The following is a 288,358-nucleotide window of genomic DNA, read 5'->3' as shown; positions in this document are numbered from 1 at the left end:
TGTGCAGACAGGATGTGTAATACAGGGTACAACCCTGATTTTGTCAATGTAATCTTGGTGGGTAAGGATTGAGCATGACTATTTTTTTTTTGTTTTGTTTTCTTTTTTTCTTGGACTTCATACAGTCTGTGAGTTGTGTCTGGGGGAGTGCAAGACTCTGGGGTTAGCATCCCACTATCAGTGACTGCATATTATGTCTGTTCTTTTGTGACTGGGTTATCTCACTCAGGATGATATTCTCTAGATGCAGCCATTTCTTAAGAATTTTGTTAAGTCATTGTTTCTGGTGGCTGAGTAGTATTCCATTGTGTATATGTACCACAATTATTGTATCCATTCATCTTCTGAGGGACATCTGGGTTCCTTCCAGCTTCTGGCTATTATAAATAGAGCCGCTATGAACATTGTGGTGCATATATCTTTGTTGTGTATTAAAGTGTCTCTGGGTTATATGCCCAGAAGTGGAATAGCTGGGTCTTCAGGTAGTACTATATCAAACTTTCTGAGGTATCGCCAGACAGATTTCAGAGTGGTTGTATTAGCTTGCAACCCCACCAAGAGTGGAGAAGTGATCCTATTTCTCCGCCCACTCGCCAGCATCTGCTGTCATCTGAGTTTTGGATCTTGGCCAATCTGACAGGTGTGAGGTGGAATCTCAGGGTTGTTTTGATTTGCATTTCCCTGATGGCTAAGGATGTCAAGCACTTCCTCAGATGTTTCTCGGCCAGTCGGTGTTCCTCAACTGAGAACGTTTTGTTTAGCTCTGTACCCCATTTTTGAATAGGGTTATTTGATTCTCTGGTGTCTAGCTTTTTGAGTTCCTTGTATACCTTGGATATTAGGCCTCTAACTGATGTGGTGTTGGTAAAGATCTTTTCCCATTCTGTTGGTTGCCGTTTTGTTTTCTTGATGATGTCCTTAGCCTTACAGAAACTTTGCAATCTCATTAAGTCCCATTTGTTAAATGTTGACCTTACAGCTTGAGCCATTGGTGTTTTGTTCAGGAAATTTTCTCCTGTGCCTATGTGTTCTAAGGTTTTCCCTACTTTCTCATCTAATAGTTTCAGTGTATCTGGTTTAATGTGGAGATCTTTGATCCACTTACACTTGAGCTTTGTACAAGTAGATAAGAAAGGGTCTATTTTCATTCTTTTGCATGCTGAGTGCCAGTTGGACCAGCACCATTTGTTGAATAGGCTGTCCTTTTTCCATTGAATGTCTACTGCTTCTTTGTCAACAATCATGTGACCATATACATGAGGGCTCATTTCTGGATCTTCTATTCCATTCCATTGATCCACATGCCTATTTCTGTACCAGTACCATGCAGTTTTCAGCACAATTGCCTTGTAATATAGCTTGAGGTCAGGAATAGTGATTCCCGCAGATGTCTTTTTGTTGTTGAGGATGTATTTAGCTATTCTAGGTCTTTTGTTATTCCATATGAAATTTCACATTGATCTTTCGAATTCCATGAAGAACTGGGTTGGAATTTTGATGGGGATTGCATTGAATCTGTAGATTGCTTTTGGTAGGATGGCCATTTTTAAGATGTTGATTTTTTCCAATCCATGAGCATGGGAGATCTTTCCATTTTCTAAGATCCTCCTCAAATTCTTTCTTTAGCGGTTTGAAGTTCTTGTCATACAGGTCCTTCACTTGCTTAGTTAGACTCACACCAAGGTATTTCATAGTTTTTGTGACGATTGTGAAGGGTACTTTTTCCCTAATTTCTTTCTCCACATGTTTGTCCTTTGAGTATAGGAAGGCTACTGATTTTTTTGAGTTAATTTTGTATCCAGCCACTTTGCTGAACTTGTTTATCAGCTGTAGGAGTTCTCTGGTGGAATTTTTGGGGTCACTCAAGTACACTACCATGTCATCAGCAAAGAGTGATGTTTTTATCTCTTCTTTTCCAATTTGTATCCCCTTAATCTCCTTTTGCTGTCTAATTACTCCAGCCAGGACTTCCAGTACTATGTTAAATAGGTAGGGGGGGATTGGGCAGTCTTGTCGAATCCCTGATTTTAGTGGGATTGCTTCAAGTTTCTTGCCATTAAGTTTGATTTTTGCTGTTGGTTTGCTGTATATTGCTTTTATTATGTTTAAGTATGGGCCTTGGATTCCTGTTCTTTCCAGGACTTTTAACATGAAGGGGTGTTGGATTTTGTCGAATGCTTTCTCAGCGTCTAGTGAGATGACCATGTGATTTTGGTCTTTGAGTTTGTTTATATAATGGATTACATTGATGGATTTCCTTATGTTAAACCATCCCTGCATCCCAGGGATGAAGCCTACTTGGTCATGATGAATGATCGTTTTGATCTGTTCTTGGATTCAGTTTGCAAGGATTTTGTTGAGTATTTTTTCATCAATGTTCATAAGTGAGATTGGTCTGAAGTTCTCTTTCCTTGTAGGGTCTTTGTGTGGTTAGGTACGAGGGTTATTGTAGCCTCAAAAAATGAGTTGGGTAATATTTCTTCTGATTCTATCTTTTGGAATAGTTTGGCGAGTATTGGTGTTATATCCCCAATAAATGTCTGATAAAATTCTGCACTGAACCTGTCTGGACCTGGGCTTTTTTTGGTTGGGAGGCTTTTGATGACTTCTTCTATTTCTTTAGGTGTTATAAGGTTATTTAGATGGTTTACTTGTTCCTGGTTTAACTTTGGGACCTTGTATCTGTCTAGGAATTTGTCCATTTCCTCCAAATTTTCCAATATTGTGGAGTATAAGTTTTTGTAGTAGGATCTGATGATTTCTTGAATTTCCTCAATTTCAGTTGTTATGTCTCCACTTTCCTTTCTGATTTTGTTGATTTGTATACTCTCTCTTTGCCCTCTAGTTAGTCTTACTAGGGGTTTATTATTCTTGTTGATTTTCTCAAAGAAACAGCTCTTGGTTTGTTGATTTTTTCAATGGTTCTTTTTGTTTCTATTTGGTCTATTTCTGCCCTAATTTTGATTATTTCTTGCCATCTACTCTTCTTGGGTGTATCTGCTTCCTGTTGTTCTAGGGCTTTTAGATGTGCTGTCAAATGGCTGATGTATGGTCACCCCAGTTTCTTTTTGGAAGCACTTAGGGATATGAGTTTTCCTGTCAGTACTGCTTTCATTGCATCCTATAGATTTGGGTATGTTGTCTTTTTGTTTTCATTGAATTCTAGAGAATCCTTAATTTCTTTATTTCTTCTTTGAACCTGGTATCGTTTAACTGAGTTTTGTTTATTTTCCATGTGTATGTGGGCTTTTTGTTGTCTTTGTTGTTGTTAAAGACCAGCCTTCGACCATGGTGATCTGAGAGGAATTATGGGAGAATTTCAATCTTCTTATATCGATTGAGGCTTGTTCTGTGTCCAATTATGTGGTCAATTTTCGAGAAGGTGCCATGGGGTTTTGAGAATAAGGTGTATTTTTTTATTTTTTTACTTTAGAATGATATGTTCTGTAGATATCTATTAATTCTAGTTGGTTCAAAGTCTCTGTTAGTTTTACGCTGTCCTTGTACAGTTTCTGTTTCCATGATCTGTCCAATTTTGAGAGTTGGGAATTAAAGTCTCCCACTATTATTTTGTGGTGTGAAATGCATTTTTTGAGCTTTAGTAGAGTTTCTTTTACGAATATGGGTGCTGTTTTATTTGGAGCATATATGTTACATATTGAGAGTTCCTCTTGACAGATTTCCCCGGTAATGAGTAAACAGTGTCCTTCCTTATCTTTTTTGATAACTTTTGGTTGGAAATTCGCTTTATTCGATATTAGAATAGCCCCTCCAGCTTACTTCTTTGGGCTTTTTACTTTGAAGTTTTTTCCCACCCTTTTACTCTAAGATAGTGTCTGTCTTTGTCTCTGAGATGAGTTTCCTGTATGCAGAAAAATGTGGGTTTTTGTTTACATATTCAATCTGATAGCGCGTATGTCTCTTTCTTGGGGAGTTGAGTCCATTTATGTTAATAGATATCAAGTAATAGTGGTTTCTCTTTCCTGCTATTATTGCTTTTATAGGTTGAATCCTTTTGATGTGTTCTTGGATTCAGTTTGCAAGGATTTTGTTGAGTATTTTTGCATCAATGTTCATCAGTGAGATTGGTCTGAAGTTCTCTTTCCTTGTAGGGTCTTTGTGTGGTTTAGGTAAGAGGGTTATTGTAGCCTCAAAAAATGAGTTAGGTAGTATTCCATCTTATTCTATCTTTTTGAATAGTTTGGAGAGTATTGGTGTTATATCCCCAACAAATATCTGATAAAATTCTGCACTGAACCGTCTGGACCAGGGCTTTTTTTGGTTGGAGGGCTTTTGATGACTTCTTCTATTTCTTTAGGTGTTATATGGTTATTTAGATTGTTTACTTGTTCCTGGTTTAACTTTGTGACCTTGTATCTGTCTAGGAATTCATCCATTTCCTCCAGATTTTCCAATTTTGTGGAGTATAAGTTTTTGTAGTAGGATCTGATGATTTCTTGAATTTCCTCAGTTTCAGTTGTTTTGTCCCCACTTTCCTTTCTGATTTTGTTAATTTGTATACTCTCTCTTTTCTCTCTAGTTAGTCTGGCTAGGGGTTTATTAATCTTGTTGATTTTCTCAAAGAACCAACTCTTGGTTTTGTTGATTTTTTCAATGTTTTTTTTTTTTGATTCTATTTGGTCTATTTTTGCCCTAATTTTGATTATTACTTGCCATCTACTCTATTTGGGCATATCTGCTTCCTTTTGTTTTAGGGCTTTTAGCTGTGCTGTGAGGTTGCTGATGTAAGCTCTCTCCATTTTCTTTTTGGAAGCACTTAGGGCTATGAGTTTTCTTCTTAGTACTGTTTTCGTTGCATCTCACAGGTTTGGGTATGTTGTGTTTTCGTTTTTGTTGAATTCTAGAAAATCCTTAATTCCTTTTTTTATTTCTTCTTTGACCCTGCTATCATTTAACAGAGAGTTGTTTATTTTCCATGTGTATGTGGGCTTTTTGTTGTTTTTGTTGTTGTTTAAGACCAGCCATAGACCATGGTGATCTAAGATGATGCATGGGAGTATTTCAATCTTCTTATATTGATTGAGGCTCGCTCTGTGTCCAATTATGTGGTCAATTTTTGAGAAGGTGTCATGGGGTGTTGAGAAGAAGTTGTATTCTTTTACTTTAGGATAATATATTCTGTATATATCTCTTAATTCTACTTGGTTCAAAGTCTCTGCTAGTTTTGCAATGTCCTTGTTCAGTTTTTGTTTCCATGATCTGTCCATTGGTGAGAGTGGGGTATTAAAGTCTCCCACTATTATTGTGTGGGGTGAAATGTATTTTTTGAGCTTTAGTAGGGTTTCTTTTATGAATGTGGGTGCCTTTTTATATGGAGCATATTTGTTAAAGATTGAGAGTTTCTCCTGACAGATTTCCCCGGTAATGAGTAAAAAGTGTCCTTCCTTATCTTTTTTGATAACTTTTGGTTGGAAGTTTACTTTATTCGATATTAGAATAGCCACTCCAGCTTGCTTCTCGGAGCTGTTTGCCTGGAAGTTCTTTTCCCACCCTTTTACTCTGAGGTAGTGTCTGTCTTTGTCTCTGAGATGAGTTATCTGTATGCAGCAATAGGCTGAATTTTGTTTATGTATTCAGTCTGATATTATGTCTCTATTGGAGAGTTGAGTCCATTTATGTTAATAGATATCAAGGAATAGTTGTTTCTGTTTCCTGCCTTTATTGCTTTTGTGGGTTGAGTTGTGTCTGTGTCTTTTTCTTCTTTTAGTTTTCTTGTTTAGGAGTTTTCTTTTTTTTACTAGGCTGTATTTTCCCTCATTGTATTTGGTTTTCCACCTATAATTCATTGTAGTGCTGGGTTTGTGGTCAGATATTGTGTAAATTTTGATTTGTCTTGAAATATCTTCATCTCTCCATCGATGGTGATTGATAGTTTTGCTGGGTATAGCAGCTTGGGCTGGCACTTGTGTTCTTTTAGGGTGTGCATGATGTCTGTCCAGGCTTTTCTAGCTTTCATAGTCTCTGTTGAGAAATCGGGTGTGTGTCTGATTGGCCTTCCTTTATATGTTACCTGACCTTTTTCCCTTACTGCTTTTACTATTCTTTCTTTGCTTTGGGCACTTGATGTTTTTACTATTATGTGTCGGGAGGTATTTCTTTTATGGTCCAACCTATTTGGAGTTCTGATGGCTTCTTTTATGCTCGTGGTCATCTCATTCTTCAGGGTAGGGAAGTTTTCTTCTTTGATTTTGTTGAAGATATTTACTGTGCCTCTTATTTGATACTCTTCTCCTTCTTCTATAGTTTTTATCTTTAGGTTCGGTCTTCTCATTGTGTCCTGGTTTTCCTGGACATTTTGGGTTTGGAAGTTTTTGTTTTTTGCATCTTCTCTGGCTGTTTTGTCTCTGTTTACAATGTTCTTCTGCCCCTGAGATTCTCTCTTCCATATCTTGTAGTCTAATGGAAATGCTTGCTTCTGTGACTCCTGATTTCTTTTTTAGGTGTTCTACCTCTAGGGTTATCTCTTTTAGTGTTTTCTTTAGTGTGTCAATTTCCATTTTAAATTCTCTCTTTCATTCCTTCATCTCTTTGGTTCTGTTTTCTTCTAGTTCTTTGAGTTCTTTGAGTGTTTTTCATATTTCCTCTTAAAAGCTTCTGATTCTTTTTGCTTTTCCTCCCATTCTTTTTTAAGTATCTCTATCAGTGTCTTGAGGTATGATTTCAGGTCTGTGTCTTCTTTTTCTGGAGTGTTTGGCATTCCAATGTTTGTTGTTAGGGAGAGCTGGGTTCTGGTGTTGACAGGTTGTCTTGGTTTCCTTGGGATATACTCTTTCACTTTTCTCTTGCCATCTTGTTGTTAGTAATATGTTCTTGCGTTTCCCTTGTATCTGGTCTGTGTCCCTGGATCTCTACTGGTCCAGGTCTTAGCCTGGCCGAGCCCTGTTCTGTGCCCCAAAGTCACCAGGTGGAAACAGAGATTCCAATGTTGTGTTCCTGGTCCCTGGATCAGGCAGGGTGGTGGTGCGCTTTCCATGCACATTCCACAGAGATCTCTCTGATCCCTGGCTGCCCAGATATCCTCGGTCTTTTATATTTGAAGTGCAACATTTATCTTTCATTGCACCCCATGGTTCTGTTCATGAGCTTACTTTCCATTGTGTGCCATTTAATTTTATTTGTGAAATGGCATAAGTAAAATATGTTAGTAACATTTTGAAGCCTATCATTTTCCAGGGTAGGTATTTAATATGGTAATTCTGGCTTAATAACAAGAGCAGAGGAAGTATGGTCGGGTAATTTCTACTGTGGTATATGTTTTACTTGATGGGATTACTCTCATCTGTAAGTAACATAGAATAATAGTGGCTATCAGATCTAAATTAAATATGCTAGTCATGTAGGAACTGTTTTAAATGACAGGTTCCCTGACAGAAAGTTCCTTTCCATGTTTGAAATATAAAATGTTATAATTTATGCTTCTATCTTAAAATTTGTCTCATGATAAAATTATCCTCATTAGTTTAATTAAATATTTTGTATTATCATTGGCTTTATATGCTGTTTGAAGTCTATATTCTTCGCTATTTTATGTTAGTGTTTTTGTAATGTTAGTATATTATTTGAAAAATCAGTTTATTGTGTGATTGTAAAAGATTAGTCAGTGTTTTACACAATATAATATTTTTGAAAGTCATATAAAATATTAAACTTCTTTGTTATTATAAATTCTCAGTTGCTCATTAACTTGAAAATTCAGAATTTTTCACAATTTTTTAATTTTCCATCATGAAGTACCTTTATTGCTTCTTTTTAAATTGTCCCTACATATCAGAAAACCTTTCACCTACACTTTTCAAACACAGTCCTTTATGATAAGCCACAATATACAGGACACACTGTGGTATAAATTAGTGGAAATGAGTCAGCACTTTAGTCACTATGTTGGAACAAAGTCCACTGAGAGGAGAGATAAGGTGTTGCTTCTGGTTGGGTTGTTTTATATCAGAAACTCACAGTTGTATTAACAGACTTCATTATATAAGGCTTGGCTGTGTGTACAGACTTACCTTGAGAACCAAGCAATGATTCTAGGTGTGTTTCTGGGGATTCTTCTTACATTTCTGTTTCTCCTTTCACTATGGAGGAAGAATTCTCAGAGAAGAAACCTTCCTCCTGGCCCCACACCTCTCCCCATCATTGGAAATATTCTTCAGCTAGATCTTAAGGACATCAGTGGATCTCTGAGGAATGTAAGTATACATATGGGTTTTCTACCAGCACTCAAAGGGAAGTAAATGGGCCAATGATTAAGTGAAAAACATGGCAAGGCATGCCATACACAATAGAGGATTGGAAACTTGTTACCTAAGTTTGATGGGTTAGTTGTGTTTTTCATCTTCACATTGTCAGAAATTGTAATATGAGGTAACGTGGTGTGTCTAGTTAAATATTAGAGACTGTTTAGTAGGATAGAAATCATGGTGTGGCAAAGTTGCAAGTTTTCCTTTTTAATATCTTCAATTAATGTCTGGAGAAAAAACTAATGACATAGTTAGAAATTTTCTTCAGTTAGCCATTCAGTGTATGTAGAGTGGGCAAACAAATAAAGGTTTTTTGTGAACAATTAATGGCCATATGATATCCAAAAAATAGCTATGTGTTTGAACAAACAAAAAGATGTTAAGAACAAGAAGTCTTTCAGGGCTTAGTAGTTCGCACTAGAATTCTTGTTAGTCTGAACATACCCTTTTTTGGAAACAAGCCTCTGGCATTTGTTAGAACTTGCTTTTGGAAAATACTATACTTTCTAGAGATTTTCTATTTGTTCATAATGCTTGTAGACAGCAAAGCAGCCCGGATGGTGAAGACATCTTGTTATTACTTAAAATACAGAATAGTTAATGCTAGAAGTACTGATTCAGAGCCTTTATGAGTAGAGCTTGTAGGTGATGCTGAAACAGTCATCTAGGTATTAATTTCAAGGTAAAAAAGGCAGAATAGACAGTGTTAAAGTTTGGGATTTCAGAAAAATATTGGGATTTATAGCATTTAAAATTTGGGGTACTAGAATGCAAATTGTGATACTTCTGTTTTGATTTTATAATGCTAATAAATAGAAATAAAATTAGGTTGGTTTAATAGTTAACTGCCATCTGTTTACTTTCAGGGTGGGCAATTGTAGACCATTTATAAATAAAAATGATTCCTATTACTCTAATAATTATGCATTAAAGTAAAATATTAATGCAACATGTAGTAGAAAATGTAAAACTGTAATGACAATATCTGTAGTAATTGAGCATATTGTACAGGAATAACACTGACATTTAAAAAATTTTTTTTCATGTGATGAAGAGATGGCATTCAATATTTCCCTTGGGATTTAAATTACTTCCTATTTGCATAGAACATAATAATGCTTGTATCTCTATTAAAGGCAAATATGGACTTACATTCTCCAAGATAACAGAATTACTAATTATATATTTTTTCTTCCCTTCCTTCCCTCTTTTTCTTTCCTTTGTTTACTTTATTCTTCTCTTCAGTAATACATCCTCACCAGTTTTTCTCTCTTCACTCCCCCAGTTCCCCTCCCCCCATCTCCACTTTCTCCCAGGCTCACTCTTCCACCATTTCTGTTCAGCAACAGAAGGCCCCTAGGAGACTTCAACCAAGCAAACCAAACATGATACAGTAAAGTAAGGCAAAAGCCCTGATACTGAGGCCTGTCATGGCAACATAGAAGAAAATGGTTCCTAAGAGCAGGCAAAAGACCCAGAGACATACCTGCTGTTATGAGTCTCACAAAAATCATAAAGCTAATAGTCCATACCATACATGTAGAATATCCGGTACACACTCATGCTGGATAAGCCCTGCTTAGTTGATTTAATAGGTCATGTTCTCCTGGTGTCCTTCATCCCCTTTTATTTCCTCCTTCTTTTCTCCCCAGCTTCCATGGAGTTCCTTGTAGCCACGAGATTTTCCATACAGCCCCATTCTTCCCAGAAATAATGACTCTGAGTCTTAATTATTCAAGAAATAATGCCCAGGCCATAAGCTTTAGTTCATTTTCCAACTAGCTCACAACTTATAACCCATGTGTGCCATATGGCTGGTTACTTTTCTTTAGTTTTATGTATATCTCTTCTTGTATTTCAGGGTGAATCTGTTCCGATGTCTGACTCCATCCCATAGTTCCTCTTTCCCTACCAGAATTTTTTGCCTCAGCTAATAAATAAGCAACCCATATTTTATTGACAGATCACGTATCCATTCAGTACACAAACAATTGTCTCTACATTTTCCTGATTTCTGATAGCTGAGACCTGAAGGAGAACTCTAATTTAGACTTTCTTTCTGCATAATGTATTTCTATTGATCTCCAAACACACTCCCATTAGCTGCTAGAGGAAGTCTTTCTCATGATGACTGGAGAAGGCATTTATCTACAAGTAGAGCAGGATACCACAAGAAATTATTTAACTAATTTTTTTTCCAGTTGTGTTTGGGTTATCCAGTGTCTTGTTCCTGAACATCCAGGCAATGTTGGGATTGGTCATCCATTTTATAGTGTGAGCCTTAGCTTAAACCAAATATTACTTGACCACTCCCAAAATTTCTGCACCACCATTTTCCCAGATTATCTAGAAAACTGGACAGATTGTAGGTTGAGGTTTTTGTGGTTGGATTGGTATTCAGGTTTCTCTTTCTGCAGAGTATCTTCTCACACCACATGTAGAAGTGAATGTTCAATGCTCATATCAGCTTGACTTATTCTCTTTAAAAATGCTTTATGGATGTTGTCCTTGGCAATGGGGATCCAATGTCAGTTATCAGAGTGATATTTTTTGTCTTAGCATTAGCGTGGGTTGCTTAGGAATCTCCAGGGTATACTGACAGCCAACAACTCAACCAAATGCAATCCTGTCTCATCACTGTAAGCCTTGTCAGGCTACAAAAGATGGTCAATTTAGACTTTGTATTCCCTGTAACTGTACATCCTCACAAGGGTTACCTTCTTTGATTCCAGAAAGTTTTCACTTCACTGTATCCACTCTCCCATAATGAATCCCAGTTGTAGCTGTTTTTCTTCATATTCTCTTCTCCTAGCCCCACATAATCCCTCCTACTCCCATTCCAAGCTGTTACCCGTTCACCCATAAAATTTAATTTTCCTTTCCTACGGAGGTCTATGCATCTTCCTTAGAGCCCTCCTCTTTATCTAGCCTCTCTGAGTCACCTGGTTGCAGCTTGGTTATGATTTACTCAATAACTAATATCCGCTTATAAATAAACATACCACATTAATATTTTTGGGTCTGAGTTACCTCGTGCAGGATGATTTTTCTAGTTTCATTCATTTTCCTGAAAATTGTATTATGTCAATTAAAAAAAATTCATTTTGTGTTACATTTTAAAAAATCCACTCTTCACTTGAGGGATATTTAGGTTTGTTCCCAGTTTCTAGCTTGTATGAAAAAAAAAAACTGCTGTGAACATAGGTGAGCAAGGGTCTTTGTGGTAAGACAGAGCAACTTTTGGGTATATGTCCAAGAATGGCATAGCTAAATCTTGAGGTAGGCCCACACCCAATTTTCTGAGGAAGCACAGTATTGTTTTTCATGGTGTCTGTACAGATTTACACTCTTCCTAGCAATGGATTAGTGTTCTTGCTGCTCCAAATTCTCATTAGCATCAACTGCTACATGGTTTTTGATCTTAGCAGTTCTAACAGGTATTAAGATAGAATCTCGAAGTAGTTTTGATTTGCCTTTCTCTGATGGCTAAGAATTCTTATCATTTATGTGTGTGTGTGTGTGTGTGTGTGTGTGTGTGTGTGTTTTCCTTTTTATTGGATATATTTTATTTACATTTAAAATGTTATCTACTTTCCCAGTTTCCCCTCAATAAGCCTCCTATCCCATCCCCTTCCACCTGTTTCTGTGATGTTCCTCTGCACTGGGGCATCAAGGGTTGGTAGGACTAAATGCTTCTCATCCCATTGATACCCAACAAGACCATCCTCTGCCACATATACAGTTGGAGTCATGGGTACTCCATGTGTATCTTTGGTTGGTGGTTTAGACCCTGGGAGCTTTGGTTGGTTGATATTGTTGTTCTTATGGGGTTGCAAACACCTTCAGCAGCTTCAATTCTTTCTCTAACTCATATAGTAGGAAAGTTTTTCTCAGTTCAATGGTTGGTTGTGAGAATCTGCCTGGGTATTTGTCATGATCTGGCAAAGCCTCTCAAGAGACAGTTATATTAGGCTCCTGTCAGCATGTACTTCTTGGCATCAGCAATATTATCTGGATTTGGTGGCTGTACATGGGCTAGATCTCTAGGTGGGGGCAGTCTCTGGATGGCCTTTGTTTCAGTTTCTAATTCAAACTTTGTCTCCATATTTCTTCCTGTGAATATTCTTGTTTCCTTTTCTAAGGACTGAAGCATCTTCACCTTGGTCTTCTTTATTCTTGACCTTTATGTAGACTGTTAATTTTATCTTGTATAATCTGAGCTTTTGGACTTATATTTGCGTATCAGTGAGTGGATATCATGTGTGTTTTTTCTTTGTGATTGAGTTACCTCACTCAGGTTATATTTTCTAGTTCCATCCATTTGCTTAAGAATTTCATAAAGTCACTATTTTTAATAGTTGAACAATACTCCATTGTGTAAGTGTACCACGTTTTCTGTATCCATTCCTCTGTTGAAGGACATCTGGGTTTTTTTTCAGCTTCTAGCTATTATAAATAAGGCTGCTATAATCACAGTTAAGTATGTGTCCTTGTTATATGTTGGAGCTTCTTTTGTGTATATTCCCAGGAGTGGTATTGCTGGGTCCTCAGTTAGTACTATATGCAGTTTTCTGAGGAACCTTCAAACTTATTTTCAGAGTGGTTGTACCAGCCTGCAATCCCATCAAAAGTGGAGTAGTGGATGTTAATCATGTTAAATGCATTTCTCTTACTTTTGAGATTCTTTTATTGAGAGTTTTCTGTTTAAATTTGTACCCCATTTTTATATTGGGTTATTTCTTGATATCTTGATTTCTTTATATTTTTTGGATATTAGACATCTATCAAATGTAGAGTTGGTGAAAGTCTTTTCTTATTTTGCTGTCTGTCTCTTTGTCCTATTGATGGTGTGCTTTGCTTTAAAGAAACTTTTCAGTTTCATGTTGTTAAATTTATTAAATTTTGATTTTAGTGCTTGTGCTATTGATCTTTTGTTCAGGAGGTTGTTTCCTGTGCCAATGTGTTCAAGAATGTTCCCCACTTTGTCTCCTGTCAGGTTCAGTATATCTGGCTTTATGTTAAGGTCTTTAACTTATTGGACTTGTGTTTCATGTGAGGTAATAAGTATAAACTAATTTGCATTCTTCTGTATTCAGACACACAGTTATCCAGCAATATTTGTCAAAGGTACTTTTTGTTTCATTGAATATCTCTAAATTTTTTTTAAAACTAAAAAATAGGTGTCCATAGGTATATGGCTCTATGTTTGGATCTTTAATTCAATCCCATTAATATACCTGTCTGTCTTTATTTCAACAATATGCCATTCTATTACTACAGCTTTGTAGAAGAACTTAAAATCAGGGATGCTGATGCAGCCAGAAGTTCTACAGGATTGTTGTAGCTATACTGGAGATTTTGTTTTTCTACATGAAGTTGATAATTGTTCTTTCAAATCTGAGAGTAACTGTTAAAAATTTGAAGAAGATTGCATTGAATGTGTATAATGCTTTTGGTAATATGGCTATTTTTATTAAGTTAAATTTTAGCAATCCATAAACATGGGAGGTCTTTTCATCTTCTAATATCTCCTTCTACTTCTTTCTTCAAATACTTGAAGTTTTTATTATACAATTTTTTCACTTGCTTGGCTAGTTATCACTAACCTTGAGATAATTTGTATTTGAGCCTATTGTGGAGAGTACTGTTTCTCTAATTTTTCACTCAGCGTATTTGACAATTGTGTAGACAGAGGCTACTGTTTTTGTTGTGTTTCTTTTGAATTAATCTTGTTACCAGTCACTTTGTTGAAAGTGTTTATCAGCCATAAAACTTCCCTAGTAGAGTTTTTAAAATGACCCATGTATACTCTCATAGCATCTGCAAACAATACTACTTTGACTTCATTTTATTCTCTGACTTGTTTGAAAATATTTTCCGGAGCCTTCACTTGGGTTTATTCTCCTTCCTTTATTCTTTTATTTTAGATGTGACCTTTTCATAGTGACCCAAATTTTCTGATTTTTTTTTTTTTTGGTCAGAAATTTTTTTAGAGTTTTACCTTTTTTGACCAATGTATCTATTTTTTTCTATTGTATCTTCAGTGCCTGAGATTCTCTCTGTCATCTTTTGAATTCTGTTTGTAAAGCTTATTTCTGCAGTTCCCATTTGCAGTTCTAAAATTCTTGTTTATAGATTTCCTTCAGCATGTTTTCTTATTATATTTTCTATTTCCATTTGCAGTTTTTGAACAGTTTCATTTGTTAACTTTACCTTGTTTTTATTTTTTATTTTTGCTTTCTTTTATGTGGTTATTTTTTTTCCAGTGGTTTGTGTTTTCTGGCATTTTTTGAGAGGTTTATTAATTTTCTCAATTGTTTGTTTTTGTTTCCCTGGATCTTGTTAAGGAATTTATTCCTCTCTAAGGATCCTGTCATCTTCACAGAGTTGGATTTAAATTTTTTCTTGTGCTTCAGCTATGCTAGAATATGGAAGTTCTGCTGTGGTAACATAACTGGGATTGAATGGAGACATATTGGCTTAGCTGTTATAGACTGAGGTCTTTACAGGGCATCTAGCCATTTGAATTTGGGGTGATTCTTTCTGAGGTCTAGGTGCTAATTTCTGAGTTTGTCTTGGCTGGTGAGTGATTTGCTTCTAGGATTCTGCTTCCACTGTAGAGTTTCATTGGCTAGGGTATTTGTTTGTGTTTTTATTTTTTCTAATTTTCTATTTTTTTCTAATTTACTAAGCTCGTGTACTTAAGGGGAATGCATGCTGGTATTGGAGACCTGGAGAAGGGAGGTAAAGTAGAGAGTGTCAGTTATTGTGATAGGCAAGACCATGAGTAGTATTTTTGGATAATAGAAAGCAGTGAAGCCAATCTGACCCTCTGGTTGGCATGTCCTGTGCTTGAGCATGGTGTATCTCCCTGAGTTGGGGGCTTGGGTGCAGCACAGAGGTGGTGAGAAATGTCAAGGATTGGGTGGTCTGTTGAGTCCCCAGGAGTCATGAACAGTGGGAAGAGGAGCTGAAGCTTGTATTCTGTTGGTGTACTAGGGGTTACCTTAAGAACTGGATTTGCGGTAACACACAGAGTGAGGAAGGTGTGGGGACAATCTAACTAGTCTTCTGGCAGGTGTGGCCTGTAACCTACCGACATCTTTTTCACTACATTTTAATCTCCTTTTTGTTTTCCAGTTTTCAAAAGTCTACGGCCCTGTGTTTACTCTGTACTTTGGTAGGAAGCCTGCTGTGGTATTGCATGGATATAAAGCAGTGAAAGAAGCCTTTATTGATCGTGGAGAGGAGTTTGCTGGAAGAGGAAGCTTCCCAGTGGCTGAGAAGTTTAATAAAAACACTGGTAAATGTCCATGTACCAATATGCCCATTTACCTATGTGTCCATGCATCCAACTAACTTCATGCACCTATGTGTTCATGTATGTACGTTGGACTGTGGTCATAGGGAATATAAGGATGAAAATCAGACTTGAAACTTGTTCAATCCCAGCTTGAGTTTCGGTGTGGCAGCTACCCATCAGCTCCCCTTCCTTATCTGGAAACTGCCTACTCATTTCTGCTCTTCCTTTTAGGGGTTGTTTTCAGTAGTGGGAAGACCTGGAAAGAGATGAGACGCTTCTCTCTAATGACTCTGCGTAACTTTGGGATGGGGAAGAGGAGTATTGAGGACCGAGTTCAAGAGGAGGCTCGCTGTCTTGTGGATGAGTTGAGGAAAACCAATGGTGGGTGTCACTCATTTTAGACTTCTGTCTTTTTGTGAAATCCTCAAGAAATTTTGAGGCTTGCTAGTGCTTTTATTCTATGCTATGCTTCAGTCTTCCTATGGAAAGCATGATTTATAGAGAAAAATAGGAACTCTTATTTATCTGTGATGCTTGCTTTAAGGTGGGATTGTAGATGGCCTAAGCCACCATTTAATGTCAGTTTTTCAACTCAATAGTTTTTAAATAATAAAATGGTTATATAATTTATGTTGTGAGATTATTTTTGACTATTTAAGGATAATATATAAATATAATATTATATATTATAAACATTAACTTCACTAGCAAACATGTTGCATGTAATCACACTTTAGAAAAGAAACCACATTGTATAGTTGTCTTTAATTAAACTACATTGTACAACTAACATATGTTACATCCATGCATAAAATTCTGATGGATGTTGTTTTGTAACAGTTTTTAATTTGGCTATATCTCAATAAATATTTATCAGTTCATGTTTTTTTGAAATCATGGAATAATTTATAAAAGATGGAATAACTTACTTCTTTTTTATTGGATATTTTCTTTGTTTACATTTCAAATGTTATCCCATTTCCCAGTTTCTTCTCCAGAAACTTCCATCCCATGTCCCCTCCTGCTTCTATGAGGGTGCTCCTCACCCACTCATTCATACCCTTCTGCCTCCCTGCGCTGGCATCCTCCTACACTGGAGCTTCAAACCTTCCCAGGGCCAAGGACCTCTCTTTTCATTGATGCTTGATAAGGTCATTCACTGCTTCATATGTGGCTGAGCCATGGGTCCTTCCATGTTTTCTATTTGGTTGGTGATTTTGTTCCTGGGAGATCTTGGGGAGGGGGTCTGGTTGGTTGATTTTATTGTTTTTTCTATGGATTGCAAACCTCTTCAGTTCCTTCAGTCCTTTATATAACTTCTCTATTGGGGAACCTGTGCTTAGTACAATACTTCTTATTTTTATGCTATTGATTTATATGCTTTAGTAAATATATGTTGTTATATGATTTTAAAAATTAATGTACAACCATCAGTTCTGTGTATAATTAGGGTTCATTATTGACTTTATCTTTATATATTTATTTTATTTCCATTTATTTGCTGTATTAGGGATTACAAATTTATGGGAATAATTGTCTTCCCTCACTCCAATGTTTAGAAAAAGTTTGAAGTATTTGTCACAATCAAACATGACCTTATTTTTAAATGCTGTCTTTCACATTAAGTGACATAAGAGAAAAAAGTAAGATTTCTTTCCCGAGTCACACATACATTTGTGCTTCTTAAGTCAATTTTATTTTGTTCATTGACATAGCAAAATATCTATTGATTCAACATTTCCAGCAATGCTATATTGTTTTAAGCACATGAAATTTAAATGACTAACTCAACTTATTATTATCTAATGCCTCGGTATTTATCCAAAGTACTTTTGGTTCAAGTTATTTTAATTTTAGATTTCAAGTTTTGTAAGTGATTTACTGATTTGATTATAGAGTCCTCCTTAATCCACAAATGTTAAAATGTAACAATGTTACAGGATGATGGACATGCTAGTTACTTCTGTTGCTGTAATAAAATACCCAGAAAAAGTGTCTGAAGAAGGATTTTTTAAGATTATAGGTTTTGGTTATAATCTATCATGATGGAATTTTGCAGAAGTGGAACTTGAATCACTTCTTGTACTCTCTGTTCTCTGACACATATGTAGTACAGGGCTGTCTTGTCTGTCCTCATTGGGAGAAGATGAGCCTTAATTCTGTAGAAACTATAAGCCCCAGAGAAGGGGGATGCTGAGGAAGATGAGGTGGGGGAGAATGGATATATAAGTGGTGGAGGGTGGGTCTGGTAGCACCTTCTTAGAGACAAAGGGGAGGGGGACGTAGTGTATAACTTTGGGAAGGGAGACAGGAAGGGGGCAACATTTGGAATGTAAATAAATAAAAGAGTTTATAGAAGTATAAATTACTATTAATTACAATAATGAAAAATGCTTCTGCTTGGCAAACTCCCTTCAATTTATGTAGTCCAGCACCTAACCCTATAGAATTGTGCTAATCAATGGCATGGATCTTCAAACTCCACTGACTTATCTAGAGGCTTCCTGGTGATGCAAAAGCCCGTCACACTGATGACCAATAATAAACACCTCAGACGTTTAGTTCCTTTTAAATGGGAGAGAATTATAGAGGGTTTTAGACATAGAAGAAAGAATTAAAACTATATATTTCTTACTCTTTACTTTTTTTGGGGGGCATATTTAAAATAAAGGTTCTCATCATAATTTTGCTCTAAGAAATCAATTTTATTATTAACACTCATTTTTTACAATTTTCATCTCATATAACATAGGTGTGTTTAATTTTCATGTTAGTTTTTCATGTAACACAATCTCTAGTTATTGTATTCTACAGGATAAAGACTTGGATCTTTTAACTGTGACATATAAGTGTTTCTAGGTTTCCATAATTTCCCCCTTTTTTTGGAGGGGAACGCTTTTTTTTCTCTAATTTTTATTAGTTCTTTGAGAAGTTTGTACAGTGCATTTTGATCACACTTACCCCCGAAACTATCCCCAGATCCATACTGCCTTCCACTCCTATTAATTTTTGTACTCTGTTGTTTGGAGCCTTCACAAACAGACATGACTAACTTCTGACTGCTAAAGTTTTGCAAAGTCTTTTCCCCTCTTCCAAAAGAGCCGACACTTTGTGTGAAAGGCTAGTCAATAGACGTATGAAATGACAACTGAACCTACTTAAATTTATGACTTAGATAGCAGGCCAGAACTTACATTAAATGTAAAAATGATGCACAGGTGTAGTCTATACTGTTATGTCTATTAGGCCATGTGTGGGTAAGAGTTGTTTAAATTGTCATTAGTTTCTTTATATGCTAAGAGATATCATTTTATACACACACGTGTATTTCAGTAGCATTTTACAATGATTCCCAATTCTTTAGGTGTACCCTGTGATCCTACCTTCATCCTGGGCTGTGCTCCTTGCAATGTCATCTGCTCCATTGTTTTCCAGAATCGTTTTGATTATAAAGATAAAGAATTTCTTACCTTAATAGACATCTTAAATGAAAATGTAGAGATTCTGAGTTCCCCTTGGATTCAGGTGAGTAAAGTTTCTTATTTTTTAAAACCAAATCAAACCAAACCAAACCAGACCAGACTAGACCAGACCAGACATCAGACCAAACCTCACCAAAGCAAACCAAAGAAAGGCAAACCAAACAAAACCCAACAATTACTTAGAGATATAGGCTCCATTGGGTTTCAAAGACTTCTTTAGAGAAATTAAGGCTTAAAAGTGGGTTGTTAGAATACTGTTCACTGATTTTTCATTAAACCTCAAATCACTTTTTCTATAAATAATTAGGTAAATACTTAACAGATGCCTACATAAACCAGTGGGCATTTATTTCATTGTACAATTCTTCTGTTAACAACAAGGCTTATGCTCCATTGAATATCCCCTTTCCAAATTTTCTTTCTGGAAATTGCTTATCCCATCTGCTTTCAACTTGCTTCTATGAAGGTTTTCCCTGACCAACCCACCCACTCTTGAATTTCCACCTGGCATTTCCCTACAATGGGGCATCAAACTTTCTCAGGACGAGAAGCCTCTCCTCCTATTGATGTTAGACAAGGCCATCTTCTGCTACATCTGTGGCTGGAACCATGGGTTGCTCCATGGATACTCTTTGGTTGGTGCTTTAATCCTTGAGAGCTTTTGCAGGTCTGGTTGGTTGATATTGTTGTTCTCCTTCAGTCCTTTATCTAACTCTATTTTTGTGGACCTCATGCTCAGTAAAAAGGTTGGATGTGAGCATCTGACTCTGATTTGTCAGTTTCTAGAAGAACCTTCTAGGAGACAGCTATATAAGGCTCCTGTCAGCAAGGACTCTTGGTATCTGAAATAGTGTCTAGGTTTGGTGTCTGTGTATGGGATGAATCACCAGGCAGGGCAGTCAGTAAATGGCCTTTTCTTTAGGTTCTGCTTCACAATTTGTCTCGGTATATTCTTCTGTGAGTATTTTGTTCTCCCTTCAAGAAGGACTAAAACATATAAAATTTGGTATTCCTTCTTCTTGAGCTTCATGTGGTCTGTGAATTATATCTTGAATAATCTGAGCTATTGGGCTTATATACACTTATCAGTGAGTGTGTTCCAAATGTGTTCCTTTGTGACTGAGTTATCTCATTTAGAATGATATTTTCTAATTAGAATTATTTGCCTAAAAATTCATGATGTCATTGTTTTATTAGCTGAGTTGTACTGTATTGTTTAATTGTACCACATTTTCTGTATTCATTCCTCTGTTGAGGTATATTTAGGTTATTTCCAGCTTCTGGCTACTATAAATAAGACTGCTCTGAACATAGTAGAGCATGTGTCCTTGTTATATGTTGGAGTATCTTTGGGTATATTCCCAGGAATGATATACCTGGGTTCTTAGGTAGTTATATGTTAAAATTTCTGAAGAACAAGAAGATTCATTTTTAGAGTGGTTTTACCAACTTACAATCCCACAAACCATGAAGGAGTGTTTCTCTTCCTCCATGTCCTAGCCAGCATCTATTCTTACCTGAGCTTTTGATCTTAGCCATTCTGACTGCTGTGAGGTGGAATCTCAGGTTGTTTTGATTTGCATTTCTGTGCTGACTAGGGACTTTGAACATTTCTTTAGGTGTTTATTAGCCATTTGACATTCTTCAGTTGGGAATTCTGTGTTTAGCTCTATACCCCATTTCTTTTTTTTGAACAACTTTATTTTACAAAACAAAGATAAATGTACAGATTTTAAGCATTTTATGTGTAAAATTATACAATACATTTTGTCAGTACTTTTTTTCAGATTTTAAAATAATTTTTACATAAAACTATATGAATATATTTTTTAGTCATTACTTGATTTTTTTTTAAAGATGTGGTAGCATGCATTGAAAACTTAATAGTCACAATGAGCATAAAGTACATGTAAAACAAAATGTAACATGAAAATAGTCAAAGTTTTCTTGTTGTGTAAATATTTTTTTTTGTTTTGTTTAGTTTTCTTTATTTCTTGGACTTCATACAGTCTGTGAGTTGTTTCTGGGGGAGTGAAAGCCTCTGGGGTTAGCATCCCTATAACAGTGACTGCATATTATGTCTCTTCTTTTGTGACTGGGTTATCTCACTCAGAATTATATTCTCTAGATGCAGCCATTTTTTTAAGAATTTGGTTAAGTCATTGTCTCCGGTGGCTGAGTAGTATTCCATTGTGTATATGTACCACAATATTTGTATCCATTCATCTTCTGAAGGACATCTGGGTTCCTTCCAGCTTCTGGCTATTATAAATAAAACTGCTATGTACATTGTGGAGCAATATCATTGTTGTGTATTAAAGTGTCTCTGGGGTATATGCCCAGAAGTTGAATAGCTGGGTCTTCGGGTAGTACTATATCCAATTTTCTGAGGTATCGCCAGACTGATTTCCAGAGTGGTTGTATTAGTTTGCAACCCCATCAACTGTGGAGAAGTGTTCCTCTTTCTCTGCAACCTCGCCAGAATCTGCTGTCATCTGAGTTTTGGATCTTGGTCAATCTGACTGGTGTGAGGTGGAATCTCAAGGTTGTTTTGATTTGCATTTCCCTGATGGCTGAAGATGTCGAGAACTTCCTAAGATATTTCTCAGCCATTCAATATTCCTCAACTGCGAACATTTTGTTTAGCTCTTTACTCCATTTTTAATAGGGTTATTTGATTCTCTGGTGTCTAGCTTTTTGAGTTCTTTGTATACCTTAGATGTTAGGCCTCTATCTGATGTGGAGTTGGTAAAAATCTTTTCCCATTCTGTTGGCTGCCGTTTTGTTTCTTGACAATGTCCTTAGCCTTACAGAAACTTTGCAATCTCATTAAGTCCCATTTGTTAATCTTGGACCTCAGAGCTTGAGCCATTGGTGTTTTGTTCAGAAAATTTTTTACTGTGCCTATATGTTCTAAAGTTTTCACTAATTTCTCATCTAATAGTTTCAGTGTATCTGGTTTAATGTGGAGATCTTTGATCCACTTACACTTGAGCTTTGTACAAGGAGATAAGAAAGGGTCTATTTTCATTCTTTTGCATGCTGAGTGCCAGTTGGTCCAGCACCATTTGTTGAATAGGGTGTACTTTTTCCATTGAATGTTTACAGCTCCTTTGTCAAAAATCAGGTGACCATATACATGAGGGCTCATATTTGGATGTATTATTCTATTCCATTGATCCACATGCCTATTTCTGTACCAGTACCATGCAGTTTTTAGCACAATTGCCTTCTAATATAGCTTGAGGTCAGGGATAGTGATTCCCGCAGATGTTTTCTTGTTTTTGAGGATAGATTTCGCTATTCTAGGTCTTTTATTATTCCATATGAAATTGCACATTGATCTTTCCAATTCCATGAAGAACTGGGTTGGAATTTTGATGGGGATTGCATTGAATCTGTAGATTGCTTTTGGCAGGATGACCATTTTTAGAATGTTGATCTTTCCAATACATGAGCATGGGAGATCTTTCCATTTTCTGAGATCCTCCTCAATTTCTTTCTTTAGAGGTTTGAAGTTCTTCTCATACAGGTACTTGCTTAGTTAGAGTCACACCAAAGTATTTCATAGTTTTGGTGACGAATGTGAAGGGTACCTTTTCCCTAATTTCTTTCTCCACATGTTTGTCCTTTGAGTATAGGAAGGCTACTGATTTGTTTGAGTTAATTTTGTATTCAGCCACTTTGCTGAACTTTTTTATCAGCTGTAGAAGTTCGCTGGTGGAATTTTTGGGGTCACTCAAGTACACTATTATGTTATCGGCAAAGAGTGATGTTTTTATCTCTTCCTTTCCGATTTGTATTTCCTTGATCTCCTTTTGTTGTCTAATTGCTCCAGCCAGGACTTCCAGTACTATGTTGAATAGGTAGGGGGAGAGTGGGCAGCCTTGTCGAGTCCCTGATTTTAGTGGGATTGCTTCAAGTTTCTCACCATTAAGTTTTATGTTGGCTGTTGGTTTGCTGTATATTGCCTTTATTATGTTTAAGTATGGACCTTGGATTCCTGTTCTTTCCAGGACTTTTACCATGAAGGGGTGTTGGATTTTGTCAAATGCTTTCTCAGCATCTAGTGTGATGACCATGTGATTTTGATCTTTGAGTTTGTTTATATGGTGGATTACATTGATGGATTTCCTTATATTAACCCATCCATAGATCCCAGGTATGAAGCCTACTTGGACATGATGAATGATTGTTTTGATGTGTTTTTGGATTCGATTTGCAAGGATTTTGTTGAGTATTTTTGCATCAATGTTCATAAGTGAGATTTCTCTGAAGTTCTCGTTCCTTGTAGGGTCTTCGTGTCATTTAGGTATGAGGATTATTTTAGCCTCAAAAAATGAGGCAGTATTCGAACTGATTCTATCTTTTGGAATATTTTGGAGAGTATTGGTGTTATATCCCCAATAATTGTCTGATAAAATTCTGCACTGAACCCATCTGGACCTGGGCTTTTTTTGGTTGGGAGGCTTTTGATGACTTCTTTTATTTCTTTTAGGTGTTATAGGGTTATTTAGATGGTTTACTTGGTTTGGTTTAACTTTAGGATCTTGTATCTGTCTAGGAATTTCTTCATTTCCTCCAGATTTTCCAATTTTGAGGAGTATAAGTTTTTGTAGTACGATCTGATGATTTCTTGAATTTCCTCAGTTTCAGTTGTTATGTTGCCACTTTCCTTTCTGATTTTGTTAATTTGTATACTTTCTTTTTGCTCTCTAGTTAGTCTGGCGAGGGGTTTATCAATCTTGTTGATTTTCTCAAAGAACCAACTCTTGTTTATTTTGATTTTTTTCAATGGTTCTTTTTGTTTCTATTTGGTCTATTTCTGCCCTTATTTTGATTATTTCTTGCCGTCTACTCTTCTTGGGTATATCTGCTTCCTTTTCTTCTCGAGCTTTTAGCTGTGCTGTTAGGTTGCTGATGTAAGCTCTCTCCAGTTTCTTTTTGGAAGCACTTAGGGCTATGAGTTTTTCTCTCAGTACTGCTTTCATTGCATCCTATTGGTTTGGTTTTGTTGTGATTTCGTTTTCGTTGAATTCTAGAAAATCCTTAATTTCTTTCTTTCTTTCGTTATTTCTTTTTTTAAAAAAAACTTTATTTTACAAAACAAAGATAAATGTACAGATTTAAAGCATTTTTTGCTCAAAATTATACAACACATTTTGTCAGTATTTTTTTTTAGATTTTAAAGTAATTTTTACATAAAACGATATGAATATATTTTTTAGTCAGTACATGTTTTTTTTTAAAGGTTTGATAGTATGCATTGAAAACTTAATAGTGACAATGAGCATAAAGTACATGTAAAACAAAATGTATCATGGAAATAGTCAAAGTTTTCTTGTGTAAATATTTATTTTGTTTTGTTTAGTTTTCTTTATTTGCTGGACTTCATACATCCTATGAGTTGTTTCTGGGGGAGTGCAAGCCTCTGCGGTTAAAATCTCACTATCAGTGACTGCATATTATGTATGTTCTTTTGTGACTGTGTTATCTCACTCAGGATGATATTCTTTAGATGCAGACATTTTCTTAAGAATTTGATAAAGTCATTGTCTCTGGTGGCTGAGCAGTATTCCATTGTGTAAATGTACCACAATTTTTGTATCCATTCATCTTCTGAAGGACATCTGGGTTCTTTCCAGCTTCTGGCTATTATAAATAGAGCTGCTATGAACATTGTGGTGCATATATCTTTGTTGTGTATTAAAGTGTCTCTGGGGTATATGCCCAGAAGTGGAATAGCTGGGTCTTCAGGTAGTAGTATATTTAATTTTCTGAGGTATCGCCAGACTGATTTCCAGAGTAGTTGTATTAGTTTGCAACCCCACCATTAGTGGAGAAGTTTTCCTCTTTCTCTGCAACCTGGCCAGCATCTGCTGTCATCTGAGTTTTGGATCTTGTCCAAACTGACTAGTGTGAGGTGGAATCTCAAGGTTGTTTTGAGTTGCATTTTCCTGATGGCTAAGGATGTCGAGCACTTCCTCAGATGTTTCTCAGCCATTTGATGTTCCTCAACTGAGAACGTTTTGCTTAGCTCTGTACCCCATTTTTAAATAGGGTTATTTGATTCTCTGGTGTCTAGCTTTTTGAGTTCTTTCTATACCTTGGATATTAGGCCTATATCTGATGTGGAGTTGGTAAAGATCTTTTCCCATTCTGTTGGTTGCCGTTTTGTTTTCTTGACAATGTCTTTAGCCTTACAGAAACTTTGCAATCTCATTAAGTCCCATTTGTTAATCTTTGACCTAAGAGCTTGAGCTATTGGTGTTTTGTTCAGGAAATGTTCTCCTATGCTTATGTGATCTAAGGTTTTCCCTACTTTCTCATCTAATAGTTTCAGTGTATCTGGTTTAATGTGGAGATCTTTGATCCACTTATACTTGGCTTTGTACAAGGAGATAAGAACGGGTCTATTTTCATTCTATTGCATGCTGATTTCCAGTTGGGCCAGTACAATTTGTTGAATAGACTGTACTTTTTCCACTGATTGTTTAAGGCTCCTTTGAAAAAATGAGGTGACCAAATACATGAGGGATCATTTCTGGATCTTCTACTCTATTTCATTGACCACATGCCTATTTCTGTACCAGTACCATTCAGTTTTCAGCACAATTGCTTTGTAATATAGCTTGAGGTCAGGGATAGTGATTCCCGCAGATGTTTCTTTGTTTTTGGGGATAGATTTCGATATTCTAGGTTTTTGTTATTCCATATGAAATTGCATATTGATCTTTTCAATTCCATGAAGAACTGGGTTGGAATTTTGATGGGGATTGCATTGAATCTGTAGATTGCTTTTGGCAGGATGACCATTTTTAGAATGTTGATATTTCCAATACATGAGCATGGGAGATCTTTCCATTTTATGAGATCCTCCTTAATTTCTTTCTTTAGAGGTTTGAAGTTCTTGTCATACACGTCCTTTACTTGCTTAGTTAGAGTCACACCAAAGTATTTCATAGTTTTGGTGACGATTGTGAAGGGTACCTTTTCCTAATTTCTTTCTCCACATGTTTGTCCTTTGAGTATAGGAAGGCTACTGATTTGTTTGAGTTAATTTTGTATTCAGCCACTTTGCTGAACTTCTTTTTCAGCTGTAGGAGTTCTCTGGTGGAATTTTTGGGGTCACTCAAGTACACTATCATGTCATCGGCAAAGAGTGATGTTTTTATCTCTTTCCTTTCTGATATGTATCCCCTTGATCTACTTTTGCTGTCTAATTGCTCCAGCCAAGACTTCCAGTCTATGTTTAAGAGATAGGGGGGAGTGGGCAGCCTTGTCGAGTCCCTGATTTTAGTGGGATTGCTTCAAGTTTCTCACCATTATATCGATGTTGGCTGTTGGTTTGCTGTATATTGCTTTTATTATGTTTAAGTATGGACCTTGGATTCCTGTTCTTTCCAGGACTTTTAACATGAAGGGGTGTTGGATTTTGTCAAATGCTTTCTCAGCATCTAGTGTGATGACCATGTGATTTTGATCTTTGAGTTTGTTTATATGGTGGATTACTTTGATGGATTTCCTTATATAAAACCATCCCTTCATCCCAGGGTTGAAGCCTACTTGGTCATGATGAATGATCGTTTTGATGTGTTCTTGGATTCGTTTTGCAAGTATTTTGTTGAGTATTTTTGCATCAATGTTCATAAGTGAGATTGGTCTGACGTTCTCTTTCCTTGTAGGGTCTTTGTGTGGTTTAGGTACGAGGGTTAATGTAGCCTCAAAAAATGAGTTAGGTAGTATTCCCTCTGAATCTACCTTTTGTAATAGTTTTGAGAGTATTGTTGGTATATCCCTAATAAATGTCTGATAAAATTCTGCACTGAACCCGTCTGGACCTGTGCTTTTTTTGGTTGGGATGCTTTTGATGACTTCTTCTATTTCTTTAGGTGTTATAGGGTAATTTAGATGGTTTATTTGGTCCTGGTTTAAATTTAGGATCTTGTATCTGTCTAGGAATTCGTCAATTTCCTCCAAATTTTTCAATTTTGTGGAGTATAATTTTTGTAGTTGGATCTGATGATTTTTTTAATTTCCTCAGTTTCAGTTGTTACGTCGCCACTTTCCTTTCTGATTTTTTAATTTGTACACTCTCTCTTTGCCTTCTAGTTAGTCTGGCTAGGGGATTATCAATCTTGTTGATTTTCTCAAAGAACCAACTCTTGGGTTTGTTGATTTTTTAAATGATTCTTTTTGATTCTATTTGGTCTATTTCTGCCCTTATTTTGATTATTTCTTTCCGTCTACTCTTTTTGGGTATATGTGCTTCATTTTGTTCTAGGGCTTTTAGCTGTGCTGTCAGGTTGCTAATATAAGCTCTCTCAAGTTTATTTGTGGAAGCACTTAGGGCTATGAGTTTTCCTCTCTGTACTGCTTTCAATGCATCCCATAAGTTTGGGTATGTTGTGTTTTCATTTTCGTTGAATTCTAGAAAATCCTTAATTTCTTTCTTTATTTCTTCTTTGACCCTGCTATCATTTAACAGAGCGTTGTTTAGTTTTCATGTGTATGTGGGTATTTTGTTGTCTTTGTTGTTGTTAAAGACCAGCCGTCCATTATGTTGATCTGAAAGGATGCATGGGAGTATTTCAACCTTCTTATATCGATTGAGGCTCGTTCTGTGTCTAATTATGTGTTCAATTTTTGAGAAGGTGACATGGGGTGGTGAGAAGAAGTTTTATTCTTTTACTTTAGGATAGTATGTTCTGTAGATATCTATTAATTCTTTTTGGTTCAAATTCTCAGTTAGTTTTGCAGTGTCCTTGTTCAGTTTCTGTTTCCATGATCTCTCCTTTGGTGAGAGTGGGTTATTAAAGTCTCCCACTATTATTGTGTGGAGTGAAATGTATTTTATGAGCTTTAGTAGGGTTTCTTTTATGAATGTGGGTGCTTTTTTATTTGGAGAATATATGTTAATGATTGAGAGTTCCTCCTGACAGATTTCCCGGGTAATGAGTAAAAAGTGTCCTTCCTTATCTTTTTTGATAACTTTTGGTTGGAAATTTACTTTATTCGATATTAGAATACCACTCCAGCTTGCTTCTTGGAGTTGTTTGCTTGGAAGTTTTTTCCCCACCCTATTACTCTTAGATAGTGTCTGTCTTTGTCTCTGAGATGAGTTTCTTGTATGCAGCAAAAGGCAGGATTTTGTTTATGTATCCAGTCTGATTGCCTATGTCTCTTTATTAAGGAGTTGAGTCCATTTATGTTAATAGATATCAAGGAATAGATGTTTCTCTTTCCTGCCATTATTGTTGAGTTGTGTCTGTGTCTTTTTCTTCTTTAGGTTTTCTAGTTTAGGAGTTTTCTTGTTTTTACTACGCTGTATTTTCCCTCATTTTATTGGGTTTTCCACCTATAATTCGTTGTAGTCCTGGGTTTGTGGTCAGATATTGTGTAAGTTTTGATTTGTCTTGAAATAGACAAATCATCTCTTCATCTTCATCTCTCCATCGATGGTGATTGATAGTGTTGCTGGGTATAGCAGCTTGGGCTGGCACTTGTGCTCTCTTAGGATGTGCATGATGTCTGTCCAGGCTCTTCTAGCTTTCAAAGTCTCTGTTGAGAAATCGGGTGTGTGTCTGATTGGCTTGCCTTTGTATGTTACCAGACCTTTTTCCCTTACTGCTTTTAGTATTCTTTCTTTGCTTTGGGCACTTGATGTTTTTACTATTATGTGTCGGGAGGTATTTCTTTTCTGGTCCAACCTATTTGGAGTTCTGAAGGCTTCCTTTATGCTCGTGGTCATCTCATTCTTAATGGTAGGAAAGTTTTCTTCTACAATTTTGTTGAAGATATTTTCTGTGCCTCTTAGTTGATACTCTTCTCCCTCTTCTATTCCTATTATCCTTAGGTTTGGTCTTCTCATTGTGTCTTGTATTTCCTGGACATTTTGGGTTAGGAGCTTTTTGTTTTTTGCATCTTCTCTGGCTGTTTTGTCTATGTTTACAATGTTGTCTTCTGCCCCCGAGATTCTCTCTTCCATCTCTTGTAATCTACTGGAAATGCTTGCTTCTCTGACTCCTGATTTCTTTTTTAGGTATTCTACCTCTAGCGTTATCTCTTTTAGTGTTTTCTTTATTGTGTCAATTTCTGTTTTAAATTCTCTCTTCCATTCCTTCATCTCTTTGGTTGTGTTTTTCTGTAGTTCTTTGAGTCTTTTTTTTCTTTCCTCTTTAAAAGCTACTGAATCTTTTTGCTTTTTCTCCCGTTTTTGTTTAATTATCTCTATCAAAATCTTGAGGTATGATTTCAGGTCTGTGCCTTCTTTTTCTGGAGTGTTTGGCATTCCGATGTTTGCTGTTATGGGAGACCTTGGTTCTGGTGTTGCTAGATTGTTTTGGTTTCCTTGGGATATACTCTTTCCCTTTCCTCTTGCCATTTTGTTGTCAGTGATATGTTCTTGCCTTTCCCTTGTATCTGGTCTGTGTCCCTGGATCTCCCCTGTTCCAGGTGTCAAATGGGCCGAGACCTGTTCTATGCCTCAGAGTCGCCGGGTGGGAACAGAAGTTCCAAAATTCTGTTCCTGGTCGCTGATCAGGCAGGGCAAGGCAGGGGATGCAATTTCCGTCTGCACTCCACAGCGTTCTCTCTGCTTTCTGGTTGTCTAGATATCCTATTCTCCAGTTGTTCAGCCTTACGAGCTGCTGTTCCGGGTGGCAGATTTGCCAGGCTCTGTCCTGCGTTATGAAGTTGCCGCAGAGTGGAAACAGAAGTTCCCAAGTTTTGTTCCTGGTCCCTGGATCAGGCTTGGCGGGGCAGGGCAAGGCAGGGGGAGCACTTTCATTTTCCACTACGCAGAGATCTCTCTGCTCCCTGGCATCTAGGTCTCCTACTCACCAGTTGTTCAGCCTTTACGACCTGCCGTTCCGGGTGGCAGATGGGCTAGGCTCTGTTCTGCACCCTGAAGTCCCCGCTGGGTGGAAACAGTAGTTCCAAATTTCTGTTCCTGTTCGTAGTTGTTCAGCCTTTATGAGTTGCTGTTCCAGATGGCAGATGGGCCAGGCTCTGTCCTGTGCCCTGATGTCACCACAGGGTGGAAACAGAAGTTCCCAAGTTCTGTTCCCAGTCCCTGGATCAGGCAGGGTAGGGCAGGGCAAGGCAGGGGGTGCACTTTCCGTGTGCACTCCGCAGAGATCTCTCTGCTCCCTGGCAGCCTTGGCCTCCTACTCACCATTTATTCAGCCTTTACCTCTTTCTTTACTTCTTCCTTGACCCTGCTATCATTTAACAGAACGTTGTTTAGTTTCCATGTGTATGTGGGCTTTTTGTTGTCTTTGTTGTTGTTAAAGACCAGCCGTACACCATGGTGATCTGAGAGGATGCATGGGAGTATTTCAATCTTTGTATATCGATATAGGCTCATTCTGTGTCCAATTATGTAGTCAATTTTCGATAAAATGCCATGGGGTGGTGAGAAGAAGGTGTATTCTTTTACTTTAGGATGATATGTTCTGTAGATATCTATTAATTCTAGTTGGTCAAAGTCTCTGCTAGTTTTGCTGTGTTTCGTTAAGTTTCTGTTTCCATGATCTGTCCATTGGTGAGAGTGGGGTATTAAAGTCTCCGACTATTATTGTGTGGGGTGAAATGTATTTTATGAGCTTTAGTAGGGTTTCTTTTATGAATGTGGGTGCTTTTCTTTTGGAGCATATATGTTAAGGATTGAGAGTTCCTCCTGACAGATTTCCCCAGTAATGAGTAAAAAGTTTCCTTCCTTACCTTTTTTGATAACTTTTGGTTGGAAATTTACTTTATTTGATATTCGAATAGCCACTCCAGCTTGCTTCTTGGAGCTGTTTGCTTGGAAGTTTTTTCCCCATCCTTTTACTCTGAGATAGTGTCTGTCTTTGTCTCTGAGATGTGTTTCTTGTATGCAGCAAAAGGCTGGATTTTGTTTATGTATCCAGTCTGATAGCCTATGTCTCTATATTAAGGAGTTGAGTCCATTTATGTTAATAAATGTCAAGGAATAGTTGTTTCTGTTTCCTGCCATTATTGTTGAGTTGTGTCTGTGTCTTTTTCTTCTTTATGTTTTCTTGTTTAGGAGTTATCTTGTTTTTACTAGGTTGTATTTTCCCTCATTGTATTGGGTTTTCCACCTATAATTCGTTGTAGTGCTGGGTTTGTGGTCAGATATTGCGTAAAGTTTGATTTGTCTTTAAATATCTTCATCTCTCCATCGATGGTGATTGATAGTTTTTCTGGGTACAGCAGCTTGGGCTGGCACTTGTGCTCTCTTAGGGTGTGCATGATGTCTGTCCAGACTCTCTAGCTTTCATAGTCTCTGTTGAGAAATCGGGTGTGATTCTTTTTTGCCTGCCTTTATATGTTATCTGACCCTTTTCCCTTACTGCTTTTAGTATTCTTTCTTTGCTTTGGGCACTCGGTGTTTTGACTATTATGTGTCGGGAGGTATTTCTTTTCTGGTCCCACCTATTTGGAGTTCTTAAGGCTTCTTTAATGCTCGTGGTCATCTCATTCTTGAGGGTAGGGAAGTTTTCGTGTACGATTTTGTTGAAGATATTTACTGTGCCTCTTAGTTGATACTCTTCTCCCTCTTCTATTCCTATTATCCTAAGGTTTGGCCTTCTCATTGTGTCCTGGATTTCCTGCACATTTTGTGTTAGGAACTTTTTGTTTTTTGCATCTTCTCTGGCTGTTTTGTCTATGTTTACAATGTTGTCTTCTGCCCCCGAGTTTCTCTCTTCCATCTCTTGTAATCTACTGAAAATGCTTGCTTCTGTGACTCATTATTTCTTTTTTAGGTGTTCTACCTCTAGGGTTATCTCTTTTAGTGTTTTCTTTATTGTGTCAATTTCTGTTTTAAATTTCCTCTTCCATTCCTTCGTCCCTTTGGTTGTGTTTTTCTGTAGTTCTTTGAGTTCTTTGAGTGTTTTTCTTGTTTCCTCTTTAAAAGCTTCTGAATCTTTTTGCTTTTTTTCCTATTCTTGTTTAAGTATCTCTATCAGCATCTTGAGGCATGATTTCAGGTCTGTGTCTTCTTTTTCTGGAGTGTTTGGCATTCCGATGTTTGCTGTTATGGGAGACCTGGGTTCTGGAGTTGCTAGATTGTCTTGGTTTTCTTGGGATATACTCTTTCTCTTTCCTCTTACCATTTTGTTTTCAGTAATATGTTCTTGCCTTTCCCTTGTATCTGGTCTGTGTCCCTGGATCTCCACTGGTCCAGGTGGTAGATGGGCCGAGCCCTGTTCTATGCCTCAGATTCACCGGGTGTGAACAGAATATCCAAAGTTCTGTTCCTGGTCGCTGTATCAGGCAGGGCAAGGCGGGTGTTCACTTTCTGTGTGCACTCCGCACAGATCTCTCTGCTCCCTTATTGCCTAGATCTCCTACTCACCAGTTTTTTAGGCTTTACAAACTGCCGGTCCATGTGCAGATGGGCCCTGCTCTGTTCTCCATCCTGAAGTTGCCGTCGGGTGGAAAAAGAAGTTCCAAAGTTCTGTTCTTGGTTGTTGGATAGGGACAGCAAGGCAGGGGGTGCACTTTCCGTGTGCACTCTGCAGAGATCTCTCTGCTCCCTGGCTGCCTAGATCTCTTACTCATCAGTTTTTCAGCCTTTCGCTGCATTTTTTCTATTGAATGACTTTAGCTCTGTTGTAAAAGATCAAGTGACCATAGCTGTCTTGGTTCATTTCTGGGTCTTCAATTATATTCCACTAATCTACTTTTCTGTCTCTGTGCCAATACCATGCAGTTATACTTAATTGATATGTAATACAGCTTGAGGTCAGGGATGGTGATTACCGTAGAAGTTCTTTTATTGTTGTGGACAGTTTTTAGTATCCTGCATTTTTGTTATTCCAAATGAATTTGCAAATTGCTCTTCTTAACTCTAAGAAGAAGTGAGCTGGATTTTGATGGGGATTGCATTGAATCTGTAGACTGATATGGTAAGATGGCCTTTTTTACTATATTAATCCTGCCTATCTATGAGCATAGGAGAGCTTTCTATCTTTTGATAATATTTTCAATTTCTTTCTTTAGAGAATTGAAGCTCTTATACAGATCTTTAACTTGCTTGGTTAGGGTCAGATCAAGGTGTTTATATATATATATATATATATATATATATATATATATATATATGTGTGTGTGTGTGTGTGTGTGTGTGTGTGTGTGTGTGTGTGTGTGTGAGAGAGAGAGAGAGAGAGAGAGAGAGAGAGAGAGAGAGAGAGAGAGAGAGTATTGTGACTATTGTGATGGGTATCATTTCTCTAATTTACTTCTCAGCCTGTTTATCCTTGTAGTAGAGAAAGGTTATCCATTTGTTCAATTTTATATCCAGCTACTTTGCTAAAGGTGCTTATCAGGTTTAGAAGTTGTCTGATGAAATTTTGGGGGTCACTTAAATATACTATAAAATCATATGCAAATAGATTTTGATTTCTTGCTTTTCAATTTGCATTCCTTTGCCCTCCTTTCATTGTCTAATTTTTCTGGGTACAACTTCAAGTACTATATTAAATAGGTTGGGAGAGAGTAGGCATCCTTTTCTATTCCATGAGTTTAGTGGGATTGCTTTATGTTTCTCACCATTTACTATTATTTTGGCTATGGATTTGCTGTATATTGCCATTACTATGTTTAGGTACTGGCCTTGAATTCCTCATGTTTCCAAGACTTTTATTATGAAAGGGTATTAAATTTTGCCCAATGGTTTTTTCAGCATCTAATGAGATGATCATGTGTTTTTTTTTACTATGAATTTGTGTATATAGTATATTATGTTGATTGATTTCCATATATTGAATCATCCTTGCATCCCTGGAATGAGGCCTATTGATTATGGTGAATGATTATACTGATGTGTTCTTATATTTGGTTTGTAAGAATTTTATTATTTCTGCCTCATTATTCATGAGGGAAATTGGTTTGATGTTTTCTTTCTTTGTAGGGTCTCTGTGTGGTTGAGGAATAAGCATAATTGTGGCTTTCAGAAATGAGTTGGATAGTGTTTTTTTTTTTTTTCTCTTTTTCTATTTTGTGAGATAGTTTGGAGAATATTGGTTTTAGGTCTTCATTGAAAGTTTGATGGAATTATGCACTAAACCCATATCATCCTTGACATTTTTTCTGTTTGGGAGGCTTTTGATGACTTCTTCTAATTCTTTAGGTGTTATGGAACTGTTTAGATGGTTTATCTGATCCTGATTTAACTTTAGTATCTGGTATCTGTCTAGAAATTCATCCACTTTCTTGAGATTTTCCAGTTTTGTTGAATATAGGATTTTCTGGTAGGTTCTGAATATTTCTTGAATTTCCTCAGTTTCTGTTGTCTCTCCTTTCATTTTTAATTTTTTTTTAATTTGGATACTCTCTCTGTGCCTTCTAGTTAGTCTGGCTAAGGGTTTATCAATCTTGTTGATTTTCTAAAAGAAACTGCTCTTAGTTATGTTCATTCTTTGTAAAATTCTTTTTGTCTCTATTTGGCTGAGTTCTCCTGAGTTTGATTATTTCCTGCTGTCTTCTTCTCTTGGATGTATCTTCTTTTTGTTCTAGAGCTTTCAGATGTGCTGTCAAGCTACAAGTGCATGCTCTCCCCAGATTTTTTCTGGAGGCACTCAGAGCTATTAATTTTTCTCCTAGCACTGCTTTCATTTAACCTCATAAATTTGGGTATGTTGTACCTTCAGGTTTGTTAAATTCTATAGTCTTTTCTTTCTTTCTTTTTTTCTTGATCAAGTTGTCATTGAGTAGAGCATTGTTTAGCTTCCATGTGTATGTGATTTTGTTTTTTTTTTTTTTTGGTCTTGTTTTGTTGTTATTGAAGACAAGCCTGAGTCCTTGGTGAAATGATAGGATGCATGGAAATATTTCAATCTACTTTTATCTTTGGAGGCCTATTTTGTGATCAATCATATGGTCAGTTTTGGAGAAGGTACTGTGAGGTGCTGAGAGGATCGTATATTATTTTGTTTTTGGATGAAATGTTCTATAGTTATCTGTTAAATCCATTTGTTTTATAACTTCTGTTAGTTTCACTGTGTCTCTTTTCAGTTTCTGTTTCTGTGATCTGTCCATTGATGAGAGTGGAGTGTTGAAATCTCTCCCTACTATTGTGTGTGGTGCAATATATGGTTTGAATTTCAGTAGGATTTCTTTTATGCAGGTGGGTGTTCTTGCATTGGGACATAAATGTTCAGAATTAAGAGTTTTGATAGATTTTTTATTGATAAGTATGAAGTGTCTTTCCTTATCTTTTTTATAATATTTGGTTGCAAGTCAATTTTATTCAATATTAGAATGGCTACTCCTGTTTGTTTCTTTGGATCATTTTCTTGGAAAACTTTTACCATCCTTTCGTTGCAGTAAATATTAAAAAAAATAAATGCTTACCTCTATCAGCCCTTCAGTCTCATTCGGCAGGCCCACCTCTAGTACGGAGCGGAGTGTGCCTCTGTCGCCCAGTCTGAGCCACCACCCGGGACTCACTCTGTTCTCAGGACTCCTTTTCCTTGGTGGTTTTTCTCTGCCTTCCATATTGCCTCCATCCCAGGGTGTTTCTTTGCCCCAAATCCCAACACAAATACAACTCCAAGGCCTGATAGCTTTTCATAAAAGTTTATATATCTAACTCTTAATCCATAAACCCTCTACTCAATAAGATTACATCAAATAGACAAAGATACAAACTGACTTTCTATATGAGACATAAGACCTATAAAATCCTTAAATGTTCATAGCTATTTAATGCCAATAAAGCCCACCTGGATCAGATTTATTTTTCTGATCTCCATTTGGAGTTTCCTCCCAGTCCTCTTCCTTCCTCTCATGTCTGACCCTCTTTCTCCACCTCTCTTACTCCACCCAGTAACTGGATTTCTTTATTTTACTGATTAAAATGGGAAGGTTCAGATGAAGTCACCTCATCAGTATATGACTAGGCAGTACTTCTTGGGAATTGGAATTATCACTAAAATAGAACAGCTTCAGGAAAACCTACATTCTTTTACTGTGAGGTTTTGTTTATCTTTTTCACTGAGATGTGTTTCCTGTATGCAGCAAAATACTGGGTCCGGTTTACATATCCAATATATTAGTATTGTCTTTTTATTGCATAATTGGATCCATTGATATTAAGAGATATTAAGGAATACTGAATGTTGTTTTCTGTTATTTTTGTTGTTAGAGGTAGAATTATTTTTGTACACCTATCTTCTTTTGAGTTTGTTTCAAGATTAGTTTCTTGCTCTTCCAAGCGTATAGTTTCCTTTCTCAAGTTGGAGTTTTCTATCTATTATCCTTTGTAGGGCTGGACTTGTAGAAAGATACTGTTTACATTTCATTTTGTTATGGAATATCTTTGTTCTCCATGTATGGTAAATGAGTGCTTTGCTGTGCATAGTAGTCTGGGCTGGCAGATATTTTCTTGTATGATCTTCATGACTTCTACCCAGGATCTTCTGGATTTTAGAGTCTCTGCTGAGAAGTCTGGTGTAATTCTGATAGGTCTGTTTTTATCTTGATATTCATATTGACAAATATCAATTAACATTTTTTCCTTACAACTTTATTTTAAAAAAGAGGGATACATATATAATTTTTGAAAGGCATTTGGCACAAAATTATATGAATATTTTTGTCAGTTCTAAATTCTTTTAGAGGTTTGATAGCATGCATTGAAATCCCACTAGTCACCATAAGCATAAAGTACATGTAGGACAGAATGTAACATGGAAAAAGATTTTTTGGTGAGTATAGATTAAGCATAATGATCTGTGAATACCAGAAATTGCCACAAGGCTATTATTTTAGCTCTTGGATTATTAATGATTTAAGGTCCAGGTGTACCACACACTGAGAGGCTGCTATACATTTATTTTTTTTCCCAAGAAAGACTGAGGCTTTCAGTTTTTGGCCTTTGTTTTTCTTGAGCTTCATATAGCCTGTGAGTTTGTTCTGGGGTGTTCAGAACTTTCTGGGGTTAGTATCCAGTTGTCAGTGACTGCATATTTTGTCTGTTCTTGTGCGACTGGGTTGCCTCACTCAGGATAATATTCTCTAGATGCATCCATTTTCATACTGATTTTCAGGGTGGATAACAAGTCCCTATGCCAGGGTTCCTGCTCCCCTGAACCAATTGGAGGACCACATTTTCTGTGTGCTCTGCCTGGTACTTTCTCTGCTTTGGCTACTCACAGTGCAGTCTCACCAGGCCTGTGTCCCTGGATCTCCGTTGTTCTCAGTGGCAAATAGCCTGAGCGTTTGGTCCACACACAACGGCTTTTCAGGTGGATACCAAGTCCCTATGCCAAGGTTCCTGCTCCCCTGAACCAACCGGAGGGCCGCATTTTCTGAGTGCTCCACCTGGCCCTCTCTGAGCTTTGGCTACTCACAGTGCAGTCTCACCAGGATAGTGTCCCCGGATCTCCGCTGTTCCTGGTGGTAAATGTCCAGAGCCTATCAATTGACATTTTATCTTACTGCTTTTAATATTCTTTATTTTGTGCATTTGGTGTCTTGATTATTACATGACTGGAGGCATTTCTTTTCTGGTCCAGTTTATATGTAATTCTTTAGCTTTCTTGTATGTTTGTGGGAATTTGTTTCTTTAGATTAGGGAAGTTTTCTTCAATAATTTTGCTGAAGATATTTACTGGGCATTTAATTTGGGAATCTTTGCTCTCTTCTATACCTGTTATTTTTAGGTTTAGTCTTCTCATTTTGTCCTGGGTTTCATGAAAGTTTTTGGTTAGGAGCTTTTTCCTTTTTGCATTGTCCTGAGATTCTTTCTTCTATTCCTTGTATTCTGTTGGTGATTCTTATATCTATGACTCCTGATCTCTTTCCTAGGTTTTCTATATGTAGGGATGTTTCCCTTTGTGATTTCTTCATTGTTTATATTTCCATTTTTAGATGCTAGATGGTTTTGTTTAATTCCTTCTGTTGTTTTTTTGTGTATTTTCCTATAATTTTTTGAATTTTAATAGATATTCTCTGTATTTACATTTCAAATGTTATACCTTTCCTCCTCCCTTCTCCTTCTCAACGTGTTTCCATGAAGGTGCTCCCTCTCTCAATCACCCTCTCTACTTCAGTGCCTTGACTGATGATGATGTTGTTCTTACCATGATGGTGCAAATCTTTCAGCTATTTCAGTCCTTTCTCTAGCTTTATTATTGGGGTCCTCATGTTCAGTCTGATGTTTAGTTGCAAGCATCTTCTCCTGTATCTGCATGAGTCTTGGAGAACCTCTAAGAGACATTCATGTCTGATTCCTGCCAGTAAACACTTCTTGGCATCAGCAATAGTGCTTGGGTTTGGTGGCTGCATATTCAGTGGTTCTCTATGTGAGGCAGCCTCTGTAGATCTTTTCTTCAATCCTTCCTTCTCTATTTGGCCTTGTATTTCTTCCCCTGTTTTGTTCTCCTTTTTAAGTAGGACTTAGGCATCTACATTCTGGTCTTCCTTCTTTTTGAGCTTCATATGTGGATGGTTTCTCGGGTTTTCTGGACTTTTTTCGGGAGGGGTTAGTATCTGCTTATAAGTGAGTACATACCATGAGTTTTCTTTTGTGACTGGGTTACTTCACTCAAGATGATAGCTTCAAGTTTCACCCATTTGCCTATGAATTTCATGAAGTCCTTTTTAATAGCTGCATAGTACTTTATTGTGTATATGTACTACAATTTCTGAATCCATTCCTCTGTTAAGAAACATCTGGGTTCCTTCCAGCTTCTTGCTATTATAAATAAGGCTGTTATGAACATTGTTGAGCATGTGTCTTTGTTAGATATTGGAACTACTTTTGGGTATATGCGCTTTTCCTATAATTCTTTAAGGGATTTTTGTGTTTCCTCTTTAAGGGCTCTACCTTTTAACCTGTGCTGTTCTGTATTTCTTTGAAGTAGTTATTTGTGTTTTTCTTAAAGTTCTCTGTTATCACCATGAGACCATTTTTAAATCTGAATCTTGCTTTTCTGATATTTTGGTGTCTTCATGACTTGATGTAGTGGGAGAACTGTGTTCTGATGGTGCTAAGTAGACTTGATTTGTATGGCTTAAATTCTTGCTCTTTCTTCCTGCCATCTGGTTATCTCTGGTTTTAGTTGATTTAGCTGTCTTTTACTGTAGCCTCTCCCTTCTGTGAGTCTGTGATCATAGATGTTTCAGCACTCCTGGGAGTCCAGCTCTTTTCAGTTGGTATTTTTATCTGGACAGTTATGCCACGGGCTTTATTCCTGGGCTCAGATGGAAAAAAGAAGTATCCTGTCCATAATTGCTCCATGGTTCCCAGGCCCTGAGGTCTTGTATTGGATCACTGTTTGGCCAGTTATTGAAGCAAGCATGTTTGTCTCTTCTGTGAACTTAGGAGTACAAAATTTCTGGGAGATCAGCTATCTCCAGGTTGGATTTGAGTCCAGAAAGCTGTTGCACAGTTTTAACTTTGTTGTGCAGATTGAGATTGGAAGGCTCCCTGTTAAAATTCTTTGTCCGTTCCCTCATAGATATTTTCACAAGGAAAAAAGAATTTCTATATAAAATGAAAATGCACTCATTAAGATAGACAGCATATTATTTATATTTGTATTTACTCTTTCTGGACAATGTATACTATACTATAAGATACACATTCATAAATTCTGTGATTTCTGGCATCTATCACTTTTTTTGTAGATTTGCAATAATTTTCCTGCTATCATTGATTATCTGCCAGGAAAACACAGAAAATTACTTAAAAATTTTGCTTTTGGAAAACATTACTTTTTGGCAAAAGTCTTACAGCATCAAGAATCACTGGATATTAACAATCCCCGGGACTTTATTGATTGTTTCCTCATCAGAATGGAGCAGGTAATATATTAATAAAACTCCAATTTGTTTATTTGACTGCTGTAGTACTATTTTGTCCCATGAATTGTGTGTGTTTACAGGGATATTAAGTGGTTCAGACTGGTACTGTTTGACAAGCACTTTTTGTGCCTATGTGTCCATCAATTTTCAGTAAGCATTTCAGATAACATAAAGTTTAGTAATTTGAATATATTGGCCCTATGTTTTTTTAGAAAAAAGTAACCTTGATAAAGAGTCATGCAATGGGTCCATCAAAACTCTCATAAAAATATCATGCCATAACATAATGATGAATACTGTCTTTGTAGACAATGCATGGAAACTTAGAAAAGCAACTCAAGATAGCCAGACTACCTACAATATCTGCAGACTGAATCTTAAATTATCAAATTTTAAGATAATAGCCGTGTATAGGTGAGGGGTCTTCAGATGATTTCTAAGGTGTAGGTTGTGGTTTGGGAAGGAAATGATTATTGCCAAGGATAAAAGATGCCTTAACTGAGTGTAACTTCCAGTGAATTGACATGATTTTGAAATTATCAGTTGATTACTATTAGGCACTTGTAAGTAAAAATGTTTCTGTCATAGCTCCATTTTCTTAAAAAGCCACTTATTGTCATTAAATATTGTTAGAACTCATCACAAATGTAAGGTATTTGTTTGTTTTGTTAATTTCCCACTCTCATCCATTGAACTGTACCCTTATGCTAGCTGTGTAATGGATTTACTATTCTTATTCAAACAATATATTTGCCTGATGAGTTAAGGACCTTTCAGTTTTCTTTACTACATTTACAATTGAGAAATTTACCTTCATGATTAGCCTCCATATCACATACTGTCTGCTTTTTCTCCTTAGTTTTGAGTAAAGCATGTTTTTTACAAAAGGGAAATAGGGACCATTTCTTTTATTTATGTATTTTTTCAGAATAGAGTAGGCTGCATGTTTCATCTGACAGAAGAGTCTTATAAAAGACTTTTCCATATAAGAAACTGGGTGTAAGATTAGAATATAGGGCAGGGGGAACCCACATTTCTCCTGAACACAGATCAGTTTCTTCTCTTGCTAGACTCTCTGAGATCTGTCAGGTCAAACTTTTTACATATAAGTAATCTTATTCACTCTAATAAGTACATTGATAAATAATTTGCTGGATAACACAGTCAAACCATTCTTAGGAAAAGCACAATCCACAGACAGAATTTACTTGTGAGAACTTGGTCGTCACAGCATCAGATCTGTTTGCTGCTGGGACAGAGACAACAAGCACAACCCTGAGGTACTCCCTGCTGCTCCTGCTCAAGTATCCAGAAGTCACAGGTAAGGACACAGTTGGGAAGCAAGTCAGAAGATGCTCCTTGAGTCTGTCCTTTTCTTTCTTTCACTTTTTTTTTTTGTCTAAGGGAAGCCTCAGAATCTAACCTTTTGCAGCACCACAATCTGCTACATTTATCAGTAGGACTGAAGTGACATCTCTTTGTCCATATCAGAGGAGGATGCTGTATGAAATTGAAGACACAAGGGAGGAGGGAAAAGGATCAATAAAGTTCTATTCTTGTGCATGGATTTTATAGGAATTAATTGTTCTCACACAATTTATTTTAAACACACAAGTTAGTTTACATTGGAAAAAGCCATACTGAGTAGTAGATACACTCTTAAAGATATTTTTTTCTTACTCTTATAGTTCTTTTATTGTTATTAGAACTTTTTTTTACAGAGAATAAATATTAATCTTAGAATTTAATGAGAGAACATCTCAATTTAGGCAGAATTAAAATAAACCCACACATTTGTTATTTTAGAAATCTGCTTCCCTAAAATTCCACTTAACATAGAACTATTCCTTTTAAATTAAAAAATTTCTATGTATATGAATGTTTTGCCTACATTTATCTCTGTGTACCATGTGCATGCCTAGTGACCACAGAGTTTAGAAGAGGGAATCAGATATCCAGAACTGTAGATTATACATGGTTATGAGCCACTGTATGAATGATGACAATTGAATCCAGGTCTACTGCAGGAACAACAAATGCTCTTAACTTCTGTGCCAATTCTTTTTCATCTTTATTAATTAGTTAATCATTTAATATCCCAACACTGCTTCCCCTCCCAGCCCTTTTCTTACAGCATCTCTCCTGACTGCCATTCTCTTTTGAAAGGATGGGGTTCTCTGGGATTCCCCAACTCTGGCACATCAAGTATCTGTCAGATTAGGTGCATTCTTCCACTAAGGCCAGCCAAGGTAGCCCTATCATTTTGTCTTAAGACATATTTTGTCTTTAAGAACATTTTTATAGTGTTTTAAAAAGAGTTCCAAATATGAGCACTCAGATGCCTTTATGAGAAAAGGTTCTTGCTGAGAATCTATATTTCTCCCTCCCAGTATATTGTGGAAGAAGAGAATGAACTCCTTGATGTAATAACCATCCTACACACACACAAACACACACACACACACACACACACACACACACACACACACACACACACAGAGAGAGAGAGAGAGAGAGAGAGAGAGAGAGAGAGAGAGAGAGAGAGAGAGAGAGAGAGAGGTGCAGGAGAATAAATGTAAGAAATTAACCTCAGCTATGCTACACATGTGAAAAAGCTTTGCAATTGTGCCACGAGTCTACTCAAGTGATAAATATAACTTCCTTTTCTTTCTTTTTTATTAGTTATTTTAAGTATTTACATTTCAGATGTTGAAAATTTATTTTGCTGACTTATACTCTGAGGTAGTATGTATCTTTGTTACTGATATTTGTGTCCGGTATGCCACAAAATCCTGGGCCATGTTTACATATCCAGTATGTCAGCATGTGTTTTTTTTTTCTAAATTGTGGAATTGAGTCTATTGAACACAGTAGAGCATGTACCCTGTGGTAATATGGGGCTCAAGAGTAGTATAGCTGGGTTTTCAGGTATTTTCTATTCGAATTTTCCGAGGAACTTCCAGATTGATTTCTAGAGTGGTTGTGCCAATTTGCAATCTCACCAGCAATGAAGGATTATTCCTCTTTCTACACATCCTCACCAACATGTGTTGTAAACTGAGGTTTTGATACTAGCCATCTGATTGGTGCAAAGTGGAATCTCAGGGTTGTTTTGATTTGCATTTCTCTTATCACTAACTACTTTGAACAATTCTTTAGTACCTCTCAGTCATTTGAGATTTATCTGTTTTGAGTTCTCAGTTTAGTTCTATATCCTACTTTTGATTGGGTTGGTTGGTCTTTTGGTGGTTAGCTTCTGAGTTTCTTAATATGTCTTGGATATTATTGCTGTATTGGATTAGTGTGGTTAATGAATATTTTTTTCCAATTTTTAGGTTGCTGATTTGTTTTATTGAGTATGTTCTTTGCCTTACAGAAGCTTTCCAGTTTCATGATGGGCCATTTATCAATTCTTGATCTTAGAGAGTGAGCCATTGGAGTTTTGTTTAGGACATTTCCCACTTTCTCTTTTATTAAATTTGGTGTATCTGGTTTTATGTTCAAGTCCTTGATCCACTTGGATTTTAGTTTTGTGTAAGGTGACAAATATAAAACTATTTTCATTTTTCTGCATAGAGATAGACAGTTCGACCAACATCATTTATCACGGATACTTTTTTCTTTCTGTTGTATATTTTTGGTTTCTTTGACAACGATCAACAGTGTGCATATGGTTTTATTTCTGGGTCTTCAATTCTATTCCATTTATCAACCTGTCTGTCTCTGTAACAATGTCATGAAGTTTTTATCACTATTGCTCTGTAATAATCCTTGAGGTCAGGGTTGGAGATCAAGTGGATTCAAATTGGCAAAGAAGAAATAAAGGCATCACTATTTGCAACTGGTATGTTAGTATAAGTAAGCAACCCCCAAAATTCTAGCAGAGAACTGATAATGAACTGCATATATATGTATAAATATATGGCCATATATAAAATTAATGCAAATAAATCAGTAGCTCTCCTTTATACAAATTAGAAACAGGTTGAGAGAGAAATTAGGGAAACAACTCCATTCACAATAACCAGAAACAATATAAAATATTTTGGAATAACTCTAACCAAACAAGTGAAAGATCTGTATGACAATAACTTCAAGTCCCTCAAGAGAGAATTGAGGAAGATCTCAGAAAATAGAGAGATCTTCCTTGCTCATGGATTAGCAGAATTACCATAGTTAAAATGGCCATCCTACCAAAGGCAATCTACATATTCAACATAATCATAGAAAAATATCAACACAATTCTTCAAAGACATGGAAAAGAAGCATTTCCTAAATTCATTTGGAAAGGCAAAAAGAGAAAAACCAACCAACCAACCAAACAAACAAAATCAGAATAGCAAAAACAATGCTTAAGCATAATAGAATCGTTTGTGGAATGACTTACTATTCCTATTTTTCTTAGGTTTGCTCATTTCATTGTGTCTTCCATCTCTTGGATGTTTTGGGTTAGGAGGTTTTTGTGCCTTGTGTTTCTTGTACTGTTGTATGAATGTCTCTATGGTGTATTCTGCACCTGAGATTCTCTCTCCTATCTCTTGCATTCTGTTGGTGATTCTTTTATCTGTGATTTCAGATGCTTTTCTAAGTTTTCTGTCTCCATGTTTGTCTCTCTTGGTGATTTCTTATGTGTTGCTTTTTCCATTTTTAGATCCTGAACAATTTTGGTCAATTACTTCACCTTCTTGGATGTGCTTTCCTGTATTTCTCTAGGGGATTTATGTGTTTCCTCTTTAAGAGCTTCTACTTGTTTACCTGTGTTCTTCTATATTTCCTTAAGGGAGCTATTTATGCCCTCATTAAGGTCTTCTATCAACTTCATGAGAAGATATTTTAGATCAAAATCTTTCTTTGCAGGTGTGTTTGGGTATCTAGAGCTTGCTGTGGTAGAAAAACTGGGTTTGATATTGCCAAGTACCATTGGTGTCTGTTGCTTATATTCTTGTGGTTACCTCTCATCATCTGGTTATCTCTGATGTAAAGAGGCCCTGCTGTCTCTGACTGCAGCCTGTCCCTCCTTTTATCCTGGTTATGTCAAGTCTTTTTGGGTCAGACTGTCTTTAGGTATGGAAGGGGGTCTGGAGAGCCTGATCTGTGAGCTTGGCTGTGTCAGAGCTCCTGGGGGTCAAACTGTCTCTGGATATTTGCAGGGTAGTGAAAAGGACTGGAGCAAGAAATCTGCTCTCAGTTGCAGATGTCTGAGGCTGGGCAGATGATTGTGCATTCTCTGGGCCCTAGGGGTTTTCCAGTTAGGCTAGGTATTGGGCAGGGATGAGTGATTCACCTGTGACCATGGGGGCATCAGAACTTCTGGGGATCAAGTTTTCTCTGGGTGTGGGCAGGGTGGGTCATTTGAAGCACAGGATTTGCTCCTGGGCAGAGATGCAAGTCATAAGGCATTTGTGTCTCTTGAAAGACTGGAAGTTCTCTGTCCTATTGGCCCTGGGTGGGGTCCCAGTTACAATAGGTATTGGGGGTAGTAGACACACCCTTGAGTCTTGGAGTATCAGAACTCCTGGAACTTTCTGTCTCTGTCTCTGTCTCTGTCTCTGTCTCTGTCTCTGTCTCTGTCTCTCTCTCTCTCTCTCTCTCTCTCTCTCTGTGTGTGTGTGTGTGTGTGTGTAGTTGGACCACAGAATATACTTCTAGACACAGTTGTGGATCTGAAGGAAGATATATCTAAGCGGGTAAGAAGGTCCTTGATGGTGATAATTTTGAAGCTGAATTAGTCCCTTTAAGTTCAGAGAACTTGAGATTGCCTAACAAAATTGGCCAATAAACATGTAGTATTCACTGGAGCTCAAAGAATAAGGAGGGGGAAAAGATGAACAATTAATGGAGAAGAGAGGATGACACAGCAGGGGAAGATTTAATTAGGAGGAATAGTAAGTTATGTACCTATTATCCCCAGAGTCTATGTTTGGAAATAATAAATGGCAAAATTTATAAAGATCAAGGGAAATTATATCTCCTTCTGGGACATATGTTTTTCAATGTCTCCATTCATCAGGAAACCAAGGTTTCTCATAGGAAATAAGAGGCTTGTTTCAATGAAATCTATTTTGATAAGTCCTCTCTACAGGAATCTTGGCCAGTACCTGAGAGATGTATAGGATAAAAATGTATTGCATTGTTATAATATAATATAATATAATATAATATAATATAATATAATATAAATAATATAATATAATAGTTTTCTATTGAAAAAGCGGGTTTTCTTGACTCAGTGTTCTGTTTTTTATTTGAAATCAATATGGATATTGATTTTTAATCATGCTAATTTATATATAAGGGCTATATATTGTGACATCTAATATATTGAATGTTAGTATTTATATCGTAACAACTGTCACTTAATTAGCATATATCATGCTTTAAAAATACTGCCAGCTATTTCTATTTTGCTACAAGTAACCTTGAGTTGTGACCACTGTATCACTCCCTTCAATTCATGTAATTTTTCACTGTGTTGCAACAGCCAAAGTTCAGGAAGAAATTGACCATGTGATTGGTAGACACAGGAGCCCCTGCATGAAGGATAGGCATCACATGCCCTACACTGATGCTGTGTTGCATGAGATACAGAGATACATTGACCTCCTTCCTACCAGTCTTCCCCATTCAGTGACTTGTGACTTGAAATTCAGAGATTATCTCATCCCCAAGGTAAGCTTCCTTCTTCTACACTGTTCTTTAATGCTCTTAATCTAAAATGAGTGAGTGAAGTTATATCATTGGCCCAAGATATTGGGTCTTGCAATTTCAAATTACCAATGTTAAAGAGAAAGTTATGAAAAACCATCAGGGAGTTTAGGTGATTAGCCAACCAAACCACAGATAGTATATTCAAAATCAAACTGTACTAGAATTCTTCAGAATTTATCTAATGGTTGATTGCAATTTTCTATCCCCACAAAAATAAACACTTTAAATATGGAACCTGAATAGACTATGCTATTTACAGTAAGAGCTTATAAATTTTTAGATCAAATCTTAGTTTGTGGCACTGTAGGCCTTCCAAATTTTCTTTTGGATGTTTGCACTTTAGAGTTCAGATTGTCAGTTTCTGAAAAGGCTCTTGTATGATTTTATCAGAATGCCAAGAAGTATATAGGTACATTTAGCATAATTCATATATTGACCTATTAAATATTCTAGTTCATATTATTATTTCCTCTGATTATGTGTTTGCTTGTGTGTCATTGTCCTCTGACTGTTTACTCTCAGTTATAAGTTTGGCAGAAAAATGGATAAGGAGATCCTACAGGTTTCATATCTTGTAAGGTGGGCTGGAGCATGTTAACTATGCACTTAGTGGATATGCCCACTCCTTGTCTTAAGATGATATTCAGATATTTCCATTATAGAAGTTCTGCTCTTTTGCAATTAATAAAATCTTTGGTATAGCTCACTGACACGTTATGAATATTCTGTTCATGTGAGCCATCTGATGAATTTTTCAGTTCCAGTGTTTATACTCAAGTAAACTGATGACCCTGACTAAAATTCTTCTAAGTCTGCCATCTCTTTAGGTTATTTTCCAGTTTTGTTAACTGTGAAAAGACCTCATCTATATTTTAAAATTAAGGCAAATAAACTGTGTGGCAGGGGAAACAGAATAATTTGGTTTTGGCCAGGTTATTCCACAAGGCATTGTTAATCTCCCCAGACATTATTCATGTAGCATTGCTATGAGCAGATACTTCTGATTTTCACACCAAACCTTATGTTTGAAGCCACATTTTAAGTCACATTTTAAGTATGTATGATGCAATAATAACAGTGGTGTGGGAAATAAGTGGGTGATAATGCCTAACAGTGTCTCTGCTCTTATTTGGACATAATTTCCTCATAAACTTTGACTATGCCATGCCCATTGTTTCTCCTACTTTTAAAACCTTTATGTAACATAACTTGCCTATTTTTCTTGTTACCAGGGTACCACTGTCATAGCATCACTCACTTCTGTACTATATGACAATAAGGAATTTCCCAACCCAGAGAGGTTTGATCCTAGTCACTTTCTGGATGAGAGTGGCAAGTTTAAGAAAAGTGACTACTTTTTTCCTTTCTCCACAGGTAATCAAAATTATTTTCTAGCTTTTGAATATTACAATATTTCCACTCACTCTTTGGCAATACTCTCTGAACCTTAGCTGTAGGAGTTGTATTGTAGATGTATTTGCTCGAAGGTACATTTTTTTTTTGAAAATGAAGTTCAATAGGTTTCCAGTGCCTGTTGAGAGGGCTTTAAGACCAACTAGACAACCACAGTTTACCAAAAAGATGTGTGAATGTCATTATTGAACCCTTAGTGATATTTTGATATCCTTGGAATTATTGTGGATTGTTAATATCACAGCTAGGTATGAATATTGGTTGCCTCCTTCCCTTATGATAGTGTGTCTCCTAGAAATGACAAGGAAACTTTACCCATGATATCTCAGTAATGCTGCTACCTAAACAAGATTTAAGCATGTACAGTACCAATAGGCATGTTGACATGAAATGGAAATCTCATGATGTTCCATTCCTAAACAAAGAACTATGGACAACTAAAGAATGCAAAGAGTGGGAAAAAATTCCTTGTTCCTATTGATGAGCCTCCTAATTGCTTTTATAACACTAATTGGTTATCTTTTATATCATAGACATAAAAGTAACATTAATGGAGTCTGCATGGTGTATTTTCATATACTTATATGTTACATATACACTTAATTGTATTATATATTATATTATTTTATATTATGTTATGTTATATTTAACATTTATATGTAGCAATAATAGAAAAAGAGAGGATGAATTTCAGAACGAGAAAGCAGTATATGGAAATGTTTACAGAAAATAAAGGGAAGGAGTAAATGATATAAATGATATAATTACATTTAAATTTCAAAAGAGTTATTTCTGGTAACAGAGTAACTTGTATTTATCCCTTTAAACTTACAGGTACTTTTTTCTGTGATAGTTGATTAAATTTGATCTGCTTATTCTTTATAACGCCCATGTTCTTTCTCTGTGACAAAACGTATCTGCAGATTGACATTAGTGAGACTTTAGAATATTGACCCATCCTTTTCAAACTCACCAACCTAGACCTTAGCATAGTTGGATTGTCTATCTAGATATATAACTGAGATACTATAGATATTTTCTTCCTGTGAAGAAGGCTGCTAGTAAGTATCATGATAGCCAACTCATTGGTACCAGTTTTTCTACAAGTTACTTTTCTTGGTTTTGTGTAAAATGCTGGGGGGGAGGGTATAACATTTGAAATAAATACAGATAAATCCAATAAAATTGAAAGAAAAAAAGAAGCACCTTAAGGGTTTATTTTGGCTTAAGCTTTGAGGGAGGATAGTCTATAAGGGAAGAAGAGACATGACACAAAACTAGTTTCCTAGTCCTTGTTACTTGGTGGGAAGCTTGGGAAACTGGCAATATGTGCCTCTGGGGTGGCTGGAAAGATTCACCTCACATCTCGGCTGAACATGAAACAGATGGGTAGGCTGGAAGCGAGAGAGACTATAAACCTACAAGGCACATCTTCAGTGACTGAGTTTCTATCCTAAGGTTTCACCTACTAAAGTTTCCACATTATAAAACAGCATTTACAACTGTGGACTATATGTTTAACTAAATACATGAGCCAAATGTAGAACATTGTATTCAGTACATATTATACAGTCTTTTCTAAGCAGCTGTCTCTGGTAACTCCTGACTCTCCAGTTATAGTTGTAGACTGTCCATCTGTGGTGACTACATTTGCAATGATGTCAGGTTTTCTAGTCACCAAAGAAATTTAATCTTTACAATTTTAGACTATTGTCAAGATGGCTGCTGTCTATAGTACTCTGAGTATTTGCTAAGAGATGCATGAGTATTTTTTTAAAGCTCACTGGTTAGGAAGGGTTATGGATATCTGCTTATTTTAACATTTTTTGTTTGGGTGGAGCCTTCTGTACATGTTGTCCCAATTTCTCTTCTCCCCTTTCCCCTTTAGATGGAAGTCCTTTATATTATCCTGGGGTTTTTGTTTCAGAGTAATGGTAATCTGCTTCTTCTGCCAAATTCTTCATATTCTCTGGAGCACACCAGCTCTCCTTTTGTGCTCCATTAAATCCCAGGGATTACCAGAGTTACTCACCGCCAGGAGCAGTTAAATAAATGTTCCCTTGTTTTTATTGTGTTGATGGGAAATCCAGTGTCCAGTGATAATCTATCACCCTCTAAAGCTTGTTATGCAACTACTTTAATATTGTGTTTTCTAGTACTAGACATGGAGAAAAATATGTCTATCATTTTTACATTTATTCAACCAAATGGCCATCCATATATTGATATCAAAGGTGACATATGTATTCTCCTTTATTATAATTGCAAGTGCTGTTCCTATCCTAGTCAAGCAAATGATTTAATTAAATTCTGTTTTTTTTTTTTTTTTTTTTATTTGCAGGAAAACGGATTTGTGTGGGAGAAGGTCTGGCTCGAACAGAATTATTTTTATTTCTGACCACCATTTTACAGAACTTTAATTTGAAATCTCCAGTTGATCTGAAAGACCTTGATATCACCCCAGTTGCCAATGGATTTGTTTCTGTGCCACCCAAGTTCCAGATATGCTTTATTCCCATCTAAATGTGTTTCCTCCACTAAAGCTTTTTTTTTTGAGGGTATAGTTGACTTCTCTCTCATACGCCTCTATGACCCTACCACCTGAGTTCTGGGATTCCATATATATGCGTGCACAAACTGATCTTTGCCCTTCTTTATTCATAATTCAAACAGTAATAAGTTAAAACAATGTTACAAGATGCTTCTTTAACATAATACATACAAGGAAACCCTGACATCTCTGACATTCTATCTCTTAAAGATACAAAAAATGCCTACCTTCTCTTTGAGGTGATTTTTTTTAGGTTCACTACAAACACAAGTCCATAATTCTCTATGCTGTGCAATGATTTATTGACTTCAGCACTGTTAGTCTCTGATGATGCATTACCAATATTAGTTTAAAACAGAGATTTGTGACAGTTTTAAAGCTCTGCATGTTTTAAATAAAAAGATTATATTTTTGCTCTGTTTGCAAAGGTTATTTTTGTTTGGTATGGTCTCATGTACTCCAGACTAGATCTAAACTCACTATTCAGCTGAAAGTAACATTAAATTTCAAATTACCTACTCTAGCACCTGAGTTCTGAAATTTCATATATAGTCATATATGTATATATATAATATCACAAACTGATACATTGTCTTTGTTCATTGTTCACAAGTCAAGTAGTAATAAATAAAAATAATCTCCCGATAGTTTTTTCTCTTCATCATAATACATACAAAAAAATAAAGAGTGAGTGGTAGTTAATTTCTCAGTGGAAGCTACCTGACATTCTCTTTATCCTAGGTACAAACAGAGTGCCTGTTCCAGTCTAATACAAATAGTTAATTATGTAATTTTTTGCAGGAAAATGGATTTGTGTGAGAAAAAACCTGGATCAAATGAGGTTATTTTTCTTTCTCACTACCATTTTATAGAACTTTAGATTGAAATCTCAAGTTAACCTAAAGAATGTGATACTATCCATTAATGTAAGATATTAATGCATGTAGACACACATGCATAAACATGGGCACATTTAAAATTTACTTCCAACACATTCCATACACACATATGCATTTATATGGAATTAAATAAAATTCATTGTTAAATTGAACTAATGTAGCATGTATCTTTTCGTTATTTTCTATGAAAATGTAACTTTTATTCATCAGATATAATTGCTGTCTTTCTTGAAAAAGTTTACCATTTCTAGTTCTTTCTGACCTCTGGCTGTCTGGTACAGCTTAGCAATTCTCTTGAAGTCCTCTCCAAGATGACTGACCCAATCTGGCTTCTCTAAACTTCTTTCTGATTGGCTCTGCTTGGCATAAAACTTACTCTGGAAATGTGGTCTAATCTTCTGGCTTCTTATTCTTTGGCTTCAACTCTTTCTGCCGACCTAAACTGAACTTCATGAATTCATGAATGGACTCAACTTATCTGCACTCACTGCTATGGATTCATTGAGGCCTAAGTCCAAACTCTGTATGTGTTCTTTGGTTGGTTGTTCAGTCTCTGAGAGCCACAATGGTCCAGGTAAGTTGATTTCACTGGTCTTCCTGTGGGGAAGTTACTATCATCTTAAAGACTACAATCCTTCTTACTATTTTTCCATAAGAGGTACCAAAACCTTCCACTGGTTGGCTGTGGATGTCTGCACCTGTTTGAGTCATTTGGTAGTCTGAGCATAGCCATGTTAGACTCCTATGTGAAGGTGTAACAAAGTATTAGTAATAGTGTCAGGGTTTGGTGCTTGTTCTATAATGTATCTCAGGTTGGAAAGGTTATTGTTTGGCCATTTCCTCAGAGTATGCTCCATTCCAAGGCCCTACAAGTTTTATAGACAGTCTAAATTTTGTGTAAAAAAAATTTCGGGTGGTTTGTTGTTCCTACTACTTAACCATGGTTCCTGCCTTTAAGGGTTCTATATACCCAAAGCTGTGAGTCATAGGTGATAACACTCCCATGTATTCTTGGGTTTCTCCCCTATCTCAGGACTCTGTCTCTTTTTACAGATGCTCCTTCTCCCCACCTCCTATTAGTTACAGCATTCTACTCATTCTAATGGACATCCAGTCATTCCTTATTTCTTTTTTAATTGAACAACTTTATGTTAAAAAACAAAGATAAATGTACAAATATTAAAAGCATTTTTGCATAAAAGTATATGAATAAATTTTTGTCAGTACTTGATTTTTTAAAGGTTTGATAGTATGCATTAAAATCTTACTAGTTACAATGAGCATAAAGTACATGTAAAACAAAGTGTTACCTGGAAATACTCAAAGTGTTCTTGGTGTGTAAAGATTAAACATAATGATTTTTCATTATTTTTGGCCTTTGTTTATTTTGAACTTCATATAGTCTGTAAGTTGTTTCTGGGGTGTTCAGAGCTTTTTGGGGTTAGTCTCCAAATCAGTGACTACATATTATGTCTGTTCTTTTGTGACTGGGTTACTTCACTCAGGATATTCTCTAGATGCATACATATACTTAAAAATTTCATAAAGTCATTATTTCTGATAGCTGAGTAGTACTCCATTGTGTAAATGTACCACAATTTTGTATCCATTCATCTACTGAAGGACTTCTGGGTTCTTTCTATCTTCTGAATATTGTAGCAAGGGCTGCTATGAACATTGTGGTGCATGTATCTTTGTTGTATGTTGGAGCTTCTCTAGGGTATATGCCCAGAAGTGGAATAACTGGGTCTTTTTTTTTTTTTTTCGAAAAACTTTATTTAAAAGACAAACATAAATGTACAAATTTTAAGGATTTTTGCATAAAAGTATACGAATACGTTTTTGTCAATGTTTGGCTTTTTTTCCAAAGGTGTGATAGTGTGCATAAAGGTCTTATTAGTTACAATGAGCATCAAGTACATGTAAAACAGAATGTAACCCGGAATTAGGCAACGTTTTCTTGGTGTGTAATGATTGAGCATAATGATTTTTTCTTTTCTTTCTTTTCTTTCTTTTTTTTTCTTGACCTTCACACAGTCTGTGAGTTGTTTCTGGAGTGTTCAGAGCTTTCTGGGGTTAGTATCCCATTATTAGTGACAGCATATTAGGTCTGTTCTTTTATGAATGGGTTATCTCACTCAGGATGATATATTCTCTAGATGCATCCATTTTCTTAAGAATTTCGTTAAGTCATTGTTTCTGATAGCTGAGTAGTTCTCCATTGTGTAAATGTACCACAATTTTTGTATCCATTCATCTTCTGAAGGACATCTGGGTTCTTTCCAACTTCTGGCTATTATAAATAGAGCTGCTATGAACATTGTGGTGCTTATATCTTTGTTGTGTAGTAAAGTGTCTTTGGGATATATGCCCAGAAGTGGAATAGCTGGGTCTTCAGGTAGTACTATATCCAATTTTCTAAGGTATTGCCAGACTGATTTCCAGAGTGGTTGTATTAGTTTGCAACCCCACCAACAGTGGAGAAGTGTTCCTCTTTCTCCGCAACCTCGACAGCATCTGTTGGTTCAAAGTCTCTGCTAGTTTTGCAGTGTCCTTGTTCAGTTTCTGTTTCCATGTTCTGTCCATTGGTGAGAGTGGGGTATTAAAGTCTCCCACTATTATTGTGTGGAGTGAGATGTATTTTTTGAGCTTTAGTAGGGTTTATTTTATGAATGTGGGTGCTTTTTTATTTGGAGCATATATGTTAAGGATTGAGAGTTCCTCCTGACAGATTTCCCCTGTAATGAGTAAAAAGTGTCCTTCCTTATCTTTTTTGATAACTTTTGGTTGGAAATTTACTTTATTCGATATTAGAATAGCCACTCCAGCTTGTTTCTTGGGGCTGTTTGCTTGGAAGTTTTTTTCCCACCCTTTTACTCTGAGATAGTGTCTGTCTTTGTCTCTGGGATGAGTTTCTTGTATGCAGCAAAAGGCTGGATTTTGTTTATGTATCCAGTATGAAAGCCTGTGTCTCTTTATTGGGGGAGTTGAGTCCATTTTTGTTAATAGATATCAAGAAATAGTTTTTTCTGTTTCCTGCCATTATTGGTTTTGTGGCTTTAGTTGTGTCTGTGTCTTTTTTATCTTTTGGTTTTGTTGTATTCACTAGGCTGTATTTTCCCTCATTGTATTTGATTTTCCACCTAAAATTCATTGTAGTGCTGGGTTTGTGGTCAGATATTCTGTAAATTTTGATTTGTCTTGAAATATCTTTTTCTCTCCATCTATGGTGATTGATAGTTTTACTGGGAATAGCAGCTTGGGCTGGCACTTGTGCTCTCTTAGGGTGTGCATGATGTCTGTCCAGGCTCTTCTAGTTTTCATAGTCTCTGTTGAGAAATCGGGTGTGATTCTGATTGGTCTGCCTTTATATGTTACTTGACCTTTGTCCCTTACTGCTTTTAGTATTCTTTCTTTGATTTGGGCACTTGGTGTTTTGACTATTATGTGTCAGGAGGTATTTCTTTTCTGGTCCAATCTATTTGGAGTTCTGAAGGCTTCTTTTATGCTCGTGGTCGTCTCATTCTTGAGGGTAGGGAAGTTTTCATCTACGATTTTGTTGAAGATATTTACTGTGCCTCTTAGTTGATACTCTTCCCCCTCTTCTATTCCTATTATCCTTAGGTTCGGTCTTCTTATTATGTCTTGTATTTCCTGGACATTTTGGGTTAGGAGCTTTTGGTTTTTTGCATCTTCTCTGGCTGTTTTGTCTATGTTTACAATGTTGTCTTCTGCCCCCGAAATTCTCTCTTCGATCTCTTGTAATCTATTGGAAATGCTTGCTTCTCTGATTCCTGATTTCTTTTTTTGGTGTTCTGCCTCTAGGGTTATCTCTTAGTGTTTTCTTTATTGTGTCAATTTTTGTTTTAATTTCCTTCTTCCATTTCTTTATTTCTTTGGTTCTGTTTTCCTCTAGTTCTTTGAGTTCTTTGAGTGTTTTTCTTGTTTCCTCTTTAAAAGCTTCGGACTTTTTTTGCTTTTCTTCCTGTTCTTGTTTAAGTATCTCTATCAGCATCTTGAGGTATGATTTCTGGTCTGTGTCTACTTTTTCTGGAGTGTTTGGCATTCCGGTATTTGCTGTTATGGGAGAGCTGGGTTCTGGTGTTGCCAGGTTTTCTTGGTTTCTTTGGGATATACTCTTTCGCTTTCCTCTTTTTATTTTGTTGTCAGTGATATGTTCTTGCCTTTCCTTTGTATATATCTGGTCTGTGTCCCTGGATCTCCACTGGTCCAGGTGGCAGATGGGCCGAGCCCTGCTCTGGGCCACAGAGTCGCCGGGTTGAACCAGAGGTTCCAATGTTGAGTCCCTGGTCTCTGGATCAGGCAGGGCCGGGGGTGCCCTTTCTTTGCGCACTTCGCAGAGATCTCTCTGCTCCCTGGCTGCCTAAATCTCCCACTCACCAGTTTTTAAACCATTAGGACCTGCTGGACCAGGTGGCAGATGGGCCGAGCTTGGTTCTGTGCCCTGAAGTCGTCACAGGGTGGAAACAGAAGTTCCAAAGTTGTGTTCCTGGTCCCTGGATCTGGCAGGGTGGGGGGTGCACTTTCTGTGCGCACTTCGCAGAGATCTCTCTGCTTCCTGGCTGCCTCAATCTCCTACTCACCAGTTGTTAAACCTTTACTGCCTGCCGGACTGGGTGGCAGATAGGCTGGACTCTGTTCTGTGCCACTAGTCGCTGCCAGGTAAAAACAGAAGTTCCAAAGTTGTGTCCCTTGTCCCTGGATCGTGCAGGGTGGAGGGGGGGTGTGCTTTCTGTGTGCACTCCACAGAGATCTCTGTGCTCCCTGGTTGCCTCGATCTCCTACTCACCAGTTTTTAGACTTTTAGTGCCTGCTGGTCCGGGTGTCTGATGGGCCAGGCTCTGTTCTCTAACCGGGTCTTAAGGTAGGACTATATTCACTTTTCTGAGGAACCGCCAGACTGATTTCCAGAATGGTTGTACCAGTTTACAACCCCACCAACAGTGGAGGAGTGTTCTCCTTTCTCCGCATCCTCACCAGCATCTGTTGTCATCTGAGATTTGGATCTTGGCCAATCTGATTGGGGTGAGGTGGAATCTCAAGGTTGTTTTGATTTGCATTTCGCTAATGACTAAGGATGTTGAGCACTTCCTTAGATGTTTCTCAGCCATTCGATATTCTTCTATTGAAAACTTTTTGTTTAGCTCTGTACTCCATTTTTTAAAACAACTTTATTTTACAAAACAAAGATGAATGTACAGATTTTAAGCATTTTTTGCTTAAAATTATACATTTTTGTCAGTACTGTTTTTTCAGATTTTAAAATAATTTTTACATAAAACTATATGAATATATTTATTAGTCAGTACTTGATTTTTTCAAAGGCTTGACAGTATGCATTGAAAACCTAATAGTCATAATGAGCGTAAAGTACATGCAAAATAAAACGCAACATGGAAATAGTCAAAGTCTGGATTTTGTTTATGTATCCAGTCTGATAGTCTATGTCTCTTTATTGGGGAGTTGAGACCATTTATGTTAATAGATATCAAGGAATAGTTGTTTCTGTTTCCTGCCATTATTGCTTTTTTGGGTTGAGTTGTGTCTGTGTTTTTTTCTTCTTTTAGTTTTCTTGTTTAGGAGTTTTCTTGTTTTTTTGCATGATGTTGAGAAATCGGGTGTGAGTCTGATTGGTCTGCCTTTATATGTTACCTGACCTTTTTCCCTTACTGCTTTTAGTATTTTTTCTTTGCTTTGGGCACTTGATGTTTTTACTATTATGTGTCGGGAGGTATCTCTTTTCTGGTCCAACCTATTTGGAGTTCTGAAGGCTTCTTTTATGCTTGTGGTCATCTCATTCTTGAGGGTAGGGAAGTTTTCTTCTATGATTTTGTTGAAGATATTTACTGTGCCTCTTAGTTGATACTCTTCTTTCTCTTCTATTCCTATTATCCTTAGGTTCGGTCTTCTCATTGTGTCTTGGATTTCCTGGACATTTTGGGTTAGGAGCTTTTTGTTTTTTGCATCTTCTCTGGCTTTTTTGTCTTTGTTTACAATGTTGTCTTCTCCCCCGAAGATTCTTTCTTCGATCTCTTGTAATCTATTGGAAATGCTTGCTTCTGTGACTCCTGATTTCTTTTTTTGGTGTTCTGACTCTAGGGTCATCTCTTTTAGCGTTTTCTATATTGTGTCAATTTCTGTTTTAATTTCCCTCTTCCATTTCTTTATTTCTTTGGTTCTGTTTTCCTCTAGTTCTTTGAGTTATTTGAGTGTTTTTCTTGTTTCTTCTTTAAAAGTTTCTGAATCTTTTTGCTTTTCCTGCCTTTCTTGTTTAAGTATCTCTATCAGCATCTTGAGGTATGATTTCAGGTCTGTGTCTTCTTTTTCTGGAGTGTTTGGAATTCCGATGTTTGCTGTTATGGGAGAGCTGGGTTCTGGTGTTGCTAGATTTTCTTGGTTTCTTTGGGATATACTCTTTCTCTTTCCTCTTGCCATTTTGTTGTCAGTGATATGTTCTTGCCTTTCCCTTGTTTCTGGTCTGTGTCCCTGGTTCTCCACTGGTCCAGGTGTCAGATGGGCCGAGCCCTGTTCTATGCCTCAGATTTTTCGTGTGTGAACAGAAGTTCCGACGTTCTGTTTCTGGTCGTTGGATCAGGCATGGCAGGGCAGGGCAAGGCAGAATGTGCACTTTTTGTGTGCACTCCGCAGAGATCTCTCTGCTCTCCTGCAGCCAAGGTCTCCCACTCACCAGTTATTCAGCCTTTATGAGCTGCCGTTCCAGGTAGCATATGGGCTGGGCTCTGCTCTGCGTCCCGAAGTCACCTCCGGGTGGAAACAGAAGTTCGAAATTTCTGTTCCTGGTCGCTGGATCGGGCAGGGCACGGCAGGGCAGGGCAAGGCATGGTGTGCACTCTCCGTGTGCACTCCGCAGAGATCTCTCTGCTCCCAGGCAGCCCAGGTCTCCCACCCACCATTTGCTCAGCCTCTACCGTCCGCCGTTCCGGGTGGCAGATGGGCCAGGCTCTGCTCTGAGTCCTGAAGTCGCCTCCGGGTGGAAACAGAAGTTCTAATTTTCTGTTCCCAATTGCTGGATCGGGCAAGGCAGGGCAGGGCAAGGCAGGGTGTGCACTTTCCGTGTGCACTCTGCAGAGATCTCTCTTCTCCCCGGCAGCCCAGGTCTCCCACCCACCAGTTGCTTAGCCTCTACGAGCCGCAATAAAGCTTTTAAAACCTATACATTTATCTGTTTTCTTCAAGTTGTTCAATTTAAAAAAGGATGGATTTTCTAGTTTTTGTAAATATTAAATATGTTTATAATGGTCAGGGCCATCATTATTTTTTAATTGGGTGTAGATGTTTTTCTTTTGTTTTAAGAGTTGAGATTTTAGGGTCTGATAAGATTTTTTTATTCCTTGTTCTTGAGTGTTGTGAGAAATTACTGTATAGTGGGCAATTTCCCAGTTTGTGCATAAGGCTATAAATTGAAAGCTTATAAAGGCAGGGACATTGTCAGTTTTTGTTGATGAATGAGGATGATGGCAAAGGTAGAGAGCATGTGGTGAATAAACGTTTTTGAGTTTTTTCCTGTTTGGACTGTAGCCCATATAAAGTGTGAGTATGTGTTTATAGTAACAAAGACATATGTCTGTCTCCTAATTTGGGGAATATGAGTGACATCGTTCTGCCATAAAACAGTGGATTTGAGGCCTTGGGGATTGGTTCCCATCATTTGCAAAGCTGGTGTGGTAATAAGAGATGTACAGAGAAGCATGTTTTTTATTATACTTTGGAGTTGAGCAAAGGGAATGTGAGGGAAACAGGTACAAAGCCCCTCTATATTTGTATGTGTGCATGAATGAAGTTGGCCTGCTTGCTCAGTGGTGGCTAAGAATGCCCCTGTTGAGGCAGTTCAGTCAGCGAGTGCATTTCCTTCAGATATAGGACCTGGTAGAGGACTATGATATCTGACATGCTGAATGTAGGTGGGGGATTTTTTTTTCCTGTAGGGAGTGAAAACCTGCATGAGTAGAGGGGAGAGCAAGTTGACATCCAGTCTATGAAGGATTTTGCCAACCAGGAGAGCACATTGACAGCATACAAGCTGTCTGAAAAGAGATTAATGGGGCTCTTGACTTCTTTTAGAGTTAAATAAAGGGCACATAATTTTTTATATTGGGGAGAGTGATGGGGCAATTTTTTGAACTCTAGGATCAGAGGTTCATCCTCAGGGAAGTAGTATATTACTGCTACAGCTTACCTCTTTCTCCCATCAGTAAATATTAAGGGGGCTCCCACTGTAGGCTCTTTTAAAAAAATTTGGAAAGCAGCCTTTGCGACAGAGGGGCCACAGAGTCTTATTTTTCTTTGGGATGATAGTGTCAGTCTGTCCTTGGAATCCTATAAAGCTGATAGAGAAGTGGGAGTGATTTCTGATTAGCCATTGAATGTCAGAGAGTGAGAAGGTGGTAACAAGAATGTGAGGTTCCCCAAGGTCTGTAAGGCTCTATCCCTGCCATTTTAAATCATGGTTGTCAATATGTCTACCTCATTTAAGATAAAGGGTGAACTACTCATTGGAATGTGGAGACATTCCAGCACTCCTTGAGGTTGATATAGGGCTTCGACAAGCATAGGGGAGGAGTTAAAGATTAGAAACTGATTGTGCAATGTTGGATTATACCTAGCAATAACCATATCTTTCAAAGCTGCATTAACAGAATCTAGAGCTTGGATTATTTCTGAGGACAATGTTCTTTAGAATGAGGACCTTTTATTTCCTTTTAGGATCTTGAAGAGGGGTTGAAGGGTGCTTGTAGGAAGAAAGAGCTATGGTCGAAGCCAATTAAGATTGCTTAAAAAGCTGTGGAGGGAGGAAGCTAGAGCTCGTTTTCGAGGGAATGAAAGAGTGGGTTTGAGTGGGCATGTAAGAGATGTTTCTGTTCCTAAAAAATGTGATGGGGAAGATAAGCTGGATTTTGTGAGGGGCGATTTTGAAACCTAGGGCAGTTAGGGAAGTTACAAGGTGATCCTTAAGCTGGGAGGGGAAGGTGGAAGTGTCTTCCCATTTTAACACATTGTTTATGAAGTGGTATATGTTGAATCCTTTGTCTAAGTAGAGTTTTAATGCAGTGGCTATAACCTCCTGACAATTGGTTGGACTGTTAGCTATTCCCTGTGGAATGGCTGTCCATTCATACCGTGAGGCTGGGCCAGAGTTAATAGGAGGTACTGAGAATAGAAAGCATTCAAAATCTTGGGGGTCTAGAGGGATGGAGAAAAAAAACAACCAATCTTTAATGTATATGGCCAGTAAGGAAACATTGGCAAGGATGACTGAGATGTGTGGCAGCCCTCTCTGTTGGGAGCCCCAGACTCACATGGTTTTATTGATTGCTCTCAAATCTTGTAATAATATCCACCCCCCTAAATCTTCTTTTTAAGGGAAAACAGGAGTGTTCCATGGGCTGCAGGAGGCATGAATATGTTGTAGCACTAGCTGTTCTAATACTAGTTGTGTGAGGGCTATAAGCTTCTCCCTGGATAGAGGCCACTGTGGGACCCAGACAGCTTTATTGGAGAGCCTATCAAGGGACAGATGATTAAATATAACAGTGGCCCCTAGAATTGGGGGTGATTTGGAGAAGGATATTTAGGATTTCCTCTGGCATTATTTTCTTTATATGTAATATCCTCTATTTTACTATAGTCTACTTCTGGTTGGGCGGTAAGGACTACCTCTAGAGCTTGTAAGATAATTCATTTTAGAATGTTGGTGGCTACTTGAACCACTAGAGGGCATATCAGGCCAATGGCTCCATCTGAAACTTACCACTTATAGGCCTGTTTGGTGATGAAAGCATTAGAGGTACCCCCTGTGCCTAGGAGTTGGGCCAGGGATCAGTTGTCAGTTATTTGGGATCTCTTGTTGTTTTATAATTGTCCTATCTGCTCCAGTGTCGATAAGGCACTTGAATGGTTTATTGTCTATTTTAATGGTCAACTTATGGTGGAGCTTTCTGAGATGCTGTATACCCATACGACTTCTAGGGGGTTATTTATCCCTCTTACTGTCAGGGTTGAGGGCTTCCCCATTTGAAGTTTAAAGGCTCTAGTGGCTTACCATCCTTATTATACGCAGCAGTACATTGTTTCCTCCAATGGAAACCCCTTCTAAGGTGGAGACAAACTGTCTAAGGGGGATTAGGATCTGTTGTGGGGAGAGAATTTTGTGAGCATTCATTTCTCCAATGTCCTGGCTCTCCACATTTAAAGCATATTCCTTCTGTTTTTACTGCTGCTGCAAATGCTCGAGCCATGGATATAATCTGGTGTGATGTGGTTTCTATGTCTTTGGTTGCCACAGTCCACTTATTATTGATGTTGCTCTCCGAGACCCTCTCAAGGTAGTCTGGATTTAGAAGTCATACCTTCCAATACAATATTTTTAAGAAGGAGGTCTCTGGCAGTGGTGTTGGCAATTTTTCATTCTAGATCTATTTGGTCCCAAGCTTGGGTAGCGCAGATACTAACTTGGTTGTAGTAACCTGAAAGTTGGTTTGTTTGTTTTATTCTTGTCGAAAGTCTCCCTGGCCTAAAAGTTCATTAAAACCCCAGGGGGTGTCACCTCAGTGCTGATTTAGCCTGATTTACTGGAGGCATTAATCCCAAAATAGTTTTCCACTCTATAAATAGGGCCAGTCAGGGAAGAATGACAAATATTTCTCCAGTCTTGGGATGTATTTAGGTTGGTGATATGACTATGCAGGAGGGATTTTGTCCAGGGTGCATGGATGCCATCCTCTTTCACTGCTTGCTAAAGTTCTTTTAAATCTAAAGCTTGTAGTGGATACTAATTTAGTGGTTTAGGCTGACATGGATTAATATTAACAGGGTATGTTCGAGTATTTGGTTCTATTTCTGTATCATATGCCTCAGTAATGTGGGGAGTGGTATTTGTTTTTCCAAGGGAATCCCTAAAGTTGCAAAGTTGTTGGGTGGTAGATGGTTAGGGGTAGGGAACTCAGGAATCTGACTGACTTTTATCTCCCTCCCTTTTGTTTTATGGCTTGAGGAAGGAGGGTGTTCCTTTCTTTCTTTCTTTCTTTCTTTCTTTCTTTCTTTCTTTCTTTCTTTCTTTCTTTTCTTTCTTTATGGCTTCAGAAAGGAAGAGGAGAGATCGATTTCTCTTGTTGGATAGGGGAAGGGGTTGGGGGCCAATGGTTTATTTATTATTTCCCCCCAGGAAGGTTAGGAGTCAGAAGTGGGTAAATGGATTTAATTTCTCTTATTAGCTGAGTAAGAGCTTCAAGATCTTAGGTGGAGTGGTTTTAGGAATCCTGGTTTTTGGGCTCATCTAATTTGGGTGGTTGCGGGGCTGAGTTGTTCTCAGGCTGTCTTGTTTTGAGTGATCTTATGCATTGTCTAATCGTGGCTAAAATTGGTAAAAAAAATAACGAGAAGGTAGTTTTTCTTCTTGGGCATCTGTTTCTAACTAGGGAAGCAACTTGGATCCACAAGTCTGGGCTGTAAATTCCTTCATCAACCATGAATGGTGCTATTTGAAGAACCTCTTCCCAGAACAAAGAAGCTTCTTTGTTGGCTATTTTCATCCCCACTTTAGAAAGGCATCTCCCTGGTCTGGGGAAGTCATTATGTGATTGTGAATTACTGAGTATAGAAAAGAGAAGTACTCTGCCCAATGGGAGCATCCCTCAGCCTTTTGGTTTTTGGGGGATTCCACTAGGTCCAAAAGTGCTAAGCCTTCCCACATATTTAAATGCCTGCAGCTGCTATAATGGCCTTTACATAGCTGTTGTGTTGCCAGAGTTTTATTTTTTTTATTTTTGAGAGGATTTGTAGATTGATAGATTGGCAGATTGGTAGAGGAGTGTCTTTAGGGTTGTAGAGAGCTTATCTTTTCTCTTTAGCTGTCTGTGTAGATGGGTCACTGAGTCAGTATCAGGCCTCACGTTGGGCACCAGTAGTGGAACTTTGCTTCCTCAGTCCCACACAACGCATATGAGGGAATGCAGCCTCTGTTACTTTTTCACCGGCATGTATGAACTCAAGCTGCAAATGGTAGGAACAAATCTAAGTGGGGCACTGAGATTAAGTCAGGGTGTATAAACTCTAACCTGAGTTTGTAAGAACAATGCTTAGCAGGGTGCTGAGATTAAGACCTGGCTAGGCAGAGTGTATTAACCCAGAGTGTATTAACAATGCTGAGCTGGTGAAATGCTCTTTTTTTATGACATTACTTTACAAAACAAAGATAAATGTACAGATTTTAAACATTTTTTGCTTAAAATTATACATTTTTGTCAGTACTGTTTTTTCAGATATTAAAATAATTTTTACATAAACCTCTGTGAATATATTTTTTAGTCAGTACTTAATTTTTTCAAGGGCTTGACAGTATGCATTGAAAACCTAATAGTTACAATGAGCGTAAAGTACATGCAAAACAAAACACAACATTGAAATAGTCAAAGTGTTCTTGTTTTGTAAATATATATATATATTTGTTTTCTTTATTTCTTGGACTTAATACAGATTGTGAGTTGTTTCTGGGGGAGTGCAAGCCTCTGGGGTTAGCATCCCACTATCAGTGACTGCATATTATGTCTGTTCTTTTGTGACTGGGTTATCTCACTCAGAATGATATTCTCTAAAACAGAAGGAAACAGATATACCCAAAAAGAGTAGACGACACGAAATAATCAAAATTAGGGCAGAAATAGACCAAATAGAATAAAAAAGAACCATTGAAAAAAATCAACAAAACCAAAAGTTGGTTCTTTTAGAAAATCAACAAGATTGATAATCCCCTAGCAAGACTAACTAGAGGGCAAAGAGAGAGTATACAAATTAACAACATCAGAAAGGAAAGTGGGGACATAACAACTGAAACTGAGGAAATTCAAGAAATCATCAGATCCTACTACAAAAACTTATACTACACATAATTGGAAAATCTGGAGGAAATGGATGAATTCCTAGACAGATACAAGATCCCAAAGTTAAACCAGGACCAAGTAAACCATCAAAATAGCCCTATAACACCTAAAGAAATAGAAGAAGTCATCAAAAGTCTTCCAACCAAAAAAAGCCCAGGTACAGACGGGTTCAGTGCAGAAATTTACCAGACATTTATTGGGGATATAAAACAAATACTTGTCAAACTATTCCAAAAGATAGAATCAGATGGAATACTACCTAACTCATTCTTTGAGGCTACAATTACCCTCGTACCTAAACCACACAAAGACCTTACAAGGAAAGAGAACTTCAGACAAATGTCACTTATGAACATTGATGCAAAAATACTCAACAAAATCCTTGCAAACCGAATCCAAGAACACATCAAAACGATCATTCATCATGACCAAGCAGGCTTCATCCCTGGGATGCAGGGATGGTTTAATATAAGGAAATCCATCAATGTAATCCACCATATAAACAAACTCAAAGATCAAAATCACATGGTTATCTCACTAGATGCTGAGAAAGCATTTGACAAAATCCAACACCATTTCATGTTAAAAGTCCTGGAAAGAACAGGAATCCAAGGCCCATACTTAAACATAATAAAAGCAATATACAGCAAACCAACAGCCAACATCAAACTTAATGGCGAGAAACTTGAAGCAATCCCACTAAAATCAGGGACTCGACAAGGCTGCCCACTCTCCCCCTACCTATTCAACATAGTACTGGAAGTCCTGGCTGGAGCAATTAGACAGCAAAAGGAGATCAAGGGGATACAAATCGGAAAGGAAGAGATAAAAACATCATTCTTTGCCGATGACATGATAGTGTACTTGAATGACACCAAAAATTCCAGCAGAGAACTCCTACAGCTGATAAACAAGTTTAGCAAAGTGGCTGGATACAAAATTAACTCGAACAAATCAGTAGCCTTCCTATACTCAAAGGACAAACATTTGGAGAAAGATTTTAGGGAAAAGGTACCTTTCACAATTGTCACAAAAACTATGAAATACCTTGGTGTGACTCTAACTAAGCAAGTGAAGGACCTATATGACAAGAACTTCAAACCTCTAAAGAAAGAAATTGAGGAGGACCTCAGAAAATGGAAAGATCTCCCATGCTCATGGATTGGAAAGATCAACATCTTAAAAATGGCCATCCTACCAAAAGCAATCTACAGATTCAATGCAATCCCCATCAAATTCCAACCCAGTTCTTTAAGGAATTGAGAAGATCAATGTGCAATTTTATATGGAATAACAAAAGACCTAGAATAGCGAAATCCATCCTCAACAATAAAAATACATCTGCGGGAATCACTATTCCTGACCTCAAGCTATATTACAAGGTAATTGTGTTGAAAACTGCATGGTACTGGTACAGAAATAGGCATGTGGAACAATGGAATAGAAAAAAGATCCAGAAATGAGCCCTCATGTATATGGTCACCTTATTTTTGACAAAGGAGCCATAAACATTCAATGGAAAAAGGACATCCTATTCAACAAATGGTGCTGGTCCAACTGGCACTCAGCATGCAAAAGAATGAAAATATACCCTTTCTTATCTCCTTGTACAAAGCTCAAGTGTAAGTGGATCAAAGATCTCCACATTAAACCAGATACACTGAAATTATTAGATGAGAAAGTAGGGAAAACCTTAGAACACATAAGCACAGGAGAAAATTTCCTGAACAAAACACCAATGGCTCAAGCTCTAAATTCAAAGATTAACAAATGGGACTTATTAAGATTGCAAAGTTTCTGTAAGACTAAGGAAATTGTCAAGAAAACAAAACGGCAACCAACAGAATGGGAAAAGATCTTTACCAACACCACATCAGATAGAGGCCTAATATCCAAGGTATACAAGGAACTCAAAAAGCTATACACCAGAGAATCAAATAACCCTATTAAAAATGGGGTACAGAGCTAAACAAAACGTTTTCAGTTGTGGAACACCAAATGGCTGAGAAACATCTGAGGAAGTGCTACACATCCTTAGCCATCAGGGAAATGCAAATCAAAACAACCCTGAGATTCCACCTCACACCAGTCAGATTGGCTAAGATCCGAAACTCAGATGACAGCAGATGCTGGCGAGGCTGCGGAGAAAGAGGAACACTTCTCCACTGTTGGTGGGGTTTCAAACAAATACAACCACTCTGGAAATCAGTCTGGCAATACCTCAGAAAATTGGATACAGTACTACCTGAAGACCCAGCTATTCTACTTCTGGGCATATACCGCAGAGACACTTTAATACACAACAAAGATATATGCACCACAATATTCATAGCAGCTCTATTTATAATAGCCAGAAGCTGGAAAGAACCCAGATGTCTTTCAGAAGATGAATGGATACAAAAATTGTGGTACATTTACACAATGGAATACTACTCAGCCACCAGAAACAATGACTTAACCAAATTCTTAAGTAAATGGCTGCATCTGGTGAAATGCTCTTAAGCAGAGCAAGGAACATCTCTGAGGCTCTCTTGAAACAAAGAAGCTTAGACTGAAAAATGATTTTAACATGCTTCCTTCATTTTTTACTGCTTTTTCTTATGTTCAGTCTTTTAAATGGCTCAGGATCCCATTGTTTTGCCTCAGACTGGGGAGAGCTTGTTTTCATAATTTTAGGTGGTCCTCTTTAGTTCTGGGCTTACATGCAGTCATATCTGTGTGCAGGGGAGGGACTTAGGGAGTGGCTGATCTGGCTAGAGTCTATGTTACATCCTCCTGTGGAGGTGGGACTTGGGACATGACTAGTGCTTTGTGAGGCTGTGCCACTCTGGCAGAGTGAAGGCAGCATGGGCTTGCAAATCCAAGAGTTTAGAAAGCACATTCTTTTTCATATTCTGTTCAGGGCTTCAACTGAGCTCTATAGTTATTTGCTTTCCCAGCACTACCTATCTGCCCCACAATTTCTTTTTTCCATTTTTTTAAGGTAGAGGTGTCATCAGAACTGTTTTTTTAAGTTGGCAATAGTTTGTTACTGAACCAAGACATGATTGGTAGTAATTTTTGCAAAGTTGCTCATTTGCTACTTTACAAACTGGGTGAGGCAGGGTGCTAGGAGGAGCAGGGCTCTGATAGGTAGTATGGATCCAAAAAGGAGGAGGAGCCAAGTCACCAAGCAGTTAGAGTAAAAGAGCTCTATTGGTATTTGCTTTCCCAGTACTGCCTATTGCCCCACAAATCAGCACCATTTGTTAAAGATGGTTTAATTTTATTGTAGGGGTTTGGCTTCTTTATGAAAAATCAAATGACCATAGATATATGAGTTTATTTTTGGGTCTTTGAATTGATTATATTGATCAACATGTCTGTCTCTGTACCAATACCAGTTTTTCACTATTGCTGGTAGGTCAGGCATGGTGATTCCCTGAGAAGTTCTTTTATTGCTTGAAATTGTTTTAGCTATACTGGGTGTGTTATTTTTCCATATGTATCTGAGAATTCCTCTTTCAAGTTCTTTAAAAAGCCATGTTTTTTATTTTGATGGGGATTTCATTCAACTTGTAGATTTCTTTCAGTAAAATGTCCACTTTCACAATGTTAATCCTACCTTTCCATGAGAATGGGAGATCTTTCCATATTCTGATATTGTCTTAAATTTCCTTTTTTAGACTCTTAAACTTCTTGTCATACAGCTGTTTCACTTGCTTGGTTAGAGTTATACCAAGATATTTTTATTATTCAAGGTTACTGTAAAATGTATTATTTCCCTAATTTCTTTCTTGACCAATTTATCACTTGTATAAAGGAGAGCTATTAATTTCTTTCAATTAAATTGTATCCAGTCACTTTGTTTAATCTGTTTATCAGCTGTAGCAGTTCTCTGGCAGAATTTTTGGGGTAGCTTATGTATACTATCATATCATCCATAAAATAAAGATACTTTAAGTTCTTCCTTTTCTAAATTGTATCCATTTGATCTCCTTTAGCTGTTTTATTGCTCTGGCTAGAAATTCAAGTACTATATTGAATAAATAGGAATAGAGTGGGGAACCTTTCTTGTTTCTGATTTTAGTGAAATTGCTTTAAGTTTCTCTCCATTTAGCTTGATATTGGCTATTGGCTTGCTGTATATTGATTAGATGTGTTTATGTATGTGGATTTTTTTCAAAGCATCAAATGAGATGATCATGTGTTCTTTTTTTTTTTTTTTACAGTTTATTTATATGATGGATTCTGTTAATGAATTTTCTTATATTGAACCACCTCCAAATCCCTGGGATGAAGACTACTTGGTATTTAATTTTTAATTATCTTGTTCTTTCTGCTTATTTTTAAACTGCAGATTTTATTCCCCTCCAAGTCCACCCTCCAACTTCTCCATATTTAATACTCTTCCATGACCCTGTCTCCATGAGGATGTTCCCACCCCACTCATCTCACCTCTAAACACCCTGAGGTCTCTAGTCTTTTGAGGGTGAGGTGGAATTTTCTCTGACTATCCCAGACACAGCAGCACTCTTCTGTATATGCATTGGTTTCATATCAGCTGGTGTATGCGGCCTGGTTGGCTGTCCAGTGTCTGAGAGATGTCTGGGATCCAGGTTAATTGAGACTGCTGGTCCTCCTGCAGGGTGGCACTTATTCTCAGCTTCTTCCAGCTTTTCCCTAATTCAACCAGAGATGTCAGCAGCTTCTGTTCCTTGGCTTAGTGGAAGTATGTAATTTGACTCTTTGAGCTGTTTGTAGGGTCTTTTAGAAGGCAGTCATGATAGGTCCCTTTTTGTGAGTGCTCCATAGCCTCAGTAATAGTGTCAGATCTTGGGGCCTCCCCTTGAGCTGGATCCTACTTTGGGCCTGTCATTGAACCTTCTTTTTCTCAGGCTCTTTTCCATTTCCATCCTTGCGGTTTATTCAGACTGCAACAATTATGGGTCAAAGTTTTGACTGTGGAATTGGAACCCCATTCCTTACTTGATCTTCTGTCTTTCTGCTAGACATTGGCTCTAAATTTCTCTCTCCCCACTGTAAGGCATTTCCTTTAGGGTCCATCCCTTTGAGTCCTGAGAGTCTCTAAGCTCCCAGGTGTCTGGTACATTCTGAAGGGTCCTCCTAACTTTCTACTTCCCGAGGTTTTCTGTTTCCATTTTTTCTGCTGGCCCTCAAGACTTCAGTCCTTATCTCCCACCCAGTACCAAGTCATTCTCCCCTCTCACCACCTCTTGTCCTTTTTCCCTTTCAGGTCTCTCCCTTTCTCCCCCACCTTGGGGTTGCATTCTTTTCCCTCTCAAGCAGGACTAAGGTGTCCTCACTTGGATTCATTAGTGTCTTGACCCTTTTTGAGTTTTGTGACCTGTAACATGGGTATTCTGCCTTTTTGGGCTAATATCCACTTATTAGTGAGTACATACCATGAATGTCCTTTTGGGTCTGAGTTACCTTACTCAGATTGATATTTTCTAGTTCCATCCATTTGCCTGCAAAACTCATGATGTCCTCTTTCTTAATAGCTGAAGAATATTCAATTGTTTAAATGAAACAAATTTTCTGCATCCATTCTTCATTCATGGGATATCTGGATTGTTTAGTGTTTTAATTAAAATGTGATGGGAGGAGTTTCTTTTAAGGTTTTATTTGTTTGATGTTCTATTGGCTTCTTGCACCTTTATAGCTGTCTATTTTTTTAGGTTTGGAAAGTTTTCTTATATGATTTTGTTGAAGTTGTTTTCAGGTTCTTTAAGCTGGGAATCTTCTTTCTCCTCCACTCCAACTATTATTCTATTTGGTCTTTTCATTGTGTCCTTAATTCCCTAGATGTTTTCGGTTAGGAGTTTTTTATGCTTTGCATTTTCTTTGACAGTTGTGCCAATCTCTTCTACTGTATTTTCTATACCTGAGATTCTCTTTTCTATCTTTTATATTCTTTTGGTGATACTTACATCTGCAATTCATGACACCTTTCCTAGCTTTTGCATTTCTAGATATCTCTTATTTGTATTTTCTTTATTGGTCGTACTTCCACTCTTGGGTCTTGGACCACTTTATGCTATTCATTTCCCTGTTTGATTGTATTTACCTGTATTTCTTTAGGGATTTATTTGTATCCTATTTAAGGGTTTCTACCCGGTTACCTGTGATTACATGCATTTCTTTAACTGCATTATTTATGCCCTCCATTATCATCATGAGAGGAATTTAGGTCAGCTCTCTGATTTTCAGGTGTGTTGGTGTATTCAGGACTTGCTGTGATAGGAAAACTGGGTTCTGATGTTGCCTATGTATTCTTGTTTCTGTTGTTTTCATCTTGACTTGCCTCTTACTGGTTATCCCGTGTGTTTCCTGTTCTGAGTGACTCTGTCTTGGATTTGCCTCTTTTGTTTTTTGGTTGTTGCAGTGCTGGCAACCCTAGTCCTTCAACTGGAGGGTCTTCAGAGGGACAGTAAAGCTGCTAATCTGTTGCTCTGGCTGCAGTAGATCTCCTGGCAGACCTTAAGATTGTTGGGTCTTCAAAGAAGCAGTCAAACTGTTGTCCTGTGTAAAGTTGTTCTCAGTAGGGAGGGGTTGTGGGTGATATGGATTGTTGTTCCTCTTTCATTGTGGGCAGAACTACAGGGAGACATTCAGTCTTTTGGGCCAGTTTACCTGCCTGCCACAGAGCCTCTAGGAGATCTTCAGAGTATTGGTGGCCCAGTTTCCCTATATACAGAGGAAGTCCTGGGATGTCTTCAAGCTGTCATGTCCTGAGTGCAGTGAATCTACTGTGATGTCTCTGGCTGTAGTGTCAGATGTCCTGAGTGCAATAGACATCCTGGGATAAGTTCAGATGTGCTGTCAAATGCTTTGACTACAGCAGAACTTTTGGGATGCATCAGGATATGATGTTTTCTGGGAAACAGGCCAGCTCTTAGTCTGTCCCAGCAGAAAGGAGCAGGCAGAAGCAGCCTACTTGATATTGGTTGGTGAAGCTTTTGCTGTGTCTTTAGATTCTGTTTTCAAGTATTTTCTTGAGTATATTTGTATCAATGTTCAGAAGGAAAATTGTTCTGAAGTCATTTTTCTTGATTGAGTCTTTGTGTGGTTTAGGTATCAGGGTGATTCTGGCTTTATAGAATGAATTTGGATATTTTGCCCCTGTTTCTATTTTGTGAAATAGTTTGGGGAGTATCAGGCTTAGATGTTCTTTTAAAGGCAGGACCAGAATTCTAAATACATCTGGTACTGAGCATTTCTTTTTCTTTTTTCTTTTTTTTTGGGTTGGGAGACTTTTAATAACCGCTTCCACTTTTAAGGGATTACAGGGCTATATACATAGTTTAACTTATCTTGATTGAATTTTAGTATGCAAGCTGGTACAACCACTTGGAAATATGTTTGTTGGTTCTTCAGAAAAAAAACATAGTACTACCTAAGGACCCAGCTATTCCACTCATGGGCATATACCCAAAAGATTCTCCAACATATAACAACGAAACATGCTCCGTCATGTTCATAGCAGCCTAATTTATAATATCCAGAGCTGGAAAGAACCCAAATGTTTTTCATTGGAGGAATGGATACAGAGTATGTGGTACATTTACTCTAGGGAGTACTACTGAACTATTAGAAAAATTGACTTTATGAAATTCCTAGGAAAATAGATGGAACTAGAAAGTATCAACATGTGTGAAGTAACTTATTTATAAATGTTCACATATACTATGCACTCACTGGTAGGCAGAAACTAGACCCCTTAAGCTATGAATAACAAAGAAACAATTCACAGACATTATGAAGCTCAAAGAGAAGGAAGGCCAGAATGTGGATGCCCCAGTCCTTCTTAGAAGGGAGAACAAAACACTCATGGGAGGAAATACAAGGATAAATAGCTGAGCAGGAATTGAAGAAAAGATTATTCAGAGACTGCCTCACCTGTGATTCTACTCCATATGCAGCCACCAAATCCAAGCACTATTCCTGATGCCAAGATTTACTTACTGACTGGAAATAGAGATGGATGCCTACTCAGAGGCTCTGACAGAGTCATACAGATGCAGTTGAGGATTCCTGAATCTAACCACCAGACTGAACATGGGGACTCCAATGAAGGTGATAAAACATCACTGAAGAAGCTGAAAGGGTTTGCAACCCCATGGGAAGAACAGAATTATCAACTAACCAAATCCTCCTGAATTCACATGAACTAAAACACGAACTACTGAGCACACATGGAGAGACTCATGGCTCAGGTTTTGTATGTAGCAGAGGATAGAATTTTTGGGGAGGAGACCTTTGTTCCATCATTGGGGGAGGAGACCTTTGTTCCATTGAAGGCATGTTTTCCCAGTGTAGGGGAATGGGAAGGGACTGGGATAGAGAGTGTGATTGGTAAGTGGAGCACCTTCATAGAAACAAGTGGAGGGGGAAGAGGATGGGAAGGGGAAGGATATAATGTTTGAAATGTAAAAACAAAGAATATCCAATAAAATGATTAAAAAAGAAGCAAGGCTCCAATGACTAATATGGTGCAAATGAGGGAAGGAAGCCAAGTTACCAATTTGTTAGTGTAGCATGGGATAATGGTGTCAGAAACATAGCATCCCTGGATGTTTCTCTGGAGCTTTTTAGCACTTGTACAGTTTGTTCTAACAGTGCAGATTTATTGACTTAGAAACACAATTCCTTCCCCAGCAAATCTGAAGTTTGTCCCGTTTAGCAGTCAGTTTGTCTAGGGTTCTCCAATTTTGGGAAAGAACTCCTGCTAAGGATGTTATCTGGCATTGAAAGGCCTCAAGAATGTCTGTAGTGGAATCCATTGCCTGGTCTATCTTTTTCTTAAAGTATCTGGACAGATGATGTATTAGACATGGGCTGTTCAAGATGTTCTTGTTATACCCAGTAAGACATTGAGGTTCAGTCCAATGAGGAGAGGAATGAAGATCTCTCTCTTCTTTTGACTTTCTCCCACCTGTAAGGTAAATTTTTCAGGTTTGTAGAAATAAACCTGAATACATTTATCATGTGGGTGCAGGATCCTTGAAAACGAGGGTTAATATAGGACCCTATAGTGCCTTTGCACCAGCGGAGAGCAGAAGAGTTAACACATATAAATTTGATGATGGTGATATTATGGGCATATGTAAGACGGGGTTTCATGGAGGTTCTTACAAGGCAAAAATGGAGTGGTGTAGGTCAAAAAGAGAAATCACTTGTGCTTTTATTTTGGGTAAGATTCCATGGAGTTTATGAAGTAAAATGTTAATGGGAACAGCTAATAATAGTGGTTGGGAGAGAAGCATAGGAAAAGCATTAAGGGGAGTTGGGATGTTTGATTAAGGAAACAATGTTAGCTGTATATTGGATGTAGTGTAGCTAGAAGTCAGTAGCTTGGAGATTCTTCTGAGGTTGATTTTCCTGTCGAAGAATATTAACATGGGTAAAGACTGATTTGGAGGTGTGAACAAGCTCATAGGATACAAGTATGTCAGTTATGGGGTATTTGGCATAGCCATTAGGGTAGAGTTTACACATTATTCTAGTTCACCAATGTTCATCCCATGGGCCACTGATGGAAAGCCGAAAGTGAATTTTACATTGTTAAGTATGATGCCCTTTTGGCTGGTGAATTTAATTTTGTAGCACCAATATTTGTAACCTCTATAAGATGAGGCCACTTGAAAACATTCACAGGTATTTTGGTAAGAAAAGTAGCAAAAAGGGCTGGTGTAGGTTCACATTCAGCATGGGCAGTGAAATAAGGGGAGTTTTATTGCACTTGTTTACACTCTCATTTGGAATGTTGGGAAAGCCGAAGCTGTTTTATGGGTCCTGGGCCTGTGACGAGGTCAGGGTCATTGGGTTCTCAGATTTTTGGACATCCATGCACCACTGAGAGTTTGGAAGAGCCAAGAATGGAGTTGAGTTGGGGACCATAGGGACTAATGTTTAGCCTGGGACTGGGAAAAAGAAAGCTCTGCCTTATTTCAGAGGTGACTATCCTTAGTTTGGTAGTGGTTGTGGCTGGGAGTGCAGATAATTAAGCCATGTCTCCCATGTCTCATTAGTTGAATGCTTTCTCCAAAGTCCGGTTCTAGGAAAGTCTCTAAATGTATTAGCATTTCTTTTGGCCTCTGTAGTTCTGCCTCTAGCCAATCATTATTGATAATTGTAGTTTGTTAACATAGAACATGGTTTTGTGCTTAACAGCATGAGAAAGGCTCAGATCCAGAACAACCACTGTAGTTAACAGCTTGGTAATATGCTTTCTATTGGTTTAAACCTATGTCTGAGAAGACTTCCTTAGTAGGTACCATACAAAAATATTTTTTTATGTTACATCTTGTTACCAATTTTTCATATTCTTTCTTATAAAGAAAATTACTCTTCATTGTGCTTACTGATGTTGGGGAAAGGATAGTGTAAGCATTCCATTGAAAACCAATGCTGTAAGATACATTCCATAATGAATCCATAGCTCAGATCAATTTGGAGACTAATTCAGTACAGGGCAAGGACCAAGGTCATGTTGCCTATGTACTGATACTTCTAAGGGTGATATGTAGCTCAAGATTTTATCAGCTACCTACAATGATTCTAGTGGGAATTACAACAGGTTATTCCATATGTCTCTAACTATTCAATAGGCTCTGTCCTCAGCTAGTTTCCTGGGCATTGAAGTAATTAGGATCTCATCAATTTAAGAGCTTATCAATTTCCAATATGAATTTTAATATAAAGTTTTATACTTTTTAGTCTAGCCCAAGTCTAGTAAGTGGAACTTTGTTTCTTTTGCATTTTAGGTCAACATGAGTTAGACAACAAATTCTGTTTATCTTACACAAGATCATAGGGCAAGATGATTTTGGGTTACCAAGGTCTAAAGGTTGTTAAAATAGAACTTTTCTGATCTCTATGTTGGAAAATAATGATTTAATTCTTAACTAGATTTGAAAGTTTATAAAGATCAAACTTTTTTGACCTCAATGTCAAAAGTGATGATGTAATTATTAGCTCAGTTCATGTATGTATTGTATAGGATTTAATAAAGTTAATATTGAATCACAGAACACAGTTAGTCAAGGATGATGGATACAATAGAATTGAATATCTATATGGAGGAGGAAAAAGGGCAAGATAATAGCTCAAACCATGACTCTACCACTTATTGTCTTTGTCTGACTAGCCAAAAGACAGAATCTTCAAGGCTTAGTTTTAATCTCAAGTGGAAATAATATTGGCTTAGACAAAGAAAGTAAATGGAATCAGAAGAAATACTGACGTCAGCATTTTAAGAAAAATCAATGAGGAAAAGCAAGACCCAGACAAAACAGGACAGGCGAAAACCGGGTGAGAATGGATTCCGACTAGCCAGAGGGTAGAGAGATCTCAGCGGAGCATGCAGAAAGTGTGTACCTGCCCATCTGGCTTGATCCACGGATCCAGGAACCCAGTGGCATTGGGATCTCTGTTCCCAGCCTATGTCTTCCGGCGTGCACAGCAGGCACTTGGAACATCTGCCACCAGGAACAGGAATCTCAGGAGTTGAAGACAAGATTGAAAACATAGACAAAGCAGTCAGAGAAGATGCAAAAACCAAAAAGCTCCTAACCCAAAATGTTAAGGAGATCCAGGACAAAATGAGAAGACCAAACCTAAGGATAATAGGAATAGAAGAGGGAGAAGAATATCAACAAAGAGGTACAGTAAATATCTTCAACAAAATCCTGGAAGAAAACTTCACTACCCTTAAAAATGAGATGACCATGGGAATAAAAGAAGCCTACAGAACTCCAAATAGGTTGGAACAGAAAAGAAATTCCTCCCGACACATAATAGTCAAAACACCAAGGGCCCAAAGCAAAGAAAGAATACTAAAAGCAGTAAGGGAAAAAGGTCAGGTAACATATAAAGGCAGACCAAACAGAATCACACCTGACTTCTCAACAGAGACTATGAAAGCTAGAAGAGCTTGGACAGACATCATGCTGACACTAAGAGAGAACAAGTGCCAGCCCAAGCTGCTATACCAAGCAAAACTATCAATCACCATAGATGGCGAAACGAAGATGTTTCAAGACAAAACTAAATTCACACAATATATGACCACAAACCCAGCACTACAACGAATTATAGGTGGAAAACCCAATACAATAAGGGGAACCACCTCATAATAAAAAGAAGAAAACTTTTAAGCAAGAAAACCAAAAGAAGAAAGACACACAGGCACAATTCAACCTACCAAATCAACAATAGCAGGAAACAGCAACCACTATTCCTTGATATCTATTAACACAAATGGACTCACCTCCCCAATAAAAAGATATAGGCTATCAGATCGTACACATAAACAAAACCCAGCATTTTACTGCATACAGGAAACTCATCTCAGAGACAAAGACAGACACTATCTCAGAATAAAAGGTTGGGAAAAACCTTCCAAGCAAATGGCCCCAAGAAGCAAGCTGGAGTGGCCATTCTAATATCAAATAAAGTAGATTTTCAAACAAAAATTATCAAAAAAGATAAGGAAGGACAGTTTTTACTCATTACGGGGGATATCTGTCAGAAGGAACTCACCATACTTAACATATATGTTCCAAATACAAAAGTACCCATATTTATAAAAGAAACACAATAAAGCTCAAAAAATACATTTCACCCCACACAATAGTAGTAGGAGACTTTAATACCCCACTTTCACCAATGGACAGATCACGGAAACAGAAACTGAAAAAGGACATTGTAAAACTAATAGAGACTATGAACCAACTGGAATTAATCTATATCTATAGAACATATCATCCTAAAACAAAAGAATACACCTTCTTCTTAGCACCTCAAGGCACCTTCTCAAAAATTGACCACATAATTGGACACAGAAAGAGCCTCAATTGATACAAGAAAAACGAAATATTCCCACGCATTTTTTCAGATCACCATGGTCTAAGGCTGGTCTTAAATAACAACAAAGACAACAAAAGGCCCATATACATATGGAAACTAAACAATACTCTATTAAATGATAGCAGCATCAAAGAAGAAATAAAGAAAAAAATTAGGGATTTTCTAGAACTCAATGAAAATGAAAACACGACATACCCAAACCTATGGGATGCAATGGAAGCAGTACTGACAGGAAAACTCATAGCTCAGAATGTTTCTAAAAAGAAACTGGAGAGAGCATTCACTAGCATCCTGACAGCACAGTTGAAAGCTTTAGAACAAAAGGAAGCAGATACACCCAAGAGAAGTAGACGGCAAGAAATAATCAAACTTAGGGCAGAAATAGAACAAATAGAAACAAAAAGAACGATTCAATGAATCAACAAAATGAAGAGCTGGTTCTTTGAGAAAATGAACAAGAATAATAAACCCTTAGCCAGACTAACTAGAGGGCAAAGAGAGAGTATCCAAATTAACAAAATCAGAAAGGAAAGTGTGGAAATAATGACTGACACTGAGGAAATTCAAGAAATCATTAGATCCTATTACAAAAGCTAGAAAATTTGGAGGAAATGGATGAATTTCTAGACACATACAAGATACCAAAGTTAAACGAGGACCAGGTAAACCATCTAAATAATCCCATAAAACCTAAAGATATAGAAGCAATCATCAAAAGCCTCCCAACCAAAAAAAGCTAAGGTCCACATGGGTTCAGTACAGAGTTTTATCAGAAATTTATTGCAGACATAATACGAATACTGTCCAAAATATTCCACAAAATACAATCTGAGGGAACACCACCTAACTCATTTTTTGAGGCTACAATAATCCTCATTCCTAAACCACACAAAGTCTCTACAAGGATAGAGAAATTAAGACCAATCTCACTTATGAACATTGATGCAAAAATACTCAACAAAATCCTTGCAAACTGAATCTAAGAACACATCAAAACGATCATTCACCATAATCAATTAGGCTTCATCCCTGGGATGCAGGGATGGTTTAATATAAGGAAATCCATCAATGTATCCACCATATAAACAAACTCAAAGAAAAAAACTACATGGTTATCTCACTAAATGCTGAGAAAGAATTCGACAAAATCCAACACCCCTTCATGTTAAAAGTCCTTCAAAGAACAGGAATCCAAGGCCCATACCTAACCATAATGAAAGCAGCACACAGCAAAACAACAGCCAACTTCAAACTTAACAGTTGGAAACTTGAAGCAATCCCACTAAAATCAGGGACTCGACAAGGCTTCCCAATCTCCCCCTACCTATTCAACATAATGAAGGAAGTCCTGGCCGGAACAATTAGACAACAAAAGGAAATCAAAGGGATACAAACTGGAAAAGAAGAAGTAAAAACATCACTCTTTGCAGATGACATGATAGTGTACTTAAGCGACCCCACAAATTTCACCAGAGAACTTCTACAGCTGATAAACAAGTTCAGCAAACTGGCTGGATATAAAATTAAGTCAAACAAATCAGTAGCCTTCCTATATTCAAAGGACAAACAGGTGGAGAAAGAAATTAGGGAAAAGATACCCTTCACAATAGCCACAAAAACTATGAAATACCTTGGTGTGAGTCTAACTAAGCAAGTGAAGGACCTGTACGACAAGAACTTCAAAGCTCTAAAGAACGAAATTAAAGAAGATCTCAGAAAATGGAAAGATCTCCCATTTTTGTGGATTGGAAAGATCAACATTTTTAAAATGGCCATCTTGCCAAAAGCAATCTACAGATTCATTACAATCCCCATCAAAATTCCAACCCAATTTTTCATGGAGTTGGAAAAAGCAATGTGCAATTTAATCTGAAATAACAAGACACCTAGATTAGCAAAATCCATCTTCAACAACAAGAAAATATCTACAGGAATCACTATCTCTGACCTCAAGTTATATTACAAGGCTATTTTGCTAAAAACTCTATGGTACTGGTACAGAGATAGGCATGTGGATCAATGGAATAGAATAGAAGATCCAGAAATGAACCCTCACGTATATGGTCAACTGATTTTTGACAAATGAGCTGTAAACATTCAATGGAAAAAGAACAGCCTATTCAACAAATTGTGTTGGTCTATATGGTGCTCAGCATGCAGAAGAATGAAAGTAGACCCTTTCTTATTTCCTATGCAAACCTCAAGTATAAGTGGATCAAAGATCTCCACATCAAACCAGGTACACTGAAACTATTAGATGAGATTGTAGGGGAAACCTTAGGACTCATAGACAGGAGAAAATTTCCTGAACAGAACAACAATGGCTCCTGCTCTAAGTTCAAATATTGACAAATGGGACTTATTGAGATTGCAAAGTTTCTGTATGGCTAAGGACACTTCACAAAAACAAAACGACAGCCAACAGAATGGGAAAAGAACTTTACCAACCCCACACCTGATAAAATCCTAATATCCAAGGTATAAAAAGAACTCAAGAAGTTAGACACCATAGAATCAAACAACTCTATTTAAAAATAGCGTACAGAGCTAAAGAAAAAGTTCTCAACTGAAGAATATAGAATGTCTGAGAAGCATCAAAGGAAATACTCAAAATTATTAGCTATCAGGGAAATGCAAATCAAAACAACCCTGAGATTCCACCTCACACCAACCAAAATAAGATAAAAAATTCAGATGACAGCAGATGCCTGCGAGGATAAGGAGAAAGAGGAACACTTCTCCACTGTTGCTGGGGTTGTAAACTGGTACAACCCCTCTGGAAATCAGTCTGGCGATTTCTCAGAAAATTGGACATAGTACTACCTGAAGACCCAGGTATTCCACTTCTGGGCATATACCCTAGAGAAACTCCAATGTAAAACAAAGACAAAGGCACCACAATGTTAATAGCCATCCTATTTATTATATTCAGAACTTGGAAAGAACCCAGGTGTCCTTCAGTAGATGGATGGATACAAAATTGTGATATATTTACACAATGGAGTACTACTCAGCTATCAGAAACAATGGCTTTATGAAATTCCTTTTTTAAACTTTATTTTAAAAAACAAAGATAAAAGAAAAAAATTATAAACATTTTTGCATAAATGTATACAAATACAATTGTGTCAGTGCTTGGCTTTTTTTTTTTCTTTTTTTTTTTTAAGGTTTGATACTCTGCATTAAGGTCTTACTAGTTACAATGAGCAAAAAGTACATGTAAAACAGGAGGTAACCCAGAATTAGACAACGTTTTCTTGGTGTGTAAGGATTGAGCATGACGGGTTTTTTTTTTGTTTGTTTGTTTTTTATATTTGTTTGTTTGTTTTGTTTTCTTTTTTTCTTGAACTTCACACAGTCTGTGAGTTGTTTCTGGGGTAGTCCGAGCTTCTGGGATTAGCATCCCAATATGAGTGATTGCATATTATGTCTGCTATTTTGTGATGCGGTTATCTCACTCAGGATGATATTCTCTAGATGCAACCATTTTCTTAAGAATTTGGTTAAGTCATTGTTTCTGATGGCTGAGTAGTACTCCATTGTGTAAATGTACAAAAATTTTTGTATCCTTACATCTACTGAAGGACATCTGGGTTCTTTCCAGCTTCTGGATATTATAAATAGAGCTGCTATGAACATTGTGGTGCATGTATCTTTGTTGTATATTAGAGTGTCTCTGGGGTATATGACCAGAAGTGGAATAGCTGGATCTGAAGGTAGTACTATGTCCAATGTTCTGAGGAATTGCCAGACTGATTTCCAGAGTGGTTGTATTAGTTTACAACCCCAACAACAGTGGAGAAATGTTCCTCTTTCTCCGCAAGCTCGCCAGCATCTGCTGTCATCTGGTTTTTGGATCTTGGCCAATCTGAGTGGTGTGAGGTGGAATCTCAGTGTTGTTTTGATTTGCATTTCCCTGACAGATAAGGATGTCCTGCACTTCCTTAGATGTTTCTCAGCAATTCGATATTCCTCAATTAAGAATGTTTTATTTAGCTCTGTACCCGATTTTTTAATAGGGTTGTTTAATTCTCTGGTGTCTAGCTTTTTGAGTTCTTTGTATACATTGAATATTAGGCCTCTATCTGATGTGGAGTTGGTAAAGTTGGAATTCATTCTCATCCGGTTCTCGCCAGTCCTGTATGTGTGGGTCTCTGTTCTTCCTTGTGGTGGATGTTACCAGCACATGTTGTGCACCCCAGAAGCTGCCAGTTGGGAACAGAGGGCCCAATGCTACTGGGTTCCTGGGTCCCTGGATCAAGCCAGGCAGGCACACACTCTCCGTGTGCTCTGCTGAGATATCTCTGCTCCCTGGCTAGTCGGAATATGTTCTCACCCTTTTTTCACCGATCCTGTGTGTCTGGGTCTCCGATCATCCTGGTGGCAGATGTCTTCTTTTGTTTTAATTAGTATCCCTTTGATTTTCTTTTGCTGTCTAATTGCTCCGAAAAGGACTTCTAGTACTATGTTGAATAGATAGGGGAAAGTGTGCAGCCTTGTCTATTGCCTTATTTAATTAAATTGCTTCAAGTTTTTCACCATTTATTTTGATGTTGGCTATTGGTATGCTGTATATTGTTTTTATTATGTTTTGGTATGGGTCTTGGATTCCTGTTCTTTCCAAGACTTTTAATATTAAAGGGTGTTGAATTTTGTGAAATGCTTTCTCAGCATCTAGTAAGATGACTATGTGGGTTTTTTTGAGTTTGTTTATATGGTGGATTATGTTGATGGATTTCTGTTTATTAAACCACCCCTGCATCCCAGAAATGAAGCCTACTTGATCGTGGTTAATGATTGTTTTGATGTGTTCTTGGATTCAGATTGCAATGATTTTCTTGAGTATTTTTTAATCAATGTTCATAAGTAAGACTGGTCTGAAGTTCTATTTCCTTGTATGGTCTTTGGTTGGTTTAAGAACAATGGTTATTGTGGCCTTGAAAAATGAGTTAGATAGTGTTCTATCTGAGTCTATAACAAGTACATAGTGATATACTATAACAGTTTTTTTTAAGATAGTTTTTTGAAACTATATGTACCATCTCTACAAGTCTTAATGTACTCCTGGACATAAAGTGCATTTTTGATGCTATTAAGGCAATTTTCCATGCCCTGTGTAGTCTTGTATTTTGACAATACAGTCACTTCTTTCACCTTTCAACACTTCTCATTGTGATCATTCAGCTAAAGCCCTGGAAAATTTCATCATGTGGATGCCAGATAAAACACTTCTTGCGTGCAGGACAGGAGACACATGCCTTTTACATATGACATGACTAACAAGGTCCAGAGATTCATTGATCTCCTCCTTATCAACCTGCCACATGCAGTGACTTGTGAAAGTAAGTTCAGGAATTACATCATTCCAAAGGTAAGCTTTTTTTCTCTGCTGCACCTCTGTGCTCTGTTCTCCAGTTCTCCGAGTCACACTTTCCCTTTGATTTTTAAATTCTTTCTGCCCACTCCTTCATGATGTTTCCTGAGGATTGAGAGTGTAATTGACACTTAACACTTATTTATTTATTTTATACATCTATCCATAACTAAACTTTTCATTTCTAGCACATTTACCCTGTTCTTGATAGTACACATGTTGAATTATCCACCTTCATTATATATTTTTACTTGGACTAGGAGATTCCCATTAGAAATGCTATATAGGTTCCCACATAAATTCTTATATACCTTACATTTTGTTTAAGCCTTTATTTTGGTGCTGATTTCTCATTCATATAATTTTTTTTTTACCTGTTTGAAAAATGTTCCCAGCAATGTATTTTCTATTTTGATTTCACCTGTAGTCTACTACCCCATGAATCATCCATTGAAAACCACCTGCATTTAGCTATTGACCTTACATATATACCCTAAGTTAAAGCCATAAAACAAATAAATGATTTAAGGTAAGGCTCTCAAGTGAGAAAAAACATGTAGCATATTTGTTTTGAGCTATATGACTTCACTAAAGAATTATACATTTTGCCATGAGTATGACAGAAGTATTTTCTTCTTTTGAGTTATATCATCTCAGAATCTCTGGAATTAAATCAGCTTGGTTGTGATGAATGATGTTTTTGCTATGATCATTGCAAAACTGTAACTTTTTTTGCCTGATATAATTGTCATCTAGAATTACTGCTAAATAAGCTCATCCTTTCTAGTTACTTTTGAACTCCATTTGGCTAGATCATCTCCATTCTCAGGCCCAAACTCCTTTCCAAGCTGACTTATCTGATATGACTTTTCACAGAACCTTACTGAATTACTCCTCTACTTGGCCTTATGCTAACTCTGGCAATCTGTTGTAATATTCTGGCTATTTTATATTCTCTGACACATTTTGTGTTTACCTGTGTCTAACTTGTTCTCACTGCAAACTGTCTTGTAAATGTGCCACTGTAAAAACTGCCACTGAACTCCACAAACTGAACTTCCATGAACTCCACTTCCCCTGCCTTTTAGCATACTGATTAACTCAACTGATTAACTGGAAATTAGAGGTTTACATATCACTGTGTCCTTCGTCCTGGGACTAAAGATGTATGTTATCATACCTGGACCTAAGCTTTGCTTTACCTGAAACTTGGTGTATACAATATTGATCTTTAACTCAGAGGTTTCTTTGCCTTTGTCCCCTGGAATTAAAGTCATATCTGTATTCCATCCAGATCACACAGATCTAGAAGTTGTTTGGATATGACCTCTTGCAAGAACAGCCAGGTGCTTGATTAAAATTTCTCTACAGATGATCACTTCAGTACTCAAAGTACTGACCTAAAATTGGACTGAAGGCACTTTAGCAACTTCACTGTCACTGACCTCAGACTCTTCCTGTGTTCTCTCTGTCAGACATATCAGCAATATTTTTATACTTAATTCTATCAATGGAGCATAAGATTTAACTATGTAATTTTCCATTTTCTTTCCATGCCATGATTTCTTTGTAACTTGCTTTTTTGTTATTCTCCTGTGTGTCATTTCAGGAGACAACAGGAATAAGATCACTGTCATCAGTGCTGCATGACAGTAAAAAGTTCCCCAACCCAGAGATGTTTGACCCTGGACACTTTCTAGATGCCAATGGAAACATTAAAAATGTAACTACCTCATTCCTTTCTCAACAAGTAATAAAAACACATTTTACTGGTTCCAGTGGCATGCATATCTGTCGGGATTTACAAAGTGATTCCACTGGTGTTGCTAGATTTGCAGTTGGGCATGATTAGAAACATGACTTTCATTACCCATACACACGTTTTTATAAAGTCCAAACTTTTTTTCAGGCTATGAATAGGCATTTACTTATTCATGCATTGTTCAGAAATTCAGAAACCTAGAGTATAGGCAATTTGCTTTCTTCTGTTAGGTATATCACAGAAATGCCAAAGATTCCATCTTCAAGTATGAACTGTATTTACATTTTATTCACTTCCATTAAAATGGAGATTTCTTCATAATTTAAATTCATGTCTTTGCTCTTACCTCCAGGTGAAACAATAAGTGTTGTCTCTACTTGCAGTAAATATTAAAAGGGCGCTGACAGAATCCAGCATGGTTCATGCCATGGTGAACCCAGTACCTCTTACTCCCAGTGGTCTCTCCCACATTAGCTCCAGCACCAGCAGGCCAGATAGATTTAATGTGTTATATTCATCTCAGTGGCAACTGCCATCTTGGCTCTGGTCTCAGAGATCTGGCTCCCTGGTCCCAACAATGGTTCTCTTTGCTAGCCATAAGCCATTGCCACCTTCTGCTGGCAGAAGGTGAACACTCTGCCTACACTCCATCCTTCCAGAGAAATTCAAAACACAAGAAAGTTGTAATTTAGCAATGATTTTACCTCAGGTTATTTTAGTAAATTTTACTGTCCACAAAACTTTCACACCCTAAACTTAGAGCCAAATAATATAAATTTTGCCCACCTAGAGGAGATAAATTCTCCTATACAAATCCATTCCTTATAAAATATTCATAGCCAAGTGTAGCTATGCAGATCTATGTAGAAATGGTTCATCTTCATCCTCCATCTTCTCTTTTCCCCTCCTGCTTCCCTCCCCCTTTCTAAAACTCTGTTCTTGCCTACTCTTTTTATCATCCAATGACAGGCCTTGTTTTATCTTGTGACTGTCTTCACATGGATAAAGACAGCAAAACTGAAGAAAATCACCAAGGGCCTAAAGCATGTTTGAAAAAGTGAAGTACTTTATATTAATGCAGTTAGACTAATATAAGTGAGGTCATCACATATCCAAGAGCAAGCGGTTTTTTGGGAATAAGTTCATACTTTGTTTTTTTATACTCCATTTGTACAAAACATAAAACAGAATTATCATAAAACGTTGTCTAGCTTCCTCAAAGTGTCACAAAAATATTCAAAAGAAAATGGGGATTATTTCATTGAAGTGCCCTAACCACTGGAACAGGACATTTTATCTCTACTCAGAATATTTCAGTTCACCTCAAGATGATGACATTTTATATATGCCATGATGCCTTGCAGTAGACTTAGGGTTCCCACTGCCTCAAACCTATGGTATGAACAATAGATATTAAACACATTCCTGCAATGTGCATGCTACCTTAGTTTTATGTTTTTTTTGTGAAAAATTAAATATCACCCCTCCAGAACTTCCCTGGGACTTAGAATACAGATACGATCAAACACATTTTGTTGGCACGTATTTCTGAATGATACATACTTTGATATCATAGGTTAGTTTTAAAAAGTGAACCTCTGTATATTTGTGTAAAAGGTTTACCCTTTAGCCATTCATTAATCTAACCACAAACTCTATAACTCAGTAGTTAATGTTATTCTCTTGAATTTTTACCAGTACACTGCATCTATAGCTAACAGTTGTATACAAAAAATAATTAAGTTCTTTAGCATTTTCCACAAAGGAAAATGGGTATGTGTAGAAGAAGACCTAGCCTGCATAGAACTATTTCTGTCCACAATTTTATGAAACTTTAAGCCTAAATATCTGGTTCACCCAAAGTACATCATTACCACTTCAGTGTTCAGTGCATTTGCCTCTCTGTCACCATTTTATGAGCTGTGCTTCATTCCTCTCTAGAGAGATCAAATTTCCTGGTTCCTGATAGATTGTCCTTTCTCCTTTTAAATAACTCACATATTCCTCAAAATTTAAGAAATATCCATATTCCATTTTACATTTTCTGGAGTCCCTGGAGACACACACACACACACACACACACACACACACACACACACACACACATTATTCTGTTTCATATAATGAGAACAGAGCATCTAAAGTGGGTGTGCTGAGGAGAGAGATTAAGTATCTCATGTAGTCCTTGTCATTCAAGCTAGAAGACAAATTTTCTCTCTAGCACATGTGTCTAACTCTAGGCATAGTGGCATATACTCATTATACCAGGGTTTCCTGTCACACATACTAGCTTAATAGCCATGCCTGGGGACACACTGTATCAGAAAACAAGACAAGAACTTCCCAAGAATCAGCACCCAAGTTTTATTTCTGGCCTCTACATAGATATGACTCTATTCTCAAAGATGTAACTAGTCATGCAGACACTGTCTTCCCCTTCCCCAACAGAAAAGAAGATGTAAAAGGGAAAGTTTTAAGATAGCTCTTTTAGTGAAGATTAACAATAGTCACTGGCATTATTTGTATTTGGAACAGATGAATAGTGACCAGAACCAGAAGCACTCTAGAAAAATAGTGAAGAGAAGTCACAGTGAGGAATAGACGTTCAGGTTAGGGATTGTGACTAAGTTTGCTTTCCACAAAGATAAGAAACTTTTAGTGTTTTTTTCTTATATGTTGGATTTCTCTTTATTTACATTTTGATTGATCCCGCCTTTCCCACTTCTCTTATACCCCTTTCACCTCTGGTTGTTCCTATGAAAATTTTCCTACTCCCACCCACCTGCTCCCACCTCATTGCCCTGCCATTCTCCTACACCGGGGAACTGAGTCTCCACAGGACAAATACCTTCTCATATTGATGCCAGACAATGCCATCCTCTTCTATATATGTGGCTGAAGCCATGGTCTCTCCATGTGTACTCATTGGTTGGTAATTTATTCCCTGGAAGCTCAGTGGAGTTTGGTTGGTTGATATTGTTGTTTTTCCTATAGTGTTGCAAACTTCTTCAATTCCTATGGTCCTATCTCTAATTCCTCCATCGGTGTCCCCACACTCAGTTTGATGGTTAGCTGTGAGCATCTTCATCATTATCAGTAAAGCTCTCAGAGACTCTCAGGAGTCAATAGTGACTGGGTTTGGTGCCTGTATATGGGATGGATCCTCAGTTGGGGAAGTCTCTGGATGGTCTTTTTTTTTTCAGTATCTGCTTCACAGTTTGTAGTTCCATTTGTTAGTATTTTGTTCATCTTCTAAGGATGACTGAAGCATCCACACTTTTGTCATCCTTCTTCTTGATCTTCATGTGCTCTGAGAATTGTGTCCTGCCTGTTCCAAGCTTTAGGTTTTACTGCTGTTGAGAATTAAGCTGGGATTTTGATGGTGACTGCATTGTATTTGTATATTGCTTTTGGTAAGAGGGCCATTGTTACACTATTAATTCTACTTATCTACAAGCATGGGAGACTGTTTCATCTCCTGAGATCTTTGATTTCTTTCCTCAGAGACTTGAATTTTTTGTCTTACAGATCCTTCACTTGCTTGGTTAAGATACTTTATATTATTTGTGACTATTATGAAGAGTGGTTTTCTTAATTTCTTTATAGACTCCTTTATATTTAGAGAGACACTACTGATTTGTTTGACTTTATAGAGAGCTAGTTTGCTAAAATTTTTTATCAGCTGTAAGAGTTCTCTGGTAGAACTTTTGGGGTCTTGTATGTACACTATATTATCATTTGTAATAATGATATCTTGACTTATTTCTTCCTGATTTGTACCCCTTCATTCTATAACTGCTTTGGTTAGTACTTCAAGTACAGTATTGAATAGATAGGGGATAGTGTGCAACCTTGTTCTTTCTCTCATTGTAGCAGTATTGCTTGAGGTTTCTCTCTATTTAGTTTGATGTTGGCTATTGGTTTTCTGTATATTACTTTTTATTATGTTTAAGGTATATGCCTTGAATTCCTGATCTTTCCTAGACTTTTATTATGAAGGTGTGTTGAATTTTGTCAAACGCTTTCTCAGCATCTAATGAAATAATTATGGGCTATAGTTCTTGAGCTTTTTAAAATAAAGTGAATCACTTTGATGGATTTCCATATATTGAACCATTCTTCCGTTCCTTGGATAAAGTCTACTTGAGCATGTGGAAGGATATTTTTGATGTGTTCTTGGACTTGGTTTGAAAGATTTTTTTTGAGTATTTTAGATTGATATTCATAAGAAAAATTGGTCTGAAATTCTTTCTTTGGTATTTGTGTGTTTTATGTATTAATGTATTTCCAGCTTTGTAGAACAAAATCTTTCGTGTTTTCTCTCTGTTTCCATTATATAAAATATTTTGAGTAATATAGGTACTAGGTCTTTTGGATGATCTAAAAGAATTCTACACTAAAGCCTGTGACTTTTCAGTTGTGAGATTGTTAAAGACTGTTTTTTTTAATTGAACAACTTTATTTTTAAAAAACAAAGTTAAATGTATAGATTTTAAGCATTTTTTCATAAAATACACAAATATATTTTTGTCAGTACTTGTTTTTGTTAAAATTTTGATAGTGTGCATTAAGATCTTAATAGTTACAATGAGCATAAAGTACATGTAAAAAAGATGTAATCTGTAATTAGTCAAAGTTTTCTAGGTGTGTAAATATTAAGCATAATGGTTTTTCATTTTCTTTTTTTTCTTGAACTTCATATAGTCTTTGTGTTGTTTCTGGGGTGTTCAGAGATTTCTGGGGTTATTTTCCAATTATCAGCGACTGCATATTATGTCTGTTCTTTTATGACTGGGTTAACTCACTCAGGATGATATTCTCTAGATGGATCCATTTTCTTAAGAATTTCATTAAATCATTGTTTCTGATAGCGGAGTAGTAATCCATTGTGTAAATATACCACAATTTTTGTATCCATTCATCTACTGAAGGACATCTGGGTTCTATCCAACTTCTGCCTATTATAATTAGAGCTGCCATGAACATTGTGGTGCATGTGTCTTTGTTGTACATTGGAGTGTCTCTGGGGTATATGCCTAGAAGTGGAATAACTGGGTCTTTAGGTAGTACTATGTCCAATTTTCTGAAGAATCACAAGAATGATTTCCAGAGGTGTTGTACCAGTTTACAACCCCACCAGCAGTGGAGAAGTGTTCCTCCTTTTCTGAATCCTCGTCAGCATCTTCTGTAATCTGAATTTTTGATTATAGCCATTCTGGTTGGTGTGAGGTGGAATCTCAGGGTTGTTTTGATTTGCATTTCCCTGATGGCTAATGATGTCGAGCACTTCCTTAGATGCTTCTCAGCCATTCGATATTCTTCAATTGAGAAATCTTTGTTTAGCTCTGTACCCCACTTTTTTAATTTGGTTGTTTGATTCTCTGGTGTCTAGCTTTTTGAGTTCTTTGTATACCTTGTACATTAGAACTCTATCAGATGTTGGGTTGGTAAAGATCTTTTTCCAATCTGTTGGCTGCTGTTTTGTTTTCTTGACAGTTTCCTTAGCCTTGCAGAAACTTTGCAATCTTATTAAGTCCCATTTGCAGATATTTGACCTTATAGCATGACCCATGGTGTTCCGTTCAGGAAATTTTCTTCCGTGCGTATGTGTTCAAACATTTTCTGTACTTCCTCTTCTAATAATTTCTGTGTTCCTGGTTTAATGTGTAGATCTTTGATCCAGTTGCACTTGAGCTTTGTACAAGAGGATAGGAAAGGGTCTATTTTCATTCCTCTGCATGCTGTGTGCTAGTTGAAATAACACAATTTGTTGAAGAGTCTGTCCTTTTTCATTGAATGTTTACAGCTCCTTTTTCAAAAATCAAGTGACCATACATGTGAGAGTTTATTTCTGGGTCATATATTCTATTCCACTAATCTATGTACCTATCTCTGCACCAGTACCAAGCAGTTTTTAACACAATTGTCTTGTAATATAGCTTGAGGTCAGGATGGTGATTCCCACAGATGTTTTTTAGTTGTTGAGGATAGATTTCATTATTCTAGGTTTCATGTTATTTCAGATAAAATTGAACATTGCTCTTTCCAACTGTATGAAAAATTGGGTTGGAATTTTGATGGGGATTGCATTGAATCTGTAAATTGCTTTGGTAAGATGGCCATTTTTAAAATGTTGATTCTTCCAATCCATAAGCATAGGAGATCGTTCCATATTCTGAACTCTTCCTCAATTTTCTTCTTTAGAGATTTGAAATTCCTGTCATACAGTTCCTTTGTTTGCTTAGTTAGCATCACACCAAGGTATTTCATATTGTTTGTGACTATTGTGAAGGGTATCTTTTCCCTAATTTCGTTCTCCACATGTTTGTCCTTTGAGAAGAGGAAGGCTACTGATTTGTTTGAGTTAATTTTATACCCAGCCACTTTTCTGAACTTGTTTATCAGCTGTAGAAGTTCTCTGGTGGAAATTTTGGGGTCACTTACATACACTATCATGTTATCTGCAAACAGTGATGCGTTTACTTCTTTTTTTTCCAATTTGTATCTCTTTGATTTTTTTGTTTCGTTAATTAAAATTTAAAATTCAAGTGTTTGTTTTTTTCATATATTTTGAATATTTAGCTGTTAAAGGAATTTGTAGATAAAATACTGCTTAAAATTTGTCAAAGGACATTACCCATTAGCAAAGATAACATTTCCTCTATTTATATTTCAGCAACAGATTACAATTGTTTCCCATTCCTCAGGCTCATCCTGTGACCTCACCTTCATTCTGTCCAGTGCTCCCTGCAAAGTCATCTGTTCCATTATTTTTCAAAATCATTTTGATCAGAAAAATCAGGATTGTTTAATCTTGATGGAAAAAGTCAACGAGAACATCAAAATTCTGAGCACTCCTTGGATACACGTGAATAATATTTCATCTCCTTCTGAATGCAAACTTATGACTATTCTTTCTCTCAGGTCAAACTACACATGGGCTAATAGTGATGTGATAGCACCCATGTGCCGCTTCGACTTTTATGGGAAGAACATCTGGAAGGAAGGTTTAAGTCCTCTTTCAAACAGAAAGACTCAGCATAAATGACAAGATGGCTCAAGCTGCTTAGATTCCTCTCTGATGTATGTTTTTTAATAACTAATTTTCAGAGAGATTTTCTATAAATTAGTTCATTGATTTTGAGAAAGATATTTAGTCACTCATAGAATATCCTGGCACTTCCAACAAGTTCTTACACTGTCAGCAGTTAAGACCTACCCATTACAGTAATTGGCAGAAATACCTTGGTTTAGACAGAAAATATTATGCTAACGCATATTTGGGATAATGATACAGGAAGCACTGAAATCGTTTGAATGTTTGATGCTTGATTTTGGATCCTCTATGACAAGGAAACAGGAAGAAATAACAATATGATTAGTTTTTTGCTGTGTGAAACACAAATACTTTACAGTCTTCCCCTGTGATGAATTAGCATCTTCTGTTTTTGGCCTATATAGTAGTTATGTGTTGCAGTAAATATTAAAAATGGAATTGATTATCTCTATATCGGCCATTGCAGTCTCATTCCACGGTCACTGTTTCTGGCATGGAGCTGTCATATGGCCTCTGTCGCTCAGTCCAAGCTGCCCCCACCACCATGGTCTCACTCTGTTCTCATGACTACCTTCCCTGGCGATCTATTCTGCTTGCCCCAGTGCCTCTGTCCCGGGGTGTTTCTGTACCCAAATCCCAACACATATACAATTCCAAGGCTCGATATATTTTCATACAAGTTCATATATCAAACTCTCAAACATCAAACCCTCTACTCAATAAGATTACATCAAATAGACAAAGATATAAACTGCCTTTCTATATGAGAAATAAGACCTATAAAATTCTTAAATGTTCATAGCTCTTTAATGCCAGTTAAGCCCACCTGGATCTAATTTATACTTCTTGAGAACCATCCTGGAGCCTCCCTCTCCTTCTCCTCTGCCCTCTGCCCTCTGACTCTCTCTCTCTCTCTCCACCTCCCTTACCCTGCCCAGTCACTGACTCTCGCCTTTATTTTACTAATAAAAATGGGAAGGTTCAGATGAAGTCACCTTCATGTGTATATGACTCAGCAGTCCTTCTTGGGGAAGTGGAATTAACATTAAAATACAAACTGCTGTAAGACTGCCTACAGGTGTGTAATTGTTGTCAAGGCATCTTTAGAAGCCCACTCACTTCCATGTTCTCGCTTCATGGCAGAGATTGGCTGATTGGAAACCTTTCTGCAGTAAATCAGTTACCCTATTATCTTAACATATACTGGCATCTAAAATGTATAAGTTACATTAATTTATAACACATGATGTTTCAAATTTATAAGCAAAATTGAATTATTATTAAATGTGGAAAAATTTATTATGAACCTTGGCAGAATTTTCTACTTCAATTCTTTTACTAGCATAGAAAATTATTATATATAAAATGGAGCAAGTCTTATTTAAGGTGAACATCAGTTATATATGGAACAATAAACATGGATCAGTCTTGCTATATTATAGTATGTATATATTTTTATTATACCTCATACATTTAATAATTTTTTTTGTAGTTCTTCAGCACTTTCCCTGTTCTTGTTGATTATTGTCCAGAAAGTCATAAGACATTAGCTAAAATCTTTAGTATGCTAAAAACTATCTTCTGAAGAAAATAGAAGAACATCAAGAATTACTGGATGTTACAAATATTTGGGACTTTATTTATTATTACCTAATTAAGTGGAAGCAGGTAAAGCATTGGTATTCACTCCATTTTTTGATTTTGCAAGTATTTCCTCATTTGCTGAGTATTTAATTGTTTGCCAGAGCTTTGTAAAGGCTGAGTCCAGTGTCATTAGCAAACCAACTTGAATATTTATTTGGTGTGTGAGAATACAATATAGATTCAGGAAGACAAAAGGGGAATTAGTTTATTAGAACACATTGACATTTATCTTCATATTAAAGAATCCAATAGAACTGAAGAGAAAGGAGAACAAAGTGCAGGAGAGATGGAAACAGACTCAAATCATTTTATGATGTAGAAGATAATGTGTCAAATAAGCTTTGTATTTTCTGACTTTTCTCACATCTCCAAGTCCATGAGATTGCTATTTTTATTTATTAGTTATTTACCACATGAGTAAGAAAATTATTCATATGTAATTGTCATTTTGTGCCTTAAGCATTTTCAAACATAAAAATTATTTTTAAGTTTTATTGGTTTTTTTGGTTTATTCTTTAATTTTTTTCCTAATTTTAAAATCCAGTCTTTCCCCCCCTCCTGATCTGTCCTTTTATTGTTCTTCATCCCATACTTCCCACTACCACTGTCTCCATTAGGATGTCCCCACCAGATCTCTCCACTTTCTAAGGCCTCAATTCTCTTGAGGGTTAGGTGCACCTTCTATGACAGAACCCTGACCCAGTACTTCTCTGCTGTATATGTCTTCGGGGCCTCATATCAGCTGGTATATGCTGCTGGGTTGGTGACTCAGTGTCTGAGAGCTCTCTAGGGTCCAGGTTATTTGAGACTGCTGGTTCTCTTATAGGGTTCTTTCTGTAGGGTCACCCCCCTCCTCACCTTTATCCAGCTTTTCTCTAATTCAACTAAACAGCTCTTGCTTCAGTATATTGGTTTTCTGTGTCTTCATCTGAGTCTTTCAGCTGCTTGTTGGGCCTCTCAGAGGGCAGTTGTAACAGGTCTTGTTCTGTGAGTGCTCCATAACCTCAGTCATAGTCTCAGGTCTTTGGGCCTCTGATTGAGCTGAATTCCAGTTTGGTCCAGTCAACGGATCTTCTTTCCCTCTGTCTCTTCTCCATTTCTGACCCTGCCATTTTTTCACACAGAAATAATTCTGGGTCAGAGTTTTTGACTGTGGAATAGCAACCCCATCCCTCCACTTGATATTTTGTTTTTCTATGGGAGTGCGTGGACTCTACCAGTTCCTTCTCCCCACTGTAGGTCACTTAAAAACTATTGGTTATTTTATTTATTTACATTTCAAATGTTGTCCCCATTCCCAGTTTCCCCTTGGAAATCACCCTATTCTAACCATTTTCCCTTCTATGATATTGTTCCCCTATCTACTCACCTACTCCTGCCTTGCTGTCCCAGCATTCCCCTGCATTGAGTGAGGTATCAAGCCTTCATAAAATCATTGGCCTCCCTCCCACTGATGCCATATAAGGCTATCCTCTGCTACATATGCAGCTGGAATCATGGGTCCCTCAATGTGTATTCTTTGGTAGGTGGTTTAGTCCCTGGGAGCTCTGGGGGATTCTTTGGTTCTTTTATATGGTTGTTCTTTCTATGATGTTTTAAATGCTTCAGGTCCTTTAGTCCATCCCCTAACTCTTCCACTGGGGTTTCTGTGCTCAGTTCAATGGTTGGCTGCAAGCATCCACATCTGTATCAGTAAGGCTCTAGCAGAGCCTCTTAGGAGACATCCATATGTCTCCTACCTTTCACTAAGCACATCCTGGGATCAGCAATAGTGACTGAGTTTGGTGGCTGATAATGGAATGGATCCCCAGGTGGGGAAGTTTCTGGATTTTCTGTTCTTCAGTCTCTGCTCCATTCTTTATCCCTGCATTTCCTCTAGACAGTAGCTTTTGAGGGTTAAAATTCTGAAGGGTGGGTGGCCCCATCCCTTAATCAGGGTCCATGACTAGCTTTTGGATATGGTCTCTACAGGTTCTTTCTCCCCTTCATTGGGTATTTCAGCTAATGTCTTCTCTGTTGGTTTCTGGGAGCTTCTTGCTTTTCTGGTGTCTGTGACTTTCAGTTGTCTACTATGAATTCCCCATCTCCCACTGCTACACACATCTGTTTAATTTCCTGACACTCTGTATATCTTCCCTGTCTTCTATAAACCTGATACTGACCCCCTTTTTTCCCACCCCTCTTTTTCCCCCATGTCACTCCCATCCTCTACCTCCTGTGATCATTTTGTTTCCTCTTCTAAGTATGACTGAAGCACCCACTCTTTGGTCTTCTTTTTTCTTGAGCTACATCTGGTCTGTAAGCTATATCATAAATATTTCAATATGATATCCACTAATCAGTAAGTACATATCATGTGTGTTCTTTTGTGGCTGTGTTACAACACTCAGGATAATATTTTCTAGGTCCATCCATTTTTCTGTGAATTTCGTGAAGTCTTTTTTTAATGGCTAAGTACTTATCCATTGTATAAATATACCACACTTCCTGTATCCATTCCTCTATTGAGGGATATATGAAATCTTTCCAGCTTCTGGCTATTATAGATAAGGCTGCTATGAAGATAGTGGAATTTATGTCATTGTTATATGTTGGAACATCTTTATGGTATATGCCCAGTCTTGGTATAGTTGGGTCTTCAGGTAGTGCTATGTCTTGTTTTCTGAGGACATTTCATCTAATATCTCTTCCTTTCAATCTTGAAGTTCTCTCACATTATAGGTCTCTGGTACATTCTAGAGGGTTTCTCCACTACCCATCTCCCAAGTTTGCCTGTTTTCAGTTTTTCAGCTGGCTTTCGGGACTTTAGTCTTGTTCTCCCCACCTAATACCTGATCATATTTCTCATTTTGCCTCCCTGTCTTCTTTTTCTCCAATGTCTCTCTGTCCTTCTGCCCTGTGCCCCATTTATCAATTCATGATTTTAGAACCTGAGTCATTGTAGTTCAGTTTAGGAAATACATCATGGGAAATCTCTCATTAGTCATAGACTCAAAAGAAAGAATCTCTCTCTGCACTAGTTATCAGTTGCAAATAGCTTTTTAGTATATATACTACCTGGATAGCCCTTCCCCCATCACATCTGGAAGTTTTAGTGACCTGATTTTATTCAGGTCTGTGTCATGTGAAGAAGATTGTACTTCAAGTCTTTCCTTTTAAACCTCCTGTTCTTAGAAGTTTTCTACCTTTTATTGAACAGTGTTATATAAACCATAGAAAGAAGGTGTCAGATTAAGGGCTGAGTACTCGGATTCTTATTTTATGCTCTTTTATAATTAACACATCTCTGGATAGATTTCTAGCCTGCAAAAAGTAGCCTATTGTACCAATATTTATAAAAGCCCAAGTTTACGGGGATACACATAAACATTAACTCATCATTTGGGCAATATGACCATTATAAAAATAACATTGGTAATTTATTTTGAGGTCTCTGACCTATCCATCCATGAATATTTAACTAAAGACAGATTTCCAGTATGCAATTCCATGCTGTAGACTTTAAAACTAATCAGAAAGTAGTTAGGTACTTTGTAATAGTCATACTTATATTGCTTCAGTGAAGATCCAGGATGGTGGCTTGATCTGGTCAGAGATAAAGCACAGAGGTTCCAGAAGCAGAGTACGGCTGAGATCTTACCTTCAGTAAGATCCACAGATGAGGGAGGAGTTCCTTAATCCTTGGCGGTAGAAGCTATGGACCTGAGTGGAAGCACATGTTATTTTGGACTAAGACCCACAGAGAACAGGAGTTAAAAACCCCAGTACAACTGAGTGAGCAAGATTATACCTTATATTCCATGAGATTAATCTGAATCAACTAGGAAAGGTGATATATAGGCAGAATAGTAGATATATAGATAGAAAATTAACATGAAAACTACCCAACCAAATTAAGCTAACCAGGAAACAAGTGCAGTGAGTCTTATTATCTTTACTGCCACCGATATTTTGTATCAAGCACCTATGAACAATCTCCCAAGATCACAAGTTAATTTTGTTTGGAATAACAAGAACATAGTGTTATACCATAACAGCGGTTTGTAAGATAGTGTTATGAACCTACATGTAGCATCTCTACAGGTCTTAATGTACTCCTGGATATAAATTGTATTTTTGATGCTATTAAGGCACTTTTCCAGGTACTGTGTAGTCTTCTATTGTGACAAGCCAGTCATTTCTTTAACCTTGCAACACTTCTCATTGTGATCAACCAGCTAATGCTCAGAAAAGATTCATCGTGTGGTTGCCAAACATCACAGCCCTTGCGTGCGGGACAGGAGAAACATGCCCTTTACAGATGGCATGATTCATGAGGTCCAGAGGTTTATTGACCTCCTCCCTACAAGCCAGCCACATGCAGTGACCTGTGACAGTAAGGCTTTTACTTAGTCATCCATTGTTCAGAAATTCAGAAACCTAGAGCATAGGCAATTTGCTTTCTTATGTTAGGTACATCACAGAAATGCCAAAGATTCCATCTTCAAATAAGAACTTTATTTACATTTTACTCACTCACCATTAAAATGGAGATTTCTTCATGATTTAAGTTCATTTCTTTGCTCTTACTCACCTTCAGGTGAAACAATAAGTATTGTCTCTACTTTCAGTAAATATTTAAAGGGTGCTGACAGCATCCAGCATGGGTTTATGCCGTGCTGCATCCAGTACTCTCTTACCCCCGGTGGTTTCTCCCACATTAGCTCAAGCACCAGCAGGCCAGATAGAACTAATATGTTATACATTCATCTCAATGGCAGCCGCCATCTTGGCTCTGGTCTCAGAGACCCGGCTCCCTGGAGTATTTTTGAGTATTTTACATTGATATTTTTAAGAAAAATTGGTCTGAAATTCTTTCTTTGGTATTCGTGTATTTTATGTATTAATGTAATTCTAACTTTGTAGAGCAAAATCCCTCGTGTTTCTCCTATGTTTTCATTTTATAGAATAGTTTGAGTAATATAGGTTTTAGGTTTTTTGGATGTTCTTAAAGAATTCTACACTAAAGCCTTGTTTTCTTCAGTTGTGAGATTGTCAATGACTGTTTCTATAGTCTTGCCATTCATTGTATTCTTTAGATCATTTATCTCTACTCTATTTAAATTTGGTACCTGGTATCTGTCTAGGAAATTATTCATTTTATTTAGATATTCCGGGTTTGTTGAGTATGGGTTTTTGCAGTAGGATCTGATAAATGTTTGCATTTTCCCAGTGTCTGTTGTTATATCTCCCTTACCCTTTTCGGATTTCTTATTTTGGATACTATCAAAGTACTATTTAGTTAGTTTGGCTAAGGCTTTATCTACCTTGTTGATTTTCTCAAAGACCCAGCTCCTAGTTTTTTTAAATTTTTTGAATTCTTCTCTTTATTACTAATTGGTTGACTCTGCCTCTGAGTTTTATTCTTTACTGCTATCTATTCCTCTTGGGTGTGTTTTATTCTTTCTGTTTCAGATAGATGTAAATTTGCTAGTGTATGATCTCTCCAAATTCCTTTTTAATTATTATTTTTATTTTTTATTTCTACACTCCAGTATGTATTCTTCCCCAGACTATTCAACATTCTATACCTCCTTACCACCCCTGTCTCCACGAGGAAGTCCCTACCTCAGACTTCTGAACTTTCTGGGGCCTCCAGTCTTTGAGGGTTAGTTACATCTTCTCTGGCTTAATCCAAACCTAGTTCTCTGCTGTATATATGTTGGGGACCTTATATCAGCTGTAATATGCTCCCTTGTTGGTGATCCAGTGTGTGAGAGATTTCATAGGCCCATGTTAATTGAGATTGCTAGTCCTTTTACAAGGTTGCCCTCCTCCTCAGCTTCTTCCAGCCTTTATCTAAATCATCCATTGGGGTCAGCAGCTTCTGTTGATAGGTTGGATGCAAATATCTGCATCTGATTCTTTCAGTGGCTTGTTGGGTCTTTTAGAGAGCAGTCATGATAGTTCCATTTTTGTGAGCGCTCCATAACCTCAGTAATTGTGTCAGGCCTTGGGGCCTTCCCTTGAGCTGGATCACTCTTGAGGCCTGTTGCTGGACCTTCTTTTTCTCTGGCTCTTCTCCATATTCACCTCTCCAGTTCTTTAAGACAGGAACAATTATGAATCAGAGTTTTTTTGACTGTGGGATAGCAATCCCATCCCTCACTTGATACCCTGTTTTTCTGCTGGAGGTGGGGGTCTACAATTTTCTTTTTCCCACTATAGGACATTTCATCTAGTGTTCCCCAGTTTGAGCCCTGAGGGTCTCTCACTTCAGAGGTCTCTGGCACATTTTAGAGGGTCATCTGAACCTCCTATTTCACAAGGTTGCCTGCTTCCTTTATTTTTGCTGGTTCTCAGTGCTTCAGTCCTTTCCCCTCCCCCAAATACAAGAACATGTTTCCCTGCATTCCCCCTGTCCCTTTTCTCTCCCAGGTCACTTCCTCTTTTCTCCATGATTGTTTGTTCCTTCTCCTTCCTAAGTGGGTCTGAAGCATCTTCACTTGGACCCTTCTGCTTATTGATGTCTTTTAGTTCTGTGGACTATATCTTGGGCATTCTGAAACACTAACAAGCTTTACCACATAATACAAATCTCCTGTAATTTTTAATACAGTTTTTAGTCAACAAGTAATGTTTAGTACAGCAGTGTAGATGTGGCTTTTATCTGAGAGAGTTCTTTTTGATGCTCAATATTTCTCTATGATCAACCTGTCTATTTCACAGGAGAGTGATTTTTGTATAATAAACTTCTGACTTAGAGGACAGTCTTTATTCCAGAATATTTAGAAGAGAGAAATGTATGCAGTATGCTCTAGGTGGATAACTTCCTACACCTAGGTGGAGCTTCATATTTCTATATCTGCATTGGTCTATCTATTTGTCTTTCATAAACTGGCAAAAACTTTTTAAAGGCTTCCAGATATTCATTTACCTAACACTCAACTTTCTATCAATTTTTCCCTTAGAAATATTAGATCAGCACATCATGGGATATTTCATTTGAGTAACCCAAGCATACTTGTTTTTGTCTGCTCTGCTCATTTCTTGCACTCTTTTGATAGCCTTTACACTTTAGAAACACAATTTAAATGCTAGTTTTATTTACTAGTATCAGCGAAGGCTATCTGTAAAGATCTCACCTACCATAAACATAGCTAACTACTGAAGACATATAATAGTTTAAATGTACTTACCAGGTAAAAAATTCTTTTCTAGTACTTTTGTGAACACAGTACTATCTGACTTAGTACACTGGGAACCAAAAATGGCTTTCTCATACCAATTTTCTCCTGCAATACTAATGTTTCCTAGAAATTTGTTTTTTCTTTTTTCCCTCTCTTACAACTTTATTTTCAAAAACAGAGATACATATGCAGATTTTGAAAGGTATTTTGTCATAACACTACATGAATATTTTTTGCTAACACTGAATTCTTTCAGATGTTTGATAGCATGCATTGAAATTCCACTAGTTACCATAAATATGAAGTACAGGTAGTACAGAACATAAAATGGAAGCAGTCAGTTTTCTTGGTGAGTATAAACTAAGCATAATAATCTTTGAATACCCAAATTGTCATAAGGCGATATTCTTAGCTCTTGGATTACTATTGACTTAAGGTCCAGATGTACCACAATCTGAGAGGGTACAATACATTTATATTTTTCTTATGAAGGACTGAGGCTTTCATTTTTTAGTTTTTGTTTATCTTCAACTTCATATTGCCTGTGAGTTGTTTCTGGGGTGTTCAGAGCTTTCTGGGGTTAGTATCCAATTATCAGTGACTGCATATTATATCTATTCTTTTGTGACTGGGTTACCTCACACAGGATGATATTCCATAGATGAATTCATTTTTTAGGAATTTCATAACGTCCTTGTTTCTAATAGCAGAGTAATACTCCATTTTGTAAATATACCAAAATTTTTGTATCCATTCATCTACAGAAGGACATCTGGATTCTTTCCAGCTTCTGGCTATTATAAATAGGGCTGTTATAAACATTGAGGTACATGTGCCCTTATTCTATGTTGGAGCACCTCTGGGGTATATGACCAGAAGTGGAATAACTCAGTCTTCAGGTAGGACTATGCCCAATATCCTGAGGAACAGCCAGAATGATTTCCAGAGTCTTTGTACCAGTTTACAACCCCAGCAACAGTGGAGGAGTGTTCCTCTTTCTCCCTATCCTCTCCAGCATTTACTTAGATGCTTTTCAACCATTCGATATTCCTCAACTGAGAATTTTTTGTTTAGTTTACTTCTGTACCCCATTTTTAATAGGAATGTTTGATTCTCTGGCATCTAATTTCTTGAGTTCTTTGTATACATTAGATATTATACCTCTATCAGATGTGAGGTTGGTAAAGATCTTTTCCCAATCTGTTGAATTTCATGTTGTTTTTCTGACAGTGTACCTAACATTATAGAAAATTTGCAATCTCATTAAGTCCCATTCGTCAATCTTTGACCTTAGAGCCCAAGCCTTTGTTGTTCTCTTCAGGAAAATTTCCCCTGTGCCTATGTGTTCTAAGGTTTTCCCTACTTCCTCTTCTAATAGTTTCAGTGTATCTTGTTTAATATGGAGCTCTTTAATCCACTTCCACTTGAGCTTTGTACACGGAGATAATAAAGGGTCTTTTTTCATTCTTCTGCATGCTAAGTGCCAGTTGAAACAACACCATTTGTTGAAGAGGCTGTTCTTTTTCCGTTGAATGTTTATAGTTCCTTTGTCAAAAATCAAGTGACCATATGTGTCAGGGTTCATTACTGGACCTTCTATTCTGTTCCCTTGATCAATGTGACTATCTCTGTTTCAACACAATGCAATTTTTAACACAATTGCCTTGTAATATAGCTTGAGGTCAGTGATGGTGTTTCCCATAGATGTTTTCTTGTTGAGGATGGTTTTGAATATTATAGTGTTTTTGTTATTCCAGATGATTTTGCACATTGCTCTTTCCAACTCTCTTCAGAATTGGGTTGGAATTTTGATGGGGATTGCATTGAATCTGTAGATTGCTTTGGTTATATAGCCATTTTAGAATGTTTATCCTTTCAATCCATGTGCATAGTAGATTTTTCCATATTCTGAGCTCTTTCTCAATTTCCTTCTTCAGAGATTTGAAGTTCTTGTCATACAGGTACTTCACTTGCTTAATTAGAGTCACACCAAGGTATTTCATATTTTTGTGACTATTATGAAGGGTATCTTTTCCATAATTTCTTTCTCTGCATGTTTTCCTTTTAGTAGAGGAAGGCTACGGACTTGTTGGAGTTAATTTTCTATCCAGCCACTTTCCTGAAAGTGTTTATGAGCCGTAAAATTTCTCTCGTAGAATTTTTGGGGTCACTTACATACACTATCATGTCATCTGCAAACAGTCATGTTTTTACTTCTTCATTTATGATTTGTATTCCTTTAATTTCCTTTTCCCGTCTGTTCTGGCCAGGACATCCAGTACCATGTAGAATATGTATGGGGAGAATGAGCATGCTTCTCTAGTCTCTGATTTTAGTGGGATTGCTTCAAGTTTCTCACAGTTAATTTTGATGTTGGGTATTGGTTTGCTCTATATTGCTTTTATTATGTTTATGCATGGGTCTTGGATTCCTGTTCTTTCCAAAACTTCACATAAAGGGGTGTTGAATTTTTTCAAATGCTTTCTCAGCATCTAGTGAGATGACAATGCTGTTTTTTCTTTGAGTTTGTTTTTATCATGGATTATGTTTATGGATTTCTGTATATTAAATCATACCTGCATCCCAAAGATGAAGCCTACTTGACCATGGTGAATGATCTTTTTTATGTGTTCTTTTATTCAGTTTGAAAGATTTAGTTGAGTATTTTTGCATCAATGTTCAAAAGAGAGATTGGTCAGAAGTTCTCTTTCCTTGTAGTGTCTTTGTGTGGTTTTGGAATGTGGCCTCGAAAAATGAGTTAGTTAGTATTCCATCTGACTCTATTTTGTGGAATAGTTTGGAGAGTATTGGCATTAAGTTGTCAACAAATGCCTCATAGGATTCTGCACTGAACCCATCTGGTCCTAGTCTTTTTTGGTTGGGAGGATTTCGATGACTGCTTTCATTTCTTTGGGTGTTATTGAATGATTAAGAAGGTTTACCTGGTCCTGGTTTAACTTTAGTATCTGGTATCTGTCTAGGAATTCATCCATTTCCTCCAGATTTTCCAGTTTGGTTAAGTATAAGCTTTTGTTGTAGGATTTGATGGATTTCTTGAATTTCCTCAGTTTCAGATGTTATGTCTCCACTTTCCTTTCTGATTTTGTTTATTTGGATACTCTCTTTTTGCCCTTTAGTTAGTCTGCCTAATGTTTTATTAATCCTGCTAATTTTTTCAAAGAACCAGCTCTTGGTTTTGTTGATTCTTTGAATGGTTCTTTTTGTTTATATTTGGTCGATTTCTGCTCTGAGTTTGATTATTTCTTGCTGTCTACTCCTCTTGGATGTATCTGCTTCCTTTTGCTCTAGAGCTTTCAACTGTGCTTTCAAGCTGTTAGTGCATGCTCTCTCCAGTTTCTTTTTGGCTGCACTCAGCATTATGAGAGTTCCTCTTAGTAATACTTGCATTGCATCACATAGGTTTGGGTATGTTGTTTTTTCATTTTCATTAAATTCTAAAATATCCTTAATTTCTTTCTCTATTTCTTTTTTGACCATGCTATTGCTTAGTAGAGCATTGTTCAGTTTTCATGTGTATATGTGTTCTTTGTTGTTTTTGTTGTTATTAAAGGCCAGCCTTAGACCATGGTGATCTGATAGGATGAATGGGAGTATTTCAATCTTCTTATATCTATTGAAACTTGTTTTGTGACCGAATATATCGTCAATTTTGGAGTAGGTGCTGAGAAGAAGGTCTATTCTTTTGTTTAGGATGAAATGTTCTGTAAATGTCTTAATACCAATTGTTATAGAACCTCAGTTAGTTTCACTGTGTCCTTGTTCAGTTTCTGCTTCCATGATATGTCCATTGATGAGTGTGGGGTGTTGAAGTCTTCCACTATTACAGTTAGTGGTACAATGTATTTTTTGAGCTTTAGTAGGGTTTCTTTTATTGATATGGGTGCTCTTGTATTTGGAGTATATATGTTAGTGATTGAGAGTTTCTCCTGCCAAATTTTTCCTGTAAAGAGTAAAAAGTGTTCGTCCTTACCTTTTTTGATATGTTTTGGTTGAAAATCTACTTCATTTGATATTAGAATGGGTACTGAAGCTTGTTTCTTGGGGCCGTTTGCTTTGATGTTTTTTTCCCAGCATTTTACTCAGAGATAGTGTCTGTCTTTGTCTCTGAGATCAATTTTCTCTATGCAGCAAAATTTTGGATTCTGTTTATGTATCCAGTCTGGTAGCCTATGTCTCTAATTGGGGAATTGAGTCCATTTATATTAACAGATATTAAGGAATAGTGGTTGTTGTTTCCTGGTATTTTTGCTTTTAGAGGTAGAATTATGTCCATTTGTCCTTTTTTGGTTTTTTTGTTTAGGTATTTTCTTGATTTTTTTTTTTTAGGATGTAATTTCCCTCCTTGTGTTGTGTTTTCTATCTATTATTTTTTGTAGGACTGGATTTGTAGCCAGATATTGAATAAATTTAATTTTTTCCTGGAATATATTGGTCTCTCCATCTATGATGATTAAGAGTTTTGCTGATTATGGCAGTCTGGGCTGACATTTGTGTTCTTTTAGGTTCTGTATGATGTATTTCCATTATCTTCTAGCTTTCATAGTCTCTGTTGAGAAATGGGGTGTAATTCTGATTGGTCTCCCTTTATATGTTACATGACCTTTTTCCCTTACAGTTTTTAGTATTCCCCTTTGGAGGAATACTTTGCGTTTTGACATTTATTTTCGGAAAATTTCTTTTCTGGTCCACTCTATTTGGAGTTCTGCAGGCTTCTTTTATGCTCATGGTTATCACATTCTTAAGGGTAGGGAAGTTTTCTTCTATGATTTTGTTGAACATATTTACTTTATCTCTTAGTTGATATTCTTTACCCTCTTTATTCCTAATATCCTTATGTTTGGTCTTCTCATTGTGTCCTGGATATTTTGGACATTTTGGGTTAACTGATTTTTGGTTTTTGCATCTTCTCTAAACTTCTTGTCCATGTTTTCAATGTTGTCTTTTGCCCCTGACATTCTCTTTTCAATCTCTTGTAGTCAGTTGGAGATGCTTTCATCTCTGACTCCTGATTTCTTTTTTAGGTTTTCCATCTCCAGAGTTGTCTCTTTTTGTATTTTCTTTATTGTTTCTATATCCATTTTCAATTCCTTCATTACTTTAGTCATGTTTTCCTGTAATTCTTTGAGCTCTGAGTAAATTGTGTACTTCATCTTTAAAGGCTTCTATTTTTTTATAGTTGTGTTTTTGTACTTGTTTAAGTGAGTTATTCATGCTCTTCTCAAAGATTTCCATCATCATCTTGAGGTATGATTTCAGGTCCAAGGGCCCATGCGTTCAGGAAGAGAACCACTTCTGAGTGTTTGGCTTTTAATGGGCAAGCAGTGAGTTTTGGTAATAGTGACTAAGCTCTGTCTTTGTGGGGTCATGTATGGGAGCTCTTGTGAGGCTGTTCTGGTAGCTCAGGCCTGAGACCACAGGTCCTGTGTACTACTTGCAGGGACATTGCTCTTTCTCTAAGCCAAAATGAACCCTTTTCCAGATAGCATAGTACTTTCAGCTCTCTGCAAACTCCCGGTGTGTTCTCCCTGGGCCTATGTGCCAGGCTCCCCTCTGAATCAGGTGTATGAGGGTCTGTAGAGTTGAATTTCAAGCACTGCCTTTTCAGGGCAGACCCCGGCTCCCACTGACATGGTACTGTGCCTTATTATGATTTTGTGTGTGTCTATTCTGTGAGCCTGAGTTTTCCGGGTGGATCCCAAATCGCAATTCTAGAGTTCTGTCCCCACCGTGGGCTGCAGGGGTGCATTTTCTGTGTGCTCTGCCTAGCCCTCCATGATCTTTGGTTACTCACAGTGCAGTCTCACCAGGACTGTGTCCCTAGGCCTCTGCTGTTCCAGGTGTCCAGAAATTTTGTTCCTGTAACTATAATATACACTATGACTATGTGCTCACTTCGGCAGCACATATACACTATGACTATCATCTTTGAGAAGGAAAATGTTTATTTCAGCTTATACTTTCAGGTAACAGTCCATTATTGAGGTAAGTGAAGACAAGAACATGGAGGGAAAAATTGAAGCAGAGATGATGGAGAAATTCTGCTTATTAAATTGCTCACTGGTTTATGCTTAACTATATTCTTTTACATCTAGCCTAGGCTAGTACTGCATGTAATGGGCTAGATACTCTCATGTCAATCAGTAATCAATACAATTTATCAAAAGAAAAACCACTGCCAATCTAATCTGGACAATTCCTCAAATGAGTTTCCCTCTTTCCAAGTTACTCAAATTTGTGTCATTTTAAAAATAAAAGTAACAAACAACAAAAATATTCTTGGTGGATACATCTGGTTTTAAACATGTATGGCTAATGGTTTATTTTTAGTAGTCAAGAACTGATTTTCTTTCTACTACTGCAGCACATGTAGCCTTTGTCTGAAGGAACAGTTAAAATTTATATTGCTCTTTTTGTTTCTTTTCACTGGCACACAGACTGATTCCATTTGCTATTTCCATAGAACATAAACTCGGGACATAGAATATGATAGGCTCTGCCATATTCTTAAAGGTCTTTCTAGTTGAAACAATTAGGTAATATTTCCTACGCACCTATCTATAGTATTAGGGTTTTATTAAGTCCCCAATATGCTAAATAATAAATTTACCTTCTCTCATATTAAAGATCATTCCTGAGGATAGCAATCAATTGCCATTACCCAATTCACAACTGAGTCACCACCTGATTTTGCCTGTACTCTCGAAAATTTTTGAGTCCCATTACAGTCTCTTCAACAAACGTGCAATTTGTTCACAATTTCCCTTAAACTACCATAAATAAAAAGCTATCACACCTATGTAATCCTTCCACTTTCAACTTGTCTTTACAAATAGAATTTTCACACATCACATAAGATCTGTATATCTTTCTCTGTTGTAATTCTCCTTGATGGAGACAAGTTCTTTCAGCAGGTAGATCTCCTTATGGGTGTGGCTTATTACCTACAACAAAAGCCTCATAACTAGCAATACAACCTACTCACAACTGAATGCTATATATTCTAACTTCAAAAATTGCAATATTCTCTCTGGTCAATCAGCTTTTTGGAGGGTATATTTATACTTGCAAACTAGATCCTGTACTTCAAGCCAAGCCACTGCATAAAGAGGAGAAAGCTATACTTGGAGTATCCCAAATGACACTATTTTTCTGTCTTAGATGTGATTTCATGTTGCATTAACCACCTGAGGGAATCTGCAATGACTGCTATAGCAAAGAGGCATCACATGATGTAAGGTAGCCATATTGGGATTGCTCTCATGGTATATTTACCTTTCAATGGTTTGACCATGGCTGCAAGATTTTTTGGAGGGTATTGGAACTACTCCCATAAACAACTCATTTCATAACCAACTGTTTTGTCTGACTTTTCTTTGATAGATATAAATAGCATCCTAAACAACCGAAATAACACACACATAAAAAAACAAGAAAACAATTCTCCCTAAGTCTAATTTCATAAGCCATTGAGTTCATTCAGGTTATTTTTCCTGAGTATGAATGAGGAGTATGCATGACTAAAAGCAGCAGCAACACACACACACACACACACTCACACACACACACACACACACACACACACACACACACAATCTCTCTTTCCCCTCCCACACACCAGAAAATCAAAATCAAAATCAATCAATAAATCAAACAAACAAACATATAAGCAAACACACACAGCCTTGTGTTTACTCTCCAAAGGTCCATTCCTAGAATTTCCTAGATAAATTTTAAGGTAGATTGGCCCATTGAAAAACCTCATCTCAACAATTGCTCCAAACCATTTAATAACTTAGAAAGACTTTGTAAGTCCTGTAGGTTTGTGAACCTTTCTATGTTGTATTTTTATTTGTTTTCAGAATCTGATATATTTTATTTCTTTCCTAAATCTTACCACAGAAGAGAGAGTGTTTAGAGAAAAGACCTAGCTATTAAGCACATGAAATTGAAGTCATATTTATGATGTAAATGAAGGTGAAAAACATTGTGTCAAGTGAAAATATGTGGACTCAGGACAGCAGCTCTATTTTTATACATTCATGTGGAGTATATATTTTGAAAGATTTTTTATACAAATTGAGAGCAAAATAATATTTACCAGGATTTTGGAAGAATAGAAATGAAGAAGAACATGAATAATGGTTATTAATGGGTAATAATAATAAGCACCAAACAGTAGTAAAGCGTTTTTACCACGTGCACATATGTTAACGTGCACACACACAAATGCAAAAAATCGCCACCATGTTAGCAATTTTATTGTGGTTGTTGTATCAACATGCATGTCAGTAGGTGGTAGGGAGAAGAGTGACCATGCTTATGCTCAGTGTTCTGATCTATGAACATCTAAATGCTTAGTAGCCCAATATCCTCTGAATAAAGCAAGCCTGAGATGACCACCTTTCTAGTGTCAGGGATCCCAGAAATGGGACTAGTATGAAACAACCACCATTCCAACATCTTGCAGGCCTGGATGGGCTCCCAGGATGTGGAGCAAGATGGGAGTAAGCCCATGGCCTCTAATCCTTACATGGGCCCATCCAGGCAGACCAGGTGAAAAGTATACCTGTAATGACCACCAGACCTGTACAGTACCTGGCCTATACAGCAAAGTAGACTGAAATGATCATTAATCTGGTGCCGAGCAGGCCAGGTGAGTGGGCAGACCATTCTTGAGATGACCCCCGTCCAGCACCATAATATATAAGTTGAGGCATAACACTCCTGTGACCACTCCTGAGATGACCACAGTGAGTGGTGGAGAAATGGATGAGAAAGATAAACAGAAAACTATGGGTACAATGAAGAGAGAAAGAACTGTAGACTTGAGTTTAGTGAGTAAGAGCCTGATGTGAGTAGCCAGTGATGCCACCTAGAGCCATGGTGGAATCTTGGCCTGTGCTGAAACTGGAGGCCATGTCTGGATCTGCTGGGGTGCGTGCTAGATCCAAAACTATAGGATATCAATGACACAGCATGAACAATGTAATTAAGATGAGTTTCAGTGAGGTTCCAGTATGGATAAAGTAGCAAAAACAGAGGCCTCATACTAAAGAGTCATTGCAATGAACATTTACAGGCAAAGAATTGTGGACAAAAAGGTATACTGTAGGAAACACTATGACACACTACAACTTCCCCAGCAAGAATTTTTTTTCTCTGTGGTGGGGAGAGGTTACAAAGGTAGAGGATAGTTGCAAGGGGAGGGTAACATAAGTGGGACAGGGGTACATGATTTCAAATTTACAGAGAACCAATAAACAAACAAAAAAGTAAAAATGTTATTAGAAAATTTCAGCATGGAGTACTAATAATGAACATGTGCTCAATATTTCCCAAAATATAGTGGGTTTTTGAATGTTTTCAGTATAAAAAATGTTGAATATTTAAGAAGATATGATTAAAATATATAAATTTCTTATATCAGATATCATGGGTAGCTCGAATGTTTATAATTTGCATGTTTTATAACCATTTAAAATAAATGTAATTTGAATACTTACATAATATTCCACATGTCTATTGACTTTAGGCTTTATTAGCACATTGCTTAGTGGAAAACAAAACAGAATTTGTGTGACATATATGTATTTCAAGCTTACTTTTGTAAAAAAACAAAAAACAAAATAAAAGACTCATAGTATGCTACATAAATAGTGATATATTCAGTAAAACTGATCAGATTCTCACTCATGAAAGCATAGATAAATGCATGCATCAGAGTTCCCAAAAAAAGAGACTGCTTTTGGGAGATGAAATTATAAAGATAATCAGAATATAATTTCTCATTTAATAAACTTCATGGTTCATATTGCATATTTAATTGCATGTGTTTTTTTATTTATTTTGAACAACTTTATTTTAGAAAACAAAGATAAATGTACAAATTTTAAGCATTTTTGCATAAAAGTATATGAATACATTTTTGTCAGTGCTTGGCTTTTTTTTTTTAAGATTTGATAGTGTGCATTAAGGTCTTACTAGTTACAATGAGCATAAAGTTCATGTAAAATAGGATGTAAGCCGGAATTAGTCAAAATTTTCTTGGTGTGTAGGATTTTCTTTCGTGAACTTCACACAGTTTGTGAGTTGTTTCTGGGGTGTCCATAGATTTCTGTGGTTAGTATCCCATTATCAGTGACTGCATATTATATCTGTTCTTTTGTGACTTGGTTATCTCACTCAGAATGATATTTTCTAGATGCATCCATATTCTTAAGAATTTCTTTAAGTCATTGTTTCTGATAGCTATGTAGTACATCATTGTGTAAATTTACAAGAAATTTTGTATCCAATCATCTACTGAAAGACATCTGGGTTCTTTCCAGCTTCTGGCTATTATAAATTGAGTTGCTATGAACATTGTGGTGTGTGTATCTTTGTTGTATATTGGAGTGTCTCTGCAGTATATGCCCAGAAGTGGAATAGCTGGATCTTCAGGTAGTACTATGTCCAATGTTCTGAGGAATCACCAGACTGATTTCCAGAGTGGTTGTATCAGTTTACAACTCCACCAGCAGTGGAGACGTTTTCCTCTTTCTCCCCATCCTTGTCAGCATCTGCTGTCATCTGAGTTTTGGATCTTAGCCAATCTGACTGGTGTGAGGTGGAATCTCAGGGTTGTTTTGATTTGCATTTCCCTGATGGCTAAAGATGTTGAGCACTTTCTTAGATGTTTCTCAGCCATTCGATATTCCTCAATTAAGCACATTTTTTAAAGCGCTGTAACCCATTTTTAATAGCGTTGTTTGATTCTCTGCTGTCCAGCTTTTTGAGTTCTTTGTATACCTTGGATATTAGGCCTCTATCTAATGTGGGGTTGGTAAAGCTCTTTTCCCATCTGTTGGCTGCCATTTTGGTCTCTTGACAGTGTCCTTAGCCTTACAGAAACTTTGCAATCTCATTAAGTCCCATTTGTAAATCTTTGACCTTAGAGCATGAGTCATTTTTGTTTTGTTCAGGAAATTTTCTCTTATGCCTATGTGTTCTAAGGTTTTCCCTACTTTCTCTTTTAATAGTTTCAGTGTATCTGGTTTAATGTTGATATCTCAGATCCACTTACACTTGAGCTTTGTACAAGGAGATAAGAAAGGGTCTATTTTCATTCTTCTGCATGCTGAGTGCCAGTTGGACCAACACCATTTGTTGAAGAGGCTGTTTTTTTTTCCATTGGATGTTTACAGCTCCTTTGTCAAAAATCAAGTGACCATATACCTGAGGTCTCATTTCTGGATCTTCTATTCTATTCCGTTGATCTACGTGCCTATTTCTGTACCAGTACCATTCAGCTTTCAGCACAATTGCCTTGTAATATAACTTGATGCCAGGGATAGTGATTCTAACAGATGTTTTCTTGTTTTTGAGGATGGATTTCGCTATTGTAGGTCTTTTGATATTCCATATGAAATTGTACATTGATCTTTCCAACTCAATGAAGAATTGGTTGGAATTCTGATGAGGATTGCATTGAATCTATAGATTGCTTTTGGTATAATGGCCATTTTAAAAATTTTGATCCTTCCAATCCATGAGCATGGGAGGTCTTTTAATTTTCTGAGATCTTCCTCGATTTCCTTCTTTAGAGGTTTGAAGTTTTTGTCATACATGTCCTTCACTTGCTTAGTTAGAGTCACACAAAGGCATTTCATAGTTTTTGTGACTATTGTGAAGGGTATCTTTTCACTAATTTCTTTCTCTACAAGTTTGTCCTTTGAGTATAGGAAGGCTACTCATTTGTTTTAGTTAATTTTATATCCAGCTTCTTTGCTGGACTTCTTTATCAGCTGTAGGAGTTCTCTGGTGGAAGTTTGGTTTCTCTTAAGTACATTATCATGTCATCTTTAATAGTGATGTTTTTACTTATTCCTTTCCAAGTTGTATCCCTTTTATTTCCTCCTGCGGTCTAATTGCTCTGGCCATGACTCCCATTACTATGTTGAATAGGTAGGGGGAGAGTGGGCAGCCTTGTCTAGTCCCTGATTTTAGTGGAATTGCTTCAAGTTTCCCACCGTTAAGTTTGATGTTGGTTGTTCGTTTGCTGTATATTTCTTTTATTATGTTTATGTATGGGCCTTGGATTCCTGTTCTTTCCCAGACTTTTAACATGAAGTCGTGTTGGATTTTGTCAAATGCTTTCTCAGCATCTAGTGAGATAACCATGTGTTTTTTTTTCTTTGAGTTTGTTTATATGGTGGATTACATTGATGGATTTCCTTATATTAAACCATCCATGCATCCTAGGGATGAAGCCTACTTGATCATGGTGAATGATTGTTTTGATATGTTCTTTGATTCAGTTTGCAAGGATTTTGTTGAGTATTTTTGCATCAATGTTCATAAGTGAGATTGTTCTGAAGTTCTCTATCCTCGTAGGTTCTTTGTGTGGTTTAGAAAGGAGGGTTATTGTCCCCTCAAAAAATGAGTTAGGTAGTGTTCTCCTGGATTCTATTTTGTGGAATAGTTTGGAGAGTACTGGTATTATGTTGTCAATAAATGTCTGATAAAACTCTGCAGTGAAACCATCTGGACCTGGGCTTTTTTTTTTTTTTTTTTTTTTTTTGGTTGGGAGGCTTTTGATGACTGTTTCCATTTCTTTCGGTGTTATGGGATTATTTAGCTGGTTTACCTGTTCCTTGTTTAACTTTGGTGTCTTGTATCTCTTAGGAATTCATCCATTTCCTCTAGATTTTCCAGCTTTTGTGAGTATAGGCTTTTGTAGTAGGATCTGATGATTTCTTGAATTTCCTTATTTTCCGTCATTATTTCTCCACTTTTCTTTCTGATTTTGTTAAATTGGTTACTCTTTCTTTGCCCTCTATTTAGTCTCGCTAAGGGTTTATCAATCTTGTTAATTTTCTCAAAGAATCAGCTATTGGTTTTGTTTATTCTTTCAATGGTTTTTTTTTGTTTCTATTTGGTCTATTTTTGCTTTAAGTTTGATTATTTCTTGCCGTCTACTCCTTTTGGGTGTATCTGCTTCCTTTTGTTCAAGAGCTTTCAACTGTGCTGTCAGGATGCTAGTGTATGCTCTCTCCATTTTTTTTTTTTTTTTTTTTGGAAGCACCCAGAGCTATGAATTTTCCTCTCAGTACTGCTTTTATTGAATCCCATAAATTTGGGTATGTGGTGTTTTCATTTTCACTGAATTATTGAAAATTCTGAATTTCTTTCTTTATTTTTTCTTTTACCTTACTCTACTTTAATAGAACATTGTTTAGTTTCCATGTTTATATGAGCTTTTTGTTGTCTTTGTTGTTATTAAAAACCAGCCTTAGACAATGGTGATCTGAAAGGATGCGTGGGAGTATTTCAATTTTATTGTATTGATTGAGGCTCTTTCTGTGTCCAATTATGTGGTCAATTTTCGAGAAGGTGCCATGAGGTGCCTAGAAGAAGTTGTGTTCTTTAGTTTTAGGATGATATGTTCTATAGATATCTATTATTCCAGTTGTTTCATAGTCTCTGTTAGTTTTACAGTGTCCTTGTGTTTTTCTGTTTCCATGATCTGTTCATTAGTGACAGTCTGGTATTAAAGTCTCCCACTATTATTGTGTGGGGTAAAATGTATTTTTTGAGCTTTAGTAGGGGTTCTTTTATGAATATGGGTGCTTTTGTATTTGGAGCATATATAATACAAATTGAGAGTTTCACCTGACAGATTTCCCCTGTAATGAGTATTAAGGTGTCCTTCCTTATTTTTTTTGATAACTTTTGATTGAAAATCAACTTTATTCGATATTAGAATGGCCACTCCAGCTTGCTTCTTGGGGCCATTTGCTTGGAAGTTATTTTCCTAACATTTTATTTTGAAATAGTGTCTGTTTTTTTCTCTGAGATGAGTTTCCTGTATGCAGCAAAATGCTGCGTTTTGTTTATGTATCCAGTCTGATAGCCTATATGTAAGGAAAAGATGATGGGGCACCAATGAAAGGAAAAGTCAGTGAAAGGAAAAGTCACAGGGCACCAATGTTGTAAAAAAATAATGATCCGAGTCACGGCATCAATGTTAGGGGAAGGATGAAGAGAGTGGGGGGCATATGGTCCATGGAGGTGTGGCAAGGCCTGAGGGCAAGGGAGATGCCTCTGAGGGGCCCATGTTGGGAATCCCTTCCCCCTGAGAGACTAGCCACACAACAGTATAGTACGGAATAGAGTTTATTCAGGTCATGGGAGAGTTAAGAGGGTGGTAGTGGCAGGGAGAGAGAGAGAGAGAGAGAGAGAGAGAGAGAGAGAGAGAGAGAGTAGAGGCCAGCCATGAGCACGTGGGACAGAGGGGGGAAGGGAAAGGGGAGAGCAAGGCTGCAAGAGCACAAGAGCAAGAGAGGCCAAGAGAGAGAGGAGGGGTCAAGCAGCTCCTTTTATAGTGTCAGGTCACTGGGGCGGAGCATACCTGGCCACTGCTGGGTAATTGAGGGTTGGGGTATACCTGGCTGTTGTTAGGTAACTGAGGGGTGGGGTTTACAGAATCCCAACACTATATCTTTTTATGAGGGAGTTGAGTCCATTTATGTTAATAGATATCAGGGAATAGTGCTTGCTCTTTCCTGCTATTGTTGCTTTGGTAGGTTGAATTGTGCCTGTGTGTCTTTCTTCTTTTGGTTTTCTTGCTTAGATGTTTTCTTCTTTTAATTATGAGGTGGTTTCCCTCATTGTATTGGGGTTTCCACCTATAATTTGTTGTAGCCCTGTGTTTGTGGTCATATATTGTGTAAATTTAGTTTTGTCTTGGAATATCTTTGTCTTGCCACCTATGGTGATTGATAGTTTTGCTGGTTATAGCAGCTTGGGCTGGCACTTGTGCTCTCTCACGGCCTGAATGATGTCTGTCTAGACTTTTCTAACTTTCATAGTCTCTGTTGAGTAATCAGGTGTGTTTCTGATTGGTCTGCCTTTATATGTTACTTGACCTTTTTCCCTTACTGCTTTAGTATTCTTTCTTTGCTTTGGGCACTTGATGTGTTGACTATTATGTGTTGGGAGGAATTTTGTTTCTGGTCCAACCTATTTGGAGTTCTGTAGGCTTATTTTATGCTAGTGGTCATCTCAGTTTTAAGGGTAGGAAAGTTTTCTTCTAGTATTTTGTTGAAGATATTTAGTGTACCTCTTAGTTGATATTCTTCGCCCTCTTCTATTCCTATTATCATTATGTTTGATTTTCTCATTGTGTCCTGGATCTCCTGCACATTTTGGGTTAGGAGTTTTTTTTGTTTTTGCATCTTTTCTGACAGTTTTGTTTATGATTTCAATGTTGTCTTCCGCCCCCGAGATTTTCACTTCCATCTATTGTAGTCTGTTGGAAATGCTTGCATCTGTGACTCATGATTTCATTTTTAGGTTTTCTACCTCTAGGGTTGTCTCTTTTAGTGTTTTCTTTATTATGTTGATTTTCGTTTTAAATTCCTTTTTCCATTTTTTCATCTCTTTGGTTTTGTTTTCTTCTAGCTTTTTGAGTGCTTTTTTTTTTTTTTTTTTTTTTTTTTTTTGTTTCTTCTTTAAAAGCCTCTAATTCTTTATGCTTTTCCTGCCGTTCTTGTTTAAGGATCTCTATCATCATCTTGAGGTAGGATTTTGTGTTTGAGTCTTTTTTTTTCTGGAGTGTTTGGCATCCTGCTGTTCGTTTTGATGTGAGAGCTTGTTTTCTAGTGTTGCCAGGTAGTCTTGGTTTCCGTGGGGTACATCCTTTCACTTTCCTCTTGTCATCTTGTTGTCAGTGATTGGTTCTTGCCTTTTACTTGTACCTGGCCTGTGTCTCTGGATCTCCGCAGTTCCTGGTGGCAGATGTTCTGAGTGCCCGTTGTGTACCTCAAAAGCTGTCGGCTGGGAACAGAGGGCCTGATGTCAATGGATTCCTGGATCCCTGGATCAAACTGGTTGGGCATGCGTACTCGTTACGAGTGCCCTGCTGATATCTCTCTGCCTTCAAGCTAGTTGGAATCTCTTCTTACCCGGTTCTTGCCAGTCCTGTGTTGTCTGGGTCTCCACCTTTCCTGGTGGCGGATGTTCCAAGTGCCTGTTGTGCACCCCGGAAGCCGTAGGCTGGGAACAGAGGGCCTGATGCTGCAAGTTTCCTGGATTCCTGGATCAGGCTGGGTGGGCAGGTGCACACTTTCTGTGTTCTCCGCTGATATCTCTCTGCCCCCTTTCTAGTCGGAATCCCTTCTTACCAGGTTCTTGCCAGTTCTGTGTTGTCTGGGTCTCCACTTTTCCTGGTGGGGATAGTCCGAGTGCCTGTTGTGCACCCCAGAAGCCGATGGCTGGGAACAGAGGGCCCAATGCCAACGTGTTCCTGGATCCCTGGATCAAGCCGGATGGGCAGGCACACACTTTCAGGGTGCTCAGCTGAGATCTCTCTGCCCCCTGACTATTCAGAAACCCTTCTCACCCGGTTCTCGCCAGTCCTGTGGTCTCCGCTTTTCCTGGTCTCTTTTGAAGGTTTAATTCTTGGTGTTCTGATAAGATACAAGGTGATAATTTACTTTTCTTGTATATACTGAGGATTGCTTTGTGAATCTTTATATGATCAAAATTGGAAAAGGAACCATGAGGTCTAAGAGAAAGGTATACTCCTTTGTGTTTGGGTAAAATATTCTATAGACTTCTGTTAGATCCATTTGATTCATAATTGATTTACTTTTATTGTTTTCTTGTTTAGTTTTTGTCTTCATGACCTATTAATTGGCGAGATTCGGGTGCTGAACCTCCCACTATTAGTGTGTGGGTTTAGATGTGAGGTTTAATCCATAACATTTTTTAAAAACAAATTTTGTTGGCCTTGTATTTGCGGCATAAATATTCAGAATTGAAATACCATGTTGGTGGATTTTTCCTTTGATGAATATTAGGCGTCCTTTCATCTTTCCATGTCTCTTTTTATAAATTTAGGGTGAAATTTTATTTTATAACATATATAATTGCTACTCCAGCTTTCTTCTTTGGTCCATTTGTTTGGATAACTTTTTCAGGTTTTTAACTCTGAAGAACGTCTGTTTTTATTGATGAGGTGAGTTTCTTGTATGTAACAGAATGATTGATATGTCTGTTAGCATTTGTCTTGAAAAATTAAGTTCTCTGATATTGAGAGATATTCATGACTTGTGATTTTTATTTCCTGTTATTTTGATGTTGGTGATGTTAGTATGTGGGCAAGCTTTTTTATGGTTTGTAATTACCATCCATCTATGGAGTTTTTCTGGGTACATTACCCTAGATTAACATCTACATTTTTTGTTTGTTTTGTTTCTGTTTCTGTTTTTGTTTTGTTTTGTTTTATTTTAGAGGTTGTAAGAAACCTTCAGAGTTTCTGCGGAAAGTTGAGTAAGATTCTGATAGGTCTTCTTTTTTATGTTACTTGCCCTTTCCCCCTTGCTGTTCTTTTAAATCTTTATTTTATTGGTTATTTTGTTTACATTTCATTTTTCTTTTATTAATCTTTTCATTTGTTTACATCTCAAATGATATACCCTTCCCTCATGTACCCCTATATAACCCCCCCATTCAGAGGTGCCCTCTCGCCCTCCTCTTTGCCTGTATATGGGTGCTCAGTCACCCACTCATCCATGTCTGCTCCACTGCCTAACATCCCTCTATACTGGGGCATCAAACCTCCACATGATCAAAGGTCTCCCCTCCCATCAATGTCGGACAAGAACATCCTCTAGTACATATGTACCTGAAGCCATGCATCCCTCCCTGTATAATTTTTTTGTTGGTGATCTAGTCCCTGGAAGTGCTGCGTGGTCCAGCCAGCCAACATTATTTTTTTTCCTACGGGGTTGAAATCCTTTGCTGTTTTTAATATTTTTATTTGTTATTTAGATTATTGTTTTAAGCTAGGCATGTTTTCTTCTATGATTTTGTTGAAAATATTTTCTGGGCCTAGAAGCTGAAATACTTCATCCTCTTCTGTTCCTATTGTTCTTAGATTATGTCTTTTCATGGTGTCCCAGATTTTTCTGACAGTTTTGATGGATTGTTTTTTTTAGACTGAACATTTTCTTTAATTGATGCAACAATTTATTCTATGGCATATTCTACACCAGAGATTTTTCTCTTCCATATCCTATATTCTCTTGATGATGCCTTCATCTTTTGTTCCTTTTCTCTTCCCTAGCTTTTTTAATCTCCAGGATTCTCTGAGTTTGTCTTTTCTTTATAGCTTCTATATCTACATTTAGGTCATGCAAACTTTTAGTTATTTTCTTCACACGTTTAATTGTGTTTTTCTGTATATCTTTAAGAGATTTATTTCCTTCTTCTCTGAAGACCTCTACCTGCTTGATTAAACTTTCTTGGTTTTCTTTTGTTTTTTTCTTTTTTTATTTTTAAGAATTATTTATTTATTTCATGTATGTGAGTACAGGGTAGCTTTACTCACCAAAAAAGGGCATTGGATTCTTATTACAGATGATTTGGAGTCACCATATAGTTGCTGGTACTTGAGCTCAGGATCTCTAGAAAAGCAGTCAGTGCTCTTAACCATGAAGCTATCTTTCAAACTGTTTTGCATTTCTTTAAGGGATTTATTTGATGCATCTTTAAAGACCCCTATCATCCTTATAAGATTTAATTTAAAGTCATTTTCATGTGTTTTGTTTGTGTTACAATATTCAAGGCTTGCTGTAGAAGGGTGGCTCTGTTAAGAATGTGTGTTCTTCTGAGATCCTTTAGCCAAATAGATGCCGCTGGACACTAAAGGTCTTTTTTTGTAGATATTGGGTAGGGATTAACTTCAATGGTCATGGTGTGGCAGGCCTCTGATGGGTGTCTTTGCATTGTATGGTTAGGGAGCAACAGGACTAATTAAGGTAATCAAAAAGACAGCAAGGAAAATGGAGGTCTACCTGGGCTATGGGAAGCACCATCCCTGAGCTCAAGCTATATTACAAAGCAATTGTGTTAAAAACTGCATGGTATTGGTACAAAGATAGGCACATTGATCAATGGAATAGACTAGAAGATCCAGAAACGTACCCTCAAATATATGGTCACTTGATTTTTGACAAATGAACTGAAAATATACAGTGGAAAAAGAACAGCCTCTTCAACAAATGTTGTTGGTCGGACTGGAACTCAGCATGCAGAAGAATGAAAATAGACTCTTTCTTATCTACTTGTACAAAGCTCCAGTGCAAGCAGATGAAAATCTCCACATTAAACCAGGTACACTGAAACTATTAGAAGTGAAAGTAGGGAAAACCTTAGAACACATAATCACAGGGGAAAATTTCCATAACAGAACACCAATGGCTTATGCTCTTAGGTTAAAGATCGACAAATGGGATTTAATGAGATTGAAAATTTCTGTAAGGATAAGCACACTGTCAAAAAAACAAAACAGCAGCCAACAGAATGGGAAAAGGTCTTTACCAATGCCACATCTGATAGAGGCCTAAAATCCAAGGTATAAAAAGAACTCAAGAAGTTAGATAGCAGAAAATTAAACTATCCTATTAAAAAATGGGGTACAAAAAGTTTTTAATTGAGGAATATCGAATGGCTGAGAAACATCCAAGGAAGTGCTGAACATCCTTAGTCATCAGGGAAATGCAAATCAAAACAACCCTGAGATTCCACATCACACCAATCAGAATGACTAAGATCAAAAATTCAGATGACAGCAGATGCTGGAGAGGATGTGAAGAAAGAAGAACACTTCTCCACTGTTGGTGGGGTTGTAAATTGGTACAACCACTCTGGAAATTAGTTTTGTGGTTCCTCAGAAAATTTGACATAGTACTACCTGAAGACCCAGTTATTCCACTTCTGGGCATATACCCCAGAGATGCTCCAACAAATAACAAAGTCACATGCTCCACAATGTTCATAGCAGCTCTATTTATAATAGCCAGAATCTGGAAAGAACCCAGACGTCCTTAAGTAGATGAGTGGACACAAAAATTGTGGTATATTTACACAATGGAGTACCACTCAGATATCAGAAACAATGACTTTATAAAATACTTAAAAAATGGATGCATCAAGAGAATATCATCCTGAGTGAGGTAATCCAGTCACAAAAGATCAGACATGGTATGAAGTCACTGATAATTGGATACTTACCTGAGAAAGCTCTGAACACCCCAGAAACAACTCATAGAGTATATGAACCTCAAGAAAAAAAGGCAAAAAAAAAAAATAAAAGAAAGAAACAAACAAACAAACAAAAAACCAAACAACAACCCCAGAAAGCCTCAGTCCTTCTTAGGAAAAAGAAATGTATAGCAACCTCTCAGAATGTGGTACACCTGGACCTTAAATCACTAATACCCCAAGATCTATGAATGTACCTTTTGGCAATTTTTGGTATTCAAAGATCATTATGCTTAATCTATACTCACCAAGAAAATTGGTTACATGTTATGTTCTATCCTGCATGTACTTCATTCTTATGAAAACTAGTGGGATTTCACTGCATTCTATCAAAGTTTGTAGCAAAGAGCAGATCTAGTAGAAAATGGGAAAGAGTATATCATCAAATTATGTACAAATATTTCAAAAAATTTAAATATCTTTAAAAAAGAATAATTTATCCTCTAGGTTGGAATAGTCATTTTTCTTTGACCACATACTGTATAATTTTCTCTGGCAACAGAAACAGTAACTATGATAGGACTAATTATAAATATAATGTTCCCTCAGGTCTTAGCACAACTGACCTCATGGGGAATGTGCCATTCCAGCCATAAAACCCAGTACACAGACAATGATATTTGCTAAAATTAAAACAAACAAGCAAGAAAATATCCCCAAACAAAAAACACAACCTCCCAGAAAACCTTACTCATCAAGGTATAGTTCTGGGAAAGTTTCTACAAGTATTAGCCTTGCTTTATCAGCTTCTGTAGTTCTGTTTCTGGCTAACCATTGTTAACTGAACTGTGTCAACTTTGAAAATGTTTGTGTGTGTGTGTGTGTGTGTGTGTGTGTGTGTGTGTGTAAAGCAAATTAAATTTTCATTTAAAGCAAATGATGAGAATGGCACAAGGCTATACTGGGACACATAATACTGGTAGTACTTGCTGGCTACTAGACTCTCTATTGGCTTCAACATGTGTCTCAGCAGTCTTCCTTAGTGAGTAACATTAAAATGTAATCTTTTATGTTACAAATTGTTACCTACTTCCCACATTCTCTTCTAAAGACAGTTACTCTCAATTGAGCTTCTTGATATTCAGGGAGCAATGGTGTGGGTAGCCCATTGGAAAAAATGTGGTATGTTGGACCTCATTCTAAACCCATAACTCAGACCAGTTCTGAGACCAGTTTAGAAAAGTGGAAGGACCAAGGTCATAATGCTTATGTCCTGATTCTTCTGAGAATTCTGTGTGGCTCAAGATTTTATCAGCCACTCACAATAATCTGGTGGGAAATACAACAGGTTAGGACATATGTCGCCAGCAATTCCATAGGCTTGGTCCTCAGCTAGTACTATGGGCATTTAGGGACTTATAGTCTCACCAATTTAAGATTTTGCCCATTTTCAATTATAGTCTAGCCTCTGTCTAGTAAATGGAACTTGTTTCTTTGAGAATTGAGGTCTACATGAATCAGACTACAAATTCTGCTTACTTTGAATAAAACAATAGGGCAAGATGACTTTGGGTCACCAGAGGTCTAATGATCATTAACTTCAAACATTTTGACCTCTGTGTCAGAAAATGATGATCTAATCATTAACTAGTTTCGAAAGATAATTAAGATCAAACCTTTCTGGCCTCTATATGTCATGAATTTTGATGTAATTAATAATTAAACTCATGTTTGTTTTGAACAGGGTTGAGGTCTACATTGAATTAAAGTACACAGTCAGTAAATGCTGGGGAATGCAATAGAACTGAGTGTCCATAAGGAAGACAAAGGGGCAAGATAAGGACTCAAATCCTGGCTCCACTACTTATAGTGTCTGTCTGCCTAGCAGAAAGACAGAATATCCAAGGCTCAGATTTTAGTCCCCAGTAGGAAAAATTTTGGCTTAGACAAAGGAATTAAAGAGAATCAGAATAAATAATGATATGAGCATTTTAAGAAAACCACAGAAATTCTGTAATATTATTTATGAAATATTTTATAACATAGTCCTAAAGACAATTTTCTGGGGTGAGAGAGCTTAGCAATATATGGTTAGTCAATTAGAACACCTATGAGACCATCTCTACAAATCAAGTCTTTGTCTTTATAATTAGAATAATATATGTAATTCTATTAATATTTGAATCTTTCTAAGATCTGTGTCCTCACATTCTATTATGAACAGTTTGATCATTTTATACTATGCTTTCTAATATCCGAAAGCACCTGATTTACTAAAGCCACAGAAACTGCTGTTTATTCAACCTCCTTTATCCTTAGTAATTACAGAATTATGATGATGAAGTTTATGTCAACTTGAAACAAGGTAGAGAGTGTTTTGCAAAAAGGAAACTTTAATTGAGAAATGTTTTCCTAAAATCTAGCTGTAGACATATTCTTAATTAGTGATTTATTGAGGAAGGTTGAGCTCATTATGGGTGGGGCCATCAGTGAGATGGTGATCCTGGATTTAGGAGAAAGCAGGATGACCAAGCCATGAGAAACAAACCCGTAAGTGGCATCCCTCTATGACTACTGCATCAGTTCTTGCTTCTAGAATCCTTCTCTGCTTGAGTTCCTGTTTTGGCTTTTCCAAATGAGGAATCATGGTGGGGAATTGTAAACCAGTTAAAGCTCTTCCTCCCCAAGTTGCTTTTGGTTATAATATTTTACCACAGTAATAGTATCTTTAAGTTAAACAAAAATAAAAACCTACATATTATACATTTTTGGGAGGAGACAATATAGTCAAGTGCTTGAAATTACTCAAGTACTTTCTGCTCAGTTATGTGATGTGTCTGTGGTCAGTTATGATACTTTAGAATCACTTCTAAAATGATATAAAGGGGAAAATCCCAAAACTTTTCTTAAGCAATGTTAGCTTTGTGGTTTGTGCAACTGTTAACAAAGAGTGGCTTTTTGCTTGATCTTGAACACTTTCTCCCCTACTGTGTTGTCCTTTCAGCCTCGATTTGAGGGCTCTTGCCTTGTCATACTATATCTTCATGTGTCCATTATGGCTGTCATAACTTGGAGGCCTGCACCTTTTCTAAAATGAAAACAGAGGGGGAGTAAATCTTGGAAAGAAGATATGTGAGAGGAGCTGTAAATAGTGGAGGGAGGAGTGGCCTGAATGTATAGTTTCAAACAAAAATATATTTTCAATAATAAATAAATTGTAATAAAACCTCTATGAATAACTCTGGTCAAAAAATCACATTGAATTCAACTTCCTTTTTGAATGAACTGTGTGTTACTGACAGATATTGTTTGTCTTTTCACCATTAGAACAAATCACAACAGTCTTGATTTTACATGTCTTGTGTTACATAGTGGTTAAGGACAGGATAATACGTTGTCTTCATTTCAGGATGTCTGACTAACACTAAACACAACTTATTTACTTAGTTGTATTTGTCAGAATCTGTTAAGTCCTCATAAAGCTACACTTATGCATGGGTAAATGTTTAAGGTAAGAAATATATACATTTAAACTTGGGTATTGTCTCTCATATTTAGACTTTTAACCTTGGGAAGGTAAAGCCAATGAGTAGATAGTTTGAGCTATAGTATACTTTTTTTAGGCATGAAGAACATCTTATTTTTATCTTTATCACTAGGATAAGGACCATATTAAAGATAGATGAAAAACAGCAGCAAGATTATTAGTCAATTGTAACATAATATTAATTCTGTAGCAACATGATAAAAGCTTCAGGCTGCCTGACCATAGCTGTATGAATAAGGAAGAACTCAACAGAGATGGTCACATTCCTAGTTTTCACACTCTCTTGTCTCATTCTCCTCATTCTGAAGACAGAGTTCTGGGAGAGGAAAGTTTCCTCCTGGCTCTACCCAAATTCCAAGTATTGGCAGTTTATTCTGGCTAGATGTAGCTAAAGTCACCCAATTCATAACCAATGCATGTGTAAGTATGCTTGCAATCAAAGATAAACTAAACTCTTTTTTAATTTTTTATTTTAAGACTATAATTACAATATTGTTTGTTATTATAATATATACTTCTTCCTCTAACTTGGTGGATGATGTGATGTGCGCTTTAACAGAGACCTTTAGCAAAAAAAAAATGTCTGGAAACAACATTAAAATAAAAATGGGAAGAATTATATACAGAGTTTGTCATTTTGCAAGTCTTCCCATATACTTATTTTTACTCTATTTAAAAGTCCATGGCCTATTCTTTTATTAATTGTTGCTAAATGTACATATGTATATTTTATACACTTATTCCTAAATATAACCTATATAATCTTTATAATGTTATCTTGAGTATATATTCAGAACTGGCCAATACAGTATTATTTTTTTTCTCTTTAAAAAACTTTATTTTACAAAACAAAGATAAATGTACAGATTTTAAATATTTTTTGCTTAAAATTATACATTTTTGTCAGTACTTTTTTTCAGATTTTAACATAATTTTTACATAAAACTATATGAATATATTTTTTTAGTCAGTACTTGATTTTTTTCAAGGTTTGATAGTATGCCCTGAAAACTTAATAGTTACAATGAGCATAAAGTATATGTAAAACAAAGTGTAACATGGAAATAGATAAGTTTTCTTGTTTTGTAAATATTTTGTTTTGTTTTGTTTTGTTTTCTTTATTTCTTGGACTTCATACAGTCTGTGAGTTGTTTCTGGGGGAGTGCAAGCCTCTGGGGTTAGAATCCTACTATCAGTGACTGCATATTAAGTCTGTTCTTTTGTGACTGGGTTATCTCACTCGGGATGATATTCTCTAGATGCAGCCATTTTCTTAAGAATTTGGTTAAGTCATTGTTTCTGGTGGCTGAGTAGTATTGCATTGTGTAAATGTACCACAATTTTTGTTTCCATTCATCTTCTGAAGGACATCTGGGTTCTTTCCAGCTTCTGGCTATTATAAATAGAGCTGCTATGAACATTGTGGTACACATATCTTTGTTGTGTATTAAAGTGTCTCTGAGGTATATGCCCAGAAGTGGAATAGCTGGGTCTTCAGGTAGTACTATATCCAATTTTCTGAGGTATCGCCAGATTGATTTCCAGAGTGGATGTATTAGTTTGCAACCCGACCAACAGTGGAGATGTGTTCCTTTTTCTCTGAAGCCTCTTCAGCATCTGCTGTCATCTGATTTTTGGATCTTGGCTAATCTGACTGGTGTGAGGTGGAATCTCAGGGTTGATTTGATTTGCATTTCCCAGATGGCTAAGGATGTCGAGCACTTCCTCAGGTGTTTCTCGGCCATTCGGTGTTCCTCAACTGAAAATGTTTTGTTTAGCTCTGTACCCCATTTTTAATAGGGTTATTTGATTCTCTGGTGTCTAGCTTTTTGAGTTCCTTGTACACCTTGGATATTAGGCCTCTATCTGATGTGGTGTTGGTAAAGATCTTTTCCCATTCTGTTGGTTGCCGTTTTGTTTACTTGACGATGTCTTTAGCCTTACAGAAACTTTGCAATCTCATTAAGTCCCATTTGTTAATCTTTGACCTTAGAGCTTGAGCCATTGTTGTTTTGTTCAGGAAATTTTCTCCTGTACCTATGAGTTCTAAGGTTTTCCCTACTTTCTCATCTAATAGTTTCAGTGTATCTGGTTTAATGTGGAGATCTTTGATCTACTTACACTTGAGCTTTGTACAAGGAGATAAGAACGGGTCTATTTTCATTCTTTTGCATGCTGAGTGCCAGTTGGATCAGAACCATTTGTTGAATAGGCTGTCCTTTTTTTCATTGAATGTTTACTGCTTCTTTGTCAAAAATCAGGTGACCATATACACGAGGGCTCATTTCTGGATCTGCTATTCTATTCCATTGATCCACATGCCTATTTCTGTACCAGTACCATGCAGTTTTCAGCACAATTGCCTTGTAATATTGCTTGAGGTCAGGGATAGTGCTTCCTGCAGAAGTTTTTTTATTGTTGAGGATGGATTTTGCTATTCTAGGTCTTTTGTTATTCTATATAAAATTGCACATTGATCTTTCCAGTTCCATGAAGAACTGGGTTGGAATTTTGATGGGGATTGCATTCAAACTGTAGATTGCTTTTGGTAAGATGGCCATTTTTAAGATGTTGATCTTTCTAATCCATGAGCATGGGAGATCTTTCCATTTTCTGAGATCCTCCTCAATTTCTTTCTTTAGAGGTTTGAAGTTCTTGTCATACAGGTCCTTCACTTGCTCAGTTAGAGTCACACCAATGTATTACATAGTTTTTGTAATGATTGTGATGGGTACCTTTCCCTAATTTCTTTCTCCACATGTTTGTCCTTTAGGTATAGGAAGGCTACTGATCTGTTCGAGTTATTTTTGTATCCAGCCACTTGGCTGAACTTGTTTATCAGCTGTGGAAGTTCTCTGGTGGAATTTTTGGGGTCACTCATGTACACTATCATGTCATTGGCAAAGAGTGATATTTTTATCTCCTCCTTTCCGATTTGTATCCCCTTGATCTCCTTTTGCTTTCTAATTTCTCCAGCCAGGACTTCCAGTACTATGTTTAATCGGTAGGGGGAGAGTGGGCAGCATTGTCGATTCCCTGATTTTAGTGGGATTGCTTCAAGTTTCTCGCCATTAAGTTTGATGTTGGCTGTTGGTTTTCTGTATATTGCTTTTATTATGTTTAGTTGTGGACCTTGGATTCCTGTTCTTTCCAGGACTTTTAACATGAAGGGGTGTTGGATTTTGTCGAATGTTTTCTCAGCATCTAGTGAGATGACCATGTGATTTTGGTCTTTAAGTTTGTTTACATGGTGGATTACATTGATGGATTTCCTTATGTTAAATTATCCCTGCATCCCAGTGATGAAGCCTACTTGGTCATGATGAATGATCATTTTGATGTGTTCTTGGATTCAGTTTGCAAAGGTTTCTTGAGTATTTTTGCATCAATGATCATAAGTGAGATTGTTCTGAAGTTCTCTTTCTTTGCAGGGTCTTTTTGTGGTTTAGGTATGAGGGTTATTGTAGCCTCAAAAATGAGTTAGGTAGTATTCCATCTGATTCTATTTTGTGGAATAGTTTGGAGATTATTGGTGTTATATCCCCAATAAATATATGCTAAATTTCTGCACTGAACCCGTCTGGACCTGGGCTTTTTTTGGTTGGGAGACTTTTGATGACTTCTTCTATTTCTTTAGGTGTTATAGGGTTATTTAGATGGTTTACTTGGTGCTGGTTTAACTTTGGAATCTTGTATCTGTCTGGGAATTCGTCCATTTCCTCCAGATTTTCCAATTTTGTGGAGTATAAGTTTTTGTAGTAGGATCTGATGATTTCTTGAATTTCCTCAGTTTCAGTTGTTATGTCCTCACTTTCCTTTCTGATGTTGTTAATTTGTATACTCTCTCTTTCCCCTCTAGTTATTCTTTCTAGGGGTTTATCAATCTTTTTGATTTTTCAAAGAACCAACTCTTGGTTTTGTTGATTTTTTCAATTGTTCTTTTTGATTCTAGTTGGTCAATTTCTGCCCTAATTTTGATTATTTATTGCTGTCTACTCTTTTTGGGTATATCTGCTTCCTTTTTTTCTTGGGCTTTTAGCTGTGCTGTCAGGTTGCTGATGTAAGCTCTCTCCAGTTTTATTTTGGATGCACTTAGGGCTATAAGTTTTCCTCTCAGTACTGCTTTAATTGCATCCCATAGGTTTGGGTATGTTGTGTTTTCCTTTTTGTTGAATTCTTGAAAATCTTTAATTCCTCTTTTTATTTCTTCTTTGACCCTGCTATCCTTTAAAAGAGTGTTGTTTAGTTTCCATGTGTATGTGGGCTTTTTGTTGTCTTTGTTGTTGGTAAAGACCAGCCATAGACCATGGTGATCTGAGAGGATGCATGAGAGTATTTCAATCTTTTTATATTGATTGAGGCTTGTTCTGTGTCCAATTATGTGGTCAATTTTTGAGAAGGTGCCATGGGGTGCTGAGAAGAAGGTGTATTCTTTTACTTTACGATAATATGTTCTGTATATATCTATTAATTATAATTGATTCAATGTCTCTGCTATTTTTGCAGTTTCCTTGTTCAGTTTCTGTTTCCCTGATCTGTCCTTTGGTGAGAATGCGGTATTAAAATCTCCCACTATTATTGTGTAAGGTGAAATATATTTTTTATCTTTAGTAGGATTTCTTTTATGAATGTGGGTGTTTTTTTATTTGGCGCATATATGTTAAGGATTGAGAGTTTCTCCTGACCGCTTTCCCTGGTAATGAGTAAAAAGTGTCCTTCCTTAATTTTTTTGATAACTTTTGGTTGGAAATTTACTTTATTCTATATTAGAATAGCCACTCCAGCTTGCTTCTTGGAGCTGTTTGCTTGGAAGTTTTTTTCCCACCCTTTTAATCTGAGATAGTATCTGTCTTTGTCTCTGAGATGAGTTTCCTGTATGCAGCGGAATTCTGGATTTTGTTTATGTATCCAGTCTGATAGCCTATGTCTCTTTATTGGAGAGTTGCGTCCATTTATGTTAATAGATATCAAGAAATAGTTGTTTCTGTTTCCCGCCATTATTTCTTTTGTGGGTTGAGTTGTGTCTGTGTCTTTTTCTTCTTTTAGTTTTCTTGTTTAGGATTTTTCTTGTTTTTACGAGGCTGTATTTTCCCTCATTGTATTGGGTTTTAGACCTATAATTCGTTGAAGTGCTGGGTTTATGGTCAGATATTGTGTAAATTTTGATTTGTCTTGAAATATCTTCATCTCTCCATCGATGGTGATAGATATTTTTGCTGGGTATAGCAGCTTGGGCTGGCACTTGTGTTCTCTTAGGGTGTGCATGATGTCTGTCCAGGCTCTTCTAGCTTTCATAGTCTCTGTTGAGAAATCGGGTGTGAGTCTGATTGGCCTGCCTTTATATGTTACCTGATCTTTTTTTCCTACTGCTTTTAGTATTCTTTCTTTGCTTTGGGCACTTTATGTTTTTACTATTATGTGTCGGGAGGTTTATCTTTTCTGGTCCAACCTATTTGGAGTTCTGAAGGCTTCTTTTATGCTCGTGGTCATCTCATTCTTGAGGGTAGGGAAGTTTTCTTCTATGATTTTTTTGAAGATATTTACTGTGCCTCTTAGTTGATACTGTTATCTCTCTTTTATTCCTATTATCCTTAGGTTCGGTATTCTCATTGTGTCCTGGATTTCCTTGACATTTGGTTTAGGAGCTTTTTGTTTTTTGCATCTTGTCTGGCTGTTTTGTCTATGTTTACAATGTTGTCTTCTGCCCCCGAGATTCTCACTTCCATCTCTTTTAATTTATTGGAAATGCTTGCTTCTGTGATTCCTGATTTCTTTTTTAGGTGTTCTACCTCTAGGGTTATCTCTTTTTGTGTTTTCTTTATTGTGTCAATTTCTGTTTTAAATTCCCTTTTCTATTTCTTCATCTCTTTGAGTCTGTTTTTCTCTAGTTCTTGTGTTCTTTGAGTGTTTTTCTTGTTTCCTCTTTAAAAGCTTCTGAATCTTTTTGCTTTTCCTCTCGTTCTTGTTTAAGTATCTCTATCAGAATCTTGAGGTATGATTTCAGGTCTGTGTCTTCCTTTTCTGGAGTATTTGGAATTCCGAAGTTTTCTGTTATGGGAGAGCTGGGTTCTGGTGTTGTCAGGTTTTCTTGGTTTCCTTGGGATATACTCTTTCGCTTTCCTCTTGCCATTTTGTTGTCAGTGATATGTTCTTGCCTTTCCTTTGTATCTGGTCTGTGTCCCTGGATCTCCACTGGTCCAGGTGGCAGATGGGTCGAGCCCTGTTCTACGCCTCAGAGTCGCCATGTGGGAACAGAAATTCCAAAGTTCTATTCCTGGTCACTGGATCAGACAGCACGGGGCAGGGCAAGACAGCGGGTGAGCTTTCCGTGTGCACTCCACAGAGATCTTTCTGCTCCCTGGAAGCCCAGGTCTCCCACCCACCAGTTGCTCAGCCTCTACAAGCTGCCGTTCCGGGTGTCAGATGGGCCAGGCCTCGCTCTGTGTCCTGAAGTCGCCTTCGGTTGGAAACAGAAGTTCCTAAGTTCTGTTCCAGGTAACTGGATCCGGCAGGACAGGGCAGGTCAAGGAAGGGGGTGCACTTTCCGTGTGTACTCTGCAATACCTTGCTCTCTCTTTTTTTTTTAACGACTTTATTTTGCAAAACAAAGATAAATGTACAGATTTTAAACATTTTTTGCTTAAAATTTTACATTTTTGTCAGTACTGTTTTTTCAGACATTAAAATAAATTTTACATAAAACCATGTGAATATATTTTTTAGTCAGTACTTGATTTTTTTCAAGGGCTTGACAGTATGCATTGAAAGCCTACTAGTTACAATAAGCGTAAAGTATATGTAAAACAAAACGCAACATGGAAATAGTCAAAGTCTTCTTGTTTTGTGAATATATGTATATTTTTTGTTTTCTTTATTTCTTGGACTTCATACAGTCTGTGAGTTGTTTCTGGGGGAGTGCAAGCCTCTGGGGTTAGTATCCCACTATCAGTGACTGCATATTATGTCTGTTCTTTTGTGACTGGGTTATCTCACTCAGGATGATCTTCTCTAGATGCAGCCATTTTCTTAAGAATTTGGTTAAGTCATTGTTTCTGGTGGCTGAGTAGTATTCCATTGTGTATAAGTACCACAATTTTGGTATCCATTTGTCTTCTCAAGGACATCTAGGATCCTTCCAGCTTCGGGCTATTATAAATAGAGCCACTATGAACATTGTGGTGCATATATCTTTGTTGTGTATTAAAGTGTCTCTGGGGTATATACCCAGAAGTGGAATAGCTGGGTCTTCAGGTAGTACTATATCCAATTTTCTGAGGTATCGCCAGACAGATTTCCAGAGTGATTGTATTAGCTTGCAACCCCACCAACAGTGGAGAAGTGTTCCTCTTTCTCCGCAGCCTCACCAACATCTGCTGTCATATGAGTTTTGGAACTTGGCCAATCTGACTGGTGTGAGGTGGAATCTCAGGGTTGTTTTGATTTGCATTTCCCTGATGGCTAATGATGTCAAGCAATTCCTCAGATGTTTCTCGGCCATTCGGTGTTCCTCAACTGAAAATGATTTGTTTAGCTCTGTACTCCATTTTTTAATAGGGTTATTTGATTCTCTGGTGTCTAGCTTTTTGAGTTCTTTGTACACCTTGGATATTAGGCCGCTATCTGATGTGGTATTGGTAAAGATCTTTTCCCATTCTGTTGGTTGCCGTTTTGTTTTCTTGACGATGTCCTTAGCCTTACAGAAACTTTGCAATCTCATTAAGTCCCAATTGTTAATCTTTGACCTTAGAGCTTGAGCCATTGGTGTTTTGTTCAGGAAATTTTCTCCTGTGCCTATGTGTTCTAAGGTTTTCTCTACTATCTCATCTAATAGTTTCAGTGTATCTGGTTTAATGTGAAGATCTTTGATCCACTTACACTTGAGCTTTGTACAAGGAGATAAGAACGGGTCTATTTTCATTCTTTTGCATGTTGAGTGCCAGTTGGACCAGCACCATTTGTTGAATAGGCTGTCCTTTTTCCATTGAATGTTTACTGCTCCTTTTGCAAAAATGAGGTGACCATATTCATGAGGGCTCATTTATGGATCTTCTATTCTATTCCATTGATCCACCTGCCTATTTCTGTACCAGTACCATGCAGTTTTCAGCACAATTGCCTTGTAATATAGCTTGAGGTCAGGGATGGTGATTCCCGCAGATATTTTTTTGTTGTTGAGGATGGAATTCGCTATTCTAGGTATTTTGTTATTCCATATGAAATTGCACATTGATCTTTCCAATTCCATGAAGAACTGGGTTGGAATTTTGATGGGGATTGCATTGAATCTGTAGATTGCTTTTGGTAGGGTGGCCATTTTTAAGATGTTGATCTTTCCAATCCATGAGCATGGGAGATCTTTCTATTTTCTGAGATCCTCCTCAATTTCTTTCTTTAGAGGTTTGAAGTTCTTGTCATACAGGTTTTTCACTTGCTTAGTTAGAGTCACACCAAGGTATTTCATAGTTTTTGTAACGATTGTGAAGGGTACCTTTTCCCTAATTTCTTTCTCCACATGTTTATCCTTTGAGTATAGGAAGCCTACAGATTTGTTTGAGTTAATTTTGTATCCGGCCACTTTGCTGAACTTGTTTATCAGCTGTAGGAGTTCTCTGGTAGAATTTTTGGGGTCACTCAAGTACACTATTATGTCGTCGGCAAAAAGTGATGTTTTTATCTTTTCCTTTCCAATTTGTATCCCCTTGATCTTATTTTGCTGTCTAATTGCTCCAGCCAGGACTTCCAGTACTATGTTGAAAAGGTAGGGGGAGAGTGGCAGCCTTGTTGAGTCCCTGATTTAAGTGGGATTGCTTCAAGTTTCTTGCCATTAAGTTTGATGTTGGCTGTTTGTTTGCTGTATATTGCTTTTATTATGTTTAAATATGGGCCTTGGATTCCTGTTCTTTCCAGGACTTTTAACATGAAGGGGTCTTGGATTTTGTCGAATGTTTTCTCAGCATCTAGTGAGATGACCATGTGATTTTGGTCTTTAAGTTTGTTAATATGGTGGATTACATTGATAGATTTCCTTATGTTAAACCATCTCTGCAACCCAGGGATGAAGCCTACTTGGTCATGATGAATGATCGTTTTGATGTGTTCCTGGATTCGGTTAGCAAGGATTTTGTTGAGTATTTTTGCATCAATGTTCATAAGTGAGATTGGTCTGAAGTTCGCTTTCCTTGTAGGGTCTTTGTGTGGTTTAGGTACGAGGGTTATTGTAGCCTCAAAAAATGAGTTGGGTAATAATCCATCTGATTCTATCTTTTGGAATAGTTTGGCGAATATTGGTGTCATATCCCCAATAAATGTCTGATTAAATTCTGCACTGAACCCGTCTGGACCTGGGCTTTTTTTGGTTGGGAGGCTTTTGATGACTTCTTCTATTTCTTTAGGTGTTATAAGGTTATTTACATGGTTTACTTGGTCCTGGTTAAACTTTGGGACCTTGTATCTGTCTAGGAATTCGTCCATTTTCTCCAGATTTCCAATTTTGTGGAGTATAAGTTTTTGTAGTAGGATCTGATGATTTCTTGAATTTCCTTAGTTTCAGTTGTTATGTCACCACTTTCCTTTCTGATTTTGTTAATTTGGATACTCTCTCTTTGCCCTTTAGTTAGTCTGGCTAGGGGTTTATCAATTTTGTTGATTTTCTCAAAGAACCAACTCTTTGTTTTGTTGATTTTTTCAATGGTTCTTTTTGTTTCTATTTGGTCTATTTCTGCCCTAATTTTGATTATTTCTTGCCGTCTACTCTTTTTGGGTATATCTGCTTCCTTTTGTTCTAGGGCTTTTAGCTGTGCTGTCAGGTTGCTGATGTGAGCTCTCTTCAGTTTCTTTTTGGAAGCACTTTGAGCTATGAGTTTTCCCCTCAATACTGCTTTCATTGCATCCCATAGGTTTGGGTATGTTGTGTTCTCGTTTTCGTTGAATTCTAGAAAGTCCTTAATTTCTTTCTTTATTTCTTCTTTGACTCTGCTATCCTTTAACAGAGCGTAGTTTAGTTTCCATGTGTATGTGGGCATTTTGTTGTCTTTGTTGTTGTTAAAGACCAGCCGTCGACCACGGTGATCTGAGAGGATTCATGGGAGTATTTCAATCTTCTTATATCGATGAAGGTTCGTTTTGTGTCCAATTATGTGGTCAATTTTCGAGATGGTGCCATGGGGTGGTGAGAAGAAGGTGTATTCTTTTACTTTAGGATAGTATGTTCTGTATATATATATTAATTCTAGTTGGTTCAAAGTCTCTGCTAGTTTTGCAGTGTCCTTGCTATGTTTCTGTTTCGCTGATCTGTCCATTGGTGAGAGTGAGGTATTAAAGTCTCCCACTATTATTGTGTGGGGTGAAATGTATTTTTTGAGCTTCAGTAGAGTTTCTTTTATGAATGTGGGTGATTTTTTATTTGGAGCATATATGTTAAGGATTGAGAGTTCCTCCTGACAGATTTCCCCGGTAATGAGTAAAAAGTGTCCTTCTTTATCTTTTTTGATAACTTTTGGTTGGAAATTTACTTTATTCGATATTAGAATAGCCACTCCAACTTGGTTCTTGGAGCTGTGTGCTTGTAAGTTTTTTTCCCACCCTTTTACTCTGAGATAGTGTCTGTCTCTGTCTCTGAGATGAGTTTCCTGTATGCAGCAAAAGGCTGGATTTTGTTTATATATCCAATCTGATAGTCTATGTCTCTTTATTGGGGAGGTTGATACCATTTATGTTAATAGATATCAAGGAATAATTGTTTCTGTTTCCTGCCATTTTTGCTTTTTTGGGTTGAGTTGTGTCTGTGTTTCTTTCTTCTTTTAGTTTTCTTGTTTAGGAGTTTTCTTGTTTTTACTAGGCTGTATTTTCCCTTCTTGTATTGGGTTTTCCACCTATAATTCGTTGTAGTCCTGGGTTTGTGGTCAGATATTGTGTGAATTTTGATTTGTCTTGAAATATCTTTGTCTCTCCATCGATGGTGATTGATAGTTTTGCTGGGTATAGCAGCTTGGGCTGGAACTTTTGCTCTCTTACGGAGTGCATGATGTCTGTCCAGGCTCTTCTAGCTTTCATAGTCTCTGTTGAGAAATCAGGTGTGAGTCTGATTGGTCTGCCTTTATATGTTACCTGACCTTTTTCCCTTACTGCTTTTAGTATTCTTTCTTTACATTGGGCACTTGATGTTTTTACTATTATGTGTCGGGTGTTATTTCTTTTCTGGTCCAACCTATTTGGAGTTCTGAAGGCTTCTTTTATGCTCGTGGTCATCTCATTCTTGAGGGTAGGGAAGTTTTCTTCTATGATTTTGTTGAAGATATCTACTGTGCCTCTTAGTTGATACTCTTCTCCCTCTTCTATTCTTATTATCCGTAGGTTCGGTCTTCTCATTGTGTCTTGTATTTCCTGGACATTTTGGGTTAGGAGCTATTTGTTTTTTGCATCTTCTCTGGCTGTTTTGTCTATGTTTGCAATGTTGTCTTCTGCCCCCGAGATTCTCTCCTCGATCTCTTGTAATCTGTTGGAAATGCTTGCTTCTGTGACTCCTGATTTCTTTTTTTGGTGTTCTGACTCTAGGGTTATCTCATTTAGCATTTTCTTTATTGTGTCAATTTCTGTTTTAATTTCCCTCTTCCATTCTTTTATTTCTTTGGTTCTGTTTTTTTCTCCTTCTTTGAGTTCTTTGAGTGTTTTTCTTCTTTCTTCTTTTAAAGCTTCTGAATCTTTTTGCTTTTCCTCTCTTTCTTGTTTAAGTAACTTTATCAGCATCTTGAGGCATGATTTCAGGTCTGTGTCTTATTTTTCTGGAGTGTTAGGAATTCTGATGTTTGCTACTATGGGAGAGCTGGGTTCTGATGTTGCTAGATTGTCTTGGTTTCCTTGGGATATACCCTTTCTCTTTCCTCTTGCCATTTTGTTGTCAGTGATATGTTCTTGCCTTTCCCTTGTATCTGGTCTGTGTCCCTGGTACACTTTCTGTGTGCCCTTTGCAGAGATCCCTCTTCTCCCCAGCAGCCTAGGTCTCCCACTCACCAGTTGCTCAGCCTGTACGAGCCGCCTTTTCAGCTGGCAGTTTGGCCAGCCTCCGCTCTGTGTCCTGAAGTCGTCTCCGGGTGGGAACAGAAGTTCCTAAGATCTGTTCCCGGTTACAGTTGCTCAGCCTGTAAGAGCCGCCTTTCCGGCTGGCAGTTTGGCCAGGCTCCACTCTGCGACCTTGCTCTTTCATTCATCACATTTTGAACAAAACATAAAGCAACATTCTTAGAAAAATGTCTAACTTCCTCAAATGCTCACAATTTTTTTTGTAGTGCCTGTACATTTTTTTTTCTGTTGAGAAATTTCCAGATCACCATGGGATGGTGAAAATATTTTATGTATGCCATTATGCCCTTTAGTGACCCCAGAGATCCCCTTCCCAAATGTAGAGCATTAGCAATGGATATTGGATGCATATGTGAAACATTTATGCTACCTGGAGACAGAGATCCTTATATTAGCATTATCATCTTTATGAAAAATTAATAATCTTCCTGGTGCTTTGAACACAGGTGTAATCAAACACATTCAGATAACAAGTATTTTTAATGATATGTTTCTTAATACCATATGTTAAATGAAAATATGCACTTCTTTGTCTTTTTCTAACAAGTTTTTCCTTCACTCACTCATCCATTTGTCTAACCACCTACCCATTTTTCCATTTTTACCAGTGCAGTGCATCTCATGCTAACACTTATGTACAAGGAATAATTATCATGTTTGGCATTTTCCTCCTAGGAAAACGAATGTATGTAGAAGAGGGCCTGGCCTGCATGGATCTATTTTTATTCCTGATCATGGTTTTACAGAAGTTTAAGCTGAAATCTTTGGTACACCCAAAAGACACCATCAATGCAGCTCCAGTTCAGTGGAACTGTCTCTGTGCAACCATCTTGCAAACTCTGCTTCATTCCTTTCTAAGGACATCAAATTGCCTCGCTCTTGATGTGTTTCTTCCTTCTTTAAATAACTCAAACTAATCCTCAAGATTCAACGAATACCCATGTTCCATTTGTAGTTCCTTGAGTCACTGAACACACATATCTGCATTTCCCTATTCTCTGTAACTCTTTTTCCATTTCCTGTGCTTATGTGTATCTAAATTTGAGCTGTTACAGTGGTTTAATTGTAGCACCTGGAAATTATTATCTTATTATAATTCACAGTAATTTATCTTCTGCATATTCTCAATAATAAGACCTTTAAACTGATGTACCATTACTTAGAGTTTTATTATAATTAAGGCTAGATTCAAAACACTTTAAATTCTCAATATATCCTGCAGTTCATATTATGAGAACAGAACATGTAAAGTAAGAGTACTGGGAAGAGAGCTTAGGTAGCTCATGTCATCCTTGTCATTCAACAACAAAGACCCAAATTTTATCTCCAGTGCATGTATCAAAGTCTAGACATAGCAGCATGTACTTATTATACCAGTGTTTAGGGGGCAGGCACAGGAGGATCCCCTGGGCTTCCTTATCACCCATACTAGCTTAATAGCCATGCCACTGATACACATCGTCTCAGAAAACAAGACAAGAACTTCCCAAGAAACAGCACCCAAGTTTTACTTCTGGCCTCTACATAGATATGACTCTATTCTCAAAGATGTAACTAGTCATGCACACACTCTCTTCCCCTTCCCCAACACAATAGAGAATTGAAAGGAGGATGGTAACACTTTTACTGAGTGTTAACTATAGTCACTTCCAGTATTTGTATTTGAAATATATGAACAGTGACCATAACCAGAGGCACTCTATCAAAACACAGTGAAGACAAGTCTCAGGGAGGAATAGACATGTAGATTGGGGGCGGTGTTAAAGTTTTCTGTAAAAAAACATTTTAATGATTTTTCATTTTATTTATTCTTTTCTCATGTAATACAGTCTGACTGCAGCCTTTCCCCACTCCGCTTCTTCCAGTGCCTCTATGACCCCTCATCTCCTGTAGATCCATTGCTTCTCCACTTCCCTTCAGAGAACAGCAGGCCTCCCAGGGATATTAAACAAATATTGCATAACAAGATGTGATAACACTAGGCCCAAACACTCATATAAAGTTTAGACTTGGCAACTAAGAAGAAAAAAAAAGTGTCCAAAGACAGACAAAAGATTCAGAGACACCCAGACTCCAACTGTTAGGAGTCCTCCAGAAAACACTAATCTAAACCACCACATCATATATGCAGAGGACCTAATGCAGACACATTCAGCATCTGTCATTGTGGCTTCAGTTTATATGAGCCTCTATGAGCCCCAATGAGTTGATTCATTAGGTTTTTGGTTTCATTATGATCTCAATAACTCTGGCTACTACAAATGAGAGAACTACAGAACATTACTATCTGATTTTTGGTGACTATGTTGTTTTACCATTGCCTGGAACATTACTGAATAAAAAGTGGCATCACTCATACACATTTTTTGTTAACTCATGCAATGAAAGAAGCCACATGCTCTGACGTTTTTTTTTTTTTTTTTTTTTTTTTTTTTTTTTTTTTTTTTATATCTGGTGTTTTTATTTTATTTTATTAATTTATTTTTTTCTCTATGAATGTTTTGGCAGCATATATCTATGCACCAGAAGAGGGCATTAGATTTGCAGACATCATGTGTGTTCTGGAAGAGGAGTCAGTGCTCTTAACAGTTAAAGTCATTTCTCCAGGGGGTTAGAGCACTCTGATAGAGAAACAACAAGTCACTTCTTTCTCTGCTGTAAATCATGAGCATAACAATGACATTAGAAAACTGAAGTTCAGAAATCAGAGAACAAGCAAACTTCCTTGACATCAAAGTTAAATTGATGATATAATTATTAATTAGAGATTCATGTTTACTGTTAGTGATAGTGGTTGGTTATCATCAATATAGTACATAGTCATTCAATTGTGGATATAATTGTTATGAATGCTTTTGTGCAGAGAAGGGCAGAAAAGGCAAGAGCTGTAGTTTAAAATAGAAATATCTCCCCTTAGTCTCAGGCATTTGAGTACTAAGCATAGAGTTGGTCATGCTATTTGGGGAGATTTAGCTAGTATCAATTATTGTTATTTTCTCTGTACAAAATTGTGCTTAGCCATTTTCACATCTGCATTAATGAAGATGGATAATTCTAACACTTTTCTTTAAGAATCTATAGTAAAATCAGAGTAGTAAGCATGCTCAGTAGAAAGTCACAGTGAATTTTAACTTCCTCCAGTTATGAGCAGTGAGACATTGACAGGTCTTTTTGTTTCACCACCTTTAGAAAAAGAATAATGGGCTTTCATGGTTGAGGAAAGATGTGTGACTGATATGTATATTTTATTTCCTTTGTTTTATATTGGCCGAGAGGACCTATAAAGCATACATTATTGAATAAGTTATGTAAGACTGTTTAACACAGAAAATAAATATTTTAATGAATGCGTGATAATTGTGGTGCATAAGCATATTTCTAGCTATTGAGACAATGTTGCAGAAGAACTGTCAGTTTGAGGCTTACCTATGTTATATAATATGACCTTTTAAAAATAAAAATATTTTATGGAGTATACAAATATTCATGTTATATATGACATAAGTCAAATATGATTACCAGGCTACAAACCTAGTATTTAATGGTTGAGGAGTTTTCTTGAATCTCAAAAATAATCTATTAATTTTGAAGACTCATATGTTTGTTTACTTTTATTATCAGTACTTGGACACCAATCTGTACTGTTTAACAGAAATTAAATGGGCACCCAGTGAAGATGAAGGGTAAAAGCATCTTATTTTTATCTCTATCAAATTGTCCAAGTTTACTTGAAAGAGTCACATCAACAATTTCCTAATTGATTAGTTAATGTTGCTCAAAGAGGAGCATGCTGCTTCAGTGTTTTAAAAGCTCTGTGCTGCTTGATCACAACTGTATCTGTAAGAAGAGTCTCCATGGATCTGGTCACATTCCTGATCCTTACTTTCTCCTCTCTCATTCTCTTCTTTCTATGGAGACAGAACTCTGTGAGAGGGAAGCTCCCTCCTGGCCCCACTCCTCTCCCTATTATTGGTAATTTCCTCCAGATAGATGTGAAAAACATCAGCCAGTCCTTAACCAATGTAAGTATTCTATGTGCTTTTCTAATACCTTCATAGCAAAGATAAAATGGTAGTTGCTTTAAATGAATATGTAGTACTAGAATCATTAAAGTTACAGATAATCATAAGGTTATACCTCTTGCCAAGTATTGCATATCTTATGCCATTTACAACTGGGACTTGTCAGAAATTGAGTAATGAGCAAGATTTCATGTTTTAGAAATTTAGGTCATTCCATTTATTGCATTAATTAATTTAGTAACTCACATCCTGACTGAAGCTTTTTATTAGCTCTTCCTAATGTTTGGCTGTGAACTTCCATCTGTTTCCAACAGAAGCTTATTAAATCCCATCAGATGATAGTTATGCTAGTCTCCTATCTGTAAGTATAGCAGAATATCATCAATAGTGTCAGGGGTGGGCTCTCTTTCGAGGTATGGAGCTCAAGTTGGGCCAGGTATTGCTTGGAAATTCTCTCAAATTTTGTTTAAGCTTTACACATGCACACTTTGTAGGCATGACAAACTAATTTGAAAGTTTTGTGGCTTGGTTGGTGTCTCTGCCCCTCCACTGGAAGTCTTGCCTGTTCTTAACAGGTGTCCATTTCAGGTTCTGTATCCCTTAATGTGGGCAGTTTGGGCTGTGATCACCCTCACAGATTTCTTGGAGTTTCTATTTTACTAGGTGCCTAGTTTTTCCCAGAAGGATTTCTTCTATTCTTTTTTAGAATCTCAAATGAAAGCATCTTATTTGTGAAGTGTAATTAACACAGTAAAGAACGTATAAAATTATTACCATAAATTTCTGCCACTAATATAGAAAACCATACTGAGAATGGTGTTGTTGGTGTGATAACCCGGATCATTTGCCACGTGGATGAACTTCCAGCCTATGTTACCAGGTCTAGGTGGAGCCTGGCCTCCATGGACCACAGTTGCAGCATTGTTTATCTGTAAATGCCTCTTTTTGAAGTAGTTTATTACATCAACAGAAAAGTAGAGTCTTGGTCAAGATTGTTTTAGCTAACTAGCTCTTTTTCATGTCCATATAGTTATTAAGATTATTTTTTCCATTTAAAGTAGAATCAGGATTTTAAAAAGTTATTGGTTATTTTGCTTATTTACATTTCAAACGTTAACCCCCTCTCTGGTTTTCCTGCAATTTCCCCTGCATTCCAACCCGATACCCCTTGATTCCATGAGTGTGTTATCCCAACCATCCCAATCCCTCCTGCCCCATCACCCTAGCATTCCTCTATACTTGGTCATCAAGCCTTCACAGGACCCTTACCCACTGATGCCAGACAAGGTCATCCTCTGTTTAATATGCAGCTGGAGCCATGGTTCCTTCCATTTGTATACTTTGGTAGGTTGTTAAATACCTAGGAGCGTTGAGAAGGATCTGATTGTTGATATTGTTGTTCTTCCTATGGGGATAGAAATTCTTTCATCTTCTTCAGTTCTTACCCTAACTTCTTCATTGGTGTCCCATGCTCAGTATAATGGTTCACTGAAAGCATCCACAACTATATTGTTCAGGCTCTGGCAGAGCCTCTCAAGAGACATTTATATTAAGCTCCTGCCAGCCCGCACTTCTTGCCATCAGTAAGTGCCTGGGTTTGGAGTCTATATATCGAAGGATACCCAGATGAAGCAGTCTCTGGACAGCCTTTGCTCAATCTCTGCTCCACTCTTTGTCCCTGTACTTCCTTTAAGTAGGAGCTGTTCTGGGCTAAAATTTTGAGAAGTGTGGGTGGCAACATCCCTCATCCTGGAACCTTGCCTAACCTCTAGATATGGTCTCTACAGATTCTCTCTCCCCTCTGTTAGGTATTTCAGCTAATATTGTCCTCACTGGGTTCTGAGAGCCCCTTGATGTTTTGGCATCTGTGAATTTCTGGTGGCTATTCCCAGTTTCCCATTCCCCATTTATTGCTACGCAACTCTGTTCAAGTTTCTATCTGTCTGTACTTCTCCCCTATCTCATCCCACACCTAATCCTACCCCTATATTTTCTTTTCCCCTCCTCTCTTCTTCCTAAGTTCCTCCAACCCTCAACCTTCTTTTGTTCCCTCTTCTAGGTAGGACTTATGTACCCACATTATGGTTTTTTTTCTTTTGACCTTCATATGATCTATAAGTTATATCATGAGTATTCTGAGATTTTTTCTAATATCCACTTACCATTGAATACATCCTATGTGTGTTCTAATATCCAAAATATTCAATGAACTCAAAAAGTTAGACTTTAGAGAACCTAATAAATTTACTAAAAATAGGGTACAGAGATAAACATGAAATTATCAATTGAGGATTCTGGTGTGGCTGAGACACACTTAAAATATGTTCAACATCATTAGCCATCAGGGAAATGCACATCAATTAGACCCTGAGATGCTAACTCACACCAGTCAGAATGGCTAAGGTCAACAACTCAAGTGGTAGCAGATGTTGGCAACGATGTTGATAAATAGAACACTCCTTCATTGCTTGTGAGCTTGAAAGCTGGTACAAACACTCTGGAAATCAGTCTGGTGATTTCTTAGAATACTGGACATAGGCCTACCTAATGACCCCATTGTAGCAGTCCTGGGCATATACCAAAAGATGCTCTAACATTGAACAATGACAGATGTTCCATTATGTTCATAGCAGTCTTAGTTATAATAGCCAAAGGCTGAAAATAATGGAGATGATTCTCAACAAAGGAATGGATACAGAAAATGTGGTACATTTATGCAGTGGAAAACTACTCAGCTAATGACTTCATGAAATTCGTATGAAATCGATGGAACTATAAAACATAATCCTGAGTGAGGTAGCCGAGTCACAATGGAACACACATACCATTGAGATTTTTCTTTTAACAATTTTTATTTGCTATTTTTCATAGTTACATTTCAAATGTTATTTTCCCAGTTTTCCATTCAGCTTTTTCAGTCTTTCCTTTGACTCCTCCATTGGGGACACCATTTTAAGTCTGTATTTCTCAGGCTCTAGCATTGAGATTTTAAACTGAAGTTGCTTTGGATATCTAGATTGTTTTTGGTAGGATGCCTATTTTCATAATATAAATTTTTCTCAACTTTGATCATGGGTTGCTCTAATTCTGAATATATACTCACAAATTTTGTTATGACTGTAATAGTAAAACAGCTTTAGTTGCATGTAAATTACCACAGTTGCATGTTACCATAATAGTCAAAATGCTCTTGGCCTTAATTATAATTCTGAGAATTAATTATAAGGAGGATGCCATGATCAAGAGACAGGTTTAATGAGAAATTCTGACAGAAAAGAATTTCAATGGCAATCAAGATGGCTCAGCTGCTACCATTACATCCTGGAGACTGCAGATGACATGAATTCGATCTCTGGTAACACAAATTAGAAGGTGACTCACTCTTGAAAGTTGTCCACTGACCCTCACACACATACTGTGTTATGCAGATTTGTGTGATCATACATGCACTTGGGTGTGCAAACACACACAGAGAAACGCACATATGTGTGTGCATATATATATATATTACATATAATAAATATTTTAATGTGAAATAATTTTTTATTTGTGATGCTATTACATTTTATTCTCAAACTGAATGTAAAATAATTTTAACATAAGATTATGTTTGACAGCAATATATTTTTTTTGTCTTATACATTAATAAATGGCAAGTTTCTGACTTAGTCTATACCAAGCACAGGTTGTACTAAATGGATTTAGCATCCTGTGAAAATCTTTTCCTGGTTACTTTACCTTGAGACTGTGGAAGAAATGATTTGAAGTGTAGTGTTTTTCTGTTAAACCTGTTGTCAAAAATAGAACTAACTGCATGTATCTACTTTCTAAGATGTGTGCAGGTGTGCGCACACACACACACTCACCAAACTGATGGGGCCTAACACCTCCAGCAACATCTTGGTTTCCATAATGCTACCCATGGCTGAGAAGTACAGCTTGTTAGGAGACATAATTGAAACTGATGAGGCTCTGATTTTAGCTACATTTCTTGATAAATGTTCAGAAAGTTATTTTTTCCAACAGGATTTTCTTTTCTCTTCCAGTTAAATCAGTGTTCTGTTACCTTCTTTTAGTTTATAGGTATCTCTTTCTTTAGGTTGGGAAATTTTTTTATGACTTTGTTGAAAACATTTTCTGGGACATGGAAATGGCAATTTAGCTCTCTCTTGCTCTCTCTGGCTAGAAGATGATGGTCTTTGGTGATTTATTCTTGCTGATAGCAGCACAAGATAAAGAAACTTAAGTTACATATGCCTTTAACACTTATTTGTGTTTGCAATAATGTTTATTTATTTATATTTACTTATGGTTTTTTTGTGAAGCAGGCTTTCACAGAGTCTAGTCCAGCTTTGTTTTTTTTTATTATTTTTAATTTTTTACTCTTTCAACTTTATTTTAAAAAGAGAAATACATGTACAGATTTTTAAAGGCATTTTTGGCATAATACCATATGAATATATTTTTGTCAGTAGTTAATTCTTTTTAAAGTTTGATAGTATGCATTGGAATATACTAGTTATCATAAGCACAAAGTACATGTAGAACAGAACATAACATGGAAACAGTTTTCTTGGTGTGTATAGATTAAACACACCAAGATGATTTTCAGTAGATGTAGGTAGCCTGTAGTTGATCAGAGCATTTCTGCTTAATTTAGGAACTTGGACAAAGGTGATTGAGCAGGGTGATTGCAGTTTGAGTGGGAAAGCACTAAGAATGTTACAGCAAATGTTACCAGGGGGAGCAGTTGTGATTCTTGTCCTCCTGAATGTCTTGTTACAAAAATTCATTGTAATCTTTGTGTAACAACTGCCTAAACTCTGAACCATTCTTGGTTCACTGCAGGCATTACCAGTAATCTCTGTAATGTTATATAAATAGGCTTTAGAACCATTTGAACATATTTGCCTAAATAAAAACATTAAAATACAGAGATAATACCAGTGTGAATGAGGTTTACACTATGTAGATTAAGGTTATATATATTTGAGGACACAGAGCGGAGCCTGGCCCAACTGCCAGCCGGAAAGGCGGCTCGTACAGGCTGAGCAACTGTGACCGGGAACAGATCTTAGGAACTTCTGTTCCCACCCGGAGACGGCTTCAGGACACAGAGCGGAGCCTGGCCCAACTGCCAGCCGGAAAGGCGGCTCGTACAGGCTGAGCAACTGGTGAGTGGGAGACCTAGGCTGCTGGGGAGCAGAGGGATCTCTGCAAAGTGCACACGGAAAGGGCACCCCCTGCCCTGACCTGCCCTGTCCTCCCTGATCCAGTGACCGGGAACAGATCTTAGGAACTTCTGTTCCAACCCAGAGACGACTTCAGGACACAGAGCGGAGCCTGGCCCAACTGCCAGCTGGAAGGCGGCTCGTACAGGCTGAGCAACTGGTGAGTGGGAGACCTAGGCTGCTGGGGAGCAGAGGGATCTCTGCGGAGTGCACACGGAAAGGGCACCCCCTGCCCTGACCTGCCCTGTCCTTCCCGATCCAGTGACCAGGAACAGATCTTAGGAACTTCTGCTCCCACCCGGAGACAATTTCAGGATGCAGAGCAGAGCCTGTCCCACCTGCCAGCTGGAAAGGCGGCTCGTAGAGGCTGAGAATCTGTGACCAGGAATAGATCTTAGGAACGTCTGTTTCCACCCGGAGGCAACTTCAGAATGCAGAGCAGAGCCTGGCCCAGATGCCACCCAGAACCTGGGCTGCCGGGGAGTAGAGAGATCTCTGCGGAGTGCACACGGAAAGTGTACCAGGGACACAGACCAGATACAAGGGAAAGGCAAGAACATCACTGACAACAAAATGGCAAGAGGAAAGAGAAAGAGTATATCCCAAGGAAACCAAGACAATCTAGCAACACCAGAACCCAGCTCTCCCATAGTAGCAAACATCAGAATTCCAAACACTCCAGAAAAAGAAGACACAGACCTGAAATCATGCCTCAAGAAGCTGATAAAGTTACTTAAACAAGAAAGAGAGGAAAAGGAAAAGATTCAGAAGCTTTTAAAGAAGAAAGAAGAAAAACACTAAAAGAACTCAAAGAACGAGAAGAAAATAGTACCAAAGAAATAAAGGAATGGAAGAGGGAAATTGAAACAGAAATTGACACAATAAAGAAAGCGCTAAAAGAGATAACCCTAGAGTCAGAACACCAAAAAAAGAAATCAGGAGTTACAGAAGCAAGCATTTCCAACAGATTACAAGAGATTGAGGAGAGAATCTTGGGGGCAGAAGACAACATTGCAAACAGAGACAAAACAGCCAGAGAAGATGCAAAAAACAAAAAGCTCCTAACCCAAAATGTCCAGGAAATACAAGACACAATTAGAAGACCGAACCTAATGATAATAGGAATAGAAGAGGGAGAAGAGTATCAACTAAGAGGCACAGTAGATATCTTCAACAAAATCATAGAAGAAAACTTCCCTACCCTCAAGAATGAGATGACCACGAGCATAAAAGAAGCTTTCAGAACTCCAAATAGGTTGGACCAGAAAAGAAATACCTCCAGACACATAATAGTAAAAACATCAAGTGCCCAAAGTAAAGAAAGAATACTAAAAGCAGTAATGGAAAAAGGTCAGGTAACATATAAAGGCAGACCGATCAGACTCACACCCGATTTCTCAACAGAGACTATGAAAGCTAGAAGAGCCTGGAAAGATATCGTGCACTCCTTAAGAGAGCACAAGTGCCAGCCCAAGCTGCTATACCCAGCAAAAATATCAATCACCATCGATGGAGAGACAAAGATATTTTAAGACAAATCAAAATTCACACAATATCTGACCACAAACCCAGCACTACAACAAATTATAGGTGAAAAACCCTATACAAGGAGGGAAAATACAGCCTAGTAAAAACAAGAAAACTCCTAAACAAGAAAACCAAAAGAAGAAAAAAACACAGACACAACTCAACCCAAAAAAGCAAAAATGGCAAGAAACCGAAACAATTATTTTTTGATGTCTATTAACATAAAAGGTCGCAACTCCCCAATAAAGAGACATAGACTATCAGACTGGATACATAAACAAAATGTAGCCTTTTGCTGCATACAGGAAACTCATCTCAGAGACAGAGACAGACACTATCTCAGAGTAAAAGGGTGGGAAAAAAACTTCCAAGCAAACAGCTCCAAGAACCAAGCTGAAGTGGCCATTCTAATATCGAATAAAGTAAATTTCCAACCAAAAGTTATCAAAAAAGATAAAGAAGGAAACTTTTTACACATTACCGGGGAAATCTGTCAGGAGGAACTCTTAATCCTTAACATATATGCTCCAAATAAAAAATCACCCACATTCATAAAAGAAACTCTACTAAATCTCAAAAAATACATTTCACCCCACACAATAATAGTGGGAGACTTTAATACCCACTCTCACCAATGAACAGATCAGGGAAACAGAAACTGAACAAGGACACTGCAAAACTAGCAGAGACTTTGAACCAACTAGAATTAATAGATATATACAGAACATACTATCCTAAAGTAAAAGAATACACCTTCTTCTCTCCACCCCATGGCACCTTCTTGAAAATTGACCACATAATTGGACACAGAACGAGCCTTCATCGATATAAGAAGATTGAAATACTCCCATGCAACCTCTCAGATCACCATGGTCTACGGCTGGTCTTTAACAACAACAAAGACAACAAAAAGCCTTCATACACATGGAAACTAAACAACGCTCTGTTAAAGGATAGCAGGGTCAAAGGAGAAAAAAGAAAGAAATTAAGGACTTTCTAAAATTCAATGAAAACGATAACACAACATACCCAAACCTATGGGATGCAATGAAAGCAGTATTGAGAGAAAAACTCATAGCCCTAAGTGCTTCCAAAAAGAAACTGGAGAGAGCTCACATCAGCAACCTGACAGTACAGCTAAAAGCCCTAGAACAAAAGGAAGCAGATATACCCAAAAAGAGTAGATGGCAAGAAATAATCAAAATTAGGGCAGAAATAGACCAAATAGAAACAAAAAAAACCATTGAAAAAATCAACAAAACAAAGAGTTGGTTCTTTGAGAAAATCAACAAGATTGATAAACCCCTAGCCAGACTAACTAAAGGGAAAAGAGAGAGTATCCAATTTAACAAAATCAGAAAGGAAAGTGGTGACATAACAACTGAAACTAAGGAAATTCAAGAAATCATCAGATCCTACTACAAAAACTTATACTCCACAAAATTGGAAAATCTGGAGGAAATGGACGAATTCCTAGACAGATACAAGGTCCCAAAGTTTAACCAGGACCAAGTAAACCATCTAAATAACCCTATAATACCTAAAGAAATAGAAGAAGTCATCAAAAGCCTCCCAACCAAAAAAAGCCCAGGTCCAGACGGGTTCAGTGCAGAATTTTATCAGACATTTATTGGGGATATAACACCAATATTCGCCAAACTATTCCAAAAGATAGAATCAGATGGAATATTACCCAACTCATTTTTTGAGGCTACAATAACCCTCGTACCTAAACCACACAAAGACCCTACAAGGAAAGAGAACTTCAGACCAATCTCACTTATGAACATTGATGCAAAAATACTCAACAAAATCCTTGCTAACCGAATCCAAAAACACATCAAAACGATCATTCATCATGACCAAGTAGGCTTCATCCCTGGGATGCAGGGATGTTTTAACATAAGGAAATCCATCAATGTAATCCACCATATAAACAAACTTAAAGACCAAAATCACATGGTCATCTCACTAGATGCTCAGAAAGCATTCGACAAAGTCCAACACCCCTTCATGTTAAAAGTCTTGGAAAGAACAGCAATCCAAGGCCCATATTTAAACATAATAAAAGCAATATACAGCAAACCAACAGCCAACATCAAACTTAATGGCCAGAAACTTGAAGCAATCCCACTTAAATCAGGGACTCGACAAGGCTGCCCACTCTCCCCCTACCTTTTCAACATAGTACTGGAAGTCCTGCCTGGAGCAATTAGACAGCAAAAGGAGATCAAGGGGATACACATCGGAAAGGAAGAGATAAAAACATCACTCTTTGCCGATGACATGATAGTGTACTTGAGTGACCCCAAAAATTCCACCAGAGAACTCCTACAGCTGATAAACAAGTTCAGCAAAGTGGCCGGATACAAAATTAACTCAAACAAATCAGTAGGCTTCCTATACTCAAAGGACAAACATGTGGAGAAAGAAATTAGGGAAAAGGTACCCTTCACAATCGTTACAAAAACTATGAAATACCTTGGTGTGACTCTAACTAAGCAAGTGAAGGACCTGTATGACAAGAACTTCAAACCTCTAAAGAAAGAAATTGAGGAAAATCTCAGAAAATGGAAAGATCTTTCATGCTCATAGATTGGAAAGATCAACATCTTAAAAATGGCCATCCTACCAAAAGCAATTTACAGATTCAATGCAATCCCCATAAAAATTCCAACCCAGTTCTTCATGGAATTGGAAAGATCAATGTGCAATTTCATATGGAATAACAAAAGACTTAGAATAGGGAAATCCATCCTCAACAACAAAAAAACATCTGCGGGAATCACAATCCCTGACCTCAAGCTATATTACAAGGCAATTGTGCTGTAAACTGCATGGTACTGGTACAGAATTAGGCAGGTGGATCAATATAATAGAATAGAAGATCCAGAAATGAGCCCTCATGTATATGGTCACCTGATTTTTGACAAAGGAGCAGTAAACATTCAATAGAAAAAGGACAGCTTATTCAACAAATGGTGCTGGTCCGATTGGCACTCAACATGCAAAAGAATGAAAATAGACCCGTACTTATCTCCTTGTACAAAGCTCAAGTGTAAGTGAATTAAAGATCTCCACATTAAACCAGATACACTGAAACTATTAGATGAGAAAGTAGGGAAAACCTTAGAACACATAGGCACAGGAGAAAATTTCCTGAACAAAACACCAATGGCTCAAGCTCTAAGGTCAAAGATTAACAAATGCGACTTAACGAGATTGCAAAGTTTTTGTAAGGCTAAGGACATTGTGAAGAAAACAAAACGACAACCAACAGAATGGGAAAAGTCTTTACCAACACCACATCAGATAGAGGCTTAATATCCAAGGTGTACAAGGAACTCAAAAAGCTAGACACCAGAGAATCAAATAACCCTATTAAAAAATGGGGTACAGAGCTAAACAAATCATTTTCAGTTGAGGAACACTGAATGGCCGAGAAACATCTGAGGAAGTGCTCGACATCCTTAGCCATCAGGGAAATGCAAGTCGAAACCACTTTAAGATTCCACCTCACACCAGTCAGATTGGCCAAGATCCAAATCTCAGATGACAGCAGATGCTGGTGAGCCTGCGGAGAAAGAGGAACACTTCTCCACTGTTGGTGGGGTTGCAAGCTAATACAACCACTCTGGAATTCTGTCTGGCGATACCTCAGAAAATTGGATATAGTACTACCTGAAGACCCAGCTATTCCACTTCTGGGCATATACCCCAGAGACACTTTAATACACAACCAAGATATATGCACCACAATGTTCATAGCGGCTCTATTTATAATAGCCAGAAGCTGGAAGGATCCCAGATGTCTTTCAGAAGACGAATGGATACAAAAATTGTGGTACATATACAGAATGGAATACTACTCAGCCACCAGAAACAATGATTTAACCAAATTCTTAAGAAAATGGCTGCATCTAGAGAAGATCATCCTGAGTGAGATAACCCAGTCACAAAAGAACAGACATAATATGCAGTCACTGATAGTGGGATGCTAACCCCAGAGGCTTGCACTCCCCCAGAAACAACTCACAGACTGTATGAAGTCCAAGAAATAAAGAAAACAAAAATATATATATATTCACAAAACAAGAAGACTTTGACTATTTCCATGTTGCGTTTTTTTTTTAAATATACTTTAAGCTTATTGTAACTAGTAGGTTTTCAATGCATACTGTCAAGCCCTTGAAAAAAATCAAGTACTGACTAAAAAATATATTCACATGGTTTTATGTAAAATTTATTTTAATGTCTGAAAAAACAGTACTGACAAAAATGTATAATTTTAAGCAAAAAATGTTTAAAATCTGTACATTTATCTTTGTTTTGCAAAATAAAGTCGTTTAAAAAAAGGTTATATATATTTGCTAGTATTTGAATTTTCTTTCCTGTTTACAGGTCTCAAAAGCCTATGGCCCCGTGTTCACTCTGTATTTGGGCTCACAACCTACTGTTGTATTTCATGGGTATGAAGCAGTGAAAGAAGCTCTGATTGATCATGGTGAGGAGTTTTCTGGTCGCGGAAGCTTTCCAGTAGCTGACAAAATTATTAAAGGTTTTGGTAAGTAAGTGCATATATTAATATGTTTGTTGCATATTGTTTATGGTACAATATAAGATTGAAAGAAAGTGATAGGCTTTATTATTAGGTACAGTGGGACCTCTCTATGTTGTTATCTTTCATATTTTCCAAGCATCTATTTCTGGTATCTTCTCAATTCTTTAGGCATTATTTTTAGCAACGGAAGCAGATGGAAAGAAATACGGCGCTTCTCACTTGCAACTCTGCGGAACTTGGGCATGGGGAAAAGAAATATTGAGGACCGTGTTCAAGAGGAAGCACAGTGCCTTGTAGAGGAACTGAGGAAAACCAATGGTAAATACAAGTCATATATTTGCATCTTAATTTAGATGTACATGCTGAAGCCATGATGATAATGTTCTTTCTAAAACATTTTTATTATTTTTAACCAAAAATAGTAATATAGATTTCATGTTAATTTTTTGCTGAGTTGTGAAATAATGCATTCTCATTAGCACAAACGTAGTATCCTCTTGTGGATCAATTCACCAGAGAATACCTGCTACTGATAAAGATGACTGAGAATATTTGTTTCCATTTCATTGAACTACGTATGTTTTCCTATATTTATGGAACACTATAGTTTTCTGCATTCATATTTATATTTCTGGGTATCAATGAGGTATTTCATGGTTACCATTTTATAACAGAGGATATGGAATATTCATTAACTATCTTGTCTGTTATAGCATGATATAAATTGCATAGTTATTTATTTGAAAATTATTACAACTTTGAAAATCTCTTATATCTGTTGATTGTGATCTCCCCTACTCTCCTATCTACCCAACTTTAGATTCATTAAATCCAATTTTTGCGGACATAAATTAGCCAAATTTTCATTAGTGGTTTTTGAATTTTGTACTTGTTTTAAACATATTTTTAACTGAAATAGAATTATATACTTCATTCCTTTCCTTCCTTCATCCCTTTCCAGATCTTTTCCTTTGTCCCAATCTCATGCCTCTTCCATCCTACAGTTGACAGCCTCTTTTTCTTTATTATTGTGTACATGTATTTTCATGCTCACATACACAGACTCTTGAGTACGTCTACTTTGTTGGATTTATTATGTATGATTTTATGGCAGATTATCTCGGCCGAGGGCCAATGTTGGAGAAAGGACCAATGGCTTTGGAACTTATGGAATTCAGCCACCAGTTACCACAGCTATATAGGTGGGCCTCTGCTGCAATGAATATTAAAAGGAATTGGCTTAACCTTTTATCCACTCTTTGAAAGCCACTAGAGTATGGAACCGAGTGCATTGACTCTGTCACAAGGTCTGCTGACCGAACTCTCTACCCTATTTCCTTCCCAAGTGGTTCACTTTGCCTACCCATTTGCCTCTGTTGTGGGTGAATACAAACACCATGCACCTGCATTTTTCTTTCCCCCACTGCCTGACACACACATGACTTCAAAACTGTTAGCTTTTCAAGCAGGTTTATATGTTAAATTCTCAATCCACAAACCCTCTATATAATAAGATTACATCCAGTGGACAAAGATACAAGATGCCCTCCTATATGAGAAAAAAAGACCTACAGAGACCCTTAAAATATGGATATTTACCTATCACCAATTAGAATCATCTGGATCTAAATCCTCCATTATGATTAAGCCCTCAGACTCCTGCCTCCACTTCCAATTTTCGACATTTCTCTGCCATCTCACTCATGTCCAATCATGTATGACATTAACATAAATCTATAGGCCTCTGAGTGACATATCCCTCAGGACTACGTGACCTGAGGACTTTATGCTCTTATGTGGTTGTTCTCTGCCTGCTACATTCTTAATCTAAGAGTTACATGAAAATGTTAAGGGGGCTTCCTGTCCCTCAATGCGGGGTCTTGGTAGCAATCAAAATATTAGTGCTTGATGTCTTTTGGGCATTGCTGCTGGAGCAGAATATGATACTATCACCAACTTATAAAAAAAAAACTGAGAGATTTAGATTGCCAACAATAACTACCACCCTTAGAAAATGTTGGGAAAATTAAAGTTGTTAGTTAAGCTAGATTGAGTTTTTTTTTCCTCTGATATAAAAAAATCATAGGAAACAATATAAAGTTCAGAAAGATATAGTCTTCTTTAAGCTAGGGACGTTTTATGTTCAGAGAATAGAAACAGTGGCAGTACTCTCTGTTGTGACTCTCACTGAGGCTACACTGGTAATAATTGATGCTTTATACCCATTTTTGCCCTCAGCTTCATGAGATGATTTACTAAGTATTGTTGATACATAGATGTGCATTTTGAGGAATCAAAATAGATATGACTGAATTTTATATAAAAGTTTAGATTTGCGATTAGAAATTTTACAAGAATATTTTTACAGATATAAATATTATAATGACTTCTTTCTTTGTAACAGCAAATTGCTGCCTGCCAGTAAAAGAAACAGCTTGAGAACACTCTCTTGCTTCCTCCCACTTTGTTTATCTATAGAAGATTCATGCTTATGAATGTATGTGGGTTTTTTTGAATAATTTGTTTACTTTTCTTTTTTTTATTGAAAAAAATTATTTTAAAAAACAAAGGTAAATGTGCAAATTGTCAGCATTTTGCATAAAAGTATATGAATACATTTTTTTCAGTGCTTTTCTTTTCTTTTTCTTTTTTTTTTTAAGGGTTGATACTCTGAATTAAGGTCTTACTAGTTACAATGAGCAAAAAGTACATGTAAAACAGGATGTAACCCTGAATTAGTCAACGTTTTCTTGGTGTGTAAGGATTGAGCATAACATTTTGTTTTGTTTTGTTCTCTTTTCTTTATTTCTTGAACTTCACACAGTCTGTGTGTTGTTTCTGGAGTAGTCCGAGCCTCTAAGGTTAGCATCCCACTATCAGTGACTGCATATTATGTCTGTTCTTTTGTGACTGGGTTATCTCACTCAGGATGATATTCTCTAGATGCAACCATTTTCTTAAGAATTTGGTTAAGTCATTGTTTCTGATAGCTGAATAGTACTCCATTGTTGTAAATGTACCACAATTTTTGTATCCATTCATCTACTGAAGGACATCTGGGTTCTTTCCAGCTTCTGGCTATTATAAATAGAGCTGCTATGAACATTGTGGTGCATGTATCTTTGTTGTATATTGGATCGTCTCTGGGGTATATGCCCAGAAGTGGAATAGCAGGATCTTCAGGTAGTACTGTGTCCAATTTTCTGAGGAATCGCCAGACCGATTTCCAGAGTGGTCGTATCAGTTTACAACCCCACCAACAGTGGAGAAGTGTTCCCCTTTCTCCCCAACCTCATCAGCATCTGCTGTCATCTGAGTTTTGTATCTTGGCCAATCTGACTGGTGTGAGGTGGAATCTCAGGGTTGTTTTGATTTGAATTTCTCTGATAGTTAAGGATGTTGAGCACTTCCTTCGATGTTTCTCAGCCATTCCATAATCCTCTTTTTCTTTAGCTCTGTACCCCATTTTTAATAGGGTTGTTTGATTCTCTGGTGTCTAGCATTTGAGTTCTTTGTATACCATGGATATTAGGCCTCTATCTGATGTGGAGTTTGTAAAGATCTTTTCCCATTCTGCTGGCTGCCGTTTTGTTTTCCTTACAAATGTCCTAGGCCTTACAGAAACTTTGCAATCTCATTAAGTTCCATTTGTTATTCTTTGACCTTAGAGCTTGAGCCATTGGTGTTTTGTTCAGAAAATTTTCTCCTGTGCCTATGTGTTTAAAGGTGTTTTTTACACTCTCATCTAGTAGTTTCAGTGTACCTAGTTTAATGTGGAGAACGTTGATCCACTTGCACTTGAGCTTTGTACAAGGATATAAGAAATGATCTATTTTCATTCTTTTGCATGATGAGTGCCAGTTGTACCAACACCATTTGTTCAACAGGCTGTCCTTTATTTCATGTAATGTTTACAGTTTCTTTGTCAAAAATCAGATGACCATATCTATGAGGGCTCATTTCTGGATCTTCTATTCTATTCTATTGATCCATGTGCCTATCTCAGTACCAGTACCATGCAGTTTTTAGCACAATTGCCTTATAAGTTCTTGTCATACAGGTCCTTCACTTGCTTAGATAGATTTACAACAAGGTATTTCATATTGCTTGGGACTAAGGTGAATTGTATCTTTTCCCTAATTTTTTTTCTCCACATGTTTGTCCTTTGAGTAGAGAAAGGGTACTGATTTTTTTGAGTTAATTTTATATCCAGCCCCTTTGCTAAACTTGTTTATCAGCTGTAGGAGTTCTCTGGTAGAGTTTTTGAGGTCACTTACATACACCATTATGTCATTTGCAATAGTGATGTTTTTACTTCTTTTTTTTCCAATTTGCATCTCTTTGATTTCCTTTTGCTGTCTAAGTGCTCTGGCCAGGGTTTCCAGTACTATGTTGAATAGGTATGGGGAGAGTGGGAAGCCTTTTCCAGTACCTGATTTTTGTGGGATTGCTTCAAGTTTTCCACCATTAAGTTTGATGTTGACTGTTGGTTTGTTGTATATTGCTTTTATTATGTTTAGGTATGGGCCTTGGATTCCTGTTCATCCCAAGCCTTTTAGCATGAAGGGGTGTTGCATTTTGTCTAATGCTTTCGCAGCATCTAGTGATGTGACCATGTGATTTTTTTCTTTGTGTTCATTTATATGGTGGATTACCTTGATGGATTTCCGTATATTAAACTGTCTCTGCATACCAGGGATGAAGCCTAGTTGATCATGGTGAATGATCATTTTCATGTGTTCCTGAATTTGGATTGCAAGGAGTTTGTTGATTATTTTTGTATCAATATTCATAAGTGAGATTGGTCTGAAGGTCTCTTTCTTTGTAGGGTTTTTGTGTGGTTTAGAAATGAGGGTTATTGTAACCTCAAAAAATAAGTTAGGCAGTGTTTCATCTGACTATATTTTGTGGAATAGTTTGAGAGTATTAGTATTAGGCTGTCAATAAATGTCTGATATAATTCTGCAGTGAACCCATCTGGACCTGGGCTTTTTTGGTTGGGAGGTTTTTGATGCCTGTTTCTATTTCTTTAGGTGTTAAGGGATTATTTAAATGGATTACATGTTCCTGGTTGAACTTAATATCTGGTATCTGTCTAGGAATTCATCCATTTCCTCCCGATTTTCCAGCTTTGTTGAGTATAGGTTTTTGTAGTAGGATCTGATGATTTCTTGAATTACCTCAGTTTCAGTCATTATTTCTCCACCTTCATTTCTGATTTTGTTAATTTGGATACTCTCTCTTTGCCCTCTAGTTAGTCTGGCTAAGGGTTTATCAGTCTTGTTAATTTTCTCAAAGAACCATCTCTTGGTTTTGTTGATTCTTTGAATGTTTTTTTTTTTGTTTCTATTTGGGCTATTTCTGCCCTAAGTTTGATTATTTCTTGCCATCTATTCCTTTTGGGTGTATCTGCTTCCTTTTGCTCTAGAGCTTTCAACTGTGCTGTCAAGTTTCTAGTGCTTGCTCTCTCTAATTTTTTTTTTTTTTTTGGAAGTACTCAGAGCTGTGAGTTTTCTTCTCAGTACTGCTTTCATTGCATCCCACAGGTTTGGGTATGTCTTTTTTTTTCATTGAATTCTAGAAAAGCCTTAACTTCTTTCTTTATTTCTGCTTTGACCCTGTTATTGTTTAATTGAGCATTCTTCAATTTCCATGTGCATATGGGCTTTTTGTTGTCTTTGTTATTGATGTCCATCCTTAGACCATGGTGATCTGAAAGGATGCATGGGAGTATTTCAATCTTCTTATATCTATTGAGGGTTGTTTTTTGACCAATTATATAGTCAGTTTTTTAGAAGGTCCCATGAGGTGCTGAGAAGAAGGTGTATTCTTTTGGGTTAGAATGACATGTTCTATAGATGTCTATTAATTCCAATTGATTCATAACCTTTGTTAGTTTTACTATGTCCTTGTTCATTTTCTTTTTCCATGTTATGTCCATTGGTGAGAGTTGGGTAATTAGGTCTCCGACTATTATTGTGTGTGGTGCATTATATTTTTGGAGCTGTAGTAGGGTTTCTTTTATCAATGTGGGTGCTATTGTATATCGAGCATATATAATAAGGATTGAGAGTTCCTCCTGACAAATTTCCCCTGTAATGAGTTAAAAGTGTCCTTCCTTATCTTTTTTTGAAAACTTTTGTTTGAAAATCTAGTTTATTCGATATTAGAATGGCCACTTTAGCTTGCTTCTTGGGGCCAATTGCTTGAAAGTTTTTTTTTTCTCAACCTTTTAATCTGAGATAGTGCCTGTCTTTGTCTCTGAGATGAGTTTCCTGTATGCAGCAAAATGCTGGGTTTTGTTTATGTATCCAGTCGGATAGCCTATATCTTTTTATTGGGGAATTGAGTCCATTTATGTTAACAGATATTAAAAAATTGTGGTTGCTGTTTCCTTCTATTTTTTGCTTTTGGAGGTAGAATTGTGCTTGTGTTTCTTTCTTCTTTTGCTTTTTTTGCTTAAGAGTTTTCTTCTTTTTACTAGGATGTAGTTCCCCTCATTGTGTTGGGTTTTCCACATATCATTCATTCTAGGGTTGGGTTTGTGGTGAGATATTTTGTAAATTTAGTTTTGTCTTGGAATATCTCCTTCTCGCCATCTATGGTGATTGAGAGTTTTGCTGGGTATAGCAACTTGGGTTGACACTTGTGCTCTTTTAGTGTCTGCATGGTGTCTGTCCAGGATCTTCTAGCTTTCATAGTCTCTGTTGAGAAATCACGTGTGATTCTGATTGGTCTGCCTTTATATGTTACATGACCTTTTTCCCTTACTGCTTTTAGTATTCTTTCTTTTCTTTGGGCACTTGGCATTTTGACTATTTTGTGTTGGGAGGAATTTCTTTTCTGGTCCAACCTATTTGGAGTTCTGTAGGCTTGTTTTATGCTCATGGTAGGGAAGTTTTCTTCTACAATTTTGTTGAAGATATTTACTGTGCCTCTTAGTTCATATTCTTTGCCCTCTTCTATTCCTATTATCCTTAGGTTTCGTCTTCTCTTTGTGTCCTGGTTATCCTGGACATTTTGGTTTAGGAGCTTTATTGTTTTTGCATCTTCTCTGACTGTTTTGTCTATGTTTTCAAAGTTGTCTTCGGCCCCCAAGGTTTTCTCTTCCATCTCTTTTCATATGTTGGAAATGCTTGCATCAGTGCCTCTGCTTCTGCATGTTCCATGAGCTATGCATGAAGTTTTAGTTTATATGTGTTTGTTGAGGCTGGTATCCCCAAAATCTGTGAACATTGTGGCTTTCTGTGATGCATCCCTATTTGCTGTAGTAAGAGATATATTTAATAAGTGGTGGCAGCTATACTTACTTTTTGAGGAAATTGATCGTGCCTCTCCCAGAAACTAATAATTGCAAATAAATCCTACAGTAGATACAATACATCATGCCCAGCCACCTCATTAGAATATCTTTGGATTTGACTTGATAGGTCTTGCTCATCCTGTCTTTTTTGCTGTGAGTTCATATCAGTAGCTGTCCTGCTGTGTCCAGTAGACATTGTTTTCTTGTAATCATTTCTTACTTTTCTGTTTCTTCTTTCTCAACATTCCCTGAATCTTTCAATGAAGGGGGATCATATGTAAGTTAGATGAAGGACTAAACATTTTGAAATCTCTTATTCTCAGCTGCTTATCCTTTTGTTATCTCAGTGCTGGTCATCATCTACTGTAAGCAGAACATTCTCTGACAGTGGTTAAGAAATGTGTTTTATGTGTGGCTTTCTTCTGGAGTATGTTTATCATATTATAGGTTATCCTCATAAAGGAAACCAAATCATTATGAATTAAGAATTAAGAAGTGCTTGTAACTTTTTACTGTGTAGCCATCTCTGCTCTTGATACAGGGATTAGATATGGCCTTAGCTTGGTTTGGTCTTATGGTTGTTGTCACAGCCATAGTAAATTTCAAAATCTTCCTGTGTAAGAAGGCACAATTTTCATCATGTTTTTCCTCCCATATTAAACTCACCTGCAATGTTGCCTTTTACTCTTTCTTTGGATCAATAGTTACATTTTTGGTTTACTGATCCTTGATACAGAACTTCCAGATATACAATTTTCTATTTCCTTCTGAGTATCATATACCATGTAGGCAATGCAATAAGATATAATTCTGCCATGAATTTCTGAAATTTTATGACTATATATTTTGTTTTTTTTCAGTAAAAAACAAAGTGAGAACTATTGAAGTGGATTAATAGATATGCTCCCCATAAAGTTTAAATCTGCAAGATTATACACATCAATTTGATGTAAAATTTTAAGCATTATATCAGCATAGAAATTTGATAAAAATAATTTTGTGAAATGTTTACAAACCAATAAATCTTGGTTTTCTTCAGAAAATCACCTCAAGTTTAAGGTCAAAATGATATGTCAGTTTTATATATAGCAAATGCTGAGATGTAAGAAAAATTGTAGACAAGATATAGTTTAAAACTCCTAAAGAATTTATACCTGTTAACAGAAGTCTTGTGTGTTTTTTTTATTTAATTGTATTTTTCTAATTGTTTTCTAAATCTTCAGGCTCACCCTGTGACCCCACCTTCATCCTGAGCTGTGCTCCATGCAATGTCATCTGCTCCATTATTTTCCAGAATCGTTTTTATTATAAGGATAAAGACTTTCTTACCTTGATTAAAAAAATAAATGAGAACATCAAGATTCTGAGCTCCCCATGGATGCAGATGAAGTCAAGATATTTCCATTTGTGAGAACACATATGGTGCTTTATGGTTACAGATTAAATTCCATATGAACCATAAAGTGAAGTTAAAAAAAGATACCTTAGTTTTGACCAATGTATAATGGAAAAAATATCTAAAAGAGAGGCTAAAGCCCTTTGTTTATTTATTACAGGAATACAAAAGCTAGGTTGGCTCAATTTTTCTAGCTCCCTATACATTGACCTTCCTAATAATGTACAGAATTGCTGATATAATGTACAGTATTTGCATCTAGAAGTATGACCAATCACTCACAAGACATTCTTTTATGCAGTATTCTTGTTCTCTTTAAACTACTAAGCAATGGTTAACATACTTCTTGGCAGGGATATTTTAGTTCTAAAGGAATATTCTCATAGTTTAAAAATATTAGTGGTAATGAACTCTCTCTTGAAATTCTAAGTATTTTCAGTGGTTTAATATTTGAGTCACAATACTAGTAATGAGGTGACAAGTAGAAATGAGAATATGGTGTCTGTCTCACAGATATCCTTACATGGTTGACCTAAATTGGCCTCTCCTGAACTCTGCTTAATAACTGTGTCATCACTGAGAAACCTGTAAGGGGTACAACCTCACTTACATTTGTATTCAAAGCCCTTAGAAGCCCCACCCACTTCTGAATATTCACTCTATTCTGAGGCTAATTTTCTGGAATTAAATGTAACTTCTTGCTGCAGATCAAGTCACTCAACACTTCCCTTATGCTATTATCAGAAAAGTGTAAATGACAATAATTTACATCATATCATATTTGCAATTTATTAATGTGGGAAACTTATGATTTTTAATCAATTGGTGAGAAAGTTTCAACCATTTTTTCTACTACCACAGAGCATTACATTACTCCATTCATGAAGTGAAACATATTTCTTTATATTAGACACCATTTTTATTAATGTCTGAATGTGTAAAACCAAGTTAGACATTGCATAAATGTTAGATATGTGATTTCCTCACATCTGCCCATTTAAAAAGTTTTTTGGCAGAAATACAATTAATATTAATATCTATGTATGTAGTAACATAGCACAGAGTCTCTTTTTCCATATTCTAGCTATTCACTAATAATGACACAGAGAGACCAATATAATTTTCAAGTTATACCACAATATCTAGGCCTTATTTTTATTCCCATTATCTAATCTAATCTGGTTGCCTATGAGCAAAATCCTCAAACATTTGCATTTTTTGGGTTGCTCTTGGTTTCAGGACTTCAGATTTATAATGCTTTCAAGCCACACTAGATTCTTTCCTTATGCTGAATCCACTCTCTTTTTTCTTCATTATCTCCTGACTGGGGAAGTCCTGTTTTATTCTTTCTATTGCCTAGTTATTTGCTTTTCTGCTTCCATGGAGGCATCATAGAATAAATGGTAAATCTTATTTACATAATTCTCATACAAGAAATTTTTGACACATGTGTTACAATGCTGTGTCACAGTGAAACTTAGAGCAAAACAAGAAAATCAGCATTTGAATCAAAGAAAAATACATTTTACAGCATACAGAATATATTATGCCTACAGTCAGGAATTGGAGAGATACATCAGTGGTTAATTGTATGTGTTATATTCCAAAGGACCTGTGTCCAATCTTCTGCACCCATATTCAGTGGCTCACAATTTCTAGCTTCATTGTATCTGGCATGTCTGGCCTTAAAAGGCAAGCCATACATATATAACATGCATGCATAGCTATGTATACACACACAGAGATACACAAAAACAGACAATGTCACACAGAGACAAACACACACATTCACAGACATACACACAAGTAAAATTAAAGCAACAAATCTTAACATAATAAATTCTTTTATTACTTTTTTAGGTCTGCAATAATTTCCCTTCACTCATTGACTATTGTCCCGGAAGACATCACAACATAGCAAAAAATATTAATTATGTAAGAAGTTATGTGTTGGAGAAAATAAAAGAACACCAGGAATCATTGGATGTTACAAACCCTCGGGACTTTATTGATTATTACCTGATTAAACAAAAGCAGGTAAAATTTCAATATAGATTATTTTATTGTTCAAGCATTTTAGTTTGTTGGACATTGAAATGTTTGTCAGAGATGTTTCAAGTCATAATACTTTGAAATAACCTTCAGTATATGATAATGTTGGAATGAGCCACACAGATACTGGTAACATAAAGGGTATTTGTTAACTAGGTAACATTGATTTAACTGTAGTTGAGGAGAAAACAACCCCAAGGGTAAATAACATGAGAAAAAGATTAAAGAGTGGATGCTACATTCCTACTCAGTAGGGGGAAGAGAATAATTGCTGGGAAGTAAATGGAAAGAAGGTTTTGGGAGGGAAAGAGGAGAGTGAGAGAAATGTAATGACAGTTCAGATATGGGAGGGTATGGGGGAGAAATACAGATGGTCAGTAATTCGAAAGTAGACATGTAGCAGTGGGGTAGGGTGAACTGGGGATAGCTACCAATAGTCCTATATGCAAGGGACCCAAGAGATTTCCAGGATCCAAAGTGGAGAAAATTAGCTGATATGCCCAACAAAGAGGAGATAGAATGTGTAGAAACCATATCCAGTGTGCAAGGCCGGCACCCAGTTGAGTGATGAAGATACCTAGCCATCTCAATATTTATCCAAATTGCTCTTGTCAAAAGGAATTACTGAGAAAAAGGGTAGAACAGAAAATGAAAGAAAGACCATTCACAGACTGCTCCACCTAGGGATCTATCCTATATGCTGACACCAAACCCAGACATATTTGCTGCTTCTCCATTCTTTCCAGTGTCTTTTCCAGGACTCTTAGTTGTTTGATGTGATGTGTCTGTTGACCTCTCAATAGTAGCCTATCTAAAACTGAGATAAAACCTAACAGTGATGCATCTCTTTGCTGTAACATGGGTTCTGCTTCCTGAAACATTTATATGTAGAAACTTTCTAATCTTCTAGAATCTTGTGTTCTGGAGTTCATTGGTGATGTTTCTTAGTCTAAGCTCCCTGCTCTGTGATCCTTTGGGTTGTCTCAACTTGGCTGTGCAAGATGCAGCATTCAGCATAGTCTGATTTTAAAGTCCAGTTCATATTCCTATTGCTGCTCTACATTGTGGATGGCTCTGTATTGCAAGAATTCAAACCCTGCTCATGGGCTTGTAATAGGTGGTAAATGTTTCTCATTTAGGATTTTCTGACTTGCAGAAGGCATTGACTTCTTAGGCTCTGTTTTTAATTCTTTTTGGGTCAGTGGACAAGGTTTTCAGAAGATCTCCCATGTTTATCTCTGAGCCGTTTTATTTGTCATAATGTTCATAGTTTCTTTTTCTGTATGATATGAACAAATTCATGACTTCAACACAAAACATTCTCTAACTTTCATTTTGATGGTAACATATTCTTATAATACATAGGATGATTCAATTCCATTTTTTTCCCTATAATTCAATGTCTCTCTGCTGCTGTTTTTTTCACTAACATTCAGAAAGTTTAAAGCTAAGAGAGCACATTTAGTCCACCCCTAGGGACCTTTATTCTTTATTTTTGCTTTATAAGCATATTCTAAGGTATAATCAGATTTTTTTATTAGTCCTTGTCCTGTAGGATTGTGGTGCATGTGTCCTAGTATGTTGAAGCATCTCTTGAGTATAAGCCCAGAAGTGGAATAACTGGGTCTTTAGGTAGAAGTATGCCCACTTTTCTGAGAAACTGCCAGACTGATTTTTAGGCTGGTTGTACCAGCTTACAACCCCACCAGCAGTGGAGGAGTATTACACATTCTCTGCATTCTTGCCAACATCTGCTGTCATCTGAGATTTTTATCTTAGCCATTTTGACTGGTGTGAGGTGGAATCTCAGTGTTGTTTTGTTTTGCATTTCTTTGATGACTAGGTATGTCCAGCAATTCTTTAGATGTTTCTCAGTCATTCAATATTCCCCAATTGAGAATATTATTTTGCTCTTTACCCCATTTTTAATAAATTTTTTTGATTCTGTAGAGTCTAACTTCTTGAGTTGTTTGTATGTCTCAGATATTAGGCCTCAATCAGATGTGTGATTGGTAATGATCTTTATCCACTCTGTTGGCTGCCATTTTGTTTTCATGACATTAGCCTTACAGAAACTTTGCAGTCTCATTAAGTCCCAATTTTAGATCCTTTGTCTTACAGCACAAGCCTTTGGTATTCTGTTCATGAAATTTCCCCCTGTGCCTATGTGTTCTAAGATTTTCTCCACTTTCTCATCTAATAGTTACAGAGTACCTGGTTTAATGTGCAGATCTTTGATCTACTTTCATACAAGGAGATATGAAAGGGTCTATTTTCATTCTTCTGCATGCTGAGTGCCAGTTGAGCCAACACTATTTTTTGAAGAAGCTAGCCTTTGTCCATTGATTGTTTTCAGCTTCTTTGTCAAAAATCAAGTGACCATATGTGTAAAAGTTTATTTCTTGATATTCTATTCTGTTACATTGATCTACCTTCTTATCTTTGTACCAAATACCATATGATTTTAAATAAAATTGCCTTGTAATAGAGTTTGAGGTCAGGAAAGGTGATTCTCACAGATTTTTTCTTATTGTTGAGGATGGATTTCGATATTCTAGGTTTTTATTATTCCAGATAAATTTGCATTTTGCTGTTTCCAGCTTTGTGAGGAATTGAGTTGTAATTTTGATGGGAATTGCATTGAATATGTAGATTGCTTTTGGTAAGATGGCCATTTTTACAATGTTGATATTTCCAATCTATGAGCATGGGAGATTTTTCCATATTCTTAGATCTTCTTCAATTTCCTTTTTCTGAGATTTGAAGTTCTTGTAATACAGTTCTTTCACTTGCTTAGTTATAGTCACACCAAGATATTTCATATTGTTTGTGATTATTGTGAAGGGTATCTTTTCCTCATTTTTTTCCTCAGCATGTTTGTCCTTTGAGTAGAGAAAGGCTACTGATTCATTTGAGTGAATTTTATATCCAGCCACTTTGCTGAAGTTGCTTATCAGCTGTAAAAGTTCTCTGGTGGAATTTTTGGGGTCACTTAAGTATACTATCATTACATCTGCAAGTAGTGATAGTTTTACTTCTTCCTTTCCAATTTGTATACTTTGATTTCCTTTTGCTGTCTAATTGTTCTGGCCAGGACTTCCAGTGCTATGTTGAATAGGTAATGGGTGATTGGGCAGCCTTGTCTAGTCCCTGATTTTAGTGGTATTGCTTCAAGTTTCTCACCATTAAGTTTGATGTTGGCTATTTGTTTGATGTATATTGTTTTTATTATTTTTAGGTATGGGACTTGGATTCCTGCCTTTTCCAAGACTTTTAACATGAAGGGGTGTTGAATTTTGTCAAATGTTTTCTCAGTATTTAGTGAGATGACCATGTGTTTTTTTTCTTCGTTCTTTGAGTTTGTTTATATATTGGATTGCGTTTTTGGATATCATTATATCAAACCATCCCTGCATCCCAGAGATGAAGCCTACTTAACCATGGTGAATGATTATTTTGATTTGTTCTTGGATGCAGTTTGCAAGAATTTTGTTTAGTATTTTTGCATGATTTCTCATAAGGGAGTTTGGTATAAAATTTTCTTTCCTTATAGGGTTTGTGTGGTTTAGGAATAAGAGTTATTGTGGCTTCAAGAATGAGTTGGGTATTGCTCCATCTGACTCTATTTTGTGGAATAGTTTGGAGAGTATTGGTATTAGTTTGTCACCAAATGTCTGATAGAATTCTGCACTGAATTCATCTGGTCCTGGCCTTTTTTTTTTTTTTTTTTTTTTTGGCTAGGAGGCTTTGATTACTGCTTCTATTTCTTTAAGTGTTATGAGATTATTTAGATGGTTTATCTGGTCCTGATTTAACTTTAGTATCTGGTATCTGTCTAGGAATTTATCCATTTCCTCCAGATTTCCAGCTTTGTTGAGTATAGGTTTTTCTGGTGGAATCTGATGATTTCTTGAATTTTTTTTCAGTTTCGATTGTTTTGTCTCTACTTTCTTTTCTGAGTCTGTTAATTTGGATAGTCTGTCTTTGCCTTCTGCTTTTCTGGCTAAGGGTTTATCGAACTTGTTAATTTTCTCAAAGAATCAGGTCTTGGTTTTGTTGATACTTTGAATGGTTCTTTTTGTTTTTATTTGGTTAATTTCTCCTCTGAGTTCACTTATTTCTTGTCATTTTCTCATTTTGGGTGTATATGCTTCTTTTTGTTCTTGAGCTTTTTACTGTGTTTTCAAGTTGCTAGTGAATGCTCTCTCCAGTTTCTTTTTGGAGGCACTCAGCACTATGGGTCTTCCTTCTAGTAGTGTTTTCATTGCTTCAAAAATTTTTGGTATATTGTGCTTTCAATTTCATTAAATTCTAGAAAATCTTTAATTCCTTTCTCATTTTCCACTTGTCCTTTCATACAGTTACTTGGACAGTCTTTCTTCTGATTCCACCCACATATTTGCAGTTGCTTAGTTTGTGTTTTGTAAGATAAAAAACCCCAGTGATGCAAAGAAGAGAACAAAGAGTCCTGGTAAAATCTATGTTAGGTTTGTCCCAACAAATGCATCAGACAACACTGTGATTCATTTCAGGTTTTTATTTTCTGATGAATAATGTAATAACTGGATTAATTTTCCCCTAAAATTTTGCTAAAATAATTCATCAGATTTGATTGATTTTTCTGTTTAGATTGCATGTGCTTTTTTACATATTTTATCATATTTTCTTTATAAATTGTAATGTATTGTATCATTCCCTATTTGGATCCTTTTATTTTTTTAAATTTTATTTGTTCAGATTAAAATTTCTAGCAGTGTGGAACCTAGTTGAGAGCATTTATTCTTAGATTTTATTTTCCTACTAAATTTAGAATAAACCTTTGCTCTTTTGCAATAGAGTATACTTTGGATTTTCACTTTTCCAAGATGGTCTTACACATAGAAAATGCATTTTTTTCTATCTACATGTTCTAAGTATGTATGCTATGAAAGTTTGCGTACACAATTTCAACTTCTTTTCTGTGTCAAATAGAATTGTCATGCATTCTTATTTGATGTAATCTAATAATGTGTTATATCATGGTGGCTGATTTTTTGTTTTAAGTAAGTATTAAATTTGAGAATTATTATTATTTGACCATAGTTTTTATCTCTTAAAGTATTTTACTTTGTGCTGTATATATATATCTATATCTATCTATCTATCTATATATATATATATATATATATATATATATATATATATATATATATATATATGTTTTTCTTTCATAAAGTTACCACATAGCTTTGATTTTATGCTTGGAAGTATCAATTCAACACAATTATGCATAAATTGTTTACCTGGGAAGCACAACTGATATTACAGTGAGATTTAATGCTACCACAATCATTCTGACAGTTTTCCAAAGAAGAAACTACCGGCCATAATCTAATGGGATACATACTAATCTAATGTTGACAGAAATACCAATTATTACCAGAATTGTGGAGAACAATGTCAGAGGTCATCTAGAAACTTTATTTCTATCATAATACACATGCACTTTACTTTCTATGTTCTACTCCAAGAAGAACATTAGCATATGTACAGCACACCTATAGATTCATGTGTCTTTCTTACTTTGGCTTTCACAGTAGTTGAGATAATCAACCCAGAAATAACCAAAGATTGGAAAGATAAAAAATGTGGTGTGCACATAGAATGATATGTTACTTTCTAAAAATAAGATGAACTAATTATTAATGGACTAAGAAGAAATGGATTTATGTAACTCCTTGGTAAAAAATTAATACAGACATGACTTAGTTTGGAGAGAAGCCCCAGAAAGTTAGAGTCACATATCTTATATGGCAGTTCACTATAGAGAGACTACAAGTAATTTTTATGGATAAATTTGTATATCCAAAAATCAAACTTGGCACACATTTTTCTTTATATTAATATGATAGGAGAAAATAGATAATGAATCAAATGTTTCACTTAGGTGTTTTTCAGCATAAATCTACAAATACATACATCCTTATATGTAGATAATCACACCAATGGAGGAGTCAGGGTAGTAAAAATTGAAGGTGCAATTGAAATTAAATATAACCCATCAATTTCTCCTTTGGAGAATTCAAATTAATGGAATTCATTGCTTATTGTAATACTTTCTCTTTTAAATCTGACCTATTATATATTCTATTGAAATTGTTTCTTAATTTGTTTCTTAGAAATTATATTTTAGCTAAATTTTGTCCAGTTGGATTAGTTCTCCAAGTCAGAGCTTCATTCATGATTAAATGTGTCTCTCATTAAAAATGGCAATATTTTGAACATGTATTGAGAAATCAACAGATATTTGCTACTTTTTCTTTCCTTCAATTCAGTCTCATTATATTGGCAGCTGATGTTTATCAACTTCTCAAGATAAAACCTCTTTAATAAAAAGGTAAAAGAATATAATGAAATCCGGAACATCATCTCTGACATGATACATTTGCTTTTCTCTTAAATCTACATTCTAGGATCTTTGTTACCAACACCATAAAACTTTAAAAAGTTGTATAAAGTTTATTACAAACTATCATTGTAAATTAATAATTGTGTCATGTGAAAAAAACTATACTCAAAGTCAATTCAACTCAGTGAATTTCTATACAGTTATAACTGCTATTTGAAATGGAAACTATGTAGTTTCTCCTTAAATTTTACAACTTCAATATTAAATATTTAACTGTACAACTTGTACAAACATACACAAGTACAACTGTAGATTCATTGTCATAAAATGTGTTGGTAAATATTTAATTATGTTTCTACATCAAATCATTTATAGGCAAATCATATTGTACAATCGGAATTTTCACTTGAAAATCTGGCATGCACTGTCAATGATCTCTTCGGTGCAGGGACAGAGACAACGAGCACAACACTGAGATATGCTCTCCTGCTCCTTTTGAAAAACTCACATGTCACAGGTGAGGGAAAAGTTGGTGGACCAAAGTGGTCCAAAGTGCTGGAAAGTTGATACTAGTGTTCTAAATATTCTTACTCTTGAAACAATGTTGGTTCTTCATCTTCTGTGCTACTGATTGTAATGAACAGCATGACATGTAAATGGACTCTGGCTGTTCAAAAAACAATAAAATGCTGGTCAGTGTCTGGGTTCCCTGGGAGAAATATTTTGGACAGCATATATTCCCTTGTGGATACATATTCTTTGTTTGTATTTTTACTTTCTTTTATTTTTTACACTGCAGATTTTATTTCCCTCCCAGTCCACCATCTTGAATATTCCATATTCCATACACCCATTCTGCCCCCATTTTTTTATTCATGAGGATGTCTCTACCTCACCCTTACCCCACCAGATCGTTTAAACACCAGGAGCCTCCAGTCTTTTGACATTAGGAACATCTGAACCCAGACCTGGTAGTTTTCAGCTGTATATGTAATGGGGACCTCTTCTCAGCTAGTGTATGGTGCTTGGTTGGTTATCTAGTGTCTGAGAGATCTCAGGAGTCCAGAATAAATAGAAAATTCCAGTAGTTCTACGTTTTCCTCTTCCTCAGCTTCTTCAAGATTTCCCCAAATTCAACCATAGGGTTTAGCAGCTTTTCTGTTCATTACTTGGGTGCAAATATCTGTATTTGACTTTTTCACCTGCTTGTTGGGTGTTTCAGAGGGCAGCCATAATAGGTCCATTTTTGTGAGTGCTCCATAGCCTCAGTAATAGGCCTTGGGCCTCACCTTGATCTGGATACCTCTTTGGGCCTTTCAGTGGACTTTTTATTCATCAGGCCTTTCTCTATTTCCATCCCCGCAGTTCCTTCAGACAGAAACAATTATGGGTCAGAGTTTTGAATTTTGAATAGCAACCCCATTCCTCACTTGTTTTGTCTTCCTCCTGGAGGTGGGCTGTACAAGTTCTCTCTCCTAAATATATGGCATTTCGTCTAGGGTCCTCTCCTTTGAGTTTTTTTACTCTCTAAGTTCACAGTTCTCTGGTACATTCTGGAGGGTCCTCTCAGCCTCCTACCTCCAGAGTTCACCTTTTTCCATTCTTTTCCCTGGTTTACAGGTCTTAAATTCTTTAATTATAGATTATAGATCAATTATAGATCATGTTTTCTTCATATCCTTTGCCCTTTTTCTTCTCTGCTCCTTCTACCCCTCTTCCCTTGTGGTTTCTTTCTTCTCCCTCCCAATTGGGTCTGAGGTCCTTCATCTCATTGACTTTTTGGGGTTCTGTGGACCGTATCTTGGGTATTCTGCTCCAACTCCCAAACACTCACCCCCTCCTCAGCACCTTGGCATTCTCCTACACTGGGAAAATGAGCCTTCAGAATCTGCTGTTATTCCATTTATTGAAAATTGTTTTTTCTCACATAGTGTATCATAATTAGGATTTCTCCTTTTTCTACTCTTTCCTATTTCTCCTTGCCTCCCTCAACATTCAGATCTACTATTTTTATACCTCTCATTAGAAAACAAACAGTCTTATAAAGAATAATAATAATAAAAATATACTAAAATACAATATAATAAGATTCAATGAATATTAAATTACACACTAGAACTGGTCAAAACAAATGAAAGAAAAGAGCCTGACCGAAGGCTCAAGAAGCAGAGACGCATTTATTTTCACACCAAGGAATTCCATATAAACACTAAACTTTAAACCACAATATATATCAAAGGATTTAGAACAGACTTGTGCTTACTGTTTCACTCTGTCTGATTTTATATGTCCTTTGGCTATATTGATTTCATATAGTCTCCTTTTTAGTGTGTTCTCAGCTCTGGCTCTATCCTGGGTGGTTTGGAGATTCCCCTGGAAATTCTATTGTTACCTACTCAATTAGATGTACTGTAGCCCTGGAACTGGAAGTTTAATTTGGTGACAACAGATATACAATCAGTTTTCTGCCTCCCTATATTTTGGAAATTTTACTTAGTTCATCTTCCTATATGTTTTTGTATATTAAAGAAATTTCTAATGTACCTTGATTCCATACCATCCTTCAACTTCTTCCTAACTTTAGCTTTATCTTTCTGTATTCCCTTCCTCATCTGCCTTTTCCCTCCTTATCTGATGCCTCATTTTCTTCTCCCAACCATTTTATGATGGTTTATATAGTTTGTTCCTATTCCTTTAATCTCTGCATAATCTTTGTACTTCTATAGGTTTTAGCTTAGTTATCATTAATTTGACAGATAATATCCACACATTAGAAAATAATAGCATATTTGCATTTTGGGTTCAGGATGACATGGGGATGCTTTCCTAGGTCCAATACTTTATGATTGAAACTATTTCATCATTTCATTGCCTTTTTAATGGCTGAGTATTACTCAATTGTGTAAATGTTTCACTTTATAAAATCTATACTTTAGAGAATTCCACTTTGTTTCAAAAATCTGTGTATTATGAATAAAGCAGCAATGGGCATGTTTGTGCATGTGTATCTCTGTAGAAGGAAGCAACTATTATATGTATGCACAAGAGTAGAAGAGCAGGATCTTGAAGTATATAGACTCTCATCACTCTTAACTTACTAAAGTGCTGTCTAACTGATATCCATAGTGCATGGTCAGGTCTGTATTCCCAGTGGCAATGGAAACGTATTTTCTTTAATCTACTCTTCAACAGAACAAGGTGCCATTTTTTTCTTTATTTATCATCACAATTATTTTATGTGTAAGATAAAGTCTCATTGTAATTTTGATTTACATTTCCCTGATGACTATGAATTTTGCAAATGTTTTTCCTTACGACTTTATTTTTTTAAAATAGGGATACTTATACAGATTTTTAATGGCATTTTGGCATAACATTATATGAATTTTTTGTCAGTACTTAATTCTTTTAGAAGTTTAATAGCATGCATTGAAATCCCACTAGTTATCATAAACATGAAGTACATGTAGGACAGAATATAATATGGAAACAGATTTCCTGTTGAATATAGATTAAACATAATGATATGTGAATACCAAAAATTGCCACAAGGCTATTATTTTAGCTCTTGGATTATTAATGATGTGAGGTCCAGGTTTACCACACTCACAGAGAGTGCTATACATTTATGCTTTTCCCTAAGAAGGACTGAGGATTTCATTTTTTTTTTATTTTGTTTTGTTTTTTTGGCCTTTGATTTTCTTGAGCTTCATATAGTCTGTGAGTTTTTTCTGGGGTTTTCAGAGATTTCTGGGGTTACTATCCAATTATCAGTGACAGCATATTATGTCTGTTCTTTTGTGACTGGGTTACGTCACTCAGGATGATATTCTCTAGATGAAACCATTTTTCATAGGAATTTCATGAAGTCATTTTTTCTGATAGCTGAGTAGCAAACCATTGTGTAAATATACCAAAAGTTTTGTATCCATTAATCTACTGAAAAACATCTGGATTCTTTCCAGCTTCTGGATATTATAAATAGGGCTGCTATGAACTATTGTGATGCATGTGTCTTTATTGTATGTTGGAGGGTCTCTGGGGTGTATGCCCAGAAGTGGAATAACTGTGTCTTCAGATAGTACTGTGTCCAATTTTCTGAGGAACCACCAGACTGATTTCCAGAGTGGTTGTAACAGTTTACAACCCCACCAACAGTGGAAGAATGTTCCTCTTTCTCCTCATTCTTAGCAGCATCTGCTATTATCTGAATTTTTGATCTTAGCCATTTTGACTGGTGTGAAGTGGAATCTTAGTGTTGTTTTTATATGAATTTCCCTGATGAATAAGGATGTTGAGCACTTCCTTAAATGCTTCTCAGCCATTCGATATTCCTCAATTGAGAACTTTTTGTTTACCTCTGTACCCTATTTTTTAATAGGATTGTTTGATTCTCTGGTGTCCATCTTCTTGAATTTTTTGTATATTTTGGAAATTAGGCATCTATCAGATGTGGGGTTGGTAAAGATCTTTTCCCAATCTGTTGGCTGCTGTTTTATTTTCTTGACAGTGTCCTTACCATTACAGAAACTTTGCAATCTCATGAAGTCCCATTTGTCGATCTTTGAGTTTAGTCATGCACCATTGGTGTTCTGTTCAGAAAAATTTTCCCTGTGCCTATGTGTTCTAAGGTTTTCCCTACTTTTGCTTCTAATAGTTTCCATGTACGTAGTTTAATGTGGAGATCTTTAATCCACTTGTACTTTAGCTTTTACAAGGAGATAAGAAAGGGTCTATTTTCATCCTTCTGCATGCTGAGAGTCAGTTGAACCAACACCATTTGTTGAAGAGGCTGTCCTTTTTCCATTGAATGTTTATAGCTCCCTTGCCAAATACCAAGTGACCATATATGTGAGGGTTCATTTCTGGGTCTTCTATTCTATTCCATTAATCCACATACATCCTTATATTGGTATTGGTTCATGTTTCTCACAGTGAAGTTTGATGTTGGTTTTTGGTTTATTGTATATTGCTTTTATTATGTTTAAGTGTGGACCTTGAATTCCTGTTTTTTAACATGAAGGGGTGTTGAATTTTGTCAAATGCTTTCTCAGCATCTAGTGAGATGACCATGAGGTTTTATTCTTTGAGTTTTTTTATATGGTGGATTACATTGATAGATTTTCATATATTAAGCAATGAAGCCTACGTGATCATGGTGAATGATCGTTTTGAAGTGTTCTTGGATTTGTTTTCCAAAAATTTTGTTGAGTATTTTTGCATCAATGTTCATAAGTGATATTGTTTTGAAGTTCTATTTCCTTGTAGGGTCTTTGTGTGGTTTAGGAATGACGGTTATTGTTCCCTGGAAAAATGAGTTTTATAGGGTTACACTTCATTCTATTTTGTGGAGTAGTTTGGAGAGTGTTGGTATTAGGTTGTCAATGAATATCTGATAGAATCCTGCACTGAATCCATCAATTCCTGGGCCTTTTTAGGTTGAGAGGCTTTTGGTGACTGCATCTATTTCTTTAGGTGTTACAAAATTATTTAGATTGTTTACCTGGTCATAGTTTAATTTGGTATCTGGTATCTATCTAGCAATTCATCCATTTCCTCTAGATATTTCTTATTTTGAGAGTAGGCTTTTGTAGTATAATCTGATGATTTCTTGGATATTCTAAATTTCAGTTGTTATGTCTCCACTTCCAATTCTGATTTTGTTAATTTGAATACTCACTCTTTGCTCTCTAGCTAATCTGACCAAGCGTTTTTCAATCTTGTTAATTCTCTCAAAGAACCAGCTCTTGGTTTTGTTGATTCTTTCAATGCTTTTTTTTGTTTATATTTGGTTAATTTCTGCTTTGAGGTTGTTTATTTCTTTCTGTCTACTCTTCTTTGGTATATGCGTTTCTTTTTCTTCTAGAGTGTTCAATTATGCTGTCATGTTGCTTGTGTATGCTTTCTCTAGTTTTTTGGAGGCACTCAGAAGTATCCGTTTTACTCTTACTACTTATTTCATTGCATCTCACATGTTTGGTTATCTTGTGCTTTCATTTTCATTAAATTTTGGAAAATCCTTAATTTCTTTATTTCTTCTTTGATTATACTATTGTGGATTAGATCATTGCTCAGCTTCCATATGTATATGGATTTTTTTTGTCTTTGTTGTTGTTGAAGCTTTCATCTATGGTGATGTGATAGTATGCATTGGAATATTTAAATCTTATATCTGTTTAGGCTTGTTTTGTGACTGACTATATGGTCAATTTTGGAGAAGGTGCAGTGAGGTATTGATAAAAAGGTTTATTCTTTTGTTTTAGGGTGAAATGTTCTGTAGATGTCTATTAATTACAATTGGTTCATAACCTTTGTTATTTTAACTCTACCCTTATTCAGTTTCTGCATTTTTCCCCCCAAATTTACTTAAGTAGGTTTAATATGCATAGCCAAATTACCAGCATGAAGTGACTTTAAGAAGAAGGGATGAATTTTGTCAAATGCTTTCTAAACATATAGTAATATGACCATGTGATTTTGATCTTCGAGTTTGTTTATATGGTGGATTACATTGATGGATTTCCTTATATTAAACCATCCCTGCATCCCGGGGATGAAGCCTACTTGGTCATGATGAATGATCGTTTTAATGTGTTCTTGGATTCGATTTGCAAAAATTTTGTTGAGTATTTTTGCGTCAATGTTCATAAGTGAGATTGGTCTGAAGTTCTCTTTCCTTTTAGGGTCTTTGTGTGGTTTAGGTACGAGGGTTATTGTAGCCTCAAAAAATGAGTTAGGTAGTATTCCATCTGATTCTATCTTGTGGAATAGTTTGGAGAGTATTGGTGTTATATCCCCAATAAATGTCTGATTAAATTCTGCATTGAACCCATCTGGACCTGGGTTTTTTTTGGTTGGGAGGCTTTTGATGACTTCTTTTATTTCTTTAGGTGTTATGGGATTATTTAGATGGTTTATGAGGTCCTGGTTTAACTTTGTGATCTTGTATCTATCTAGGAATTCGTCCATTTCCTCCAGATTTTCCAATTTTGTGGAGTATAATGTTTTGAAGTAGGATCTGATGATTTCTTGAATTTCCTCAGTTTCAGTTGTTATGTCTCCACTTTCCTTTCTGATTTTGTTAATTTTTATATTCTGTCTTTGCCCTCTAGTTATGCTGGCTAAGGGTTTATCAATTTTGTTGATTTCCTCAAGGAACCAAATTTTGGTTTTTTCGTCCTTTCAATGGTTCTTTTTGTTTCTATTTGGTCTATTTCTGCCCTAATTTTGATTATTTCTTGCCGTCTACTCATTTTGGGTATGTCTGCTTTTTTTTGTACTAGGGCTTTTAGCTGTGCTGTCAAGTTGCTGATGTAAGCTCTCTCCAGTTTCTTTTTGGAAGCACTTAGGGCTATGAGTTTTCCTCTCAGTACTGCTTTCATTGTATCCCATAAGTTTGGGTATGTTGTGTTTCATTTTTGTTGAATTATAGAAAATCCTTAATTTCTTTCTTTATTTTTTCTTTGAACCTGATATCGTTTAATAGAGCGTTGTTTAGTTTCCGTGTGTCTGTGGGCTTTTTGTTGTCTTTGTTGTTGTTAAAGACCAGCCACAGACCATGGTAATCTGAGAGGATGCATGGGAGTATTTCAATCTTCTTACATCAATTGAGGCTTGTTCTGTGTCCAATTATGAGGTCAATTTTCAAGAAGTTGCCATGGGGTGAGAGGAAGAAGGTGTATTCTTTTACTTTAGGATGATATGTTCTGTATATATCTATTAATTCTAGTTCGTTCAAAGTTTCTGCTAGTTTTGCAGTGTCCTTGTTCAGTTTCTGTTTCCATGATCTGTCCATTGGTGAGACTGGGGTATTAAAGTATCCCACGATTATTTTGTGGGGAGAAATGTATTTTTTGAACTTTAGTAGGGTTTCTTTTACGAATGTGGGTGCTTTTTTATTTGTAGCATATATGTTAAGGATTGAGAGTTCCTCCTGAAAGATTTCCCCAGTAATGAGTATAAAGTGTCCTCCCTTATCTTTTTGACATGTTTTGGTTGGAAATTTACTTTATTCAATATTATAATAGTCACTCCAGCTTGCTTCTTGGGGCTGTTTGCTTGGAAGTTTTTTTCCCACCCTTTTACTCTGAGATAGTGTCTGTCTTTGTCTCTGAGATGAGTTTCCTGTATGCAGCAAAATGCTGGATTTTGTTTATGTATCCAGTCTGATAGCCTATGTCTCTTTGTTAAAGAGTTGAGTCCCTTTATGTTAATAGATATTAAGGAATAGTGGTTTCTGTTTTCTGCTATTATTGCTTTTGTAGGTTGAATTGTTTCTGTTTCTTTTTATTCTTTTGGTTTTCTTGTTTAGGAGTTTTGTTGTTTTTACTAGGATGTAGTTTACCTCATTGTATTGGGGTTTCCACCTATAATTCATTGTAGTGCTGGGTTTGTGGTCAGATGTTGTGTAAATTTAGATTTGTCTTGAAATATCTTCATCTCTCCATCTATGGTGATTGACAGTTTTGCTGGGTATAGTAGCTTGGGCTGGCACTTTTGCTCTCTTAGGGTGTGCATGATGTCTGACCAGGCTCTTATAGCTTTCATAGTCTCTGTTGAGAAATCGGGTGTGATTCTGATTGGTCTGCCTTTATATGTTACCTGTCCTTTTTCCCTTGCTGCTTTTAGTATTCTTTCTTTGCTTTGGGCACTTGGTGTTTTGACTATTATGTGTTGGGAGGAATTTCTTTTCTGGTCCAACCTATTTGGAGTTCTGAAGGCTTCTTTTATGCACGTGGTCATCTCATACTTGAGGGTAGGGAACTTTTCTTCTACGATTTTGTTGAAGATATTTACTGTGCCTTTTAGTTGATACTCTTCTCCCTCTTCTATTTCTATTATTCTTAGGGTTGGTCTTCTCATTGTGTCCTGGATTTCCTCGAAATTTTGGGTTAGGTGCTTTTTATTTTTTGCATCTTTTCTGTCTGTTTTTCTTTATTTTTACAATGTTGTCTTCTGCCCCCGAGATTCTCTCTTCCATCTCTTGTAGTCTATTGGAAATGCTTGCTTAGGAGATTCCTGATTTCTTTTTTAGGTGTTCTACCTCTAGGGTTATCTCTTTTAGTGTTTTCTTTATTGTGTCAATTTCCATTTTAAATTCCCTCTTCTATTTCTTCATCTCTTTGGTTCTGTTTTCCTCTAGTTCTTTGATTTCTTTGAGTGTTTTTTTTTTTTTTGTTTCCTCTTTAAAAGCTTTTGAATCTTTTTGCTTTTCCTCCTGTTCTTGTTTTAGTATCTCTATCAGCATCTTGAGGTATGGTTTCAGGTCTGTGTCTTATTTTTCTGGAGTGTTTGGCATCTCAGTGTTTGCTGTTATGGGAGATCTGGATTCTGGTGTTGCCATGTTGTCTTCTTTTCTGTGGAATACACTCTTTCGCTTTCCTCTTGCCATCTTGTTGTCAGTGATATATTCTTGCCTTTCCCTTTTATCTGGTCTGTGTCTCTGGATCTCCACTGGTCCATGTGTCAGATGGGCAGAGCCCTGTTTTGTGCCCTGAAGTCGCCACCAGGTGGAAACAGAAGTTTCAAAGTTGTGTTCCTGGTCCCTGGATCAGGCAGGGCGGGGGGTGCACTTTCCTTGTGCAATCCGCAGAGATCTTTCTGCTCCCTGGCTGCCCAGATCTCCTACTCACCAGTCTTTAATCCTTTAGGAACTCCAGTTTCTGCTTTTTTGATATGTCCATTGATGAGAGTTGGGGTTTGAAATCTCCTACTTGTCGTGTGCCCCACTTCCCGCTGGCAGGAAAAAGGCGTGCAACAACAGGATTCTTCTGCGAACAACCTTTATTGTATTGTGAAGAGGAAGACACTGAGCAGGAAAAGGAACCCTAATTTATACCCTCCAAGAGTTGCGTGTCGCTGTGTGATTGGCTGCCTGCCAGTGGTCTGATCGTGACGCCCCGGGATGGGCAGTGACTTGGCTCACACCACTCTTTGCACATGTGCCCAGTGGTTATTTACCACACTTTAGCTGATTCATGGCACCTGAAACCAGCACCATCTTGTAAGGCACAGCCTTCGGCCCTCAACACCTACTATTATTGAGTGTGGTGCAATGTATATTTTGAGCTTTAATAAGTTTTCTTTTATAAATATGGGTGCTCTTGTATTTGAAGCATATATGTTCAGAATTTAAAATTCCTCCTGATAAATTTTCTCTGTAATGAGTAAAAAGTGTCCTTCCTTAACCTTTTTGATAACTTTTGTTTGAAAATCTACTTATTTTGATATAAGAATTGCTCTTCAAGCTTGTTTCTTGGAGCCCTTTGCTTGGAAGGTTTCTTCCCAGTCCTTTATTCTGAGATACTCTCTTTTTAGAAGTCGTGTGTGTTTCCAATTGGTCTGCCTTTATATGTCACATTACACTTTTCCCTTACTGCTTTTATTATTCTTACTTTGCTTTGGGAACTTGACATTTTGACAATTATGTGTTGGGAAGAATGTTTTTCTGGTCAATCTGTTTGGAGTTCTGTAGGCATCCTTTATGCTCATGGACATCTCATTCTTAATGGTAGGAAAGTTTTCTTCAATAATTTTGTTGAAGATATATACTGTGCCTCTAAGTTGATATTTCTCCCTCTTATATTCCTATTATTCTTAGGTTTGGTCTTCTCATTGTGTCTTGGATCTCCTGGACATTTTGGGTTAGGAGATTTTTGGTTTTTGCATCTTCTCTGACAGTTTTGTCTATATTTACAATGTTGTTTTCAGCCCCCGAGTTCCTCTCTTCCATCTCTTGCAGTCTGTGGGAGATGCTTGCATTCATGACTCCTGATTTTTTTTTTTTTTTTTTTTTTTTTGGTTTTCCATCTCCAGGGTTGTCTCTTTTTTGTTTTCCTTATTGTTTCTATTTCCATTATCAATTCCTTCACATATTTGGTTGTATTTTCCTGTAGTTCCTTGAGTTCTTTGAGTGAATTTTGTGTTTCCTTTTTAAAGGTTTCTATTTTTTTGGTTGTGTTTTTGTACTTGTTTAAGTGAGATATTCACACTCTTCTCAACAATTTCCATCACCATATTGAGGTATGAGTTCAGGTCTGAGTCTTTGTTTTCTGGAGTGTTTGGCAATCCACTAGTTGTCGTTGTGGGAGAGCTGGGTTCTGATGTTGCCAGGTTGTCTTGTTTTTTATTCCTTAAGTTCTGTCATTTACTCTTGCCTTCTTGTTTTCTGTGATTATACTTGGTCTTGTTGTCAGTGATTTGTATCTGTGTCTCCTGTGGACCTGAGGGTCCATGGGTTCATGAATAAAACTTCTTCTGATGGTTTGATTTTTAATGGGAAAGCAGTGAGTTCTGGTAATACTGACTAAGCTTTGTCTTTGTTGGCTCTGGTGTGGGAGCTCTTGAGAAGCTGTTCTAGTAGTTCAGGCCTGTACACATAGGTCCTGTGTACTACTGGCTGGGACCTGACCCTTTTCCAGACAGCACAACACTTCCAGCTTTCTTCAAACTCCTGGTGTGCTCTCCCTGGGCCTACGTGCCAGGCTCCCCTCTCGTCCAAGTGTATGAGGGTCTCTATAGTTCAAGCTCTGTCTTTTCAGGGCAGACCCTGGTCCCACTGACAAGTTCCTGTGTCTTATTGTGGTCTTGTGTGAGCCTAGGCTTTTCGGGCAGATCCCAAGTCCCAGTGCCAGAGGTGTGTCCCCACTGTGGGCTGCAGAGGTGCATTTTCTGTGTGCTCTGCCTAGCCCTCTCTGCACCTTGGTTACTCACAGTACAGTGTAACCAGGCCTGTGTCCCTAGACCTCTGCTTTTCCAGGTGGCCTGCATTTTTTCTGACATTGCTTGGATTTTTTTTCAAAGGTTTGATAGTGTGCATTAAGGTCTTACTAGTTACAATGAGCATAAAGTACATGTAAAACAAGATATAACCCGTAATTAGTCATCGTTTTCTTGCTGTGTAACAATTGAGCATAATGGCTTTTTCTTTTTCTTTTTCTTTTCTTGAACTACTGTACCCCATTTTTAATAGGATTATTTGAGTTTCTGGAGTCTATCTTCTTGAGTTTTTGTACATATTGTATATTAGACCTCTTTCAGATGTGGAACTGGTAAAGATCTTTTTCCATTCTGTTGGTTGTCATTTTATTTTCTTAACAGAAAATAGCCTTATAGAAACTTTACAATCTCATTAAGTCCCATTTATCGATTCTTAATGTTAGAGCACAAGCCATTGTTGTTCTGTTCAGAAAACTTTTCCTGTGCCTGTGTGTTCAAATGCTTTTCCTATGTTCTCTTCTAATAGTTTTAGTGTACCTGGTTTTATGTGGAGATCAAATGTAATCTTAAAAGAATGTTGTGTTTGGATCCAAATTTAGTTTCCGAGATCACTTTGAGCTTTCAGAAATAAGATAGATAAGATATGTTTAGAGTTACATATAAGTTTTATATTAGAAATATATACTTTATATCCTGTTGTAATTTTTATGTAATGATATTGATCTGTTTTTTAATATTTTTATCATAATTTTTCTCTTGAATATTTTTAACATGTGACCATGAGGTTTTATTTTTTTATAAAAGAAACATTATCTAAGGGTATTGAAAGGAGTTAATAGAAGATATGTCACTAAAGCTTATCCTTGCTTCAAGGATTCTCTTTGTGTGTGAATGTTTGATCTCTCTAACCACTATAGACCCTGTAGATATCTTGATCCACATACATCATTTGGTAACAACACTGACCTCTCATCAGCCTCCTCTCTCAGTTTACCCTCTGGTGTCAAAGTTGATGTTTTAGAAGGCAGAGACAAAGAGACAGAGGTATAGACAGACAAGACAAGAGAGACAGACAGACAGACAGACAGACAGACAGACACACACACACACACACACACACACACACACAGAGAGAGAGAGAGAGAGAGAGAGAGAGAGAGAGAGAGAGAACTAGAATGACCAGATGGTCCTTTTATCTGATGCATACTCCTGGGTAACCTAGAGAAGGCATGTGTTGACATAGCAGTTGCTAGGTTTTTGAGTGCAAGGCAGATGGAATGGTTTCTTAAAACACACTAAGAAAATGAGGTTTTCTTTTTTTCTTCACCAAGAGATTTTTAAAAATCATTTATTTTATAAACTTGTTCTATGAGCCAAACTCTGCAATACTTATAAATTATCTGTATCACTGAAAGGTACCAGATATAGAGAACACATGCAAAAGTAATATGCACTAGGTATCATAGGAACTTAGGGATAAACTGAGAGTTGCTCTACTTTTGGGGCAGCCTGAAGAGGAACTTTTGTTCTAGAGAATTCATACAGTTCTAACAGATTTTGGTAGATAATGTTGCATGGGAGACTAGAGATAAGACAATGGCGGTTTAGTGTTTTGACATTTTGAACAGGTCACTTGAACTGTGTATATATTTTCATTTACATATGTATAAGATTTATGTCAGAACCCAAAATATTGACTTGAGTTAGTAGTCAATGCACTTTTGTTTTTTCCAAGCATTTTATTTTTTGGTGCAGGGGGTATAGTATTCATGTTTTTTGGGGGGCTAGTATCCGCACTTTTTTGGTGTTTTTTTTTTAATTTTCTTTTTTTTGAACAACTTTATTTTAAAAAACAAAGATAAATTTACAAATTTTAAGGATTTTTGCATGAAAGTATACGAATACATTTTTTGTCAATGTTTGTTTTTTTTTTTTTTTCAAAGGTTTGATAGTGTGCATTAAGGTCTTACTAGTTACAATGAGCATAAAGTACATGTAAAACAGGATGTAACCCGGAATTAGTCAATGTTTTCTTAGTGTGTAAGGATTGAGCATAATGATTTTTTTCTTTTCTTTCTTTTCTTTCTTTCTTTTTTTCTTGAGCTTCACACAGTCTGTGAGTTGTTTCTGGAGTGTTCAGTGCTTTCTGGTGTTAGTATCCCATTATCAGTGACTGCATATTATGTTTGTTCTTTTGTGACTGGGTTATCTCACTCAGGATGATATTCTCTAGATGCATCCATTTTCTTAAGAATTTCGTTAAGTCATTGTTTCTCATAGCTGAGTAGTACTCCATTGTGTACCACAATTTTTGTATCCATTCACCTTCTGAAGGACATCTGGGTTCCTTCCAGCTTCTGGCTATTATAAATAGAGCTGCTATGAACATTGTGGTGCATATATCTTTGTTGTGTACTAAAGTGTCTCTGGGGTATATGCCCAGAAGTGGAATAGCTGGGTCTTCAGGTAGTACTATGTTCAATTTTCTGAGGTGTCTTTATTTATTAAAGATAAATCTGTCTTTAATACGGACTATTATATTTTTGCTTGCATAATGTGAAACATTGAAGATGTGTCAAACAAGTGGATGAATTTGGCTTATTAAGTCTGAACCCACGTTTTAACACTAAAACAAGTTACAGCTCTAATAAATTTATTAATATGAAAAATATAAAAGTTCTGTATGAAAAATTGGAATCACACACAAATTAAAGTAGGAAAAAAGATGAGATATTGGCCTCCAAAACCTTTACTTACATGTATTATTTACATCTATCTATCTATCTATCTATCTATCTATCTATCTATCTATCTATCTATCTATCTCTGTCTGTCTGTCTGTCTATATATCTATCTCTATATCATCTATTTATATCTATATATAGGTGTTTGTGTGTGTGTGTGTATGTGTGTGTTGGTCGTGTGTGTATGTGTAATCCTAGTGTCTCATGCATGATAAGCATCTACTCTAAAACTGAACTATTTCCTCAACGAAGTCCATGTTCACATTTGGAGACTGATTTCTTCTTCATGATAATACATTGTTGTTAATGTCTCTAGCAATGAAACCAACTTTAAGGTAGAAGTATACAAGCAACAGCCACGGTGGGGTTCAGTCTGCCCTTATCTTTTTAGAAAAGTGGAACTGTCCCTTTCTCTTTTCTTAATTAATTAATTAATTTTATCAATCATGTCATTCATTTATATCTCAAATGATATCCCAATCCCCAGTTACCCCTCCACAAGCCCCTATCTTACAAACTACCTCTCTTTCTTCCCCTTTGCCTCTATGAGATTACTCCCACACCAACCCACACTCTCCTGCCTCACCTCTACAGCAGGACCAAGGGTCTCCCCTCCAATTGATGTCAGACAAAGCCAAACTGTGTCATATATGCATCTCGACACATGGATTTGTCTGTTTAAACTCCTTGAATGCTGATCTAGTCCCAGGGACCACTGGGTGTTCTGTCCAGCTGATATTATTCTTTCTGTGGGGTTGCAATCCTCCTCATCTCCTACAGTTCTTCCACTAGATCCCCACATGTGTCCCTGTGCACATTCTGATGGCTGGCTCCAAGCATCTACATTTGCAGTGATCAGCTCCTGGCTGTACTACCCAAGGAGCAGACTCACCAGGTGCCTCTTGATAATAGCAACAATGTCAGGTTTGGTGTATGCAGTTAGAATGAAGTCCCTGGTTGGCCCTTCCTTTACTCTTCACTCACTTTTTGCCCCTGTTGTTTCTCTGGAAAGGAACATTTCTGGATTAAAGACTTTGAGATGGGTGGGTGGCCTAATTCTTTGACTGGGAGCCGCGCCTATCTACTGGAGGTAACTCTAAAGGTTATATCTCCCATTTTCTGCTAAAATCATTCTTATTGAGTCCTGGGAGCCTCTCATTTCCCTGGCAGCTGGGACACTCCAGTGGCTATCACATTTCCTCCTTTCCTCAAAGGACATTATTTTTATTTGATTTTCTGACCCTCTGCATTACTCTCCTGTCCCCTCCAGTACCTGATACTGGCCCTTCTATTTCTTCCCACTTCTCTGTCCCTCACAGTTTCACTCTCTCTCCACCTCCCACTATAATGCTATTCACCTTTCAATGCAGAACTGAAGCATCCACACCCAAATCTTTCATCCTACTAAGTTCCATATAGTTTGTAGATTATAGCCTTGGTATTGTGAGTTTTTAGACTAATTTCCAAGTATCAATGTGTATATACCAAGTGTGTTCTTTTGTATTTGTGTTTCATAACTCAGGACATTTTTTAGTTCTATTTAATGAAGTCATTGTTTTTAATATCTGAGAAGAACTTCTGTACTTCTTTTGAGGGACATCTTGGTTGTTTTCAGCTTCATGCTATGGTATATAAGCCTGCTATATACATACTGGAAAATGTGTCTTTATTATATGTTGAATACCAGTAGTGGTATAGCTGGGTTATCAGGTAGAACTGTTTCAATTTTTTGAGGAACTGACAGACTGAATTCCAGAGTGGTTGTAGCAACTTGGAATCTCACAAGCAATGAAGGATTATTCCTCTTTCTTCACATCCTTGCCAAGATCTACTGTCACCTGAGATTTTTATCTTAGCCATTCTGACTGATATGAAGTGAGATCACAGAATCATTTTGATTTGCTTTTCTCTGATAACTTAGTAAGTTCAACATTTCTTTAAATGCTTCTCAGCCTTTTGAGACTCTATTGAGGATTCTTTGTTTTGCTCTATTCACCATTTTAAAAAATAGGATTATTTGATTCTCTGGAGTCTATCTTCTTAAATTCTTTGTAAATTTTGGATATTAGCCCTATATCTGAGGTATAGTTGCTCAAGATCTTTTCCCAATCTGTTGGTTGCTTTTTTGTTCTATTGATAGTGTTGTTTTTCTTACAGAAGCTTTGAAATTTTATGAAGTCCCATTTGTTGATTCTTGATCTTATAGTATAAGCTATAGTTGTTCTGTTTAAGATATTTTCTTCTGTTCCTATCTGTTAAAAGCTCTTTACCACTTTTTGTTCTAATCATTTCAGTTTATCTGGTTTTATGTAGAGGTTTTTGATCTACTTGTACTTGAGCCTTTTACAAGGAGATACGAAAGAACCAATTTGCATTATTCTACGTGCTGACCTCCAGTTGACAATTGAACCAGCACCATTTATTGAAAATACTATCTTTGTTTCAATGGATGGTTTTATCTCCGTTGTGAAAGTTCAATTAATCATAGGTGTTTGGGTTCTTTTCTGGGTATTTCATCTATTTAATTGATCAACCTTCCTGTCTCTTTACCAATACCATGAAATTTTTAATCACTATTGCTCTATACTACAGCTTGAAGTCAGAAATGTTGATTTTTCCAGAGTACTTTTATGGTTGAGAATACCATGTGCAATCCTGGGTGTTAGTTATTACAAATAAATTTGAGAATTCATAGTTATTCTAAATAAATTTGAGAATTCATTTTTTCATGTCTTTGAAGAATTGAGTTGGAATATTGATTGTGATTGTATTGAATCTGTGGCTTGCTTTTGGTAAGATGGTCATTTTTACTATATTAATTCTGCCAATCCATGAGCATGAGAGATCTTTTTATCTTCTGAGGTTTTGTTCAAATTATTTCTTCAGGGACTTGAAGTTCTTGTCATACAGATCTTTCACTTGTTTTGTTAGAGTCACATCCAGATATTTTATATTAGTTGTGACTATTATAGTTGTTGTTATCTACCCTTTTTGCATAAGATTTTTTTAAGCTGTAGGGACTTTCTGGTAGAAATTGTTGGATTATTTATGTGTACTATTATATCATCTGACAATAGTGATATTTTGCATTTTCTTCTAAGTTTGTGTACCTTTAATATCCTTTACTTGTCTAATTATTCCGGCTAGAACATTTAGTATTTTATCGAAAAATTAGTGACAAGTTTGTTAGCCTTGTCTTGTTCCTGATTTTAACGGAAATGCATCAAGTTTCTCTCTTTTTAGTATGATTTTGGAAATTGGTTTTCTATGTATTGCTTTTATTCTACTTAGATATGGACCTTGAAATCTTGGTTGCTCCAATATTTTTAAAATGAAAGGGCATTGTTATTTTCCAAAGTCTTTTTTAGCATCGATTGAGATTGTGTATTTTTTTTTAATTTGTATATATTGGATAACATTTATGGATTTATGTTTATTGAAATATTTTTGCATTCCAGAGATGAAGCCTACTTGGTGTTGGTGAATGATTGTTTTGACATGTGCTTTCATTTGGTTTGAGAGTATTTTATTGTATATTTTCATAGATATTTATAAGGAGTATTAGTGAGAATTTTTTCTTCTTTGTTGGGTCTTTTTGTGTCTTAGTTATCAGTATAAATATGGCTTCATCACAAGAACTGTGTAGCATTCATTCTCTTTCTATTTGGGGAATAGTTTGAAAAAGTTTGCTATTTGATCATCTTTGAAAGTCTGATAGAAATCTGCACTAAACCCATCTGGTTCTAGTAATTTTTGGTTGAGAGAGTTTTAATGATTGCTTCTATTTCCTTAAGAGTTACGGGATTATTTAGATGGTTTATCTAACACTAATTTAAATTTGGTACCTGGAATCTGTCTAGGAAATCATCCATTTTATCCAGATTTTCCAGTTTTTTTTGAGGGTAAGCTTTTGTAGTAGGATCTAATAATCTTTTGAATTTCCTCAGTTTCTGTTATATCTCTCATTTCATTACTGATTTTGTTAATTTGGGCACTGTCTCTGTGCTCTGCGGTTAGGTTGGCTATGGGTTTATCTTGTTGATTTTCTCAAGGAACAAGCTACTATTTTTGTTGATTATTTGTGTAGTTGAAATCTACTCGGTTGATTTCAGCTCTGAGTTTGATTATTTCCTTCTATCTTCTCTAGGGTGCATTTTCTTCTTTTTATTGTAAAACTTTCAGGTGTTCTCTCAAGCTGTGAGTGTATAATCTCTCCAGTTTCTTTTTGGTGTCACCCAGAGCTATACGTTTTTATCTTAGCACTCTTTTCATTGTGTCTCCTAAATTTTGGTATGCTGTGCCTTCATTTTCATTAACCTCTAAAAATTATTTAATTTTGGTAGTTACCTTTTCCCTGACCAAGTCATTATTAAGTAGATATTTGTACAGATTCTATGTATATGTGAGCTTTCTGTTGTTTTATTGAAGATAAACCTTAGTCTTTAGTGGTCTGTTAGAATGAATTGGATTAATTCTATGTTCTTATTATTTGTCGAGATTTGTTTGCTGTATAATTATGTGGAAAATTTTTGAGAAGTCACTGTTCTGACTGATTTTGTGTCAACTAGACACAGATAGATTTATTACAGAGAAAGAAGCCATCTTAGTGTCTGTATGACCTCTTTCCAAGATATTTTGTCTTTTAGAGCCTCTATTGGGGAATCTTGTGTAATTCTTATAGGTTTGACTTTATGTGCTATATGACCTTTTTCATACTGCCTTCAATATTTTTTCTTACTTTTGTGTATTTGGTCTTTTAATTATTATGTAATTGTTTTGTAGGCCTCTTATATGTTTATGGGCATGTTTTTCTTTATGTTTGGGAGTTTTCTGCTACAATATTGTTGAGGACATCTGTGAGCCTTCTGAGTTGGGAATCTTTATTCTGTTCTATACATATTATTCTCAGGTTCAGTCTTTTCATTGTTTTCTGGATTTCTTGAAAATTTAGAGTAAAAAGTTAGGAGCTTTTTATTCTTTGTATTTTTGTTGATTATTGTGTCAATTTCTTTTGTGGTATCTTCTACACCTGAGATTCTCTCCACTTCCTCTTGTTTATTGGTAATGCATGCAGTTGTTTCTCCCGTTCTCTTTTCTGGGTTTTTAATCTCCAGGATGGTCTTCTATTCGATTTCCTTTAATGTTTCTTTTTTCATTTTTATATCCTGCATGGTTATCTTTATTTCTTTATTTGTTTGTGTTTTCCTGAATTTTTTTATGGAATTTCTATGTTTCCTCTTTAAATACTTCTACCTATTTACCTGTGTTCTCCTGTATTTCCTTAAGGAAGTTATTCTTGAACTTTTTAAATCCTCTATCATCTTCATGAGATGAAAATTTAGATCTGAATCTTGCTTTATAGGTGTGCTGGAGTATTAGGGGCTTTCTGTGGTGGGAGATCTGGGTTCTGATGTTTTCAAGCAGTATTGGTTTCAGTTGCTTATGTTCTTGTCCTTGCCTTTAGTCTCGATATCTCTGAATACATCCTGTGGTGCTGGATGAATCATAACCCCTTGGAATTGATCTGATACTACAGTGTGGGCTGAGGTGTTTGGAGTCTATAGCCAAGTTTCTATTCCTGTTACAGCTGCAAACCAAAAAGATGACAGGTTTCTGGATGGGTGGGGTATCTTCATCCCAGGTTCTGGTGTCTGGGGTTCAGGATCTATAGTCCCTTTTCTGCCAGAAATTGAAGTGGGGTTTGCGGGTCTCACTTGTGATGCTGAATGTATCAGAATACCTGGGGAATCAAGCTGCCACTGGGGTGTGGCTGAATGTGTTGGGATCTTGAGCAGAGGCTCTGCTCCCAGCACAGGTGAAAACCAGAAAAAAATGCAGGTCTGGAATGAGTTTTGAGTTTGAATCCTAACACTATGTCATATCTCAGCAAACAGATCAGAGACACTCAACTTCCTGAAACGTTTCCATCACTTGCCAGGTCACAAATGCATCTTTAAAAAGGATAGTGGCCATCAAAATGCAAGGAGATCTTGAGTATAATGTGGTCTAATGTATTGATTGATAGAAACCTTTGGGCTTTGTTATAACAATTATTTATAATTTCTTTGCTGTTATGGCTAAAAAATAATAAGAATATTTTGATCTGTCATAATACCTATGTAGAAGGATAGTAATTTAATTCAGAACACATTATTTCTGTATAAATGTATTTTATATAGTTTTATGCATAAACATAAATTTTATAATCATAATGTTTTTTGGCACACATGTATGGAGCTATATATGGCTTTACATTCTGACAAACATATCATATTTTTTCCCTTTCTTTGATTTTTTCTGTGACCAACCAGCTAAAGTCCAGGAAGAGATTGAGCGTGTGGTTGGCAGACACCGCTGCCCCTGTATGTAGGACAGGAGCCAGATGCCCTACACAGATGCCATGATTCATGAGGTCCAGAGATTCATCAGTCTCATTCCCATCAACCTGCCCCATGCAGTGACCTGTGATATTAAATTCAGGAACTACCTCATCCCAAAAGTAAGCTTGCTACTTTACTGTACCCCTTTGCTCTGGTTCACTGATTGTCCTATGTTCACAGTGTGGTACCAATCCTCTGATATATTTTTGCATTCCTTCAGGACCCAGAAGTAGCTCTACTGCAGGAAGTAAGATATCTTGTATTGAAATTTCCACATTTTCAGCCATCCATATTACATTTTGCAAAACATAAATATTTCTGTGTGAATTTTTCAATATTTTATCAATTTTCCAAGTCTTTTCTAAAATTTTTATTATTGTGAGAAAAATCTATAATTTGGATAACATATATCCCAAATTCTTCAGTTTATCAATGTCCTTCCTTTATTTCTTAGGGATATTCATTTTCTCTATACCATGTTTGTTTTCCATAAAGCAGCACTCAAATACCTTCTGATATTTTACATAAATGATAAATATCTTTCTGTTATTATTTCCCCAGGTACCCCTAACATTTTTTATCTGCCTAATGGAAACAATTATTTATTCATTTACTTGATTTTATAGTTATCTCAATGTAAAATTATTGCTTCTAATGATATGCATGTAAGTGCATGTGGAATTTGAAGGTATTGTGTGAACCAACACTCTTCTATGTACTTACTGTATCCTGGGTTTTAGTTCCTCTTCATTGTAATGAATTGTAGAGAGTTATGTGAAAACCCATTTCCAATGGGTCTTATTTCTCATTTGGATGAAAGAACATAATTTTAACATCTCTCTATCAAATTTGTTGTTTCATAAATATACAGTCATGTTGATCAGATGAACATTTTAGTCTGATTTATTTAACTATATAAGAGACAATTCTTTTGGAAGCAAATACATATAATTATGGCCAGGAATATGTGTCTTTACTCTGATATATTTATTCACATATCATTACATTATTTTCCAAATTGCTCACTGCAGTCTTTTAATGTTTCTATGCATTGTTCACTTTTTATCACCTGACTGTTTATGTTAGAAACATGTATGTATATTGGATATGTTCTGCCATCCATTGCCTATGGCTTCTATGAAAAGAAATCTCTGTTCATACTTTTTCTTCCTCAAACTTGTTAGAATTTTGATACTAAAATGGAGTAGTGTGCTTAAAACTAATTTGAAATTTTCCCTGATGTGGTTCTGTTTTTACTTATTCAATTTTTATGGTTACTTAGTATTACTTCCAAGACAATGAAAAACTTCAGATTTAGTATGTGGTAATACAAATAACACATGAAAAATCCAAATGTTTATGATGACAACTCTATTCAGAGAGAGCTCAATGCTATTTCCTGGGCAGTCTCTTATTTTTCAGGAGGTGGGGCAAAACACACTGGCAGTGTTCTAGTTACTAACATCATGTGGAGATGATGGATCTAACTTTCCAGGTGATAATTGGTCTTGCTGTGTAGTGACAGGTTTGGTATAAGTTATAGGATACCAGTTTGCTCTCTTTAGCTAAATGATATTTTCTTGAGATATGGTTTTTTCTTCTTACAGTTGAGATCTATTGCTAATATTCAAAACTTTGTTTCTTTATGTCCTTAGACTCATATAAACCACAAATAGAATGAAAGAATAGTTAGGAATGACTTATCTCCTGATAGATTCCATGAGATTCTTATCTTGAGGCTAAACTTATCATCCTTCATACTGCTACTGGGTCATGATATTTGTCTGAAACTCTTGATGAACTATTCTTTTTGACAACTGATATTTATGAGGTATATGGAGTCAGATGTGATGAGGTATAAATGTCAATATTAAGAGAAGCAAGTATCAGAAGCGTATGCAACCAGACAAAAGCCAGACCTGGTTAGCTTCATCAGGACTGGCATCCTGCCTGCAGTGAGAATGAAGATTCCCAAATGAAAGGCCAAGTAAATATGTTCACCAAATTTTAGAAGAAAATTTCCTTAACATAAAGAATGGGATGACCAAAAACATACAAGAAGTCCTCAGAACCCCAAGTACATTGAGCCAGAAAAAAATTCTTCCCGACACATAATAGTCAAAATAACAAATGTCCAAAACAAAGAAAGAATACTAAAAACATTAAGGGAAAAGGACAGGTAACATATAAACCAGACGAATAAGAATTAGAACAGACTTTTCAATAGAGTCTATAAAAGCTAGAAGATCTTGAACTGAAGTCATACAGACCATAAAAGCACACAAATGCCAACCCAGGTTACTATAACCAGAAAAACTCTCAATTACCATAAATGGAGAGGATATTTTAGTACAAAAGCAAATTTACACATTATCTTTCCATCAATTACACACTATAAAAATAATAGATCGAAAACTCTCCCACTATCAGGAAAAGTCCACCCTAGGAAAATCAATTAATTAATCTTCTTGCAACAAACCCAAAAATAAGAATGGCACACAAATATAATTCTGCTTCTAACAACAAAGATATCAGGAAACAAAAATCACTAACCTTTACTATCTTTTAATATCAGTGTACTCAATTCCAAAATAAAAAGGTATAGAGTATCAGACTGGATACATAAACAGTATTCAACATTTTGCTGCATACTGCAAACTCATCTCAGCATCAAAGACAGGCACTACCTTGGAGTAAAAAGTTGGGAATAAACTTTCTAAGCAAATAGATTGAAGAAATAAGCTGTAATAGCCATCCTAATATCAAATAAAATATATTTTGAACCAAAAGTCATCCAAAATACAAGCAAGGAAAAGTTTTTGCTCATCAAAAAAAAATTACCAAAATGAACTTTCAATCCTGAACATCTATACTTTAAGTACTAGGGCATCCACATTCATAATAGAAATTCTACTAAAGCTCAAAGCATATATTGCACCACACACAATAATAGTGGGAAAACTCAACATCCCACTCTCAGCAATGGACAAGTCATTGAAAAACAAACTGAACAGAGACACAGTGAAACTAACAGAAGTTATGAATCAAATGGATATAAAAGATGTCTATAAAACATTTCGTCCTGAAACAAAATAATATACCTTTTTCTTATTACCTCATGGCACCTCCAAAAATGACCATATAGTCAGTCACAAAACAGGTTTCAAAAGATACAAGGACATCAAAATAATCGCATGCATCCTATCACATCACCATGGACTAAGGCTGGTCTTCAACAAAAGCAAAAACAACAAAAAGCTCACATACATATAGAAGCTAATAATATTCTACTTGGTGATTGCTTGGTCAAGGAAGAAATAAATAAAGAAATTAATTACTTTTTAGAAATTAATTAAAATATAGGCACAACATATCCAAACATATGGAATACAATGAAAGCAGTGCTAAGACAAAAATTCATGTCTCTCTCTCAGCTATCAGAAACAATGACTTAACCAAATTCTTAAGAAAATGGTTGCATCTAGAGAATATCATTCTGAGTGAGATAACCCAGTCACAAAAGAACAGACATAATATGCAGTCACTGATATGGGATGCTAACCCCAGAGGCTCGGACTGCCCCAGAAACAACTCACAGACTGTGTGAAGTTCAAGAACAAAAGAAAAGAAAACAAACAAAAAAAAAAAAAACAAAACAAAACAAAAAAAAAAAAACCTTATGCTCAATCCTTAACACACCAAGAAAACGTTGACTACTTCTGGGTTACATCCTGTTTTACATGTACTTTTTGCTCATTTTAACTAGCAAGACCTTAATGCAGAGTATCAAACCTTAAAAAAAAAAAGCCAAGCACTGAAAAAAATGTATTTGTATACCTTTATGCAAACATGTTTAAAATTTTTTCTTTTACCTTTGTTTCTTTTAACATCTTTATTTTACAAAACAAAGATAAATGTACAGATTTCAAGCATTTTTTGTGTAAAATTATACAATACATTTTTGTCAGTACAAAATGGTTTAATGTGGAGATCTTTGATCCACTTGCACTTGAGCTTTGTACAAAGAGATAAGAAAGAGTCTATTTTCATTCTTTTGCATGCTGAGTGCCAGTTGGACCAGCACTATTTGTTGAATAGGCTGTGTTTTTCCATTGAATATTTACAGCTCCTTTGTCGAAAATCAGGTGACCATATAAGTGAGGGCTCATTTCTGGATCTTCTGTGCTATTCCATTGATCCACATGCTGATTTCTGTACCAGTACCATGCAGTTTTCAGCACAATTGCCTTGTAATATAGCTTGAGGTCAGGGTTAGTGATTCCCGCAGTTGTTGATAGTGATTTTCTTGTTGTTGAGGATGGATTTTGCTATTCTGGGTCTTTTGTGTTCCATATGAAATTGCACATTGATCTTTCCAATTACATGAAGAACTGTGATGGAATTTTGATGGGGATTGCGTCGAATCTGTAGATTGCTTTTGGTAGGATGGCCATTTTTAAAATGTTGATCTTTCCAATCCATGAGCATGGGAGATCTTTCCATATTCTGAGATCCTCCTCAATTTCGTTCTTTAAAGGTTTGAAGTTCTTGTCGTACCGGTCCTTCACTTGCTTTGTTAGAGTCTCACCAAGGTATTTCATAGTTTGTGTGACAATTGTGAAGGGTACCTTTTCCATAATTTCTTTCTCCACATGTTTGTCCTTTGAGTATAGGAAGGCTACTGATTTGTTTGAGTTAATTTTGTATCCAGCCACTTTGCTGAACTTGTATATCAGCTGTAGGAGTTCTCTGGTGGAATTTTTGGGGTCACTTAAGTACACTAACATGTCATCGGCAAAGAGTGATGTTTTTATCTCTTCCTTTCCGATTTGTATCTCCTTGATCTCCTTTTGCTGTCTAATTGCTCCAGCCAGGACTTTCTGAATCCAGAAGCACATCAAAATGATCATTCACCCATGATATAGTAGAGTTCATGGCAGGGATGCAAGGATGGATAAGTACACGAAAATCTATCAATGTAATCCACTATATAAACAAAGTCAAAGAAAAACACAGGAGCCTCTCTCTAGATGCTTAAAAAGCATTTGACACAAAATTTCACCCCTTCATGTTAAAAGTCTTGAAAAGATCAGTAATTCTAGGCTCATACTTAAACATAGTAAAAGCAATATGCAGAAAAACAGTAGCCAGCATCAAAATAAATTGTGAGAAACTTAAAGAAATCCTACTAAGATCAGGGACAAGATAATGCTACCCACTCTCTCTCTACCTATTCAATAAAGTACTGGAAATACTAATCAGACCAACCAGACAGAAAAATGTGGTCATAGAAATACAAACTGGAAATGAAATAGTTAAAATATCACTTTGTACAGATGATAGAACAGTATCATTAAAGAACCCCCAAAGGCTACACGGAACTTTTTCAGCTGAAAACAACTTCAGCGATGTGGCTTTATATAAAATTAACCGGACCAATTCTGTAGCCTTCCTCTAATCAAAGGATAAACAGGCTGAGAAAAAAAAACTAGAGAATCAACATCCATTAAAATAGTAACAAAGAATATAAAATACCATGGGGTGACCCTAACCACACAAGTGAAGGATCTGTATGACAGGAATGTCAAATCTCTGAAGAAGGAAATTGATGAAGACCTCAGAAAATGGAAAGATCTCTCATGCTCATGGACTGGGAGAATCAACTTAGTAAAAATGACAATCTTTGCTAAGGCAATTTATAAATTCAATGCAAACGCCATCAAAATTCCAAAGCAATCCTTCATAGAGTTAGAAAGAGTAATTTGCAAGTTTATTTTGAATAATATAAAACCCAGGATATCCAAATTATACTTGACAATAAATAAATCATGAGGGAATCAACATCCCTTACTTAAAGCTGTATTAAAGATCAACTGAGACAAAAACGACATGGTATTGGTACAGAGACAGGCAAATAAGTCAATGGAATAGTAATAAAGACTCAGAAATACAACCACACACTTTGTTCACTCGATTTTTGACAAAGGAACTAAAAACAATCAATGGAAAAAGGACAGCCTCTATAACAAATGGTGCTGGTTTAACTGACTGCTGGTTCAAGTGACAGTCAGCATGGAGAAGAATGCAAATTTACCCATTCTTATCTCCTTGTACGAAGCTCATGTACATGTGGATCAAAGACCTCCATGTAAAACCAGGGACACTGAAACTAATTGAACAGAAATTCGGGAAGAGCTTAAAACACAGAGATACAGGGGACAATATCCTGAACAAAACACCAATGACTTATGCTCTAATATCAAAAATGGATGAATGGGACCTCATGAAATTGCAAAGCTTCTGTAAGGCAAAGGACACTGTCAAAAACACAAAACAGCCACCAACAGATTTAGAAAAAAAATTGACCAATCCTACATCTGATAAAGGGCTAGTATCCAATATAAAGAAAGAACTCAAGAAGTTAGACTCTAGATAATCAAATAATCCAATGTAAATATGGGGTACAGATCTAAACAAAAATTCTTTACTTAGAAATAGTGACTGGCTGAGAAGCTTCTAAAGAAATGCCCATCATCTCTAGTCATCAGGGCAATGAAAATTAAAACATTACTAAGATTTTACTTCATACCAGTCAGAATGAATAAGATAAAAAACTCAGGTGGACAGCAGATGCTGGCAAGGGTGTGGAGTAAGAGGAACTCCTGCACTGTTTGTGGGATTGTAAACTGGTATACATAAATAAATAAATAAAATTTATAAATAAATCTAGTGGTTTCTCAGAAATTGGACATAGTAACACCTCAGGACCCAGCTATACCACTCTTTGGAATATACCCCAAAGTAGCTCCAAAATCTACCAAGGATACATGCTCCAGCATGTTCATGGGAGCTTTATTTATAATATACAGTAGTTACAAAGAATCCAGATGTCTTTCAAAAGAGGAATGGATAAACAAATTGTAGTATATGTACACAACCTTGTACTACTCAGCTATTAAAAACAATAACTTCATTCCTAGGCAAATGCATGGAACTTGAATCTACCATCCTGAGTGAGGTAACCCATTCACAAAAGAACATGCATGGTATGTATTCACCTTATAGGCTGATACTAGCACCGAATGCTCGGAAACCCAAAAATCCATTCACAAAACTTATGAAATTCAAATAGAAGGAAGGCCAGAATGTGGATATTTCAGTATATCTTAGAAGAAAGAAAAAACCTTCATTGTAGGAAATAAAAGGACAGAGGAGCAGGGATAGGAGAAAAGATCACCCAGAGACTGCCTTACCTGGAGATACACTCCATGTGCACCCAATAAACCCAAGCACTATTGTTGATGCCAAAGAGTGCTTACTGGCAAGAACCTGAGTGGAAGATTTTTTAGGGGCTCTGGCAGAGCCATACAGATACAGAGGAAAATGCAAGCAGTTAATCAACAGACTGAACACAAGGACCACAATGAAAGAGGTAGGGAAAAGACTGAAGGAGCTGAAAAGTTCTGCAGTCATATAGGAAGAACAAGATGATCAACTAACCAAACCCACCACAGTCCCAAGGACTAAAATACCAACCAATGGGTACACATGGAGAGACCAATAGTCCCATAAGCATATGCAGCAGAGGATAGCATTTTCTGACATCGATGGGAGAAGAGGCTTTTGTTCTGGTGGAGATTCATTCTCCCTGTTTAGAAGAACACAAAGGAGCTGATGTGGGATAGAGTAGTTTGGAGATGGAGCATCTTCATAGAGACAATGAAAGGGAGATCAGAAACGGAATTGAAGAAAAGGGATAACATCTGAAAAGTAAATGCAGAGAATATCCAATAAAATATTAGAAGAAAAAAAGAGACTCAGAAATTTTATTTCTACTGCTCATGTGAAATATTACTGGAAGGCCATTTGGCCATGTCAGTGTAACTGGACTCAGACTTATTGTGCCTGTCCCTACTATGTGCATCTAAATGTCACTGCTGTTTTATGTATTTAGCCACTTCTGAGGAGCAGAAGGTGAATTTGGATATGTTCCTGCATACTTAAGCCCTATGGTTTTTTCATATCTTGTTTTACTTTTGTGTGTTGTTCCAGGAAACAACAGTAATAACATCACTGACATCAGTGCTGCATGACAGTAAGGAGTTCCCCAACCCAGAGACGTTTGACCCTGGACACTTTCTAGATGCCAATGGAGACTTTAAGAAAAGTGACTACTTCAGGCCTTTCTCAACAGGTAATAGAAACTCATTTCCATGGTTTCAGTGACATGAAAATCTGTGGAGACTTAACAGTGGCTCTGAATTGTGGGTAGAGTTGCAGTTTATGCCCAATCAGCAGCATACCTATCCACTTCTCAGTGTTAATCCTAGAATGCAAACTTCATTTACACTTTACTCTGTCACCATAGAAATGAATGCATCAGAATTTAAACCCATTTTTTTTTGCTGTGACACTCACCTTCATGTTCAGTTAGGACAATACTGAGTCTCAAAAATATAGAAAATCATCAGCAGAGAGCCTCAAGTACCCTTGCCAGTCACATAAGTGAACTGTACTTTTAAAGTTGCCACTGGACAGGGCAATGAGAAATCCTCCCATTTTCTAGGTTATTGTGAAGAAATTAGCAAATTTCTTAGTGAAACCTTAATATTTAAAATGGGAAAATATATTATCATTCTAATAATTGGCTTTATATTCAGTTCATGTCATGGATAACAGAGAATCATAAGATAAGCCTACATATCCAAGGGTAAACATTAGATCAGGACATTTATATGTTTTTTTAATGAAGAAAAAAGAAAAATCATTATGAAATGATGGAGACATTGTATTTGTGCCAGAATGTCCTCAGTGATCACTGAGAGACCTCTTCTTTTACAGTAAAGCTGAAAATAATGAATTTTGAATATTAACATGTGGTGTATGAACTGCTTTTAGATTTGTAGCTTCTTTCCTTGGGTTTGATTTTCATAATAAATACAGAATTTTTCTTCATGAGTCTCCCACAGTTTGATTATAAATGTAAACAACCACACCTTGCTAAAAAGTATTTTTGAACAATGTAATTCTCAAGATGATATGTTATCTAGAAAACAAATTTATTCTATATTTGACTGTCTAGTTGTCCTTTCACCTAGCCATCTGTCTAACCACATATACAAAGACTCATAATGCCTTCATTAATTCTTGTGTCAGTTGAAAGTACAGTGTTCTGCACATTTAATAATCTGAGATGGTAATCTTCTAAGACTGTTTTTTTTTTTTTTTTTTTTCTAGGAAAACGAATTTGTGCTGGAGAGGGCCTGGCCCACATGGAGTTGTTTTTATTCCTGACAATCATATTACAGAACTTTAAACTGAAAACTCTTGTTCACCCAAGAGATATTGACACAACCCCAGTGGTGAATGGATTTGCCTCTGTCCCACCAACCTACCAGCTCTGCTTCATTCCTTTTTAAAGAGATCAGACTTTCTGAACACTATGGTGTTACTCTCTTCAATTTCATTCTCATCTTCATTTACCTCCTTCCATATATATTCTATCCTGGCTCAGATAACCCTCTTTTCTCAAGATCCAGCAAGTACATAAAATTTCTAGAGTTGTAGCTCAAATACTCTTTTATTTTCGCTTTGATTTCACAGATGCATGATCCTTTGTGCTATGTTTATCCATTCTGTAGTTAAAATAAAATTTTACCTTAAATTATAATTATCATAAAATAATTTCCTAGTCAATAACAATTATAATTAACTTGGGTAATTGTACCTTGATTCTAATACAACTTTGTGGGTCAAATAAAAAAGAAGCATAAAAAATGAAAGAGGAATTTCTAGATGAATATTGTTTGCTAAAGTGCTTTCCTGCAAAGACAAAAAACTGTGTATGTGTGTATGTGTATGTGTGTGTGTTTGTGTGCTTGTGTGTGTATGTGTATTTGCCTGTATTTTTTAGTATGTCTGTGTGTATGTCCAAACATGATGTTGTGTTATTTTTATACGAACATTGAAGGGCATTAGCAAGAGAGCACTGTTGCTTTATCAACACCCAGACAAGATAAATTAGTGAGCCTCAAAATCATGTTTTCTTCCACCTCTAAAACAAAAACAACAGGAAACAACAGTCACTTTTCCTTAATATTCCTTAACATCGGAGGACTTAATCCCAAAATAAAAAGACATAAACTACATCAAAAGTTAAATAAACCGGACCCAGCATTTTGCTGCCCACAGAAAACACATTTCAGTGACAGGGACAGACAAGAAACTCAGTGTTAAATGCTTAAATAAATTTTCAAGCAAGTTTTTGCAAGAAACAAGCTGGAATTGCCATTCTAATATTGATTAAAATCAGCTTTCTACCAAAATTTATGAAAAAAGAACACATTATAGCCATCAAAAGAAAAATCTTCCAAGGTGAACTCTCAATTCTGAACATCCATGTTCCAAATGCAAGGGCACCAACATTCATAAAAGAAACTTTACTATTGCTCAAAGCACACATTGCACACAACACAATAATGGTCGTAGACTTTAATATTTCACTCTCAAAAAAGACAGATTGTGGAAACAGAAACCACACAGAGACATAGTAAAAACTAACAGAAATTATGAACCAAATGGATTTAACAGATATCTACAAAACATTTTACCTAAAACATAAGGATATACAATATTCTCAGAATTTCATGGTTCCTTCAAAAATTTGACCCTTTAATTCATCACAAGAGAGGGCTAAGCAAATACAAGGAAATAGAATTAATACAATGCATCTTATAAAATCACTGTGGACTTTGAGTAATTTTCCATAACAACAGAAAAGAACATAAAGCAAACATACACATGAAGGTTGAAGAAATATCTACTCAATGATAACTTGTTGAAGGAAAAAATAAAGAAATTAAAGGCTTTCTAGTATTTAATGAAGTTGAATGCACAACATACCAAAATTTATGAGACACAATGAGAGTAATGATAAGATGAAACTCATAGCTCTTGGTGTCTTCAAAAGAAACTTGAGAGAGTATACACTCACAGCTTGAATGCACAACTGAAAATTTTAGAACAATTGGAAGCAAATATACTCAAGAGAAATTAACACAGCAAAATATATATACTCAGGACTGATATAAACTAAGTAGAAACAAAAATAACTATACAAGGAATCAACAAACGCATGGACCGATTCTTTGTGAAAATCAGCAAGGTAGATAAACACTTAGCAAGACTGACTAGAGGGCACAGTGACAGTATCCAAATTAACAATATCAGAAATGAGAAGGTAGATATTACAACAAAAACTGAGGAAATTTTAAAAAAAATTATATGATCTTGCTACAAAAGCCTAAACTCACAAAACTGGAAAATCTGTATGAAATGAACACATTTCTAGACAGATATCAGGTGCTTAAGTTAATTCAGGATCAGATAAACAATCTAATCAATTCCATACTGTTAAAGAAATAGAAGCAGCCATTAAAAGTCACAAAACTGAAAATCCAAGAACCAGATTGGTATAGAACAGAATGCTGTCAGATTTTCAAAGAAGACCTAATACCAATAGCCTTCAAAATATTACACAATTTGGAAACAAAACCCAAACTACCCAGTTCCATGAAGCCACAAGTATACTTTTTTTATTTGCAGGTACAAACTAGTACATTTATTACAGCAGCACCAAACTCTCACTAAAGAAGTAAAGAAAGAAAGTAAGTAAGAAAGAAAGAAAGAAAGAAAGAAAGAAAGAAAGAAAGAAAGGGAGGGAGGAAAGAAAGGGAGAGAGGAAAGAAAGTGAGGGAGCACAGAAAGGGAGAGAAAGAAAAGAAGGAAGAGATAGGAAAAAAGAAAGGGAGGGAGGGAGAAATGGAAGGAGGAAAGAAGGAAGGAAGGAAGGGAGGAAGGAAGGAAGGAAGGAATGAAGGAAGGAAGGAGACAATAGCAATTTGCCAGAAAATCACTCCATTAGTTTGCTAGAATTATTACAACTATATATTGCAAGTTATTGACACAAAAATAACATTTTTCTCACAATTTTTAAGGATGAACACCTCCAATCTCTGTAGTATTCACTTCTTTCAATGTCTCTGTCCTTGCCTAATAGAAAATAACCTTTTCTACCTAACCACGCATAGTATTCTCTGTGCATGTTGTGTTCTGATCTCTAATAAGGACAGTTATGCATATTGAGGATCATTTATTTATTTTTTTAACATCTTTATTTTAAAAAACAAAGACAAATGTATAGATTTTAAGCATTTTTTGCATAAAAGTATACAATACATTTTTATCAGTACTTTTTTTTAAAGGGTTGATAGTGTGATCAAAATCCCACTCGTTACAATGAGCATAAAGTACATGTAAAAGAAGATGCAACATAGAAATAGTCAAAGTTTTCTTGGTGTGTAAAGATTTTTTTTTTACAATAAGCAAACAGTACATGTCATACAGGGTGCAACCCGGAAATTGTCAATAGTTCTTGGTGGGTAAGGATTGTGCATGACTTTTTGTTTTGTTTTGTTTACTTTTCTTTTTTTCTTGGACTTGATACAGTCTGTGAGTTGTTTCTGGGGCAGTACAAGCCTCTGGGGTTAGCATCACACTATCAGTGACTGCATATTATGTCTGTTCTTTTGTGACTGGGTTATCTAACTCAGGATGATATTCTATAGATGCAGCCATTTTCTTAAGAATTTGGTTAAGTCATTGTTTCTGGTGGCTGAGTAGTATTGCATTGTGTAAATGTACCGCAATTTCTGTATCCATTCATCTACTGAAGGACATCTGGGTTCTGTCCAGCTTCTGGCTATTATAAATAGAGCTGCTATAAACATTGTGGTGCATATATCTTAGTTGTGTATTAAAGTATCTCTGGAGTATATGCCCAGAAGTGGAATAGCTGAGTCTTCAATAGTACTATGTCCAATTTTCTGAGGTATCGCCAGACTGATTTCCAGAGTGGTTGTATAAGTTTACACACCACCAACAGTGGAGAAGTGTTCCTTTTTCTCCGCAACCTCGCATGCATCTGCTGTCATCCGAGTTTTGGATCTTGGCCAATCTGAGTGGTGTGAGGTGGAAACTCAGTGTTGTTTTGATTTGCATTTCCCTGATGGCTTAAGGATGTAGAGCATTTCCTCAGATGTTTCAAAGCCATTCAATATTCATCAACTGAGAACGTTTTGTTTAGCTCTGTACCCCATTTTTTAATAGGGTTGTTTGATTCTCTGGTGTCTAGCTTTTTGTGTTTTTTGTATACCTTGGATATTATGCCTTTATCTGATGTGGAGTTGGTAAAGATCTTTTCCCATTCTGTTGGCTGCAGTGTTGTATTCTTGACAATGTCTTTAGCCTTACAGAAACTTTGCAATCTCATTAAGTCTCTTTTGTTAATCTTTGACCTTAGAGTTTGAGCCATTGGTGTTTTGTTCAGAAAATTTTCTCCTGTGCCTATGTGTTCTAAGGTTTTCCCTACTTTCTCATCTAATAGTTTTAGTGTATCTGGTTTAATGTGGAGATCTTTGATCCACTTACACTTGAGCTTTGTACAAGGAGATAAGAAAGTGTCCATTTTCATTCTTTTGCATGCTTAGTGCCATTTGGACCTGCACCATTTGTTGAAAAGACTGTTCTTTTTCCATCGAATGTTTACCACTCCATTGTCAAAAAACAGGTGACCATATATGTGAGGGCTCATTTCTGGATTCTCTATTCTATTCCATTGATCCACATGCCTATTTCTGTAGCAGATCTATGCAGTTTTCAGCCAAATTGCCTTGTAATATAGCTTGAGGTCAGGGATAGTGATTCCCGCACACGTTTTCTTGATTTGAGGATGGATTTTGCTATTCTTGGTCTTTTGTTGTTCCATATGAAATTGCACATTGATCTTTCCAACTCAATGAAGAACAGGGTTGGAATTTTGATGGGGATATCATTGAATCTGAAAATTGCTTTTAGTAGGATGGCCATTTTTACAATGTTGATCCTTCCAATCCGGGAGCATGGGAGATATTTCCATTTTCTGAGATCATCCTCAATTTTCATCTTTAGAGGTTTGAAGTTCTTGTCATAAAGGTCCTTCACTTGCTTAGTTAGAGTCACACTAAGGTATTTCATAGTTTTTGTGACTATTGTGAAGGGTACCTTTTCCCTAATTTTTTTCTCCACTTCTTTGTCCTTTGAGTATAAAAAGGCTACTGATTTGTTTGAGTTAATTTTGAATTCAGCCACTTTGCTGAACTTGTTTATCAGCTGTAGGATTTCTCTGGTCGAATTTTTGAAGTCACTTAAGTACCCTATTTGTCATCTGCAAAGAGTGATTTTTTATCTCTTTCTTTCTTTTTTGTATCACCTTGATCTCCTTTTGCTGTCTAATTGCTCCAGCCAGGACTTCTAGTACTATGTTGAATAGGTAGGAGGAGAGTGGGCAGCCTTGTCCAGTCCCTGATTTTAGTGGGATTGCTTCAAGTTTCCCGCTATTAAGTTTGATGTTGGCTGTTGGTTTTCTGTATATTTCTTTTATTATGTTTAAGTATGGATCTTGGATTTGTGTCCTTTCCAGGACTTTTAACATGAAGGGGTGTTGAATTTTGTCAAATGCTTTCTCAGCATCTAGTGAGATGTCCATGTGATTTTGATCTTTGAGTTTGTTTATATGGTGGATTACATTGATGGATTTCCTTATATTAAACCATCTCTGCCTCCTGGGGATGAAGCCTACTTGGTCATGATGAATGATTGTTTTGATGTGTTCTCGGATTCGGTTTGCAAGGATTTTGTTGAGTATTTTTGTATCAATGTTCATAAGTGAGATTGGTCTGAAGTTCTCTTTCCTTTTAGGGTCTTTGTGTGGTTTAGGAACGAGAGTTATTGTAGCCAAAAAAAAATTAGTTAGGTAGTATTCCATCTGGTTCTATCTTTTGGAATAGTTTGGAGAGTATTGGTGTTATATCCGCAATAAATGTCTAATAAAATTCTGCACTGAACCTGTCTGGACCTGGGCTTTTTTTGGTAAGGAGACTTTTGATGACTTTCTAATTTTGTGGAGTATAATTTTTTGTAGTAGGCTCTGATGATTTCATGAATTTCCTCAGTTTCAGTTGTTATGTCGCCACTTTCCTTTTTGATTTTGTTAATTTGGATACTCTCTTTGCCCTCTAGTAAACCTGGCTAGGGGTTTATTAATCTTGTTGATTTTCTCAAAGAACCAACTCTTGCTTTTGTTGATTTTTTCAATGGTTCTTTTTATTTCTATTTGGTCTGTTTCTGCCCTAATTTTGATTATTTCTTGTCGTCTACTCTTTTTGGGTATATTTGCTTCTGTTTGTTCTAGGGCTTTTAGCTGTGCTGTCAGGTTGCTGATGTAAGCTCTCTCCAGTTTCTTTTTGGAAGCACTTATGTCAATGAGTTTTCCTCTCAATACTGCTTTCATTGCATCCCATAGTTTTGGGTATGTTGTGTTTTCGTTTTTGTTGAATACTAGAAAATCCTTAATTTCTTTCTTTATTTCATCTTTGACCCTGCTATAGTTTAACAGACAGAGCGTTGTTAGTTTCCATGTGTATGTGGGTTTTTTGTTGTCCTTGTTGTTGTTAAAGACAAGCTGTAGACCATGGTGATCTGAGAGGATGCATGGGAGTATTTCAATCTTCTTATATCGATGGAGGATCGTTCTGTGTCCAATTATGTGGTCAATTTTTGAGAAGGTGCCATGGGGTGGTGAGAAGAAGGTGTATTCTTTTACTTTAGGATAATATGTTCTGTATATAGCTATTAATTCTAGTTGGCTCAAAGTCTCTGTTAGTTTTGCAGTGTCCTTGTTCAGTTTCTGTTTCCATGATCTCTCCATTGGTGAGAGTGGGGTATTAAAGACTCCCAGTATTATTGTGTGGGGTGAAATGTATTTTTTTGAGCTTTAGTAGGGTTACTTTTATGAATGTGAGTGCTTTTTTATTTGGAGCATATATGTTAAGGATTGGGAGTAGAAAGTGTCCTTCCTTATCTTTTTTGATAACTTTTGGTTGGAAATTTACTTTATTCGATATTAGAATAGCCACTCCAGCTTAATTCTTGGAGCTGTTTGCTTGGAAGTTTTTTTTCCCACCCTTTTACTCTGAGATAGTGTCTGTCTTTGTCTTTGACATGAGTTTCCTGTATGCAGCAAAAGGCTAGATTTTGTTTATGTATCCAGTCTGATAGCCTATGTATTTTTATTTGGAAGTTGAGTCCATTTATGTTAATAGATATCAAGAAATAGTTGTTTCTGTTTCCTGCCATTATTGCTTTTGTGGGTTGAGTTTTGTCTGTGTCTTTTTCTTCTTTTGGTTTTCTTGTTTCGGAGTTTCTTGTTTTTACTAGGCTGTATATTCCCTCATTGTATTGAGTTTTCCACTAATAATTCATTGTAGTGCTGGGTTTTTTGTCTGAAATTGTGTAAATTTTAATTTTTCTTGAAATATCTTCATCTCTCCATCTATGGTGATTGATAGTTTTGCTGGTTATAGGAGCTTGTGCTGGCACTTGTGCTCTCTTAGGGTGTGCATGATGTCTGTCCAGGCTCTTCTAGCTTTCATTGTCTCTGTTGAGAACTCGGGTGTGATTCTGATTGGCCTGCCTTTATATGTTACCTGACCTTTTTCCCTTACTGCTTTTAGTATTCTTTTTTGCTTCGGTCAATTGGTGTTTTTACTATTATTTGTTGGGAGGTATTTCTTTTCTGGTCCAACCTATTTGTATTTCTGAAGGCTTCTTTTATGCTCGTGGTCATCTCGTTCTTGAGGGTAGGGAAGTTTTCTTCTATGATTTTGTTGAAGATATTTACTGTGCCTCTTAGTTGATACTCTTCTCCCTCTTCTATTTCTATTATCCTTAGTTTCGGTCTTTTCATTGTGTCTTGGAATTTCTGGACATTTTGGTTTAGCAGCTTTTTGGTGTTTCATCTTCTCTGGCTGTTTTGTCTATGTTTACAATGTTGTCTTCTGCCTCTGAGATTCTCTCTTCCATCTCTTGTAATCTGTTGGAAATGCTTGCTTCTTTTACTCTTGATTTCTTTTTTAGGTGCTCTACTTCTAGGGTTATCTTTTTTAGTGTTTTCTTTATTGTGTCAATTTCCGTTTTAAATTCCCTCTTCTATTCTTTCGTCTCTTTGGTTGTGTTTTTCAATAGTTCTTTGAGTTCTTTGAGTGTTTTTCTTGCTTCTTCTTTAAAAGCTTCTGAATCTTTTTGCTATTCCTTCCGTTCTTGTTTAAGTATTTCTATCAGCATCTTGAGGTATGATTTCAGGTCTTTGTCTTCTTTTTCTGGAGTGTTTGGCATTCCGATGTTTGCTGTTATGGGAGAGCTGGGTTCCGGTGTTGCCATGTTGTCTTGGTTTACTTGGGATATACTCTTTTGCTTTCCTCTTGCCATTTTGTTGTCAGTGATATGTTCTTGCCTTTCCCTTGTATCTGGTCTGTGTCCCTGGATCTCCACTGGTCCAGGTGGCAGAAGAGCCGAGCCCTGTTCTATGTCTCAGAGTTGCCGGGTGGGAACAGAAGTTCCAAAGTTCTGTTCCTGGTTGCTGGATCAGGCAGGGCAAGGTGGGGGGTGCACTTTCCGTTTGCACTTTGCAAAGTTCTCTCTGCTTCCTGGATGCCTAGATCTTATATTCATAAGGTTTTCAGCCTTTATGAGCTGCTGTTCCGGGTGGCAGATGGGCTGGGCTCTGTTCTGCGACCTGAAGTCACTGCCGGGTGGAAACAGAAGTTCCAAAGTTCTGTTCCTGGTCGCTGGATCAGGCAGGGCAAGGCAGGGGTGCACTTTCCGTGTGCACTCTGCAGAGATCTCTCTGCTCTCTGGCTGCCTAGCTCTCCTACTCACCAGTTTTTTAGCCTTTACCTGCTGCCATTTCGTGACCCTGCTATCTTTTAACAGAGCTTGTTTAGTTTCCATGTGTATGTGGGCTTTTTGTTGTCTTTGTTCTTGTTAAAGCCCAGCCGTAGACCATGGTGATCTGAGAGGATGCATGGGAGTATTTCAATCTTCTTATATCGATTGAGGCTCTTTCTGTGTCCAATTATGTGGTCAATTTTTAAGAAGGTGCCATGGGGTGATGAGAAGAAGGTGTATTCTTTTACTCTAGAATGATATGTTCTGTAGATATATATTAATTCCAGTTGGTTCAAAGTCTCTGCCTGTTTTACAGTGTCCTTGTTCTTGTTCAGTTTCTCTTTTCATAATCTGTCCATTGGTGAGAGTTGGGTATAAACGTCTCCCATTATTATTGTGTGGGGTGAAATGTATTTTTGAGCTTTAGTGGGGTTTCTCTTATGAATGTGGGTGCTTTTGTATTTGGAGCATATATGTTTTAATTGAAAGTTTCTCCTGACAGATTTTTCCTGTAATGAATAAGAAGTGTCCTTTCTTACCTTTTTTGATAATTTTTTTTGAAAATTTACATTATTCGATATTAGAATAGTCACTCCAGCTTGCTTCTTGGGGCTCTTTTCTTGGAATTTTTTCCCCAAACTTTTACTCTGAGATATTGTCTGTCTTTGTCTCTGAGATGAGTTTCCTGTAGGCAGCAAAATGCTGGATTTTGTTTGTGTATCCAGTCTGATAGCCTATGTTTCTTTATAGGGGAGTTGAGTTCATTTATGTTAATAGATATCAAAAAATAGTCGTTGCTGTTTCCTGCTGTTATTGCTTTTGTAGTTTGAGGTTATCTGTGTCTATTTCTTCTTTTGGTTTACTTTCTTAGGAGTTTTCTTGTTTTTACTAAGATGTAGTTCCCCTCATTTTATTTTGTTTTCCACCTGTAATTCGTCGTAGTGCTGGGTTTGTGGTTAGATATTGTGTAAAATTTTGATTTGCCTTGAAATAACTTCATCTCTCCATCTATGGTGACAGATAGATTTGCTGGGTATAGCTGTTTGGGCTGCCCTTGCGCTCTTTTTGAGTCTGCATGATGTCTTTCCAGGCTCTTCTAGCTTTCATAGTCTCTGTTGAGAATTCGGGTGTGATTCTGATTGGTCTGTCTGTAAGGGAAAACTTACTGCTTTTAGTATTCTTTCTTTGCTTTGGGCAATTGGTGTTTTGATTATTATGTGTCAGGAGGAATTTCTATTCTGGTCCAATCTACTTGGAGTTCTGAAGGCTTCTTTTATGCTCGTGGTCATCTCATTCTTGAGGGTAGGGAAGTTTTCTTCTACGATTTTGTTGAAGATATTTACTGTGCCTCTTAGTTGATACTCTTCTCTCTCTTCTATTCCTATTATCCTTAGGTTTGGTCTTCTCATTGTGTCCTGGATCTCTTGGACATTTTGGGTTAGGAGCTTTTTGGTTTTTGCATCTTCTCCGACTGTTTTGTCTACATTTTCAATGTTGTCTTCGTCCTCTGAGATTCTCTCTTCCATCTCTTGTAGTTTGTTGGAAATGCTTGCATCTGTGACTCTTGATTTCTTTTTTAGGTGTTCTACTTCTAGGGTTATCTCTGGTAGTGTTTTCTTTATTGCATCTATTTTTGTTTAAATTCCTTCTTCCATTCCTTCATTTCTTTGGTTCTGTTTTTCTCTGGTTCCTTTTCTTTGAGTGTTTTTCTTGTTTCCTCTTTAAAAGTTCTGATTCTTTTTGCTTTTCCTCCCCTTCCTGTTTAAGGATCTCTATCAGCATCTTGAGGTATGATTTTAGGTTTGCGTCTTCTTTTTTCTGGAGTGTTTGTCATTCTGCTGTTTGCTGTGATGCTGCTGGGTACTGGTGTTACAAGTTTGTCTTGGTTTCCCTTGGATAAGCTCTTTCACTTTCCTCTTGCCTTCTTGTTGTTAGTGACATGTTCTTGCCTTTCCCTTCTACTTGGCCTGTGTCCCTGGATCTCCGCTCGTCCAGGTGGAGGTTTGTTCAAGCCCTATTCTGCGCCCCAAAGCTGCTGAGTGGGAACAGAGGTCCCAATGCTGGGTTCCTGATCCCTAGATCAGGCAGGGCAGGGGCGCACTTTCTGTGTGCACTAGGCTAAAATCTTTCTGCCCCCTGGCTACTTGGATCCCCTTCTCACCAGGCCTTTACCTTTGGAAACTGCTGGTCTAGGTGGCAGATTGGCTGAGTCCTGTTCTGCACCCCAAAGCCGCCAAGTGGGAACAGAGGTCCCAATGCTGGGTTCCTGGGCTTAGATCAGGCAGGGCAGGGGAGCGCTTTACGTGCGCACTTGACAGAGATCTCTCTGCCCCCTGGCTACTCAGATCCCAATTTCACCAGGCTTTTATCCCTGGGAACTGCTGGTCCAGGTGGCCTGCCCACTCTCTTATATCTGTTCAACATAGTACTTGAAATTCTAGACAAAGCAATTATAAAACAAAGTAATATTAAAGGGACACAAATTGAAGAGGAACAAGTCAAATACTTTTATTTGAAGATGATATGACAGTATAGTTAAGTGACCTAAAAAATTACACCAAAGAACAGTTAAACCTAATATGCAACATCAATAAAGTGGCTGGATATAAAATTAACTCAAACAAATAAGTAGCGTTCTCCTATTCCAAGAATAAACAAGCTGAGAAAGAAATTATAGAAATGACAGCCTCCACAATAGTCACAAATTATATAAAATAACTTGGTTTGACTCTTACCAAGCAAGTGAAAGATTTTTATGACAAGAACTTCAAGTCTCTGAAAAAATCAATAAAAAAATCTCAGAAGATGGAAAGATCTCCCATGCTTATGGACTGGTATAGTTAATATCACAAAAATGGCCTTCTTTCTGAAAGCAATCTAGAGATCCAATGCAATCCCTATCAAAATTCCAACTTAATGCTTAACAAACTTTGAAAGAGCAGTTTGCAAATTCATTTAGAATAATAAAAATCCCCAGGATATTTAAAACTATTCTCAGCAAGAATAAAACTATGAACATCTCCTTCCTTAAACTCAAGCTGTATTCCAGAATAATAGTGATAAAACTGTAATGTACAGGTACAGTTCCAGAAGGAATATCAGTGGATTAGAATTAAAGACTCAGAAATAAACCTACACACCTATGGTGACATCATCTTTGACTTAGGGGCTAAAAAATTCAGTGGGATAAAAGCAAGCATTTTTTAACAAATAGTTTTATTTTATTTTGTGGAGTGCATGTGGAAAATTGCAAATTGATTTATTCCTAGCTCCTTATACAAAACTCAAGCCCATGTTCATCAAGAACTTTAACAGAAACCAATAGAATAATAAGTGTGGAAGATCCTAGAACACATTGCACAGGGTGAAGTTTCCAGAAAAGAACACCAATGTTTTATGCTCTATGATCAACAATTGACAAATGATTGTCTAAGGTCATAAAATTGCAACTTTTCTGAAAGGCATATATCACTGACAATGAAACAAAATGATAATCAACAGTTTAGGAAATTACCTTGCCAATCCTAGATCTGATAGAGTGCTAGTATTCAATATATACAAAGAAATCAAGACGTTAGACTCCAGAGACTCAATGCTTTTAAAATTGGGAACAGGCCCTCTGTTTCAGTGGAGCCAGACCTCTGGCATAGGGCATAGGTATCTTCCTGGAAGGCCCATGGGTGTGGATCAAATGCTTGGTCCCTTTGGTACCTGGAACAGTGGAAATACAGAGACACAGGCCTGGTGAGAACTTACTGTGAGTAACCAAATCACAGAGAGGGCTAAGCAGAGATATGGAAAACTAGGCCTTCTCGGTCACTGGAACCAAAACTCTGGCATGGGAACTGTGTTCACCCAGAAGGGCCATGGGTGGAGAACAAATGCTCAGGTCCTTTGACACCTGGAACAGCAGAGATCCAGGGACACAGTCCTGGTGTGACTGCATTGTGAGTAATCAAAGTACAGAGAGGGCTAGGCAGAGTACTGGGAAAATGCGGCTGTCTGGTTGGTTCAGTGGAGCTGAAACTCTGGTATAGAGACCTGGGATCCACTTGATGGGGCCGTGGGTGCAGAACAAACACTTGGTCTTTTTGGTACATGGAATAGCAGAGATCCATAGACACAGATATGGTGAGACTACACTGTGAAAAACCAAACCACAGAGAGGGCTAGTGGAGCACAAGGAAAACATGACCCTCCAGTGCAGTGGAGAATAAGCTCTGGCATAGGAAATTGGAATCTGCTCCAAAAGCCCTGGCTTAAAGTCTAGAGTTACAGGCCCACAGTAAGGCAGAGACCCTTGTCAGTAGGAGCCGTGGTTTGCAAGGGAAAGCAGTGCTTGAAGTTCAGCTCTACAGACCCTCTTACACCTGGAACAGAGTGGAGTCTGACATATAGGCCAAGGGAGAGCAAATTGGGAGTCCTCAGAAAGCAGAATGTACTGTGCTATCAGAAAAAAGATCCACTGTGGCCTAGAGAAAGAGCCAGGCCCATGCCAGTGGTACTCAGGACCTGTGGGCACAGGGCTGAGCTTCCAGAACAGCTTCATAAGAGCTCCCACACCTGAGACCACAAGGACAGAGCTGAATCACTGCTACCAGAACTCAGTATTGGCCCACAAAAAGACAAATACTCAGAAGCAGTTTTCTTCCTGAACCCACAGACCCTCAAGTCAATGGTAGAGACAGGTACCAATCACTGACAACAAAACCATAGATAAGTACAGACAACAAGACAGCAAGAGAAACAAAGAAAGAACTTAAGCAATGAAAACAAAGACAACCTGGCAACTTAAGAACCAATTCTCTTATTACAGCAAGTAGTGGATTGCAAAACATGATAGAAAAAGTAGACTTGGGCCTGAAATCATACCTCAAGATTATGATGGGGATCTTTGAGAAGAGCATGAATAACTTTCTTAAACAAGTACAGGAGGACAACCATAATGAAATAGAATCTTTTAAAGAGAAAATGCACACACACACACATGCACACACACACACACACACACACACACACACACACACACAACACTAAAAGAAATTAAATAACTACAGAAAAACAGAACCGAAGAGATGAAGGAAGTGAAAATGGAAATAGAATCAATAAAGAAAACACAAAAAGAGACAACCCTAGAGATGGAAAACCTAAAGAAGAAATCAGAAGTCACAGATACAAGAATCTCTAACAGAATACAAGAGATAAAAGATAGAATCTCTGGAGCCGAAGACAACATTGTAAACATAGACAAAACAGTCAGAGAACATGCAAAAACCAAAAAGCTCCTAACCAAAAATTTCCAGGAGGTCCAGGACACAATGAGAAGACCAAACCTAAGGCAAAGAATATCAACTAAGTGGTACAGTAAATATCTTCATCAAAATCATAGAAACTTCCCTACCCTTAAGAATGAGATGACCATGAGCATAAAAGAAGCATACAGAACTCCAAATAGACTGGATCAAAAAATATTCTTTCTGACACATAATAGTCAAAACGCTAAGTGTTCAGAACAAAGAAATAATACTAAAAGCAGTAAGAGAAAAAGGTAATGTAACATATAAAGTCAAACCAATTAGAATTACACCTGACTTCTCAACAGAGACTATGAAAGATAGAAGATCCTGAATAGACGCCGTACAGACACTAAGAGAACACAAATGTAAGCCCAGCAAAATCCTCAATCACCATTGATGGTAAGACCAAGATATTCCAGGACAAAACTAAATTTACGCAAAATCTGTCCACAAATCTAGCCCTACATATAGTAATAGTTGGAAAAAAGGTAAACTACATTCTAGAAAAAGCAAGCTAATAACTAAACAAAAAATTCAAAAGAAGAAAGACACACAGACATAATTCTAACTCTAAAAGGAAAAATAGCAAGAAACAGCAACGACTATTTCTTAATATCTGTTAACATAAATGTTCTCAATTCCCCAATAAAGAGACATAGGCTGTTAGACTGGATACATAAACAGAATGCAACATTTTGCTGCATACAGGAAACTAATCTCAGACACAAAGACAGACACTATCTCAGAGAAAAAGGCTGGAAAAAAAAAAAAACCTTTCAAGCAAATGGTACCAAGAAACAAGCTGAAGTAGCCATTCTAATCTTAAAAAGTAGATTTTCAATCAAAAGTTAATAAAAAAGATAAGGAAGGACACTTTTTCTTATTACATGAAAAATTTATCAGGAGGAACTCTCAATCCTTAACATATATGCTCCAAATATAGAGCACCCATATTCATAACAGAAACCCTACTAAAGCTCAGAAACTACATTGTACACACACAAAAGTCGAGGGACACTTCGATACTACACTCTCATCAATGTACAGATCATAGAAGCAGAAACTGAACAAGAATGCCGTGAAACTAGTAGAGGTTGTGAACTAATTGGATTTAATAGATATCTAAAGAACATTTCACCCTGAAATAAAAGAAAACAACTTCTTTTCTGGATGTAATAGCATTTTCTCCCAATCTGACAATACAGTTGGTTTCATAACAAGCCTTAATAGATACACAAAGATGGAAATACTCTCATGCATCAATCAGATCACAATAGACTAAGGCATGTGTTTAATAATGAGAAAGACAAAAAAAAAAAAAAAGCCCATATATGTATGGAAGCTGTACAATGCTAAACTAAATGACAGCATGGTCAAAGAAGAAATAAAATAAGAAATTAAAGATTTTCTAGAATTCAATGAAAATGAAAGTACAACATACCTAAAATTATGGGATGTAATGAAATAATCTACATTGTAAAAATGCCCAACTTACCAAAAGTAATCTACATATTCAATGCAATACCATCAACATTCCAACTCTACTCTTCATACAGTTGAAAAAAGAAATTAGAAAATTCAGCTGGAATAACAAAAAAATCTAAAATATTAAAATTCATCCTCAACAACAAAGAAAACATCTGCAGGAATCACAATACCTGACCTCAAGCTATATTACAAGGCAATTGTGTTAAAAACCGCATGGTACTGATACAGAGATAGGCAGGTTGATAATTGGAACAGAATAAAAGATCCAGAACTTAACCCTCACACATATGATCACTTGATTTTTGAAAAAGGAACTGTAAACATTCAATAGATAAAGGACAGCCTATTCAACATGTGGTGTTGATCCAACTGGCAGTCAGCATGCAGAAGAATGAAAATAGACCCTGTCTTATCTCCTTGTATAAAGCTTAAGTGGAAGTGGGTCAAAGATCTCCACATTAAATCAGGTACATGAAAACTATAAGAAGAGAAAGTAGAAGAAACATTTGAACACATAGGCATAGGGGAAAATTTCCTGAAAAGAACATAAATTGCTCATGCTCTAAAGTAAAAGATTGAGAAATTGGACTTAATGAGATTGCAAAGATTCTGTAAGGCTAAGGACACTGTCAAGAAAACAAAAGGGCATCCAACAGAGTGGGAAAAGATCTTTACCAACTTCACATCAGATAGATGCCTAATATTCAAGGTATACAAATAACTCAAGAAGCTAGATGCCAGAGAATCAAACAACTATTAAAAATGGGGTACAGAGCTAAACAAAAAGTTCTCAGTTGAGGAATATCGAATCACTGAGAAGCATCTAAGGAAGTTCTTGACATACTTAGCCATTAGGGAAATGCAAATCAAAACAACCCTGAGATTCCACCTCACAGCAGTCAGATTGGCCAAGATCAAATATTCAGATGACAGCAGATGCTGATGAGGATGTGGAGAAAGAGGAACACTTCTCTTCTGTTGGTGGGGTTGTAAACTGGTACAACCACTCTGGAAATCAGCCTGGCAATTCCTCAGAAAATTGGACATAGTACTACCTGAAGACAAAGTTATTCAACTTCTGGGCATATACCCCAGAGAAGCTCCAACATACAAGAAAGACACACAGTGTTCATAGCAGCTCTATTTATAATAGGCAGAACCTGGAAAGAACCCAAATGTCCTTCAGTAAATGAATGGATACAAAAATTATGGTACATTTACACAATGGAGTACTACTCAGCTATCAGAAGCAATGACTTTATGAAATTCTTAAGAAAATGGATGTATCTAGAGAATATCATCCTGAATGAGATAACCCAGTCACAAAATAACAGACATAATATGCAGTCACTGAGAATTGGATACTAACACCCACAAGCTCTAAACACTCCAGGAACAACTCACAGACTGTGTGAAGTCCAAGAATAAAGAAAAAGAAAACATATTATTTTTATTCCTTACACATTAAGAAAACTTTGACTAATTCGTAGTTACATCCTGTTTACATCTATTTTACGCTCATTGTAACTAGTAATATCTTTATGCACACTATCAAACCTTAAAAAAATAACCAAGCACTGCCAAAAATGTATTTGTATGCTTTTATGCAAAAATGCTTTAAATTTGTACATTTATCTTTGTTTATTAAAATAAAGTTTTTCAATAAAAATGCATCTCAGAAAAGAAAGCAGAATGATATACCAGAACCTTGGAAAGTAGGACTTTGGAGATGAAAAAGTGTTATAAAGAAATAGAAAGCCAAACTTAGTTGAAATAACTATTAATGTTCTGCAGTTATGTATGCTGTCTGACACTAATTAAGTACATATATAAAAAAATAGAAAAAAATAAAGAATTTCCTAAGAAAATGGATGCATCTACAGAATATCATCCTGAGTGAGATAACCCAGTCACAAAGGAACAGACATAATATGCAGTCACTGATAATGGGATACTAACCACAGATTGTTCTGGACACAACAGAAAGAACTCACAGGCCCTATGAAGCTCAAGAAATACAAAGAGAAATAAAAATGAATGCCTCAGTCCTTCGTAAAAAAAAATTAAATGTATATCACCCTCTCAGAGTGTGGTACACCTGTACCTTATATCATTAATAATCCAAGTGCCAAGAATATACCCTTGTGGCTATTTTGTGTAATCAAAGATCATTATGCTTAATTTATACTCACCAAGAAAAATGACCATTTCCATGTTACTTTCTGTCCTACATGTAGTTCATGCTTATTGTAAATAATGGGATTTTAATGCATGCCATCAAACCTCTAAAAGAATTAAGAACTGACAAAAATATTTATATAGTTTTATGCCAAAATGCTTTAAAAATCTGTAATGTATCCCTCTTCTTTAAAATAAAGTAGTAAGGCAGGGAAAAATGGGGAACAGAGAAAAACAATGAAATCTCAACTGAGAAATAATGAGTCAATAAGAAGCACCTAAAGCAATTATTGAACATCCTTACTCATCAGGGGAACGCAAATGCAAACAACCCCGAGATTCCACCTCACACCTGTCAGAATGGCTAAGGTTTAAAACTCAGGTGACAGCAGATGCTGGTGAGGATGTGGAGAATAATAAAAACTTCTCCATTCTGACAAGATTTCAAGCTGGTATAAACACACTGGTAATCAGTCTGTCCGTTTCTCAAAAATTAGACATAATCCTACCTGAGTATTAAGGTATAGGAAACCTGAGACCATACCAAAAGATTCTCCAACATATAACAAGGGCATATGCTCCATATGTTCATTGCAGCTTTATTTATACTAGCCAGAACTCAGAAAGAACCTAGATGTCCTTCAACAGAGGAATGGATAAAGAAAATATGGTACATTTACACAATGGGTTACTACTCAGCTACTAAAAACAATGACTTCATGAAATTCTTAGGCAAATTGATGGAACTAGAAACTATCATCCAGATTGAGGTAACCCAGTCACAAAAGAACACTCATGGTATGCACTCACTGATGTGTGGATATTTAAAAAAAATCGTGATATACCCAAAATACAATTCATAGACCTTATGAAGCTAAGAAAATTGGAAGACCAAACTATGCATGCTTCAGTTCTTCTTAGAAGGGTGAAGAAAATACTGAAGGGAGGAAATAAGGAAATAAAGTGTGGAGCATATCATGAAGGATAGTCCATCTAGACTGCATATTGTGTCTGTTCTCTTGTGACTGGGTTATCTCACTCAGGATGACATTCTCTAGATCCATCCATTTTTGTAGGAATTTAATAAAGTCGTTGATTCCAATAGTTGAGTAGTACTCCATTGTGTAAATATACCACAATTTTTGTATTTATTCATCTACTAAAGGACATCTGGGTTCTTTCCAGCTTCTGTCTATTATCAATAAGGCTGCTATGAACATGTTGGAGAATGAGTTCTTATTGTATGTTGGAGCATCTTTAAAGTATATGCCTAGAAGTGGAATAATTGAATCTTCAGGTAGGACTAGGTCCAATTTTCTGAGGAACCACCTGACTGATTTCAAGAGTGGTTTTACCAGCTTGGTTTGTGAGAATTTTATTGAGTACTTTTGCATTGATGTTCATAAGGAAAATTGTTTTGAAGATTTATCTTCATTGAGTCATTGTGTGGTTTATGTATAAACATAACTATGACTTCATAAAAAAAACCTGATAGTGTTTCTTTCATTTCTACTTTGTGAAATATTTTGCATAGTATTGGATTTAGGTTTTCTGTGAAGGTCCATTCTACACTACACCCATCTGGGCTCATGCATAAACAGAAAGCTTGTTTAGTTTTTTTCTTTTTTCTTTTTTTGTTTTTCTTTTAGTTTTAGGGGTGATGTTGCAAGGGTGATTGAAGTATAAGAGTATATGGGCAAATGGGTGGGATTGGGTTCATGGTGTTAAATTCACAAAGAATCAAAAAAAAAATTCAAAGGCAACATTTCAGTAAGAGGAAAAGAAGACCTAAAGATATCACATACTTTAGCAATTAGAGATGCAGAAAATAACTGGGTATTGATCTAGAAACTTTATATTTAAGCTGAAGGTACTAGAAATACTGTTAGATGAGAAAAAGATTATTAGTCATATTCATATTTGTATATTGTTAGCTATAACAATGACCATTTAGAAAGATATTTCTGATGTATCAACAAAGGCTTAGATGTGATTTGAGTATCTAAATATCTTAGGATTAGATTTATGTCTTCCTTCACAAGAAGGAACCAATACGTGGCACATCTGCTAGTGCTGAAAATCTGTGACTTTGACAGATCCTAGGACAAGAAGAGAACCTATTACTATTACTCTGCCAGTGGAACATGATATTAAGACAATTCACAACACCTTCTTCTTACATCATTTTGTGTGAATTTCTCAACCCTCATGAAAGCAATTACTTTTTGAAATAGAGGTCAGTAAATATAAAGTCTTATATGTGGAAAAATACAGATAATAAGTAACAGTGTATCTAAATGGGATACTCCTCCCTCTTCGTCTCTGCTTGTCACTGTGTTTTTCTCTGTCTCTCTCTCTTTCTAACTCTCTCACACACAAAATTACAAAGATACACACAGACACATATCTAGGCACCATTGCTAAGACATCATTTGTCATGAGTGGATAGAAATGGTGTAATAGCCAGGAAACTAGATGACTACAATGAAGCATGATGTTACTGACACAATAAGGCAGTGGCATGTATGAAAACAAAGCAGCTGTCCTAGCATAGACTAAGCTCCAACCAAACAAAAATCTCAAAATGAAGGGAGGCAATAGGTATGAATCCTCACTTATACCCGAGAAGCTCTAATAATTGATAGCTTCTCTAAGAGGGAGAGATAATTGTCTTTAAGAGTGCAGTAGCCTATCCCTACTGAAAGGACAAACATGCTAAGAAAGAAATTAGGGAAAAGATACCTTTCACAATAGTTTCAAACAATATGTAACACCTTGGTGTGACCCTAACTCAGCATGTGAAGGACCTGTATGACAAGAACTTCAAATATCTGAAGAAGTAATTTGAAGAAGGTCTCAGAAAATGGAAAGATCTCCCATGCTCATTGATTGGAAAAATCAAAAATGTAAAAATGTCCATCTTATCAAAAGCAATCTACATATTCGATGCAATAACCATCAAAATTCCAACCTATCTTTGCATAAATTTGAAAAGAGCAATGGGCAATTTTATCTGGAATAACAAAAACCTAGAATATCGATATCCATCCTAAACAACAAGAACACATCTGCAGAAATCACCATCCCTGACATCAAGTTATATTACAAGGCAATTGTATTATAAACTGCATTGTATTGGCACAGAAAAGTAGGCACATGGATGAATAGAATAGAACAGAAGAACCAGAAATGAGCCCTCACATGTATGGTCACTTGATTTTTGACAAAGGAGCTGCAAACATTCACTATAAAAAGAACAGTCTTTTCAACAACTGGCACTCAGCATGCAGAAGAATGGAAATATTCCCTTTCTGATCTCCATGTACAAATCATAAGTGCAAGCAGACCAAAATTTTCACATTAAACCTGGTATATGGAAATTATGAGAAGTTAAAATAGGGAAACTTTAGAACATATAGGCACAGGGGAAAATTTCCATAACAGAACACCAATGGCTTTTGCTCTAAGGTCAAAGATTGACAAATGGGACATAATGAGATTGCAAAATCTCTGTAATGCTAAGGACACTATCAAGAAAAAAAACAGCAGCTAACAGATTGTGAAAAGATTTATACCAACTCCACATCTGATATAGGCCTAATATCCAAGGTATACAAAGAACTCAAGAAGTTAGACACCAGAGAATCAAACAATCTTATTAAAAATGGGGTACAAAATGTTCTCTATTGAGGAATATTGAATGGATGAAAAGCATCAAAGGAAGTGCTTCACATACTTAGTCATCAGGGAAATGCAAATCAAAACAACCCTAAGGTTATACCTCACACAAATCAAAAAGTCAGATGACAGCATATGCGGCCAGGATGTAGAGAAAGAGGAACACTTCTCCACAGTTGTTCGGTTTGTAAACTGGAACAAGCAGTCTGGAAGTCATTCTGGTTGTTCCTCAGAAAACTGGACATAGTACTACCCAAGACCCAGTTATTTTGTTTCTGGGCTTATACCCCAGAGATGCTCCAGAGACAACAGAGAAACATGCTCCACATTGTTCATACCATACCGATTTTTAGTAGCCAGAAACTGGAAAGAACCCAGATGTTTTTCTGTAGTGAATGGATACAAAATTGTGGTATATTTACACAATAGAGTACTACTCAGCTATTAGAAACGATGAGTTTATGAAATTCTTAAGAAAATGGATACATCTAGAGAATATCATTCTGAGTGAGGTAACCCAGTCACAAAAGAACAGACTTGATATGCAGTCACTGATTATTTGATACTATCCCTTGAAAGCTCTGAACAACCCAGAAACAACTCACAGGCTATATGAAGCTCAAGAAAAACGTAGGCCAAAAAAAATTTTTAAAAATCGAAGAAATAAAGAAAGCCTCAATCCTTCTTTGGAAAAAAATAAGTGTATAATACCTTCTCAGAGTGTGTTACACATGGACCTCAAATGCTTAATAATCCAAGATCTAAGATCATAGCCTTGTGGCTACTTTTGGTATTCACAGATCCTTATGCTTAATCTATGATGAACAAGAAATGAGTTTCTGTGTTATGTTCTGTCCTACATGTACTTCATTGTTATGGTAAATAGTGGAATTACACTGCATGCTAGCAAACTTCTAAAAGAATTAAGTACTGACAAAATTATCCATATAATGTTATGCTAAAATGCATTTAAAAGTCTGTATATACATTTTTTAATATAATGAGGTAAAACAAACAAACGTACAAAAAAAAAAAAAAAAAAAAAACAAAGAAAAAAAGTGTGTAGGCCCTGGAAAGTGTATGATAGAGAATGAATTTTCATATATTGGAGCCTATAAATGCATCATTAATTCAACTCTTTGGGTTAAATCTACCATTAATGTGAACACAATATTTGACATGTATGGAGCTAAGGGCAGATCTAGTAGAATATTGGAGAGAGTATATCATCAAATTATTTACAAATTTTTAAAAGAATTAAAATATCTTTAAAAAAAGAAATTTTTTTTCTGGGTTGTAGTAGTCATTTATCTGTTATCACACACTGTATAATTTTCCCTGGCAACAGACACAGTAACTATCATAGGATCAGTTATAGATATAGTGGGCCCTCAGGTCTTAGCACAACTGACCTCATGATGGACATGCCATTCTGGCCATAAAACCCAGTACACAGATAATAGTATTTAACAAAATTAAAACAAACAAGCAAGAAAATATCCCCAAACATAAAACACAACCTCCCAGAAAACCTTACTTATCAATGTATAGTTCTGGGAAAGTTTCTACATGTATTAGCCTTGCTTTATCAGCTTCTGTAGTTCTGCTTCTGGCTAACCATTGTTAACAGAACAGTGTCAACTTTGAAAATGTTTGTGTGTATGTGTGCGTGTGTGTGTGTGTGTGTGTGTGTGTGTGTGTGTGTGTGTGTGTGTGTGCATTTAAAGCAAATGATGAGAATGGCACAAGGCTATACTGTGATAAATAATACTGGTAGTACCTGATGGCTACTAGACTCTCTATTGGCTTCAACATGTGTCCGAGTAGTCTTCCTTAGTGGGTAACATTCAAAAGTAATCTTTTATGTTACAACTTGTTACCTACATCCCACATTCTCTTCTAAAGACAGTTACTCTCAATTGAGCTTCTTGATATTGAGGGAGCAATGGTGTGGGTAGCCCATTGGAAAAAATTGTGGTATGTTGGACCTCATCCCAAACCCATAGCCCAGACCAGTTCTGAGACCAATTTAGAAAAGTGGAAGTACCAAAGTCATACTACTTATGTGCTGATACTTCTGAGAATGCTGTGTAGCTAAAGATTTTATCAGTCACTCACAATTATCTGGTGAGAAATACAACAGGTTAGGACATATGTCTCCAGGAATTCCATAGGCTTGGTCCTCAGCTAGTACTCTGGGCATTTAGGCCCTTAGAGTCACCAATTTAAGATTTTCCAACTTTCAATTTTAGTCTATCCTCTAAATCTCTCCAGTAAATGTAACTTGTTTCTTTAGATTTTAGGTCTACATGAATCAGACAACAAATTCTGCTTACTTTGAATAAAACAATAGGGCAAGATGACTTTGGGTCACCAGAGGTCTAATGATCATTAACTTCAAACTATTTTGACCTCTGTGTCAGAAAATAATAATCTAATCATTAACTAGTTTCGAAAGATAATTATGATCAAACCTTTTTGGCCTCTATGTCACAAATTTTGATGTAATTATTAATTAAACTCATGTTTGTTTTGAACAGGGTTGAGGTCTACATTGAATTAAAGTACACAGTCAGTAAAAGTTGGGGAATGCAATAGAACTTAGTGCCCATATGGAGGACAAAGTGGCAAAATAAGCACTCAAATCCTGGCTTTACTACTTATAGTGTCTGTCTGCCTAGTGGAAAGACAGAATATCCTAGGCTCATCTTTTAATCTGCAGTGGGGAAAAATTTTGGCTTAGACAAAGAAATTAAAGAGAATTAGAATAAATAATGATATGAGCATTTTAAGAAAACCACAGAAGTGTATAATATGATTTATGAAATATTGTATAACATAGTCCCAAAGACAATTTTCTGGGGTGAGAAAGCTTAGCAATATCTGGTTAGTCAATTAGAACACCTTTGAGACCATCTCTATAAATCAAGTCTTTGTTCGAGATTTGTCTTTATAATTAGAATAATTTATTTAATTCTATTAATATTTGAATCTTCATAAGATCTGTGTCCTCACAGTCCATTCTTAACAGTCTGGTCATATTATACTATGCTTTCTAATATACGCAGTCACCTATGATTTACTAAAGCCACAGCAACTGCTGTTTATTCAACCTCCTTTATCCTTAGTAATTACAGAATTATGATGATGAAATTTATGTCAACTTTAAACAAGGTTTAGAGTGTTTTGCAAAGAGGAAACTTTAATTGAGAAATGTCTTCCTAAAATCTGGCTGTAGACATATTCTTAATTAGTGATTTAATGAGGAGGGTCAAGCTCATGATGGGTGGGGCCATCAGTGAGATGGTGATTCTGGATTAAGAGAAAGCAGGATGACCAAGCCATGGGAAACAAACCAGTAAGTGGCATCCTTTATGACTTCTGCATCAGCTCCTGCTTCTAGAATCCTGCTCTGCTTGAGTTCCTGTTTTGGCTTCTCCCCATGAGGAATCATGGCGTGGAGTTTTAAACTAATTAAAGCTCTTCCTGCCCAATTTGCTTTTGGTTATAATATTTTACCACTGTAATAGTATCTGTAAGTTAGACAAGAATAAAAACATACAGAATATACATTTTTTTGTGAGGAGACAATATAGTCAAGTGCTTGAATTTCCTCAAGTACCTTTTTTCTCAGTTATGTGATGTGTCTGTGGTTAGTTATGAATAGTTAGAATCACTTCTAAAGTGATATAAAGGGGACAATCCCAATACTTTTTTAAGTAATCAGATAGCTGTTAGTTTTGTGGTTTGTGGAACTCCCAACAAAAAGTGGCTTTTTGCTTGATCTTGAACATTTTCTCTCCTATTGTGTTGCCCTTTCAGCCTCAACTTGAGGGCTCTTGCCTTGTCTTACTATATCTTCTTTGTCCAATATTGCTATCATAACTTGGAGGCCTGCACCTTTTCTGAAATGAAAGCAGAGGGGGAGTATATCTTGGAAAGAAGAGAGGTGAGAGGGTTTGTAAATAGTGGAGGAAGGAGTGGCATGGATGTATAGTTTTAAACAAAAATATATTTTCAATAAAAAATAAATTGTAATAAAATTTCTGTGAGTAACTCTGGTCATAGAAAATCACATTGAATTCAACTTCTTTTTCTATGAACTGTGTGATACTGACAGTTCTTCTGTTTGTCTTTTCACCATTAGAACAAATCACAACAGTTTTGATTTTACATGTCTTGTGTTATATTCGTGTTAAGGACAGGATAATACATCATCTTCTATTCAAGATATCTGACTAACACTAAACACACTTTATTTACTTACTTGTATTTGTCAGAATCTGTTAAATCCTTATAAAGCTACACTTATGCATGGGTAAATGTTTAAGGTAACAAATATATACATTTAAACTTGGGTATTGTCTCTCATACTTAGACTTTTAACCTTGGGAATGTAAAGCCAATGAGTAGATAGTTTGAGCTATATTATGATACTTTCTTTAGGCATGAAGAACATCTTGTTTTTATCTTTATTACTAGGATAAGGACCATATTAAAGACAGACGAAAAACTGCAGCTAGATTATTAGTCAATTGTAACATAACATTACTTCTGTAGCAACATGATAAAAGCTTCAGGCTGCTTAACCATAGCTGTATGAGTAAAGAGGAACTCAATGGAGGTGGTCATATTCCTAGTTTTCACACTCTCTTGTCTCATTCTCCTCATTCTGGAGACAGTGTTCTGGTAGAGGAAAGCTTCCTCCTGTCTCTACCCTAATTCCAAGTATTGGCAGTTTATTCTGGCTAGATGTAGGTAAAGTCACCCAATTCATGACCAATGCATGTGTAAGTATGCTTTGTGCTCCTCTGGCACCTTGCAATGAAACACAAATTAAACTCTTTTTAAATTTTCTTAATTTAAGAGTATAATTACTTTATTGTTTGTTATTATAATATATTCCTCTTCCTCTAACTTGGTGGATGATGTGATGTGCGCTTTACCAGAGACCTTTAGCAAAAAAATGGTTGGAAACCACATTAAAATAAAAATGGGAAGAAATATACACAGAGTTTGAAGTTTTGCAAGTCCTCCAATATATTCTTTTTATTCTATTTAAAAATACATGGCCTATTTTTTATTGTTACTACATGTACATATATATATCATACACTTATTCCTAAATATAACCTATATAGTCTGTATAATGTTATCTTGTGTATATCTTCTGAACTGGCCAAAACAGTATCATAATCAATAATTATAAAGTTAAAAACCCATAAAGGTACATTTTTTGTTTCCTTCAGGAACTGAGTTACAAGTGATTCCTATTGTGAATCAAAGAACTTTTGGGACTTTGCATATTATAATAATATTTGCAAAATGCAGAGGTTTTGCATACTACTTCCTCTCTTTATTTTACTTCTATTTCCCACATTTTTTTTGCTAAAGGTTGTTACACCATTCACCAAGTGAGGTTGAACTTTAAAGATATGTTTTTATTGGATGTAGCATTTGTTATGAAAGTGCTCTGAATAACTAATGCCTTATTAAAAGAAAATATCTATAGATATTTATAGCAAATAATAGAACTAATATAATTGATACTATCCAAATTGACTTTTAACCTGTGACTTGTATCATGAGTGCCCCAGGATAAAAAACTGTTCTCTTAGGAGTTGCCATTTGGTGTGAAGATTCAAGTAATGATAGAATGAACTTGGGGTTCTCACTGTGAATTTCTATTTTTATTATTGGATATGTTGTTTATTTATAAATCAAATGTTATCCCCTTTCCTGGTTTCCCTTCTTCAGCCCTCCTATGATACCCACCTCCTCTACTGTAATGAGGATGTTGCCCCACATACCCACCCACTTCCACCACAGAGCCCTGGTATTTCCCTACACTGGAACATTGAGCCACCACAGGCCCAAAGGCCTCTCTTCCCCTTCATACCAAATAATGCCATCCTCTCTACATCTGCAGCTGGAGCCATGAGTCCCTCCATGTATACTCTTTGGTTGGTGGTTTAGTCCCTCGAGTCTTTGGAGGTCTACATGGTTGATACTGTTATCCTTTCTATGGTGTTGCAAACCCCTTTAGCTCCTTCAGTCCTTTTCCTAATTTCTCCATTTGAGGTTTTCTTGCTCAGTGCAATGTTTGGCTGGAGTATCTACATATATATTTGTCAGGTTCTCAGGAGACAGCTATATCAAACTTCTTCAGCTAGCACTTTTTAGGATCTACATCAGTGTCTGGCTTTGGTGTTGGGATTCTATGAACACCACCCCACAGTTTCCTGGCAATAGCCATGTATGCTCCACTCCAGTTACCTAACACTATAAAAGGGTCTGCTTGCCCCTTTCTCTCTCTCTTGCCCTCTCTTCTCTTGCCCACTTGCCCTTACTCCCTTTGTCCCTCCTCTCCCAATTTCCTTCTCCCATGTTGCTCCATATGCTCATGGCCAGCATCTGCTTCTCTATTATTCTCTCTTCTCTCTGTTTGCATCTATTACCCTCTTTTTTGTTTTTTTGTATTTATTTTTTTATAGCTTTATTTACAAAAGAGAGAAATACATGTGCAGGTTTGATAGTATGCATCGAGATGGTATTATTTATAAGCATAAAGTACATGTAAAACAAAATGTAACATGAAAATAGTTAAAGTTTTTTTTTGGTTTGTATAGATTAGGCATAATTATTTTTAATAACAAAATTTGCCACAAGGCTATCTTCTTACAATATTAACTCTCCTTCACATGCTCTAAATAGACTATTTTATACTGTAAAAGTTCTGTGGCAGACCCTAAGGGGGAAGGGATTTCCAATGTGGGTCCCACGGAGGCATCTGCTTTGCTTCCATGCCTCACCACATTTCCATGGAGCATATCTCCTCACACTCTCTTCAATTTATTCATAACATTGGTGCCAAAAATTATGACATCTCATTTGTTTTTTATATATGCATCATTGGTGCCATGACTTGGACATCCCTTTTCTTTCATTTAGTGTCTGTATGTGGGTTGGATCCATAGCAAGGGCTGTCTCTGAATGGCCTTTCCTCAGTCTCACTATGGATTTCTACTCAAAATCAACTGCGTGGGTTATCAAAAGGTATATTGTGAATTAATACTTCATATTAATATATTTGCAATAATTTTTGTGAGATCATCACATAGCACAGGTGAATAGGGATGTTGGAAAGAAGTTCATACCTTGCTCTTTCATACATCACATTTTGAACAAAACATAAAGCAACATTCTTAGAAAAGATGTCTAACATGCTCAAATGGTCACAAAAATATTCTAAAAAAGTGCCTGAACATTTCTTTCTGTTGAGAAATTTCCAGGTCACCATGGGTTGGTGAAAACATTGTATATATGCCATTACGTCCTGCAGTGACCCCAGAGACGCCCCTTCCAAATGTAGAGCATTAGCAAGGGATAGTGAATGCATATGTGAAATATTTATGCTAACTGGAGACAGAGCTCCATTTCTTAGCTTTATCATCTTTATGAAAAATTAATAATATTCCTGGTTCTTTGAACACAGGTGTGATCAAACACATTCAACTCTCATGTATTTTTAATGATATGTCCCTTAATACCATATGTTAGATGAAAATATGGACTTCTTTGTCTTTTTCTACCAAGTTTTTCTTCACTTATCCATTTGACTAACCACCTACACATTATCTAACCACAGCACCCAAGTTTTACTTCTGGCCTAGGCATGCACACACTGTCTTCCCCTTCCCCAACACAAAAGAGAATGTGAAAGGAGCATGGTAACACTTTTACTGAGTGTTAACTATAGTCACTTACAGTATTTGTATTTGAAACATATGAACAGTGGTCATTACCAGAGGCACTCTATCAAAACACAGTGAAGACAAGTCATAGGGAGGAATAGACATGTAGATTGGGGGTCTTGCTAAGGTTTGATGTAAAAAATAACAAAAAGATCTTTAATATTTTTTTCTTTTTGTTTATTCATTTCTCTTGCAATACATTCTGACTGCAGCCTTTCCCCATTTCACTTCTTCCAATGCCTCTATGACCACTCTTCTCTCTTAGATCCATTGCTTTTCCACTTCCCTACAGAGAATAGCAGGCCTCCCAGGGATATTGACCAAATATTGCATAAGAAGATATGATAAGACTAGGCACAAACCTCATATAAAGTTTAGACTTGGAAACCAAGAAGTAAAATAAAGGTCCAAAGACAGACAAAAGATTCAGAGACACCCAGATTCCCACTGTTAGGAGTCCTCCAGAAAACACTAATCAAAACAACCACATTATATGTGCAGAGGACCTAATGCAGATTCATGTAGCATCTGTAATTGTGGCTTCAGTTTATATGAGCCTCTATGAGCCCCAATGAGTTGATTCAGTAGGCTTCGGTCTCATGAAGGTCTCAACACCTCTTGCTACTACAAATGAGAGAACTATTGAACTTTACTATTTGATTTTTGGTGGCCGTGTTATTATTATTTTTTTTTGCCATTGCCTGGACCATTATTGAATATAAATTGGCATCACTCATACACACTTCTTGTTAACTCATACAATGAAATAAGCCACATGCTCTGATAGTTTTTTTCTTTTTACATCCAGTGTTTTTATTTTATTAATTTATTTTTCTCTATGAATGTTTTGACAGCATGTATCTATGCATCAGAAGAGGACATTAGATTTCCAGACATCATGTGTGTTCTGGAAGTGAAGCCAGTGCTCTTAACTGTTAAAGTCATTTCTCCAGGGAGTTAGAGCACTATGATATAGAAACAACAAATCACTTCTTTCTCTGCTGTAAACAATGACATTAGAAAACTGAAGTTCAGAACATCAGAGAACAAGCAAACTTCCTTGACATCAAAGTTAAATTGATCATATAATTATTAACTAGAGGTTCATGTTTACTTTTAGTGATAGTGGTAGGTTATCATCAATATAGTACATAGTCATTAAATTGTGGATACAATTGTTATGAATGCTTCTGTGCAGAGAAGGGCAGAAAAGGCAAGAGCTGTAGTTTAAGATAGAAATATCTCCCCTTAGTCTCAGGCACTTGAACATTAAGCATAGAGTTGGTGCTGCTATTTGGGGAGATTTAGCTAGTATCAATTATTGTTATTTTCTCTGTACAAAATTGTGCTTAGCCATTTTCACATCTGCATTAATGAAGATGAATAATTCTAACACTTTCCTTAAGAATCTATAGTAAAATCAGAGTAGTAAGCATGCTCAGTAGAAAGTCACAGTGAATTTTAACTTCCTCCAGCTATGAGCAGTGAGACACTGACAGGTCTTTTTGTTTCACCACCTTTAGAAAAAGAATAATGGGCTTTCATGGTTGAGGAAAGATGTGTGACTGATATGTATACTTTATTTCCTTTGTTTTATATTGGCTGAGAGAACCTATAAAGCATACCTTATTGAACAAGATATGTAAGATTGTTTAACACAGAAAATAAATATTTTAATGAATGCATCATCATTGTGGTGCTTAAGCATATTTCTATCATTGAGACAATGTTGCAGAATTGTCAGTTTGAGGCTTACCTATGTTATATAATATGACCTTTTTAAAAATAAAAATATTTCATAGAGTATACAAATATTCATATGATATATAAGTCAAATATGATTACCAAGCTACAACCTTGTATTTTATGATTGAGGAGTGTTCTTGGATCTAAAAAATAATCTATTAATTTTGGAGACTCACATGTTTGTTTACTTTTATTATCAGTACGTGGATTAAAATCTTTACTGTTTACCAGAAATTAAATGGGCACCCTGTGAAGATGAAGGGTAAAAGCATCTTATTTTTATCTCTATCAAATGGTCAAAGTTTACTTGAGAGAGTGACATCAACAATTTCCTAATTGATTAGTTAATGTTGCTCAAAGAGGAGCATGCTGCTTCAGTGGTATAAAAGCTCTGTGCTGCCTGAACACAACTGTATCTGTTAGAAGAGACTCCATGGATCTGGTCACATTCCTGGTGCTTACTCTCTCCTCTCTCATTCTCTTCTCTCTATGGAGAAAGAGCTCTGGGATAGGGAAGCTCCCTTCTGGCCCCACTCCTCTCCCAATTATTGGTAATTTCCTCCAGATAGATCTGAAGAACATCAGCCAGTCCTTAACCAATGTAAGTATTCTATGTGCTTTTCTAATACCTTCATAGCAAAGATAAAATGGGAGTTGCTTTAAATGAAAATGTAGTACTGGAATCATTAAAGTTACAGATAACCATAAGGATATACCTCTTGCCAAGTTGCATATCTTATGCCCTTTACAGCTGGGGTTTGTCATGAATTGAGTAACAAGCAAGATTTCATGTTGTAGAAATTTATGTTATTCCATTTATTGCATTAATTAATTTAGTAACTCACATCCTGACTGAAGCTTCTTATTAGCTCTTCCTAATATTTGGCTGTGAACTTCCATCTGTTTCCACAAGCAGCTTATTAAATCCCATCAGATGACAGTTATGCTAGTCTCCTATCTGTTAGTATAGCGGAAGATCAAAAATAGTGTCAGGGATGGGCTCTCCTTCGAGGTATGAGCTCAAGTTGGGCCAGTTATTATTTGGTCATTCTCTGAAATTTTGTTCGAACTTTACACATGCACACCTTGTAGGCATGATAAACTGTGATTTGAAGATGTCTCTGCTCCTCCACTGGAAGTCTTGCCTGGTCTTAACAAGAGGCCATTTCAGGTTCTATATCCCTTAATGTGGGCAATTTGGGCTGTGATCACCCTCACAGATTCCTGTGAGTTTCTATTTAATAGGTTTCTAGCAATTCTCAGAATGATTTCTTCAATTTTTTTTTTAGAAATTCAAATGAAAGCATCTGAGTTATAAAGTGTAATTAACACAGTAAAGAAAGTGAAAAATTAATACCATAAATTTCTGCAACTAATATAGAAAACCTTACTGATAATGGTGCTGTTGATGTGAGAACCCTGATCATTTGCCACATGGATGAACTTCCACCCTCTGTTACCAGGTTTAGGTGGAGCCTAGCCTCCAAGCACCACAGTTGCAGCATTGTCTATCTATAGTTGCCTTTTGTTGTAGTCGTTTATTACATCAACAGAAAAGTATAGTCTTGGTCAAGATTGTTTTAGCTAACTAGCTTGTTTTAATATCCATACAGTTATTAAGATTATTTTTTTTCCATTTAAAGTAGCATCAGGATTTAAAAAAAAATATTGGTTATTTTGTATATTTACATTTCAAATATTATCTCCCTCTCTGGTTTACCCTGCAATTTCTCAACATTCCAACACTCTACCCCTTGCTTACATGAGTGTGCTATCCTAACCATCCCAATCCCTCCTACCCATAACCCTAGCATTCCTCTATACTGGGTCATCAAGCCTTCACAGGACCCTTACCCACTGATGCCAGACAAGTTCATCCTCTGTTTAACATGCAGCTGGAGCCATGGTTCTGTTTGTTTGTATTCTTTGGTTGGTTGTTTAATCTCTAGGAGCTCTGAGGGGTGTCTGATTGGTTGATATTGTTGTTCTTCATATGGGAATACAAACTCTTTCATCTCCTTCAGTCCTTACCCTAACTCCTTCATTGGTGTCCTATGCTCGGTATAATGGTTCACTGAAAGCATTCACAACTATATTGTTCAGGCTCTGGCAGAGCCTCTCATCAGACATTCATATTAAGCTCCCATCAGCATGCACTTCTTACCATCAGTAAGTGCCTGGGTTTGGAGTCTGTATATGGGATGGATTCCAAGGTGGGACAGTCTCTCCACAGCCTTTGCTCAATCTCTGCTCCACTCTTTGTCCCTGTACTTTCTTTAAGAAGGAGCTATTATAGGCTAAAATTTTAAGAAGCGTGGGTGGCAACATCCCTCATCTGGGAACCTTGCCTAACCTCTAGATATGGTCTCTACAGATTCTCTCTCCCCTCTGTTGGGTATTTCAGCTAATATTGTCCTCACTAGTTCTGGGACCCCCTTGATGTTTTGGTATCTGTGACTTTCTGGTGGCTATTCCCTGTTCCCCATTCCTCATTTATTGCTACACACCTCTGTTCAAATTTATGTCTGTCTGTACTTCTGTCCTATCTCTTCCCACACCTAATCCTACCCCTAAATTTTTTTCTTGCCCTCCTCTCTTCTCCCTAAGTCCCCCCAACCCCCAACCTTCTTTTGTTCCTTCTTCTAGGTAGGACATATACACCCACATTATGTTTTTTTTTTTTATTTATTGACCTTCATATGGTTTGTAAGTTATCTCATAAGTATTATGAGATTTTTTCTAATATCCACTTACCAGTGAATACATCCTATGTGTTCTAATATGTAAAATATTCAATGAACTCAAAAAGTTAGACTCTAGAGAACCAAATAAACTTACTAAAAATAGGGTACAGAGCTAAACATGAAATTCTCAATGGAGGATTCTGTTATGGCTGAGAAACACTTAAAATATGTTCAGCTTCATTAGCCATTGGGGAAATGCACATCAATCAGACCCTGAGATGCTACCTCACACCAGTCAGAATGGTTAAGGTCAAAAAGTCAGGTGGTAACAGATGCTGGCAAGGATGCTGATAAAGAGAACACTCCACCATTGCTGGTGTGATTGCAAGCTGGTACATCCACTCTGAATATCAGTCTGGTGATTCATCATAAAATTGGGCATAGGTCTACCTAAGGACCCAGTTATACCAGTCCTGGTAATATACCAAAAGATGCTCCAACATTTAACAATGACAGATTCTCTACTATGTTCATAGCAGCCTTAGTTATAATAGCCAGAAGCTGGAAATAACCCAGATGTTTCTCAGCAGAGGGATGGAGACAGAAAATGTGGTATATTTACACAATGAAAAACTACTCAGCTTTTAAAAACAATGACTTCATGAAATACCTAGGAAATGGATGGAACTATAAAATATAATCCTGATTGAGGTAGCCAAGTCACAATGGAACACACATAGCATTGAGATTTTTCTTTTAACAACTTTTATTGATATTTTCATAGTTACATTTCAAACACTATCTGTTTTTCCAGTTTTCCATTGAGTTCTTTCTATCTTTACTCTGACTCCTCCATTGGGGACCCCATTCTCAGTCTAACAGTTGGTTAATAGCATCCAGCTCTGTATTTCTCAGGCTCTAGCATTGAGATTTTAAACTGAAGTTGCTTTGGATATCTAGATTGTTTTTGGTAGAATGCCTAATTTTTTAATATGAATTTTTCTGACCTGTGATCATGGATTGCTCTAGTTCTGAACATATACTCACATATTTGTAATGACTGTAATAGTAAAACACCTTTAGTAGCATGTAAATCAGAACTGGCAATCACCACGGTTGCATGTGACCATAATAGTCAAAAATGCTCTGGCCCTTAATTATATGTCTGGGAATTAATTAGAAGAATGATGCCATGATAAGAGACAGGTTTGTTGAAAAATTCTGGCAGAAATGAATTTCAATGTCAATCAAGAAAACTCATCTGCTACCATTACATCCTGGAGACTGTAGATGACCTGAATTTGATCCCTGGTAACCCAATTTAGAAGGTGACTCACTCTTGAAAGTTGTCCACTGACCCTCACACACATTCTGTGACATGCAGATTTGTGTGTTCATGCATGCACTTGGGTGTGCAAACACACACACAGAAATACACGTATGTGTGTGCATATTTATATTACATATAATAAATATTTTAATATAAAATGATTTTAACATAAGATTGGGTTTGATAGCAATATGATTTTCTTTTTCTTATACATTAATAAATGGCATGTTTCTGACTTAGTATAAACAAAACACATGTTGTACTAAATAGATTTAGCATTCTGTGAACATCTCTTCCTGGGGACTGTGGAAGAAATAATTTTAAGTGTAGTGTTTTTCTGTTAAACCTGCTGTCAAAATAGAAGTAACTGCATTATATACTTTCTAATATGTGTGCAGGTGTGTACACACAGACACACACAGAGACACACACACACACAAACACACACACACACACACACACACACACACACACACACACACACACACACACACAGACACACACACTTACCAAACTGAAGGGGCCAAACACCTCCAGCACCATCTCTCTGTCCATAATGTTATACTTGGTTGAGAAGTACAGCTTCTTAGGAGACATAATTGTAACTGGTGAGGCTCTGATTTTAGCTGCATCTCTTGGTGAATGTTCAGAAGGATAATTTTTTCCAACTTAATTTTTTTCTCTTCAAATTAAACTGGTATTCTCTCTGCTTCTTTTAATTTATAGAATTTCTTCCCTTATGTTGGGAAAATTTTGTTTTATGATTTCATTGAAAATATTTTATGGGACTTGGAACTGACAATTTAACTCTGTCTTGCTCTCCGGGGCTAGAAGCTGATAGCTTCTGGCAATTCATTCTTGCTGATAGCAGCAGGAGATAAAGAGACTTAAGCTACATGGACTTTTTACACATTTTTTCTGTTTGCAATAACGTTTATTTATTTATATTTACTTATGGTCTCTTTGTGAAGCAGGCTTTCACAGAGCCTAGTTAGGCATATTTTTATCATTTTAATTTTTTTTCTCTTTCAACTTTATTTTAAAAAGAGAGATACATGTACAGATTTTAAAAGGCACTTCGGAATAACACTATATGAATATATTTTTTCAGTACTTAATTCTTTTAAAAGTTTGATAGTATGCAATGAAATCTACTAGTTATCATAAGCACAAAGTACAAGTAGAACAGAACGTAACATGGAAACAGTTTTCTTGGTGTGTATAGATTAAACATAATAATTTTTAAATATGAAAAAATGCCACAAGGCTATATATTTTTAGCTCTTGGATTATTAATGATTTAAGGTCCAGGAGTACCATATTCCAAGAGGGTACTATGCACTTATTTTTTTCCTCCGAAGGATTGAGGCTTTCAGTTATTGGCCTTTGTTTTTTTAGAGCTTCATATGGCCAGTGAGTTATTTATAAGGTATTCAGAGCTTTTTAGGGCTACTATCCAATTATCAGTGACTGCATATTATATCTGTTCTTTTGGGACTGGGGCTCTTTTCACTTTATATAAGTGCATTTCTTTGGTCATGTGAGAGGCTAGGAATTCATTAGTTATTGGCTGGTTTTCAGTAGATGTAGGTAGCCTATGATTGATGGGAGCATTTCTGCTCAAGTTAGGAACTTGGACAAAGTGAGGTGATTGAGCAGGGTGATTGTAGTTTGAGTGGGAAAGCACTAAGAATGTTACAACAAATGTTACCAGGGGGAGCAGTGGTGGTTCTTGTCCTCCTGAATGTCTTGTTATAAAAATTCATTGTAATCTTTGTGTAACAACTGCCTAAACTCTGAACCATTTGTGGTTCACTGCAGGCATTACCTATAATTTCTGTAATGTTATATAAATAGGCTTTAGAACTATTTGAACATATTTGCCTAAATAAAAACATTAAAATACAGAGATACTATCAGTGTTAATGGGGTTTATACTATGTAGATTAAGGTTATATATGTTTGCTAGTATTTGTATTTTCTTTTCTGTTTACAGTTCTCAAAAGCCTATGGCCCCGTATTCACTCTGTATTTGGGCTCACAACCCACTGTTGTATTGCATGGGTATGAAGCAGTAAAGGAAGCTCTGATTGATCATGGTGAGGAGTTTGCTGGTCGGGGAAGCTTTCCAGTAGCTGACAAAATTATTAAAGGGTTTGGTAAGTAAATACATGTATTCAGGTGTGTGTTGCATAGTGTTTACAGTAATATAAGATTGAAAAAAACAGGTAGGCTTTGTTATTAGGTAAAATGGGACCTCTCTATGGTGTTATTTTTCACTTGTTCCTAACACCTATGTCTAGTATCTTCTCCATTCTTTAGGCATTGTTTTTAGCAATGGAAGCAGATGGAAAGAATTACGGCGCTTCTCACTTGCAACTCTGAGGAATTTGGGCATGGGGAAAAGAAATATTGAGGACCGTGTTCAAGAGGAAGCACAATGCCTTGTGGAGGAACTGAGGAAAACCAAAGGTAAATACAAGTCATACATTTGCATCTTAATTTAGATGTACATGCTGAAGTCATGGTGAGAATGTTCTATCTAAAATATTTTTATTATTTTTAACCAAAATTAGTAATATAGGTTTCATGTTAACTTTTTGCTGTGAGTTGTGAAATAATGCATTCTCATTAGCACAAATGTAGTATCTTCTTGTGGATCAATTCACCAGAGAATACCTGCTACTGATAAAGATGACTGAGAATATTTGTTTCCATTTTATTGAACTACATATGTTTTCCTACATTTATGGAGCACTATAGTTTTCTGCATTTATATTTATATTTCTGGGTATAAATGAGGTAGTTCATGGTTACCATTTTATAACAGAGGATATGGAATATTCATTATTTTGTCTGTTATAGCATGATATAAAATGCACAGCTATTTATTTGAAAATTATTACAGCTTAGGAAATCTTGTATATGTGTTAATTGTGATCTCCCCTACTCTCCTATATATCCAACTTTATGTCCATCAAATCCAGTTTTTGCTAACATAAATGCTATATTAGCCAAATTTTTATTAGTGCTTTTAGAATTTTGTACTTGCTTTAAACATATTTTTAACTGAAATAGAATTATATACTTCATTCCTTTTTTCCTGCATTTCTTTCCAGATATTTTCCTTTGTCCCAATCTCATGCCTCTCCCATCCTACAGTTGACAGCCTCTTTTTCTTAATTTTTGTGTACATGTATTTTTATGCTCACATACACAGACTCTTGAGTATCTACTTTGTTGGATTTATTATACATGATTTTATGGCAGATTATCTCTGCCGAGGGTCAATGTTGGAAGAAGGACCAATGGCTTTGGAACTTGGAGCACAGCCCACCAGTTACCATAGCTATATAGGTGGGCCTCATCTGCAGTAAATATTAAAAGGAATTAGCTTAACCTTTTATCCACTCTGTGAATGCCACTAGAGAATGGAGCCAGGTGCATGGACTAGGTCACAGGGTCTGCAGGCCAAACTCTCTATCCTATTCCCTTCCCAGGTGGTTCACTTTGCCCACCCAGTTGCTGCTGTCGTGGGTGAATACAAATGCCCTGCACCTGCTTTTTTTTTCCCCCACTGCCTGACACACACATGACTTCAAAACTGGTAGCTTTTCAAGCAGGTTTATTTGTTAAATTCTCAATCCCCAAACCCTTTATACAATAAGATTACATTCAGTGGACAAAGATACAAGATGCCCTCCTATATGAGAAAAAATGACCTACAGAGACCCTTAAAATATGGATATTTACCTACCGCCCATTACGACTACTTGGATATAAATCCTCTATTATGATTAACCCCTCAAACTCCTGTCTCCACTTCCAGTTCTTGACTTTTCCCTGCCATCTCATTCATGTCCAATCATGTATGGCATTAACATAAATCTACAGGCCTCTGTGTGACATAGCCCTGAGGACTATGTGACCTGAGGACTTTATGCTCTTATGTGGTTGTTCTCTGCCTGCTGCATTTTTAATCTAAGAGTTACATGAAAACGTTATGGGGTTACCAGTCCTTCAATGTGGGGTCTTGGTAGCAATCAAAATAATAGGGCTTGATGCCTTTTGGGAATTGCTGCTGGAGAAGAATATGACACTATCACCACCTTATAAAAGAACTTAGAGATTTAGATTGCCAACAATAACTACCACCCTTAGAAAATGTTGGGAAAAATAAAGTTGTTAGTTAAGCTAGGTTGAGTTCTTTTATTCTGATATCATAAAATCATAGGAAAAAATATAAAGTTCAGAAAGATATTGTCTTCCTTAAGCTAGGGAACTTTTATGTTCAGGAAACAGGAACAGTGGCAGTACTCTCTGTTGTGACTTGCACTGAGGCTACACTGTTGATAATTGATACTTTATACCCATTTTCCCTCAGCTTCCTGTGATGATTTATTAAGAATTTTTGACACATAGATGTGCACTTTGTGGAATCAAGATAGATATGACTGAATTTTATATAAAAGTTTAGATTTGCGATTAGGAATTTTACAATATTACTTTTACAGATAAATAATATTATAATGACTTCTTTCTTTGTAACAGCAAATTGCTGCCTGCCAGTAAAAGAAACAGCCTTAGAAAACTCTCTTGCTTTTTCCCACTTTGTTAATATATAGAAGATTCATGCTGATGAATGTATGTGGGCTTTTTATCATAATTGGTTTTCTTTATCAGTACTATGTAATGTTCTTTTATTGTAAAGGTGTGGGTAAGCATTCTGTTTCCTCATAATCATTCATTAGAAGAAAACTAATATGTCATCACATTATAATTATATACTGTTGAAAGATTATGCTGGGATATATTATCTGTGGAAGTAATATGTATATAATAAAAAAAGAATAAAGTATAATAGAGTGTGGCTGGAACATTATTTGTGCCATACATCAAGTATGTGTATGTGTGAATGGTTTTGCTGGGACATTGTCTTACTCATCCATAACTCTAAGTGTGTGTGTGTGTGTGTGTGTGTGTGTGTGTGTGTGTGTGTGGTGCATATTTATTTATATATGTATGTGTGGAATACTTGATGCCTGCTTGCTGAAGCTTTGCTCTTACCATTCTATGAGGGATTATGTATGTGTGCTTCTTATATCTGTATGCATGTGTGTATAGGTATATATGCATGCATATTTGTGTTTATGAGGTTGGTGAATTCTGGCTTTTGTTTCTTCCATTTAGAGAGAGAGGGAGTGAACATTCTCTCTTTTTTTCTCTTTCTTTCTGTCACCAAAGAGTTAAGAGTTCATAGTTTTTGTTTGTTTGTTTTTTTTTTTTTTGTTTGATATTTTGCTAGCCACACAGAGTGCCAGTCCCAGTAATTAAGCTACCTTCTTTTTCTCAGAAATATCTGCTGAGTAACTTTTCTAATCTGCCTTTGCATTGCCCTAGTAGGTATCTGGAAACATTCTGGTCAGACACTTTAAGCACTGATTTGTAATGGTTGTATGTCTCAGTTTACCCACTATGTGGATGTCAAATCCAGGAATTGGCAATTAACCATGTATAAAACAAATAAATGAACTTTTCACTTGCAAAGTATAAATATTCCCAATGTCATATGTAGCTCCCTGTGTATGGTAGCCTCTGAATATTTTATCTTCTCACATTAGCATATCTAATGATTCAGTCATTTTCCCAATCATGTTTGTAGCCATTTATGGGAAAGGATTTTTCACTATATGTTTCTGGATATTCTTATTTTAACAGGTTTTTTTGGCCTCTGCTTCTGCATGTTTCCTGAGATATGCATGCAGTTGTGATTTATATGAGTTTGTTGAGGCTAGTATCCCCAAAATCTGTTGCTATAAACATTGTGGCTTTTTGTGATGGATTCCCATTTGCTGTAAGAAGATACATATTTAATAAGGGGTGGCAGCTATACTTACTTTTAGGGGAAATTGATCATGCCCCTTCCAGAAACTAATAATTACAAATAATTCCTTCACTACCAAGTTAGATTATTTTTTGACTTTGGTTTGCACAGTTCTTGCTTATCCTGTCCATTTTGCTGTGAGTTTATATGAGTAGCTGTCCTGCTGTACCCAGAACACATTGTTTTCTTGTAGTCATTTATTACTTTTCTCTTCCCTCAATCTCAATGGTCCCTGAGTCTTTCAAGGAAGGAGATATTACAAAATTTAGATTCAGGTCTAACCATTTTGAAGTCTCTTATTCTCTGCAGTTTATCCTCAGTATTGTATTAATGTTGCTCATCATCTACTGTAAGCAGAACATTATCTAATAGTGGGTAAGAAATATCCTGTATGTGTGGCTTTCTTCTGAAATATGGTTGACATATTATAGGCTATACTCTTAATGGAAACCAAATAATTCTGCCTTAAGAACAAAGAAGTGCCAGTATGCTGTTGACACTGTAGCCATCTCCCCTCTCCATACTGGAATTAGGTCTGGCTTTACCTTGGTTTGGTCTTATGAATGTTGTCACAGCCCTGGTAAATTTCACAATCTTTCTGTGTAATAAGGCACAATTTTCATCACGTTTTTCCCCTCATATGTAAACTTACATGCAGTGTTTCCCTTTCCTCTTTCCTTGGATCAATAGTTATGTTTTTGGTTTACTGATTGTAGATACAGGACTTCCAGATATACACTTTTCTATTTCCTTCTGAGTATCATATAGCACATAGGCAATCAATAAGATATAATTCTGCCCTGAATTTCTTAAATTTTATGATTATAATTTATGTTTTGTTTTCTTTCAATATAAAACTAAGTTAAAACTGTTGAAGTGGTTTAATAGATATGCTCCCCATGAAGTTTAAATCTGTAAGATTATACACATCAATGTGATGCCTAATTTTGAGCATTATAACAGCATAGAAATTTGATAACAATGATTTTGTGAAATGTTTACAAATCTATAAATCTTGGTTTTTCTCAGAAAATCACCTCAAGGTTACGATCAAAATGATATATCAATTTTATACATAGCAAATGCTGGGCTGTTAGAAACATTGTATAGAAGATATAGTTTTACACTCCAAAAGAATTTTTACCTGTTAACAGAAGTCTTGTGTGTCTTTTTTTTATTTAATTGTATTTTTCTAATTGTTTTCTAAATCTTCAGGCTCACCCTGTGACCCCACCTTCATCCTGAGCTGTGCTCCATGCAATGTCATCTGCTCCATTATTTTCCAGAATCGTTTTGATTATAAGGATAAAGACTTTCTCACCTTGATGGAAAAAATAAATGAGAATGTCAAGATTCTGAGCTCCCCATGGTTACAGGTGAAGTCCGGATGTTTTCCATTTGTGAGAACACATATGGTGCTTTGTGGTCACAGATTAAATTTAATATGAACCAAACAGTGAGGTTAAAAAAGATACCTTAGTTCTGACCAATATATAATGGAAAGAGTATCTAGAAGGGAGGCTGAAGCCCACTGTTAGGACAATAGCTAAACAGAAGTACAAAGGCTAGGTTGGCTCAATCCTTCTAGCTCCCTATTTGTTGACCTTCCTAATGATGTACACATAATTGTTGATATAATGTACAGTATTCGCATTTAGATGTATGACCAATTACTCACAAGACATTCTTCTATGCAATATTCTTGTTCTCTTTGAACTACTAAGCAATTTTCAACATATTTCTTGGCAGGGATATGTTAGTTTGGAAGGAATATTCTCATAGTCTAAAAAATATTAGTGGTAATGAAATCTCTATTGAAATCCTGAATATTTTCAGTGATTTGATATTTGAGTCACAATCCTAGTAATGAGGTGACAAGTAGAAATGAGAATATGGTGTCTGGAGCACAGATATTCTTACATGGTTGACCTAAGCTAAATTGGCATCTCCTAAACTTTGCTTAATAACTGTGTATTCACTGAGAAACCTGTAAGGGGTAAGACATGACTTACATATGTATTCAAAGCTCTTAGAAACCCCACTGACTTCTAAGTATTCACTCTATTCTGAGGCTAATTTTCTAAAGTTAAATGTACCTTCTGGCTGCAGATCAAGTCACTCAACACTTCTCTTCTGCTATCACCAGAAAACTGTAAATGATAATAATTTACATCATATCATACTTGCAATAATTAATGTGTGAAACATGTGATGTTAAATCAATTAGTGAGGAATTTTTCAACGAATATTTTCTACCATCACAGAGCATTACATTACTCCATGCATGAAATGAAATAGTTTTTCATATTAGATACCATTTTTATTAATATCTGAATGTGTAAATCCTAGTTATGCATTGCATAAATGTTAGATATGTGATTTCTTCACATCTGTCCATGTAAAATGTTTTTTGGCAGATGTACAATGAGTATTAATATCTATATATGTAGTAACATAGCACAGAGTTACTTTTTCCTTATCCTAGCTAGTTCACCAATAATGACTCAGAGAGACCAAGATAATTTGCAAGTTATACCACAATATCTAAGCATTATTTTCTTTTCTCATTCTCTAATCTAATCTGGTTGCCTACCAGGAAAATCCCCAAACATTTGCATTTTTGGGTTGCACTTGGTCTCGGGACTTCAGATTTATAATGCTTTCAGGTCTCACTTGGTCCCTTCTTCATGCTGAATCCTCTCTATCTTTTTCTTCATTATCCTCTGACTGGGGAAGTCCTGTTGTATACTTTCTATTGCATAGTTATTTGCTTTTCTGCTTTCATGGACACGTCAGAGAATAAATGTAAAACCTTGTTTACACAAAACTCATACAAGAGATTCTTAACATATGTGTTGCAATGCTGTGTCGCAATGAAATTGAGAGTCGAATAGAAAAATCAGCTTTTGAATGAAACAAAAATACATTTTACAGCATACAGAATATATTATCCCTACAGACAGAAAATGGAGAGATACATCAGTGGTTAATTGTATGTGTTATATTCCAAAGAACATGTGTCCAATCTTTGCACCCATATTTGTTGGCTAACAATTTCTAGCTTCAGAGGATCTGACATGTCTGTCCTTCAAAGTCAAGCCATACATATATAACATGCATGCATGGCTATGTATACAAACAGAGAGATACACCAAAACAGACAATGTCACACAGAGACAGACACACACATTCACACACACACACACACACACACACACACACACACACGTACACAACTAAAATTAAAGCAACATGTCTTAACAAAATAATTTCTTGGTCTGATTATAGGTCTGCAACCATTTCCCTTCACTCATTGACTATTGTCCTGGAAGTCATCAAAAGATAGCAAAAAATATTAATTATATAAAAAGTTTCCTGATGGAGAAAATAAAAGAACACCAGGAATCATTGGATGTTACAAATCCTCGGGACTATATTGATTATTACCTGATTAAACAAAAGCAGGTAAAATTTCTTTTTATTTTTTATTTTTTATTTTTATTTTTTTTAAAGCTTAAATGGATGCTCTTATTGTTGGATTGAAAAAGACAGTTTCCTCCAACTTTGTACAATCTAACAAAGTTTAACATTATTGTAAATCATGTTTATAAACGTAGTCAGTATATCTCTCATCCTCAATAAGAATGGCGAAATGTTAAAAAATAAAATAAAAGAAAAAGAGATGCACTTCAAAGAAACTCCTCTTTCAGACAATGTTCACTCAGAATCTGCCTGCTGGCTTCTTCCCATGCTTCTTCTCTCTGTAGACTTGGCTAAAATAACATCTCGCAAAAACCACACAATGGAGTGAACATAAGTTGCCTTGAAATTTTTCCATCTTTCTAACTTTCATCACAGTATTAAGTAGGCAAAGGGAAGAATAAATCCAAACAAAACCAAACAAGATAAAGAAAAATTTTTTTTTACTGGAATGTAACATATATGGTCACCAAGCTATATATAAATTTTTGGATTGATCTAGGGATTTTTCTTGTGGCCAAAATTTTATTTCCGTCAGCTCCAGCATCAGATTAATATCAATTAATATTAATTGATATTAATTAATTAATATCAATTAATATTAATTCTTTCCAGCTTCTGGCTATTATAAATAGAGCTGCTATGAACATTGTGGTGCTTGTATTTTTGTTGTATATTGGAGTGTCTCTGGGGTATATGCCCAGAAGAGGAATAGCTAGATCTTCAGGTAGTACTATGTCCAATTTTCTGAGGAATCACCAGACTGATTTCCAGAGTGTTTGTATCAGTTTACAACCCCACCAAGAGTGGAGAAGTGTTCCTCTTTCTCTGTAACCTAACCAGCATCTGCTGTCATCTGAGTTTTGGATCTTGGCCAATCTGACTGGTGTGAGGTGGAATCACAGGGTTGTTTTTATTTGCATTTCCCTAATGGCTAGGGAAGTCAAGGACTTCCTTAGATGTTTCTCAGCCATTTGATATTTTTCATGGGAATAGCCATGACCCAAGATATCCAGGACCAAATGCGGAGAACATTACATGGAGTACCCAACAAAGTGGAGACAGAAGGTGTAGAAACCATATCCAGTGTACAGGCACAGCCCTCAGTTGAGTGATGAAGATACCCAGCCATCTCAGTAATATTTACTCAAATTTCTCCTGTCAAAATGAAATGCCAAGACAAAGGGTGGAATTGAAACTGAAGGAATGGCCATCCAGAGACTGCCCCACCTAGGAATCTATCCCATCTGCAGACACCAAACCCAGGCTCAATTTTTGCTTATCTATCCTTTCCAATGTCTTTTCCAGGATTCTTTATTGTTTGGTGTGATTTTTTGGTTGACCTTTCAGTAGTACCTATCTAAAACTGAGATAAAACTTTACAGTGATGCGTCTCTTTGCTGTAACATGGGTTCTGCTTCCTGAACAATTTCTATGTAGAAACTTTCTAATCTTCTGGAATCTTGTGTTGTGGAGTTCATTGCTGATGTTTCTTAATATATGCGCCCTGCTCTGTGATCCTTTGAGTTGTCTCAACTTGGTTGTGCAAGACACAGTATTCAGAATAGTCTGTTTTAAAAGGCCAGCTTAGAGTCCTATTGCTGCTCTGCATTGTGGATGGCTCTGTAATGCAGGAGATCAGAACCCTGCTCATAGGCCTTTCAGTAAAAGGTGGTAAATGTTTCTCATTCAGGATTTTCTGTCTTGAAGGAGAAGGCAGTGACTTGTTAGGGTCTGTTTTTTTTTTTCTTCTTTTGGGGTCAGTGGACAAGGTTTTCAGAAGAACACCCATGCTTAACTCTGAGCTTTATTAGTTTTCATAGTATTAATAGCTTCTCTTTCTGTATGATATGAACAAATTCATGACCTCAACACAAAACATTCTCTGACTCACAATTTGGTGGTAACACATTATTAAAATACGCAGCATGTTTCAATTCCAATTTTGACCTATAATTCAATGTCTCTTTGCTGCTGGTTTTTTCATTATCATTCAGAAAGTTTAAAGCTAAGAGAGCGCATTTAGTCCACCCCTAGGGACCTTTATTCTTTATTTTTGTTTTATAAGCATTTATTCTAAGGTATAATCAGATCTTTTTATTAGTCCTTGTCCTGTAGGATTGTGGTGCATGTGTCCTTGTATGTTGGAGCATCTCTTAGGTATAAGCCCGGAAGTGAAATAAGTGGGTCGCCAGACAGGAGTATGTTCAATTTTCAGAGAAATGGCCAGACTGATTTCTAGACTGGTTGTACCAGCTTATAACCCCACCGTCAGTGGAGGAGTATTACACATTCTCTGCATCCTTGCTAGCTCTGCTGTCATCTGAGTTTTTTAGCCATTCTGACTGGTGTGATGTGAAATCACAGGGTTGTTTTGATTTGCTTTTCTCTGATAACTAGGGATGTCAAGCACTTTCTTAGATGCTTCTCAGCCATTCAATATTTTCCAACTGAGAATATTTGTTTTGCTTTGTGCCCCATTTTTTAATAAAATTGTTTGATTCTCTAGAGTCTAACTTCTTGAGTTCTTTGTATATATTGGATATTAGACCTCTATCAGATGTGGGAATTGTAAAGATCTATTCCCAATCTGTTGGCTGCCATTTTGTTTTCATGACATTAGCCTGACAGAAACTTTGCAATCTCATTAAGTCCCATTTCTAGATCCTTTGTTTGAGAGCACAAGTCTTTGGTGTTCTGTTCAGGAAAATTTCCGCTGTGCCTATGTGTTCTAAGGTTTTCCTTTCTTTTTTTTCTAATAGTTACAGTGTACCTGGGTAATGTGGAGATCTTTGATATACTTTCACTTGAGTTTTGTACAAGGAGATTAGAAAGGGTCTGTTCTCATTCTTCTGCATCCTGAGTGCCAGTTGAACAAATACCATTTGTTGAAGAAGCTGGCCTTTTTCCATTGATTGTTTACAGTTCCTTTGTCAAAAGTCAAGTGACCATATGTGTAAAAGATAATTTCTTGATATTCCATTCTGTTTAATTGATCTACCTGCCTATCTTTGTACAAATACTGCATGATTCTTAACAAAATTGCCCTGTAATAGAGCTTGAGGTCAGGGATGTTGGATTCCCACAGATGTTTTCTTGTTGTTGAGGATGGATTTTGATATTCCATGTTTTTTAGTATTCCAGATAAATTTTCAAATTGCTGTTTCCAGCTCTTTGAAGAATTGAGTTTGAATTTTGATGGGGATTGCATTGAATCTGTAGATTGCATTTGGTAAGATGGCCATTTTTACAATGTTTATCTTTCCCACCTATGAGCATGGGAGATTATTCCATCTTATTAGATCTTCTTCAATTTCCTTTTTCAGAGATTTGAAGTTCTCGTAATACAGGTCCTTCACTTGCTTAAGTAAAGTCTCAGCACTTATTTCATATGGTTTGTGACTATTGTGAAGGGCATCTTTTCCCCAACTCTTTTCTCTGCATGTTTGTCCTCTGAGTAGAGTAAGGATACTGATTTGTTTGAGTTAATTTTGTATCCAGGCACTATAGTAAAGATGTTATCAGCTGTAAGAGTTCTCTGGTGAAATTTTTGCAGTAACTTAATTATAATATTAAATATCCTGCAAGTACTGATAGTTTTAATTCTTCTTTTCCAATTTGTTTTTCTTTAAAATTGAACAACTTTATTTTATAAAAAAAGATAAATGTATTTTTAAAATTTTAATTTAGATTTTTAGCATTTTTGCATAAAAGTATATCAATACATTTTTGTCAATACTTGATTTTTTAGAGTTTTGATAGTATGCATTAATCTTACTAGTTACAATGAGCATAAAGTACATGTGAAACAAGATGTAACCTGGAAATAGTCAAAATTTTCTTGGTGTGTAAAGATTAAGCATAATGATTTTTCATTTATTTGGCCTTTGTTTTTCTTAAACTTCAAATAGTCGGTGAGTTGTTTCTAGGGTGCTAAGAGATTTCTAGGGTTAGTATCCAATTAGCAGTGACTACATATTATGTCTGTTCTTATATGACTGGGTTAACTCACTAGAAAGTTATTCTGTAAATGCAACCATTTTTTTAAGAATTTCATGAAGTCATTGTTTCAGATATCTGAGTAACACTCCATTGTGAAAATATACAACAAATTTTCTATCCATTCATCTGGGTTCTTTCCAGCTTCTGGCTATTATAAATAGAGCTGCTATGAAAATTGTGGTGCATATATCTTTGTTGTATATTGGAGTGTCTCTGGGCTATATGCCCAAAAGTGGAATAGCTGGATATTCAGGTAGTACTATTTCCAAATTTCTGAGGAATCACCAGACTGATTTCCAGAGTGGTTGTATCAGTTTACAGCACCACCAAGAGTGGAGAAGTGTTCCTCTTTCTCTACAACCTTGCCAGCATCTGCTGTCATCTGAGTTTTAGATCTTGTCCAATCTGACTGGTGAGAGTTGGAATCTCAGTGTTGTTTTGATTTGCATTTCTCTGATGACTAAGGATGTTAAACACTTCCTTAGATATTTCTCAGCCATTCGATATTTCTCAATTGAGAATGTTTTGTTTAGCTCTGTAACCCATTTTTCAATAGGGTTGTTTGATTCTCTGGTGTCTAGCTTTTTGAGTTCTTTGAATACCTTGGATATTAGGCCTCTATCTGATGTGGAGTTGGTAATGATCTTTTCCCATTCTGTTTGCTGCCGTTTTGTTTTCTTGCCAATATCTTTAGCCTTACAGAAACTTTGCAATCTCATTAAGTCCCATATGTAGATATTTGACATTAGAGCAGAAGCCATTGGTGTTTTGTTCAGAAAATTTTCTCCTGTGCCTCGTTTCTCTGGTTTAATATGGAGATATTTGATCCACTTACACGTGAGCTTTGTACAAGGATATAAGGAAGGGTCTATTTTCATTCTTTTGCATGCTGAGTGCCAGTTAGACCAGGACCATTTGTTGAATAGGCTGTCCTTTTTCCATTGAATGTTTACAGCTCCTTTGTCAAAAATCAGGTGACCATAAATGTGAGGGCTCATTTTGGAACTTCTATTTTATTCCATTGATCCACCTGCCTATTTATTATGTACCAGTTCCATGCAGTTTTCAGCACAATAGCCTAAAACAAGATATTTCATATTGTTTGCGATTATTGTGAAGGGAATATATTCCCTAATTTCTTTCTCAGCTTGTTTGTTCTTTGAGTAGAAAAAGGCTACTGATTTGTTTGAGTTTGTTATATATCAAGCCAATTCACTGAAGTTGTTTATCTGCTTTTAAATGTTTCTGATGGAATTTTTGTGGTCATGTTAAGTATACAATTATGTCATATGAAAATAGTGATATTTTTACTTTTTACTTTTCAATTTGTATCCCTTTGATTTCTTTTTGCTGTCTCATTTCTCCTATCAGGATTTCCAGTACTATGGTGAATAGGTAGGGGGAGCCTGGGCAGCCTTGTCAAGTCCATGATTTTAATCGGATAACTTCAGGTTTCCTACAATTAACTTTGATGTTTGCTGTTGGTTTGCTGTATATTGCTTCTATTATCTATATTTACGAGGGTTGGATTACTGCTCTTTCTAAGACTTTTAAAATGATTGGGTGTTGAAATTTGTTAAATGTTTTCTCAGCATCTAGTGAGATGGTCATGCGTTTTTTTTTTTTTTTTAATTTGTTTATATGGTAGATTACGTTGATGGTTTTTTGTATATTGAACCATCCCTGCATCCCAGGGATGAAGCCTACTTGATCATGGTGAATGATTGTTTTGATGTGTTCTTGGTTTTAATTTGCAAGTATTTTGTTATATGTTTTGCATCAATGTTCATAAGGGAGATTGGTCTGAAGTTCTCTTTCCTTGTAAGGTCTTTGTACGGTTTATGAATGAGGGTTATTGTGGCCTCTAAAGCTGAGTTAAGTATTGTTCCATCTGACTTGATTTTGTGGAATAGAGAGTATTGGTATTAGGTAGTCAATAAATGTCAGATAAAATTCTCCACTGAACCCACGTGGCTGGACCTGGGCTTTTTTTGATTGGGAGGTTTTTGATGACTGCTTCAATTTCTTTAAGTAATATGGGATTATTTAGATGGTTTACCTGGTCCTGGTTTAACTTAATATCTGGTGTCTGTCTAGGAATTCATCCATTTCCTCCAGAGTTTCTAGCTTTGTTTCGTATAGACATTTGTAGTAGGATCTGATGATTTCTTGAATTTCCTCAGTTTCAGTTGTTATGTCTCCACTTTCCTTTCTGATTTTATTAATTTGTATCCTCTCTCTTTGAAATCTAGTTAGTCTGGGTAAGGGTGTATCAATCTTGTTAATTTTCTCAAAGAACCAGCTCTTATTTTTGTTGAATCTTTGAAATGTTCTTTTTGTTTGTATTTGGTCAATTTCTACTCTGAGTGTGATTAATTCTCGCTGTCTAACTCTCTTTAACATATCTGCTTCCTTTGGTTCTATTCCTTTCATCAGTGCTGTCACATTGCTAATAATGCTCTCTACAGTTTCTTTTTGGAAGCACTCAGAGCTATAACTTTTTTTCAGTACTGCTTTCATTGCATCCCATAGATTTGGGTATGTTGCATTTTTATTTTAATTAAATTCTAGAAAATTCTTTTTTTTAAACAACTTAATTTTACAAAACAAAGATAAATATACAGATTTTAAGCATTTTTTGCTTGAATTATACATTTTTGTCAGTATTTTTTTTCAGATTTTAAAATAATTTTTACATAAAACTATGTGAATATATTTCTTAATCAGTACTTCATTTTTTAAAGATTTGATAGTATACATTGAAAACTTAATAGTTACAATGAGCGTAAAGTACATGTAAAACAAAATGTAACATGGTAATAGTCAAAGTTTTCTTGTTGTGTAAATATTTTTTTGTTTTGTTTTGTTTTCTTTATTTCTTGGACTTCATACAGTGTGTGAGTTGTTTCTGGGGGAGTGCAAGCCTCTGGGGTTAGCATTCCACTATCAGTGACTGCATATTATGTCTGTTCTTTTGTGACTGGGTTATCTCACTCAGGATGATATTCGCTAGATGCAGCCATTTTCTTAAGAATTTGGTTAAGTCATTGTTTCTGGTGGCTGAGTAGTATTCCATTGTGTAAATGTACCACAATTTTTGTATCCATTCATCTTCTGAAGGACATCTGGGTTCTTTCGAGCTTCTGGCTATTATATATATAGCTGCTATGAACATTGTGGTGCATATATCTTTGTTGTGTATTAAAGTTTCTCTGGGATATATGCCCAGAAGTGGAATAGCTGGGTCTTCAGGTAGTACTATATCCAATTTTCTGAGGTATCGCCAGACTGATTTCCAGAGTGGTTGTATTAGTTTGCAACCCCACAAACAGTGGAGAAGTGTTGTTTTTTCTCCCCAGCCTCGCCAGCATCTGCTGTCATCTGAGTTTTGGATCTTGGCCAATCTGACTGGTGTGAGGTGAAATCTCAGGGTTGTTTTGATTTGCATTTCCCTGATGGCTAAGGATGTTGAGAACTTCCTCAGATGTTTCTCAGCCATTCGGTGTTCCTCAACTGAGAACGTTTTGATTAACTCTGTACCCCATTTTTAATAGGGTTATTTGATTCTCTGGTGTCTAGCTTTTTGACTTCTTTTTATACCTTGGATATTAGGCCTCTATCTGATGTGGAGTTGGTAAAGATCTTTTCCCATTCTGTTGGTTGCTGTTTTTTCTTTTTTCTTGACAATGTCCTTAGCCTAACAGAAACTTTGCAATCTCATTAATTCCTATTGTTAATATATGACCTTAGAGCTTAAGCCATTGGTGTTTTTTTCAGGAAATTTTCTCCTGTGCCTATGTGTTCTAAGGTTTTTGCTACTTTATCATCTAATACTTTCAGTGTATCTGGTTTTATGTGGAGATCTTTGATCCACTTACACTTGAGCTTTGTACAAGAAGATAAGGAAGGGTCTATTTTCATTCTTTTGCATGCTGAGTGCCAGTTGGACCAGCATGATTTGTTGAATAGGTGTCCTTTTTCCATTGAATGTTTACAGCTCCTTTGTCAAAAATCAGATGACCACATACATGAGGGCTCATTTCTGCATCTTTTATTCTATTCCATTGATCCACATGCCTATTTCTGTACCAGTACCATGCAGTTTTCAGCACAATTGCCTTGTAATATAGCTTGAGGTCAGGGATATTGATTCTCGCAGATGTTTTTTTTTTTTTTTTTTTTTTTTTTTTTTTCTTGAGGATAGATTTCACTATTCTAGGTCTTTTGTTATTCTATATGAAATTGCACATTGATCTTTCCAATTCCATGAAGAACTGGGTTGGAATTATGATGGGGATTGCATTGAATCTGTAGATTGCTTTTGGTAGAATGGCCATTTTTAAAATGTTTATCTTTCCAATCCATGAGCATAAGAGTCCATTCCTTTTCTGAGATCCTTCCAAATTTCTTTATTTAGAGGTTTGAAGTTCTTGTCATACAGGTCCTTCACTTGCTTAGTTAGAGTCACACCAACATATTTTAAAGTTTTTGTGACTATTGTAAAGGGTACCTTTTCCCTAATTTCTTTCTCCACATGTTTGTCCTTTGAGTATAGGAAGGATACTCTTTTGTTTGAGTTAATTTTGTCACTAGCCACTTTGCTGAACTTGTTTCTCACTTTTAGCAGTTCTCTGGTGGAATTTTTGGGGTCACTCAAGTACACTATCATGTCATCTTCAAAGAGTGATGCTTTATCTCTTCCTTTGGGATTTGTATCCCCTTGATCTCCTTTTGCTGTCTAATTGCTCCAGCCAGGATTTCCAGTACTATGTTGAATAGGTAGGCAGAGCGTGGGCAGCCTTGTCCAGTTTCTGATTTTAGAGGGATTGCTTCAAATTTCTCACCATTAAGTTTGATGTTGGCTGTTGGTTTGCTGTATATTGCTTTTATTATGTTTAAGTATCTACCTTGGATTCCTGTTCTTTCCAGGACTTTTAACATGAAGGGGTGTTGGATTTTGTTGAATGCTTTCTCAGTATGTAGTGAGATGACCATGTGATTCGATCTTTGAGTTTGTTTATATGGTGGATAATGTTGATGGATTTCCTTATATTAAACCATTTCTGCATCCCAGGGATGAAGCCTACTTTGTCATGTTGAATGATCTTTTTGATGTGTCCTTGGATTCGGTTTGCAAGAATTTTGTTGAGTATTTTTGCATCATTGTTCATAAGTGAGATTGGTCTGAAGTTCTCTTTTCTTTTAGGGTCATTGTGTGGTTTAGGTACAAGGGTTATTGTAGCCTCAAAAAATGAGTTAGGTAGTATTCCATCTGATTCTGTCTTTTGGAATAGTATAGAGAGTATTTTTGTTATATCCCCAATAAATGTCTGATAATATTCTGCACTGAACCCGTCTGGACCTGGGCTTTTTTTGGTTGGAAGGCTTTTGATGACTTCTTCTATTTCTTTTGGTGTTATAGGGTTATTTAGATGGTTTACTTGGTCCTATTTTAACTTTAGAATCTTGTATCTGTCTAGGAATTCGTCCATTTTCTCCAGATTTCCAATTTTGAGGAGTATAAGTTTTTTTTGTAGGATCTGATGATTTGTTGAATTTTCACAGTTTCAGTTGTTATGTCGCCACTTTCCTTTCTGATGTTGTTAATTTGTATACTCTCTTTTTGCCCTCTAGTTACTCTGGCTTGGGGTTTATCAATCCTGTTGATTTTCTCAACGAACCAACTCTTGGTTTTATTGATTTTTTTCAATGGTTCTTTTTATTCTATTTGGTCTATTTCTATCCTAATTTTGATTATTTTTTGCTGTCTACTCTTTTTGGGTATATCTGCTTCCTTTTGTTCTAGGGCTTTTAGCTGTGCTGTCAGGTTCCTGATGTAAGCTCTCTCCAGTTTCTTTTTGCAAGGACATAGGGATATGAGTTTTCCTCTCAGTACTGCTTTCATTGCATCCCATAAGTTTGGGTATGTTGTGTTCTCGATTTCGTTGAATTTTAGAAAATCCTTAATTTCTTTCTTTATTTCTCCTTTGTCCCTGCTATCATATAATAGAGCGTTGTTTAGTTTCCATGTGTATGTGGGCTTTTTTATTGTCTTTGTTGTTGTTAAAGACCAGTCATAGACCATGTTGATCTAAGAGGATGCATGGGAGTATTTCAATCTTTTTATATTGATTGAGGTCCGTTCTGTGTCCAATTATATGGTCAATTTTTGAGAAGGTGCCATGGCATGCTGAGAAGAAGGTGTATTCTTTTACTTTAGGATAGTATGTTCTGTAGATATCTATTAATTCTAGTTAGTTCAATGTCTCTGCTAGTTTTGCAGTGTCCTTGTTCAGTCTCTGTTTCCATGATCTGTCCATTGGTGAGAGTGGGGTATTAAAGTCTTCCACTATTATTGTGTGAAGTGAAATGTATTTTTTGAGCTTTAGTAGGGTTTCTTTTATGAATATGGGTGCTTTTTTTATTTGGAGCATATATGTTAAGGTTTGAAAGTTCCTCCTTACAGATTTCCCTGGTAATGTATAGAAAGTGTCCTTCTTATCTTTTTTGATATCTCTTGGTTAGAAATTTACTTTATTCAACATTAGAATAGCCACTCCAGCTTGCTTCTTGGAGCTGTTGCTTGGAAGTTTTTTTCCCACCCTTTTACTCTGAGATAGTGTCTGTCTTTGTCTCTGAGACGAGTTTCCTGTATGCAGCAAAAGGCTGGATTTTGTTTATGTATCCAGTCTGATAGCCTATGTCTCTTTATTTGGGAGTTGAGTCATTTATGTTAATATATATCAAGGAATAGCTGTTTCTGTTTTCTGCCATTATTGCTTTTGTGGGTTGAGTTGTGTCTGTGTCTTTTTCTTCTTTTAGTTTTCTTGTTTAGGATTTTTCTTTTTTTTACTAGGCTGTATTTTCCCTCATTGTATTGGGTTTTTCACCTATAATTCATTGCAGTGCTGAGTTTTTGTTCAGATATTGTGTAAATTTTGATTTGTCTTGAAATATCTTCATCTCTCCATAGATGGTGATTGATAGTTTTGCTGGTTTAGCAGCTTGGGATGTCACTTGTCCTCTCTTAGTGTCTGCATGATGACTGTCCAGGCTCTTCAGCTCTCATAGTCTCCATTGATTCTGATGGATATGCTTTATATGTTACACGACCTATTTCCCTTACTGCTTTTAGTATTCTTTCTTTGCTTTGTGTCCTTGGCATTTTGACATTCTGTGTCAGGAGAAATTTCTTTTCTGGTCCAATCTATTTGGAGTTCTGTAGGCTTCTTTTAATCTTTTGGTCATCTCATCCATAAGGGTAGGGAAGTTTTCTTCTATGTTTTTTTGAAGATATATACTGTGCCTCTTAGTTGATATTCTTCACCCTCTTCTATTACTATTATTCTTATGTTTGCTCTTCTCATAATGTCTTGGATCTCCTGGACATTTTCGGTTAGGAGCTTTTTGACTTTTGCATCTTCTCTGACTGTTTTGACTATCTTTTCAATGTTATCCTTGTCCCCAGAGATTCTCTATTCTATGTCTTGTAATGTTCTTTCTATTTTCTTCTAGTTCTTTGATTTCTTTGAGTGTTTTTCTTGTTTACTCTTTAAAAGCTTCTATTTCTTTATGCTTTTCCTCCTGTTCCTGTTTATTATCTCAATCATCATCTTGAGGTATGATTTCCAGTCTGAATCTTCTTTTCCAGGAGTGTTTGTCATTCTCCTGTTTTCTTTGATGGTAGAGCTGGGTTCTGGTGTTGCCAGTTTGTTTTGGTTTCTCTGGGGTAATTTCTTTTGCTTTCCTCTTTCCATTTTGGTGTCTGTGATTATTCATGGTCTTGCTGTCAGTCATTGGTTTCTGTCTCTCCTCTGTAACTGGCCTGTGTCCCTGGATCTTCAGTGTTCCAGCTGTCAGATGGCCTGAGTGATTGTTCTGCAATCAAGGGCCCTCCGGGTAGAAACCAAGTCTTTTTAGCAGAGTTTCTGCTCCCATGGACCAATTGGGGGGGGTGCTTTTGGGCAATCCACCAGACCTCTCTGCACCCTGGCTACTATCATCACAGTCTCACCAGACCTGTGTCCCTGGATCCCATCTCTTCCTCTTCTTTCCAATTTGTATCTCCTTGATTTTCTTTTACTGTTTAATTGCTCTGGTCAGGATATCCAGTTCTATGTTGATTAGGCAGGGGTAGATTGGGCAGCCTTTTGTAGTCCCTGATTTTAGTGGTATTGCTTCAAGTTTTTCACCATTAAGTTTGATGTTGGCTATATTTTTTTCATCTATATTGCTTTTATTATGTTTAATATGGATTCCTGCCTTTTCTGAGACTTTTAACATGAAGGAGTGTTTAATTTTGTAAAATGACAATATGTTTTTTTTTACTTTGAGTTTGTTTATATTGTAGATTACGTTGATAATTTTTTGTATATTAATCATCCCTGCATCCCAGGGGTGAAGCCTACTTGACCATGGTGAGTGACTATTTTGATGTGTTCTTAGATTCAGTTTGCAAGTATTTTGTTGTGTATTTTTGCATCATTTCTCCTAAGGGGGTTGGTATGAAATTTTCTTTTTTTGTAGGGTCTTTGTGTGGTTAGGAATGAGAGTTATTGTGGCTCAAAGAACAAATTTGGTATTGTTCATTCTGACTCTATTTTGTGGAATAGTTTGGAGTTTATTGGTATTAGTTTGTCAATAAATGTCTGATAGAATTCTGCCCTGAATCCATCTGGTGCTGGTCTTTTTTTGGTTGGTATGCTTTTGATGATTGCTACTATTTCTTAAAGTTTTATGGGATTATTTAGATGGTTTATCTGGTCGTGATTTAACTTTGGTATCTGGTATCTGTCTAGGAATTTATCCATTTCCTCCAGTCTTTCCAGTTTTGTTTAGTATAGTCTTTGGTAGTTGGATCTGATGATGTCTTGAATTTTTTAAGTTTTAATTCACTTTTCTTACTGATTATCTTAACTTGGATACTCTCCCTTTGCCCTTTAGTTAGTTTGGCTAAGGGTTTATTGATCTTGTTAATTTTCTCAAAGAACCAGCTCTTGGTTTAGTTAATATTTTAAATGGTGTTTTGGTTTTTATTTGGTCTATTTCTGCCATAAGTTTGATTATTTCTTGCTGTCTACTTCATTTGGGTATATGTGCTTTCTTTTGTTCTTGAGCTTTCAATTGTGCTGTCACATTGCTAGTGTATGATCTCCCCAGTTTCTCTTTGGAAGCACTGAGAGTATGAATTTTCCTTTTAGTACTGCTTTCTTTGCAACCCATAGATTTGGGTACGTTGTATTTTCATTTTCATTGAATTCTAGAAAATCCCTAATTTCTTTTTTTATTTCTTCTTTGACCCTGCTATCTTTTTATATGCAGTGGGTAGTTTCCATGTGTATATGGGATATTTGTTGTTTTTCTTGTTATTAAAGACCAGCCTATGACCATGGTGATCTGAAAGGATGCATGGGAGTTTTTTAATCTTCTTATATCTATTGAGGCTCATTCTGTGTCCAATAAATGGTCAATTTTTGAGAAGGTGCTGTGAGGTGCTGAGAATAAGGTATATTCTTATGTTTTAGGACGATATGTTCTCTAGATTAATTCAAGTTGGTTCATAGTCTCTGCTAGTTTTACAGTGTCCTTGTTCAGTTTTGGTTTCCATGATCTGTCCATTGGTGTGAGTGGGGTATTAAAATCTTCCACTATTATTGAGTGTGGTGAAAGGTATTTTTTGAGCTTAGTAGGGTTTCTTTTATGAATATGGTTGCTTTTGCATTTGGAGCATAAATGTTAAGGATTTTGAGTTTCTCCTGACATATTTCCCCTGTAATGAGTAAAAAGTGTATTCCTTATCTTTTTTGATAACTTTTGGTTGGAAATTTACTTACTTTATGCAATATTAGAATAGCCACTCCAGCTTGTTTCTTGAGGACATTTGCCTGAAAGTTTTTTTCCCCAACCTTTTCCTCTGAGATAGTGTCTGTCTTTGTCTCTGAGTTGAGTTTCCTGTATGCAACAAAGTGCTGGGGTTTCTTTATGTATCCAGTCTGAAAGCCTATATTTTTTTATTAGGGAGGTGAATCCATTTATGTTAATAAATATCAAGTAATAGTGGTTGCTCTTTCCTGCTATTACTGCTTTTGTATGTTGAATTGTGCCTGTGTCTCTTTGTCCTTTTGATTTTCTTTCTGAGGAGTTTTCTTGTTTTTACTAGGATGTATTTCCCCACATTGTATCTGGTTTTCCACCTGTAATTCGTTGTAGTGCTGGGTTTGTGGTCAAATATTTTGTAAATTTTGTTTTGTCTTGGAAAATCTTCATCTCTACATCTATGGTGATTGAGAATTTTGGTAGATATAGCAGCTTGGGCTGGCGCTTGTGCTTTATTTGTGTCTGCATGATGGCTGTCCAGGCTCTTCTAGCTTTCATAGTCTCTGTTGAGAAATCAGGTGTGATTCTGATTGGTCTGCCTTTATATGTTATATGACCTTTTTCCCTTACTGCTTTTAGTACTCTTTCTTTGCTTTGGGCACTTGGAATTTTGACAATTATGTTTCAGGAGGAATTTCTTTTCTGGTCCAAACTATTTGGAGTTCTGAAGACTTCTTTTATGCTCGTGGTCATCTCATTCTTAAGGGTAGGGAAGTTTTCTTCTACAATTGTGTTGAAGATATTTACTGTGCCTCTTAGTTGATATTCTTCTCTCCCTTCTATTCCTGTTATCCTTAGGTTTGGTCTTCTCATTATGTGCTGTATCTCCTGGACATTTTGGGCTAGCAGCCTTTTGGTTTTTGCATGTTCTCTGACTGTTTTGTCTAGGTTTTCAATGTTGTCTTAGGCCCCCAAGGTTTTTTCTTCCATCTCTTGTAGTCTATTGGAAATGCTTACATCTGTGATTCCTCATTTCTTTTTTAGGATTTCTACTTCTAGGGTTGTCTCTTTTAGTGTTTTCTTTATTGTGTCTATTTACATTTTTAATTCCTTCTTCCATTTCGTCATCACTTTGGTTCTGTTTTCTTCTAGTTCTTTGAGTTCTTTGAGTGTTTTTCTTGTTTCTTCTTTAAACACTTCTAATTCTTTATACTTTTACTCCTGTTCTTGTTTAAGGATCTCTATCATCATCTTGAGGTAGGATTTCTTGTCTTATTTTCTTTTTCTGGAGTGTTTGGCATTCTGCTTTTTGCTGTGATGGGAGAGTTGTGTTCTAGTGTTGTCAGCCTGCTTGGTTTCCCTCTGGTATGCTCTTTCGCTTTCCTCTTGTCATCTCTTTTTCAGTGATTTGTTTTCATCTTTCCCTTGTACTTGGTCTGTGTCCCTGAATCTCCACTCTTCCTGGTGGTGGATGGTCCGAGCCCTGTTCTGCTCCCCAGAGCTGCCAACTGGGAACAGCGCGCCCAATGTTGGGTTCCTGGTCCCTGGATCAGGCATGGCAGGGGTGCACATTCTGTTCATGCTCGGCAGAGATCTCTCTATCCCCTGGCTAGTCGGACCTCCTTCTCACCATGCCTGTATCTCTGGGTCTTCGCTGGTCCTGGTGGCTAATGTTCTAAGTCCTATTCTGTGCCCCAAAGCCGCTGGCTGGAAACAGTGGGCCCAATGCTGGGTTCCTTGTCCCTGGATCAGGCAGTGTGGCGGTGTGCTTTCCGTGCCTTCTGGGCCGAGATCTCTCTTCCACCTGGCTAGTTGGAACCCCATTACACCAGGCCTGTATATCTGGGTCTCTGATGGTCTAGAATAAATGTTTGATCTTTGGCAACAAAGAGTATACTTTGAATTCTTACTTTTCCAAGATGGTTCTCCACATAAAATATGCATTATCTTTTATCTTAATGTTCTAAGTATGTATGCTATAAAAGTTTGCATACACAATTTTAGCTTCTATTTTGTGTCTAATAGAATTTGCCATGCATTTTTGTTTGGTGTAATCTAATAATGTGTTATATCATGGTGCTAATTTTTTAAGTAAGTATTGAATTTGGGGATTATTCCTATTTGACCATAGTTTTTAACTTTTAAAGTATTTTATATTGTACTGCTTACATATATTTTTTTATTCTTTCATAAAATTATTACATACTTTTATATTTTATGGTTGGAAGTATCAGTTCAACAATTATGCATAAATGATTTACTAGGGAAGCACAACTTATATTACAGTGAGATTTAATGCTACTACAATCATTATGGCAGTTTTTCAAAGAAGAAACTACTGGCCATAATCTACTGGGATACATATAAATCTAATATTGAAATAAATATCAATTATTACCAGAATTGTGGAGAACAATTTCAGAGGAAATCTAGAAACTTTATTTTTATCATAGTATACATGTACCTTACCTTCTAGATTCTATTCCAAAAAAATTAGCATATGTACAGAACATTTGTAGGTTCATGTGTCTTTCTTACTTTGGCTTTCACGATAATTGAGATAATCAACCCAGAACTTCTTATCTGTCCAACCAAAGATTGGACAGATAAGAAATGTGGTGTGCACATGCAATGATAGGTTACTTTCTAAAAATAAGAGAAACTCTAATTGTTAATGGACTAAGAAGGAATGGTTTATGTAACTCAATGGTAAAAAATTATTAGAGACATGACTTCGCTTGGCAGAAAATAAAAAAAAAAAAAAAAATCAGAGTCACATACCTTATATGGCTGTTTGCTATACAGAGACTACAAGTAATTTTTATGGATGAATTTGTATATCCAAAAATCAAACTTAGCACACATTTTCTTCATATTAATATGATAGGAGAAAATAGATAATGAATCAAATGTTTCATTTAGGTGTTTTTCAGGCATAAACCTACAAATACATAAGTACTTATAAGTAGATAATCACATAAATGGAAGAGTCAGTTTAGTAAGAATTTAAGGTGACATTGAAATTATGTATAACCCATAAATTTCTTCTTTAGAGAATACAAATTAATGGAATTCATTGCTTACTGTAATCCTTCCTCATTTAAATCTGACCTATTATTTATTCTATTGAAATTGTTTCTTAGAAATTATATTTTTGCTAATTTTTTCCAGTTAGATCAGTTCTACAAGTCAGAGCTTTATTTATAATTCTCTGCATCTCCCATTAAAAATGGCCATATTTTGAACATGTAATGAGAAATCAACAGATATTTGCTAATTTTTTCCTTCAATTCTGTCTTATTACATTGGTAGCTGATGTTTATCAAGTTCCCAAGATAAAATCTCTTTAAGGAAAAGGGAAAGAATATCACAAAATCTGGACCATCATTTCTGAAATGATAAATTTGTTTTTCTCTATACTGTACATTCTAGGGTCTTTATTACAAACACAATAAAACTTTAAAAAGTTGTGTAAGGTTTAATACAAAGTAACATTGTAAATTAATAATTATTTCATGTAAAAACGATACACAAATTCAATTTGACTCAGTGAATTTCTATGCAGTTTTAACTGCTATTTGAAATGGAAGCTATGTAATTTCTTCTTAAATTTTACAATTTCAATATCAAATATTCTACTATACTACTTGTAAAAACATACACAAGTACAACTGTAGATTCATTGTCATTAATTGTGTTGGTAAATATTTAATTATGTTTCTGCATCAAATTATTTATAGGCAAACCATATTGAACAATCGGAATTTTCACTTGAAAATCTGACATGCACTATCAATGACCTCTTCGGTGCAGGGACAGAGACAACAAGCACAACACTGAGATATGCTCTCCTGCTCCTTCTGAAAAACCCTCAAGTGACAGGTGAGGGCACAGGATGTGGACCAAAGTGGTCATGTATGATGCTTAAAAGATGATATCAGTGTCCTAAATATTGTTATTCTTGGAGCAGTGTCTGTTCTTCATCTTCTGTGCTATTGATTGTAATGAACTGCATCACACATAAATGGATTTTGGTTACAGGATAAGTAATCAAATCCTAATCAATGTCTGTGTTCCCTGGGAGAAATACTTTGGACAACATATATTGCCTTGTGGATACATATTCTTTCTTTTTATTTTTACTTCTTTTATTTTTAATGCTGTAGTTCTTTTTCCCGCCCAGTCCACTCTCCGACTATTCCATATTCCATACTCCCTTTCTTCCCCCATTCCTTTCTTCATAAGGATGTCTCTACTTCACCCTCACCCTATCAGATTGTTAAAATCCCAGGAGCCTTTGATCTTATGACATTAAGTGCATCTTCTCTGACTGAACCTAGACCTGTTAGTCCTCAGCTGCATAAGTAATGGGGCCTTCTTGTCAGCTAGTGTATGTTACTTGATTGGATATCCAGTGTCTTAGAGATCTCAGGGGTCCAGAATAAATTGAGAATTCTGATCTTTCTTCAAAGTTTTTTTTTTTTTTCTTCAGCTTCTTCACGATTTCCCTAAATTGAACTATAGGGTTTAGCAGCTTTTCTGTTTATTAGTTGGGTGCAAATATCTGTATTTGTCTCTTTCAGCTGTTTGTTGGGTGTTTCAGAGGGCAGCCGTAACAGGTCCATTTTTTTTGTGAGTGCTCCATAGCCTCAGTCATAGGCCTTGAGCCTCACCTTGATCTGGATACCTCTTTGGGCCTTTCGGTGGACTTTTTATTCATCAGGCCTTTCTCCATTTCCATCCCCGCAGTTCCTTCAGACAGGAACAATTATGGGTCAGAGTTTTGACATTTGAATAACAACCCCATTCCTCACTTGATATCCTGTCTTTCTCCTGGAGGTGGGCTGTACAAGTTCTTTCTTCTCAGTGTATGGCATTTTGTCTAGGGTCCTCTCTTTTGAATTTTGATACTCTCTATGTTCCCAGTTCTCTGGTACATTCTGGAGGGTCCTCTCAACCTCCTTACTCCTGAATTCTCATTTTTCCATTGCTTTTCCTGGTCTACAGATCTAAAATTCTTTTTTCCCACTCAATTCAAGAACATGTTTTATTAGTATCCTTTGCCCTTTTCCCTCACTTCTCCCTCTACCCCTCTTCCCTTGTGGTTTCTTTCTTCTCCCTCTCAGTTTATACTGAGGCCCTTCATCTCATTGACCTTTTTTTTTTTTTTTTTAGTTATTTTCTTTCTTTTTCTAGAATGTAGTTTCCCTCCTTGTGTTGTGTTTTCTATTTATTATTCTTTGTAGGGCTGGATTTGTGATCAGATGTTGTAATTTTTTTTTGTCTTGGAATATATTGGTCTCTTTATCTATGGTGTTTGAGAGTTGTGCCAGGTATAGTAAACTGTGCTGATATTCTTTTTCCCTTATGGTCTCTATGATGTCTATTCAGGATCTTCTAGCTTTCATAGTCTCTTTTGAGAAGTTGGGTATAATTCTGATTGGTCTGCCTTTATATGTTAAATGACCTTTTTTTCTTACTGCTTTTACTATTCTTTCTTTGTTTTGACTACTTGGCGTTCTGACTATTATGTGTTGGGAGAAATTTCTTTTCTGGTTCATTATATTTTGAGTTCTGTAGGCTTCCTTTATGCTCATGGTAATCTCATTCTTAAGGGTAGGGAAGTTTTCTTCTACAATTTTGTTGAAGATATTTACTGTGCCTCTCAGTTGATATTCTTCTTTCTCTTCTATTCCTATTATCTTTAGGTTTGGTCTTCTCATTGTGTCCTGGATCTCCTGGACATTTTGGGTCAGGGGATTTTTCATTCTTGCACCATCTCTAAATGTCTAGTCTATGTTTTAAATGTTGTCTTCGGCCCCTAAGATTCTCTCTTTTATCTCTTTTATTCTTTTGGAGATGCTTGCATCTGTGACTATTTATTTGTTTTTAAGGTTTTCCATTTTCAGGGTTGTTTCTTCTTGTGTTTTATTTATTATTTCTATTTCCATTTTTAATGTTTTAATCTCTTTGCTTTTGTTTTTCTGCAGAAATCTGCTTCTGAGTGTTTGGCTTTTAATGGGTAACCTGTGAGTTCTGGTAATAATGACTGAGCTCTGTCTTTGTGGGCTCTGGTGTGGGAGCTCCTGTGAGGCTTTTCTGGTAGCTCAGGCCTATTCCCACAGGTCCTGTGTATTACTGGCAGGGACCTGGCTCTTTCTATATGCCAAAATGTTCCCTTTTCCTGATAGTGCCAGTACTTTCAGCTCTCTGTAAACTCCTGGTGTGCTCTGCATGGGCCTATATGCCAGGCTCTCCAGTGGTCCAGGTGTATGAGGGTCTGTACATTTGAACTTCATGCACTGCCTTTTCAGAGCAGATCCCAGCTCCCACTGACAAGGTCCTGTGCCTTACTGTGGTCTTGTGTGTCTAGTCTCTGAGCCCAGGTTTTTTGGGTGAATCCCATGTCCCAGTGCCAGAGGTCTGTCCCCACCCTCTGTGGCAAGGGGACATTTTCTGCATGCTCTGCTTAACTCTCTCTGATCTTTGGTTATTTACTATGTAGTATCACCAGGCCTATGTCCCTAGATCTCTTCTTTTCCAGATGGCAAAGGGTTCAAGCGTTTGGTATGTTCCCATGTCTTTCCATGTAGAAACCAAGTTCCTATGCAAGAGGTCCAGCACAATGTGGGCCGCAGCGGCAAGTTTTCTGCATTCTCTGCCTAGCCCTCTCTGATCCTTGATTACTCAAAGTGTAGTATCACTAGTCCTGTGTCCCTGGACCTCTGCTGTTTCAGTTGGCCTGTACTCCATTTCATAATAGGATTATTTGAGTCTCTGGAGTCTACCTTCTTTACTTTTTGTACATATTGGATATTAGACTTCTTTCAGATGTGGAATTGGTAATGATCTTTTCTCAATCTATTGGTTGTAATTTTATTTTAACAGTGTCCATAGCGTTATAGAAACAATGAAATCTCATTAAGTTCCATTTATCAATTATTGATTTTAGAGCACAAGCCATTGGTGTTGTGTTCAAAAAAATATTCCTGTGCCTATGTGTTTAAAAGTTTTCCCTACTTACTCTTTTAATAGTTTTAGTTTACCTGGTTTTATGTGGAGACTTAATGTGATTTTAGAAGAATGTATTATTTGGATACAAATTTAGTGTCTGAGATCACTTTGAGCTTTTTGAAATAAGATGGATGATAAATGTTTAGAGTTACATATAAGTTTCATATTAGAAATATATTCTCCATATTTTTTTGTAATTTTTTTGTGTAATGACATTAATCTGTTTTTTAATGTTTTTAATCATAATTTTCTCTTGAATATTTTTAACATGTGGGTATGATGTTTTATTTTTTTATAAAAGAAATCATTCTGTGAGAGTATGAAAAGGAATTAAGAAAAGATATGCCACTAAAGCTTGCCCTTGCTTCCAGGATTCTCTTTGTGTGTGAATGTTTGATCTCTCTAACCACTATAGACCCTGTAGATATCTTGATCCACATACATCAGTTGCTAACAACACTGACCTCTCATCAACTGCCTCTCTCAGTTTACACTCTGGTGTCAAAGTTATTGTTTGACAAGGTAGAGTCAACAACATAGAGGGACAGAGACAGACAGACAACACAGACATACAGACAGACACATACACATACACAGAGAGAGAGAGGGAGGGAGAGAGAGAAAGATCTAGAATAACTAGGTTGTTCTTTTATCTGATGCATACTCATGGGGAACCTTGAGAAGGCATGTGCTGACATAGCAGTTGCTAGGTTTTTGAGTGCAAGGCGATGGATTGGTTTCTTAAAACACACTAAGAAAATGAGTTTTTCTTTTTTTCTTCACCAAGAGATTTTAAAAAATCATTTATTTTATAAACTTTTTCTATGAGCTAAACTCTGCAATACTTATAAAGTTATCTGCAGCACTGAAAGGTACCAGATATAGAGAACACATGGCAAAAGAAATATGCACTAGTTATCACAAGAACCTAGGGATAAACCTAGAGTTGTTCTATCCTAGGGACAGCCTGAAGAGAAACTTGTCTTCTAGAGAATTTATATAGTTGTACCAGATTTTGGTAGACAACCTTGCATGGTAGACTAGAGATAAAACAATTGCAGTTTAGTGTTGTAGCATACTTTGAACAGTTCACTTAAACTGTGCATATTTTTTCATTGACATAAATATAAGACTTGTGTCAGAACCCAAAATGTTGACTTGAGGCAACAGTCAATGGACCTTTGTTTTTTCCAAGCATTTTTTTTTAATTGGTGGAGGGGGGGGTATTAATTTATTTTTGCAAGGCTAGTATCCACAATTTTGGTGGTTTATTTTTTTTTTTCACTCATTAGTTAAATCTGCCTTTTATACCACCTAACATATTTTGCTTGCTTAATGTGAAACAATGAAGATGTTTCAAACAAGTGGATGAATTTGGCTTATTAAGTCTGAACCCATATTTTAACACTAACACTAGTTACAGCTCTAATAAATGTATTGACAAGAAAATAATATAAATAGTTCTGTATGAAAAATTGAAATCACACACAAATTTAAATAGGAAAAAAGATGAGATATTGGCCTCCAAAACCTTTACTTACTATATATGTATTATCTACATCTATCTATCTATCTATTTATCTATCATCTATCTATCCATCTATCTATCTATCTATCTATCTATCTATCTATCTATCTATCTATCTATCTTTTTATATCTCTCTATCTATCTATCTATCTATCTATCTATCTATCTATCTATCTATCTATCTATCTATCTATCTCTATACCATCTATCTATACCTATGTGTGTGTGTGTGTGTGTGTGTGTGTGTGTGTGTGTGTGTGTGTGTGTTGGTCGCGTGTTTATGTGTAATCCCAGTGTCTCATGCATGAGAAGCATGTACTCTAACACTGAACTAATTCCTCACCAAAGTCCATGTTCACATGTGGAAACTGAATTCTTCTGCTTGATAATACATTGTTGTTAATGTCTCTAGCAATGAAAACAACTTTAATTGAGAAGCATACAAGCAACAGCCATGGTGGGGTTCAGTCTGCCCTTGTCTTTTTAGAAAAGTTGAACTGTCCCTATCTACCTCTTTTCTTAATTAATTATTTTATCAATCATGTCATTCATTTACATCTCAAACAATATTCCAATCCCCAGTTACTCCTCCACAAGCCCCCATCCTACAAACTACCTCTCTTTCTTCCCCTTTGCCTCTATGAGATTACTCCCACACCAACCCACACTCTCCTGCCTCACCCCTACAGCAGGACCAAGGGTCTCCCCTCCAATTGATGTCAGACAGGCCATCCTTTGTTACATATGCATCTGGATGCATGGATTTGTCTGTTTAAACTCCTTGAATGGTGATATAGTCCCAGTGACCACTGGGTGTTCTGTCCAGCTGATATTGTTCTCTCTGTGGGGTTGCAATCCTCCTCATCTCATACAGTTCTGCTAGATCCCCAAATGTGTCCCTGTGTACATTCAGATGGCTGGCTCCAAGCATCTACATTTGCAGTGATCAGCTGCTGGCTGTACTACCCAAGGAGTAGTGACTCTTGCTAACAGGAACCATGTCAGGTTTGGTGTATGCAGTTAGAATGAAGTCCCTTGTTTGCCCCTCCTTTAGTATCTACTCACTTTTTGCCCCTGTTCTCTCTTTGGAAAGGAACATTTTTGTATTAAAAACTTTGGAATGATAGGGTGGCCTAATTCCTCGACTGGGAGCTGTGCCTATTTATTGAAGGTAACTCTCCAGGTTATATCTCTCATTTTCTGCTAAAATCATTCTCATTGAGTCCTGGGAGCTTCTCATTTCTCTGGCAGCTGGGAAACTCCAATAGCTATCACATTTCCTCATTCCCTCAAATGGCATTATTTTTATTTGACTTTCTGTCCTTCTGCCTTACTCCCCTGTTCCCTCCCTTGCCAGATACTGGTTCTTTTATATTCTCCCCCTCCTCTGTCTTTAACACATTCATTCTTTCTTCACTTCCCACTATAATGCTATTCACCCTTCAATGCAGGACTTAAATATTCACACCCTGGTCTTCCAACCTACTGAGTTTCATATGGTTTGCAGATTATATCCTTGGCATTGTGAGTATTTAGACTAATATCCGAATATTAGTGTATATGTACCAAGTGTGTTCTTTTGTATCTGTGTTTAATTACTCAGGATAATTTTTACTTCCATCCACCTGCCTGCAAATTTCATGAAGTCATTGTTTTTAATATCTGAGAAATACTTCTCTACCTCTGTTGAGGGACATCTTGGTTCTTTTCAGTTTCATGATACTTTATATAAGGCTGTTATATACATACTGGAAAATGTGTCATTATGTATTGGAGTCCAGTAGTGGTATAAGTGGATCATCAGGAAGAATTATTTCCAATTGTTTTGAGAAACTGGCAAACTGTTTTCTAGAGTGGTTGCAGCAACTTGGAATCTCACAAGCAATAGAGGATTACTCCTCTTTCTTCACATCCTTGCTGAGATCTACTGTTACCTGAGTTTTTTGATCTTAGCCATTCTGACTGATAACAGGTGAGATGGCAGGATCATTTTGAGTTGCATTTCTCTGATAACTTAGTAAGATCAACATTTCTTTAAATTCTTCTCAGCCATTTGAGATTCTAGTTTAGGATTCTTTGTTTTGCTCTATTCATCATTTTAATATGATTATTGATTCTCTGGAGTCTATCTTCTTAAGTTTTTTGAAAATTTTGGATATTAGCCTTATATCTGAGGTATAGTTGGTCAAGATCTTTTCTCAACCTGTTGGTTACCTTTTTGTTCTATTGATAGTGTTGTGTTTCTTACAGAAGCTTTGGAATTTTCTGAGGGCCCATTTGTTGATTCTTGATTTTAGAGCATAAGCTATAGTTGTTCTGTTTAAGAAATTTTCTTTTGTGCCTATGTGTTAAAAGCTCTTTACCACTTTATGTTCTATTCGTTTCAGTTTATCTGGTTTTTGAGTTTATCTGTAGAGGATTTTGATCTACTTGTACTTGAGCCTTTTACAAGGAGATACAAAAGAACCAATTTGCATTATTCTACATGCTGAGCACCAGTTGACAATTGAACAAGCACCATTTATTGAAAATATTGTTTTTGCTTCAATGGATGGTTTTACCAGATTTGTGAAAGTTTAGGTAACCATAGGTATTTGGGTTCATTTTGGGTCTTCAATCTAGTCAGTTGATTAGCTTTCCTTTCTTTTTACTAATACCATGCAATTCTTATCACTATTACTCTATATTACTGCTTGAGGTTAGAAATGGTGATTTTTCCAGAAGTACTTTTATGGATGAGAATATTATGTGCAATCCTGGGTGTTGTTATTCCAAATAAATTTGAGAATTCATAGTTATTCCAAATAAATTTGAGAATTTATTTTTTCATGTCTTTGAAGGATTGAGTTAGAATATTGATTGTGATTACGTTGAATCTGTGGCTTGACTTTTGTAGGATGGTCATTTATACTATATTAATCCTGCCAATCCATGAGCATGTGAGAGCCTTTTATATTCTGAGGTTTTCTTCAAATTCTTTCTTCAGGGTCTTTGACGTTCTTGTCATACAGATCTTTCACTTGTTTGATAAGAGTCACATTCTGATATTTTATATTAGTTGTGACGATTACAGGTGTTGTGATCTACCCTCTTTGCTTAAGCTTTTATAAGTTGTAGGGACTCTCTTGTAGAAAATGTTAGATTACTTATATGTACTATTATATCATTTGAAAATAGTGATATTTTGCATTTTTCTTCTCAGTTTGTGTCCCTTTGATCTCCTTTTCTTGTCTAATTGTTCTGGCTAGAACTTTTAGTACTTTATTGAAAAATTAGTGAGAAGTTTGGTAGCCTCGTATTGCTCCTGATTTTAATGGAATTGCTTCAAGTTTCTCTCTGTTTAGTATTATGTTGAAAATTGTTTTCCTATGTATTGCTTTTATTCTTATTAGATATGGACCTTGAAATCCTGGTCACATCAATATTTTTAAAATGAAAGGGTATTATGTTTTTCCAAAGCTTTTTTTAGCATTGATTGAGATTGTGTATTTTTTTTGAATTTGTATATATAGTGTATAACATTTATCGATGTCTGTATATTGAAATATTACTGCATTCCTGTTGTGTAATCTCCAGGATGGTCTTCCATTCCTTTTCCTTTAATTTTCTGTTTCCATTTTTATATCCTGGATGGTTTTGGTCATATCTTTACCTGTTTGTGTTTTCCAGAATTTCTTCATGGAATTTCTGTGTGTCCTCTTTAAAAACTTCTACCTATTTACCCATCTTCTCCTCTATTTATTTAAGGAATCTTTTTCTGCACTTTTTAAATTCTTTATCACCTTCACGAGATGAAAATATAGATCTGATTCTTGCTTTTTAGGTGTATTAGAGTATTAAGGGCTTTCTGTGGTGGGAGATCTGGGTTCTGATGTTTGCAAGCAGTATTGGTTTCAGTTGCTTATGTTCATGTCCTTGCCTTTAGCCTTTATATCTCTGAATACATCCTGTGATCCTGGATGAATCATAACCCCTTGAAATTGATTTGCTATTACAGTGTGGGCTGAGTAGGTTTGAGTCTAGAGCAGAGGTTCTACTCCTGTTACAGCTGAAAACCAAAAGTATTGCAAGTTTCTGGCTGGGTTGGGTACCTTTATCTCAGGTTCTGGTGTCTGGGGTTCAGGATGCATGGTTCCTTTTCTGCCAAATACTAAAGTGGGGTTTGGGAGTCTCACCACTGATGCTGGATATATCAGAATACCTGGGGGAATCAAGCTGCCACTGGGGTGTGGCTGAATGTATTGGTATCTAGATCAGAGGCTCTGCTCCCAGCATGGGTGAAAATCAAAAAAATGAAGGTATGGAATGACTTTTAAGTTTGAAATCTAACACTTTTTCATACCTCAGTAAACAGATCACAGACACTCAACTTCTTGAAACATTTATATCATTTGCTGGTTCACTAATGCATCTTTAAAAATGGTAGTGGCCATGAAAATGAAAGGAGGTCTTGAGAATAATGTGATTTAGTGTATTGAATGTTGGAATCATTTGGGCTTTGTCAGTGTCTGGTTTTGGTATCATGACCTTTCCATTGTACCTGGTACTGTGGTATAAGGCTCTTTCCTTCCAAGCCTCTACTCTCACTTATTATCAGGAACATAAGGTATAGTCGAACAGGTAGATTTTTTCATTCAGAATTTATTGAATATATTTTATTTAAATTCAGAATGTATTCTCTTTCCTTCAATTATTTGCATCACCTCTCCCCCTGCTTCTATGAGGGTGTTCATATGCCCACCCATTTACCCTGACAGTCCCTTACACTGCAGCATCAAGCCTTGGCAGGACCAAGGGCTTCTCTTCCCACTGATGCCCTCCAAATCCATCCTCAGCTACATGTGCAACTGGAGCCCTGGGTCTATCCAGGTGTACTTTGTGGTGGATAGTGATTTAATTTCTGAAAGCTCTGGTTTATAGCTATTGTTGTTTTTATGGGGTTGCAAACTCCTTCCCCTTCTTCTTCTGGCCCCTGGAAGGCTTTGCTTCTATCATTTCTTGGCTTTTTGAGTTGCTACCAGATTTCCCTAAACTCCAGCTGTCATGTTACCTTTCATATTGTCACTGTGATTTTAGCACGTCTCACACACGCACACACACACAGAGAGAGAGAGAGAGAGAGAGAGAGAGAGAGAAAGAGAGAGAGAGAGAGAGAGAGAGAGAGAGAGAGAGAGAGAGAGAGAGACAGAGAGAGAGACATAGAGAGACAGAGAGAGAAAGAGAGAGAGAGAGAGATCCACAGACTTCAGTTTTTAAGTAACTATTATGGTTCAGAGAGCAGCTTGGCCACTTAGCAGGCATAATTATTTAGATTTCAGGACACTTTTCATAGTTCCACAGTAAGATTATGTCACTTGTCAAATCAAAAAGCAGTAGGAAGACCCCCCTTTGACCCTTGGAACTTGATCTCAGAACCTAAAATTTCTCAGAACTAAAAATGTTAAGAGAGAGAGAGAGAGAGAGATACAGACAAAGATAGAGTCCAAAGTTCTATGTGACAGCTTGGGGTACAAGTGTGGTGAGACAAAAACACTAAAACTAATGACTTTAACCAAGGACTAAAATACGTTCTCTATACTGTTTTGTCTGTTATTTCAATTACCCATATTTTTTTTTTGCTGTTATGGCTTTAATATTATAAACATATTTTGATCTAGCATAATAACTATGTAGAAGGATAGCGATTTGATGCAGAACACATTATTTCTGTATAAATCTATTTTTATATAGTTTTACCCATGAACATGAAATTCACACTCAAAATTCTTTTGTAACACATATATTGAGCTATGTATGCTTTACATTATGAGAAACATATCACATTTTTACCATTTATTTAATTTTTTTCCTGTGATTAACCAGCTAAAGTCCAGGAAGAGATTGAGCGTGTGGTTGGCAGACACCGCAGCCCCTGTATGCAGGACAGGAGCCAGATGCCCTACACAGATGCCATGATTCATGAGGTCCAGAGATTCATCGACCTCATTCCCAACAACCTGCCCCATGCAGTGACCTGTGATATTAAATTCAGGAACTACCTAATCCCGAAGGTAAGCTTGCTTCTTTACTGTACCTATTTGATCTGGTTCACAGTGTGGTACCATTCCACTCATATATTTGTGTATTCCTTGAGGATCCAGATGAAGCTCTACTGCAGGAAGTAAGATATAGTATATTGAAATTTCCACATTTTCTCAGGCATCCAAATCCCATTTTGCAAAGCTTAAATATTTCTCTGTGAATTTTTCAATATTTTATCAATTTTCCAAGTCTTTTCTAAAATTTTTATTATTGTGAGAAAAAATCTATAATTTGGGAAAATATATCACGAATTCTTCATTTTATCAATGTCCTTTCTTTATTTCTTAAGGATGTTCATTTTCTCTATGCCATGATTGTTTTCCATAAAGCAGCCCACAAATACCTTCTGGGAATTTACATAATAGATGAATATTTTTCTGTTATTATTCTCCAAGTACCTGTAACATTTATCTATCTGCCTAAAGAAAACAATTATTTACTCATTCACTTGATTTTATAGTTATCGCAATGTAAAATTATTGCTTCTAATGATGTGCATGTAAGTGTATATGGAATTTGAAGGTATTGTGTTAGCCAACACACTTCTATGCACTTACTGTATCCTGTGTTTTTAGTTTCTTTTCATTGGAATGAAATGCAAAGAGTTATGTGAAAACCCATTTTCAATGGTTCTTATTTCTCATTAGAATGAAGGGACATAATTTTAACATCTCCCTATCAAATTTGATGCTTTAAAAATACATAGTCATGTTGATCAGATGAACATTTTTAGTCTGATTTATTTAACTATATAGGAGACACTTATTTTGGAAGCAAATACATATGAGTATTTCCAGGAATACCTGTGTTTGCTTTGATATATTTATTCATAAGTCTTTACATTATTTTCCAAATTATTCACTGCAGAATTTTAATGTTTCTATGCATTTTTCACTTTTTTTTATTTTTTTATTTTTATTTTTTAAAAACAACTTTATTTTACAAAACAAGGTTAAATGTACAGATTTTAAACATTTTTGCTTAAAATTATACATTTTTATCAGTACTTTTTTCAAATTTTAACATAATTTTTACATAAAACTATATGAATATATTTATAGTCAGTACTTGATTTTTTTCAAGGGTTGATAGTATGCCTTAAAAACTTAATAGTTACAATGAGCTAAAGTACATGTAAAAGAAAATGCAACATGGAAATACTTAAAGTTTTCTTGTTTTGTAAATATTTTTTTGTTTTGTTTTGTTTTTTTAATTTCTTGGACTTCATACAGTCTGTGAGTTGTTTCTGGGGGAGTGCAAGCCTCTGGGTTAGCATCCCACTATCAGTGACTGCATATTATGACTGTTCTTTTGTGACTGGGTTATTTCACTCAGGATGATATTCTCTAGATGCAGCCATTTTCTTAAGAATTTGGTTAAGTCATTGTTTCTGGTGGCTGAGTAGTATTCCATTGTGTATATATACCACATTTTTTGTATCCATTCATCTTCTGAAGGACATCTGGGTTTCTTCCAGCTTCTGGCTATTATAAATAGAGCTGCTATGAACATTGTGGTGCATATACCTTTGTTGTGTACTAAAATGTCTCTGGGATATATGCCCAGAAGTGGAATAGCTGGGTCTTCAGGTAGTACTATATCCAAATTTCTGAGGTATCGCCAGACAGATTTCCAGAGTGGTTGTATTAGCTTGCAACCCCACCAACAGTGGAGAAGTGTACCTCTTTCTCCACAGCCTCGCCAGCATCTGCTGTCATCTGAGTTTTGGATCTTGGCCAATCTGACTGGTGTGAGGTGGAATCTCAGGTTTGTTTTGATTTGCATTTCCCTGATGGCTAAAGATGTCGAGCACTTTCTCACATGTTTCTCGGCCATTCAGTGTTCCTCAACTGAAAATGTTTTGTTTAGCTCTGTACCCCATTTTTTATTAGGGTTACTTAAGTCTCTGGTGTCTAGCTTTTTGAGTTCCTTGTACACCTTGGATATTAGGCCTCTATCTGATGTGGTGTTGGTAAAGATCTTTTCCCATTCTGTTGGTTGCTGTTTTGATTTCTTGATGATGTCCTTAGCCTTACAGAAACTTGGCAATCTCATAAGTCCCATTTGTTAATCTTTGACCTTAGAGCTTGAGCCATTGGTGTTTTTTTTTTTTTTTTTTTTTTTTTTTTCATTTTTTAGATTAAAATATTTTATTTTAATTTTTCTCTTTTTATTGTATATTTTCTTTGTTTACATTTCAACTGTTATTCTCTTTCCCAGAAATATATTATCCCATTCCTCTTTCCCCTGCTTCTATGACGGTGTTCCCCCTACCCACCCACTCCCTCCAGCCTCCCTGTCCTGGCATTCTCCTATACTGGGACATCAAGCCCTCACAGGACCAAGGAGCTCTCCTTCCATCAGTGCCCAATAAGGCCTTCCTCTGCTACATATGTGGCAGGAGCCATGGGACTGCCCATGTGGACTCTTTGGTTGGAGGTTTAGTCCCTGGGAGCTCTGGGTGGTCTGTTTGGTTGATATTGTTCATCTTATGGGTTGCAAACCCCTCCAGTTTCTTTAGTTTTCTCTAACACTCCATTGTGGAAACCACACTCAGTCCAGTGGTTGGATGCCAGCATCTGCCTATGTATTTGTCAGATTCTGGTAGAGTCTCTCTGGAGACAGTTATTCTACTTTCAGGAAGCACTTTTTGGCATCTGCAATAGTGTCTGGATTTGGTCTCTGTATATGGGATAGATCCCATATACGTGTGAGGCAGTCTCGGGATGGCCTTTCCCTCAGTCTCTGTTCCACACTTTGTCTCTGTATTTCCTCCTTGAATATTTTGTTCTTCCTTACAAGAAGAACTGAAACATCCACACTTTGCTATTCCTTCTTTTTGAGCTTCATGTGGTCTATGAATTGGATCATGGATATTCTGAGCTTTTGGGCTAATATCCACTTATCAATGAATATATATCATGTGTGTTCTTTTGTGATTGAGTTTCTGTACTGGCTGGTTTGTGTCAACTTGACATAAGCTTGACAAAGATAAAGGAGCCTCAGTTGAGGAAATGCCTCTATGAGATTCAGCTGTAAATAACAAAGAATATAAAATACCTTGGTGTGACCATAAACAAGCAAGAGAGATGGCTCAGCCGTTAAAGGCTAGGCTCACAGCCATTGGTGTTTTGTTCAGGAAATTTTCTCCTGTGCCTATGTGTTCTAAGGTTTTCCCTACTTTCTCATCTAATAGTTTCAGTGTATCTGGTTTAATGTGGAGATCTTTGATCCACTTACACTTGAGCTTTGTACAAGGAGATAAGAAAGTGCCTATTTTCATTCTTTTGCATGCTGAGTGCCAGTTGGTCCTGCACCATTTGTTGAATAAGCTGTCCTTTTTCCATTGAATGTTTACTGCTCCTTTGTCAAAAATCAGGTGACCATATACATGAGGGGTCATTTTCGGATCTTCTATTCTATGCCTTTGATCCACATGCCTATTTCTGTACCAGTACCATGCACTTTTCAGCACTATTGCCTTGTAATATAGCTTGAGGTAAGGGAAAGTGATTCCCGCAGATGTTTTTTTGTTGTTGAGGATGGATTTCGCTATTCTAGGTCTTTTGTTATTTCATATGAAATTGCACAATGATCTTTCCAATTCCATGGAGAACTAGGTTGGAATTTTGATGGAGATTGCATTGAATCTGTAGATTGCTTTTGGTAGGATGGCCATTTTTAGGATGTTGATTTTTCCAATCCATGAGCATGGGAGATCTTCCATTTTCTGAGATCCTCCCAAATTTCTTTCTTTAGAGGTTTGAAGTTCTTGTCATACAGGTCCTTCACTTGCTTAGTTAGAGTCACATTAAGGTATTTCATAGTATTTGTGACTATTGTGAAGGGTACCTTTTCCCTAATTTCTTTCTCCACATGTTTGTCCTTTGAGTATAGGAAGGCTACTGATTTGTTTGAGTTGATTTTGTATCCAGCCACTTTGCTGAACTTATTTATCAGCTGTAGGAGTTTTCTGGTGGAATTTTTGGGGTCACTCAAGTACACTATCATTTCATCGACAAAGAGTGATGATTTTATTTCTTCCTTTCCGATTTGTATCCCCTTGATCTCCTTCTGCTGTCTAATTGCTCCAGCCAGGACTTCCAGTACTATGTTGAATAGGTAGGGGGAGAGTGGGCAGCCTTGGTGAGTCCCTGATTCTAGTGGGATTGCTTCAAGTTTCTCAGCATTAAGTTTGATGTTGGCTGTTGGTTTGCTGTATGTTGATTTTATTATGTTTAAGTATGGACCTTAGATTCATGTTCTTTCCAGGACTTTTAACATGAGGGGGTGTTGGATTTTGTCGAATGCTTTCTCAGCATCTAGTGAGATGACCATGTGATTTTGATCTTTGAGTTTGTTTATATGGTGGATTACATTGATGGATTTACTTATATTAAACCATCCCTGCATCCCAGGGATGAAGCCTACTTGGTCATGATGGATGATCGTTTTGATATGTTCTTGGATTTGGTTTGCAAGGATTTTGTTGAGTATTTTTGCATCAATGTTCATAAGTGAGATTGGTCTGAAGTTCTCTTTTCTTGTAGGGTCTTTGTGTGGTTTAGGTAGGAGGGTTATTGTAGCCTCAAAAAATGTGTTGGGTAATATTCCATCTGATTCTATCTTTTGGAATAGTTTGGAAAGTATTTTTGTTATATCCCCAATAAATGTCTCATAATATTCTGCACTGAACCCGTCTGTATCTGGGCTTTTTTTGGTTGGGAGGCTTTTGATGACTTCTTCTATTTCTTTAGGTGTTATAGGGTTATTAGATGGTTTACTTGGTCCTGGTTTAACTTTGGGATCTTTTATCTGTCTACGAATTCGTCCATTTCCTCCAGATTTTCCAATTTTGTAGAGTATAAGTTCTTTTAGTAGGATCTGATGATTTCTTGAATTTTCTCAGTTTCAGTTGTTATGTTGCCACTTTCCTTTCTGATTTTGTTAATTTGGATACTCTCTCTTTGCCCTCTAGTTAGTCTGGCAAGGGGTTTTTAAATCTTGTTTATTTTCTCAAAGAACCAACTCTTGGCTTTGTTGATTTTTTCAATGGTTCTTTTTGTTTCTATTTGGTCTATTTTTGCCCTAATTTTGATTATTTCTTGCCGTATACTCTTTTTGGGTATATCTGCTTCCTTTTGCTCTAGGGCTTTTAGCTGTGCTGTCAGGATTGTTCGCTTTTTATCACCTGACTGTTTATGTTAGAAACATGTATGTATATTGGATAAGTTCTGCAATCCATTGCCTAAGGATTCTATGAAAAAATGTCTGTCCATACTTTTTCTTCCACAAACATGTTAGAATTTTGATACTAAAATGAAGTTGTCTGCTTTAAATCAATTGGAAATTGTTCTGTGATGTGGTTCTGTTTTTAATTATTTAATTTTTTTTATGGTTACATAGTATTACTTTGAAGACAATGAAAAACTTCAGATGAGTATGTAGAAATACAAATAAAACATGAAATATTCAAATTTTTATAATAATAACTCCATTCAGAGAGTTCAATGCTATTTCCTTGGTAGTCACTTATTTTTTTGTAAGTGGAGCAAAAGACACTGGTAGCATTCCAGTTACTAGCATCATGTGGAGATTGATGGAACTAACTTGCCTGGTGTCAATGGTTCTTGCTGTGGAGTGCCAGGTTTGGTGTAAGTGTTAAGATACCAGTTTCCTCAATTTAGCTAAATGATATTTTCTTGAGATATTGTTTTTACTTCTTACAGTTGAGATCTAGTTCTAATAATCAAAACTTTTTTATCTTTATGTCTTTAGACTCATCTAAATCACAAATAGAATGAAAGAAAAGATAGGAATGTCTTATATCCAGACAGATTCCATGAGCTTACAGCCTATCTTGAGGCTAGTGTTCTATCAGATAAACTTATCATCCTTCATACTGCTACTGGCTCCTAATATTTGTCTAGAACTCTTGATGAATTATTCTTTTTGATGACTGATTTTTTTGAGGTGTATGGAGTCAGATGTGATGAGGTATAATAGTCAATATTAAGGGAAGTAAGAGTCGGAAGCATATACAACAGCACAATCCAGACCTGGCTAGCTTCATCAGGACTGGCATCCTGCCTTCAGTGAGAATGAAGATTCCCAAACGAAAGTCCCAGTACATATCTTCAACAAAATTATAAAAGGAAATTTCCATAACCTAAAAAAAGGGATGACCACAAGCATTCAAGAAGTCCTCAGAACCCTAAGTACATTGAGTCAGAAATAAAATTCTTCCCAACACATAATAGTCAAAACAACAAATGGTAAAAACAAAGAAAAATACTAAAGAATAAAGGAAAAACAGATAACATATAAACCAGAACAATAATTATTAGAACAGGCTTTTTAATAGAGTCTGGAAAAGCTAGGAGATCTTGTACTGAAGTCATACAGACACTAAAAGCACTCAAATGTTAACTCAGCTTACTATAACCAGCAAAGCTCTCAGTTACCATAAATGGAGAGGATATTTTAGTACAAAAGCAAATTAACACATTATCTTCACAATAATCATGCACTATAAAAGTAATAGATGAATAACTCTTCCACTATCAGGGAAAGTACAGCCTAGGAAAATTAAGTAATTAATCTTCTTGCAACAAACCACAAATAAGAAAAGAACACAGACATAATTCTTCTTCTAACAACAAAGATATCAGAAAACAAAAATCATTACTTTTTAATATCTTTTAATGTCATTGGACTCAATCCACAATAAAAAGGCATAGAGTAGCAGATTGGGTACTTAGACAGTATTCAGCATTTTGCTGCATACCGCAAACTCATCACAGCATCAAAGACAGGCACTACCTCAGAGTAAAAAGTTGGGAAAAAATTTCTAAGCAAGTTATTTGAGGGAATATGCTGGAGTAGTCATCCTAATATCAAATAAAATAGATTTTCAACCAAAAGACATTAAAAAAAAATAAGGAAAGTTTTTGCTCATCAAGAAAAAAACCTACCAGGATGAACTTTCAACCCTGAACATCTATTCTCCAAATGCTAGGGCATCCACATTCATAAAAGAAATGCTACTAAAGCTCAAAGAATATATTGCAACACACAAAATAATAGTGGGGGAACTCAACATCTCACTCTCATTAATGGACAGGTCATGGAAGAAGAAACTGAACAGAGACACAGGGAAACGTACAGAAGCTATGAATCAAATGGATTTAAAAGCTGTCTATAAAACATTTTGTCCTAAAACAAAATAATATACCTTTTTTTCTCATCTCCTCATGGCACGTCCAAAAATGACCATATAGTCAGTCACAAAACAGGCATTAAAAGATACAAGAACATCAAAATAATCTCATGCATCTTATCAGATCACCATGGACTAAGGCTGGTCTTCAACAACAGCAAAAACAACAAAAAGCTCACATATACATGGAAGCTAAACAATGCTCTACTCATTGATTGCTTGGTCAAGGAAGAAATAAAAAAAGAAATCAAAGACTTTTTAGAAATTAAATAAAATAAATCACAACATACCCAAACTTATGGGATACAATGAAAGCAGTGCTAAGACATAAACTCAAGTCTCTGAGAACCCACTAAATGAAATTGGAAAGAGCACACACTAACTGTTTGACAGCACACCTGATTGCTTTTTTAACAAAAAAGAATCAAATATACACAAAAGGACTAAATGGTTGGAAATAATCCAACTCATAGGTGAAATCACCCAAACAGAAACAAAAAGAACTATGCAAAGAATCAACAAAACCAAGAGCATGTTTTTGAGAAACAGAAAAAGATCAATAAATCCTTAGCCATATTAATAGAGGGCACAGAAAGATTTCTAATCTACATTAACAAAATCAGGAATGAAAGGAAAGATACAACAACAGAATCTAAGGAAATTTAAGAAATCATCAGATCCTACTATAAAAGGCTATACTCAACAGAACTAAAATATATAAATGAAATAGACAATTTTCTAGACAAATAGCAGGTACCAAAATTAAATCTATATAAGGTTAACAATCTCCATGTTGCCAAACCACTAAGGAAATAAAAGCAGTCATGAAAAGCCTCCGAACTACAAAAAAGCCCAAGACCTGGTATTTATAGGGTTGAACTCTATCAGAATTTCATAGAAGACCTAATACCAATACACTCCAAAATATTCCAAAAAAATAGAAGAAGAACTACTACCCAACACATTTTTTCAAAGCCATAATTAAGTTCATTCCCTAAAGCACATAAAGACTTTACAAAAAAGAAGACCTTTAGACGAATTTCCCTCAAGAACAATGAGGCAAAACTATTCAATAAATTTTTTTAACCACTTTATTTTAACAAAAAAGATAAATATACCAATTTTAAGCATTTTTTGCATAAAAGTGTACCAATACATTTTTTATCAGTGTTTTTTTTTTTTAAAGTTTGATAGTGTGCATTAAGGTCTTACTTGTTACAATGAGCATAAAGTAATTGTAAAACAGGATGTAACCTGAAATCAGTCAAAGTTTTCAAGGTGTGTAAGGATTAAGCATAATGTTTTCTTTCTTTTCTTTTCTTCTTTTTTTCTTTTTTTGTTTCTTTTCTTTTTTTTTTTATTTCCTGAAATTTATATAGTCTGTGAGTTGTTTCTGTGGTGTTCAGAGCTTTCTAGGATTAGTATACAATTATCAGTGACTGCAAATTATATCTATATTATTTTGTGACTGGGTTACCTCACTCAGGATGATATTCTCTAGATGCATTAATTTTCTTAAGAATTTCGTAAAGTCATTGTTTCTGATAGAGGAATAGTACTCCATTGTGTAAATTTACCACAATTTTTGTATTCATTCATCTATGAAGGACATCTGGGTTCTTTCAAGCTTCTGGATATTATAAATAGAGCAGCAATGAATATTATGGTGCATGCGTTTTTGTTGTATGTTGGAGCTTCTCTGGGGTAAATGCTCAGAAGTGAAATAACTAGGTATTCAGGTAGTATTATGTCCAATTTTCTGAGAAATCACCACACTTACTCCCAGAGAGGTTGTACCAGTTTACAACCCCAACAACAGTGGAGAAGTGTTCACAAAACATTAGAACATATAGGCACAGGAGAAAAATTCCTGAACAGAACATCAATGGCTCATACTCTAAAGTCAAATATTGACAAATGGGACTTAATGAGATTGCAAAGTTTCTGTAAGGCTAAGGACACTGTCAAGAAAACAAAATGGCAACCAACAGAGTAGGAAAAGATCTTAACCAACCTTACGTCTGAAATGCCTAAAATCCGAGGTATACAAAGAACTAAAGATGCTAGATACCAGAGAACCAAACACCCTATTAAAAATGGGGTACAAAGCTAAACAAAAAGTTCTCAATTGAGGAAGATTGAATGGCTAAGAAGCATCTAAGAAAGTTTTTGACATCGTTAACCATCAGGAAAATGCAAGTCAAAATAACACAGAGTTTCCACCTCACACCAATCAGATTGGCCAAGATCAAAAATTCAGATGGCAGCAGGTAAAATCCTTTACATGTTACATTCTGTGCTACATGTACTTTGTGCTTATGGTAAATAGTGGGATTTCAACGCATGCTATCAAACCTCTAAAAGAATTAAATACTGTTAAAAATACTCGTGTAGTGTTATGCCAAAATACCTTTAAAAATCTGTACATGTATCCCTCTTTTTTTCAAATACATTTGTAAAAGAATAAATATTGCAGTCTGAATACAAGAACACATCAAAATGATCATTCACCCATGATCTAGTAGAGTTTATGCCAGTTATAAAAGGATGAATAAATACATGAAAATCTATCAATTCAATCCGATATTATGAAAAAAACTCAAAGAAAAACCCATGACTCTCTCTCTAGTTGCTGTAAAAGGATTTCACACAATTTTACACCCATTCATGTTAAAAGCCTTGAAAACATCAGTAAGTCAAGGCTCATACTCAAACATAGTAAAAACAATATCCAGAAAAACAGTAGCCAGCATCAAAATAAATGGTGAGAAACTTAAAGCAATTCTACTAAAATCAATGACTAGACAAGGCTACCCACTTTTTTTACTACCTATTCATTAAAGTACTGAAAATACTTATTAGAGCATCGAGACATCAAAAGTGATCATAGAAATAGAAACTTGAAAGGAAGAAGTTAAAATATCACTTTGTACAGATGATAGCACAGTATAATTAAGAACTCCCAAAAGTATACAATGGAACTTTTTTAGCTGAAAACAGCTTCAGCACTGTGGCTGTATATAAAATTAACTGGAACAATTCAGTAGCCTTCCTCTAATCAAATAGGCTGAGAAAAAACCTAGAGAATTAGCACCATTTACAATAGTTTCAAAGAGTATAAAATACCATGGAGTGACCCTAACCACAAAAGTAAAGATCTGTATGACAGGAACTTCAAGTCTCTGAAAAAGGAAATTGACAAAGACCTAAGAAAGTAGAAAGATCTCTCATGCTCCTGGATTTTGAGTCTCATCCTAGTAAAAATTTCCATCTTTTCTAAGGAAATTTAAAAATTCAATGCAAACCACATCAAAATTCCAACCCAATCCTTTCTAGAGTTAGAAATAGCAATTTGCATGTTTATTTGGAAAAATATATAACCCAGGATATCAAAATGTATACTTGAATATAAATAAATCCTAAGGGTTCACCTTCCCTGACTTCAAGCTGTAATACAGATCAATTGAGATAAAAACTACATGGTATTGGTACAGATACAGGCCGGTAGATCAATGGAATAGTATTAAAGACCCAGAAATAAACTCACACACTTTGGTCACTTGATTCTTGACAAAGAATCTAAAACCAATCAATGGAAAGAGGACATTATCTATAAAAAATGGTGCTGGTTCAACTGACTGCTGGTTCAAGTGCCATTCAGCATGAAGAAGAATGCAAATTTACCCATTCTTATCTCCTTGTACAAAGCTCATGTACATGTGGATCAAAGACCTCCATGTAAAACGAGGTACACTGAAACAAATTGAACAGAAAATTGAGAAGAGCTCAACACATACAGACACAGGGGAAAATGTTCTGAACAGAACACCAATGACTTATGCTCTAATATCAAAAATGGATGAGTGGGACCTCATGAAATTGCTAAGCTTCTTTAAAGCAAAGGACACTGTCAAAAAGACAAAACAGCCATCAACAGATTTAGAAAAAAAATTGAATCCTACAACTGATAGAGGGCTGGTATCCAATATAAAGAAAGAACTCAAAAAGTTAGGCTCTAGATAATCAAATAATCCAATGTAAATATTGGGTACAGATATAAACAAACAATTTTGAACTCAGAAATATTGAATGGCTGGAGGCATTTCTAAAAATGCCTAACATCTCTAGTAATTAGGGCAGTGGCAATTAAAACATTGCTAAGATTTCACCTCATACCAATCAGAATAAATAAGATCAAAAACTCAAGTGAACAGCATATGCTGGCAAGTTTATGGAGTAAGAGGAACGCTCCTGCACTGTTTGTAGGATTGTAAACTGGTATAACAACTTTATAAATAAATGTGGTGGTTTCTCAGAAATTGGACATAGTACCACCTCAGGACCCAGCTATACCAGTCCTGGGAATATACCCAAAAGAAGCTCCAAAATCTCCAAGGATACATACTCCACTGTGTTCATAGGAGCCTTTTAAATAATATACAGTAGTTACAAAGAATTCAGATGTCTTTCAAAAGAGAAATGCATAAACAAGTTGTAGTATATATACACAACTGAGTACTACTCAGCTACTAAAAACAATAACTTCATGAAATTCCTAGGCAAATTGATGGAACTTGAATCTACCATCATGAGTGAAGTAACCCAGTCACAATAAAACACTCATGGTTGTTCTCACTTATAAGCCGATACTAGCACCTAATGCTCGGAAACCCAAAAAACCATTCACATAACTTACGAAGCTCAAAAAGAAGGAAGGCCAAAATGTGTATGTCTTAGTATTTCTTAGAAGAAAGAAGAAAACCTTCCCTGCAGGATATAAAAGATCAAACAGAGGAGCAGGGATAAAAGAAAAGATCATCCAGTGACTGCTTCACCTCGAGATACACTCCATGTGCACGCAATAAATCCAAGTACTATTGCTGATGCCAAGGAGTGCTACTGGCAAGAAGCAGAATGGAATCCTTTTAGGGGCTAGCAGATAATCATCAGACTGAACACGAGGACCATAATGAAAGAGGCACAGAAAAGACTGAAGGAGCTGAAATGGTCTGAAGTCCCATAGGAAGAACAAGGTTTAAAAATAATCAAACTCACCACAGTAAAAGGGACTAAAATACAAACTAATGAGTACACATGGAGAGACCAATGATCCCACATGCATATGCAGCAGAGGATAGCATTTTCAGACATCAATGGGAGAAGAGGCTTCTGTTCTGGTGAAAGCTCATTTTCCCAGTTAAGAAGAACACCAAGGAGCTGAGGTGGGATACAGTAGTTTGGAGAGGGAGCACCTTCATAGAGACAGTGGGAGGGAGAGAAGAAATGGAATTGTGGAAAAGGGACAACATCTGAAAAATAAATGCAGAGAATATCCAATAAAATATTAGAAGAAAAAGAAAAGCAAGAGTCTAATCTATAGGAAACAGAAAAGAGACTCAGAAATTTTATTTCTACTGCTAATGTGAAATATTACTGGAAGGCCATTTGTCCATGTCAAAGTGACTGGCCTCAGACTTATTGTGTCTCTCCCTACTGTGTGCATCTAAATATCACTGCTGTTCTTTGTATTTAACCACTTCTGAGGAGCAGGTGAATTAAGATCTGTTCCTGCATACTTCAGCCCTATGGTTTTTTATATCTTGTTTTACTTTTGTGTGTTGTTCCAGGGAACAACAGTAATAACATCACTGACGTCAGTGCTGCATGACAGTAAGGAGTTCCCCAACCCAGAGACGTTTGACCCTGGACACTTTCTAGATGCCAATGGAGACTTTAAGAAAAGTGACTACTTCATGCCTTTCTCCACAGGTAATAGAGACTCAATTCTATGGTTTCAGTGACATGAAAATCTGTGGAGACTTAACAGTGGCTCTGAATTGTGGGTAGAGTTGCAGTTTAAGCATGATCAGCAGCATGCTTATCCACTTCTCAGTGTTCATCCTAGAATGCAAACTTCATTTGCACTTTACTCTCTCACCATATAAATGAATGCATAAGAATTTAAATCTATTTTTTTTTTTTTGCGGTGTAATTCACCTTCATGCTCAGTTAGGACAATACTAAGTCTCAAAAATATAGAAAATTATCAGCAGAGAGCCTCAAGTACCCTTGCCAGTCACATGATGGAACAGTACTTTTAAGTTGCCACTGGACAGGGCAATGAGAAATCCTCCCATTTTCTGGGTTATTGAGAAGAAATTAGCAAATTTCTTGCAGAAACCTTAATATTTAAAATGAAAAAATATATGATCATTCTAATAATTGGCTTTACATTCAGTTCATGTCATGGATAACAGAGAATCATAAGATAAGCCTCATATCAAAGCGGAAACATTAGATCAGGACAATTCTATGTGTATTTAATGCAGAAAAAATAAAAATCATTATGAAATGATGGAGACATTGTATTTGTGCCAGAATGTCCTCAGTGATCATTGAGAGACCACTTCTTTACAGTAAAGCTGAAAATAATGGATTTTGAATATTAACATGTGGTGTATAAACTGCTTTTAGATTTGAAGCTTCTTTGTTTGGGTTTGATTTTCATAATAAATACAGAATTATTCTTCTTGGGTCTCCCACACAGTTTGATTATAAATGTAAACAACCAAATCTTGCTAAAAAGTATTTTTGAACAATGTAATTCTCAAGATGATATGTTATCTAGAAAACAAATTTGTTCTATATTTGACTGTCTAGTTGTCCTTTTACCTAGCCATCTGTCTAACCATATATACAAAGTCTCATAATGCCTTCATTAATTCTTGTGTCAGGTGAAAGTATAGTGTTTTGCATGTTTAATAATCTGAGATAGTTTTCTTTTATGATTGTTTTTTTTTTTTTCTAGGAAAACGGATTTGTGCTGGAGAGGGCCTGGCCCGCATGGAGTTGTTTTTATTCCTGACAACCATATTACAGAACTTTAAACTGAAAACTCTTGTTCACCCAAGAGATATTGACACAACCCCAGTGGTGAATGGATTTGCCTCTGTCCCACCAACTTACCAGCTCTGCTTCATTCCTTTTTAAAGAGATCAGACTTCCTGGACACTGTGGTGTTACTCTCTTAAATTTCATTCTCATCTTCATTCACCTTCTTCCCTATAACCTGTATCCTGGCTTAGATATCCCTCTTTTCTCAAGATCCAGAAAGTACATGAAATTTCTAGAGTTGTAGCACAAATACTCTATTATTTTTTCTTTGATTTCCCAAATGCATGATTCTTTGTGCTATGTTTATCAATTGTATAGTTAAAATAAAATTTCACCTTAAATTATAATTATCCTAAAACAATTCCTAGTTATTTTTTATTTTGCATATTTTCAATAACAATTATATTTGACTTGGGTAATTGTACTTTGATTCTAATACAACTTTGTGGGTCAAATAAAAAAGAAGCATAAAAACTGCAAGAGGAATTTCTAGATGAATATTTTTTGCTAAAGTGCTTTCTTGCAAAGACGAAAACCTCTGTATGTGTGTATGTGTGTGTGTGTTTGTGTGCTTGTGTGTGTATGTGTGTTTGCGTGTGTATTTTAGTGTGTCTGTGTGTTGGACCAAACATGATATTGTGTTATTTTTATATGAACATTGAAGGGCATTAACAAGAGAGTACTGTCGATTTATCAACACCCAGACAATATAAATTAGTGAGCCTCACAATTATGTTTGCTTCCACCTATAAAGCAAAAACAACAGGAAACAACAGTCACTTTTCCTTAATATTTCTTAACATTGAAGGATTTAATCCCAAAATAAAAAGACATAAACTACATCAAAAGATAAATAAACTGGACCGATCATTTTGCTGCCCACAGAAAACACACTGTGTGACAAAGACAGACAAGAAACTCAGTGTTAAATGCTGGAAAAAACCCCAGAGGCTTGCACTCCCCCAGAAACAACTCACAGATGTATGAAGTCCAAGAAATAAAGAAAACAAAACAAAACAAAACAAAACATTTACAAAACAAGAAAACTTTAACTATTTCCATGTTACATTTTCTTTTACATGTACTTTATGCTCATTGCAACTATTAAGTTTTCAAGGCATACTATCAAACCTTGAAAAAAATCAAGTACTGACTAAAAATATATTCATATAGTTTTATGTAAAAGTTATGTTAAAATCTGAAAAAAAGTACTGACAAAAATGTATAATTTTAAGCAAAAATGTTTAAAATCTGTACATTTATCTTTGTTTTGTAAAATAAAGTTGTTAAAATTTTTTTAAAGCAAGTGTTTGCAAGAAACAAGCTGGAATTGCCATTCTAATATTGATTAAAATCAGCGTTCTACCAAAATTTATGAAAAAAGGTACAAAAGAACACATTATACCCATCAAAGGAAAAATCTACCAAGGTGAACTCTCCATTCTTAAAATCTATGTTCCAAATGCAAGGGCACCAACATTCATAAAAGAAACTTCACTATTGCTCAAAGCACACATTGCACACAACACAATAATGGTCATAGACTTTAATATTCTACTCTCATCAAAAGACAGATTGTGGAAACAGAAACCACACAGAGACATAGTAAAGACTAACAGAAATTATGAACCAAATGGATTTAACAGATATCTACAATCATTATACCCTAAAACAAAAGGATATACAATATTCTCAGAATTTCATGGTACCTTCAATATATTTGACCCTTTAATTTGTCACAAGAGAGGGCTAAACAGATATAAGGAAATAGAATTAATCCAATGTATCTTATAAGATCACTGTGGACTTTGAGTAGTTTTCCATAACAATAGAAAAGAACATAAAGCACACATACACATGAAAGTTGAAGAAATATCTACTCAATGATAACTTGGTGAAGGAAAAACTAAATAAATTAAAGGCTTTCTAGTATTTAATGAAGTTGAATGTACAACATACCAAAACTTATGAGGCACAATAAAAATAATGATAAGATGAAACTCATAGCTCTTGGTGTCTTCAAAAGAAACTGGAGAGAGTATACACTCACAGCTTGAAAGCACAACTGAAAATTTTAGAACAAAGTAAGCAAATACACTCAAGAGAAATAAACACAGCAATATATATATATATATAAGTATATATATATATATATATATATATATATATATATATATATATATATATATTCAGTACTGATATAAACTAAGTAGAAACAAAAATCACTATACAAGAAATCAACAAAAGCATGGACCGATTCTTTGTGAAAATCTGCAAGATAGATAAACCCTTAGCCAGATTAATCAGAGGGCACTGTGACAGTATCCAAATTAACAATATCAGAAATAAGAAGGTAGATATTACAACAGAAACTGAGGAAATTTTTTAAAAATTATATGATCCTACTACAAAAGCCTATACTCACAAAACTGGAAAATCTGTATGAAATGGACACAATTCTAGACAGATGTTAGGTACTTAAGTTAATTCAGGATCAGATAAACAATCTAATCAATTCTATACTGTTAAAGAAATAAAAGCAGCCATTAAAATCACAAAACTGAAAATCCAAGAACCAGATTGGTTTAGAACAAACAGAATGCTGTCAGATCTTCAAAGAAGACCTAATACCAATAGTCTTTAAAATATTACAAAATTTGGAAACAGAACGCACACTAATCAGTTCAATTAAGCCACAATTATACTTATACAAAAAATGAAATAAAACCCAACAAAGAATTACTTCAGACCAATTTCCCTCAAGAATATTGAAGAAAACAATCTATTTAAAAATTCTCATAAACTAAATCCAAGAACAGTGAAATAGTCAACAATACTGATCCAGTAAGATATATCCCAAAGATGCAGGAATTGTTCAATATATGGAAACCCATCAATGTAATATACTATGTAATGCTACTCAAAAAAATTGCATGAACTTCTCATTAGATGCTAAAAAACAATTTTACAAAATTCAACACTAGTTAATGGTAAATGTTTTGGAAATATCAGAAATTTAAGGCCCATACATAAATATCGTAAAAGAAATATACAGCAAACCAGTAGCCAAGACAAAACTAAAAGAGAGAAACTTAAGGAAACTTCATTAAAAACAGAGGCTAGACAAGGCTGCCCACTCTCTTTTTTTATAGCCTGTATTTTGTTTTTTTATTGTTATTTATTGATAAATATTTTTTGTTTTGTTTTCTTTTTTTCTTGAACTTCACACAGT

At 36.3% G+C, this 288,358-nt stretch overlaps 1 protein-coding gene and 1 pseudogene across 2 annotated transcripts; both read left to right on the top strand.

Annotated features, from left to right (window-relative positions):
- Positions 1-8,042: 8,042 nt before the first annotated feature.
- Positions 8,043-50,511, top strand: LOC308417126 (cytochrome P450 2C18-like; the record flags this gene model as incomplete). The annotated part of the gene is made up of 9 exons (XM_080912253.1): positions 8,043-8,210; positions 15,402-15,564; positions 15,796-15,945; positions 18,929-19,089; positions 39,690-39,866; positions 41,046-41,187; positions 46,349-46,536; positions 47,808-47,949; positions 50,330-50,511. The coding sequence occupies 9 exons, from the start codon at positions 8,043-8,045 to the stop codon at positions 50,509-50,511; spliced, it is 1,473 nt and encodes a 490-aa protein (XP_080768379.1).
- An 89,834-nt stretch (positions 50,512-140,345) lies between these two features.
- Positions 140,346-285,222, top strand: LOC308417021 (cytochrome P450 2C29-like; annotated as a pseudogene). Its single transcript has 16 exons — positions 140,346-140,366; positions 151,090-151,252; positions 151,418-151,567; positions 152,364-152,451; positions 153,336-153,450; positions 161,809-161,985; positions 168,764-168,905; positions 189,162-189,349; positions 197,283-197,424; positions 235,531-235,680; positions 240,308-240,468; positions 242,381-242,557; positions 260,131-260,272; positions 270,795-270,982; positions 283,860-284,001; positions 285,041-285,222. The product of its transcript is annotated as a cytochrome P450 2C29-like (transcript).
- Positions 285,223-288,358: the final 3,136 nt, after the last annotated feature.

The sequence above is a fragment of the Micromys minutus genome, assembly GCF_963924665.1.
Source record: "Micromys minutus genome assembly, chromosome: 2".
Taxonomy (NCBI): Eukaryota; Metazoa; Chordata; class Mammalia; order Rodentia; family Muridae; genus Micromys; species Micromys minutus.
The sequence above is the reverse complement of the archived record's forward strand: the minus strand, read 5'-3'. Positions and strand labels throughout refer to the sequence as shown.